Source organism: Anas acuta, chromosome W (assembly GCF_963932015.1).
Source record: "Anas acuta chromosome W, bAnaAcu1.1, whole genome shotgun sequence".
Taxonomy (NCBI): Eukaryota; Metazoa; Chordata; class Aves; order Anseriformes; family Anatidae; genus Anas; species Anas acuta.
In genome coordinates, this window is record NC_089016.1 from 28,047,373 (window position 1) to 28,325,858 (window position 278,486).

The 278,486-nt window shown below is 47.0% G+C and overlaps 11 protein-coding genes and 8 long non-coding RNA genes across 28 annotated transcripts in view; 13 read left to right on the forward strand and 6 right to left on the reverse strand.

The window, feature by feature from the left end:
- Nucleotides 1-2,600: 2,600 nt before the first annotated feature.
- ACAA2 (acetyl-CoA acyltransferase 2) lies at nucleotides 2,601-14,018 on the reverse strand. The gene is made up of 10 exons (XM_068664827.1): nucleotides 13,863-14,018; nucleotides 10,918-11,084; nucleotides 9,822-9,950; nucleotides 8,545-8,661; nucleotides 8,184-8,331; nucleotides 7,075-7,250; nucleotides 6,100-6,229; nucleotides 4,474-4,544; nucleotides 4,212-4,366; nucleotides 2,601-3,254 (listed from the first exon to the last, which is right to left on the reverse strand). Exons 1-10 carry the CDS (start codon nucleotides 13,876-13,878, stop codon nucleotides 3,170-3,172), a joined length of 1,194 nt encoding a protein of 397 aa, XP_068520928.1. The 5' UTR covers nucleotides 13,879-14,018; the 3' UTR covers nucleotides 2,601-3,169.
- An 897-nt stretch (nucleotides 14,019-14,915) lies between these two features.
- Nucleotides 14,916-84,575, reverse strand: MYO5B (myosin VB). The gene is made up of 39 exons (XM_068664868.1): nucleotides 84,394-84,575; nucleotides 76,588-76,698; nucleotides 74,328-74,499; nucleotides 72,562-72,706; nucleotides 69,841-69,997; nucleotides 69,241-69,384; nucleotides 68,592-68,673; nucleotides 67,259-67,366; nucleotides 66,717-66,826; nucleotides 65,271-65,536; nucleotides 63,390-63,471; nucleotides 61,800-61,940; nucleotides 57,452-57,574; nucleotides 56,222-56,305; nucleotides 55,047-55,196; nucleotides 54,690-54,787; nucleotides 52,409-52,495; nucleotides 47,144-47,255; nucleotides 46,061-46,272; nucleotides 44,169-44,325; nucleotides 42,921-43,160; nucleotides 41,037-41,276; nucleotides 38,459-38,543; nucleotides 37,376-37,524; nucleotides 36,476-36,595; nucleotides 36,002-36,139; nucleotides 34,731-34,793; nucleotides 31,797-32,036; nucleotides 31,156-31,253; nucleotides 25,562-25,760; nucleotides 25,028-25,121; nucleotides 24,160-24,303; nucleotides 23,584-23,735; nucleotides 23,287-23,376; nucleotides 21,279-21,429; nucleotides 20,569-20,854; nucleotides 19,903-20,077; nucleotides 19,652-19,732; nucleotides 14,916-19,287 (listed from the first exon to the last, which is right to left on the reverse strand). The coding sequence occupies exons 1-39, from the start codon at nucleotides 84,418-84,420 to the stop codon at nucleotides 19,135-19,137; spliced, it is 5,466 nt and encodes a 1,821-aa protein (XP_068520969.1). The 5' UTR covers nucleotides 84,421-84,575; the 3' UTR covers nucleotides 14,916-19,134.
- Nucleotides 84,576-87,066: 2,491 nt separating this feature from the next.
- CFAP53 (cilia and flagella associated protein 53) lies at nucleotides 87,067-96,235 on the reverse strand. The gene is made up of 8 exons (XM_068664869.1): nucleotides 96,115-96,235; nucleotides 95,262-95,491; nucleotides 94,516-94,689; nucleotides 92,061-92,364; nucleotides 90,100-90,318; nucleotides 89,033-89,249; nucleotides 88,757-88,859; nucleotides 87,067-87,439 (listed from the first exon to the last, which is right to left on the reverse strand). Exons 1-8 carry the CDS (start codon nucleotides 96,181-96,183, stop codon nucleotides 87,193-87,195), a joined length of 1,563 nt encoding a protein of 520 aa, XP_068520970.1. The 5' UTR covers nucleotides 96,184-96,235; the 3' UTR covers nucleotides 87,067-87,192.
- On the forward strand, nucleotides 87,789-92,066 carry LOC137846764 (uncharacterized). Of its 2 annotated transcripts, none has more exons than XR_011090636.1 (3): nucleotides 87,789-88,382; nucleotides 88,550-90,735; nucleotides 91,338-92,066. It is a non-coding gene; the product is annotated as an uncharacterized lncRNA (long non-coding RNA). The 2 variants fall into 2 exon arrangements; XR_011090637.1 differs by having other exon boundaries at nucleotides 88,550-88,997.
- Nucleotides 96,236-96,289: 54 nt separating the features above from the next.
- On the forward strand, nucleotides 96,290-98,327 carry LOC137846763 (uncharacterized). Of its 2 annotated transcripts, none has more exons than XR_011090634.1 (2): nucleotides 96,290-96,473; nucleotides 97,901-98,327. It is a non-coding gene; the product is annotated as an uncharacterized lncRNA (long non-coding RNA). The 2 variants fall into 2 exon arrangements; XR_011090635.1 differs by having other exon boundaries at nucleotides 96,331-96,797.
- Nucleotides 98,328-100,708: 2,381 nt separating this feature from the next.
- Nucleotides 100,709-106,474, forward strand: LOC137846954 (tetraspanin-36-like). Its single transcript, XM_068665063.1, has 7 exons — nucleotides 100,709-100,980; nucleotides 103,439-103,630; nucleotides 103,838-103,912; nucleotides 104,106-104,201; nucleotides 104,334-104,486; nucleotides 104,609-104,692; nucleotides 105,653-106,474. The coding sequence occupies exons 1-7, from the start codon at nucleotides 100,921-100,923 to the stop codon at nucleotides 105,737-105,739; spliced, it is 747 nt and encodes a 248-aa protein (XP_068521164.1). The 5' UTR covers nucleotides 100,709-100,920; the 3' UTR covers nucleotides 105,740-106,474.
- Nucleotides 106,475-107,856: 1,382 nt separating this feature from the next.
- SKA1 (spindle and kinetochore associated complex subunit 1) lies at nucleotides 107,857-114,851 on the forward strand. Of its 2 annotated transcripts, none has more exons than XM_068665061.1 (7): nucleotides 107,857-107,977; nucleotides 108,251-108,355; nucleotides 108,983-109,107; nucleotides 110,177-110,268; nucleotides 110,970-111,107; nucleotides 112,774-112,943; nucleotides 113,741-114,851. In XM_068665061.1, exons 2-7 carry the CDS (start codon nucleotides 108,268-108,270, stop codon nucleotides 113,887-113,889), a joined length of 762 nt encoding a protein of 253 aa, XP_068521162.1. In that variant the 5' UTR covers nucleotides 107,857-107,977; nucleotides 108,251-108,267; the 3' UTR covers nucleotides 113,890-114,851. The 2 variants fall into 2 exon arrangements, with proteins under 2 accessions (XP_068521162.1, XP_068521163.1); XM_068665062.1 differs by lacking the exon at nucleotides 107,857-107,977 and adding an exon at nucleotides 108,037-108,055.
- Nucleotides 114,852-121,223: 6,372 nt separating this feature from the next.
- Nucleotides 121,224-130,908, reverse strand: LOC137846696 (uncharacterized). Its single transcript, XR_011090604.1, has 3 exons — nucleotides 130,769-130,908; nucleotides 128,668-128,814; nucleotides 121,224-128,582 (listed from the first exon to the last, which is right to left on the reverse strand). It is a non-coding gene; the product is annotated as an uncharacterized lncRNA (long non-coding RNA).
- On the forward strand, nucleotides 123,508-130,085 carry MAPK4 (mitogen-activated protein kinase 4). Its single transcript, XM_068664768.1, has 5 exons — nucleotides 123,508-124,053; nucleotides 124,744-124,888; nucleotides 125,178-125,339; nucleotides 125,835-126,036; nucleotides 126,619-130,085. The coding sequence occupies exons 1-5, from the start codon at nucleotides 123,508-123,510 to the stop codon at nucleotides 127,295-127,297; spliced, it is 1,734 nt and encodes a 577-aa protein (XP_068520869.1). The 3' UTR covers nucleotides 127,298-130,085.
- A 29-nt stretch (nucleotides 130,909-130,937) lies between the features above and the next one.
- On the forward strand, nucleotides 130,938-144,647 carry ME2 (malic enzyme 2). 2 transcript variants are annotated; one of them, XM_068664766.1, is made up of 16 exons: nucleotides 130,938-131,070; nucleotides 133,757-133,881; nucleotides 137,595-137,728; nucleotides 138,138-138,287; nucleotides 138,700-138,775; nucleotides 139,096-139,257; nucleotides 139,440-139,543; nucleotides 139,834-139,943; nucleotides 140,050-140,147; nucleotides 140,786-140,899; nucleotides 140,984-141,098; nucleotides 141,194-141,336; nucleotides 142,032-142,134; nucleotides 142,379-142,449; nucleotides 142,891-142,989; nucleotides 143,161-144,647. In XM_068664766.1, exons 2-16 carry the CDS (start codon nucleotides 133,774-133,776, stop codon nucleotides 143,308-143,310), a joined length of 1,737 nt encoding a protein of 578 aa, XP_068520867.1. In that variant the 5' UTR covers nucleotides 130,938-131,070; nucleotides 133,757-133,773; the 3' UTR covers nucleotides 143,311-144,647. The 2 variants fall into 2 exon arrangements, with proteins under 2 accessions (XP_068520867.1, XP_068520868.1); XM_068664767.1 differs by lacking the exon at nucleotides 130,938-131,070 and adding an exon at nucleotides 132,818-132,949.
- Nucleotides 136,260-137,713, reverse strand: LOC137846697 (uncharacterized). Its single transcript, XR_011090605.1, has 2 exons — nucleotides 137,574-137,713; nucleotides 136,260-136,714 (listed from the first exon to the last, which is right to left on the reverse strand). It is a non-coding gene; the product is annotated as an uncharacterized lncRNA (long non-coding RNA).
- Nucleotides 144,648-146,146: 1,499 nt separating the features above from the next.
- Nucleotides 146,147-149,789, forward strand: ELAC1 (elaC ribonuclease Z 1). The gene is made up of 4 exons (XM_068664769.1): nucleotides 146,147-147,033; nucleotides 147,133-147,306; nucleotides 148,152-148,616; nucleotides 149,194-149,789. Exons 2-4 carry the CDS (start codon nucleotides 147,150-147,152, stop codon nucleotides 149,676-149,678), a joined length of 1,107 nt encoding a protein of 368 aa, XP_068520870.1. The 5' UTR covers nucleotides 146,147-147,033; nucleotides 147,133-147,149; the 3' UTR covers nucleotides 149,679-149,789.
- Nucleotides 149,790-151,020: 1,231 nt separating this feature from the next.
- SMAD4 (SMAD family member 4) lies at nucleotides 151,021-166,277 on the forward strand. Of its 2 annotated transcripts, XM_068665816.1 has the most exons (12): nucleotides 151,021-151,398; nucleotides 155,278-155,643; nucleotides 156,559-156,733; nucleotides 157,164-157,193; nucleotides 158,350-158,565; nucleotides 160,243-160,362; nucleotides 160,601-160,711; nucleotides 162,143-162,193; nucleotides 162,798-162,981; nucleotides 163,991-164,159; nucleotides 164,727-164,865; nucleotides 165,508-166,277. In XM_068665816.1, exons 2-12 carry the CDS (start codon nucleotides 155,395-155,397, stop codon nucleotides 165,717-165,719), a joined length of 1,656 nt encoding a protein of 551 aa, XP_068521917.1. In that variant the 5' UTR covers nucleotides 151,021-151,398; nucleotides 155,278-155,394; the 3' UTR covers nucleotides 165,720-166,277. The 2 variants fall into 2 exon arrangements, with proteins under 2 accessions (XP_068521917.1, XP_068521918.1); XM_068665817.1 differs by lacking the exon at nucleotides 160,243-160,362 and having other exon boundaries at nucleotides 151,025-151,398.
- Nucleotides 166,278-168,512: 2,235 nt separating this feature from the next.
- On the reverse strand, nucleotides 168,513-177,841 carry MEX3C (mex-3 RNA binding family member C). Its single transcript, XM_068665815.1, has 2 exons — nucleotides 176,979-177,841; nucleotides 168,513-171,725 (listed from the first exon to the last, which is right to left on the reverse strand). The coding sequence occupies exons 1-2, from the start codon at nucleotides 177,676-177,678 to the stop codon at nucleotides 170,512-170,514; spliced, it is 1,914 nt and encodes a 637-aa protein (XP_068521916.1). The 5' UTR covers nucleotides 177,679-177,841; the 3' UTR covers nucleotides 168,513-170,511.
- A 33,571-nt stretch (nucleotides 177,842-211,412) lies between these two features.
- LOC137847207 (uncharacterized) lies at nucleotides 211,413-215,454 on the forward strand. Of its 2 annotated transcripts, none has more exons than XR_011090854.1 (2): nucleotides 211,413-212,977; nucleotides 213,445-215,454. It is a non-coding gene; the product is annotated as an uncharacterized lncRNA (long non-coding RNA). The 2 variants fall into 2 exon arrangements; XR_011090855.1 differs by having other exon boundaries at nucleotides 214,130-215,454.
- A 177-nt stretch (nucleotides 215,455-215,631) lies between these two features.
- LOC137847208 (uncharacterized) lies at nucleotides 215,632-219,372 on the forward strand. Of its 2 annotated transcripts, XR_011090857.1 has the most exons (4): nucleotides 215,632-217,260; nucleotides 217,355-217,459; nucleotides 218,263-218,399; nucleotides 218,508-219,372. It is a non-coding gene; the product is annotated as an uncharacterized lncRNA (long non-coding RNA). The 2 variants fall into 2 exon arrangements; XR_011090856.1 differs by having other exon boundaries at nucleotides 218,263-219,372.
- A 6,487-nt stretch (nucleotides 219,373-225,859) lies between these two features.
- Nucleotides 225,860-234,626, forward strand: LOC137847317 (uncharacterized). Of its 3 annotated transcripts, XR_011090925.1 has the most exons (9): nucleotides 225,860-225,995; nucleotides 226,716-226,847; nucleotides 229,053-229,231; nucleotides 229,318-229,498; nucleotides 229,645-229,718; nucleotides 230,056-230,195; nucleotides 231,292-231,430; nucleotides 232,277-232,375; nucleotides 233,527-234,626. It is a non-coding gene; the product is annotated as an uncharacterized lncRNA (long non-coding RNA). The 3 variants fall into 3 exon arrangements; XR_011090923.1 differs by having other exon boundaries at nucleotides 229,645-230,195; XR_011090924.1 differs by lacking the exons at nucleotides 231,292-231,430; nucleotides 232,277-232,375; nucleotides 233,527-234,626 and adding an exon at nucleotides 230,766-231,191 and having other exon boundaries at nucleotides 229,645-230,195.
- Nucleotides 234,627-235,745: 1,119 nt separating this feature from the next.
- On the forward strand, nucleotides 235,746-238,567 carry LOC137847539 (uncharacterized). The gene is made up of 3 exons (XR_011090942.1): nucleotides 235,746-235,932; nucleotides 237,441-237,566; nucleotides 238,488-238,567. It is a non-coding gene; the product is annotated as an uncharacterized lncRNA (long non-coding RNA).
- A 25,665-nt stretch (nucleotides 238,568-264,232) lies between these two features.
- Nucleotides 264,233-278,486, forward strand: part of DCC (DCC netrin 1 receptor) — a 347,209-nt gene continuing 332,955 nt past the window's right edge. The window contains exon 1 of the mRNA XM_068665177.1: nucleotides 264,233-265,078. Coding sequence (XP_068521278.1) covers nucleotides 264,988-265,078 — 91 coding nt within the window. The 5' untranslated portion in view covers nucleotides 264,233-264,987. The remainder of the gene's footprint in view (nucleotides 265,079-278,486) is intronic.

The window sequence follows — 278,486 nt, forward strand, 5'->3', positions numbered from 1 at the left end:
TTATCTTCTGCTTCACGCTCTTTCTAGACCTCGCAAAGCCCTTCTCAAAACGCCAAAAACGTTGTTTATAAACAACCACAGAAGAGGGGAAAAACATCGCAGTGGACAACGTTCTTAAAAGCCAAGCAAATAAAACGATCAATTTAACCCGTGGTTGTGGTTTTTTTTTTTGGGTGGTGGTGGTGCAGTATCTTATATTAGAAATAAATATTTACAGAGGGATTCTGATTTATTATTTTTTTTTCCTCCCTGGCAACAGCTGCGATAAATACTCGTTGAGAAAATGAGCGAGAGAGAAGAGTTGCACTGAAGAAACATGTTTGGATACAGGGCTGTGGGGAACTTGCAGCAGAATCTAACTATGAAAATTCTCCAGCTTGGGGCCAATATTAAGAGCTCAGAGAGTGAGTTTTCCTTCGAGGTGTAGTCAGATGGTGTTCCCCAGCTCCCTTAACCAGATTATTTAGCAAAAGGAAGAATTAAGCCTTTCATATAGGTCATCAGGCAGCAAGAATAAATAAAATCATCAGATTTTTCCCCTTATTGCTGCTTTTTCCTCCCTCACAGTGGACAGACCAGGGGTACCCCATGCCCCATGGCACCGTGCCCTGTAATAAAAGGGAAAAAAGGGTTTTTTAGGAGGCTGGCTATTGCTCTACCCATGGGAGGTGCTGAGCAATTGCATCACTTGTTTTCTTTTACTCTTCTTCTGCTTCTCCTTTGCTTATTAAAGGATTTTTATCTCAACCCACGGATTTATTTTTTGTTGCTTTTACCCTTCCGTTTTCTCTTCCCGCATCCCACAGGGGGCAAGAAGGGAGCGAGCGAGCAGCGATGTAGCGCTTAGCTCTCTACCGAGGTTAACCCACAACGCTTCCCTCTACCTCGAGACAGGGATTTGGTCTGCCTGTTGCTGATGTCTAGCTTAAGGACCGCAAAAAACCACGGGCTGGCACAGAGGCTGTCTTGAGCTTGTCATCTTGAGCTTCCGTGCAACACCTCCCCGCCTCGCTGATCTTCCCGGCGATTAAAGCTGCGGTTTCACAATCCTTAATGCCCCATTTGGGCAACTCCCGATCTCCCAGAAAACAGATTCAGGCCAGGTGGGGTGGGAACACGCAGCCCTGCTTCTGCTGCATCCGTGTAAAAAGTGTGCCCACCAGAGGATAACCAATAGCTGCTCTGCTCTAACACCTGCAGAGATGAATTATCACTCTGGCATTTTCAGATAGTTGAGGTTTAGCAACCCGAGCTTACACCTGATCCACCCTGCAATTCATTTGGCTTCGTATTTTGTATTTGTATTTTGACCTGGCATTGCTAGACTTGCATTTGGATTTGTTCTTATAGCCTTAAAAGGCAACATTTTAAACGCCTTTATCTTTTTAGCTCACTTTCTACAAGAAATACTTCTCCGTTATAAAATTAAAAACGACGATCACGTGTAATTCGAATTTAACTCGTGTTCCCCTGTTATTAAACCCTCAGTTTGTGAACTCAGAAGGATTAATTTCCCCTCAGACCCCTCCTCAGCATCCCACTAGCCCGGTCAGCACAGACCCTGCTAGCTGGAGAGGAGAGGAAGAGCCCGGCCCTGCTTAACAGCATCACACCAGACGGAAAAATGTCTGGATTTAGACTCAGGACAAGATCATGAGGAATACTGTCACAACGAGGTGAGACCTGCCTGAAATCGTGCAGTTAAGGAGCCTCAAAAATAGATCTTTAGATCTGTCGTGTCTAAAATGCACCACCCAGTGGCAGAAAGCTGTAGCTACATTTATCAGGAAATCACATTTATCACAGCTTTCCCAACAAACGCTTCCTTTTCTCATTCATTTCGAGCATAAAAATCAATGTTTTCGTTATAACTTGCCGTACAGACTACTCACAAAACCGAAGCATCTCTCTTAATCTCTCTTCAAACCGACACTGAACTTTAAAATCTTGAAGCTGTGGAAGAAGTTGAAATGGATTAGAAATATAACACGCATTAAGTCCTAGGAACTTCATGGGAAAGGATTTCACTTTCACTTCGGTTTGACAAAGCCCCCCGCAGAGGCTCTTCCAGAAAACGGACAGGATAAAAATAGAATTGATATGGGAATAAACAGCGGGCTTACGCAGCAATTAAAGGTTTCCAGCAGGATGTACGATGATCATCTGTGCTGGTAACACACTCGTCTTCTGGAAAATGGAGTATCGTGAGCCATTTGGGAGGAAAAAAGACACTGTGTGAAATGAGGATCTGGTTTGCTGCCTTCTAGCAGCCGTTTTTTGGAATCCACGTAAACAGCACTGAATATTTCTAATCATTAAAGAAACTGGATCCGTAAGAAACCTTAGGAATGGTGATCAGCAGACTTTTAACTGTTGCCCACCAATTCTAACACTTGCCTTGACCTGAACTTGTTGCTCGCCCAGATGTTCTGCTCCTGAATGGCCTCAAATCTTTCCCAAGGCACCAGAGCGGCAGGAAGAAGTCGTATTTCAACAGGGGGCTGAGGATGAGATGAGCTAAAATAGCAGCAAAGATTTTAGTTTATGTATCACAGGACGGCGATTTGCTTTTAAAAAAAAATTCACAAACACATGCTGAGCCCTTTCTCATTACGTTTATTGTTCTTTTAAAAGGCACAGTGACAATTTCAGCCTCCCCTCGTTTTCTTTGACCTTGCAAAATAGCAGGGTACAGCTTAGAGCCATCCATCTACGATCAGGATATGCTTCAGATGGTCTCCAATTAAATTTTCACATTGCCTGATGATAAAGGAGGCCCACGTGCCAGACAGCAGCAGCAGCTGAAATAAGAAAAGTTAAAGCAACACTGGCTTAACAAGCCGCACTGCTATTTTAAGGCAGGTTTGGTGAAAAGTTTGACAGGCAATTTCCTCAGGAAATGAAAAGAATTTTGCCTACGGAAATAGGATAAACTTGATTGAAAAGAGGCTTTTAGAAAATACTTCATCAGTGCGAAATTACACGGGTACTACACTTTCTTTAGGTACAAAGACATGACTGAGTCTTCTCGTTCAGAATCCAGACTTCTCAGTTGTTCCTCAGTCTTGCAGGAATACGTGAAGGGAGGCAGTGGTGCTTTACTGTCACAGAAGGCAGAAGTTTTCCACGGAATTCGTAATTTGGGCGACGCTGAAGTCTCCAAAATCCCTCAGGCGGTGTTCTCAATGAGCAGAGCAATGCCTTGTCCACCTCCAATGCAAGCTGAGCCAACTGCGTATTTCCCACCACGACGCCTGGACAGAAAATACGACGGTGAAAATGACTTCCATTTATGAAACCATGGTACCTGTGGTCCCCATTTTATAAAGAGAAACCAGCTATCAGCTTTTTAAAGGTACTAATAATGAGATTTTCCAACCTTCTTTTTCTAGGAAAACATTACAAAGCCTCAGCTGCTACTGAAATATTTCCATAGAAAGTATTTTCTACGTATTTTCTACATTTTTTTTCTGTAGAAAATATTTCTGGGTCTTTTCCACCTAAAAGACAGTAATATTATATTGCTCTTAGGCGATTTTTACTGCGTGTTGAAACCTTAAGTATCCCCTAATGCCATTCCTTTCTGTTTTGTACTCCTAACTCAAATATAATTTTATGGCCAAGGTGGTCTTTAAAAGCTAAGTTTTCTACGGCCAAACTCAAACATTTTTTTGCAAGCTGTAAATTAATTAAGGTTTTGTGGTTGAATACTAGCGTAGGTACCAGCAAAAAGATACTGGGATCTCTGCCCTGAAGGGAGGGGAGGAGGAAGGAGAGAAAATAATAAAGGGAAAATTCAGATTAAAATGGTACTGAGCATATCAAGCAAGCCAGAAGAGTCAGCATTTTTGAAAATGGATTAAAGGAGAAGGAGGGCGATGGCAAAGCCTTTTAAATGTAGCCCGTTAAGAAAGGGACAGGCTTTGATCGAGGCAGTTTCAATAAAGGAAACTTCCTCACTGACTGCTGGAGACTTTGGATCAGAAGTAGAGGAAGGAAAAAACAGCTGTAATGATGAGAATGGAATACGAGGCTGGATTTGGACTGCAGGACACAGGCAACAAAGAGGTACACACTTCAGAAATGACAATTTTAAGCCCATGGACTGGAAGATTTTAGTCACACAGTCAGTATCTGTGCTCCAAATCCTTTGCAGGCATGAATACATCAGCCCTGCATTCGTTACCAGTAGCTATGGGCTACACACGCACCTTAATTCATGCACCAGGTGAGCTGTGATCCGTGCTCCCGAAGCACCCAAAGGATGACCGATAGCGATGGCGCCTCCGTTGACGTTGGTTTTTTCAGGGTCGAGGCCCAGCACTTTCTCGACAGCCAGATACTGAGGTGCAAATGCCTCGTTCACCTAAAACAGCAGAGAAACAACAAAATCGTTCAACTGGTCACTTGTATGAGGGGAGTCTTCCTGCTGAAAAGATCAGTAACCTCACTGCTCATGTTAAATCCTCTTACCTCTACCAAATCCATGTCCTTCAGGGTCAGCCCTGCTTTCTTCAGAACCTCAGTAATGGCAGGCACAGGGCCTATTTAGAAAATCAGGTGCATAGTTAATTAAATTAAAAATAAATAAAGCCTTATAAACATGCTGTATGTTGGATAGCTTCACAAAACCTCATCAGATTCCCTCCCATGATCTGCTGTGGGGCCAATAAACCCTAGACAAGGCACTCACCTGCTTTATTAGGTGGCAAGAGAACTCCAAAACCTAAAAATTAATTATTTGGCAGCCTCCTCAACAAACTGCCAAGGAAAGTTAGGAGTGTCACTACTGCTGCACAGCTATGTTGGTAAACGTGTACCGAAATTTGAAGTCAAGAGGACAGAATCCCATGGCAAATAAAACAACCTTTCGAGGCATTTCTCCTCGCCAGTACTCATGGCTTCAGTTTTTCCCTTCCTCAACACTTGTAGTCACCAGAAAAGAAAAATGCAGGCTTTCTGGGGTTTGGTGGTCATATGTTTAGTTATGGGTACTGCTGTTTTTGTGCTCTTAGTATAACTTAACTGTAAATCTAGCTTAAAAAACAAAAAAAAAAGCTTAAAGGGCTGTTTAGATACGTGCTTGCAGGTCAAAGACACTGTGATGTTAAATGGGAGCTGATCATTAATGAATAAAACTCATCCTAAAATGCTTTTTTAAGTATCTCACTACCAAGACATGGTGCTGAAAATTCATAGCTCAGGAATAAAAAAAATAAAATTAAAAAAAATGAGTAAATGACCTAAGAGACAGAAAGGTTAAAAAGAAGAAAGGGCCCAGGTCAAAGCTCGGTGGATCATTAGAAAGACTCCGGCTTAATACTAGACCCTAGATGTATTTCATGGATTGATTTCAGGATGCTCATTATGTGCGAGAGAAAAGGGAGGGTCTCATGTGGACAATACAAAGATTCTTAATGACAGCCGAGGAGACTAAGCTTCCCACCCCCCACCCTCCCCTTTTTCTTTCTGAAATAATGAATTCTCTCCGAGATTGTAAGGCCGGGCTCCCTAACACCATCAGTATGTGCAAAGGCAGCCGCTCAGTCTGAGCTCCTCTGTTCTCAGATCCGTCGCTGTCATGGCTGTGAATCTCTTCTGGCCTTTTTGGGTTGCTGGGGACAAGCCGTGGTATTAAGCAGCGAAGATACGAGCTGTTTCTCCGTATGATTTATGAAGTTTTTAAAACGGGCTAAAAGAGTCGCCTGACCTACAAAGAATGGCCCGGTTTCGAAAGCACAATGACAGCATGAAGTCTAGTGAGAGAAACCCTCCCTCTACATTTGCTTTGAAGGTTGGGTTCGCCAGATAGCCCGAGCGAGAAAGCAAACCTGACAATGCTTCATTTGCATCTCTTCTGGCACACGAAACCAGCCAACAATGACTTCTCTGCACAGAAGGGCAGAAAGGAAAAGCAGCGCTGGGATACAATGCTGTCTACAAACTGAACAGAAGGGAAGAATCCCGGCGTGTCTGGCTCAGCTTGGAGGGTTTGTTTGCGTTAACAGCAGCTTGATTAGAAAAGAATCCTTCTTAGGATGCCCAGCGCAAGAAGAGTTTGCTCGATGCTGTAAGAAAATGTGCTTTATTGCAACTTACCAATGCCCATTATGGAAGGGTCACAGCCAGAGGAGTGATAAGCTACAACTCTCGCCAGAGGAGTGAGACTGTGCTTTTTAAGGGCCGATTCGCTGGCAACGATGACTGCGCCGGCTCCGTCACACACCCCCTTGCAGTAAGGAGAGAAAAGCATTTTTAAGGGAGAAAGTACAAATTAAAAAAAAAAAAAGAAAACACGTTTTAAACTAAAGATGCCCCTCAGAGAAAAAACAAAACCCACTTTCAGTCTACAAGGCTATTATTAACACTTAATGAACAATTATTTTAGTGTTTATTCAAAACATACCACAATCTTTCACTATTCTGCTGACTGTCAAAGAAAAGTTGATTAATTTTATTAAATATAGATGATAATTTTATTATTTCAGACAAGTAAAAAGCATTTTTGCCACCTAAAGTCTTCCTTATACTGGAAACATCATTCTGTAGATTTGCAGGGACCCTATTAATATTAGATAACCTAAGTATCATTTCCTATTAATGATACGATGCAGACACCCATCCTTACTGTGGCCACGATCTATTTTGGGCAGGAATTGGGATTATAATCTCACTGTGGCCCAAAGAACATTAATCAGCTGATGAAGGTAACGACTGTAAGAGGAAATGTCCCTAATGACACGCTGCTAAGTTCTCAGTCTACCCTGAGTAATAAAAAAGCGTGGTTTGGGATGGAGAGGATCCTAATTGTGGTATGAAGACAAGTAGCAGCGTGCCCAGGAGGATAACGGCTGGTTTGTAAAGCAGATGTTCAGCAATCCTCGCCCCGAAAAGAAAATGAAATGGCTAAATCCACACAAACATTGCAAATATTAAAAAAAAACAGAAATCCTTTTCACCAGGAGACGCTGGTGGCAGCCAAAGGTGGCTCAGAAAAGACACGATGACAGTGACAACAAATTTGGAGACCGCTAAAGGTGACACTTCCACAAACCAAGGCTTCGACGTACTCACTGAAGCATTCCCAGCCGTGACTGTCCCATCCTTTTTAAAGACGGCCGGGAGTTTTGCCAGTTGTTCCAGAGTGGTCTGGGGTTTCGGGTGCTCGTCCTTTTGCATGCTTTCTTTCCCCTTCTTTGTTTTCACTTCCACCGGTGCCATCTCAGCGTTAAAATGACCGGCTTCTTGAGCTGCAACCACACAAAGGAAAATAAAAGACTGATTAAAAAAATGCAGTACATGATTGCCTTTTGCTCTGTTTCAGCCAAGAGCTCAGGGAAGCAGATTTGTGCCTTATTTAGTTTAAATAGGCCAGCTGGGGGGTTATTGCTTGTTTGTATTTCTTGGAAACAGGACAAAAAACTGTACAAACACATTCTAAAACTTCTCCAAATAAAATTTCCAGTATTAAAATATTATTTCAGGTTTCACAGGTACCTAAGATGCCCGTAAGAGCATCCGGCCACATCACCTAAGATTATATTTGATGCCAATATTCAGGCTACTAAACATTACCTTTTTTTTCCACGGTGTTAATGTGAACTCATGGATTTAAAAACAAAACAAAACCTGTCTCTTAAAACTGAGCCACAATTCATTTCAACTCATCCCACAGAGGCAACTCTAAGGGATTTAAATTGCCACTTGGCTACCTCTGATTTTTTTTGACAAGTTCTACAAGATCTTCTTTCCCGACTAGCCACAGGACTGTCTCTTTAGTGTGGATAGGATGCACTAATTGCAACACTCAGAAATAAAAACAGGCAAAAATCCTGGATACCATGCACAAAACAAGAAGCAAAAGCCTCTTCAGTGGCACAGTTCATAGCAAAGGCTCCAAAAATGGAAGCAATTAAGAGCATCAGCAGGGCAGGCATCCCCTTATTGATCAATATTGATGAATATCAATGAACAGGACTTCCACACCCATTAAAAAATATAAAATCTACTTTCAAGAGTAGCAGCTGTTAAAAATCAGCATTATTATCAAAAAAATCAAAAAAATAAGTGACACCAATATGCACGAGCTACATAAAACTTACAAACAGGCTGAATTGTTGCTAAAAGCTCTCTAAATTTGAGACTGGTATCATAGAAACGCTCCCGTTCCTGAATTTACTAACCAGCTTTGCATCTCTGCTGTGTTTTGAACGCGTAGCGGTCACAGTCCTCCCGCGTGATGCTGTACTTTGCAGCCAGGTTTTCAGCTGTAACTGCCATGGGTATTTTCACGTGCGTGTCCGTCAGACCTTCCCACAACGTGTCCTCCAACTGCACAGAACAGCATTAAAAGACAACCAGAAAGCACAGCAACATTAACATTTATTATTGAGTCTCTTAATTATCCTGATTTTAAGCTTTTATATTATATAGAGAGCTTTGAGGGGATACACCGAGTGAACTAAGTTTTTGGTCTGAGAGTTTTATTACACTTACCTTGGAATAGAAATTCTGATTTTGTTCTGAAAAAGCTACAAAACTGACCTTGAGTTCTGCTCCTAATCTGGTTCCGAATCGAATGTTTCGAACTGCGTAAGGAGCCTGGCTCATGTTCTCAGCTCCACCACACAGGACCACTTCGGAGTCATTGAGGCAAATTTCCTGGTAACAGAAAACCCAAACGGGTTTAGGATTTTAAAGTGTCAAAAGAAACACCAAGCACATACTAATTCACCCCCAGCGTAGCCCATAGAAGCCTTACACTGACCACTACAAAATTCTGCTTCCTTAAAATCCTTCACTCAGTTGGACAGTTACAGATATTTCTGTACTGAAACAGAAGCAGGTGAAATTATCCCGGTATGCTCTGTAAGTAACTTGTTAATAATTATGACTAATTTGAGGTAATTTGGGCTGAGATGCTTCCTACAGTTTCTAAAAACCCTGTGCACATGAAATGAGTTCTGAAAAGCCTTGTCGTGTGCCAAAAAAAATACAGGAACAAGCACCACTGATGAAATACCACCTTGGGTAAAGATCTCACAACCATGCTTGGTCAAAATCTCCAACTGATCTTTTCAGCGTAGCGTGTATAGACCTTCCAGAAAGCCCTAGAAAGAACACTTAGATTGGTATTATTGGGAAAAAACATTCCTCTTGCAATGATTCATTGCTATTCAGACAAAAAAATGTTGCTGCTTTTCTAAAGGAAACTGTGAGAAACTTGTGATTAGGTAGAGAGTAAATACTATGATTAAAAAAAAAAAAAGATGAGGAACACTTCTACGTGAAAAACACCTTGTTTGTTAAGCAGAAAAATGTCAAATGAACAATGATGTTTAATTATTTTTTAACAATCAAGTGTATTTGTTGAAGGAATGGAATAAGCAAAGCTTAAAAAAATCCCCTGGGGTAAAAGGCACCATGGGAAACATTCAAGGCACACGTTAGGAACTGTGGCAGAGTTTCATGTTTGACAAAGGATATCGAGTAGTCCAGCAAAAATAAAGAGGAGGTGGATCAGGAGATGTGATTTCAAGCCACTAACAGCTCTCTCATAAATCTCACGCGATGGTCAGCTGCAAATAAGTTGATTTTTTTGGTCTATTTTAGAAAAATGATGCTATAAGCTACCTAACCCATGAGAGTATGAAGATCTTTGAACAAAAACCTAGTATGATGCCTTTACCAGTGGTATCCAGGAGTCCATAACTCATCTCAAACACACAATAAATGCTTTTACACGTCTCTCAGTTAACCATATGATAAAAGTTACAACTAATACAGAAATACAGGAGGAAAAAAAAAAACACAATTTATACCTGACATCCATTGGCGATGGCTTGGAAACCAGAGCCACAAAGCCTGTTGACGGTGAGGGCTGGAACCGGGACAGGAACTCCCACCCGCAAGCCAACGTGTCGCGCGATGTAAATAGCGTCCGCAGAGCTCTGCAGGCAGAAGAAAATAAAAAAATAAATAAAAAATAAAAAAAAAATAAGTTAACGTGTGTTATAAACACATGATTCTGTGCACAACACTACCTGGCAATGGAAACTGGGGAAAAAACGTGGAACTAAGCCATTTCTGCCGAAGAAGGGGAGTTGAAAATAGCCTGTTCACAGTTACTTGTACTTAACCAAGTAGAAAATAGACTAAAAATTGAAAATTTACAGGTGGGGGGGAGATGGGGAAAAGAAATAGAATTCCAGTGTGAAAAGACCGCTGTTCCTTGTGTGAAAATTAATTACATGATGAAGCAACTTGCCTGTTTTTTGATGAATAATTCTTACAAAAGCCCAGAAATTTGAGTAAAAGAAACTGAGATGGTAGCTGTGGCTGACAGAGGAATTAAAAGCTACTCTTTTGGCTGCAGATCCTGCAGCATCCACATCAAAATCTCCTTGTAAAAGCTATGGCAGAGATATTTGGACAGTCAGCCGAGGCGTGCGCCCTTCTTGCTGAAAGTAAACTCATTTATTTTCCAAAAAATCTCTTTAAAAAGCTCGAGGGAAATGGGCCCAAATCAGTTCCAGCCTCTAGAAAAAATGGGATTTATATAATCAAGTGTAAATTCATCGATGATTTAATGATGTAAGACATTAAAACAGGAAAAATGTAACAGGGATTAGCATCTAGCCATGTAATGAACCTGTATTTTTGCAACAGCCTTACCTGATTTCAACTATTTTTGTGGAACTAAAAGAAATCTAAGCCTTGCTCCCAGTCACGTCACAAATCATGCAGGGTACGTCCCTAAAACACGCACAGGAAACGCTATGCTACGAGCGCTACTTACCCCTTCCATTTCCACCCCTGTGGTTTATTCTTGGCTGCAAAACAGAGGGAGCTATCTATAGGATCACAGCGAAGAGGACTGAAATAATCCCCGGCTGGCGAGTTTTCCCTGCTACCCACCTGCATGACGCTGCCAACGATGACGCTGTCGATGATCTCAGGGGAGACCTTGCCAGCAGCCAGGGCAGCCCGAGCGGCATGTTCGGTCAGATCGGTGGCCGTGAAGTCCTTGAGCAAGCCCCCGTAGGTCCCAAAAGGAGTTCGCTTCGCCGCAACGATGAAGACACCTGCAACAGAAGCAAGAAGGATCCAGGATCATAAATCCTATCGATATCCTAATCCTATGTTCATCCTAAAAGACAGCATGAAGCCAAGCAGCTCAAGACAAGTAAGATACAGGAGGCAGCAACGCTTTAGACAGGGAAAATATGCCAGAAATAATGGTCAGGAAAAAAAAAAGCTTGAAGACTCCTGGAACACCTCCTTTCCAATAAAAGATTTGGAAAAAGTAGATAATTTGGATATGGGGCAGACAAAGGAGGCTGCCACACTCCACCAGATATTAGTGACAGGGCACTAAAAGCATAAAAGGAACTTCCATGAAAACCCACACTTTATACATGTGAAATAATCTGCCCGATGAGGAACTGCTCTTTTACAAATAAAAAAGGCCATTTCCTCTCTTATAAAAATCAGGAACTTTGGGGTTTGTTCACTGAAACCGTGTCCACAAAGTTTAAAAAAATAAATCAATTATGTGTTTTGAATTTGACTCCTTTAACTCCAGAGAAAAAACATTCTCTTATCCAGAATGTAATATTTCCATGATTAATATAGGTCATCTAAGCTGTATTAGCACTGGCCTTCCAACTTCTAAGAAAATCCAGTTTTAAATGGGAAGGGGAGCCTGTGAAGGAGCACAAACACCTTGGCCAGAAGGAGCCTAAGAGGATTGGAGCCCGAGCAAAGCCCTGCACCCTACAGAATGTGTCCTGAGTGCTTGGCACAGCAGCTCTCTGCTTCCACGTGTCGGAACAAGAGGGAAGCAGGCTGTGAACTTTCCCCCAGTTGAACGCCAGAACTCACGCGCCTTTGCTGCAGCTGCCACGAAACACCCACTGTTATTTTCAGCAGGGCTGGAAGGATACGTGCAGATTTAAGGATGAAGGCAAACAAAAACGTGTGTTCTTTACGTTGCCTGTGACCACCATCCTGACTGCTTTCAGGTTTTGTTACAGGCTGCACGATCTTTGGCCGGTTTGGTGCTCCTCCATCTCTTGCGTCCGTGGATTATGCGGACCCCAGGCTGCATGATTTCCAGGGAAGGACTTCCAAACTCGTGAAGGTCAAGCTCACTCCACTGACAAGGACCTGAATGCAATGCTGGGACCCGAAGCAGGCAGTGCTTATGCTCTGAAAACCAGCTGGGCAATCCCCTGAACAAGAATTGCAGCTTCAGGGATAAGCATCGATGCCTGTTGAATGAAATCCACTGACCCAAAGTTTTTTACTTAGCTTGTACATGTGGATTTTATTTAAAAAAAAAATCTGAAAACTACTAACAGATGGAAAATGTGAACTCCTACAGGTGTTTTTGTTCTAAACAACGATGAGGATGCTTTAACTGATTTATCATTATGGAAAACAGCCGCATTTAGTATATTAGTGCCTAGCTGCAAGGCTTTGCTGTGAACCAGGTCAAGGACCCGACCAAGCCAAAGAGTTTTTCCCCTCCCTTTTGACCAGGAGGTCGGCTGCCCGCTTTATCTGCTGAATCACACAGAGACAGCTTTACAAACAGGCCCGGGGTGGGGCAGAACTTTGCCCTTCAACCTTCAGTTGACAACAGCGTTTTCTCTTCCAACCCGACCACTCGCCGCTGCCCACGTCGTCCCCACAGCACCACAGGGCCAAAGCGGGATGGCAAGGGGTAAACGAAGTCCTGTGAGAAAGAGCCCTGCCTTTCATTAGCTCTTCTTAAGTCCCTGTTAATTAGCGCTGTCCTACATCACCACAGCAAGACTGCCACTCTCTGCTGTTTCCCAAGGTGATAAATGCGTGATGAAAGCAGAATATTACCAAACCCATATGGATCTGGAAAGCTTTGGGACTAGAAAGCGAAGGCAGCCAGGAATTCTTATCAAACACTCAGTTCAAGACATGTTTTAATCTGGTTTTGTTAACAACCCTCTGCCAAAATCAGACACAGACCTGAAGCCTTCTCTAACCCTCCAACACTTTTGAAATGCACTTGGTATGAAAATATTTATTCTCCAGATCCTATTCTGATGGCCTAAAAAACTTCAGTTTGAGGCTTTCAGCACCAAAACCTCAAACTATGGCTTACCTGTGTGTTATTATATAAATACAGCCATCAAGCAGCAAAGCACTGCCACACAGCCTTATTTCAACACATTTCAATTCTGTTTTTAAGCAAGCTTGGATCCTACAGACCTCGTTTACCTTATTTGTGGAAGACGTAAGGTTTAAACTACACAGAAATCGTTCTTTACACAAAACTCTCATCAGAGCTGCAGGAGCTTACAACCTGCGCTGTTACTTCATGGACCTCCGTGTAGGTTTGTGTGCTGCCTCCAGCCCTACACGAAGTTAAACACACTATAATTCCGCCACAGGTCTGCAGATCAGCAGAACTGTGCCAGCTCTCTAGGCTTTATTTGAAATATTAATGTTATTTCCAGGCGTTTATCCACGCTGACACAGGACGGACAAGACAGCAAGGAGAAAAACTGAAGAAACCAAAACAAACCCAAGCAAGACCCACAGAACAACCAACACCCACAACCCCGCCACCCCCTCCGCAGACAGAAAGGGGCTCAAAAATGCCATTTTCCCTTTTTTTTGCCAACCCCACAACCCACCCAGGGGCTGAGGGACCCAGCCCTTGCTGCACCCCCGCCCTGCCCCCTCGGGCAGGGCAGCGGGGCCAGCCGGTGACACCGACCCCCAGACCCTTTTGGGGAGCCCCCCCAGGTGGCAAGGGGCTTCCCCGGGCCGACAGGACCCTGAGGGGACCCCACAAAGACCCCACAAACCCCACTCACCCCTGAGCAGCGCCATGGCCGCCCCGCTCCGCACCCGCCCTCTGGCAGCGCCGCCCCCCCAGCTCGCATTTTCACCACGCCAATAGAGGAGGTGCCTGGATGGATTTCCGCGCAGGCGCCGCTTTTGGCTGATTTAATTATTTTATTTTAGCTTGATTTGACTTTTCCCCTCCTCATCGTCCCCGCGCTTAGGAAAAGGGGAGCGGGAGGGGGACGACCTGAGGCGAATCGGTGGTGGCACAAAATGGCGGGCGGCCCCGTGAGGGGCCCCCAGGGCGCTGCCTTCTCTTTTGGCCCATGTTGGTGGCTTTACATGGAGAATAAAGGGTTTTTCCTCCCGGTTTTCTCCCTTTCTGCACCTTGACCTTGCCACTTGATGTGTGTTATGCCCCCCAAAAGCACCTCACAAATGTCTAGTATTTAGAAAGACGCGCTGAGGTGTAAAAAGTGTGGTGGTTTGTGGAACACCTCAGGCTGTCGAAGGGAGGATCGATAAAAAATGCTGTATTACAAACAAAAACATGCCATATGTTCCTTCAGTGAAGGAATTTAAAGCATTTTTCTTCTAGATTTTCCCCATGAAAACCGCATTTTGTATTCAGAATGCCTTTCAACTGCTTTGCCGACGTAATTCCAATGGTTTAATGCACCTGGAGACCAGTGAATGTACCTGTAACCTAACCTTAAAAAAATAAATAAAAAAAAAAAAAAGGGAGAAAAGGGGAAAAACAGAACAAAAATTAAAAAAAAAAAAAAAAAGTTATACTTTACTTTCTGTCTTTGCCATTGATTTGTCTCACTTCACATACACAAGGGCTGGCACTGCCTCAGCTCCTCTGCATGGGTTTACAAGGCCATAATACTTCACACTCAATTGGCTTCTAATTACCTCAAAATATGTAAACATCTCTAAAGTTGTCACAACTTCTAAACCTTTTGAAGTCACACATAAAAGGTTTCAGACTCTCTGTGTTTGTAAATTAGAAATATCAGTTTCCAATGTATAAAGCAAATACCGAAATGTGTATTTAATACAGCCCATTTTCAACCAAGTCACGATTTCTTCAAAAGTGTTTATTTCACATTTTTTTCTTATCCACAGCTGAATATTACAGTGACTATTACAAGCATTTTTCCTATAAACAAAGGTGTAGTTTACAGATTTGTTCAAAATGGAAAAATATTTTATAAGCAGTAGTATTTCATCGCTCCTGTATATCATTCAACTTCTTTTAGAGCAGCCATACCTTCTGCTTGTTAAGGTAATTAGACTTCACCCCAACCCCCCCAAAAATAGATATTGCACTATAATAAGAAGAAATATTTTTTATAATTTGTTTTCTTTTAATTTCAACTTAATTCGAAAGCCTTAGTCCACTGGCATTTACTTTTTGAAATAAATTGTATGCTTGTCGGGGCATAGGTCCTCTGGATTATTTTAATGAACATCTACAGTGCTATAACTTCTTTTTATTTTTGGGAAAAAATAATTTATGGCTGTAATATATGTGAATCAATGAAGCTGAAGGAATAGGTTTCATGGCAGTTCATGCAATTCCTTTTAATTAGATTATCATACTTAGATGCAATGGTAAAATGTTAATTTTTCAGTTAAACGGTCTGGAAGAAGGAGTTTGCATAATCTTGCTCATTTATGGTTGAAAAGAGGAAAAGGACCTGCTGTTTCAAGTGCATCCCTGACACTTGCATCTTTTGTAAGCCACAAATTGAGGGGTTAGACATTGCAAAGGCTTTAGACAGGTTGTGATTTCAATGTTCAAGTCACCAGGAAAGGTAGCAGCCACCGTGTATGCTCAAACTCTGCAGCACACCCACATTTTGTTGTTTCACTCGTAGAAGTGCCGTTAGATAAATTATGAACAAAGTATGAACAAAAAATGTTTGATTTACACTTGCATAAATTATTTCCAATAACTTAATTCTCATTAAGTTTAATGTTCTTTTCTACAGTCAACTACTACAACAGCCTTACGAGCTGAAAGATAAGCAGCCTCAGCTACAGAACTGCCAGTAAAAGAAAAAGTAAAAAGAATAAAATAAAGTCAAGTTTCAGCTGGAAATGAAATGTGTATTTTGGCCTAGACACTTCTCATAGGTCAGACAGCACAAACCTTAACTTGGGTTTGAGGTGTTGGTTCGGTGGTGGTGTGTGTAGTTTGTATTTTGTTTTTAACTTTTTTTTTCTTTTTTTTTTTTCTAACTGCCAGTAGTGTTTTTTCTGAAGTACATTATACATGCAAAAAATCAATACGGTTCAATATGTCTTTTCTTAGGAACTTCTTAAGTGTTTTTGTAGACCTTCTCAGAGAGATTTTAGAAGTGGACTTATAAATCCACAGAAAACTGTTTGTGGCAGACTAATAATAATAATAATAATATCAAAAACCTCCCACAGTTTACCAGTGGTTGAGAAGTCAGTTACCTTAGTAACAGCTAAAGGCACACAGTAGGGAAAATGCTCGACTTCGGAATCGATATTTCAAAATGAAGGCGGACCTGGAAAGCAGCCAGCTTTTCTGAAAGCCGGGCATTGCTTTGAACGTATCCTTTAAATAAAGAAGCGCCCATCTGAGGAAAAGAAAGGCATGCTCGAACACAGTGATTTAACAAAAATCAATATTTAAAAATAAATTTTAAAAAGTGCAAACTGAAAAAAGATAAAAAATATATTAAGGATATTTAGCGGAGTCCTCTTCCAGATGGATTTTAATGGGTAAGCTACGTTATGACAGACCAGGATCTCAAATCCCAGTTCCTATCTGTACATACTAAGAGTTGTCATTGTTGTTTGTTGTTATTTTAAGAAAATCTTTGTTGTACATATAAATTCTGGTCCTGAAAAAGCCAGTGAAAGACCGCTATCCCCTAGAAGAGCATTAACCACGTTTGTGACTGTGATCGGTAGCAAAATCATTGCAGGAGAGGATGCTGCAGCAACCTGTCATTTAGTCTGAATGATGAGCACTGGTTTAATCAGGCTGTTGGGAATCGTACCCTGAATAATTTACAGCAGAGAGAGGTAGAGACCTGAAGAGCCTAAGAGGAAACTGCCGGCCTAAGGTGAATTCTGAGAAAGCACTGATGGAAAGACTAAATTCTGCTTTGATTTTTTTTTTTTTATATATATATACCGTGATTCAGAGGATGGAAAAAGGGATAAAACAGCATGAAAAATTAAATTCAGAGCACTGAAAACAAAACAAAACAAAACAAAAAAACACATTCATCTGAAAAATGTGGAAAGAGGTAGGTACAATAAATAAAAATGTTGTAGATGAGCAAGTGGCACAGCAAACTGGTGGTGTCATCCTCATCGTGATCGAAGGGGAGATGAAGGCACTACTGAATAAACGTCGTAGATGCAAATGCTCAAGGGCTGTAGGTTGGAGGTAGTGCTGGTAACTATCCAAGCAATCAATTTTCTTCAGTAATTAGCTGGGTGATGGTTAGAAGGAAAGATAACTTCTCCCTAGAGAATGACCTTAAGTCTGTCCTTCACTGGTAACAGGCGTACTAAATCATCATCCATCTGAAACAACACAGGCATAGACCAATGTATTTCTTAACAGCACTCAACTTTTCTTTTTTTTTTCCTTTAAAAATGTGCTTTTTGATAGTAATATACATATATAGTACATACAGCTCTATTACAATTTGTATATACATCGATTATATACACGGTGTTTAAATCAAAACACACACCTTCTCTCAAAAGGTGCCTGCAGCACGGCAGGTTTCGGCGTCGTGAATCTTTAAGAGGCTTTACATTCTATTTTTAATGCTCCCAGCTGACAGGAAACCCGATCAGAAATTCGCTGTTTGGATGTGATTTAGACCAACTAAACGCAGTAGGATGCAGAGAGGTTTTTTGAAAGCTCTCAAATCGGGACAGAAGCGCTCAGACTACAGAAACGGCAACCACAAAAGCAAAGAAGTTCACATCTACGTAGATAGATGGAAGTGGAAAGGCCAAAAATGCTCACGACATGAAGATGAGCAGGGCTTTCGCTGCTTCCAAATCTCCTGGCTGCGTTTTGGCACGCTGAGCTATGGCAGAAGGATCACCCCACAGACCAGTGTGGTCCTAATTCGTTGCCTGACTGCAATCAGGATTGCTCTACAGCATCACTCAGCCCCAGGAACCCAACTTTAATCTTTTTTTTTTTTTTTTCCTGAAAGCCTGGTGGTTTTATGCTTTCTCATACTGAGAAAATTCAATTGCTGCTTTTGTGAGTAGCTGTCCCCTCTCAGTGCCTACCTGGGGATCTTAGAGGGTTTGCTTGTTTTCATTTCTAAGCTACACAAACAAATCCTAATGGTTAGAATTCAGATTGCTTGCTGTTTTGATCAGTTTAAGGCTGTAGGATCAAAATCTTGTTTACTCTTCAAGAATTGGCTTACATCACTAACGTACCGGTTTACAATTATTTATATTTTTTACATTTTACTCTTTTTTTGTGTGTTAAAACATTGCTTGAATCACACAGAATTTTTCCATTGACTGCTATGGCTAGGACTAATCCACTGAACATGATTTAGGACTTAATTATCAAACTGGGCTGCATCGGCATGTCTTATCTGTGCAAAAGATGCCAAACTGCCCATTTATTTCACTCCTCTGAAGCAGGTAAGTCAGAGATGCACAATACGGAGTTCAAATAACACGATTTCTCAATCTTTGTGACAAATCACACAGCAGTGGAAACACGTGCGACCTCAGCCTGCGTCACAGGTACGTATTTACACCTTCTGAAATCACTTTTGCAACACAGCTCCAAGCAAGGAGAGACAGAGTTGCGTCTCTCCGTTATTAGCACATCCACACCAGCTAGTTATTAGGCAAACCACGCGTCCTTGAAGGTAGCCTAAGTGTCTCAGATTTAGTTTTTCACTGTCATTCCTTCACAGACACCTATGAAGAGCAAAATACGTGGTCTCCCCCTCACCGTTCTTTTTCTCAGTGGCTTTTGGAGGTTGTTACGGGCTTCGAACTATGCCAACATAAAATCGAGCAGTAAAAAATAAATCTACATTTCAAGTATCCTCATTCCGAGCTGTAAATTACCCAAAAAATCATACAGATCGGTCTCTTTTTTTTACTGTACACTTTAGCATCCATTTATTACTCTGTATCGGCTCTTCCATAAACCTGTTTGGTCCATATTTAAAGAGCTCCTCGCGTTTCTTCTGCGATTTTTCCTTCTTTGCTGGAGGCCTCTAGGTACGAGCGAAGGCTTTAGGTTGGCTTTCTTCAGACTTTATTGAGAAACTCCAAGTCGAGAGAAGCCGGAATATGAATGGTGTCCATCGTTATGGAGGAAGGGTTGAAGGGGAACGAAACGGGGAACATGTGCTTGAAGTCTAGCAGCAGCTGCGGGGGGTCGTTTCGCTCTTGCAAATGTGTCTAGGAGGTGGAAGAAGAAAACAGATGTTTAAACCCTTTAAAATTATAAATAAATTTATTAATAAAGGGTCTAATCGCGCTGGCACCAGTAAAACTTCTTGTGGGCCTGTGCTGTTTGCTACCACGCATCACAGCGTGCCCCAAAATGGTCTGAGCTGGGAATTTCGCTGCTTATCTTGGTCTTCAGCCCTTCGTGATTAACAGCCTGGATGACCCTGAAGCTGGGTGTTGCAAGTAAGCAACGCGAAACTAAGTTCAGGACAACATTCAGCAGGCAGAGCTGTTACAAAACACCCCAGTTATTCCTAACGACATGTATATTAAATCATTTTTGTCTCCTCCATTTCATAGCCTTCTGCTTTACCTGTATGTCTCGTATGAAAGCTACTGTCACCCGTTCTTCAAACTCGTTCACAGGAGTGTAGAGATTAAGGATCTTCACAATCTGTCGGAAACAAAATCGGGTTACAGGCAACGGTAAGAAGCCGAAATTTTCCACCACTAACATTTTGTCCAGGTGTGGCCGGAGCAAACCTCCCGTGACCGCACTGAGAAGCAGAATTGGGAGAAATTTGCCCAGAAGTGATGAAATACAGTACCCAAATCTGTACCCACCTGCTGCGTCGTGAGCGCTGTGCACAGGGAGCAGATGGCCTCGGCGTCTTCCGCCGTTTTCTTTTTCAGCTGCAGGAGCTGGGCGGCCTGAATCAAGGGCTCCAGAGTCTGCAGGGCTCCGCTCTGCTGCAGGTTCTTGCTACGCAGCCACTCCTCCAGCTGGCTGATGTTAAACCTGGGGGAATGCAACAAAGAGAAGAATCGAGCTGAGGGATGAGACGTAGCATCTCAGAAATCACTCACGAGGCTTAAGGGTATCTTGCAGTGTTGGCATATCAGGATTTTGGATGCATATTTGCAATTCACATGGCATAAGACAACCAGAGCAAAGCTCAATATCTGTCTGCACCCACTCTCGGGCTGAAAGGCAGCACGCCAAGAATCCCCTGCAGGGTGGGGAAAGGCTGGCGAAGGGAAGGTTTAAATCATTTACAGCGAGGAGGAAGTTTTATTACAGTGAGAAGATTTATCCTCATAAATATTGATGAGCTGTTTCTGGCAGGTTTTGCAGGGGTCAGCTTTTAGCTACTCCTGCTTATTCCTTGCACTTAGGCCAACTCCAGAAGCTGAATGCCAAGTTTCTCCCTTTACCAAATCAAAGAAAAAAATCAACAAAATTTTCTTGAGCAGGCCCATCCCGAGCCCAATCCCGATCCCTCGGCCCACCTTAGCTGCATGCCCGTGCTCCAGGAGCAGACGTCCTTCCGCAGCAGGAGGTTGTTCAAGGCAACGGCGTTGATCATGTAGAAGAGCTGCTTGAAGACCTGCTGGATGATCTCGGGGTCCAGGCCCTGCTCACACACGGTGGTGTGGAAGGTGTTGAGCTGGCGAACGATCGCCTCTAAGCTGTAGGAGTTGTCGCCGTCTTCCATGCTGGACGAGCGGTTGCGGTAGCCCATCGGTTTCACGCCCGAAAGCCCTTGGATGCTCTCATATTCCAGCACCCCAGACACTGAAAAAGGGGGAAAAAAACAGCGGAGATGAGCGTTTAACAATCCCTAGAGGTCTGAAAGGAGAACAGATCCGTGTACTGCTAGCCTGGCTAGCTGATACGCGAACACGACAACTTTCTGCAAGGAGCAGGGAATATGCAGATGTTGGAGGGCAAAGAGAAAGAGCCCCAGCTATAGAGGGGTCGAGGCTGTGAGCTCGAGGAAAATACCAGCAGCTGTGAGATGGAGAGCACTGAGAACAGCCCCCGCCACGAGCTCAGCGAGGAGGAGGAAAGATTTAGCTGAGGAGATGACTCTTCTCATACTGATTCGCCCTCGCAAAGCAAACCAGATGTTCTTTATCCTCTTCTTTCATTTGTTTTCCTCTCTGCTTGTAGAAACAGAAAAAAACGCTCCTAAAAGCTAACGTTTTGGGGAACTTACCGATCATGGGTTGCAGGATGCCCTCCGCCACCTTGATGAGCTGCTGGTAGATCTGGGTGGAGAGATGGCTCAGCACCTGGCGGTACTGGGTCAGGTCGAAGTTTTTCAGGCAGTGCTCGTTCTGCTTCGGCGTGTTCTGCGTCATAAAACCCTGAGAAGAAGATGAAAACAGCCGGTTTTGTTATTCCAGCCCTCTGCAGTCCAATAAAATAACCGTAAATATTAAAAATTAATGAATACAAAACACCTTAGAGCCTAACACGTCCAGATATGTTACCAGAGGGCATTTCTAAACTCAATTATAGAAAAAAATCAAGAGTCATAATTCACGTGTGATTATCTCAGTCATAAATTACAACTAGGAGGGCCAAAAAAGCATTGTTAAATGATACTTTTTCATTTTACCTTCAGCAAGGAAAACCACATCTGGATTAATTTCAATACAGAAATTAAATTAAAAGCGACTCTGCAGTCCCCTGAAAAACATTTTTTCTAATCCATTTGCTTCCTGGGAGTCGCAATTATTTGTGAGAGACTGATTATTTTGAGGCTAAAATTTTGCAAAATAATTAAAGAAAAAGACAAGCAGGTGCTGTTGTTTATTGACAGCATTTTCAACTGTTTTGAAGCTCCAAAATCTCCCTCGTAGCTGATTTTTTCCCTGCCTTTTGCCAAAAACACAGCAGATTTCTGGTGCCACAAATGGAAGCTGTAGCCTTGAGTTCTGGGCTTACACGTTAATGCCAACTCTGCTGGCAGAGGCACATGTGACACAGTTATGTAATTAACACAGCCACTGTAATTGCCTGTTTATATGCTCTTATCAATTTGGGGGTCAAAGCAAGAGGTATGCAACCGCTTTGTTGCTTGCTGACTGGCAAAATGCAGAAATACAATATGCAAATCCTAAAATCAACTCAAAACACATCAGTTTTCCTGACTAATAGGAGTGCTTTTTTAAAAAAAAAATCAGGTGGATTTCAAACTCAGGGTTATACTAAAAGGATTTGTAAATAGCTGCTTCAGCTGACCCAGCAAATCATGGCAAAAATGTGAAATTTAAAGTGTTTTTTTTTTTTTTTTTTCCCTGCTGTTTTCTGGAACAGGATTTTGTTTAAATGTCATGTTGTTTTCTAGGCAGAAGAGGGCAAACTAGAGCATAAATTGAGTATTAGCTAAAGAATTTCACTCTTTCATTTAAACCTCAGAGGCCCAGAGGACTCAGAGGTCATCATGATGTGAATGATCTGAAGTTTTCATTTGGTTGCATGACAACTTTGCTTTAAATTCTCAATTTATCTTTATTCTTAAAGCTTGACTGCTCAATGCATCTAGCACGAGTCACGACTGAAAGACAAACTACAGCACTGGGGGATGCTACAAATTTTAACACCAACAGCGCACGGCTATAAGGATGGCGGCGTGTAACGTACCACGAGGACTGTGATGATCTGATTTTGTCAGAAGGGATCAGGTATGGCTATAAATAAAGGAAAGAACTGAAACGTGAAACACGGCGGTGGCAAGAAATGAGAGGATTTCCTTCTGAAATCTTACGGTGTGATTAAGTGTTGTTATTTTGAACTAGCTGAACAGGAAAAAGCAATAGAAACACAAAAATATTGCAAGATTTGGAACGTTTTTCCTCGTCTGAAAGTCTTGGCTAACGAAAAGCTGTGGGGCCGACCAAACTGAGGGAAACAGCCTTCAAGAGCAGCCTACCAGAAGGAAATCCCCTGTTCTGACAGATCAAATAGCACAATTGGCTTTGAAATTCAAAGTTTTTTGGGTATCGTCCTGGAAATGCAGGTTACGAGTTGCTGGTTTCTTCTTCTAAACATCTTGTCCATGAATTTCTGGTAGGAGCAGCCTCACATCATATCCAAGTAGAAGAAAGGATGGGATGACCCCAAATCGTTGCCAGAGCAAAGCCACAAGACCCAGGGGACCCGAACGCCACCCCTGGCAGGAATGCCAAAACCTTTCAGAGCAGCTCCGAGCTCCTTACCGCATCTCCGCTGTACTGCTTCAAACAGTGCAGGAGGCGACACGTATTCGCCAACCAAAAGGACGTCATCTCAAAGTCATCGTTGTGTTTCTGGGGGAGCAAAACGAAAAACACGTCAGAGCCTTCTTCAACAGGGGCAGCTGGCACGGAAAGACAAAATGGCTTGGAAGCTCCCCACCTAGATCTTGAAACTATCATTTCAAGCGTGACTGGGTCTCAAAACCACAACGAGAGCTGAATATCCGACATTTTGACGTGGTTTATAACCATTTTAAGACAGAAGAAGCCAACGCCTACCTTTAGCACCTTCTTGATGCCATTGATGGTGGAGGTGAGCAAGGAGTGCACTTTCTGGTCGTCGTTGATGTAATCCGCGTGCCTGATGCACATGTAGAGGATGTAGGCAGGAAGGCAGGGAACGGTAGCAGCCACTGCTTGGGGCTTGAGATCTAGAAGGTTTGATAGTGATTTTTAAACCCTCTTAAAATTCACTGATGCCAGGTGAAGCAGAAACACCTGAGCAGACGTACCCAGGCAAACTCTTCTTCCCCTGCCCCGAGGAGGCTAAGATTTTGGCTCTGCAACTTGCATCCCTCTCTGCTGCTCTCTCAAGGTCACCAGTTGCTGCCCGCTCTGAGATCTACAGCCTCCTTTTTTTCATTTTCCATTTTTTCTACCCCTTAGGATCGTATCCATGCCGGTGTAACTGCTTGGTAAAGCAACACACAGCTTTGCCTGCCAAAATTGTCATCACCATAAACATGCACCCTGGGAAAGATTAACTGGGGAAAAAATGTGCCAGTTTTGAGATGTCAAATTTACAAATTCTCCCTGGTGAGGGCAGGAGGAGCCAGACAAGAGCAAACTCCTCACCTGTGATGAGGTTTCGGATGAGGAGCGGCTCATCTTCCTTGTAATATTCCAGCATCCCCTGGAAATCTTTCTCCTTCCTCTGGACAGCAACCTGCCTGTTACGCTCGTGTTGTCTCCTCTCCTCCGGGACCATGGCTTGGTACGCTGCAAGGAGAAAGGAGGGTGAAATCTGGTGACCAAGGACTAGTTGTAAAGCTTTGTCTTGTCTCAGGTCCTCCAAAATTCATTGGCCTTAGAGCAGGCAGCAGCGTGTTTTATAGAAAGCTTCCAATAAAACCTTTAACTTAGACCTATAAAAATTTAGAGAAGCGGGTCCTAAGTTACAAAATCTTGAGTTACCAGTCTAAAGAGTGAAAAAAAGAGCCCAGAAGTCAGACCTAAAGAGTAAAAGATGAAGTCAGTTGCTATTTTCCAAGGAACCGTGGGCTGCAGTTAGAAGGTGGTAACTGGTAACCCCATGGGAAACTTGTTAATGCATCATTTTCATGGAAGGGGAGGAAAAAAAAGGCCAGGCAATGAAAAATACCTAAGCATCTCAGCTTCAGGCTGGTTGTAAAGCCGAACTAAGTGCCACAAAGGCACAATATTAAGCGCTGTGCACCCATAAAATGTTAATAAAACGGAAGAGACCAGCACGCATGTATATGAGGAAACATCAGCCGGCTGCATGCAAAGCACACTGACAAAGAGCAGATGTGCCTGCCGTGGAAATTCGCCAGTTTTTCGGCTTAATTTCCCTTAATGCCTCGTTTTCAGAGATTAGGGGTTCTGTGATTTATCACAGCATCAACAGAGAACGGGGGGAAGGAAAGGGAACCTGCAGCCTCCAAGGAGCCAAAGCAGAGCGCTGTTCCCCCACCCAATTCACCTTCAAAATCTTGGACCTTCTTCATGTAAATCTTCAGCTGCTTCTTCAGCTTCTTTTCATTCTTTTCCAGCTTCTCCAGCAGTTCTTTAAGATCCTGGAAAACGGAAGACGCAGTGGGTTTAAAGATAAAAGGAAAAAGAACAAGCACAAGTCATCTGAGGTGAGTTTGAGGCTGGAGTCACTGGCAGCCAGGAGCTCACGGGCTGCTCTGTGTATCAGTAACACACGACACGAGTGTTTTGACAGAGGAAAATTGTGTTGCTAGAAGCAAAAGGAAAGGCTGACGTTGCCTTAGTGCCTAATTACAGAGCGGAGGGGCCACCAGCAACTCAGAAAAGGCTCAGAAAAAAGAATAAAGGACACGGGAGCGATAAAAGCCTTGGGCACCAAACAACTCAAGGGTATGGATGCTCCAAAGAGCACCAACAGCACCAGGGGGAGATGCTGAAGGAGCCTGCAGAGGGTTTAGGAGGGTTGGAAGACCCCCAGGTGCCTCCCCTTCGTGTTTTGTGTCTCTTTTCAGCAGTCTCTTACCAGGTTTTCATTGGTGAGCCGTGTGATTTCCTGCTGGAGTCCAAACTCCACCTGAGCCTCTGGAGAAAGCTGCAGGGTCTGCAGGAAAGCCTGCTGCTGTTTCTCCATCTCATCTTTCATCGCCTCCACCTGGTTTTGCAGAGCTTCCACCTCCTCCTCGTGCTCTCTTCTCTGATCCTGGAGCTGTGCTTCCAGCAACCTGAGAAAAGGACCAAAGCCATCAGGGATTTATTTCGGTATCGTGGCAGTAAACACCGTTTGAGTTAAGATCCTTCAAAACCAGCCAAGATGGGAGATGTTTCCAGTTAACCTCCCTATAAAAATGACACAAAAGGGGGCAGTATGGCTATAACTCACATGAATCTGTCATTTACTCTACTGGAAATTAAACAGTTTTGAAAGAAGATGGGAAAGGGGGAAAAAAAATCCCAGAACTTCCTTATTAAGCGTGTTTCGTTGTAGGGTTTTATTACAGTTGGGTTTTTTTTTGCTTGTTTTTTTTTGTTTTTTTTTTTTTTAAGCCAGTTGCAACCCCCATTTTCCAGCCAGAGATACAAAAGGATCTTTTCCCACTGTGAAAACAGACAATAACGCACCCAGCCTTGTAATCATGTTGTCAGGATTTATGTCCTTAATAGGCTCGGAAAATACAGGCCCGCTATGAAATAAGTATCAAGCATCTAATTTTCATTTTATTTCTTCGTGCGCATTCGGATTAACCATGAGCTACCCCTCAAGAACGTGTTCCTTCTATGAACTTGGGCTCCTCCTTTGAAAAGTAAAAAAATCATCGCTTATTTTTCCCGTTATTGCCTGGTTTTACCCCGATCTCTCTAGATGGGACTGCTTTAGATGATATACAAAAGATTATGACTTATCCTCTAAATAGTGTTTTCAATCAGCTCGTTTAATGTTTTTTTTATGAAAATCATGGATTTGGAGCCCCCTAACTGCCCTAGAGAATGATTAACAGCTAATTATTAGCTCTTTGGAGCACCGTATCGAACCAGAAGAAGACCCCACGGGTCATCCTGTCTTGCTTTAATTACCATTTGTGTTCCCAAACATCCACCAGCTTGGGTATAAGAGATCCTTCGAGAAGCACCAGCATCCCCAGGAGATGTGGAGGCTTCAAGTCCTGCCCCAATGAGTCCAACTGGGAGCTCAGCCACCACCAGGAGCTGTGCCCAGCCACAATCTCCTCTTAAAAATTAAAGGAGGGTCTCAGATCCTTCCCCTTTTCATATATTCCCCCTCTAGCTGCTCCCACAGAAGGCAACAGGCAGAGGAAAAGAAAGAAATGAAACGGAAAGTGAGAGGGGGAGAGGAAGAAGAGGGGAAAAAAAAGAAAGCGGTTGACCTGGCAACTTGCTTTAAACCTTGATAAGCCAAGCCGAGCTCTCCATCTTCATTGAGATAACCCCAGTCCTCAGTCTTGCTAGAAATAAAGGACAGAAAAAAAGGGAACAAGAGGACAGAGAGAGACAAAAGGTCAATTGAAATAGAAGGGGAAGAAGAGCAGAACCCTTGGTTTTTTATTATTATTTTTTAAGGACACAATTTTTTAAGGAGCCAGGTTCAAAATCACCCCAAAATAACACCAGCTGGTACTTCTACACCACCTCAACTCTTGCAGACCTCTCCACGGGTCTGGCAAAGCCAAACCGAGGACTAAAGGGAAGGGTTATTTGCTCATGCACCTCCTAACATATTTTGGGTTTTTTCATTCAGCCCTACTCAAAACATCTCACTCATAAGTGCGTACTTCACCCCTTTTCTCTTCCAGACCTTCTGTACCCTGGCACATTTCATTAATAATATTTTTTTTTTTCTGATCAAGCAAAAGACATCTTTATCTATTTCCTTCAAGAAACATCACTGGTCTAAAATAAATTATTTCAGTCAAGGGTTTTCTCAGTCATCAAGCCAAACACATCAGCCGTTCTTCAGGGCAGCCTTGGATCCAAATCTCCTTTGGATATTTGTTTTCCCAGCTTCTCTTACATCCATATGAGATCCAATTTCCCTACATATCTAGGCAGAAAGGCAGGGAACTCATTTCTCTTTTTTTATGAGGCGTCGAACGCATTTCAAAGAAGTGTGGTTGGGTGAACCTGTCCAGGTGCACTTCCTACACCGAGATTTTGCTCAGTTTCAACTCCAGTTCGACAATATTTTCTCTTTTGGGAAATAATAATAATAAAAAATTGCTTAACATATCATTGAGATTTCGGAGAAAAAGGGAATCGAGCCAATATGCATCTCCTGTTTTGCGAAGAGCTGTGGTAGGTGCCATTCCCTGGCAAGGAAAACTCTGCCTTTAAAACCACACTCGCTGATACAAACCTCAATAATGGACATTAATCAGCCCCATATGGGGAATTAGAAAGGTTTTGGGGTGTTGCGGCACTGCCACAAAAGGATTCGGGAGGTGTCTTGCTGCTGCTGTCCTGGAGGGGCAATTCAACACCAGCCAACTCTTCTGGCCAATCCAGCTGGTGGAGCCATATGTATGAATTTTGATTAAAACCCCATTTTTCCCCATACATCGCAGGTTTCCGCAAGGATCTGTGGTCTGACAGATATGGGGGGAAGTTTTCTTGGTCTGGTTTGCATTAATCTATTAGCCAGGTCTTTGGTTGTCCAGATGATCCTAACAGAACATGGATTTAGACATGGAAAACAAGTGAAAACCCAGGAAAAGGTCCTCAGATTTCAGCCTGGGAATTCAAGGGAGTGCAATTATACTGAGATAAAGCTGCCCTGGGAAATAAGCTTTGGTTTGTATTCATCAACGTGGCACCGACTTTGAAATCCTTGAGATCTCCTTCTCCCAGACGTTCGTATCGACTGAGGCATTAAAAGTCATTAGGGGTCCTTCCTTGCTAACTGGATTAATTAGTGCACGTGCCATAATTATTTTCTAAAATGCTTCACTCAGACAAGCCTGAACTGAGTTGAAAGGATGCAATTCACAAAGCCTCGTTTCTCCAAAAATTTCACAAATCCTCTGTGTGGCCTGATGCAAGTAGCTTGAAGGAGATGCGAGTGTACCAAACCCCAGAAATGTTCATTTTTATCCTCTTCAGATCATTATCACCTTAAGAGGAAGGGGCATTTCACTTGAAAATGCAAATTTGTTTTGGATTGAACAGAAAAATAGTGCACGCTGCGGTTATCTCTAACATCATCACCTGGCCTTTCGGAGGCCCCCTGTTTCCAGCGAGATCAAACAGCCTTGAAAGAAAGATCCCAAGAACTAAAATGGGGGAACAAAGAGACTACGGAGGTTTGCATTCTGTTATTAAAGCAGAAAATGAGCTGGAAGCTCACTCGGTGCTTTGTTCTTTAGCTGCTGAAAGTCAAAAAAAAAAAAAAAAAAAAGCTGAGTTCACTGAATTTACAAAGGGCTGCTTTTAATTCAAGGTTCCCCTTGACCTGGCATCAAAGGGTTTCCCTCGAGAGCAGCAGGGAGAAACAGAACCGCTCCACGGGCTGGGTTAGCAGCACCTGGCAGCTCTTCCCGTTTTCCTCCTGCTGCATTTAAATTCCCAGATTAATCAGGCATTCGGTGAATTCAGTGAAATTTGGCATGCTCCCCACAATAAAGCTGCATTCGTCACATCCTAAACAGCTGAGATATGACGACTCCAAGCTAGGAGTGACCCACAGGTTTGCCCCAGTGGTGAGAGCATCCCCTTTGGTTAGGGGTGAGAGCGAGAGGTAAAAAAAATTAAAAAAAAATGAAATACTCACTGAAAAAGTGGCTCTTGCTCATCAGTCCTACTTCAGAATTTCAATCCCACCAGAAAAGCTTCACCTCGAAATATTTATTTATTGATGAAGATTAAAGAGAAAGCGGTTGTGTGTTTTTTGTTTTTTTTTTTTCCAGATTGGTGCCGGGGGGAGGGAATGTTAATTTATATCCCCCCAAAACAACAGCCCGTGCTCCCTGAGCATTTGTTTTCGTCTCTTTTATTGCCATCAGCTCCAGCCTACAGCTTATAAACCTACCCAATATCCAAACAAATGCACAGGGAACCGTACCACGGGGAAGCTGGTGATGGTTTACAAGCCACTGGATAAATCACCACCAAAAACCTCACCGATCATACCTCGAGCTACTGCTACCACGTTACAGGAGCTGTTTCTCCAGCCCAGCTTCGCATTAAAGGCAAACAAGGGTAATAGGAAACTGAGCCTGGAGACTGCAGATTTCCCCTCCGAAACCTCAAGAGATGAAAAATTGCCGAGGTCATCGCATGAATTTTTAAATTGCAGCTCACTCGTGCACTTGCAAGGAAGAGAAATTCTTAGTATCGTGGAAAATCAGATGGTTTGAGCATTTCGGGTGATTTCTGAGCTTGATTCCATCCTCACTGCAGCAGTCAGGTCTGCAAACTAAATCAATCTCACCGTCCCTACTCCGCAGGAGGGCTAAAAGATTGCTCAGCAAGTTCACTTTAGGAAAGCAAATATTCAGTAGCAACAAAGTGGGGGAAAAAAAAAGACACAAACGATTCCCCATCAAGCTTTTGTGTCCACCAAGTTCCAAAACCATTACGCAGCTCTTCATAATTGTTCGTGTCACATTCATGGATGGCGTGTCTCGGCTCATAGTCATACAGGCATGAATACAATCCTAATTAAGTCACGGCCTTTCCCAGCCTGGTGTGCTAACGACCTACTGCAGCCAGTTTGCAAAGTGGCAAAGCATCCCGTGTTTGTTAAAAGCCATTCATCCACAACGGTTCTGTCCCCCAAATACCTTGTTGAATGCAAATTGGGTAGGAAATATCTGCATTTGTCAAAGAAAAGGAGATAAAGATTCAATTCCCACGCAGTAAAATAAACATTTACTTTACATGTGACCTCGCAGTTTAATCTAAGTAATTTTGCCTTCTTGCAAGGCGCTATCTTTTTACTTTATATCCTCCTGGATGGTGGCAAGGATTGATTTAATGCCTCGCAGTATAAACCCTCTGGTACCATACAGACAGATGGTGACAAATTCCTTCCCAGCACAGCATGAGGAATTGCTTGAAATGAGTAAATCAAATTTTCCAAATCTTCCTTCTTGCTACCAATTATGCAGTGGAAGAGGAGTTTTGTTTTTTACCTGTTGCTTCCTTGACTTTTTCAGCCACAGAAGCAGAAGAGTGGGAAAGCTCAGCTCTCCCCAAATCAGGGCTGAGCCAGAGGGATAGGAAAGGCTCAGAGACAGGGAAATTTTCCCTTAAAACACCCACTCAGGAGCTCTTCAAACAGATTCCTAACCTGGCAGCACAATCCCTGCCTTTGTTCTCCCCCAGTACAAGCCCAAATCCAGTTTTGCTCACTTCTACGTTGGCTTTTCCACCCGTCCCACGTCTGCCTTCCCTTGGGGAGGCACTGGCCCAAAGACAAGGGCACCTCACCCACGAGGAGACCAGCATCTTCAGTCCCATCTTTATGGCCTATCCTCATCCCCAGCCCCAGAACAGAACCCAGAAGCTGCTAACTCTCCAAAATATTTTGGTAATTTAGGACCAGATCCCATCTCTCACACTTTCCTCAGTCCTCCAAACTGCTGGAAGAGTTTGGGCCGCGCTTACCGGTTCGTCTCGCATATCCCCTGGTAGGCCTCGATCACGTCCTCCTGGTCGATGTGCTTGTCACTGTTGGGCCAGCTGGCAGGGCTGGTGATGGGCTCCTAAATTCAACACGAAAAACACAGCAACGTGACCTCCTGAACATCCCTCAAGGTCCCCAAAACTGAACAAGTCCCACGAGTAACGGAGCTCCCTCAGGGCATCCCTCAAACTAGAGGGTTCCTACAAATTCATACGTGCAAGAGGATGAAAGAAGATGAAAGGAGGATGAAGAGAACCCAGAAGGGAGACAAGGAGTGCCCGTGTGTGGCCCGAAACACAAAAACATCCTAAAACCTCCAGGGAGGATAAAGTGGTGAATTAAAAAACCCAAGTAAGAGTTTCAGAAAATGCACCCTTCGGTCAGAGCAGGCTTTAAACAAAAAAGCCTTCGTGAGAAGGGTCAAACTCTTCCCTTGCCTACGTGCCAGTAGAGACACCACGACTGCACCAGCATCACACGAGCAGAATCTGGTCCAGAAACCATTTTCCACCATCCCGTTTCCTTGCGGAATAGGTTGGTTGTCACAAAACATCACCGGGATCACCTCAATGTTTCCCGGAATGGGAAAAGGCAAGAGAAATCCCATTAGCCTCTCCTTTACCATATTTTTGCCCGGCTCTTTCTGCTGGGCCGCCTTCATTATCTGCGACCTCAGGATGAGCACTTCTTCCTTCCGCACTTCCAGCTCCTCGTTGGCCGACTTCAGCTGATTCAGCAAGAGGTTATAACTGTCCTGAACATCGTTGGAAGAGTTGTTCTGGGTTGCTCGGTCTGCGATAGCTTTCCTCAGCTCGTTAAGTTCATTTTTCAGCTTCTTGTTCTCCGACTCCAGCTCTTGCCTCTGGAAAACACCAAACCATCACAAGATTGAGCGAAACTGCCAAGCAATGGGTTGACTGCCTCATCTGCTTCTAAGATGCCTCTCGTGATGATGATCCCAGCTGAACCATCAATTCCTGCCCCAAATCACCCTTCAGAAAATATTTTTTCTGCAATCAATAGCTTGGTGCTATTTAATCTCATGTGGCGACACAGAGGAAAATTGGCATTATTCATTGGCATTATTTCTAAACACAAAATCAACCCAATAGAGAACCCAAACGCATTTTTAGCTCTCTACCCCTTTTCCTTCTTAATCAAGAAATCACCACAAAACCCCACAATGTTTAATTCATTTCTGGCTGTCCTTAGATAAGCCGCAAGGTGCGGTCTTACACGGCCCTTCCCACTGCCAACATCCCCTCGGGTTTGAATTCCCACTGCATCTTCCTCTGTCACCCAGCCCGTAATTCTCCCCATCACATTTGCAGTTAAAGGATTTTCTCTCCCTGCTATCTTGTCAGCTGCTGGCATTTGACAGACGGGGTCGACGCTGTGCAGGTTTTACACCAACCGCTCCCCCCGAATAAAGATGCGTGAGCGGTGATGTTTTGCTGAGACAACTGAAGGGCTCCTTTGCTTTTTCGTGACAGTAGGAGAGAGAGGAATAACAAATTTGGGCAGCTAGACAGCCTCTAGCTCGGTGTCTGGCGTGGATTCCCCTTCCCTAGGGACCGAGCTCCGTGGGGATTCTCCAGGGTCTACAACAGCACAAACTCTCCCCCAGGAGATTCGGGTTCCTCTCTCCCCCCTCTGCCTTCTGGCCCATCCCACAGTTTTCTTGTTAACTATGGGATATCTACCTCATTAGCAGCTTTGGCTAATGAATCTGAAAGCCACTGAGGGGGATGGGGGCAGTTTATACAATTTATACAGCGTGTAGCTCGCACAGCTGTGCAAACCTTATTTCCATAGGAAACGGGTGTTATAATTATAAATCCTTCCAGATTATAAATAGCAGCAGAGGTGTGAACAGAAGAGCTGATCTGACATCTGGACAGCCAGCCCTCTCCTGGATGAACAAACACCATCATTAACAGAGCACACTCAGGTACTTAAAGCCATCTGTCATTTAAAAAATTGTAAGAAACGCGTTCGATCCGGCAATTCCTCCACGTCCACATCAACCACGGCTCAAGCTTTTCAGTTAAGTGTTGCTAAAAGAAGTTTGGAGAGCGTGTACACGACGGGAAATCTTCACCAAGAAGGGTTTAACTCTTGCTGGGTAGCTCAAGCGTTGACTCACCTTGAACTCTTCTGGGCAGGCTCAGCCAGATGAAGGGGAAAAAGCAAGGCATTAATTGATTTTTCTACCCAAATGGGTTTTGATTTTTTTGCTGGAGAAGCCTTTCTTGCTTTTCTTGCAGGTCAGCCACACTCCTAACTCCAAAGGCTGGTTGTAGGCATCTAGGAAGATGCCTAGACAGCAGCGCTAGAAGGGTGAACCTCCATAAATCCGAGGTTAGTGCTGCTGTGACAGCAATTCATTCCCTATTCTATTTCTGGTCCTCGATAGGAGAAAAAAAACACCCTCTATAGAAGCTTATTTAACGATGAGCTTACAAATTCAAGAGCATCCCAGCTATGTGAGGAGAGAGAAATCAAACTAGGCTTTCTGCTCCTGCTAGGAGCACAAAGTCAGTGCAAGGACTTCTCGGTGCTTTTGTTCCCATTCCCCCAGCCCCAGAAAATACATTTTTCACTGATCTTTTTGTTGCATGTGCATAGCTCAGAGACACACCTGCCACCAGGATCTCCCCAGGAGAATAAACAAGGAGTTTCCCATCCTCCAGCCCTACCTTACAGCTGGCTGGGCACATTTTAGGACTGCAGCAACTAAAAACTCTCTTTATGCGTTATAAAGGACTCCTAATAAGGAGGAATTCACCACGTGCAGCTTTTAAACACCAGCTCCTCCACATAAAAACTTTTTAAGCTGGCACAAGGGAAAAATAAATTTGATGGCACATGACTCTCGAAGGAGCCGTGTATTTCAACTCATCTATAGGGAATGCAAAATCCTCTCCTTTAGGAATACGTTTCCTGCCACGATGTCATTTGAAGGAACTGCTCCTGGCTTTTCTACGGTTTCTCCTAGACCTGAATTCACCCCAAACCCCACGTGTCACTGCTAGTCTGATTTTTTTTTTGCCAGAAAATCACCCATTTGCCAGAAACTGCCAGAAAATCACGAGTGGGCCCAGCAGAGTCTGTCTTTCTCTTGCTGAGCACTGTACGGATTTAAAGCAAGCTCTTAGAGCTGGTTGTTCATTTTTGCCACCTTCAGCTCATTTTCCTACAGCCACGGTGAGAACATCACGATGGAAATCCTTAAAAAACACCGTGCTGGAGATTCCTAAAGAGCTCTTGCGGTGCAACGTCAGGGTTTTCCCCTTCCAACCTGCAACTTCGCTTTGCTTTACAAGGTCAAGTCAAAGATCTGACTTAAAAACCTTCACAGCCACGTTTATCCAACAGAAAGACACTTGGGCAATGATCCTAAAGCTCCTGCCATGCTTCTGCTCCAGCGGGCTGCACAGAGGTACTAATGAAACTCAACAAAAATAGCACGTTTGGAGCCTAAAAATTGGATGGACTAAGTGCCAGGTAAAGCTGCTGCTAGAGGTATGCTCTCGAGTACGAGCTCCTCGCTCACCTTCAGACTATTGTAGGCAAAATCTTCGTGGTCCGAAGCCATTTCGGTCTTCGTCTCGATTACCTGCAGGGGTTGAAGAGAGAAGTTGGTATTAAAGAGGAGCCAGAGGAGCTGATCGGGCTGAACCAGCCAGCTCAGCAAGAATAATATTATTAATTGGAGTCCCAGCTCCACGTAGCTGGGGCTGCTTGGGGAGAAAATGGCTTAATTTCTTGTTAATATCTTGATAACCGTGGCTTGTTGCAGCTTTCCCATTTCACACATCTCCTGCAAGCTGCTAGAGAGGATCAGTGGGAATATCTGGTGAGCCAAGTGAATAATTGCCACTGAGGCTTTTGTTGAGTCTCCTATGTGTTTGTTGACGAATGCAATAGATCTCACACGGAAGATAAATAAAATAATTGCCAAACAAAGCACCAGAAGCCCTGGATGCTTCCATTATGCAACCAAGAGTGAAGGCATTTGCTTAGGGTTTCATGTAGTAGCACGTTTATTGCTTCAGGACCCTATAAGCACAGACCCAGCGTGCATCATCTCCCCACACATTGCCCTATAACGAAGCTCAGAGCTCTGCAGGGGAAAACCTACACACAAGCTGCCATCAAAAGCTCCCTCTGTGCCATAAATGAGCTCGCTCATTTTCTAGAGAGATGAATTTTCACATTTCAGTGACAAGACAGGACCGAGTCCTGCCTCTCAGTTACCATCAAGCTGTCCGTAACAGCAATTTTATTTGTTTTAAATGGCTTCCAGGCAAACTACCCAAAATACAGAAAGAGCTTGGGTTCCATAGGGAAGAAAGAACATATCAAAGGCAGCCCCTTGTCCTGCAAGACAGAGGAAAGGAAAAATACACTCTGCTAGCAGCTATCTTGCTATTTCTGATTTATTGTGCTGTTTTAGCCTGCGATGAATCCCTGCCAGATGTGGTCACAAAAGCCACAGGAACTGGGATTTGAAACGTGTTTTGGGTTTCCACCGCCTCCCGAAGAACCCTCTTGAACGTTTTCCGTTCTATCTTTAGGCTCACTTGAGATACTGTCCTAAATGTGTTAAAATAAGCATTTAGTCAGAAAAAATATCTCTCTTCTCTTGTTTAATTGTCATCAGCTGCCAAAAAAAAGTTCCTCTCCGTTTCCTCGATGGATTTTCTGCCTTTTAATGTGACCTTGGTGCTCCTAAAACTCAGTTCCTATATTGTGTCCTCGGGCAACCAAGGCAAGCCAGTTATAAACCTGAAATATTCCTACTAATTCAAAGGCATCCCTTACCTGGGCTTTCTTGCTTTCTTGCTCCTTCTTCTCCAGCTGGGTTTGTAGCTTCTTCCTCTCCTGCTCGAGCTCCCTCACTCGCTTCTGTAGCTTTAGGAAGAGGCTCATGTCCATGGCTGCTTTATCCGTCCCAACCTCCTGAAGAAGAAACTCTTTAAACAACGACTTTTAATGTCCCAGTTGACCCATTTTAATAAATTATTGATTATTGCACGTCCATTAGATAGGCTGGCTGCTTGAGGCCATGGTTAAAAAGATAAATACCTGGCTAGAAGGGGCTCAGGCATTTTTAATTAGTGGGCTTTTTTTGTTCGGTTGGTTTTTAATTGAACATTTAATATTAGAGCACGGCCAATACTGCTTGCCTTGACATTATGCTAGAACCTAAAGCCACGGTTTATAAGATGAAATTGGCTTCCCCAAATGCTCTCAGAGCAGCTCAGAAACACAAAAATAACAGAACAGCAGCCGTACCTCCACCTGCTGCATCACATCCTCGGTGTCTCCTATCTCAGAGGTGGAGATCGATGGATAATTAGAGTCAGACTCCAAGCTGCTCTGGTTGGATGGGTTCCTCCGGTGCCCCGGTGCTTGCTGTCAAGGAGCGACACGGATACACAACGCCTTCAGTGTTTAAGGAAGGATTCCTCACAAAGCACTGGTTCTTTGAGCAAATATTTGTGTACGGTAAGGTTACCTTCACGACAGGCTGGACTGTCTCTATTTTCTAATTTCTGGCTCCCGTGCCCTACCATAACGCTCATATTAACACGTAGGCTTATATTAAAATAAAATATAAAGGGATCCAGAAGCTCGCTTTAAAAATCCTGCATGAATTACAGGCTGCTCATGACACCAGATGCCTGTTAAGTGAGAACATGCAAAGCTGAGCTCAAGATTATTCTGTTCACACAACCCCACGGGGCTCCCTTTACACGCTCAGCCTTCCACCGAACCCAGCAGCACTCTAACCATCAGCTCTTTTTCAGCAGTTCTCCTAAAACTTCAGCAAAGCTGAATCTAAGAACTCTGCCCTTTGAAATTCTCATGCCTTGCTTTTGTTTTTTTCCAAATTCAACACCCACTTGGCACGTGAACATCACTGAAACCAAACGGAAAACAAGATGCAGGTGCCAGCTTCTGCTGTGATTCACTGCTTTCTCCAAATTGTTAACAGAAAGTGGAAAATGTCAGCATCCTTTTGCAAGACACACGCATGGTTTGGCTTCAGCATGAACATTTGGTCCTAGAAACCTCAAGCCCAAACCACACAACAATATCAGATCTGCCACGTGTTTTGGGGATGAGTAAGCCACGTTATCCAAGCACCAACACGATGGCCAGGACAAAAGAGAATAATTTCAGCTTCGTTACCTTTATAATGGTCATTTCATCCCTCAAGTTGTCATATCTCTGCTCCAGCCTCGAATACTCTTTTATCAGGTTCTGGTACCGAGACCTCTCCTCCTCCAGCTCTTTCTTCATCTGGATGTTTTCCTCAGCTGTGCTTCGTGCAAATTCATCTTCAAAACAAGAAACACCAACAGTGAATCGTGCTCTTCATCTCTGAAAGGAACTTCTTGTAAACACGTGCAATAACATCGACTAATTAGCAAATCTCTCTCTGCCAAGAACCTTTAAAATACATATGAGCATTTGTTAGTAGTTAAAGGCTTATCATTTAGATCCTACTCCTTGCTATTTGGAACAGCTCTGGCTCTTCTGCAAGGCTCAGCCGTGCCAGCTCCAGCTCCCACAGGCTGGCCATAAACCCACTTGCAAACAGGCTGGCACAGAACAGAAATATATTGATGTTTAAGAATTGTCTTTGATGGTAACTGCATTTAAAGACTTCTCTGCCTGCTTCTTCCCACCACCAGACTGGACATAGGAAGAAATCAGCAGCAGCATTTTTTATTTTATCATATAATCATCAACCACTTACCGCGGTAAGGCTGCAGGCTTAAGAGTGTTTTATATTAAAATTAATTTATTTCTTTAAAAACTCCCCTTTGGAAGAAAATCTGCTCCTTTCCCCTTTTTGAGAAACCAGGCAAGTGTAAGTCCATGGGAACCAGTAAGGAGAGAGCCACCAGCACCTAACAGATGGCACTGTTTTTAGGAACCCAAAGCTAAATCTAAGCCAGAAGCATCAACGATCCCTTTCCTGCTCTGCTGGGATCAAGTTGAGGTCCCTAATCACTTTCAATGTTCGTTATCCATTTCAAAATACCCAGCCTCCATGAAGCAGAAAGGTCAGGCTTCTCCCTGGGAGCCCTTCATTTCATGCACCCGATCGAAACCCCAGGTATTGGGGGTAATGAGGTTCAGCTGTGCCCACACTTGTCAAAAAAGCACTGGAAAGCTTCAGCCAGCCACTGCCTAACTCTAAAAGGTGCCTTCCACATCCAGAGAAACACAAACAGGAACCACCAAGCCATAAACCTTTCTGCTTACCTTCCGACTGGCAGAGGATTCTGCTGTTAAGCTCCTCTTTCTCCTGCTTCAGGAGGGCGTTTTCTTCTTCCAGGTCGGAGATACGCTGCGGAACAAGGCAAAAATTATTGCTCACACATATTCAAGTCACTTTACACCCCTGCAGAAGCTCCAGGTCAGCGAGGCATGGTGCGTGCTTTGTATATCAACTATTAACACCACCAATTGCCTAGCAAAAAGTAACGAAAACTAGAACTGAATCCTGCTAAACAGTTTGTTTGTATTGTTTTTTACCTTTTTTCTACTACTTCTTTATTTAAAATGAAGGGAAACGATGCCACTTGTCACCTAACAGCAACACTGGGCTGAAGCTGACTGTCTCCTGTGCTGTAATTTTGTTCGTCCTCATGAATTTTGATCCATTCACTAGTGTCATCCCACTGCCCCTTGCTCTCTGATCCATTCATTTGCTCTGTGACTACGATTTCACCCATCTCTCTGTACAGTAGGAGAGCTGGAGGCTGAAAATACAATGAGAAAGTGAAGAAGAGACATTTTAAGGTATGGAAAAATCCTGCTGGTTTTTTTTTTGTTTGTTTGTTTGTTTTTTTGTTGTTGTTTTTTTTTTTTTTTTTTTTTTAAATGGTGTGAACTGAGCCATGATTTGAATCGTGATTTTTGCACCAACAACTTCGCTATATCCCCTCATTCTTGTATCACTTCGAATAAATGCCCTAGCAGATGTTAGATCAGCTTTGATGTCTTCAAGTTCAGAAGGATTCTTAAAAGAAATTAAAAAAAAAAAAATGAGAGGAACCATAACCTATGCTGCAATAGCACAGAGAAGAACTCGCCTCATTTATCCCAACAGGGAAAAGATAAGGAATAATGGGATATTATAAGGAATAATGGGATATTCCTTAATGGAATAAGGAATATTATTCTACAAGTGTTCTCTAGGACGTGCTGATAATGAACTCTCTTACCCAGAAGACAAAGTTATGATGGTTGGAAGACAAAACTGGACAAAAAATTGGACCCTTTTTACAGCTTTGCCCCAGAGCCCTGCTGCGCCACCGGTGCCTTCTGCACCTCCTGCCCATCTTTCTATGGGAAACCAATCACTGAAGGTGATAAAATTCCTGAGCAGGTTTTTAACCATCTCTCCTCCAGGGTCTGGACCTCCAGCTGTGAGATCCAGCCTCTGAGCATCACTTTTGAAACTATTCCAGCACAGGACCACAAACCTGCTCGCCCCATCTCCTGCTGCCAGCCATTTCCAGGGCACTGCTGGCATGAAATGCATTTCTTAGAGCAAAGCAATAACCACAACATTTCCCTGGCTTTTTCTCAGGTCTTCCCACTGATAAGGAACTGAAGGGAGCAATTGGAAGCTCACGTCAAAGCTGGGAGCCTGCACTCCTCGTTAGAAATGGAAACAACCGCCGTGGTTTATAATTAAACCATTTATCGACGTGGTAAACTACACAGTATTTACTCAGTCATAGGCGCTGCTGCAAGAAGGGAAAGCTTTTGCTTTGTTTCTCTGCTTTTTGAAAGCGTTTCTTCAGTTGTTAAAACAACCTTTCTTCTGAGTGCTGGGAGGGGGATTTGCAATCGAGAACAGAGAGAAGCTGGTTTTCCTCAGAGCATCACCTTCAAAATAAAACATCCTTTCAGGCTTCTCCTGGTTTCAGCTAGGACAGAGTTAATTTTCCTCCTAGTAGCTGGTAGGGTGCTGTTTTTTGGCTTAGGATGAGAAGAGTGCTGATAACACCCCGATGTTTTAATTGTTGCAGAGCAGTGCTTACACCAAGCCAAGGACGTTTCAGCTTCTTGCTCTGTCCTGCCAGCGGGCAGGCTGGGGGTGCAGCAGGAGCTGGGAGGGGACTATTGTCATCATTATTGTTATTGTTGTTATTATTATTTTCCTGTCTTATTAAACTGTCTCTATCTCAACTCACCGGCTTCACTTTCCCATTTCTCTCCCCCATCCCAGAGAGGGAGGGTGAGCGAATGGCTGTGTGGTGTTTAGCTGCCGGCCGGGTTAAACCACAACAAGGCTCTAAAAGCCTGAGTTAACAAACTGAGCCCCGGGACAAAAAGGATCCTTTTGCTTGGGGTCGGAGAGGAGAAAATCACCGAGTCCACATCCTCCAACGTGGGGGCAACGCACAAGCACACGTGCAAAAAGTGCCCTCAGAGGGAGGTGATCCCTAATCCCAGATCTTCTTCCCCTACCTCAAAGCGACTCACCTTCGGGTTGTCATGAGAAAAACATTTGTTCTGGAATTACAATTGCAGAAGGATCATTCACAACTATTTGAAGGAGGAAATTAAAGCCACACCTCAGGCGACAAGCATGGGTGTGAAGGTTTTTCAGAATGAGCCTGGCCGGTGAAGTAATTCAGGGTAAAATGTGCATTTGGGCTTTTTGCTTGAAAAAAAAGCAAACTCTCCACATTGGATTCTCTTTCACCTAGTTGAAGGATTTCTCTCCTATTTGAAGGATAGAAAATTAAGGCTCTCCTCCTTCGGATTTGCAAAGCTTTCACCTGCAAGAGACCCACATGAGATAGGACACGACAAACACACGCACCTTTCTGAGCAGGTCTTTCTCCTTCACGTAGCTGTCTTCCACCACCTTCCTCTCGCCGTGGGCTTTTTCCAGCTCCAGCCGGAGGTGCTCCATCTCCTCCCGCAGGCTGACGAGCTGGTTGCCATCACCCTGCTGGCTCTGCTGGTACTGCTCCAGCTCCTTCTTCAGCTTCTCCACCTCAGAGGAGTGGGCAGACGTGAGGGTAGAGAGCTGCTCGTTCAGAAGTTTGTATTCCTTGTTCTGCGGCCGGCACCCCAAAAAAGAAGAAAGCAATACCGTAAGCAAGATCCAGCCAAAAAAAATATAACCAGGCTTTTAAACTTTTGTTTTTGAAAGGTTTTAGTAGTTGTAAAGGACCGGGTTCATGCCATTGTATGGAAGGCTCGTGCCACGTGGAGGCTTAGGAAGAGCGGAGGTGAAGAAGTCAGAAGGCAAAACAGTTGAAAATTGCCCATTTGTGACTTTATTTTCCCCCTTTTCCTTCAAAAAACAAAATAATAAAACTCAATAGACTAGAGAATTCCTGACATACATTTTTTTAACTGGTCAGGCCAAGGAGTAAAGCAGCAAAGGCAGATCTTGAGCCACCACTTCGTCCTCTTTCAAGGTGTTCATGGGGTTCAAAAAAGCAAGAACACAAACTCAAGTGCAAAAAGCACTCTGCAACAGAGCCAAAGGCCCCCATTAGTCCCAGAACAATAGAGTTTTCCACGAACTGTGCAGCCTGGTTAAGAAAAGCAAACATGAAAGTAGAGAGTTTTCTCTTCCAGGTCTACATAGGGTCTTCTTCTCCTGATCATCCCTCCCCCTAAGCAAAGGGGATGGAGCAAAAGCCCCTGGAAAACACCCCAATGTACCCCCTCTCGCTGGGATATTCTCTAGGAAAACAGATTTAATCCTTCCTCGTGTGTGCAACGGTCCCTCACATGATTTAGAAGCTGAATTAAAGAGGCCCAGCGTGTGAGCAGCGGCTGATGTATGATAATAGGTTTTAATGTTTGCGAAGAATGATCTTCTCTTCTTTGGGGGCGCACTGAGCACAGCGTATCTCTACCCAGGCGTGAGCTAAAGAGGCAGAAATAGAAATGTTTTCTATTCAGATAAAGGTACAACTGCAGCTCTGCGGGTTACCTGCGACGTATTTTCTTAAAAGCTAATGGCTCTTTGAAAAGGTCGTGTTTATAGATCAGCAAAGACTGAAATAGGGGGAACTTCAGGGAAAATATGCTACGACAAAACCTGTATAGAAAACCCTCTGCCCAAGTTTTCCCTCTTCTTAGCTACAGTTCTGCAAAGCTCAAGCAAGCAAGCAGGCATTTTAAAATTAAACACTGCAGTTTGAATGTCAGACTACTGCGGCGCACACGCTGTGGCCAATTAATACAAGCAAGGAAAGCAGCCAGAATCCCCCAAGTGGCTTGACTCTGCAGTATCCGAGCCAACGCACGGTCATTTTTCATCTTCATCATCGCAGGACCTCAACTGTCGTACGGGGATGGGAGAGATTTAAGGCTGCAAGGAAACTGAGCGTGATGGGCGTGGGTTCCTGACACCTCCTAATTGTCCGACGCGTTTCCAAGCTGCTGGTTTGGCTTTTCGAGCGACGGTTTTCCAAGTTTCCCGATTTTATCTTCCTTCTGGGCAGCTCACACAACTATTATCGCACAATTTGTGCTCTTCAGACACAAGGTGGAGACCCAAGATCCAAGTGGCATGCACGGTGGCACCCTTCCCTTACAAATATCTGGCCAGGAGAAGGCCGCTACCACCACGTTGGCCTCCCCAGGCCTCTTGGGAAGACAAAATCCTTCCCAGAAATGGAAAAACAGAGAGGCACGAAGTGGAAGCAGGCCCACGCCAGCCCCAACGCGGCTCGGGACCTACCTGCTCGTCGATCTTCCTCTGAAGCTGGACCACTTTGTTCTCCATGCCAATGTTGAGCTTCTTCAGGTGCTGCGCCGAGCGGGCCTCGATCTTCAGCGCCTTCAGCTGCTGCCTGGCCTTCCTGCGCCGGTAATAACACTGCAGGACGATGGTGGCACCTCGGATCCGTCGGAAACGGGTGCGGGCCAGCCAGCCGCGGGCGTATTTCTGGAGGATGGTGGCTTTGTGCTCGGCGAGGACCTTTAAAACACAAGCAAGAAGGAATCAGGGGAGAAGAGGCACCCGCAAGGTGGCAGCGGTCCTTGTTTGGCTGTGACGCGGCACCCAGCACTTCCCAAATTCCTTCAAAAGCATTTGTCCTCAAAGTAGGAGCATCCCGGTAGGTGCTAAAGGTGGTGGCTGGAGACAGCAGCTTTTATTTTGCATTTTATTTTATACCCAGGTGGGGATACTTCAATTTCTGTGACACTGAGTCTTAGGAGCCACCCTGCTTGAACGAGTCAAGACCCTCTTGGCCTTGAAACAATCATAAATAATCATAAACAAGAGGGTAAATAGGATCCTGGTGGGTGACTAGGGGATATCTGTGTAACCCCATCACCTCCAGGACCAGGCTCTCCCCTCCTGGCTCATCTTGCCTCTGATTTCAAGCATCCCCGTGACCCCCCGCTCAGGCATAACAAGACTTGGTGACAATCAGCATAAAGCTGGGTCTGGAAAGTGGGCAGAGGATTTCCCAAAGCTGTTCTCAGTTTCTGTAGAGAGATGGGCTGTCACCGTAACACCGGCTGTCGTTAAACCTCTACTGCTCTGCTTCCAGCTCCTGGCTAAACGCAGGAAGCTAATGGAGAGAAACAATTAAAGAGGGATTCCTATCAATAAACGACTTGTCACCTTCGATGACAGACCCCACCAGTCTTCCTGTCGTACTGGAAATGGCAGGGAAGTTTTTGCCGAGCACAGCTTGGATTGAATGACATTTCCAGATTTCCACAACGCCTTCTGGCATTTGTGTGACCAACTTCATTTAGCTTCTTCTCAGAGGTGCCGCTGCCAAAATCATTTTTTGCTTTCCCTGCTTTAAATGGCAACGCCATCAACGTGTGCGCTCCAGAAACACCTGGGGCGGTCGCCTTATTAAAACATCAAAACGTCCGCCGCAAATGAATCGCCGTGCAGCGCCGTGGAGGCAAATATAAAGGATTTTCCTACTCGTTTCTAACGCAAAGACGGTCTGGGGAGCCCTACCTGGCGATAAATCCTCCTGACAAACATGCCCCGAGCAAAAGCCTGGATGGTGATGGTCGCCTTGCGGACCCTCTGGAAAGCTCGGCGGATGCGCAGCATTCGGTACTGCTTCTGCAAGGTGATGGCAGCTCTCGTCCTCCTCAGGTGCTCTGCAAGCCTGCAAAGCACGGGGAAAAGGTTAGCAATCAAAAATAAACACCCTATATTATCACAACGAGTATTAAACCTTATGGTGAGGAAAACCTTTTGTCCCAAAGTAGCTTGGTAGTGTTCAGGAGAGACCACCTCAGCAGCAAGGCTAAGAAAAGAGAAGCTGAGAGCATGTCTTCGTTAGGGTAATGGGAACTTGTATGCAATCAGGCAACGTTCATGGCTCCTGAGTGCACCAGACCCAGAAATCACACACCTCATTATTCCTCAACAGCGTTAAAAACAAACATTTTGCAGCTTTTCCCTGAGTTTGAACTCTCTGCGTGAAATCCTCGAGCCGATCAATGCCCAGGTTGGCTCCGCCACTTCCAGAGCTATAAAACACGCCGGGTATCTACCAGCTCCAGGAAAAGTGCAGCAAATTGATCTGACATTTAAACCGGTGTGCACTGGTTTGGCAGCATTCAAGAGCAGAACCCCAAGCAATTCATACAGAGTGAATAACGAGGGATGTGGTCAGCTCGGCGACACGCTGCTCCCCTTCTCCGACTGAATTCGTGTTCAATTTGCTGTTACACAGGTTAATAAACGCCCATAAAGCCTCCATTTAATCCGATAATTAGCTTGTTTTGCCGAATTTATGATTCATTTATTGCTCTCAGCATGAAGGATTTTATAGGCATTTGAGCCACTTTTTGTGGCTCCCCTTTTTGTCAACCTTCCTCTTACTGCTCGGGGCTCAATTGCTTTAACTTCAAAGTTAAGAGCTCTTTAACCAAGAGGTCCACGAGCCTCGAGAAGCACGTGGACTTTTAGGGACTAGAAACATCTCTGCTCAGCTCTAAATAAAGGTCACCAAACTGCCCAGCGTTGCTCATTTGAGACCTTCTCATCCCCAGATTCTCCAGTCCCTTTCACAAGCACAAATAATAGAGCAAATTTAAACAGCATCTTTGATGTTCTTCCAAAATACAGAGTGACTTATAGGAAATCTTTAAGGTCTCTTCTAACCCAACCCATTCCCTGAATCCAATCTCCCTGTTCCTATCTGAAAAGTGCTGCTCTGGATGTGGGAGAAGAGCAGTGCTTGATGCGAACGAGGGGCACAGATGCCCAGTGACCCATGTGTTGGGATGCTAAAAAAGTGCTTTATTGCCTCCTCACACCCACCCCACGTTTGCTATCAGCAATGCTCTCCAACACAGCATTATTTACGGAAACCCAGCACTAGGACGCCTGAAATTCCTGCACGCAGAGAGTTAAACTTCCAGCTCTCTCATTCCCTACTGTAAATAGCCCCGTTGCCAGTGATTTGGAGTGATTTTTCTCATTACGAAGAATACAGTAAATCAATTCCGAGAACTCCCCTTGGGTACCAAGGAGGCACAAGCCTGGGCCCTGCAGAAGATGAGCGCATACCAATTAGCAAAGTGCTCGCTACCCAGTCCAAATGCCATTTGCCAGTGGTAGTTCCAGAAAAAAAAAAATATTAGTTCTGTGAAACACTCCCACCTAAATATCTCAGAGTGCTTTAGTCATCCAATTATAACCTAGCTGCCTCCGTTATTACCCTGGCCCAGCACCCAGAAATTAAATTAATACAGTTGGAGGCTGGCAATTTTGATCACTGGCCTCTAAAATAAGGTTGATGAGGGAGGCTAGGACACACGAGTGCCCAGAAATGTTTTCAAACGACCTCTCTTTTACCAGGGAAGGTCCCTGGAGGGCTTCCTAGGACTCACCTCCGTGCTAGATGCCCACGTGCGTAGCGCTGGATCGCTATTGCAGCCCGTCTCAGCCTTTGGTACTTGATCCTCTGCAGCCAGCCCCTCACCGTCTTCTGAATCATGATGGTGGCAGCTCGGAACTTATCCGCTCGCAGTTTCTCCAGATATGCCACCTGGCCTGCACGGAAAAAGATCTTGGTACGTCCAAACTGGAACTTGTCTGGATCCTTTTCAAAAGCATAAAGGAAACTAAATTTAATTAAGGCAAACATGATTCTTTTTCTTCTTTTTTTTTTTTTTTTTAAGTCTATCTTGCTCATTAGATACAGGTTACAAAATTTTGGAGTCAAATTTATCAGCTAACGTCTCTTCTCAGCTGGGTAACAAACATAATATTAGACTCCAAACGACTTCAGCTTCTAAAAAACCCACTGAGGAATGAAGCACTAGGATTCAATCTCAACTTCCACAAATTTTGAATGCGTTTATTTACACAGCAAGGCAAGTGCAGGAGACTTCAAGAAAAGGTTTGTTTTACAGAAAAAATTTAGGGCTTAAATCTGCAAAATTCTGCACATGCTGCAAATGACTCCGCAGCTGAGAAGCCAAACGCCCGGTGTATAAGGCAAACAACCTCTGCAGAAAGAGGAACCCAAGCGAGTAAATTCCTCAAAATCCTATGAGGAAAGCAGGGGTGAAAAATTAAAACCTGCCAAAGGTTCTGCGTGCATTTTGGGCTCAACAGTCTGCATGTTTGCAATTTAAAATAATGCACGTGAGTCTGAGTAGTAACATGTTGGCGAGACGTGACGGAAACTTTTTTGATTAAATATGTAAAGTGGAAAGGTTCCAATTGATAATTATTATTTTTTTCAACATATAAGTGGCTATCAGGAGTCTCCCATACATCAAGATAAAGAAGTTATTGTGTGGCGAGCCACATACAGGAGGAGAGGTTGGGGGATGAGATTTCTGGAGATGGCCAGTGGTTCACCTACAGTCATGGCAGGTGAACTCTGGACTCTCTAGCCCAGAAATACCAAAACCACGAGCTTCTGTGCTGTAAAAATTGCTGCTAAAGACTCGGTCCCAGCTCACCTTAATGAGGTCTTCCAGCAGGGTCTGACAGATCTGCTTCTTGTCATTCTTTGAGAGGTCTCTCTTCTTCATTAGAACACGGTACCTATTGAAAAAGTCGTGATAGGTCCACCTGAAAGCAAGAGATAGGCAGGATTAGTCTGTTTGCACCCTCATGGCTGCAAACAGCATCACCAAAATGAGAAGAATACACAGAAACATCTCCTCCTCAGCCCAGCAGCCCTGGCTATGCATTTATTTGGGGGTTATTCCACCTAATTCTATTTTTTTTTTGTCCACCAAAATAAAATATTCTAGGGATTGAGAGAGGGGGGAATACAGCACGTATTTCAAAACACATAGCCAGTAGTTTCACATCTGTCCAGAAAATTCAGCAGGGAAGGAAAACCAGACTGATAAAAACAATGAATTTCCTGCACAGACACACTGAAAAAAAAAAAAAAAACAACAACAAAAAAAAGACATTTGCAAAGAACATGGCAGCAGCAAAAAACTAGAGTCCTTCGCATCGTACCTAAAGCACAAGGTAAGAGACAGGAGTAAGAGGGGAGTTGTGATGAGCGTCAGAAAAACGCGGATTTCCCAAGCTCAGAGTGCTCTGGGTAGCTCTGGCATAGCCAGATTTGCAGGTTTCACCCTATTCTGCAAGGGCCAGCCCCCAAAATGAGGGCAAGTATTGGGTTTTCACTAGCCAGAGACCCATAACCCAAACTCAGACACCTGCAGAGATTCCTTAAAGCCAGTTCATAAATCACCGTAGAGAGGATCTGTCTTCAGAGCTGCTCACTCTCGCTTCACGTGGTGGTCAAAAGTGATTTTCCATCTTTCCATCTGTCACGTCGGCCCCGTAACTCACTTTTTAAGATTGCCTGGTAGCATCCTCACCCCAGCCACACGTCCCAGAGGTTTGCTGCCACACGTCGTGGTGTAACACTGCTTCTCTCTTGCTGCAGCGAGGCTGCTCCTGCCATCCCGGCTGATTTAACAGGAGATGACAGTCCTGAGTTCCACATCATTTTAATTATCGTCTCCAGAATAGCAAGGGAAAAGCCCTTGTGCCGGGCTCAGGTGGTCCATCAGGAGCTGCACCACGGTATCTGCAGTCCCGGTTAATGAGCAGAGGAAAGCTGCAGAGGTTCACAGGCACCGTTTCGGGCTCTCCCCGCAGAAAGAAACGATGAAAGCACTTAGGTTCCATGCAACATGGCTGATTAAACCATTTCTGCTTCAAAGCAGCATAAAATCACCTTACAACTACGTGCTTCAAGGAAAACGAACACGATCCCCCAATGTTACGAGAGGTTTCTCTTGTGCAGAAGTATTGAAACTTGCTGCTTTGGGTGATGTGGACTTTCTCCATGGTCTTCTGCACGTATTTTTACACGTTGATTGTTTTTTCCCTCCTCTTTTTTAAAGGTTCACAATGAACCTCATCATACATGGTATATCCGTGATACACAACTCCATCAGGAAAAAAAAAGGAAAAAAAAAACACAAAGTCCTTACCAGCACAAGACAAACGATGTGCCCTGCTACCCCACAGTAGAACAGTTCAGGGAGATTATAGGAACCTATCTCAGCTCAATTTATTGTCAGGTTTGGGTTTCCAGGGTGCTGCCCCACACCTAGCACTGCCCACTGCTAGGAGCTGGACACCACTAAGGCACTAAATAAATACAATTCCTTAAAACTATGAAGTTACAGGAGGTGAGGGTGAAGAGCTGGACCCAGGAGGAATTTTGTGCCTGCATAACTGAGAAACTGAGAGAAGGAAACACAAAGGACTGAACAGACACTACGCAAATCTTCCCAAGGAGATGATCTTGGAGCTAAGATTAAGCACAACCAGCCTCAAATATCAGAATTTGGCTTTGAAGTTAGCACAGTTCACTAAAGGAAGAGGCATTAAAATGAATGGAAGGACACAGGAAAATAGCTTAAACCTGCAAAAAAAAACCTCTTTGGGTCTCGAGCAGCAAAGAGGATGTTTGGTTTAGCCAGGAGTTGGAGCCTTGGTCAACAAACCCAGCAATGTCTTGGAATTAAACAGATGAAATAAAGCATAATGCAAGCCACAAATTAAATCCTGTATCCATTGGGTTGAAGAATGAGACTTGGAGGCTTTATGGTGAATTTCAAGGGGGTGCAGAGCGAATGGGAGCAGAGGAGTTGAAGGGGTCAATAGGGGAAGCAGCACAGGAGGTGGCCGATATCTCAATTTCTGTAGGAACTGAAGAGTGTTTGGGGGCACAGGGGTGGAATATTTGAGGCAAGACTGGACTCAAAAGTATTTTGGAAACCGATGCAGGGACAAAATTTCTCTTGCCTTGTTTACTGCAGCGGAATAGATTTGCCTTTCAATTAGCTCTAAAGCATGCAGGCTGGCATTGCTTGAAATGATCTGGAAGGTATTCAAAGAGCAGAACGAGGAAGAAAAACACTATAGATATTACCTTTGTTGGGACTGGGGGGAGTGTGCAAACAGAACTGCTGGTGGCCAAAGTCATTTATAGGATTTGTTTCCCTGAAAAGACTGTAAAGTGGCTAAAGGCACATTGTAAAAAAAATAAAAATGATTTTGGGTACAAGGACGCCCGTGAAACATTCCAATTATGGCTGTTTAATGTTTGCAGAGTTTAGCAGCTGTGATTTCCTACCGAGCTCTCACAAAGATGCAGCATCTGACAGGCAGCTCCAGCCACCAAAGGAAGCGGCCAAGCGCCAGGAATCCTTGAGCAATCAAGATCCTACCTAACGAGTACGATACCGGCGTCTCCGAGAGGCTGCGATGATTCAGTGTTATTCAAAGCAACTCTTTTTCTTGGAGCACTGACCAGAAACCAGCAGGAAGATTGAGAGTTCTGCTAATAAGCAAGCGAAAAACACGTTTAAAGGAGTGTTTTGCTCTTCATGGAGACCTGCACCAATTCATTTTCGATGGACTGATCTTTACGTAGCTAGTTTTTCTACAAAAAGAAGACAAATGGCTTAGACTAGAGACATCTTCCATGCTTTGCCCCTAAAAGATGATGACAGATGGACTATCTACACATCCAAGACAGTCCATTCATCAGTGTCCTATCTCTGCGTGCTAACAAATGCGTTTCTTAACTGCTGCGTAACATTTCGAGCCAAATAATACATTTTCAATTTACTCGCGGTAGCTGCCGAACGCAGCGCACCGTGGAAATGAGAAAAGAAAGCCAGGCGTGCCCAAAGTGGAGAGCACGAGGCTTCGCCTTTCAGAGGAGCTTTGTCACATCTCGTGCGGGTTGAGGAAGGCTCAAAACTGTATTAAAATATTGTTGGGTTTGTTTTTCATCAAAGGAACCGGGTAAAAGATGACTGAAGCCTCAAAATATCACAGAATCACAGAATTGTCTAGGTTGGAAGAGACCTCAAGATCATCGAGTCCAACCTCTGACCTAACACTAACAGTCCCCACTAAACCATATCCCTAAGCTCTACATCTAAACGTCTTTTAAAGACTTCCAGGGATGGTGACTCCACCACCTCCCTGGGCAGCCTGTTCCAGTGATATTGAGCTCTTCACCCCGTAAATAACAGTGGTGGAGAAGTGGGAAGTAATTGCAGGAGGTGGCTTTGTCCAGAGATCTCCAACCCAAAGCCCCATCGATCTCAGAAGTCACCCGTCACTTGGATGTAAATACCCCAAGACAAAAAATTGACGTTTGCTCCCATTTCTCCAATAAAACTTCTTTTAAAAAAACATCTCATGCTCTGAAAGTGAATTACAGACACTTGAGTGAAAGAAAATCTCACAACGGTTTCAAGTTTTGCAGGATTATTTTAAGGGATCTAAATGTACAGCCTTCACAGATGAACTTTTCAACGTATAAATTCCTTGTTTGGGCTTTTCAAGGCCAGAATTTGATGAGCAAGCAATTACCAGAGCCCAAAGTCAACGTTTTATGTAGCGTAGAGCAGTTTCCGTGTACGATTATGTTGCGGAAACAGGGAAACAAAGAAAAATCTTTCCTTGAGGCATCCCAAACACTGATCTTGAGAAGGTCACTCCAAAAAGCTGAAATAGCTATTTACACCTTTTTTTTTTCCCCCTGGAGAAAGAACAACAGCTGACAAGTTGCAGTGATGGAAGAGTTTTGTACTCGTAATGTCCTGGGAAAAAAAAAAGACCCCATAGCCAAAATCATACAAGCAGACCCAAAAGCACACAAACATCTCGCACTGGAGGTCCCTTTTGAATTTTTCTTCACGCTGGTCAAGTATTTGTCATAAATAGACCTTGGCTGGTCTCCAAGTGCTGCTGTTTTCTCCTTTCCCCCTTTCCAGTTACTAACCACACGTCGATTTTAGCGCTATAGGGTCTGAGCTACCCGGAGTTTCGTGGCAGAGATGGAGAAATGCTATCAGTCGTTGGGAAAATTAAACCTAAAGACATAAAACTCGTGGCCTCTTCTAAAATAAGCCACAGCAGTCTTAGGACTTTCACCGCAAGAGGACAGCCAGCCAGATTTGGCCCCACAGCTACTTTAACGAAGGAGGGAATAAATAAATTAAAAAAAGAAACAGGAGCTCAGAGATCACATTATTTAGGATCATATAAAATAACAGCAACTTCCACAAACACCTTGAGGGTTTCAGGGCTCAAGAGACGATCCCCACTGCTGTGACACTGCGGGAGATGGGAGGCAATCATCGTGTTCCTTCCCTAATCTTGTGGGGGGAGGAATTTCTGGTGGCACTCACCATCACGCTCAGCTCCTTGCCAGGCGTATTTATAACCCTTTTATTCCACACAAAAGGGCTGATGGCTCTGCTGACATTAACACAAAGCTGCTCGGCACTAAAGTGCTACTGATGCATTTTTAGAATTATCCGCCCTTGCCGCTTTCAGGCATTATTTACAGTTTATGTTTTTCTGATTTATTAGGCCCTAAAAACCTCTCTCGAATTTCACATCACAACCAGCAAGAGCCACACTTCCCGTAACCTTTATTTTTGAAGACTCAAGGCTTTCGAGCCCAATATACTTTGGACGTGCTGTGTGAAACCCTGCAATAAGAATTGTCAACCCTTATTTTCCTTCTCTGCAAGATTAATCAATTTTATTTTTTCACTTCTTTTTTTTTTTTTGGATGAAATGACTACTGTAGCAGATATCTGAAGCCAGAGAAAAATATAAATATTCCTGCAGACGTTTTCTGCCCCCTTTCCCTGGGTAAACTCGCTGAGCAAAGCGCTCCAACAACCCAGCACCATGTCGAAATCCCAGCACGGTACCTGGAGGGGAAGCCAGCGGCGCTGATGCGGATGGTCTCCAGCACGCCACAAGCCCTCAGCTGCTGCACTGCTCTCTTTGGGTCAAACCTGCAACGATACGAAGGACGGAGATGAGCACGGTGAGAAGGCAACCCACGCCATCAATCACAAAAACATAAATGTTGAAATACAGAAAAAATAGAGAAAATACTTTGCAATACGTCAAATTTTGAGCACATGGTGCACATTAGGAAATTCAGTCCTTTACAACCCATCGATGCATTAGGCTACGAGAAAAAAAAAACTTACTATTACTTCAATCAACTTGACACTAACTCTTTAGAGGACATGAATTAGTTTCCAATTTATGGAAGAAAGCTCTGCTCTCGTCCTCGGTGTAGGGGCTGAAGAAAACCATGCATCTGTGGATAGCTTTAGCTCTAAGGACGAGACATTTCCAGAAAGAAAGCCAATTCAACTCTAAAATAAATCTGATATATTCAATTCCAAATGAAAACAAGTAGGTAACAGGTCCCATGGGTTTGGAGACCGTTAAGTTTTTCAAGAAGAGCGATCTTTATGTTCTAGACTAGGGGCTTTGGTAGGGGTCACCTGAAAATTCAAGATATTTCGGCTCTCAGAGCTGCACTGGGTTTCCAGAAGGAGGGTGAGGATCAGAAATGGGGTTGCTTCTGGATTTATCCAGGCAAGGACTGAAAACTTCGAAGGACAGAGGTTGCACAAGAAAGATTTTTTTTTTTTCTGAACCTCCAATCTTAACCTCTTGTTTCAGTTTGTGGCCACTGCCTCCTGTCCTTCCACCACAAACCTGGCTGCTGTTAAATGCATTCTCTTCTCCAGGCTCAATTATCTCATTTTAGGAAAAAAAAAAACATGTTCCCATGAGCTGAAAAATGTTGTGCTTTAGTAAGATAAGAAGGTCTCCATTTTCGCAGTGAATAATGAACATATAACATCAAGTGCTCTGCGAGCTACAAGATAGCTTCAATGCTAGCTCAGTGCAGCAATGCTGATGCTTCATTTCTCTAATTCTTCCTGGCACCGTGTATTTTTCAGCACAAGTGCCTATGAAAGGCAGAATCCTTCGCAGCCATCCCAGTATCTGCTGGATTTTTCCAGGCGTGAGTTTTCCGTATGAACAAATGGTTTTATTCCGGTCGTGCGAAGGATGCAAATTCCTCAAGCTGGTGGCAGCAGGAGCAATGAGGAGTCAAGAAGCAAGAGTCAATAAAGCAATCCATGATGGGTGAGGAGAAGAGCTCTGCCTTGAAGAAAAGCCCCAAGGATAAGATACCTGCACCAGTGTGTTGTGGCTCATAAATGGGGAAGGAATGACCCAAAACATCCTCCACTATTTCCAACACATTTCTGCAATGATGCTGGCTGCAAACAATCCCCTGCATGCTCCTCCTGAACAGCTCCTGTCTGTATTTTGGCTTGCCCTTCGTTCCCAAAATCCTGAGTTTTGACAACCCTGACACACTGCTCGGACACAAGCAGCATTATCCTCCTGGTGCTTGCTAAGCTGAAGGTGCTAGAAGCACAACTACGTTCGTTCAGACAATTTATTGCACCTTGACCACCAGGAGCTTGTGCATTTACGAAGGGATACTAACGATGTGATCTTGAGCATCAGGTGAAAAAATGAATTGGGAAGTTAAAGGCCAAAAAATGAAGAAGGATGGGCTGAAAGTTCAGCTGAGTAAGGAAATTGAGTCTTTGAAACACCCCCTGGGAAGTTTAAGCCAGTTCTCCTTGCAGAGCCTCTATCAAGCTTTCTGCTTCAGCTATTCACTCACCTGGAAATCTGCCTGAAGTTGATGCAAGTCATGGTTTTACTTTGGCCACGTTTATTTTGGAAGCACCGAGACGTTTTTGCTCACTTTACAAACCAGTTTGCAAGCACACCGCTCGCCCCCACGTTTTTATTTCTCTCCCTGCTGCTTCCCGGTGTTTGCTCCTATAACTATTCAAATCAAAGCAATTTGAAGATGAAATTGCATCGAAGACCCTACGATTGCAAAGCGAGGATGTGCTGCAGCATACCCAGTATCTACAGAGTGTAAAAATGAATTCCTAGGATCTGTTTTAGCCTCTTTTTCAGGGGCAGGAGAACACCCAATGCTTGATGAAATCCAAGAGGAGAGATCCCAACAAAAACTGTTGGACCTCCCAGTTACAGGACCAAATTACAAAGGGCGATCTCTTTAGGAAAAGAGAGCCCAAAACATTCTTGTTGCTACACAACTGAGCACGTTTGCCCATCCGAAAGGCCACTCACTTGAACGGGAGCTTCTCGTCGTTCGGCTTGATGCAGCGCACGTAGTGCGGGGTGGTGGCATTCAGGGTCTCCATGAGCAAGTGCAGCGAGTTGCGGAACTGGAAAAAAAAAACACCCACTTTTAGGAGGGATGAAGGCACTGCAGAAGCTTTTTCTCAAACCAGAACCTCCCTATTCTTAATTTATGAGCACTGTGATACAAGTCCAGTGCCTTTAAGCAGTGTCTCAGCTCCTTCTAATCAAGATGTTTGAAGTCTGCTCTTCCAAAAAACTGCTAGAAAGCGTACAAAATATGGACCCATCCTACAATATGGGTCACAGGAAAGTCTCCTCACTCGACCGGCCCGCTCACGTTACCTGGTGCCCCACCGTCTTCTTGTGCTCCTTATTGGCAGCTTTGATCACTGGCCTGGCCGAACGGACGTTGATTTTGGACGTCCCCTTCCCCACGGAGGTGGCGGACGCGGCATCCTTCTCGTCTTGGAACAAGTCTGCTACCATCTGGTACTGAAAGGCAAGACAAGGACTGAGCACCCGGGGCACTGCTCTTTGCTGAACGAACCCCTGAGATGCGTTGTTTGATGGGTTTTACCCATCTTAAAGCAGAAAGGGAAGGAAAAGCAATCAAGGGAAAGCAATTCTTGTATTCCGAGATCCAAAATACCTCCTCTGAGCATCATCCTTAGGGAAAAGGACATCGATCCAAAGCAAAAGGGACAGATCCTTCCTTCCCAACGGGCAGAGTCAAAAGTGCTGGTGCCCACTCGTAATTACAGAGGACTGAAATATCTCCTAACAGCACGCCCATATGCTTTCGATCAGTATTCACATCATTTTCCCTAATTCGAAGGACACCAGCTCTCAGCTGCTCTGGCTGAGCAGCGCCAGCAAAACCAATTAGCTGCTTTATCAAAAGTCCTCTCTGCCGTCTTGTTGACCGCGCTAATTGCGTTCCTAATTAGCGGGATGCGATTCCACCTTGGTGGGAGCTCCTCATCAGCGATGCGCTTGCTGGCAGGGAGGTGTTGAAGTCCTTGACAAGCGCAAGTGACTGCGCTCCCCCCTTTGCCTGCTCATCACTGTAGTGGGAATGCAAAGAGGAATGCAGAGGGGGGAAAAAATCAGACAAACCCCCATCAGACACCACAGCAAGCTCAGCACTGGCTTAATGATTTATCACACAGCATTAATTATTCCCGCAGGTTACCTGGAGTTTCTTGGAAGCCCTAATAATGCACAGCTTTTACCCTGGGAAAGCTGTAAGCTTCCTGAGGAAAAAAATCAAAGCTTTTGATTTGGGCATCATTAAAGCCCAGTTTCAGTTGTTAAAGCCCAGTTTCAGCTTTAGGAGACTTGCATCTGCCCCCATGGATGAGAAAAATGCACGTCTGGCCATCCTTGTATGAATTCATCGCCGAGAGCCAGGGAAAGCCGCTGACAACTCTCAATTTCCCATTCCCATTTCCCATTTCTCTTATCCAGCAGCGCCAACAGCTTCAGCCAAGACCGCTGCCCCGACGGGCTGCACTTACCTTGCTGGCTTTCAGGATGTTGATCTGCTCCTCGTACACCGTGTCCCTGTTTTTTTCCAGAAATCCCTCGCACTGGTACTCCACCTGGCACGGGACAAAGGGAAAAAAAAAGCCCAGAGGTCGCACTCTGCCCACCCAAAACCCGACAGCGCAGCTGCAAGGCGCTCTGCCCACAGCCCACCCGAAAAACCCGAGGGCAGGGGAACGGACAGAACCTGAAGGTTGCTTTTTATTAAGGAAAATGGACCTGAATGACAACAAAATCCTCTGCACTAACACAGACTGCATTAAATCATTAAATTGCTCTGGATGCAGCTGCGCTTCCACTCAAGCCGGCGGTAGAAATGCAAGGATTATCAGTCCCTCAACAGGATGTTTCGTTTAAAAGGCTCCTTGCAAGACAATCAATGAACCTAAAAAGATCTCCTGGCTGCGTTTCCCGTAGGTCTCTTGGTTTTCGGCTTGCAGAGGGTTGGGGAAACACAAAGGGTTTTGAGAAGAAAGAGGGAAACTTTTGTTTCCTTTAAAAAAAAGCATTTTAAGTCAGCTGAAATAACTTATCACAAAGCTGACAGGCGACACCTGCAAGGAAATATTGGTTTTGAAGTGTGTGTGTGCAAAATCACGTGTCTAAGGGAAGGAAAATAGGAGCCTTCATCATGAAAAGTGCCCCTCGCATCCCAGGTGACAGAGAAGCTCCTGTAAGGGATTGCAGCACCTGCACGTCGCGTGGCTCCTCTGGCACGTCCCCAGGCTGCTCTTTCATTTCCCTTTCAGACCCAGGTGTGTTTGGATAACTCCCAGCTTCCAGGATTCTTCTTGGAGTGATTTGACGTGCCAGGTTTTCAATATAGCCCATGGATGAGACCCTAAAGCTTCAGCCCCTGGGATTTGGAGATGCGCAAGGAGCATCTTCTCCTCCAAAGGGTGGCACCTGCCACATGGGCACCTCTTGCACTCCTCCCCACCACCTTTCCCCACTGCTCCCAGCTCCTGCTCTTCAAAATAACTCCCCCTGCCAACATAATTGCAGCGAAGCTTCTCTAACAGGAACTCATTTCACTGCAGCGTTGAGAAAAGGGGATTTTCCTCTCCTGGAGAAAAATGCTCAGTGAGAGAGCTCAGAGATTGAAGTCCTCCAAGCTGATTCAGATCAGCAGCGAGGTTTCAAGCAACTGGGCATCCCTCTCACCAAAAAAAAAGCATCCTGCACCCAGCACCAGCGGTTACCTTATCTGCGAAGTGCAGGACGATGAAGGAGATGTTGGACATGCGGGGCTTCTGGAAGTGTTGGCTGCCCCCGTGCCGGTCGTACAGCTTCTGCGCCCAGTTCTGGTCGGTGCCTTTGGGAACCTGAACGGGGATGGAAAGAGCAAAATCTTTGACCCAAAAGCTCCAGGGGGGCTTCATCCCAATTATTCATGTTAGAAAAAGCTGTCGGAAGAGAAGAGTCAGGCAGCGTTTAAAATTGGATAGGACAAAGCTGATAAAACGCAGAACAATTGCGCAGAGTCAGGAAAAGCTCTGCTCATCCATCAGATCTTTATATGGACCTTTGTAAGACAAATTACAAAGGAAATAGGAGCAGCAAGCAAGAAGGACAACTGGAGGCAGATGATGAATATTTCCTGATGCTTCTCTGAAGCCCAGACCTGCCAGAAGGGGACCCAGGGCCAAGCTGCTCCCGCCCACTCCATCGGTGAGAAATGGGATCCCAGAACTATTTTCATACTTTCCAGTTGTAAACGTAGCCAATTGTTATGTCTAGATCACATATAAATATTAAAAAGCATTTATTTATGCAATTATGCGCGTTTTTTTGATGCAAGGTTGATGTGCATAATTAAACTACGCAGCTATATAAATGCAGATTTTTTATTTCTTTATCTTTAGCATATTTATTTGCATTATAATTGATGCAAACACCCGCTCTGAAGTATTTATTAGGCTCTCTGGGACCGAGCCACGGGTGCAGTGCAGGGATATCGCAGCCACCTGAGCTGCCTGGCCCTGTGGAAAGCAGATTTACCTTGCTCCAGCTCTCTTCCAGGCCAGCCACTCTGCTGAGAAACCTGCTTATCTCAGAGACCAACTTCAAAAGCTTCCCTCCTGCCTCCTGGAAAGAGGGTTTCACCGCTTCCACGCCGCTCCCTGCTCACCGTTGTGCAGCCTGGGTATTTTTAGCTGCCTGAGAAGCACCTGATAGGGGCCGAATCCTTGGCAGCATCACCTCCCGTCCTCATAACCATCCTCCGAGCTGCCAGGAGCTGGTGCAACCCACCCCAAACCTAGCCATTGAGGCATGGGACAGTGCCTAGGCTCAAGCCTGACCCCTTATTTTCGGAGGCATCCCATGGTTAAGAACCTACCCAGACCACGAGGCAGCTGAGGAGGTGTTTGGAGCTGCTTTGACTGCAAGGTGAGGTTCCCACCACTACCACCTCCAGCAGGAGGACCATTAAAAAATATTTAGGTCCCACTCTTAAAACACAAATTATTTAAATTTTTCTTTTTATCACTTCGACATATGTTAAATCCTGGAAAGGGCCTCCCTCCGTGCTCCGGAGCCACGTGTATGTGTTCGTGGAGCAGAAATTCCCCCCCCGGATCAAACCGCCTGGTAGGGGAAGGCGACGTGCTGGTTTCTGATGTCCAAGAACCTAACGAGGCAAGACAAGGAAAACGCATTTGCTCAGATCCCCGAGTTCACAGCAGCGCGGAGAGACAAGCAGGGCTGATAGCTGGTCCATTAGAAGCAGCCTTCACGCTTCTAACACTCGCCAGAAGGACACGGGGAAGGTTAAAGATCATCTTCTGAACAGAATTAGAAGACGCATTTGGGACGTCAACAGCATAATGTGATGGCAACGTGCCACAAAACACAAAAAGGGAGCTGCAAGGGAGTTGGAGAACATGCAGGAGCTCACGGCTTTGGTTAGACACATCCTGTAGCAGCCTCAGGGTCACACCGCAGCTCAGCAGAAAAAAATTCACCGAGATTCATCAGAAATACTGGGATGCAGACGTCGGGATTGACACGTCAACCTTCCCAACCAGCCTGCTCCTGATCAAACCCCTTTAAATGGGGTCATGCTAACAGAATTTTTATCTGTGGTGTTTTTGTTTGTTTGTTTTTTTTCATCCCCATCCCAACAGGATAGATAAAAGCAAGAAAGTAGGGGGACACCTTCCAGAGAAACCTGGTTACCCACGGCAACTCCAAACAGCACTTGAATGAAATTTGGGAAGCGTGTGGAGGATGGATAGCACTCACAGCAAGGGGTTTCTTGCTTTTCTTAGCTTGAAAAGCAAGAAACTTCATCCAGCTTTGATGCAGAGACCCTGCTGCATTTCTTAGAGAATTTTCTATTTCCTCCGAGGATAAGTTAAGTCTCTTGAAAATGAGTCCGGACACAGCTCCTCCTCTCCAGGACACTGAAGTCGCTCTTCACATGATCCCTCCAACCTCAAAGCCTTCAAAGTCTTCCTGGGGAGTCCGCTGTCCTCTCCAAAGTCAGCACAGCGAGGACAACCAGGCACTAAAGCTGTCCCAGATATCCAGAGCAAGTCTTCTACATGCCTTCCCTACTCAAAAAAGGCAAAACCAAGAGTTCCTAAAAGCACCAGATCCAGGCAAGTGACTCCCCAGTGCATAAAATTGGCACAAGACTCTTTGAGGACTCCAAAGTAGCTTAACAGAGGATAAAGGGTCACAATTTCATGGAGAAATAAGGCTTCTTGGGCAGACCATGGACATAACTGCCAGGGGAGGTTTAGGTTGGATGTTAGGAAGAACTTCTTTACCAAAAGGGTTGTGAGGCATTGGGATGGGCTGCCCAGGGAAGTGGTGGAGTCACCATCCCTGGAGGTCTTCAAAAGATGTTTAGATGTAGAGCTTAGTGATATGGTTTAGTGGGGACTGTTAGCGTTAGGTCAGAGGTTGGAGTTGGTGATCTTGGAGGTCTCTTCCAACCTAGACGATTCTGTGATAACTAGAGGTTGCACCAAATGATCTCCAGGTGCCACCTCCAACACCAATAACTCTACAACAGCTTCCAACTCATAAGACCACAGAGTTGTCTAAACAAAAAAAAAAGTAAACACTACATATCCTAAAGCTCTCTGTTTTTACACAGCCAGAGGGTTTTATCGTTTCCTTTCATGAGATAAGTTGAGTCCCTAAAACTCCAATGACGATTCGAGAGCCTTCTCTTTTCTTGCTGATTACCATTTCTATTGTTCCTGGGTCCCTTCTCCAGATGGTGACAAGTCTCTCATTACCCATCAAAGGTCTAGGACCTTCGTTAGCTGAACTTCTTCAGCGCAGAGCCAGCCACCCCCTCACCAACCTCCCATTAAAAATAAATACCCAAAATACAGCAAAGTGAGAACTCTAGCGACAAACCCTCCGCCTTTTGCGCTAATGCTTCATTCTGTTACCAGGACCCCCTCGATGACATTTTGGTCCCGCAGTACATTTACGGGCTGCGGTACGTGCTTAACGAGGTGACTTGCAATTACCCTAATTGTAGCGCTGCCCCCGTCTCTCTGCAGGGCTGTGGCAGAAGCTGCCGGGCTCCTTCGCGACGGCACGGCGAGCCCACGGAAAGGTGAAGTGGTGCTGCGGGGGTGAAAGTTTCCATCCAGAAACCGGTGCTTTTGGTTGACAGCTTGTTGAAATTTTTATAAAGCTGGAGAAGGGTTGAGGGTTATTATAAAAGAGCCGATTAGAGGGCCCGTAATAAGTGCCTGTGACTAATCGCAGCATAACCCGGTGACAGGTAAATACCAAGATAATTGGAGTCTGATCTTGGGAGTGAGGAAGGGGGGGGGTGTAGATGATGTGTTTCACATGTTTTTGGTCAAAAAGGCACATGTGAAAGAAGTGCTAGGTAGGTTTTACAGTAAAGTTGCCCGTGTTACTGCCGTTGCATAGAAATTGCTGCAACACCACAAGCAACTTCAGAGAGCTAAAGAAGAAGCCTATGCAGCAGGACTCCTACAGGTCGTCCCAGATCCCGTTTCTCTACCCCAAAGGAGCACAAAGGACATGCATTTTCCGTCTTCTGCAAAACAGACACATCATCGCCTTCAGCAAGTCGCTGTTAAGTGGCTGATGTCCCTCAAGGACACGTGGTTAACCAAACAGAAGACCCAGGTGCACTTTGCCCATGCACCAAGGGCCACAGAAACACAAATTCCAGAGTCTGAAGTCTAAATACCATTGCCTTTACCCAAACAGCTATCACGAGAAAACTCGATTTTCCCTTGGGACAAGACAAACGTCGAGGCAAGGAGGAACTCCAGCTCCTAAACAACACCGAGGGAATAAAGAGTTGCAAGCAAGGGCTGTCCCTGGGCCAGGAGCATGAGCCCTGGCATCACACGGTGAGATCAGGCACCTAGGTTGGTCACAAGCTTCTGCCAACAAGGATCCAAATGGTGCCAAAGCAAAGGAAATGCCAACAGTCTACCCAAGCCATGAACTCTTGAACACGTTCACACTTCATAAAATACCATAGGTAAAGCCCTTCTTTAATAACATTTCATAAAAATAAAGAGGATTCATCCTCTCTACCTTGCACTCTTCATCCAGTAGGTCCAAGATCCCAAGCTTTGCCTCTATGAGGTCGATGCAGGGCTGGTTATCGTAGAAGTCGATGAGAGTCCAAGGGATTCCCTCCTTCATGTACTCCTCTTGCTCCAGCTTGAACACGTGCTGAGGTTGGACAAACCACAGAGTTAGTGACCGTGACCCCAGCCCCTTCCCCCTTTGCCCATTTGTCCCCACCCGAGCAAAGCTTTCCTTCAGTGCTGTAACAACTCATAGAAACTAGCTTCTGGCAAGGAAAACCTAAGTATTATGCTAGGAAACCATGAGGCAGGAAGAAAAAAGCACTTTTTTCAGTTGGAAACTACTGAAACTCTCAGTACACTCAAGTGGAAGCCATATGCTGGTATGGCATTGAAATACAAACGTTGGGCTTCTCAAAATCCCTCTCTCCTGGTGCTCCACTGATGAAACCAGTGACCTGCAGCAGATTCACAAGCTGGGAGCAAGCCAGGGCTGAGCACTTGTGCCCTGATGGGTGAGCAGAGTTCCCCAAAATGTACCCATCGTCCTAGAGGAGATATCAGCATCGGTATCTGACCGTCTCAGGAACGTTTCCACTGCAGATTATTTTAAAAAAAAATCAAATCTTTGCCTGGCTTATATATCTCAGACCTCTGCCCAAGCAGATAATTTGTCTGTGGCTATTTCTGAGATACTCTAAGCACATTAAAAAAAAATCAAACGCATTTTTTCTTCAAAGATAGCTTTTTAAAATCTCTTCAAACATATCATCTCTGAGTTTGAATTTATAAGCCTCAGAAGTGATCGTTGGACATACTAAGAAAGATATGAATAGTGCAAATACAATCCCTAATTTACTTCTCATTTTTAGAAGCAGTGATTTGATGCATTAGATATCTCAAAAAATGTTCGTGTCTGTGCATGTGATACAGGTCCAAAGTGCCAAACTACCCCCATAGCTGCTCAAACTTAACAAGTTTTGCCTCATAGCCTGAAAATAGCAGTATTTTTTTTTCCCTGCTTACAGCAAAAGCAGATGACAACCCATTAATGGATTCATCATTTTCAGTGCAGGTAGGTGCTTGCGTCTAATAAAACAGAAGAATCTCAGGGGTTTTGTGTCAGGTGAAAAATGGGAAGTGTGTCCGGTCCTGGAGTCTCAGAGTTTTACTTGCAGTGGTTTAAGAGACACTTCATGGGACGGTTTCTACTGGAAATCCAGACTCGGCACAAGACCAAAAAAAATTTAGCACGGGTGAGGACTGAAACTATGCAAAAATAAATAAATGAATAAGGGGGAAAAGCACAAACTTTCTATCTGTTCAAAAACCAGTGGAGCTCTGCAAAAGCCACTTACAAGTCTGCTACCAGTACCCATCTTATAAACCAACCGAGCATCATTTTCGACTTGATCTGAATATTTAGTGCAATTCCTTAGCATAATCATTGCCCGGGAGATGGTATCGCAGGGACCGCACTCGTGCTGGCCATGAATTCTCGTCAGGCTGCAGATAAATGCCATTAAGTGGAAGCCAGCCGTGCCTTGCTAAATTTTCTGCTAACTTCTGTGGAAGGTTTCCAAGCCGACCTTACCGAGTTGAACTGCTGCTGGAGCTTCTCGTTGGCGTAGTTGATACAGAACTGTTCGAAGCTATTCACTTCAAAAGTTTCAAACCTGCAAAGCAATGAATAAATCAGCAGGAAGCACTGCTTCATCTAAAAATCTACTTCACTCTGCAACAGCATCATCTGTGTGACAGGGAAGGCCGGTTAGCCACCCGTCTCTTCACGTCACTCGCATCCCAGATCTACATTTTAGTCCTCGTTCCCCAAAATATCACCACAACTCAAGGGATTCAAGAGGTCTAAGGGTGTTATCAGATATTTGGTACAACCGTAGCCTCTTGCCCATCAGCGCTGAAGGAGGTAAGAAATCTAACAAAATTGGGAAAAATAATATTAAAGATCAAGTCCAAATATATTTCCTGCAAAAGCGACAGGGTGGCTGCTGTTTTAAGGGAGCCAACACGTTATTTTCCGTGTAATTCGACAGAGCACAGGAGATATTAAATTCATAATTACAGCCTCAGCGTTGCAGCCCTGGTAGCACAAACACTGGATACGTGTGAGCAAAAGACCCCTCGAAGGCAGAACTGGAGCTTCCAGCTCCGGATCCAACACTTTCTTCACAGGGCAGCTTGGGGGAGCTGGGCTTGCTGTTATAAAAGGGCATTTTTCAGCTACCACGGGGAATTATGTTATTTCTAAGGCGCAGTGGGGAGGGAGAGAGAGGGGAGGTCTTTGAAAAATGCCTGTAAGGATTAACCTAAGGGAAAAAGTGGCAAAGCTCTCTGTGCTAAATGAATAAGCTGCTGCAGTGATTAATGTGCAGCAAAGTAATTGCTCAGGTAATAGGTGCTGTAAGAGCCAGAAAAAAAGGAGTCTTAAAAGCACTGAATTAAGTGCTTTTTCCCTCAAAAAAATAAACCTTTTTTCCCTCAAAAAATAAACGGTGGTTAGTACTTTTAGGCCAAGACCTGCTATCCCCACGAAGCAATTATCAAACAGTCATTATCAGGTGTAACGTCCATAAAATGCGTCAGCCCTTGGAGAAATTAAGTGCAAAAAAAGGGAGAAAGGAGCAGGTTGTTTTTTTATATTTTTAAAGGACTTTTTTTTTTTTTTAAGGTTGAACTCCCCATCCCAAAAGCCAGCAACCGTAGAAACCCTACGTGGTATTTCATGCAGAGGAATTCCAGTAACTCAACTGGTATTGCAGCCGCAGAAGCTTTCTGTAGCTGGCCCAGAACCCCTTGGGCAGGATTTCGTTGGGAATTTCAGGTTTACCTGGGTCTGACAGACTGTACGAGGAGTCTGCAATTAGGTGATGTGGGGTTGAGAAAGCACGGCAACGGGTCAGGGAGCAGTTCCTGGAGTGGCTACAGCTCGTCCATCCCACCCCACCTCCAAAATTGGGGTAACCAAACATCTCGGTATGTTAAGGGAACACAGTGGATCACTACTGTCCCACTGTTCCCTTTTCCTTGCTCCCCAAAGGGACAGAAATGGGGCAAGGTTGAAGAAGGAATAAACCCAGGAGGCCTCTTTCCTTGTGCACCCCACAACTGGAAAGTCCCCGTCTCCCCACAGCGACCCCAGCACAGGAGCCTGTCTGTCCCCACATCTTCACCTTCAGCCCAGCTCTTCTTTAAGCTTGAACATCATTGAATGGTGCAGGAGAGAAATCCTGAATGCTGAAGCAGGTCTAAACGCCCGCTTTTGGGGTCGGGATTGCACAACCTAAAGCAGGAACAGCTGAAACTGCCAACTGCACTTCACAACCGTGCTTTTTTCCACCTCTTTCTATTATTCTTATCCCCTACTGCAGGCCGAGGTCAAGGATGCTCTGTCAGAAGGGTGAAACATATCAAAGGGTGCTCGTTTTGGGGCCTCGGAAGCGGAAAAGAGGCCTACCCGTAGATGTCGAGCACGCCGATGAAGGAGTGCTGCTTGACGGTGGTGTGCAGGGCCTTGTTGATGTGCTGCACGATCCAGCCAAAGAGCTGGGCGTAGATGTGCTTGGCCAGGGCGTTCCTGGCGTTGACCACCTGCTGCACCGACATGCTCTTCACGTAGGTCTCGGCCGTGGTGACCAGCTTGCGGTGGCAAAGCCAGTGCTGCATCTGGCCCTGCTCCACGCCCAGCAGGCCGCAGAAGTGGTTCAAGTGCTCGTCTTCGCTCTGCGGGCAAGCAGAAGGCAAGAGGAGCGGGGGCTGACTCTTCCAACCCAAAATTTGGAGAGGAGAGGCCACCCTCCGCCCACCGTACCACCCACACGCGCCTCCCAACCCAAAAAACCATCCTTCAGCAAGCCCCCTGGTAGGCCTTAGGCACATAACACCTCTTAAGGACTAACTCAATTTTTGAATAACAAACCTGCAAAATTGGCATTACCAGAAGGCACCGTTTTACATGATCAATGAAATGAAAAGCAAACAATTTTCTCCAGTGCCTTCTATTTTTTTCCCCCCAATAAAGCACGGCGGTGGGGAGGCTTTATTATGCTAAGGCGGCACTTTTCTCTTGGACAAGGAGAAATCAATTTCCCTCTAACTCGGTGTAATAATATCTAGCAAGAGGAAGGCAATTATTTCCCGTTAGATACTTGTTGGTACAGAAGGGTTTGAGAATGGGGAGCAAAATGCATTTTAAAAGACCTCTGGGGTGGTTTTTTTTGCTGCGATACATTTTGGACCCCGGATTCCAAGTCATAACAGGGTTCATTTAATACCACACAGTTCCATCTGAAGGCAATTAAACACCATGAACTCCATTACACAACTCAACCTCGTTGGAGCAGGCCAGTTTTACATATCCATACGACTAAATACCAGGCAAATTACCCCCAGCATCCCGCTAATTGCACGCCGCATTATCTCAAGGGTAACGCTAAAACGTGTGCAGAGCCCATTTAAATACTTTAATTAGGAACAAACGACCCAGTCTGGGATGCAATGATAATTGATAGGACAGTGTTCTCCGTATCATCTCTTTATTTATTTATTTTTAACCCTGAGTCAACACACAGAAAGGGAAAAATCCCTGCTAAGGCATCTTTAAACTTATTTATTCTTGCTAATTAATTGAAATACTTGGCAGCTTGTGCCACCCTCCCTTGAGTCCTGGATCCTGGTGGCTTTGCCAGTAGCAACGTGGTTGTAGGAAATTGATTTTTCCTTCCCAGTATGGCATGCACCAAGACTTTTAAGAAAGCCAAAAAGCTCATTTGGGACATAGCGAGGCAAAAAAACTTTGTATTGCTTATGGGCAGGCTAAAGAGGAGAAATGAGGCACCATTTCCCAAGAAAAAAATGGATCAGCCAGGAAATAATTGCAGGAGGTAAAGGACTGGTGACCTACCGACATGCTACAGGCCTCGCCGTCCCGCTCCGACTGAATTTCCAAATTTCCTAGGTGCAGGATGGCAGCGATTATCCGAAAAATGGCCATCTGGTGAGACTCCTTCACTCCTAGGGGAGCAATCGACAGCTGGTTTTCACGGCAAAACGACACAAACTGCAATTTTCCCTTCATTTTGAAGGGCTCGGGGTGCTTTATTTCCTGCCCGGGCTACTGATTTTGTGTCCCAACAAACTCATCCTCACCCCATGGCTCCGAAACAACAGCTCAGATGCCAGAGGAGCCCCTCGCGTGCTGTTATTTCGTTACAGAAATGGTTGTATCAAAGCAATTTGACCACTGTTGTGAACGTGCACAAAGCCAAGGATGCTGCTTGGCATTAATTAATTGGAGGTGAGCCAGGCTGGGGCTGAGACAGGCCCCCAGATCTGAGATTTTGGCAACACCTTCAGGAGTGGATCAAACAAAAGGTGGAGGAGATGGATTTTTTTTCAGGCAAAATACCGAGACTGCTGCTGGGAAGCCTCCGAGCAGCCCCTTACCGAGCAGGGTGAAGGCGTGCCTGGTTTTCTCAAAGTCATCAGCATCGTCCACGCCGTCGATAGACGTGCTGCCTCCCTGAGAAGTGTAGAAAAAGTCTTCAGCACAGGCTAAAAAAGAAGAAATGAAAAAGCCTCAGCGAGCAGCACTCGCCCACCGCAGCTGCTTTGCCTCATCCCCAGCCTGCTGGATCAAAGCTTTCATCTGACCTAGGAGCTGCCTACCTTTATCTCCTCCTTTTGATATATTTTTTTAAATATTTTTAAATATTTTTACCTACTCGTGACAGCTTCAAGTATTTCAGCACCTTCTCAGCATAATGCCTCGGACACAGGGGGCAAAGGGCATGGAGAGACGCCAGCAGAGTCAGCATCCGTGACCCCATCCAAGCATCCGTGCCCTACGAAGTTATTTCAGGGCAACACCAGGCTTGGAAAGGGCGCTGTGATGCTGCCAGCTCCCACGTGCTAAGTCACATATTTACTTGCCGGCTTAAAATTCAACTCTTTGGCACATCTCGTGCATCGCCCTACCTGAAGAACCAGCTTACTGGATCGCTTTGCTGGGCTCAAGTAAGCTTAGAGACTCTTTTTCCAGCCTTTTGCAATATAAACCAGGGCAACAGCACTTCTTTGTGTGTGTGAGACTCCGAGGAGAAGCATCAGATCCTGCTTTTGATACGGGAAAGCAAACATCCTGCTCCATTTAGTAAAAAGGGGAGAAAACACCAAAGACAGAGCTTGATGTTTTTGCAGAGAATCATTTCTTTTTTTGCGTTTTAAGCAAATGCAGAAGCGGCGTGGAAAAGCACAGCTGGAGGCTACACACACCGACATCATCAAATTTTGAGTAGAAATGATGCTAAAAGGCTTCTCCTCCAGACAAGTGCCCCGTGGGACAGCAGCCCCATGCCCACCGCCTCCTGCAGTGCCAGCTGTTGCCATTTCTCCTTCTCCCTTGAGAGCTGAGGTTGAGAGCTGCACAGCAGCATCAAGACCCCCTGGGTGATGCAGCGGGGAGCTCTCCTTTTTTAAAAAGCCAGCGTTGAAAAAGACTCGGATTTCCACCGGCAGCTTGTGCTTGTGAAATCACAGCGGGGAAAACGGGACAAAAACAAAGAAAAAAAGGCACAACAACTCGGGATGCGTCCCGGGTTAACCATTGACAGCGGATCCGGGAGGTTAGCAGACTCAAAGGACAAAAGTGCTCCTGCCAAGAAGCCGGCCGGATCAAGCCACGCTCAGGTTTCGTTTAAAACACAGATCTTTACAAATTTCTAACCCCGCCGTGCTTTCCTGTCGCCCTCAGGCAGCACGGGGAGGTGGAAATACTCACTGAGTCCAAGGTCTTTGAACTCTGGGAGACTCGCAGAGGCACAAAGCTGATAGAAGATGTGGTAGTTGCGCTCGTCCTCCGCCTGTGGGGGGAAAACAACGAGTTAATGGGGGGAGAAGAGGTTGCAGCATTTTTTTCCCAACCTTCAGGATGAAGAAGAGGGGCATTCCCCGCTGACTGACACGTTTATGAACATTATATGCGATATCTGCCTGCAGTAATGCAAACCTGGGAGGGATGTCTTGCATTAATCCCACCTAACGAATCCATAGAGCGGCCTCTGGGAAGGTGTGGAGATGAAAGATTGGGGGAAAAGAGGAAGAAAAAAAGAGCAGACTGGCTTCTGGGATTGCTTGCGCTGACAAATGGGGCTATCAGTACAACGTTGGAGCTCCAATAACTTCTGCATTTCAAAGAAGGAATGCCATGAAATACTGATTGTATGAAATACCGATCATTTCAGGAAAAATTAAACCCAAAAAAAAAAAAAAGTCTTGGGACATTTTGCCGATATCTCACAGTTGAATTTAGACTCCAAAACCGACACGCAATCAAATGTTCCCTCAGCAAGGTGACTTGTTTAACACAAAGAGAAGACCCAGACTATTGAATTCCCTGAGCACAGTCCCCAAAAGAAAGGTCTCCTCACCTGGAACACGACTCTGGATTTTTCCAGCAGGTACGTCCTCATGTTGGCACCGATGATGTGGTACCTTTTATCGAAGCCGATCTGAATGTACTTCCCAAAGCGACTGCTGTTGTCGTTCCTCGTTGTTTTCGCATTCCCGATTGCCTGCGTGACACGAAATTAAACGTTAATTTTGTAATCAGCTTTGCATAAATAGGCACGGGAGGATTTGAGGAAATCCCAGCAGCAGAAGGAAGAGCGCTGGGAGCTGATGAAGGAGCTGTGCAGTTTAGGGGAAGACCTCGCTTGTTGTACAAATGCTCATTTTTGTCACTGTGTGTTTTAATTCCTCAAAAATCCTGGCAAAACCACGTTTTCAGTGATTCCACCACCAACATCCAAAGAGCCACAGTGCTTCTATTTTGCCTTACAGGACACCCACACCCTCCTTCACCACCAGCTTTATCCAAGCCCTCTGGAGAGGCTCCTCCCCAGCAAAACCCAACACCAGAAAAAAGCACAGGTCCCATGGCCTCTCTGCACAGCTCTTGACATTTTAGAGACATCAGGAGAGAAATGGGGATCACTACGAGCAGCACGGAGGGAAATTTCAGTTTTTACCTCCATAATCGGGCTCGAGGCGAGGACTTTGGCTTCGATGTTGGTCTCGCTGGCAGAGCCCCCGACGGTGGCGAAGAAGCGCATGGCATATTTGGCAGAGACCGTCTTTCCAGCACCCGACTCCCCGCTCACGATGATGGACTGGTTCTTCTCGTCCCTGTGGCAGCAGAGAAGAAAAACTTTCATAAATCAATCTCTCCTCTTGTTGATAAAACATTCACATCACGCCATCAGCCTCCGTCTTCACGTGCCTCCGCCTCCCTTGCCTTGAAAATAGTGATGCCTCTCAGCTAAAGCGTAAAAGACACCCTAAACATCTCCAGAACATCACCAAACGTTCACAGAGACACCAGGAGATGAAACCCTGCACCCTAAAATTAGGAAATAGCCGAAGTCATTTGATCCCCTGCGCAATTAAATAAACAGGGAAGTCTGGACTCTTCCAGTGCTGGACTTCTTGCCTAGAAGTCACTCGGTAATTATTGCTTCTTACCCTTCTCTGACATCTCAGCAGGACTGCCCAAGTTCGCACATTTCGGGGAACTTGGCCCCAGGCTTTTTCCTTTAAGCCAGAAGATGAAAACCACACCAGGCAGGGAGTCTCTTCACTTGAATGAAGCCAATAAAGCTCAAAAGAGCAGAATTATGCATTATTTAGCATCCAATCAGCACTGCCACCAGGTAACATTTCGTACCCCGGGCTTTTTTTTTTAATCTGGGATTCATAATTAAGACCTTTTGTTACCAATTTTGACATTTTTCCATGTCTTTTCAGATACAAGAGCGCGACTGGTTGGAGAAGGCCAAGATCAGTTCCACCTGGGGAGCTCGTTCAGCGGTGTGGCTCCTTCCTCCCTTTGGCTTGTCTCACTCAAAACTCAAAACATTCCCCAAAAGACACCAAACCCAGTGATAAATCCCACGGCCAGGACGTTGTACAAGGGTTTGAGCCCCAGGACAGTGATGCTTTCCACCACCAGCAGCTCCCGACTGCTGAGAAGAGATGGAGGATATCTTGATTCACATGGATACAACCAAGAGCCTTTGGGAATATTTCTGAAGTATTCTCCAGCCCTAAGTCATATAGGAACTCTTCCATTCTTGTCCTCATTGTTTTCTCTTTCGAAAGCCATCGCTAGAGCTTTAAGCCAACTGCTGAACAACTTCATCTCAATCTCAGCAGTGAGAGCAAAGCCACTCACACTAAAACCTTAAAGAGGGAAAAAAAAAAAAGAATATCTGAAGCAAACGAGGGCAGAGCCAGACCCCGGGAGCAATTATCAGGGTCAATCCCTGCCCGACACTAATTCTCCGCGTCGCGGCGTGAGTCAATGACTCGCCGCATCTCCGCTGGGGAAGTGATGTTTAACCTCCTTCTTCCTGGATGCTCTGAGGATTAGTGGCCATAAAGCAAGGGGAAGATTAAAAATGTTTTAAGTACGCCGTTCAAATTGAGCCTGTGCTTAACAAGAACACCCTTAAAGCCCCGAAGTGGGGACTGAAAGCACGTGTCAGTGTTAAATTGCATGGGTAGCAGTATATAAAAATGTAAGGATTTCGTACAATTGCATTGCACTTCCCCAAACGATAACAACAGCAAGGAAATAAACCGAGATCGCCAACCCTGCCTTCAAACAAAAGGACAGAAGTTGCCCGTTTTTAAGATAAACAGCCCCCAAAGACCCTATGCATTCACCTAGGTCTTTTTTTGTGCCGTATCTTCAATAAATAGCATGGGTTACCTCCACAGTTTTTTATTTTTTTATGTTTTGGGGGGTAGATAACCCTTTTATACAGTGCTTTTTGCAGATGGGGGAGGAAAAAGAATTTCCTCCATCAACAACCTACACCCACAAAGGATCTGAAATCCCTCGTGGCTCCTTTCAGCACCTTCTCCCCAGGCAGCTGGAAATGCAGCAAGGAAAATCCTGCTTGCTCCAGCTTGCTGCACAGGGATTTTCTGCAAAACGCCGACCTGTCTCCACTCTGTCCACGAATTCCTGGGGGCACACAAGGAAGATGACCTTCTCCTGGGATTTATGCTTTGCAAGAGGTGTTGGGGTGAAGAATGCGGCTCTTCTTCATCCTCAACGAACAAGGTTGGTGGTTCCTCGGTGTGCAGTCTCGAGTGAGTTGCCAAAAACTCACCTTTTATCAGCTACCTGATACCCAGATGCTCTTTTTTAAGTTGGGATTGTGATGGGCAGGTTTCTCCTTCAGTCCCTGGGAAGCATTTTCTGCAAATCCTGTGGTCCTACACCACTGCTGTGCTTGTGGGATAACTCTCCCAAAGCCTCACCCCCCTCCTCCCCGTCCCACCTCTAACCCCAAGCAGCAGACATCCCCCTTGGTGGACATCATGTAATCACGTGAAAATTAAGAAAACCCAAAGAAGTGATGGTTTCACACCAATTTAACACGCTCAGAGGCCCCAGTCCTGCCCAGGCACTCATAGTCCCACCACGCTCATGTGCGTCCCAGCTGCCTAAAGCAGATCATGGCTTATCTGATAAGAGCAAAATCCCACATCTGTCCTCAGCAACACGATAAATACGGAAATAAAGCAAAACTCCGCATCCATCTGGGGAAGGCGCTGCTTTTGCGGACCCGTAAATATCTCCAGGTACCACCAAAGGTGCCTCCTAGGTCAAAACCGTGCGTTTGCCACGTTTAATTCCTTATTTTTGATCCGACTGTGGGATCTGACCGAGCAGCCCTCACCTGGCCATCTGCTTATAGGCTTCCTCTGCCACCGCGAAGATGTGGGGATCCATGTCCCCCATGTTCTGGCCGCTGTAGGCGTAGATGACATCTTGCTCGTAGATCGGCAGCTGCTCGTAGGGATTGATGGCCACGAGGACGATGCCTTAGAAGAGATAAATACACAGATAGGTTACAAAGCAAGCCCGGAGTTAATGTTTCAGGATTTAGAGCTTTCCTTAGTTGTTTCAATTGATTTTTTATTTTTTTTAAATACGATGCTTGGGGAAAAGAAATGAGAAAGGAATGGGAAAGACTCCTAGGTCTTATCTCGGCATCTCCATCAAAGTGCTGTGCTTTGATAGCAAGGGAATAAGCTGCAGGATAGCTACAGAGGAGGCACGTGAAACTGGTGAGAAAAATGAATAGAAAATAGAAATGAATAGAAAACAGAAAATGAATAGAAAACAGAAAATGAATAGAAAATAGAAAATGAATAGAAAATAATCTCCGTTGTGCAAAGGCGGACTTTCCCCTGGCTTAACGTCTAAGTAAAACCCTTCTGGGTTTTACTCAGCCATGTATTTCAAGGGCAGTGCTCTACAGAAACGTGCCAAGCGTTTCTTCAACAACCCTACAATGCCCCACCTCATGACAGCTCTACATGCCCTGCCGCGCAAACAACCCCATGAATTTGGCTGAAATCTTGCAATGCGCTGCTTGGGGAATCTTTAATCTGCAAGATGATCTCGAGTGCCAGCAAAAGGGTTCAATATTCAATATTCTCCCGCTTAACTGCACAAAACTGGCTGAGTCAGCTTTTTTTTTCCCTAATTTTATTTTTATTATAAGGGTTGCAAGCTGTTGCTATCCATCCACAGGTAACTGCTGCCTCGAATGATTTTGGCAGGCCTCTCTCCCCAGGGATGACAAAGCCAAGTTTGCAGTTGGCCTCCTCGTGTTCTGAATTTTAGAGTCTGATGACCCCAAAAATCATCAAGAAAAGGTGTTTTTTGCAGTCTTTTCCACCCACATGCTGCTAACCTCTGCCATCAACATTCATTTTCTTTGGAGATCACAAATGCTGGATGGAAAGGTCTCCAAAAAAGGAGCTTCTCTGGCAGAAAAGAAAATAATGCTCGGCAACACCGCTAACCGAACATCATTATCGTCTGCTCTTCCGTAACGTAATTACAGAATTATATTCTGTAATTCTTCTCATGACTGGATAAATTGTGCAATTTTCTGGGACTCCAAATCCCATAGATCTGGTCCCCGTTATAAACCCGTTACAGCAGGAAACTCTTTTGGGAGGGAAACACGCCATGGACATGGAGTTGGATGACATCTTCCTGGCACGTTGCTGTTCTCCCATGGTTTGATAGGTCCTACTTTTTCTCCACAGACCACAAAGTTGGCCTCGAAGTCATCTGATAAGGCTTTTCCACCAAGAATCGTGTACTATGTCCCCTATCCCCAGATATATATAACCCAAAGCTTTTTGGCCACACGCGTGCTTTCCACCCACCCCAAATTCACAGTCCTGGACCTTACTCACGGCTCATGGTGTGAAGAGGTTTCTGAGTAGTTGTGCTCTAACCTGCTGCTTTCCAGGAGATAAACTCATGGTCTGGACACTCGGATGTCCTCAAACATCAATTTTCAGAGAGCAGCCTTCACCCCAGCAGGTGGTCACATAGTATATGACCAACTTATCCAAGGAAGAAGAGTTTGGAAAGGAGCCTTTAGCCTACAAGACCTGGACACGGCCCCACCACGATACTCACCACAGTACGTGTAGATGTGGTTGGACTCGAGGAACCTGACTTTGAGGTTGTGGAGGACCGCAGGCTCGTGCAGGTAGCTGAGGGCCGTCAGGTCATTCTCTCCCACCAGGATATCGGGGTTGCGGAGGAAAGGCAGCTCATTGCCTTGGAGGTCAATGGGGTACTCGTAGAGCTGAAGAGACACGCACGAGGGACGTGAGAACACAAAAACCAACAGCTCCTTTAATATCTTATAATTTATCCACGGATAACTCCAGCTTGAGAAAATGCAATGCCTGTACCTTCTACTTTAACTGTAATTAAAGACTTTTGATGGTAAATGCTACAGGGACCTGGATGATCCAGAAAAGAAACCCCTTTGCTAAAGAGCTTGGAGATGGCCATGGCCAACAGATGGTCTTAGGGGACAGGGATGGTCCAGAAACTCCAACCCGAGCACACCTGGGTTGTTTTCAGGCCAGGCTTGGGGCAAAAAGCCTTTGGCCAGTAACAGGAACCATAAAGAAAACCCCAGCTGATCCAAGCCTCTTCATGCTCTTTGAAGGACAGCCTCATTTCGGAATAAACCACATTCTTGCCAGCAGCATGATATCTCAGCTCATCTTTAATTCAGGCTACTCTAATACTCAAATCCTTGCACCCCTTCAGGCGGAGAAGGACAGGGAGAAGCAGAGTCCCTGCTGCTTCAATTTCTGCAGAGCCGGGTGATAACGTTGAACCAGACGGCTGCCCATATGCCAAGAGCTCCTGGCCCTGCCCCAAACGAGCAGCAGAGCCACCAACTAATGAAAAAAGTGTATTTTTTTTTTCCTCCCTTTGCAGTGGAGTAAATAAATCAGTGGGTTTGTGCTCTAATCCCACGCAGCCGAGGCCGATTTTCAAGAGTTTGCACTCAGCCTCCCATCTTAATGGCAAGCACACCAGGGATCCCCCGTGATATTTAAAACTGAGCTCGTCGTTGAGAAGGAGCACGCTGTATGCAGCCAGCAGCCACAAAACGCGTGAAAATTCACTTAAAATGCAAGGACAAAAGGGAAGCATTAACCCGTTGGGTAATGCACTTTGGCTGTCAGGATTAAAAGGCTTGCTTTCAACACCTTTGACTCCCTTGAAATTATTTATACTCTGATTTTTTTTATCTGATGCACACCTGCACGGTTCCCCTTCGGTGATGCTCTCCAGCCCAACTCGATGTGGATCCAGGCAGGGCTTTGTGGGGAAAGGCATTAAGAAGGTGTTGCAGGAATTATTAAAGGAAACAGCTCCTGTATCCCTTCGTGTCTTGTTTGAAACAGATGTGATCCAACCAAAAAAAAAACCTGCTCTGACTCAAGGTACAACACAACGTCGAGTGACGGGTACAAGGTTTAAAACAAAAAGCTACGTGTTACAGTCGAAAACCACAAAATAACTCGGAGGAAAGACTTCAATTTAATAACCTAAACTCAACTTCAGCTCTAAAAGAGATAAAGGGGACAGGAGGCTGAACTGGCACGTGTGGATGCTGGGCTTTGACGTGCTTTTTGGTTGCAGACAACCCACCGGCGTGCCTCCTGCTGGAAAGAGAAAACCCAACATAGAAGACCCCAACAGAGCCAAAGCACGCCAGGCACACATTTCACCACAAATCCCTTCCTTTTCAAGCCCAGCGCGCTGACGTCCTGCAACTGGCCCGCGTTTGCTGCTCTGAAAGCAAAATTGTTTTGAGGAGCAGCCTAATCAAGCGTGCCTCATTCCTGCTCTCCGTCTTCCCATTAAGTCCTTCGGGAAAAAGTATTCCCTGCGTGGAAACGGGCGGCTGGCACGGGACGTGTCCTGCTTATTTTTTTATTTTTAACGCGTAAAGAATAAATATAGCCCCCCAAAAAAGTATTTTTTTAAATGTAGGATCATGTCCTATTTGATTTTCCATTGGTATCCAGACTCAAGGAGGTGCCACCAGCCTCGCTCCTTCCAATTTGCTCGGCAGCAAAACCCCAGAGCCTGATATTCCTAACAACATCGCTGCTACAGAAAAAATAAAATTGCTCTGCTATCACAGCTTTGCCGGGGGCTGAAAGGAGTTGAGGGGGGTCAAAGGCTTTTCTCGCAGCCTCCTCTAACACAAGCAGGGGAGAGCTTCGAGAGCTGAGGCAGTGAGAAGCATATAAAATGTTTTCTGAAAAAATGTGAGATGGCTCAGGCTTTTTATTTTTTTTTTCCCACCCATTAATTTGAGAGTTTCAATTACCGAAGAGAATAACAACGTTCAAAAGCTTACAGTTTCATCTTCAAGCTTCAGCTGGAGGCTTTTATCTCCCTCTTTGTAATCCTTGATAATTTCGGCCGATTTCCAAACTTCGTCGGGGTCAGGAATCCAAACTCTGGTGTACTGCGGAGGGGGAGAAAGAAAGAAAAGCTCAAAGACGGGGAAAAAAAATAATAATAAAAGCTCGAAACATCAAGAAATTAAGTCAGAAATAAATTAATTCCCCGCGGACACAATCCACCACTCATTGTAAAGTCAGAGCTGCTAAAACATTGTGTCAGCCTGGAAATAAAAGTCCTAATTTGAGGTTTGGGGGTAAATTATAAGCCAGAAGTCTGATTTCCAAGCAGATTTTCAATCAGGTCTCTCCCGGACAAGGTATACAACTGGCTTGCTACCAACAAAGCAGGGTACGAACTCAAGGTAAGCAGGGAATTTAATTTCCAAGCACCTTTGAGAAGCTTTTTATGAAACGCTGCGATTCCAACGTCAATAAATACTCTGCCCTGGCAGCCAAAAAGTTCCCCCCTGTGCCAAAGAAATAACCAGTGGGGGGCCGAGACCTCAAATATTTGCTCAAAACACAAGAGTTTGGGGCAAATCCAGGCGATGCCGACAGCGTTGCAAAACAGAGGGGTTTGGTCCTTGTCTTAAAAGGTTAAATAAGATGTAAATATAGCAAATACCCCCGGGTGGTATGGCCAGGAGCCCTGTTTTTCACCTTGCTAGGGAGAAAGGAGCAGGACAAGCCGGGCACAGCCTTTCCTCCTGCCCTGCTCCTCGCCCCAGTTTCCCCGGGCTGCTCTCTCCTCCCGGCGCCCCGGAGATCAAAGGCGTTCCAGAAATGCCCGAAATAGTCGGGGATCAGGACGTACCCGCCTCGAGGCAGCCACAAAATCAAAAGCTATGTGGGTTTTGTGTCCCTTTGTCCACCCGGATGGCAAAACTAGGGAATTTCAATAATAAAAGTGCTTTTCCTCGTGCATACGCACGGCCAAGGGATCATGCAGAGGGGAAGGCGTCTTCGCAAGCTCGTTCCCAAGCTGGGAAACCCCAAAGACTTCCCACCCTAAATGAATAGCCACTGGGGAGACAAGGAGCCCTCGGGGAAGATGGATGAGCCCAAAGCCACCAGGTGACCAAAACCGAGCCCCGAGGGGAGTCCCCATCCGGGATGGAGAGCCTCTACTTCTACAACCTCACCTCTGGCACAAGTGTCCCACCCTTGGGGACACTTTTCCAACGTGGTTTTTGCATTATTTGTGCTCGGCTTGGTGCCTGGCTCCAAATCCTGGCTCAAGACTCAAGGGGAAAATCAACATTTGCACCCAACCCAACCACAACTGGAACAACCCAACGCTCTCGGAGCCTTTCGCGCTATTCCACCCAGATGAAGCAGAGGTTTCGGTGAATAAACTCAATCCCTGCCTCATGATTTGGTTTGGATTTCAGCAGGAGGCCGATTAGGAGCAGCATTACCTGGGAAGGGACGGGATTTGTTCGGCTGCTGGGCGCTAACGCAGCCTCCCGGGCAGCTAAAAAGGCTCAAACACAAACGTTGGCCAACGACAAGGTGGGCACCAGGACAAATATCTGGGTGTTTTGCTTCAAAAATAAAAGCATGCTTCTATTTTTCCCCTCTCTGCAGTGGGCTTCGTGCCAGTCTCATTACACGTGGTTGGAAGAAATAGGATGGTTCAGTATTTCCGAACGGTCTCGAAGAAGACACACCAAAAGGAAATCTGTTCGGAGACCTGCGGATCACTGCCTTTTAATTATTATGCTCACTTCCAACAATGGCAGCCTCTCAGAAGGAGATTTTCACCCCTGGGGGTGGTTTCTGCCCCACGGGGCCACCCCCTGCCTGTGCCACCCCAGGAGACCGCGGGGTCCCCGAGCTGGCCAAAGGGCACCCACCTGTAGGAGGGGACCCTTAGGATCCCCGCTTCTTGCTCACCATAAAACCCCAAAAGGCAGAAAGGAGAGGGTCGTGCAAATCACTGCGTCCTTCTCAAAGCGCTCAACTTCCCAAAGCCTCTCGGAGCATCACTTTTGCACGTGCTTAGCCCAAAGGAGCTTTGAAAAGGAAATGAATTGATTTCATTTCTTCAGCCCTGCCTAAACGGAGCTGGAAAGGCTCAGGGGCCGCCTCGGGGGCTTTTTCGTTGCTAAACAACTGGTGGGAAACGCATCGATCGCTGAGGATTCGAGCAAGAGGCGTTTTGGTAGCAATAATTAAAGGATACCAGCAGTAAGGTAGAAGGAGAAATCGTATTAAAGCTATTTTTTTTTTCACTTAAATTCATCCAAAGTGCCTCCAAGAGCTCTCCCTTGAAGCTTCGTCCCTCCATCAGCGCGCTTTCGTCCACCACCCCACCTTTCTCATCCTCCCCACGATGGCAAGAGCCCTGCCATGGGCTGGGAGCTTTCAGAAAGGTATTTTTGGGTGTTTTCTCGGGACGAGGCACTCGTTTGCCCTGCCCCGAGCCTGCCCCAAGCCTCTCATGTGGATCTGCAGAGACTTGTCCGCCTCGTCCCTGGTTTTCTTGCTAAACGACTGCTCGTAGGGCACCCACCAGCACCTTCGTGTCCAGCAGGAGGATGGAGAAAAAGCCAGCAGCAGGACGCACAAACCAACAGATAAATACCCCAAAAAACTATGGGATGTGAGAGAAACTCGGGGCAGTCCTGCAGAAATTCAGAGAAAAGCCCGCCGCGTATTTATACACTTCATTTATATATAAAATATACCTGATAGAAGGCTGGTAGAAAGAATATAAGGCTAATATAAAGTATAAAATAACCTCAAACCAATGAGTAAATAATTATAATAGAGGCTGAGATTTAATTTTGATAAATAATGCACACCCTGGCCTCTTTTCCTCACGGGATATTGAGCCGGGCAGCGCCCAGGGGCTCTCCAAATTTAAGCCCGTGCCCAGCCTTTTCGCCTCCCTCACACATTTCGGCTGCCAAAAGACATTTCGGCTGCCGTCCCGGGGAGAATCCCCAAGGGACGGCTTTGCACAAGGGCTCTTTTTCTTCGGGAAGCGGCTCAACCTGATCCCTGGCCCCTTCAACCTGTTCTCAGAGGATGAAGCCAGGTCCTGCTAAAAACAACCCGGGGAAAGCGCTGCTCTGCTTGGTAAAGATGCTCGAAGCTTTTAACGCGGCTGTCGAAAGAACGGGGTTTGGGAAACCCAGCCTCCAGCTGGAATAGGGCCAGCACAATTAAGAGAAGGAAATCCTAATTCCTCCCCAGCGAAATGTTTCGCCCTCCCCCGTCGCGCGGCACAAGCTCGGCGGTCGGAAAAAAAAAAAAGGCGTTTATCCGAAAAGTGGGTCACGTCTCCCGGCATTACTGAACCTTCCCAAATTTCCCCCCGCTTAGTCCGAGGCAATATCCTCGCTGACATCTGAGTGATTGAGGCAGCGTGTAATGCCATTTTTCCCCTGAACGAGCCACATCAAAGGGGTTTATCAGGCGAGAGATGGCAGGCTGGATAAAAGACTTGCCAAGCGGATTGCCCCCAAAATATTACCGGAGAACACGAAACGGTTTTATTATTATATTATTATTTTTTTTTAATTGTTTTTTCGGAGGTTTCTCCTTTGGAAACCTTCAGACTTGATTCTGGGAATGCGTAACGATGAGAAACCTCCTCCAGAAGCCAAAATCTCACCAAGTTATGAATTCAACAGTTTAATCCACACTCGCACACCGAAGTCTCGGGGATTTTCTCGCTTTCCTCCATCAGCTACGACATCCAGTCATCCCCTAGCACAGGGACAGCAAAAAATGGGTCACCCTGGCCATTATTTAAAGCCCGAATGAGCGATTAGATGAGAGCTGGGCAAAGTTTAGCCAACAGCAGCAGGGCTTGCCTTCCGCTCATTCGCTCCACGTGACCCCAAACTTTGCACCGGGCTGCGAGCAGAGAACAATTTTTTTTTTCTCAATTAAAAAATAAAAATGCCACCGTGAGAGCGTGGAGAGCCTCAAAAATCAAACTGATTTCCCCTGAGCAAAGGGATCCTTTAGGTTCCACAAAGCCTCTTGCCTCCATCCAGCATCGCGGGACCGTGCCCCTAAAACCTCCGAGCACAGCGGGGCTGGAGGGTGGCTGCTGTTGAGCTCTGCAAAGCAGCAGAGCTTTAATTTCACTTGAAACACGTCGATATTTGGATTTACATGCTTAAAACACCCTGTTTTTTTTATTATTCATTTCCTTTTTAAAAAGAAAGCGGGGTAGGGGGAACGTAAGCGCTCCTCTCGCCACTGCGCAGGGAGGAACCAGTTGTCACCCCACCTGGGATGGGTCCAAATGACAAGAGGCGTAAAAAGGAAAAGGAAAAAGAAAACCGAGCACATTTCAACCCCGGTATTTCAGCCTTCCTATCCCTCTGGCCAGGGCGTTTGTAATGCCAAGGGCCATAAAAACCCTGCAGGAGAGCTCTCGGTGGGTACCGCTCCTCCGCCCCGCTCCCTGCCCCAAAATCAGCCCGCGGTAGCAGAGCTCGGAGTTTAATTAAGAAGCAGAAACCCACCAGGGAAGCACTCGGCTTAATTAGACTGAATTAAATTGAAAGTCACCGCTCCTATCAGCTCGGTATCTCCGCATCCCCTCGCTGCCTTGCGGTACCTTCCGCTCGCCGGGGACACCAACTACAAAATTCATCACATGGGCAAACCTCTTCCCACATCCAAACCCCATCTCCGGGTTAAACAGAAAATAAAAGGCAAAACAGCCTCACCTCGAGCTTTCCTGTATGCTCTAAGTGCCACCCCACACCTTTTTTTATTCATTTTCCACGGTTTTTTGACACCGATTTGCTCAGAAGCACGTCGGCGCTCCGGCTCCCTGGGATAAAAACGCAACTAAAGGTTTGTCTCGGCCCCAAAAACCATCCTCGTGGGGTTTCTGCGCCAAGCTGGACGTTCCCAGCGCTGCCCTTGGAAATTTGGAAGAGGGACTCTAAAATACATCCGAGGGTCTTTGGGTTCGAAGAGGCGCAACCCGTTAGGGCGCATTCCTGGGATGCAACATGTCATCGGGAGCGACGAGGGCTGTGATTCAGCCACCAGACAAGCCTTTAAATATGTTTAACACATCCCAGGAGCACGTCACGCCTCCGGAAGGGTATCGAGGGGCAGGGCGAGGACACGGGTTCGCCTGGGTGGAAGCCGTGCCCGTCCCTAAGAAGACAAAGCCGGGCAACCCCAAACAAGAAACCTCGTCCTTGGAGAAGAGCAGAGATCTCCGCTGCCTACCAAGGCTCCGAGTTTTGCTGCAATCCTTTTCTTGATCCCAACCATGCTGTTTGCAGAAGAGGTCGAAGAGCAGAGGGTAACCCACGCTATCGGCCCTTTATTGCGCCTCGGAGGGTGCAAAGTCCACCCCGGAGCTGAAGCCGGGCTCTTTTAGGGCCGTGCTCCCAACGAGCACCCCAGGCCAAGCCCAGCTCTCTGCTCCTTCCTCGGGACGAAGCTACGACCTCATCCACGGGGAAATTCAAAGGAGTTTCGACGGGGAAGGGCGGGCGCGTGAGCGAGCCCCACGCTGCAAATCCGAGGCGAAGCTCGGGGAGGGAGGGACGCTTCCCCTCTTATCCCATTACGGGACGACGCCGGCATCTGCCCGGGCTTAGAGGGATTGAGCTGCCTCGGCTGCGTTTTAGCAGCATCAGCAAGAGGGCAAGAAGAAGCCGGGGCCGCGGTGGGAGCGTGCCAGCAGCCCCAGCAAGGTGCCAGTCCCACAAAGCGCTCGGTCCCACAAAGCTCCAGCCATTCTCCATCTGGGACACGTTTTATTTTATTTCTTATTTCATTATTTTTATACAAAAGGGATCCCTCCGTGGCTCCACGCCTCCTCTACTCGCTTCCCTCTTCCACTAGGACCCAGTGGTACCGAATTCCTGTTGGGCACGGGAATGGGAACAAGAAAAACCCACTCGGGCTCTCCCCCAAACTATTTACCACCACGGAGCCCCACGTGCTTGAAGCTTGATGCACACCAGCTGCTTGGGAGCCACTCACCTGCTCCTAATTAGCCACAGCTGCTAATTATCTCGCTCATAAACTCCAGTCCTGCCTTCTGAAGGGTCACAGGATGCAAAAAGGGCCTTCCCCGGGAGTTCACAGCTGCTGATGTTTCCAGGGCAGGTTCCTCTCCTGCCCCATAAGCTCCTCAGGGTAATATGTTTATCAGCGTGGCTTAACGAGCACTAAATGAGTCCCAGAAGGGCTCCAACCTGCCCCGCTGATGGGCAGCGGCACGGCCAAACCCTACCCCAAAACCTCCCCGTGACGCCAGCAGCAGGATCGGCCCCGAAGCTCATTAGGAATCTCGTTATGATTAAAAATAAATTGAAACCAGAGCACAAGGATGGTTACCGAATCCCTGTAGCACCCCAGGACAGCCACGGGATCACCCCCGGGCACCTCAAACCCTTTTAACAGACAAACGGGAGCACAAACCCGATCAAGTTAGCATAAAAACACCCAACCCGGGCTAATTAATCTAATGATCAAGTTCAGGATCAGCCAACCTGACCATTACAACCTGCCCACAGATAGGGACAGAGCAGCGCTCGCCGCGAGCCTCCTCCCCGGGGCCATGGAGATGTATCTGATCCCATCTCCATTCGGGATCCCCAAAAATAAACCCGAAAATAACCGATGCCCGACCCCAAATTACATAAGGGCTGCCTGAGCTGGGTGCAGGAGCAGGGACCCGCAGCGAAGTTGGAGCTGGGAGACCGAAAGCCGTTCCTTGATAGGGCTGCTGCCAGCCCAGCAGCGTCCCCCCATCCACCCTGACCACGCTCAGGGGAAGAAAACCCTTAAAAATCCTCCTTCAAACCCTAAAATCCTCGTTATTACAGCAGGCATCTCTCCGTCTGCCAGCATAAAAAAGATTTCAAAGCCAACAACTTTTCTCACCTCCCATGTCCCCACGTTAGTAGGGGACCCCACAAGGTACCAGGCATCACCCCAAACCCTTTGCAGGTCAAAGGGTCAATCCCAAGGGCACTTTTTTCCCCTTTTTCTTCCTTTTTTTTTGTTTTTCCCCCCTGCACCTCACCTCCACCCTGGCATGCAAATGCCATTTGCTTAGCCGGAGCGGTGACCGATCTGCTGGGAGCGAGCCGCAAGGGGAGAAAAGGAAAAAAAGGAGAAAAAGAAAAGGGAAAAAAGAGCAGAAAAGCCCCCAAAAAATCAAGTGCCACCTCTCCAAGCCCTAAAAGCAGCCCCCGGGCACAAATCTGGGCTCCTCTCTCGCCCATCGGCCATGTTCCCCTCCCTGCTTGCCAGGAGGAAGCGGCTCGGCCTCGCCCGCTGCTGAAAAAAAAAGGGAAAAAAGCGAAAAAAAAAGGAAAAAGAAACAATTTGGGATTTGTTGGGATTTGCCAAAGCCGGAGGGAAATCCACCGAGGAAAGCCGGGAGCGCTCCGTTGCCGGTAGGTTTCCTCCTTGCCTCTCCCCAAACCCCCGTGTTTCAGGCAAGGCGGGGAAAAATTCCCCTAAAAAGTTCCCGGCCGGGAAGAGGAGAGGCTCGGAGCAGCACCTTTCGAGCCCCTTTTGGGATCGACGGGGCGAAAATCGGCTTTTTTGCCCCCAAAAACCCCGCGGGGAGCTGGGGGGGAGCCGCGCGTCGGGGCGCGGATGCGGCGCAAGGGGAGGGATGGAGAGGGATAAAGGGGGGGGGTCTATGGGGCAGGCAAGTTGCTGCCCCCTTTTAGTTGCTGCCCCCTTTTTCCCAGAGCGAAACGACCCCAAAACCCATCGATCTTCCCCCAAAAAAGCCCTGGGCTCACCTTGGTGTAGAGCTGAGCTGCGGACATGGCCGGGCATGGGCAGCGCTAGGCGCGGGGCATGGGGCCGGCAGCTTGCGGGGGTTTTTGGGGTTTTTAGGGGATATAGGGGGGCTGCCGGCCCGATAGGGCGACAAGGCGACGGAGCGACCTTTACACCCGCTGCCGGAGAGGGAGGAGGAGGAGGAGGAGGAAGAGGAGGAGGAGGAGGAGGCAGCACCGCCTCCGCCGCGCCCCACTCAGGTAAAGGGCTCGGCTGCTCCGCGGGACTTCCTGGGGGCCGGCTCCTCACCCCAGGCCATATTATGGGATGCCACCTTGGTTTCCACACTTTTTTGTTTTTATTTTTTTATTTGTCACAGCCGTTTTTATCGTTTTCACCGTTTTTGTTATCGTTATCAGCGTTTTTATTATCATCATCCCCCTTTTTAGCATCACCCCCCTTTTATCTCCATCCCCCTTTTATCTCCATCGCCCCTTTATTTCCACCCCCCTTTAATGATCACCCCCCTTTTCCCATTTTCAAGCTTTTTTCCCATTTTCAAGCTTTTTTCCCCCAGCCTCTCCCTCCTCCTGCCAGAGGTTATCCCCTCAGGAGACGGAAACCCCTAATACTGAAGGGGAAGCGACCCTAAAACAGCACTTGGTGGTATAAAACCTCTCCCATTCACATCAAAGGTGTGAAAGTGAGCCAGATTCCCTCTTTTTCCCCCAAAAACAGAGCTAGCAGCTTCCTGGGAAGCACGCAGGAGATGCGTGTCCTCCCCGGGGTGGCACGGAGCAGCTCGTCCTCGCTCACCCCATAACCAGAGTCCGTTTATTTGCCATTATTAGGGGGTCATTAAAGGAAGAGCTGGGGGTGAAGACGCAAAATTTCCAGTTAATGTCGCTCCCCTGTGTTTTAGGGAGGTGTAGGAAGGCTTTTGGGGTGCTTTTGGGATGAATTTCTGCCTACAGACACCTGAAAAATAGGAATCCTAATTCAGATCCCCCCTTTGAAACCGCAAGCAGCCCGGGAAAAGTAAAGGAAGCAAGAAGAAAAATCCTTTTTTTTTCATCTCATCGCCTCCATAGCGAACATAAACGTGTGCAACCCCTTCCCACAGGCACCTTATGGGGTATTTGGCCCCAAAACTTTTTTCTCTCTAAAAAAGGAAAGGAGTTACCATTTATCCAGCAGGAATTCAGTTCTGCCGCAGGCAAAGCCGCTCCAAACCTCCTCTTTTATTTCCACGTTCGTCGCAAAGAGGAGTTTCGCCTCCGGGAGCAGGAGCTCTGACCCTCTCTGATAGCTCTGATCACCTCCTCGGAGTTATTTTATTAAAAAAGATTTATTATTGTTCTGGCTGGCTCACAAACGTGGTACCCTGCCTCTCTCACGCACCGCGTGTACCCAACAACAGCCTTTAATAACGCGCTTTAATTAATCCTGGAATTGCAAATGTGTTATTATGTGCTTTTTGTTTTTTTTTTTCCAAACACGGGGCAGGGTAGTAAATAAAATCTGCATTGCTTATGCGGGGCCGTACCAGGAGTCCGTGGCAGTCAAGGAAATTAATCTCTTAATCATCCTGCCAATTTGATCTAGCGGTGAGAGCAGAGACCTGTGGCTGCCCGGGCTCTCTGGATTGATGAAACTACCTCAGCAGGGATTCCTGAGCTCTAATCCCAGCTATTTTTCAGCTTCTCCGCTCATAGCCCCACAAAACAAGCAGCCAACAGGGAGCTAAAGACTGAAAACAGAAGGTGAGGAGGAAGGAAAAGGTGGAAGAAACGTTTAGGGAGGGATGGAAGTTGAAGAAAGGGGTGAAAAAGACTGGAGGAGAGATGGCAGCAGGCGAAAAGGAGGAGAAACATCTGCAGATAAGCAGCAACGAAGGCTCAAATAGAAAAATGTGAGGAAGCAGAGAAAACATTTCTGAATCACAAAGCCCACGAGCAAGAAAGGGCACGAGGATAGAAACGGATTCTTCCCTTCTCTTCAAAGCCAAGAGGGAAAAAAATAATGAAATGCATACCGGGGAGCTGGCTGAGAGGAATGTCATGGGGCTGGCTTACTCCCACCTGTCCTCCTTGCATCACCCACCGCTCCTCCTGCATAAAAAAACACAATCTGGCCATTAATTAATTAATTTTAAGGCTGCTTTGCCTTAAAAGATTACAGAATGTGGGACCAAGCACCTGTATGTTCAGACTGGGGCACCGGAGGCGATCCAAGACAGTCCAAAGAGGCAGAGTTGCCACCAAAAGGATAAATAATCACCTTTTTTTTTCCAAAAAAATGATAACCTCGGACCTACACAATTATATCTGTCCAAAAAGAGGTTTCATAGACCAGTTTTGGGGCTCTGATATTCCACAAGTCGTCCAAGAGCTGTCAGAATATGCACAAGGCAGTATTAACCCTCTGCTGTCTAGCCAGAGTAAAATGGATTCATAGATTTAACAAGGAAAAGGAAGAGAAATCGCCAAGCACCTTTTGTCTCGACACAAAAAAAAAAGGTTTGGCAAATATTTGCAGCTCGAAAGGTGTTTTAATAAAAGTTTGCTGAAACTCCTCTACAAAGTTTTAATTTTTTTGATTTTAAATAACGTCTGCGTATCCTTCACGTCATCATCATAATTACACCGCAGAGAACATGCAGTATTAAAAAAAACACAGTGGGAAAAAAAAAATTAAAAATATATTTCTTGTATTTGCCAGTGAAATAAAATATTTTGAGTGTCACAGTGGAGAAGGGTCAAACCCAAATCAGTTACAAACACGCCTAGAAAAGGTTTTTAAAGGCAAGCCAGAGTGAGCTAAAATGTCAGAGTTAAGTGATCTTGGGAGTTAGACGTGAGTTTTCTTCTCAAAGGGTGAATTTTTGCTAGTTTCTCGTAAGGCCTTGACAGAGCGTCCTGTATCCTTTCTTGGTAAGCTCGCTCTTCTGCTAGGCCCAGCTCGTGTTCTTGCTTCTTCTCTTCTTCCTCAGCATCACGGGCCCGTTGCTGATGGGCAATCTGAGCCCTGAGCTGCTCCTGGTATTCTTTTGCTTCCTTCAGTTTTCTGGAAATGACAGGTAAATAGCTTATTTATGAAGTATTGGGTTAAAAAAAAATAAACAAATTTTTTTAATCTGTTATCATTCAACCTCAGACCAAAGGAAGGTTCAAAACTCGTCTTAGGAGTTGAGAGTTAACTTGTGTGACTACAAGCAAACTAATTGTTGTTCAGAGCACAAGTTCTGTTGTATATTACAAATTCTGTTGTATATTACAGAGCAGACCACAAAATTCGTGCTTAATGAGAAATAAAAGAGCAAGAAGCACCCCTTGCCATCAGCACGCCTTCTCCGCCCCTCGCAGTGGTAGAAAGAGGAGAAAATGCGTCAGGTTTCAGTCCTCCCCTAGCTCTGGCTCACTGCTGAAGCAGCTTTACGCCCAGTTTCCACTCCCTCCTTGCGAAGATAACAACGGGTTTCTGCCAACAGGCAAGGCAGGGCGCAGGCTCGTTGTGCTAACGCCGGAGGAAATGGCTGTCAGAAGGAATCACGCTTCCACTCTACCTCAAGATTCACACGTTGCTTCCACCATCCTCTGGAGCAGCGCTGGAAGCCTACCTACGTGCTCAGGAGTCGCTCAGATTCTTCAAAAACTAACAATTTAATCAAAATCTGCGCGACACAGCAGTTGTTGACCCACTGAACGCCCTCTTTGCTTAGTGGAACAGATTCAAAGTGAAGATTGGGATGTTTCCTGGCAGAGGGTGAGATATCTGCCACATCCAGGAGATGGTTATCAAGAAATTTATCAGTTAAAGCAAGAGATACTTGCTCTGGAAGGAGTTTACTCGGTCACGTCCCGTAAATGGGTGTGGAGAAAGGGCAGAAGTACAAAAAGGGAAAAGGAACGGGAGAAATAAAGCCCTCAGTGCTGGGTTTTGCACGACACCCAGAGGAACCTTGCGGCTACTGCGAAATGAAAACATTCCAGCCCCGAGGAACTGCAAGGTAAGGGGAAAACCCATGCAGCTGGGTGATGGGGTCTGGTGTTTTTGGTGTTTTGCTGGCTGACGCCACGATTGTTGAAGGGAGGAGTGTGGGTGGGGTTTAGCAATAAGCTGAGGAGGGTAAGCAACGACCTAACCTTTCATTAAGCCTTCCTCCTCGCGTCTCAGCGGCTCCGAACGTGAGGGGATGCGTTTGATAAACAGAAAAACGCAGTTGGGAACCCAGAGGCTGGATGTCTGATGGCAGAACCTCCATGAAGGGAGAAAAACCCTCCCCAGTGTTCCTACAAAGCTAATTATGAGAATTCTCCAACCCACAAACTTCAAAAAGGTTGATCTGCAATGCAACGAGCCAGCGGGCAGAAGGAAAAATACCTTGCATATTTTTCTTCCTCTATGCGTTTGAGTTCTGCGACGGCCTCAGCCAGTAACTTCTTCTCCTGAGCAAGCTCTTCCTGCTCCTTCGCGTTTCTCTGCACTGTAAAAAAAAAAAAAAAAAAAACACAAAAAGACTTTTAGAAGATAAAAGTCTAAAAAGTCTCAGCCTAAACAGCAAGCCTGAGATTTGTCCTTTCCAAGGAGGCACCCAAAAAATAGGAAGCTTCACATTCATGCAGTAAGTTTGGTGCAAAAGCAGCTGTTATCACTTACTCTTCTCCTCAATCTGTAGCTGTCTCGTATCCAGGACGTTTTTCAGGAGCTGCTCTCTAGCCTCCTTTTCCAACCGCGTTTGCTCAGCCTTCTTGGCCCAAACCTTCGCCCTCTCTTCCTCGAGGAGCTTGTCCACTTCTTTTTCTCGCTCTTTTTCCTCCTCCAGCTGCTGAGCTAGGTGCGCCCGGTAAGCCTGTTGCTCCTTGAGCAGCTCTTGCTGCAAACACACACACATTTGCAGATCTGAGTGCAAGAGTTTAAAGATACACTTCAAAAAAAGTGGAGAGAAGCAGTGGTTTGTGGCCCCTGTGGGAAGCAGGAGCCTCGAGCTGCGTTCCAAGCCCAGAAGAGCTGTGCAGAAATGTGTTTTCTGATCACAGAAAAAGTTTATAAAACATCCCTAACCCACGTGAGCTTCCAAATACCTCGTGCAGAGTAAGGAACACAGCTCCCTGCTCTGTCTTAGTTACTCTGAAGTCATTTTTCACCTCGAAGTTGGGCAATCTACTTGTTCTAAATGCAAAAAGTGAGACACATCCATGGTTTCGTAGCCTCCCCGAGATATTCCTATGGGAAATTTTGCATCTATATATCTAGCTAGTAATAAAACATCTAAAACTGTTTCTTGGCAGTCTAATAAACCAGAACGTGGCAAATATTTACTTTCCTCTGCAATTACAAATATTTAATAAATCAGGTCCGTGAGACAGACAAAATCTTCCCTAATCTCCCTTACATCCATGCAGCATAAGGACTAAAAACCTCACGTGGTTTATGCAGAAGGAAATCAGTGTGGAGGGGCAGGAAGCCAGGATTTGCTATAAACCCCCCAGTTTTCATCTTTGATGATTGCAAGACGGGATTTAAACAGATAATGGGGTTCTTTAGAGAAGCAGAGTGCTGGCAGGAAGAGAGAAAACAGGTTATGTGACAAAAGAATCGACTTGATCACAGAAAAGGTCTTGTGTCTGATCTCATTTACACTGTGTAGCTCCACAAAGAGCAACAAAATTAATCCAGGTGAGGTTTTGTTCCAAAACTTCACAATTCAAACCTGTAGCCCTTACTTTTCTCCTGGTTTTCTCCTCGGGGTCTTCCTCGGGTTTCCAAGGCGATTTTTCTAAGGTTTTCATCTCGAGGGCAAGCTCGCCTTCTTTTTCTTCATTAAGCCGCTTCCTCTTGTCCTCTGCTGCGCCGAGCAACATCTCCCTGCATTCCTTCTGCTTCTGTAATTTCTCCATTTGAAGTTTTTCGTTTTCAAGTTTCAGCAGCTGCTGCTGTTCTTCCTACAAAGGGAAAAAAAAGCCAGCTTGCAAAATCATTTCGTAACTTCAAGCAAAGCAACGGCTAGGATGAGTTTATTTGGAACACCAAAGAGCAAAGATAAATATTAAAAAACATTTATTTCTAAGAAGAAAGAATTTTGGAGTTAGTGTCGTCCATTAAAGGTGTTAGAACACGAACGTTTTACCACGTTGTTCCTTAGAATTCAGGATTTTCTCTTTAATTATCACAGGAATGCCTGACATCCACACTCCAAATACTTCAGGCAGAATACTTCAGAGAAATCTGTATCCCTGCAGCACGTTTAATCTATATCCAACTATTTAAACACAGCCACAACCACTACCCAGTAACAGAACCACGTGTTCCTCCCATTTCTGCGTGTTATCTGTTCAGAGCACATCTCTGTTGGGCATAAAGTAAGTAATTGCATCTTTTAATTATAATGTAATTAAATAACGGGCAGCTATTGAATTTTCCTGGCCTCAAATCATTCCACTTTATACGGGAAAGAACAGAAAAACGGACAATAAAGCTGAGTTCTTAAGAAAGAACCAATAAAAAATTAAAAATGTAGACTCAAGTTCTAACTTGTTAATGTGTATTCAAGATTATTTAGCTAAAAAAGTCCCAAAACAGCATCAATAAAGTAACTTAATCATGAATACTCGTGAATTATGCTAAGTTTACAAGCATAACTGTGCTTGAACAAGCTGTTAGCAGCACATGCCCATCATTAACTTAGCTACAGGTGTCCAAAACAAGGCCTCAGCTTTCTCAGAGGTATACGCTGCTTTTTCTTAACCTGTTTTTAAATATTATGGCTCCTTCAAAGCGTAAATAAATCTCCTAAAACGCATCAGAAAAAGCTTTTTGTTTTTTTTTCCAGAAATTAAACCACTTCACCAGAAATTTCTGTTCTTGATGGAGCTCAAGACAGCTGTCTTCAGGGGAAGCTACGAAGTCTCCTATTCTAACTTCTTTTTCTATTTCCGTTTCTTCTATTTTTTTCTCTCAAAAGGCCAGTTAAGTAGAAGTGGTTTTAGTTTCGGAGGATCTGGAAGTTCCTTAGAAGTCGTTACAAGAAAAGAGCTTTCTTCTGCATGATTTTAAATGAGTGAAACGTTGCAATCTAGCTTGGAATAAGAACTTTGATGTTTTACAACCAGGATTTTCAGAGCTTCCGATTCCTTCCTGTCATTATTTTTAAAAAAAGCAGTGGGATATTTATCTCGCCAACATCAGCTTTCGGTGCCCTGCACGACCAGTCAATTGCTACGCATAAATAGCTGCAAAATGAAGATGAAATTTGAAATAAATCATGAAGTCAATGCTAAATGCTGCTCCACCGAAGTCAGCTCAGCCACACTGCAAGCTCCCCCTGCAGGGGTTTGGCTGCCAGTGCTCACAGCTCTGTTGGATCGGAGCGCTGGGGAGGAGCAGTGGGAGAAGGGGCTGAGAATAAAAAAAGCTCCCCACCGTTTCCATCTCCCACAAAAGCTTTTAGAAGCTTTGAAGGCTAAAATCTACGACATGCTAGGTTTCAAAGGCCGTCTTTCCCTCTGTCAACAGGAACGCATTCGCCACGGCTCTGGCAAAGAGGCTTAGCATGACAGGAGAGCCTCAGATAGTAACGGAATCAGCGAAGATACAAATAAAGCGTGGATTAATTTCAACGTCTTGTAAGCCTAACGTGAAAAGGGACTTTCAAAGAGTACTGAATTGAGGATGATCTGGAAATTACCAGCAATCGAGCCTCTTCTTCCTTCAGCCGCTTCTCCTCCTCTTTGTGAGCGCTGAGCGCTGCTACCTGGGCGCCGAGGACGTCCAGGATTTCCCGATTCTGTTTGGATAATTTCTGCATATCCACCGCCTCTCGCCTTTCCTTAGCCAACCTGTCCTCCTTCCAAAGCTCTGCGAACATCTCCTCCTCCTCCTTCCGCTGTTTTTTCAGTTCCTCCTTCAGAGTTAGCTGGGCCAGCCGGTCCGTGCACAATTCCCTCTGATGCTGCTTCATCCGCTGCGTGCGGAGCTCATCGCATTGTTCTCTGGATGGCGACATAAATGATAAAAAAGGAAAAAGGAGGTGAGCGGGTTCGAAATAATAAGCAAATTTTGAGATCCACGATGGATGGAGGGCTCCAGCTCCTAACTACGCGGAAGACTGCAGCTCGGGATGCTGATTTCTCCACCTGGCCTGGCGCTGATTCCTTCTGAGTCAGAAAGAATAACTGACAACCAGATTTCGTGGAGATTTTGGCATTAAGGACTTGAAGAGCAGGCCCTGCATTGCTGTTTGTTTCAAAAAACCCACACATGCACAATATATATGCATATACTCACCGGATATTCCTTTGTACATACATTATATGTGCATATATAGAGTCAGAGCATGAATTATGTGGTTTTTTTTACGTGCACATGCATATTTTTAACGTATAAAACACACTTGTTCAAACATTTAGGTTGCTCTTCATTCAAATAAAGCCCTAGACTGGTTTATTAGTCGCTTGAAAGCTCAGTCCCAATCTGAAAACTATTTAAGAGCAGAAATTTAGGTTACACTGTTAACCAAGAACCACTCGAATTGCATTAAATCTGAAGTTTTGTGGGATATTTCGTAGAAGCTGCAAGAAAAGAAACGACCAAACTAAATTTAACATGAACAAACATTTTTTAAAATGTGGTTTTAAACCCATTTTAAACCCATTTTGTGTTTTTAATGTGTTTTTAAACCCCTTTAATGTGTTTTTCAAACCATTTTCAAACCAGGACATATTTTTAACCCTGGGATCCTTCCTCTGACTCCCAGGTAGTCGTTAATGGTGATTACGGCCTACAGGACTAATTGGGATTCATGAAAAATGTTTTTCAACTGTTCTGAGGAAAAACATTGCCATAATTAAGATTGGAAACACACCGTTAGAAAGAACTGTGTTACCTGAACGCAACGGGTTCAAAGTTCTCTCAGCAGTGAAAGGATAAAGAACGATTTCTTCTTTTTCACCTTTCTAAACTCATCTGAATTTAATTGAATTCTCGGAGGAGAAGAGAAGTTCAATCAAACCTTGGCACGGGTCGAGTTTTACTACGAAATCCCTCTGTAATTGCGCGATTTCATCAAAAGAAATTCCTTTCGAGCAGCTTTGAGAGCGACGTATAAACATCTGCTCTCCCAGATGGCTGCTTTGCTTCCTCACTTTGCTACCCTAAGCTTCTTAACGTCCCAATTTTGCCCGCCTGGAGCCGCTTCCCAAAGACAGAAGCTGCGTTTGTTCCCCACCCCTCCCAGTTATTTATTCATTTTATGGCTGTTGTATTAAGTTGCTGTGATAACAACATCCTCTGCATGAATACTTCTGATGTTACCACAAAAAAAAAGGAGGTGATGGAGTTTTTATGCCAGTGTTAAGATGTTGCAGGTTGGTTTTTGTTAAAGATACCAACGTGGGGCAGAGAAAAGCCCGCTCAAGCCCACGATGAAACGCTCCACCCTTTCCCACAAGGTTCGACGTTCAGTTTTGCACAGGAAAAGGGCAGGCTCACATCAGGTTCCCTATTTATCTGGCACCTAAGAACACCAGCAACAAGTGGCACCACAAATAGAGCAGATTTCGGTCACAGCTGGCACACAAGGACCCAGTTTTTAGGTGAAAAAAACAAAAAAGCAGGTGCTGCAGATTTCCCTACCACTGTGGGAGACTTAGAAGCGACGTTTCAAATGATTCCGCTTACATTAACGCGATTTTCATCCGTCAACTGAACAGATTTCCAAGAATTGAACAAGTCAGATGGGATGCCAAGGCCTCGGGACCTGAGGAACACCTACAAATCTCAACGACTTCAAAGGTCGTTGCCAAATTTGGCATCCAGGAGGATTGGGCAGGGAATTTCAGGTTGCACTACAGCTTTATTCTGGAAAAGCGGGCAATAAATAAAGCCAGCAGCCTTGGGCAACCCTAACTCCCCAAGGGCTTTCCATATATGAGCTGAAGAAGCAGGATTTAGGCCAAATAAATCTTCCAGGAACTCTTTCCATAACACTGAGCTAAAACTCTACCCAAGAACTACAAAAACATCCAATTTGGCAGGGGATTCTCACACAGGACAAGGATTTCTGTACTTTCTGTCACCTTCTTGTTAAATCACCTTTTAGGATTTCCTTCCCCCAACTCTGTTTTATGTTGTTCTGGACCCACCTGAATTGTTGCTCCCGTTTTTCAGCCACCAGCTGCTGCCTTTCTTTCTCCCTCTCCTCCCGCAATAATTTCGCTCGCTCCCTCATTTTTGCTTGCCTCTCCAGCAGGGTTTCTTCAAACGCCTCCATCTCAGCAAAGTATTTATTTTCCTCGGCCTCCAGAAGCTCGCGAAGCCTGAAGTGAAGAAAACACTCGAATAAAAACCAGAATAATTTATCTGTTGTGACAGGACGAGAGAAAATCGGCACGAATTCAAACGCGAAATTCCACCTCTACAAAAAGGGGGAAGTTTTTTATGGCGAGGATGGCCCCAAACCGCAACGGGCTGCCCCGAAATTTCGTGCCTGGAGCTAACCAAAGCCCGGCAGGGGACGCGGTGCTGAGCAGCCCGCGCTAGGTGGCCCCGCTGAGCAGGGCCAGAAGATCTCAGCGGCTTCCTCGCAGCTCACAGCCGCTTACTATAAAAAGAATAACGGAGAAAACTTCTTTCCGAAGCTATGCACAGCGCAGTGCTGTTGTGGTTTTGGTTTTTAGGGTTTTGTTGTTGTGAATTGTACTGGTGACAAGAGCCCAAAAGCTCCTCTTCGTTTTATGTTGCTTAATAACACAGACCACGCCATAACACCTGAGGTAACGTCTAAAATCAAGCCCTACCGAGTGTTTTTCCCCCCATAATCACCCCTCTAAGCAGAGAGTTAAGTGGAAAACAGCCGGGCAGACACAGATTTTGGCTCATTCCTTGCTACCTCTCTCTTCTGTCATCAATCCCTGCCTGACACTCCTGCATCGCTGCCTCGACCTTTCTCTGCACGGCTCTGTGCAGCCATTTCTGCTCGTTGCGCTGCTGCCACTCGTGGACGCTGCGGCAGCGGTTGTAGAGCTTGAGGAGAGCGGCGTATTCCAGGAGCTCCTCTTCTCTGTCTTTGCGGGCCAAGACAAAATTGTCATTTCTTCGCTCTTTAGGAGGCCTGGCTCTCTGTAACAGAAAGAATGGCAGCGATGAAATTACAACTTTTTTATTTTTTTTTAATTTAATTGGGGTACGTAGAGAGCAATAAGGTCACCCCTGAGCCTCCTCTTCTCCAGGCTGAACAAGCCCAGCTCCCTCAGCCACTCCTTGTAGGACTTGTTCTCCAGACCCCTCTCTCTGGACTCTTTCGAGCACCTCGATGTCCTTCTTGTAGCGAGGGGCCCAAAACTGAACACAGTACTCGAGGTGCGGCCTCACCAGAGCCGAGTACAGGGGGACGATCACCTCCCTAGCCCTGCTGGTCACAGTGTTTCTGATACAAGCCAGGATGCCATTGGCCTTCTTGGCCACCTGAGCACACTGCTCGCTCTTATTTAGCCAAAAACGGGCACAAGAGCATCACGAAAGGCCTCGAGGAGCTCCGAGCTGCCCGTTTACCCACCTCACAGCTTAAACCTCAACCCGTCCACCTCAGCTGTCACCCCCTGACGGCCTCACCCCCCTCCGACCTGGCCACACGCCCTCAGCCCGGGCTCGGCCCCGCCTCCTGCTGGCCCCACGACCAACCCCAACACCAAGAGGCACCCGTTTGGAGCCTCCAAGCCCTGTGGCGGCTCCCGGCCGCTCACCATGGCCACAGAGTGCGGGCAGGGCCCCAGCACCTCCCGCCGCCACCCCGGGCCCCTCCGCGCCGTCATGGCCGCCGCCGCCTCTCCCGTTGCTATGGTGAAGCGGAAGTGACGTCACGACGCAAGGGACGCTCAGGGCGGGCGGGAACCCCACAGGGGGTGCGCATGCGCAGTGCGCTCCCGCCGCCTGAGGGGGCACAAAATGGCGGCTGGGGGTGGGGGTGTCGTCATGTCGCGATGTCGCCTGTCGCCACGACACGTCGCCGGTTGGGGGCTTTTCGGCGAGAATGCGGCTCCTGAGAGGGGGTGGGGGTGGTGCGCGGCTCTCGGCAGCGCCTCAGGAGCTGCGGTCGCTTCAGGTTCGCTGCCCGCAGTGAACTCGCCCCGGGACAGGGCTGCTGCCAAGAGCTTCGCTTCCCTCCAGATAATCGGGACCGGGCTGATAAAACATTGAAAAAATGATCTGAAGGCAGAAAGGAATCTTCAGTGTTTGGTTTGGTAGAGATTTGCGCTATCAGCCGAATCTGACTGACTCCTGGAGGCGTTTGGGAAAGAAAAACAACTTCAGTGAACAGTGCTGCTTTTTTTGTTTGTTTGTTTGTTTGTTTGTTTTCCCCTGAGGTGAAAATGAGAGGGCTGAATTTCTTGCTACGCTGTAGTGTTGATTAATATTTGTGGGAAAAGTAAGTAGGAAATGCCTTAGTCAGCACTTAACACACAAAAAAATCAATTTTATGTATAATACAGTAGAGAAATGTGCAGCATTTCACCTCTTTTAAATTTTTAAACAAACACTGGAGCTGCAGAGCCTCCAATCCCACTATTAATTCTTTCTTTAAGCCCCTCCACCACCTGTAAAAAAAGATTTATTCCTAATTTTAGCGTTAAGGCATGGGTAGTTCGTGATTTTATTCTTATTTTACGTTAACGTTTGATGAGAAATCAGATTGTTTTTAGCTCCCATGCCAAAGGGGGTCCTGGTCACTGCATATTCCAGGGTTTCCCCATGGGGTGGACATATATAGGATATATATAGCATATATTCTGTCTTTTATTTGTTGGCTTGGGTCCCTGAGGGAGTGTTGTAACTGCCTGCTCCGGGGTTGTGTAAACAGTTTGGGGGCTTTTTTCTGTTCCAGCAGGAGCCACCCCCTTTTGTAATCTGACTGGCACTGTCAGAACGCCTTTATGGGGTCAGGGCAGTCACTTTAATGGGTTAGTCCTAACTAAACATTAAAATTCCTTATATCTACGCAAGCCCTGAAGCAAAAGGGGATCTTGTGGGGACTTTCTGGGTGGCCAAGTTCCCATTGGGCAGAAATGCAGCCAAAAATGTTATAAATCCTGTAAAGAGTAGATCACAGGAGACGTTCTGGTCCTAAAACCTGCTAGTTTTTAATCCAGACCCCGCAGCACAGCACCAACTCTTGTCAAAGGCACTGAAGAGGAATCCTCCTTGCTGAAACACCTCTCGCTGAGAACTTTACAAGAAAATAAAAACATTTTACACTCGGCGAGGGGCGGGTAGGGCAGCACCACGTGGCAGTTACTCGGCAAACGGGATTCTGGTTTTAACCGGCACCTTTTTGTGCCAGGAGAGAAAACCCACTCACAATCCTCCCCATTTCTGAATTCCCCTGGCTTTTCCTCGCTGATCACACTCCAGACCGTCTCCAGTTCCTCCGGTCACGCTTCCTTTTAATCCCTCCTGCCAGAGCTTCCAGGCAATCTTCGAAATAACGTGCTCAAAAAAATCCTAACTCCTTTTTTTATTATTTTTTTTAAGGTCTCTCAGGTTCCTTTATTAATTTCCCGGAGGGATTTGCTGATCGCTCCCATCCACATGATCGTGTGAGTCAGAGACAGGAGACACAACCACACCGAGCACGAGCAGCAGAGATCAGAACTTTTACTAGCACGTGGTTCAGGAGCAAGTTTAAAATCAAACCTTTTTTTAGTCCCAAACTACCAAACTGTGAAGTTTTGCTGGTTGTAATTTCTGCAGCCCATGAGTTCTGCAGATGTTCAATCGTGCAGCTGTAATTAGTGTCAGTTCTCATAATTATTCAGGGATATCTTTCCTAAAACGCTTGTTTCTTTCCCAGATCTGCCTCCCCTTGGAATCACACAGGACCTAGGACAGGTCTAGGACAATTTCCCTAGTGTAAAAAGGAGAAAATGTCATTTTTTATTGTTGAAAAAATACTGTTTTTTTTTTAAAAAATCTACTGGGACAAGATTTGAGCCTTTAACCCAGCTGAAATATTTAAATAATATTTAAATAATTTAAATAATAAAGAGGAACCGAAAATAAATTTGAGTTGTGGGACTTTTTGCTAATTCAGCGATCATCCAAAGGTTCCTTCCCTGTAGCTAACAAGTTCTCTTCTCCGCATTTTCCTCCTCGATGCTTTTTACGTGAAGGTTTTCCAGAGATTGAGCTGTTTTAGTGGATTTGAGAGAGAAGATCACACGCTTCTTTTGCATCATCCTCACATGCCAAGCGCAGGAAACTGCCCCCAGCCGCCCCCGTTGCGACAGGCAGTGTGACTTTTGCACCGCCGGTCACCAAAATGTCACTCGTAATCTGGTGGCTGGCATGAGAAGAAATGCTGAGGAAAGATTAGATAAAAGTGGAGCAGGAGAAAAGGGCAGGTTCCACTAAGATGGGTTAAGGCGGTGATGGTCCTGTGAAGTGTGATGGGCTTTGTGCTAGAAGATTGAAAAAGTTGTTTGCAGGGGTGGCAGGGCTGTTTGGTGAGGGGTTTGGAGAGTTCGGAGTGAAAAGGGGTGGATATAGGATCAAGGAGAGGAGAAAAAAAAATAAAAGAATAAAGTAAAAACAAAAAGCAAAGCAAAGAAAAGAAAATTAAAAGAAAATAAAAGAGAAAGAAGAAAAGAACAGAAAAGAGAAAAGAAATGGAAAGAGAAGAGGAGGAAAATAAAAGAAAAAAGAGAAGAGAAGAAAAAAGAAAATAAAAAAAAGAAAAGGAAAGGAAGGGGAAAGGAAAGGAAAAAGAATAAGAAAGGAAAAAGAAAAAAGAAGAAAAAAGAAAAAAAAGAAGAAAGGGAAGGAAAGGAAAGGGAAAAGAAAGGAAAAAAAAAAGGAAAGGGAAAAGAAAATAGGAAAAGAAAGGAAAAAGAAAATAGGAAAAGAAAGGAAAGGATAAAAGAAAAAAGAAGAAAGGAAAGGAAAGGGAAAAGAAATGAAAAAAAAAGGAAAGGAAAAAGAAAATAGGAAAAGAAAGGAAAGGAAAAAGAAAAAAGAATAGGAAAAGAAAGGAAAGGAAAGGATAAAAGGGTAAGGGCTTGGAAATTGCAACTGAATTACCTTCAGCTCCTGAAAAACAACATCAAAGAGCCCATGGAGTAGGTAATGAGAAAATCATTTGTAAGCAACTAGAAGGAAATAGGGAGAGGAGTACCAGGCACGTAGATTTGACAAGGACAAACGGTTTTACTCTCATCTCATTTCCTTCTGCGATGGGTAACAGGCCCTGGGGGGAAAGAAACAATAAATATCAACTGATAAAGCTTTTAACACGGTGATTTTAGGACTGATCCGGTGGAGGATGGTCCAGAACCTGTCTGAGGTGGTTACCTGAGAAGTTATCCTTGTATCCAAATTACTTTCCAGCCCACCTTTAATACAAAATTGATTTTAATAACATTTTGCTCCAATACAAACAGCATACGTGCCGTAACATCTTGATTAACACTATTTAATTTCTCGTTGTTAAATATCTTTAGATCTTTTTATTCTTTAATAAAATAGAAGACAACAAGCAACCAAAAAGGACACTATGAAGATATTAAACAAAGTTTTGGACTGGCTGGCTGGTGAGGTTGTTTCTTTGGTCGTTTTTTTTATTCCTCTACATTTCACTTCAAGTGCATTTTGCCCTTTTCCCTTCAAAATTTGCCCTTTTGTTCTAATTTGAAATATTTTCCCCGGATTAGCGGTCATTACCACAGATCGTTAACAAGCTAAAAGTTTTCCAGGCCGTTTCTTGTCTTTATTAAGACCTCAGCTGGCCACACTGCAAGGACGAGAAACAGATGATTTTGTAGTTTGTTTTTGAGGAAGAAAAAATCCATATTTACAGACTTTATTAATACTTACTGCTCTAATAGAAATTCTAACGTGGCAGCGATGGGTATGGTCACCCGTGGGGTCTGTCAGTGCAGATGTGGGTCCTTCTGCCAATGTTTTATCTGGGATAGACTTCTAGGCTAAGAGCAGATTGTCTATGATTCCTGCTCGAGCACCAGTCCAGAAACAAACCCTACAAAACCGATATTCCCAAAGGAAAGAGGTTAATGACTATTTTGCCAAGGAGTTTGCCACCACTGTGTGCTGCAGCCAAGCACTTTGTCATCTTCAGGCTGCCACACGTCCTCTTTACAAAACAAATGCCTGCCTCGCCAACTTACACATTAAAACTTTTTACTTTAAACACTTTAAACTTTTCTTTTTAATACCGTGAAGCAGGGAAGATGGAAAAAGAAAACTTTTCTGCCCTCTGCAGCCACCACACTCGAAACCTCAGCCCTCTGCAGCCGCCCAACTCGAAGCCCGTCCCCGTTTGGCCGCCCAGCCTGGCCTTTTAGACACTCTATTATCTCTCCAAAGCCACACCGTGGCTGTCCCCAAACTTTTTGGGGTGTGGGACCGAGGGAAAAGCCCAGCCCCGGGTCCACCCCATCCGTCCCCTCAGGGCAGGGCTCCGCCGCCTCAGCGCAGCCAGGGCGGGCTCAGAGGCTCGCTGCCGCCCCGCTCTCAGAGGCTCCCGGCCGGTCGTGGCCATGGACTGCGGCGTGATCACCTCCAAAACCGTCTTGCTGCTGCTCAGCCTCGCCTTTTGGGTGAGCAGGGGGGCGGCGGGAGGGCTCCGACCCTAAATTTTTGGGGGCGAACCGGGTTTGGGGCGGGGAGCCGGGACCGGAGCCCTCAGCGCCTCACGCCTGGCGGCCGCTTAGCTGCGCGGGGGGGAGGGGGGGGGGGAGGTTGTTTTTAAGTTTATGAGGGAAAAAAAGCGCTGTCGGAGCCTGTGTTTTCTTCAGTGGTCTTAATCGAACGTTATTTTGTGGAAAAAAAAGCAGGTTTTAAGTTAATTTAGTGATTGCAGACCGTTTGTGGGGGATCATCCGGGGGCTGCTGCCAAGTAGTCTGGTGAGGAGGGCTTTCTTTCAGGGAGCAAAATGCCTTAAACTGGGATTATTGTAGAAAAACCGCAGCTGGGAACCTGGTTATAGTCACCTTTTTCCAGTCATGTCCTATAGGACAGCCTCACCAACCCACAGGGGGACGTAATCCCTGGCCTCATAGGTTTTGGGACACATCAGGTGCCTACGACACCCCTTCACCAGCCAGGGGGTTTCAGGCTGGGACAGCGAGGAAGAATTACAGAGAAGAACAAGAAATCCCATAAAGAGAAGAACAAGAAGTCCCGCAGAGAGAGATGCAAGGGTAAAAATAAAAAAAGGAAATGGAAACATTGAGTTAAACCCCTGAGTTTTCACGGGGTGTTGTGTCCTGGGTTGTAAAGACCTCCCACTGCCGTGCTGAGCCGTGTTGATTGCCGTGCTCTCACAGGGCTTGTTCATCTTGTGGTGGTTTTCTGAAATACCCGCAGAGAAACCCGGAGACTCCTCGCCGTGTGCATGTGGAAATTCCCCCGGCTTCAGCTCGTGTGGCTCACGTACACCCCGGCTTTGCATCACTGCTGGGACTCGGGGTTTTCTCATCAAACAACAGCCTTTTGTCCGTCTAGAAGTGTCTCTCTACCTTCCCTGCCACCCTCGAGGAACTCTTTGCTCATGATTGAAGCCATTAGGTCATTTGGCTCCGCAGACCGTCCATAATTACTCCCCTGCCTCTGAATTTGGGGTGACCCTTGCCAGCCCTTTGTTTGTTTTCCTAGGAAGAGCAGTGCAGCCCCAAAAGCCCGTGGCATTTATGCACTGCAGCACCCATTAACGTGGGGTAATTACATTCCTGCCAGCAGAACCTGGAATTCAGGTTTTGAAGAGGGTGGGGAAGAAGGAGGAACCGACTTCGGTGCCCTTTCCGAACGTCTTTATTTCTTTATAACACTTGGGTTTCTACCAGCACGGAGGCTGCGGATCCTTAGCAAAACACAAGATCTGCTCCGACGCTCCCCGAGGCTGCCACGCATCCTCGCGGGTTCTGGAGCAGCTCCGAAATGCAGCCGGGTCTCAGCCAGGCGACGGCTCCGTGCCTGTGATTTCAGCATTAAAACTGCGTTTTGGGACAGATGAGCGGGATCTGCTCTGTTACAAGACATTTTCCCAGTGCTTTGGGATTAGCTGGGCTGCCTCAATTCTTTGCCACTCGGTTCGCAGCTCGGCAGGTGAAAGCAGCAGGAGCCAGGAGCGGAGTAGCGAGGAAACAGGGCGGTCCTGCAGGCAAATATTGAACTAGAGGGTGCGAAATCCGGAGAAAACAGCCTTGGCAGCGGCTGCTGAGCCATCCGTGCACCTCCAGCTGCCTTGAAACGAGGGGAGAAACAACCCAAATCCTGGGATTTTCCTCTCCCAAGGATAAAAACATCCTCCGGACGTGCCATGATTCTGCTTAGCAGCACGCTGGCCCCGGGGCGGCGGGCTTCTATGACCTCGTGCGGCTCCAGCGTGTTCCGTGGGGACCGGGAGCGCTCGTTGCCCCCGTGGCCGCTTGGTGGGCGCGCTGGCAGGGCCGCCGGCCATCCCAGGAGGTCCTGAATCCCTCGAGCGTGGCAGTAATCGATCCGTCGGTCAGGAAAATGAGTACTGTAAGTGTGAAAACGCAGGGAAAGAGTCTGCGCGAGGTGGGTTTAGGTTTGCGAGCTGAGGGATGCTCGGAGGAGCCTCTAAAAACACCCACGAAACTCCCAACCTCGGTTCCTAAAGCCTGGATGATGCCCTGGCTGGCTTTGTCTCGGTGTGGGGTGTGTGCGAGCCTGAGCTTCCTTTAAGACCGGTTTTTACCCCAAATCTTTTAGTTTTACCTCGTTTCGCTGCCTGGCTGCGTTTCATCTCCGACCAGAAGGTTTTCCTCCAGGAGGGGACGAGCTGAAGGCAGTTTTTTAGGGCAGTCGCTGAGCCTTTTGGTGCTTCGTCTGCAGCTAAAAGCCTCAAACAAAACAAAACAACCCTGTGGTGATAAATTCTCCCTCCTTTGGGTTAAAGTTTTGATGTGTAGCAAGTCTCAGATGCACACACATTTTTTCTGGATCTGCACATCGCAGTCGTTAACTTCTGAAGCTGAAAACTCGCTAAATCAATTAAATCCCTGCTGCTAATTTCTTGCGTTGCCTTTCAGGCGGCGGCGGCTGGCCTCAGCTATGTCGGGGGCTACGTGATGAACACCTACAGGAGCTACGACAACTTCCTGCAGGACAAGTACGCGCTGCTGCCCGCCGTCATCATCCTCTGCGTGGCGGCCGTGATGTTCATCATCGGGCTGCTCGGCTGCTGCGCCACCTTCCGGGAATCTCGGGTTGGCCTGGGGCTGGTGAGTGCGGGGCCAGAAAAAAAAAAATAAAAGCCAGAAAAAAAAAAAAAAAGAGAAAGGTTCAAGAACAGCCTGCCGAAACCCCACGCAATGATCTGGGTGTCCTAGAACTCTTCTCACAAGTCATAAAGCAACGTGGTGCGAGTGTGCAAATGAATTCAGGTGCTGTGGACCTCCTCCTTATCCCCGTCTCTCTTTTAATTCCAGTTCTTGGCCATTATCCTCATTATCTTCATCGCAGAGGTTTCCGCTTTCGTCCTGGCGTTTGTTTACAGGGAGAAGGTAAGCAAAGAATTCGCATCTCAGTGCTAACATAAAGCTAAAGGCCAGAACTTGTGTTGTTAGAGACCTCCACTATATCCATTTTTCTCACTTTTTAATTTTTTTTTTTCCTTTTTTTCTGACTTTTAGGGATACAGATCCAAATTCTGACCTTAAATCTGTCTTTTTTTTTTTTTTTTCCCTTTCTAAACAGGTAAAAAGCGACGTTCAAGGCACGATGCGCGCAGTCTTCGACAAGTACGATGGGAAAAACTCAGAGTCTGCTGTGATGGATTACTTGCAAGAAAATGTAAGAAAGCCTTTAAAGTCTCCCGAGGGCTGTGTAGGAAAGAACGATTTGAGGAATTGGGGCTGGGGAAGAGGAATTCATCAGATCAGGTCTCCAAGCATTTAGATCAAAGGGGTGTCTTGTCTTTGGCAGCTTCACTGCTGTGGGGTGAAGAACTACAGCGACTGGACAACCACGCAGTGGTTTAATTCCACCGGGAACAACAGCGTCCCCCTGAGCTGCTGCAAGCAAAATCTGAAGAACTGCACGGGGAGCCTGGAGCAGCCGCAGGAACTCAACACGCAGGTGAGGATAAAGGGCCTAGCTGCTCATTTCCACGTCCCGCTGCCTTTAAAGGGTCAGGGAGAAAAAAAACCCGTCCAGCTGAATTGTCTTTGATTTGTTTTCGGTTTTCTCTTCCACGCCAGGGCTGTTCAGGGGAGCTGGAGGCCGGGCTGCAGAGTGTCATCAGCTACGCTATGCTTGTAATCCTGGGCTTTGCCATTGTGAAGGTAAAGCTTTCCATCTCTTTCTCCGTGGAAAATAATAATTTCCTCTTTGAGCTCAGAGCTTTTTTTTCCACAGTGTCCCACTAGCCTAAAATAAACACAGTTTTTTGTTCCTCGCTGGTTTTCTGCCAACTCTTTTGCATTTCATTTGCATGACAAAAAGGGGAGAGATCCAAAAAGTAGTTTTAAACAGCAAGGAAATGAATAATCTGTCTTGGTCCTGTAGTAGCAAGTACAAAAAGCTAGGTGTGCTAAAAGGCCTAGATCTAGCATTTGTTCAAATTTGTTGAAAAAACAACTTCTCTGTATTTAACTGGGATTTTTAAACCCCTCAGTGAAGTTTGTTTTAGGTACAAGTCAACGAATAGGAACATGACAAGGAATGAAACCAGCCAGGCTATTTATGGAATAACAACACTGAATTAAATGAAACGTGAAAGCAAATCATGTAGGGGATGAAAACTGGATTTGAAAAGCACTGATATAAAACTTAAAACATCCTTAAATTGCTCAGGGAGGAATCTCCCATCATTTCCCTTCCCTCAATGAAATGCTCAGTTGTGCACTCTGTTACAGGTCCCATTTTAATTTATCTAGGATGAATCTTTCATTTCCTTATTTTATATGCTTAAAAAATGTACAGAACTTCTAAATCCAGAAAAATCTGGTGTTTTCACTGAATTTTTTCCTGGATTAACATAACTAAGAATTAATGTTGATGTATAAATTAATGGGGAAAAAAAAAAAAAAAGAGGAAAAAGTTGAACTGAAACTATTATTGAAAAGTGATAGGCAAAAATAAAAAAATAAAATATTTTCCATAGATTTATTTTCATTTTTTAAATATTTTTTAATATGAACAGAATGTCCTTGCTATGATGAAAAATTAACATAAACATTGGATCCGAAAAGTTAAATAAAATGCAGCATAACTCAATTTCTTGTGTTTTTCCTCTTTTTCAGTTCTTTGGCATGCTGAGCGTCTGCGTGCTTACTTGCAAGCGAGAAGACAGCGGATACCAGCCTCTTTACTCGGGGGTGTTCGCTTAATAAAATGCAAAGATCACTCTTCTTTTGCTTCCTGATGATACAATAGCTTTGTAAAGATGAACGCTAACGGACAATTTCTTGACCTTGTCAAATGTTTGACTTTATTTACATGAAACGGAAGGAACATTTTGTACTGATTGGGAAAAGTTTCTTGTGGGTGATGTGAAATGGCAATTCCGATACTCGTTACCCTACGGTAACTTAACCCTGGTCGCACGTACCACAGCTTTCTGTAAGGTTCTTGTGGATTTTGGGTTAGGTAGCACCAGATGGCGAAGGGGCTCCAGAAAGAAGCCTACTTCTCCAGTTCTTTCCCTCAAAACAAGCAGCAGAAATGTTATTTTTAATCACTAAACTGACTGAGACTGCAGGAGCGGATTCAGTTGTCTGCGAAAACACCAGATCGTTCCCCTGATGTGCTTAAGAAACAGCTGGATGCAAGGTTCAAATATTCTTCATAAGCATGGGGAGATGGAATGTGTTTTCTCTCTGTCTGATGGTTCAATTTTTTCTCCTTGTCATGGTCATGTGTTGAAACTCAGTTTACTGCGGGGGTTGTTAGAGTGAGACAAACACTGTGAAGTCCGGAACAGAAATCTGAGTTGTCTGGTGAAGCAGCTAGCAAATGTGAACAACCCCAGGCCAGGAGGTAATGCGTGTTTGGGACATGTCTTCTTTTGATTCATTTTGTCTTTTTGGTTTTAATTTGACAATAAAAATTGCTTATGAAGCAGTTTTTTTTTTTTTTTCCCTTTTCTTTTCTGCTTTTGCATTTATGCTTTGTCTACCCAAAGACAGACCGTGTCTCTTTGCAAGAGTGATGCAGGTGAATTCAGGAGTTGGAGCAAACTCTGGATCAGCGTGGTTATGCAGAAAAGATGACTGGAAGGGCTACTGCGGAGTTCTCTGTGTGACTGAACACATCTGGCTGCTTTTCACAGCTAAAAATATTAATATAAAACTTTCTCGTACCCTGTTAGTTCACCAAGCAATGTTGTTAACCTGTTTGTTGTTTGAAACTGATTTCTTTCTCTTTGAAGGTCTGGTGAATGTGGTCCTGTCTTGGATTGCACCACTTCTTTACAAATGGCCCTTCTTTAACACGTCTGTGTGCTAATCCATGTCTTGGTGCTTTAGGGTTTTTAGATGATGCAGGGAGGGAGAAAACTGAGCTATTCTTGGGTAGGGAATTGTGGAAAAGGAACAGCATATTTGGATATTTGCTCTTTGGAGAGATGAGCAGTCTATTCGGAGCAGCAAACCTTTATATCTGTAGCTATTTAGAAAAAAAAAAGGAGTTTGGGGTAAGTGTAAGCTGTTTATTTATCTTTTTTTTTTTTTTTCCTGAAAGAAATTGATGTGTGGGAGAAACCAATATAAGAATGTATATGTTGAAGGTGAATTAATTAATATGAGGGCTTTGTCTTCTGTTTAATGCCAAAAATAAATCAAATTTCTTTAAGTAATTAATTAGTGCTGGCTTTTTATTATATTTTTTTTGTGAAATCCCAGTTGTGTGTGGTATACACGACATAACCACAGCAGCTTGGCAGGAGAAGCAGCGTGCCCTCGCTGTGGGGTTATAGCCCACCCCAGAGCAAGGCAGAGGGCACCAGAAACATCCAGTTCTCCCTGGCACTTGGAGCTTTCACCTCCAGCTTCAGGGTCTGAGAAACAAACAGCAAACAGAGGCAAACCTTGAATAATTTGGGCCAAACCCCAAGGGAGGGTGGAAGCGCTGTGAGGGAAAGCTGGCTCTGAGGTGAGGCACAGAGCGGGGCTGTGTGTCACCAAGTGAGGCGGTTGGGCTGAAATCCTGCAAAAAAAGTAGTAAGCAGGCAGTGAGCAGACGTGTATATCCTAAAGGGTAACAGCTTTAAGCTAAAAAAGGGCAGATTTAGGTATTAGGAAGAAATCCTGCACTTTGAGGGCAGTGAGGCACCAGGACAGGTTGCCTGGAAAAGCTGTGCCTGTCCCATCCTTGTGAGGAAAACCTGACCTGTAGAAAGGCTTTAGGGCTAGGTGAGCTTTAAGATCCTTTCCACCATAACCCCTTCTGTGTTTATGAACCCTTTATTTGTCCCAATTTATCCGATTTCTATTATTTAACTTAAATTTTCCCTGGTGGCAACGGGGCTGGGGGGGCGTTACAAAATGGCTGCCGCGCATGCGCCGTGGGCGGGCGCGGCGGGTTTGAACGGGGCTGAGGGGAGGCGGCTCCGTCCCTTGTTCTGCTGGGTAAGTAACTCGGTTTCCTGAGGAATCGCTGCACTAATATTGCTCTGTATTTGTTTTTAAAATTTAGGAGATTGCCTTGTTTAGTGACAGTTACTTCGTGCTGCCTGCCGCGTTCTCCATTTGGTGGAAAAAGGAGCGGTTGCTGCACTTTCTGCCTTGTTTAAGTTCCCTTTGCTTCTTTGACAGTTTATTATCCTTCTCAAAATACTGCTTGTGCACTTAGAGTTTACTTAAAGTCTTTCTTTTCAGTGCTTTTTGACTTTTCTCCCTCAGTGTGACAGCAGAGGACAATGGCTTCTTCGGATCTGGAGGACTTGTGCTTTCACATCAACATGAAGATTTCAACTATTAAAAAGACTCTGCAGTTAAGGAGCATCGGTAAAAGAAATTAAGGCTGGGTTTTGTCTTGGTTTGGGCTCATACCTCCTTGCAGAAAATCAGTGGGCTGGGTGCCAAGCAAGAGAGAGGATGCTCCTCTGAGAGACTCGTAGGCTGGTGGTTAATACCCCATATATTTCTACAACTGGTGGGAAAAGGAGAAAAAATACCTTGTTAAGTTAGGCCTAATTACAAAATAAGTTAAGCCTAATTGCAAAAATATGCAGAGGAATAGCTGGAGGTGAATACCAGTGTCTTCTTCCTGCGTTACAGGAGTGCATCTCTGTGGTGTAAACGTGCTGTGGGTAACAAACTTATTTAATCTGCCATGGTGAAGCTGATGTAAATATTTTAGGCTCATCTCTTATCCTTTCTTAAATGCAGATGTTACAGAGAATTGTAGAAATGTTGTTTGGAGAGGTCATCTGGGCTAACTTTGGTGTTTGAAGAGCAGAGGGAGATGGTGAAGGGGATAATGTTGCTGCTTCTCTTGGGAGGAGATGCTGGCTGGGGAGCATAGAGTAAGGAGAAAATCGCTGTGCAGAGAGGAGGGAAATTGAATTTTGTTTTTGTGTCAGAGATGCTTTGGTTTTCTGGAGTAACATTCTCACATTCTCTCTTTGACAGGTCAAGAGCCATCCTTCAAGTCTATGCTCTGCAAAATAGGACAAGAGATGGTTCTCTTGCACGATCTCCTGAATAAAATGGAAATGGAAGTTCAACAGCAAGAAAAACTGAAGAATTTGCTCAAAGTAATTGTTTTTCTGTTTGTAAAATACTGAAAGTCTCAGAGGAATCTTTGTGCTTAGTTGTTGCTCTCGAGATCCTCAGTGATATTTTCAGATGCAAGAGGCTACTTCAAAATGAAAGGGCAACAAATACTTTTAAAAACTTGTGAAGCAATGCAAAGTGTTAGCTGCTGTTCTTGAAACTCTTCCCTGTCTCTGGTTGGGGTTTAGTGGAGGTTAATGCCTTGTCGAGGGTGTTGCAAAGGGAGTATGTAGTTATTTCCGTTCCTTATTGCTAATTCAGAAGGCTTGAGAGAATCAAAAAATGGATTCTCAACAGGCCGTTGCTTTTTCTTCTTGATCAAAAACCTTTTTCCCAGGTGAGAATGGGATTCTATTCGCAATACTCCTGCAGAACCTGTTGATATCGACATAGCTGGTGTTAGAGGATTAAAGGCAAAAAGAAATTTTAGTTTTCCATCAAATTTACAAGTAAGAATCTTTTATAAAACCAGCAGATGAAGCAGATTTGGTTTATCAAGGCACAGAAGATTAAAAATGCTGTTTTTCAAGCTCTATACGTAGCAAGTATGCCTTTATCAGAATAAACTCTGTGGTCTAAAGAGTAGATTTATTTTTACATCCATGCAATAGATACACAAATGAATTAATTAGAATATATTTATCCGTTTTAGTGTGCGTTTTCAGTGCCTTCATTTGTTGTAGGTCTTTTTTGAAAGTGTTTGAGGAATGCAGATGAGTTTCCTGTAGCTTTCTTCCTATAGTCACCACCACCTTTCCCCTACCCAAACCTGCCACGGTACATTGTGAAATACTTCCTGCCCGCTCAAATTTCTCTGACACTTTGAGGGCAAGGGCAGGGAGATTCGTGTTTTCTCTCTCTTAGCTTTGTTTTTCCTGAGCTTTACTTGCTACTCTTGGAAAATGAGGCAGTAAAGATATAAAACAACGGGAAGAGCCCAAAAAACACCTCTTAAGAATTGCTTTAACATCATCCTAACAGTAAGTTAATTTTAATTGCACGATGTTGTTAAAGTTTCAGATTTCTGATGGTTTCCACCATTAATTTCAGGAGCTCCAGAAGTCTGCTGAGAGAGACCAAAGCGAAGCCCAGCACCTCCGCGAAAACATTCCCCTCCACCTGCCTAAACCGACTCGGAGCTGGTACGTGGTGGGTGAGCGTGGAGATGTTGCGTCCTACAGCTCCCATCCTTTCCCCAGGAGCTAATTCTGAACTTTTAGGACCCTGAGGTTCTTACGTATTGATTCTGGAATCTGCTCCTGATTTTTATTTTATTTTTTTTCCATTATTGGAAACAATAATGGAAAAAAAAAATGGAAACAACACAGAGCAGAGCTTCTGTTGTCACAATTTCGTGTACCAGCCGTTTCGGGAGTCCAGCAGGTGGCACTCACCATCCTTAACACTGCAGAGCTGGCCCGAGTTTCCTTGCTCCAAAAGATTAATGGATGAGTCAGGCTTCCCAAGGCTTGAACTCATCTCAAAGTGCTTTAAAGCTGCCCGTTAGACTGGAGCTCCGCGCTCTGCTTCATCGGATACGAATCGAGGCCTCCTGTTCTGCGAAATGGAACGGGACATTGAATTTTTAACTGCTTTGGGCTGCTTCCAATTCACCTGCTGGCGGCGAAACGAGGGGCCCTAATGAAGTCAGCTGAAGTGTGCCGTTTGAAAAGGGAGCGTGTGCTGTAGTTATTTCTTTTTCCTCTAGGAGAGATCGTGATTTGTATTCACCCGGCCTCTCGGATGGCTTGGAACTCAGGGCTGTGAATAAACAGAAAATGTACTGGTGTTCCCCTTACTACTTAGCTGCTATTTATGTGCTTAATATTCATTCATTTTCCAGTATCGCTGGGCCAGCTGTGAAAAGCGAGGACCAAACAAAAGCTGCAGAACCTGAACATGCAAAAAAACCTGCCAAGGAGCCAAGATTTATTAAAGAAGCATCTTTAATAACCACAGAAGAATTTGAAAGCATTCCCGCGTGAGTAAACACCTCTTTTTCTTACTCCCTCGCACGTCAATTTGGCCAGAAAACAGAGGTTTGGGGAAAAACGAGCTCTTGCAACTGACAGATGTGTTGAAATTGTAAACGTTCCAGTGTGAAGCATCGTAGCAATAGCTCCAGACGTGATTTTATGCAGTACGGCTACACAAAAAAGCGAAAATGATGAAAAAGGCAGTTTTTAGTTGACCTTGACAATCGGTTTGTGAAAATATTGATTTATTTCTTTTGATTTCTCAGTCTGTTTTGAGAGGGGTGAAGAAATTCAACTTTCAGATTTACTCATTGGGTACTTCTGATGGAGTTTAGGAAGGACAGAGCTGGACCGTGACAATTTTTGGCCTTCATCAAGGGCCAGAGAAGCAGACGCAGCCAAATGTTGCTTTAACCCCCAGTAAAAGCTGTTATCTTCCCTGATAAACTCCTGAAGTGCTTCATTATCCTTAAAAGTGGAAGATCTGCAGCACAGCTCATGCGGTCTTCGGTGGCTTCGTGGCTTTTTTTGAGCTCTGCAGCAGGTATTTAACAAAGGCACGTGCTGTGTTCAGGCGCAGGCATGAAGGATCATGGATCAAACAGAACAGTCTCGCACGGTGGGAAGCCTGCAAATTATTTTAGCCTTCAAATCCATTCCAGAAAGACACTTTTTTTTTGAGGAAGGAGAAAAGAAACGGCACAGTGGATGTCTCAACGTTCAGTTCGAGGCAAACAAAAATGCTGGCTTAATTCTTTCTCCAAATTCTCACCGCCAAAGGTATTTTTAGCACGTGCGCTTTCATTGTAATTCCCGGACAGTAACTTAGGGGAATATTTCTTTTAGCCTGAACGTTTTTTTAGGGAGCTGGCCGTTAGGAGTTTCATCTCTTTTTTTTTTCCAGCTCTATCTTTGTGGCAGACTGCTGTTAGGCTGTTCTTTTGAAGAACGCAGCCCTCTGCTTTGGGTTTTGTACCTACGGATTCAAGGCAGAAACAGGTTTAGGGAAATAAATCGTGCCTTTCTGCTGCTGCTTAAGGGTGAGCTGAGTTTTGCTGGCTTTTTTAAGGGTATTTTATTGATTGTGGTTTTCCGTTCATATGAAATAAAACAAGGGAAGGATTTCTCTGAAATAAAACAAGGGAACGAGGAAACACAGAAAACAAAACTGATATTTCTTCAAAAAAACTAAGGGATGCCTACAAGATTATAATCCTACATAATTTTTATTTTTAATGTGAACCAAATTTCACTCTTAGGCAGAAACATTTCATTTCAATTTTATCTTTGCATTGTTTTCTGCCAAGCAGGTTGATTTTTTTCTGTTTCTAGTTTAAATGTTAGGCTATAAATGCAACCTTTATTCCACTTTTGAAATGCTCCCGAAAGTTTAGGGCCAGGATATTTTTTTTTTTAATTTCTTGATTTGGCTTTCTAATGTTCTTTCTTTCTGCTTCAAGATCTGTTATGGCTTTTTTTCCTGCAGCATTATTAAGCGCTCTAACGAACCACCAGGTTTATTCATTAACACGAGGCAGCAGAAACTGCCTCGAACTAGGAGCAGCACGTTCAGTTTATGCTGAATAAAAAGAAAAATAAGCGAAGAACTTAAAGTTTTGGACTTTCTGGCTGCTGACTTTGATTTTTTTTTTTATTTTTTTTTAATTGCAGGTACATGAAAGGCCGCTTGACGTACGATCAAATTAACGCCGTCGTTCAAGATCTCAACAAGGCCGTGGTGGGCAAGTACAAGATCCTGCACCAGCCTCTGAAATCCATGAACGCGTCGGTCAGGAATCTCTACCACCGATTCCTGGGGGAGGAAACGAAGGATACGAAGGGTAAATCTGCTCTGATTTATTCTCAAAACAGGAAAAACAAAAAGGAAAAAGAACAAAAACTCCCTATGGAGGCACCGACAACACCTTGCCATAGAATTTCTGGTCCTCCCTTGACGTAAGGGGAGGAGAACAGGGAATAGCCACTGTAAAACCCATTGGCCGCTCCTGCCAAGCTGAAATTTAGCAAAAAGAGCCAAAATTTAGTAAGCTGAAATTTAGCAAAGCACTCACGTTGAGGTGGCTTTGTGGAAGAGACAGGGCTGTCTGAAAATCTTAAGAAGCCTTCTCGTCTGTGAAGCACAGATGAGCAAAAACGCCCTGAGATGTCTTTGTCGCTCAGCTTACGGGCGAGCTTCTCCGAATGTACGTGGCACAGCAAATCTCTCATCTTAAAAATCTATTTTTTGACGTTCCTTTTCTCTGGAGAACAACGCCACGGTGTCTGCCTCTCGATTCCTGCCCTGGGCAGAAGGCAAGAACGTTCTCCCTTTAAATATTCTTGGGTTGGGTGGGTTTTTGTGCAGCCCAGCTCTGCTCCGGTCTAACGGTGGCTCATTTTAGCCTTGAAATCCTCGCTTCACCTTCAAATAAGATGAAGGTTGCTGCCCTGAATTCTGGGCAAAAAAAAAAAAGGGAGAAATTGCACGCAGACTTCTTGTTTCATAATATCACGCTTCCAGTCTTAGAAGCAACACGTTATTTCCCCGTTCCTACTTTTCTGGGTGTTGCTTTCCTTGGAATCAGTCTGCTCCTGGTTTCAGGTGGCTTTTTTTTTTTTTTTTTTTGCTGTTTTCCAGGCGAGTTTTTTGTCGTGGAGGCCGACATCAAGGAGTTCACCCAGCTGAAAGTGGATAAGCGCTTCCACAGGATCCTCAACATCCTGCGCCACTGCCAGCGGGTCAGAGAAGTCCGCGGCGCGCGCCTCGTCCGCTACGTCATCTGCTGAGGGAGCTTCCTGGATTCTGCTCACCCAAAAGACGTGGAGGGCAGAGAGACGAAAAGATTTTGTCCTCTGCAGGGAGATTTCATGTGTGGGCACTCCTCTTAAGCTCTCATTTTCTAAAACTCAATAATTCAGGACCAAAAAGTGTTTTCCAAGCATCTCTTCCACGTTTAGAGCAGCGATATCAAAGGGCCTTGAAGCATTTGAGTTTAATTTCTGGAAACCTGGGAGGCACTGATGTCTCTTGGTACCTTAAAATCACAAACCAGGTGCAGATACAACCACAAACCAGGTGAAATTGGCGCACCTGTAGTCGTAGGAAGCTGTAATCACCTTTTTAATGTTAAATTCTCTGCCTCTTAACCTTCCTTTCGTGTTTACGAGGTGGAGACCGGAGTTACTACTCCACAGAAACCCAAAAGAAGCACTGGGTTCTTTTTAATGCCTCAAACCAATTCCCAGATTTCCTTTCCTTAATCTTTTTTTTTTTAATTCCTATCCTAACTGTGCGTTTTGGAGTTCCTTGCATCATTCGAACAGGAAGATCTGAGGTGGTTTAAACGTTTCCAGACCGATGCTCGGGTGGTTCTGCTGCCCATATGGTTTTCATACTTCATGCATCCAGATTTTTTTTGCTCAGACCAACACACTAAAGAGCAGAACAGGACTCATTTTTTCCCTTTTGTAGTGAAAACGTTGAATTACATTTAAAAATACTGGCCAAACTCCACGTTTTTAGAGTTTTTTGAAAGGTGGTGATTAATTTCAACTCTGTGAGTGATGAAAATTGCTTTGATAAGAAAACTTTTAGTCTTTTTTTTCTTTCCTGAGTCTCTATCTGCTGTTATCCCAGCAACTATTTGAAAATCCTTCTTGTTTTACCCTGTCAGCTGACAATTTAATGAGCAAACGAGCCTGAATAAACTCAGAACCTGGTTAATAAAGAGATTCTGGCGAGTACCAAATCACCTTTTCTGGTGTCTTTTGCCCTGGGATGTCATGCTCTGAGCTGCTATCTCTGCGTAGTGTCCGATTTTATTTCATCTTTGGCATAGGAAGATGTGCAAAATGAGAATTTATCTTAATTTCTGTAACTTTTCTCTTAATTTACAGCATGATTTAGTTTCCTGGGTGATTTATATCGGGATTATACGGCTTTAACTTGAAAAATGTGGGGAAGAAGTAAAAAAAAAGAGCCTGTGTTGCCCCAGGTGCTCACCACACTCCCGTCTCCTTCCTCGAACGCCACGCTGGTGTTTCCAAACAGTTTTTCAGCTCTGAGTCACCTCAAAACCTGGCTCTCCAGCTCCTGCCGCCGTGCGCTCGCTTCTTTTTCTTTGGCTGGAGTTTCCCTTCTCTCCCAGCAGCGCACAATTGGCAATCGTGTTGCGCGTCGCGGCGCGTTACTAATACTCCCCCAGAATTTAGCTTTCCAGTGCGGACTTGTCCTCCTCCAAACATCAGCTTCTGTTTTTTTTCCTCTTTCTGATGCTTCATCTCCTAAGCAAAAAGGTCTCAGGGGCGCGCACACCTTCCTCAAGTGACTCTCAGAAGTGGTTTTTGCAGCTTTAAGGGGTCGCTGATAGTGCCAGGCTGCTCACCTGGCCCAAATATCGACACCATGAAATAAAAACGACATAGGCATCCCCAGAGAACAACGGGTGGAGTTGTGAGCCCTGAAAAAAAGGGGAAAAAAAGCTTATTTTCATCATTAAAATGAAAACCTTCTCATCTAGGTCCCTCCCACCTTGTATGATGGTGGTGGGAGCTCAGCGCCGGGGTTTTATTTTGCTCCCTGATATATTTAAGCAATTATTCGTCATCAAGTTTTGCTTTTATAAGAAGTTTCCTTGAGCATTTTGGTTCTTATAGCGGACCCCTTAAGGTGTGTGACCACCAGGAGAAGATACCAGCAGCTACAGAGCTTAATAATTAGGCTCACCGTTTTCCACAGCGAAGCACGAAGCCTAAACGGGTTTTTTTTACGAAACAGACGATTTTTTTAATAAAAAAAAGCAGCCTTTAAATTGTCGTACGGCGTTTTCCTGGGAATTGGGATGCAATTAAAACGGAGAAAGGCTTTTAAAAATAGAACCGAGGAGGGTGATTCATTTCGCTCGCCGGCCGCGCTTCTTTCGAGGCGGTTTGTTTGGGGGAAAACAGCCGCGAGCAAGGGTGGCAACGATTCAAGTGCATTTCTATTAGTCTCTATTTTCCTGGTTGATTTAAGTCCTTTTTTTTATTTTCATGGTGTCTGTAAGGAGGAGAAATCGGAGGCAGACAGAGGCTGAGCTGGCCCGCGGGGGTGTGGTGGAGGAGACCTGGCCAAAATGAAGAGAAACCAGAAGGGCAGGGCCAGCCAGAAAGGTTTGTAGGGGCAAAAAGAAAGGAATTGGGGTTCCTGAATGTAAAAAACGAGGATTTAAGGAGAGACAGCGCTGCTGGAATCGTCTTTTCAACCCTGTAGCTTCAAAATCTGCCCCTCAGCCCTTCCACCCGGAGCTCTGGGCATCCCGTCCTGCAGGGAGAATTTGGGATAGCCCCAGAGGCAGAAGCAGCCCCCGTGAACCTTTCCCGTCTGTCTCATTCCTGCGCCATCCAGTTGGTGTTTGCCTTGCCGGCGATAATGACTCGGAAGTCTGTAATTGCTAGACAAATGTTTAACGAAGAGCGCTTTTAGCGCCCGTCTGCTTCCATCTGGAAGCGGCGTGGTCGCGGCTGCAGGCTTGGCAGCCTCCAGGGAGGCTCCGGTGGCCTCATCCTGCGACCGTCTCCCAAGGTAAGGCATTTCCAGCTCCTACCAGGAGGTTTTTTTCCCCTTTTTCCCTTCGGGTTAACATTAAAATGGAGGCATCATCCCTCTGCACCACCGTCGCCCCAAACCTTGCCCGGTTCCAGGCACTGAGGGGTCTTCCTCGCCTGCTTTGGCCACCAAATTCTCCACGTTTTGACCCAAAAAGCACATCCTGGGCTTCCCAGCCTGCAGCCCCTCTCTTTTTCTGACTCCGTACAGGTGCACCCAGAAATCTGCTTTGTATTTTCTTCGTTCTCCTTGATGATTTCACCCGGGCTGCTCTCACCGTGCTTAATATCACCCCAACGGCTCGCTTCTGTCAATTAGCTTGATTAATGACAGCCCAAATACAAAGCTCCCGGCCTGTCCAAGCCTTTTTATTAATTATTTTTTATTTTGTTCCCATTAGAACAACGCACTTTTTTATTTTCTCTTACCATGGCCAAGCTTTTGTCTCGGATATTAAGCAGGAGTCCCTGCTTTTCCAGGATGTGCACCCTCCAAAAATGCACACGGAGGGCTTGTGCCGATGAAATAAAGAAAATTTTTGCCAAAAACATCAAAATACGGATTAATTGGTTGCCTGTCCTATAGGATCCTCCTGAAATCTGCAGCGGGAGGAAGGTGGGAAGAGAGAGAGAGAGAGGAGAGCGATTTCGTCTTGTTTTGTTGTTTTTTTTTCTTTGCTTTGGCAGTTTTAGGTCAAATTAATGAAGCAGAGGGAAAACAAAACCCAAAATAAAGAAACCTTAAAGGAAATTAATGACAAACTGGTGGCAGTTTGGGATCTCGGAAGCTTTGCTCTCGAACGTTTTTGCTCCTGGGTTGATGGATGGAGCAGGGATGCGATGTCCTCCGCCGCGTCACCCAGCCCTTAGGGCTGTTTTGGGGTCAGGATTGCTCGCGGGCTCTCCCAGCAGACCGGGATTTGTTTGCTCTGGGCCGATTTGCTTTATTTTTAGTCGAAAATGTGGGAAGTACGTGGGTGATGGCAAACATCATTTGCAGCCCGCTGATTAATGATACAGCTGACGGAACGAAATCGGGCGGCGAGCTGGAAGTGCTGAGGGCAGCTGAAATTTGGTGAGCAGCGGGAACGTGTGGGATACGAGAGGCAAGAAAACCCCCATTGCTTTCTTCTTGCTGTAAATGCTGTGATTAGACAATAAAAATGCCCCGCCTGGAAAAAAGGACGCCTCCGCCATCATTGTGAGGAGGACACCTCCGTCATCATGAAGAAGACGCCTCTATTATCATGAGGGAGATGCCTCCATCATCATGAAGGAGACACCTCCATCATCGTGAGGAGGACACCTCCATCGTCATGAGGAAGACATCTCCATCATCGTGAGGAGGACGTCTCCGTCATCATCGTGAGGAGGACGCCTCCGTCATCATGAGGAGGACATCGCCGTCATCGTGAAGGAGACGCCTCCGCCATCGTGAGGAGGATGCCTCCATCATCATGAGGAAGACACCTCTATCATGAGGACACCTCCGTCATCGTGAGGAGGACACCCTCCACCATCACGAGGAGGACGCCTCCGTCATCACAAGGAGGACACCTCCTTCATCATGAGGGAGACACCTCCATCATCATGGAGGACACCTCCTTCATCATGAGGAGGACACCTCCTTCATCGTGAGGGGGACGCCTCCATTGAGGGGAGGCCTCATAAACGTGTATAAATCTCTGAGGTGAGGGTGTGGAGAAGATGGAGGCGGGCTTTTCTCAGTCACACGCCGTGACAGGACGAGAGGGGCACAAACTGAAGGCCAAGAGGTCCCAGCTGGATATGAGGGGGGTTTTCTGTGAGGTGACAGAGCCTTGGGACAGGCTGCCCGGAGAGGTTGTGGGGTCTCCTTCTCTGGAGACACTCAAAATCAGTGGTGGCCATCCCGTACCTCACGGGAGGAAGGTTTGAGGGAAACATTTTGTCACGGGGGGCAGCGATGGGACAAGGACTTCAGACTGGGAGGGGGAAATGGAGGCACGGGGAGGGAATGCTGAGGGCGGCTGCCCCGAGGAGCTGTGGGGGCCTCATCCATGGCAGCGCCTCTGTGGCGGGGGGTGGCACTGGGGTGGCACTGGGGGGGTGTCGCTGTGTGGTGGCACTGGGGGTGACACCAGGGGATATCACAGGGGGTGTCACTGTGGGGATGTTGCTGTGTGGTGTCACTTTGGGGGTGTCACTTTGGGGGTGTCACTGTGTGGTGGCACTGACAGGTGGCACTGGGGGTGGCACTGGGAGTATCACAGGGGTTTCACTGTGTGGTGGCACCAGGGGGTGGCACTGGGGGTGGCACTGTGGGGATGTCGCTGTGTGGTGACACTGACGGAGTGGCACTGGGGGTATCACTATGGGGGTGGCACTTTGGGGGTGGCACTGGGAGTATCTCAGGGGTGGCACTGTGGGGGTGGCACCAGGGGGTATCACAGGGGATGTCACTGTGGGTTGTTGCTCTGTGGTGACACTGCCGTGTGTCACTTTGGGGGTGTCACTTTGGGGGTGTCACTGTGTGGTGGCACTGGGGATGTCACGGGGGTGTTGCTGGGGGATGTCGCTGTGTGGTGACACTGACAGGTGGCACCGGGGGGTGGCACTGGGGGGATCACTGGGGGGGTGACACTAATGGGTGGCACTGGAGGTGTCACAGGGAATATCACTGGGGGGGGGTGTCGCTGTGTGGTGCCACTGCCGGGTGCCACTTGGGGGTGTCTCTGGGGGTGTCGCTTGGGGGTGTGTCTCTGCGTGGTGACACTGATGGGTGGCACCGGGGGGTGGCACTGGGGGTGTCGCTGGGGGAGTGTCGCTGTGTGGTGACACTGCCGGGTGTCACCGGGGGGCTACCACCGGGGCTACCACAGGGGCTATCAGGGGGGCTACCACAGGGGGTGCCGCCACAGCGGCTGCCTCAGGGCTTGCGTGTGTGGAGCGGGAAGGAGGAGGAGGAGGAGGAGGAGGAGGGGGGGGGCGGCCCCGGCTGCCCGTGAGGCCCCTCCCCGGCAGGTGGCTCCCGCGCGGCGGCTGAGGCCGGGGCTGACGTCAGCGGCGGGGGCGGGCGGCGGGTGCCGGTGCCGAGCGAGCCCCGGCTTCATCCTCCTCATCCTCCTCCTCCTTCATCCTCACCCTCCTCATCCTCCTCCTTCGTCTTCAGCCTCCTCCCCCTTCATCCTCCTCACCCCCGCGGCCGCAGCAGCCTCCCGCCGCGCCTCAGGGGGCTGCCGCCTCACGGCGAGCCCCCCCCCCCCCTCCCCTCCACACCCAGGCGAGGAGGTCGGGGGCGCCTCAGGGCTCAGCCTTTGGGGACAGCGCTGGGGACAGCCGGGTGCCACCAAACCCCTCGGGGGACATCGAGAGAGGCAGGAACGGGGGCGCCACCTGCCTCGTCGGCAGCGTGTCCGCCGTGGAGAAGATGTGAGGGCGAAGGGAGAAGCCCCTCAGCGTCACCTCAGCGTCCCCTCAGCATCACCTCAGCGTCACCTCAGTGTCACCGACAGCCTCCCAGGTAGGTGGCTGGAAGGGCTCAGCCCTCATGAGGGAGAAAATCCCAAGCAGGTGACCCCTGCTTGGGAAGGAGGACACCAAACCAGCATCCCACAGCGTCTCCAGGTTGCAGGTTGGCCGCTTGACGCGGGTATTCCCTCCTTCAGCTCCCCTCTGAACCTAAAACCTAGAAAGGAGGAGCTGCGCCCAGACACCCGCGTCGGGAGCGATCATTTTGATTCCTCCCAGGCCAAAATTTGGATTTTTGATCCCAAATTCCGCCGAGACTTTTCCAGGCAGTCCAAGGCGCGTTGGTGGACGTGATTCATTGCCCCGTGGTCAAGCGCCCCAACGCGTCTGGGCTGAGCCGTTCGCCCTGTGGAAGGCCCAGACGGGATGAATTTCACCCCCGTCACTGGTTCAGACTCCGATATTTGTGTTTCAGAGGTCTGAATTTAAGGGAGGTGAAGCGTCTCTGCCACCGTCGTGGAAGAAAATCGCCCACGAGCAGTGACCAGAGCACCCAGGTGCTGTTTGTGGGTCGCTTCCAGGGATATTTGGGCATCTTTCTGGGCACGCAGCTGCTCTGGAGCACAAAACTTCTGCTGGGATGGGTAGGAGGACGGCCCTACTCTTCTACCAAGGGTCAGGAGCCTTTCCAAATCCCCCCAAAATCCTCGTGAAGTGGCTCAGCCTCGTGTCAGGTCCACTCAGGAGTCAGCCGAGAGCGACCAAGCCCCGCGTTAATAACCACCAGGGTCCATCTGTCCCTCTCCGCTTTGCGCAAACACGTTCTGGGTGGCACCTGATTTTTACAGCCGCGTTAATTACCTGGTAACTGATAGGCCTGGAGCAATTAGCGGGGTAAAGCAAGAGGAAAAAGCCTGATCACAGCTCCTGATTCAGAGCTCTGGCTGCCGAGAACCCCCCCTCTGCACCTGGGCATCCCCAGCCCTGGGGTGGTTATGGGGGAAAAAGGGGGAAAAATGAGGCTTTTACCTGCCGAGGGGCTCCTGCTCTGGAAAAAAAAGAGTGAAAGAGTTTGGGCAGCGTGATTTTATTTTATTTTTTTTATTTTTGTCCCCAGCATCGCCTTGCTGTCTCCCTCCACCCAGGTTATTTGGGGGGAGAAGTCACTGGGAACGCGCTCTGTTTTCCCTCGGGCTATTTTAGGACCAGGACTTACATTTTTTTTCTTACAATTCTCCAGCTCTCCAGTGTTTTTTTTGACAGCGCCAGCACATTTCGTCCGCAGCCGCTTCGTTCAGTTGCTGGCACCCCACAAAAACTCACAACTTTTTCCCAAAAATGATGAGAGCTGCAGGTGAGGGACCCCAAACTTCTGCTGTGTGCAGACAGGAGGGGAACGAGGATCAGCGGGGTGCTTTTTGGGGCAAGGTGCTCTGCCCCGTGTAATTTTACTACCCGGTGTGCGTGCCGTGCCTGCCTCCTCCTCTGGGGCAAATTCCTGCTGTGGGCTGGAATGAAAAACCTCCGGGGCTATTCCTACCTTGTTGTTTGATTTTATTTTTATTTTTATCCCCTTCCTGCTTTTATTTATCTCAGTTTGGCCCCGCCAGCGATAACGCAGGCAAAGTCCTGACCTGTGGCATCCCGGCGAGCGAAGGGCTGGTGGACGGGGTGCGGGTGAGCGCCGTTTATTTATTTCCTCTCTCCTTTAGGAGCCCGCCAGTGTTTGTTCGAGGCATTAGTAGCAACTCCCCGGCTGGAAACCGCAGGGCCCAGGGCGGTTTTGTGTGCTTGGACCCGCTGGGAAAGCTTTCCCTCACCTCTTGTCCGTGCTCAGCCACTCGAAGCCCCGGCCACGGCTGATTTAGCAGCGCCGGGGGCAGCCCAGCGCCTTTTGTGCCCCGTTTAAAAGTCCCAATGGTTTCCATTTGCATCCTGGCAGTCAAAACATCTGAAAAATATTAGTTTTTTGGGGGGAAAATAAGTGTATAGTGGACTCCTGAGGATGTTACGTGGCTCTCGGAGACCCCAGGTAGCTGTGTGCACGTGAGCATCTTATTTTTCAGTCCCTGGTGCCGGCCCCGCTGTTGAATCTCTGCTCCCATCACTGCCGAGATGTAAAAACCCGCAGGATCCGGCCCCTTCCGAGCGTTTTCAAGCGAGAGATGGCTCTCAGCCTCCTTTAATTAGCACCCGTGGTGCTCCCTTAATAACAGCCGGCTCGTTACAGCACTCGAGCTTTAATGAATTCCCCCTGCTAAGGGAAGGAGGGAGGGAGGAGGTGGCAGCGTGGATGGGAACCAAGTCAGCCCTCGACCTAAATTGGGGCGTAAATAAATCAGACGCGTTCGTTTTATCGTGCTTTTAGGCAGGTTTTTTCGTGCTCTGAACCCAAAATGGGAAAAAGCAAGCTTAATTTTTTTTAGCTGGGGCTTCTCAGGCTCTGATTTTATTTTTTTCTTGTTTTCTGTGCCCCCGCCAAGATGTTCCCGGGACAAAAGTGCAGCTACCGTGCGCGCTTATCAGCCAGAACTTTCCTCCCTCCCGGTCTTACGCGGCACATTTTCCCTTTTCGGCGCCTCCAGTGCTTCACTAATTATTAATAATGAAGCTGACGAAGCAAAACTGAGGGTTTCCTTCCACGCCGGGCGCAACAAACTTCCCAGGCTTGGGGTGCGGGGGCCAAGCTGGCACGCGGATCTCCCTTGTGCCGCTCCGAAATCTTCGCTCTCTGTCGAGCTGGGGACAGCACGAGTCGCCCATCTTAATGAGGACGCTCTCCTCCTCTCTGGGAACACGCCGTCCCATTAGCATTTTCGTTTTGAGGCTCTTCGGGGCCGGGCTAGCAATCCTCCGGAGCGATTAGCCCAGCTGCACGGAAGAGGTGGCGGTGCCAAACTTCAAACCGAGCTCTGGGGCTGACATCCCAGCTGCAAAACCCTTTTTTTTTTTTCCCTCCTTCCAGGAGGAAAGCCTTTACGCGGCGTTTGGTGGTGTTTTTGAGTGATTCCATCTCTTTTTTTTAATTCCAGGAGCAGGGCTGAGAGCTGCCCAGCGCTGGGGACGACTCTTGGACTTTATATCCTAAAGATCAGAGGAAAAGACACGTGAGGTACTGGAAATGCACCCGTGGAAACGTCCAGCGGGGAAAGAGTGAGCTTCGATGCACGTAGCTGGGTGGAGAAGCTCTGTGGAGACCCGCGGGCAGGAGGAAGGCTGCGGGGCAGCGGAGGGGCCATGGGGGCGCGCCGGGCTCTGCCCCGTTGCGGGGACATCGGTGCTGGCTGCTTGCCCCGGGACTGAAGCCTTGGGGACGTCGGGCAGCGCTTCGGCACGGCCCCCGAGGCTTTGGTGAAGGATAAAGAAGCCATGGCCGAGAAGTGCGACTGCATCGCCAGCGTTTACGGCTACGACCTGGGCTGCCGCTTCGTCAACTTCCGCCCTTTGGGTTTCGGGGCCAACGGTTTGGTGCTGTCGGCCCTGGACAGCAGGAGCTGCCGTAAGGTGGCGGTGAAGAAAATCGCCATCAGCGACGCGCGGAGCTTGAAGCACGCCTTCCGCGAGGTGAAGATCATCCGGCGCCTGGAGCACGACAACATCGTCAAGGTGTACGAGGTGCTGGGGCCGAAGGGGAGCAGCCTGCGGGGGGATTTCTTCAAGTTCAACGTGGTCTACATCGTCCAGGAGTACATGGAGACGGACCTGGCTCGCCTGCTGGAGCAGGGGAAGCTCGCCGAGGAGCACGCCAAGCTCTTCATGTACCAGCTCCTCCGCGGGCTCAAATACATCCACTCGGCCAACGTGCTCCACCGAGACCTCAAGCCGGCCAACATTTTTATCAGCACCGAGGACCTGGTGTTGAAGATCGGCGATTTCGGGCTCGCCAGGATCGTGGATCAGCATTACTCCCACAAGGTAGGCGCCGAGAAATCGAGAAATCGCCGCGGCCTCGTCCGTTGACGCCCTTCTTCTTGTATAAAACGCCAGTTGCCATTTATCCCCACAGGAGAAGCGCGTGAAAGGGTTCCCACCTCATTAACAAGCGTCGTTTTTTGGTTGTTTTGGGGTTTATCCTCACGTCTGCGCCCTTGCAGGGCTGGAGAGCTTGGGGTACGGCGCAGAGCTGCAGCTCCGCCAGCAGTCAGTGGCAGAAATTGCAGCCTCGAGGGAAGAGGAACCCAGGAGCTTGTGCTGGGTGCTGCCCAGTTCCTGATTTGGGGGCACCCGCTACTCGCCGTCGCAGCTTTTTGAGTGCAAAACGCTGGATTTTGGGGTGCAGCACGCTTGGATGCTCAGGAGAGGGGCTGAGGGGCTGAGCCAGATCCTGAATCTTGGTGGTTCTCCAGACGAGGCGAGCCCTCGCTCCCTCCTGCACTCGATTTTCTTCACTTTTCACTTTCTTTACTATGATATTTGGGAGAACTTGACACTAATCCTACCCACAGCAGGTTTATCCCTTTTATTTATTTTTTTTTTAGGTCGTTTGAGTAGTTCTTACGCGAGCCTTAGGAAGAGAAGCAGCAAAACGAGGCTTGAAAATTACAAAAAAATTGCAAACCTTTGGCTTTTTTGCATTCCGTCACAATTCTCTCTCTGCTCTTCCAGGGTTACCTTTCGGAAGGTTTGGTCACCAAGTGGTACCGCTCGCCTCGCCTCCTCCTCTCGCCCAACGACTACACCAAAGCCATCGACATGTGGGCGGCCGGCTGCATCCTGGCGGAGATGCTGACGGGGAGAATGCTCTTTGCAGGTAGGTCCCCATCCGTTTATTTAATTTTTTTCCTCTTTTTTTTTTCTCCTTGCTCGTGTGTTTGGAGCCACGGAAAGCTCTGCTTTGGGGAGATTTGGGTGCGGCGTTCCTCTTTTCTGGGAGCTTAGGAATAGACGGGGAAATAAAAGGCTTGAAACCCCAAATGTTCCTAAATCTGCCAAAAAAACGCGTGTAGGTGCAGGCATCGCAGCCCAAAAGTTCTCCGCCTCTTTCCCTCCGGGATTTTGGGCACCTCAGCTCCCCGCCTTTCTCTCTCTGCCCCGTTCAGGGGGACACGAGCTGGAGCAGATGCAGCTGATTTTGGAAACGATCCCGGTCGTCCACGAGGAGGACAAGGAGGAGCTGCTCAAGGTGATGCCCAGCTTCATCAGCAGCACCTGGGAGGTGAGGAAGCCGCTGCGCCAGCTGCTCCCCGAGGTGGACAGCCAAGGTAAAAACCCAATTCTCGTTACCTTAACGGGACTTGAAGGGACTCTTCCATGCACCAAGACCTAAATGAATAATAAATAATAACAAATGCATCTTTAATGGCAGGATTTGATCTTTTTTATGTAGCCTACATAAAAGGAATCAGCAAAAAAATCCCTATAAATCCCATATTTAAGTTTAATTCTAGTCACTTTCATTGCACTGAATTTCTGCTTTCATCATCACTCTCCACAGTCTTTCTGAAATAATTTTAGACGCCCAACATTTCTGAAATTTTAACGTGCAAAATAATTTAATAGCGTTTGTCGTGCCGAGGACTTAGCCCCGTAACCCCGAAGCAGGCAGGACAAATGCACCCGTGTTAGACCGCCGACAGGACTTGACCTTTAATTCCTTCCTTCCTTCGGGGGGGTTTGGGGTTCCCGGAGCTGTTTCTGGAACAAAAGCGAGCGGTGCTTTTGAGGACTGAGGGAGTTTGCTTCTGTGTGCTTCCCAGCTATCGATTTCCTGGAGAAAATCCTGACCTTCAACCCCATGGATCGCTTAACGGCCGAGATGGGGCTGCAGCACCCTTACATGAGCCCCTATTCCTGCCCCGAGGACGAGCCGGTGTCGCAGCAGCCGTTCCGGATCGAGGACGAGATCGATGACATTTTACTGATGGAAGCCAACCAGAGCCAGATGGCGAACTGGGACAGGTACGGTGCCTGGGGCTGGCCGGGAGACCAGATACTGGGATTTTTCTAGGCCAAATTGGACCGGTGAGTCTCTGAGCATCGATTTGGTTCGGTAACACGTTCCCTGGACCCACAAAGGGTTCTTGTTTTGCCTTTTTTATGCCGTTTTTTAATTCTGACTCAAGCTGGGGAGTTTTGTCGTTGATATCCGAAGGGAGGAGATGCTGAATCTGTGTCTTGAAGTCACTGGGAATCTTTCTGCCCTCGGTTTTAACAGCATACAACGTTGTCATTTGAATGCCATCGATTTGGGGTTCTTCCTTCTATCCTCCGCCCCTATAACACCCTGTCATCCTTTCAGGGACAAGATTCGGGACGATTTTATCCCGTTTCAAGGTGCCTAAGCCCTAGAGGAGTGCGTTAAAACATATTGGCGTTGGTTTTAAATGGATTGAAACCCGTACGGGGAGGGTTAGAGCAGATTTTCCCTGTCCTAGACGAACACCCCAGTTAAAAAGGTCCTTCCCGGGACTGGTGCAGCTGGGACAAACCCAGTAGCCACGAATTACCGACCTCAAATTACCGACCTCGTGTCTTTCCCAGGTACCACGTCAGCCTCTCGTCTGATTTGGACTGGCGGCACGATAAATATCACGAGATGGACGAGGTTCAGCGGGACCCGCGGGCGGGGTCGGGATCCATCGCCGAGGAGGCGCAAGTGGATCCCCGGAAATATTCGCAGAGCAGCTCGGAGAGGTTCCTGGAGCTCTCTCACTCCTCCATGGACCGCGTCTTTGACGCCGAGTGCGGCAAATCCTGCGATTACAAAGTGGGGTCGCCCTCTTACCTGGACAAATTGCTGTGGAGAGACAACAAGCCCCACCACTACTCGGAACCCAAGCTGATTTTGGATTTATCCCACTGGAAACGAGCAGCCATCGCGCCCGAAAGCGAGCTGTCCCTGGAGGAGGAACCCTCCAACCTCTTCCTGGAGATCGCCCAGTGGGTGAAGAGCACCCAAGTGGGGCTCGAGTGTCCCGCGAGTCTTCCGGAGATTCGGGAGCCTTCTCCTCCTCCCCACCTCCGCCAGGAATCCGAGGAGGTGAGCGCCGAAACCGACCCCGAGTTTAATTTGGACGTCTTCATCTCCAGGGCGCTGAAACTTTGCACGAAACCCGAGGATCTGCCGGACAACAAGCTCAGCGACATCAACGGGGCCTGCATCTCCGAGCACCCCAGCGAGATGGTGCAAAGCGAGGTGTACCAGAAGGAGCGCTGGTGAGGAACCCCGGCTTCTGCCCCTCCTTGAGCCCTTTTTTTACGCTGCTCCGAATGCCTTTTTTTTCCGACCAGGTTTTTCCGACCCCTTTTGACGCCGAAGAAGCGCACTGAAGGGGATCACGAGGCGTGAACGGAGTCTTGAGTTTCTTCCACTGCCTTAACAAGCTTGCCTTGCAATCTCTGGGACCTGTTTGCAACTTCAACGTTCAGCAGAGAGGTGCTGGTCCACGCTAAGTTTGCAAACAGAGGTCAAATCAACTTCTCCTTCCTTTTTCCATAGCATCTGAAAACGACGAGGGCAAAATCAGCTTTTTATTCTGGTCAGGTCCTCTCCCGGGGCGACGGCTTCCAAACTTGGAGCTCGTGGGAGGCAGAAAATAACCTCTCAAGACCGTCAACGGTGAAAGAATTTGACCACTCGGGATTTTATTTTTCTTTTCCCGACGGGAAGATAATTTTATTTAACTTAATTTTTTTTCTGGGCACCTTCTCCTCGTTTGGTTTCTCCTTCCCGTTGGAGCCGGGTGCTTCTGAACTCTTTTGGAGACACCACCTGGTGCCGGGTTCCTGTGGCATCGCTTTCCTAACCGGATGAATTTATGTATAAAAAAATTGTACTCACATTTCTCCAAGGCACTTTGCTTTCAGCTTCCCTGGAACACGCCGGCGGGCCAACAAGCGTGGTTTGTAAATAGACGCGGACACAAATGAATCCACTCTAACTTTTCGTTCACACTTAACGAGCACCTTACTAATGAATCAGCCAACGAGGGTTTGTATAGGGAGGAGATGTTCTATACTTCTATTTGACCAAACTCGGCCGTTTTTTAAATCAAAAACCTGTAAATAGCGTAGAAGCCAGCCTCCATTCGTGCTGCTGGTGGGGCGCTGCGCCTCGACTTTCATTTGTAAAAGAGAAACTCCTGTATTTAAAACTCCAAGGTCCGTATTTAACTATCGCTCCCATACCAATTATTTCTCCCCTTTTAACTCCTAAATGCTCTGAGCTGTGAAGAAAACGCGTGCGAGACTCGGGGGAAGGACTAACAACAGTGCATGCTGCATTAACCCTATTTTCTGTTCCTGGGGGGGCGGATTTAGGGGCAGGTTTAGGTGTAGGAGAGCTTTTGCTAGCGTTTGACAAGCCAGCAAGCTGCTTCTCCTCGTGAAACCCTCACCTTACGCTGTCCGGATCCGCTGCTGCTCCAGCAAAACGGGTGAGATGGGCGGGAGGCAAAGCGGACTCCGCTCTTCGGAGGTCCCCGGAGGATGTTCAGGCTGCTGCCCTGCAAAAAAATAAAAATAAAAAAAAAGAAGAAAGGAGGGAGAGGCAGAGGGCTGGGTTTGCAGGGCGTGCCGCGATTTATATACCTCAACTAAAGCTCAGCACTTTTCACTGGCCGGGGGGGGGCAGCTCCGGGATGAAGAGATCCGACCCCCTCGGTGTTTCGAAAATCAGAAGCCTCCAGAGCACAAACCCTGGCGCCGGGGAGTGAATTTCAACAAACACGGTGATTTCTGCAAAAAAAAATTAATAAATAAATTATTCCATTGTCTCTTGGCTTGCAGCAGAATAGATGGAACAAAAGGGTCTTGAAAGGGTTGCTCGGATTAATCGTAGAGGGCAAACAAGCAGGTGCTTTAGGGAGTTTGTGTGAATTTTTGCTAGGGTTTGGAGAGAATACACCCACTTACAGCTTGGACAGGACAGACTGTCCCTAAAAACTATTTTTTCCCCCCTTTTTTAATTTTTTTTTAAATTAAAAAATGTGTCGCAATGCCTACGGTGTTCGATTTTTTCTCCCCCTGCCATTTCTCCTCCGCTGTAGGCTGAGTTTTCACTGCAAAAAAAATGCAGTTCGTGTTCGGTGCTTTTTTTTTTCCCATTTTAGATCAGCTAAAGGAGCAATCCCAACTGGTAGCGAGTGGTCAGGAGAGGGCAGTGCTTCCCCTCTGTGTTTTTCTGGCTTTGTGCTCAACTCTGTACAGCCTCAAATCCATAAGTGGACGCTGCAGAGCTGTTACGCCGGCCAAGATGTCAATCTATCGCCCACAGATGCAAATTTCCAGGTTAATATTAACAATTAGCAACATCTAATCATTAACAGCTTATTCATGAGGTGCCTGTTTGAATTGCAAGCCTGAATTTTAGGGCTGTGGGGCTCGGCTGACCCCAAAGTACGGCACATCTGTGAGGTTGTGTGGGTCCTCAGCCTGCAAAGAGGTATTTTTACGAGAAGGAAAAGCTCGCAAAAAAGCATCAGTTGCGAATTTGAGCCTAACCTGAGCCCTCAGCCTAAAAACCCGCCTGTTATTTTTTTTTATTTTAATTCCCATTAAGAATCGGTGATATAAAAAGCCAAGAACATTGAGTCCAGCTCTGGTGCTTGTGCTTTAAATAGGCTGAAAAAATGGAGCTGTTAAAGAGAGGGCCGCCAAAACGATCTCCCGGATGGGGAAAAAAAATAAAAAATCTTCTGTTTCATTTATCGGGGGGATTTGGGAAGGGGCAGTAAGGGAGATTATGGGGAAAATAAAAGAGGAAGAGTCAGATTTAGCAAAGAAAGACGTGCTGCTAGCCACCACATAGGCATGAAGCATGGTCCAGACCTTCTTCGGGCTATTCTTAGCCAGGCACAAAGCCATGACCTTGCATGGTATTTTAGCAATCTTCTTTGTTTATAGGCACAGCATCGTGTTATGGGGAAACGTTTCAAAGCCAACACAACCGTGCCGACAGGGAGAGGGGGAGATATATAGGACATATAATTCATGACAAGCCTCAAAATCATGATTAGGAGGCGAGGCTTTGATTAAGCGAGTATCTTCTCTGGAGATATGTGGTGATTCTGCCAAACCTTCTGTTTTAATGAAATGTGCGTGCGTTTTAACTGGTCCTGGGGTTGTTTGGGTTGGGGGAAACCTTATTGAGACCTTATTGATCTCTACAACTGCCTGAAGGGAAGGTTTGGGGAGCTGGGGTCGGCCTTTTCTCACCCAAAACTAGTGATAGGACCAGGGGGAATGGCCTCAAGTTGTGCCAGGGCAGATTTAAGTTGAAAATGAGGAGATTTTCTGTCAGAAATTGTGGATAGGTACAGGGACAGGTTGCCCAGGGGAGCGGAGGCGTCCCTGCTGGAAGCATCTCACCCCAAGTAACAACCCCGGGGGCCATCTTGCTCCCCAAAAAAACCCTTTTTGGTGGCTTGGGCTGTGCCTTTCCTGCCTCCCCTTCCTTCCTGGCCTGCCACCCCTCAGGGCTGGGCTCCCCTTATGGCTGCCACAGCCATTTGGGGTCCCCTCCATGACCGGGTCCCCTCCCTCACGGGGTCCCCTCACAGCCCCCGGCCCCTTCCCGCCCTTTTCCCTCCGCGCCCCCTCCCCTCGCCGCCCCCTCCCCTCACGCAAGCCCCGCCCCCTTGCGGGCTCCGCGCTCCCATTCGCTGCCGGCCCCGGCTCATTTGCATATTACCGGCCGCGCCCGGCCCGCCCTCCCTCAGCTCCGCGCGAGGAGCCGCGGAGCAGCGAGCTCATTGGTGGAGCGCCGCCGCCTGCTCGAGGTTCCTCCCTTCTCATTGGCTGCGTGCGATGTCAGTCACAGGCACGCCCCGCCCTCCGGAGTGTCCCTCCCTGGCGCAGCCCCGCCGGCCGCATTCAGTGGCGGGTTCCGAGGCGGGCGGAGCTCCGGCGGATGGCAACTGCTGTCGCACAATAGACACAGGTCCTCGGCCGGCATCGCTCGGAGGGCAGCAGGAGGAGGCGGACGGCGCTCCGGTAACGATTCTCCAATTGCTAGGAAGGCCTCCGGCCCTTTCCCAGCCCGTCCTTCGGGAGCCTTCTCTGCGGGGAGGCGGCGGGGCGGGCATCGCCTCAGCCGCGGGGGTAACGCGGGCAGGGGGCGGCCCCGAGGCCGTGTCCCCCCCCCGGGCACCTTCCCCCGGTTCCCCTGGGTCCATCCTGAGGCGAGGAGCGGCCGCTGCTTCCCGGCCCCAACCGGGCAGCGCCGCGGCTCCTCAGGAGGAAGCCGCCTGGCCTGCCCGGAGCCTTCTTCTCCCATCCTTTGGGGTTATTTTTTTCACTTTCCGGCTTTTCGGGGATGAAGAAGCGGCGGTGCGAAGCCTCACGGGTCCTGCCAGGCGCTCACCACCGAGCGCTGTGAGGTGAAGGCTCCTCAGAGCCCCTTGGTCGTGGTGGCGGAGATGTCCAGCTGCTTAAATCCCCCTAAAACACCCATGGTGGCCACGAAGGGCCCATAAAGGAGCCAGCCGAGCAGCCTTTTGTGGTATCTTCACCTTCTTCCTTCCAAAAAGTTAGTGGCAAACAGGATACATCCGCCGGAGCGATGCAAAGAGCCCCGCAAGCAACTCGTGGGTGGGCAGCCAGGAGCATCTCCCGCGCTGCTCTCCTGAGGTAAAAAAGAACAAAAACACGGTCCCGGCGTCTAATTTAAGGCCAAAAACACGCCTCAGCCCGAGGACAAAGCCTCTGCTAACCCCCAGCAGCGGCGTTATGAGTCAGCAGCGGCAGCGCAGGCGACACTTGAAGGTTTTTTTTTTTTTTTTTCTCCTGCAAGCTGAGGAAGTGTTAAAATGCGCGGTAGGTGCTGGCCCTGGGCGCCTGCTACTCACACTTTCATCCTCGCTATAATCCTTTTCTGCACCTTTTTTTGCCACAGAAGGGACGCCTCAACGTTGCCGGGGCTGGCAGCTCGTTGTACGTGTGCGTATTTCCAGAATCCTCTTAGGATTTGTGGATTGATAATTATGATTTTTTCAGTCCAAACTTGCTGCACGCCGAGGTTTGTAAGAGGTGGGCGAGTTATGTGAGATAAAACATCCACTAAAGGTGTTTTATTTAATAGCCAGCAGCCCTATCTGCTTGCTGAGTTACTTTCCCAGGAGGAATTCCCTTGTGGAAGCAGCAGGTGGTGAGGATATCCTTGTTCCTCCCTCAAATTATATAAAATAATCCATATGTTTGGAAAAGAGAAAGCAGACGTCGTGTATCCGTGTTCCTGTTCTCCGGAATAAAGCTCCAGGAGCCTTCCCAGCAAGACAAACGAAATAAAATCCAGGAAAAAAACAAATCTTTGTGGAGGATTAAGCCGAAAGTACCGCTCCTGCGGTTTCCACGGGTACAAGAGAGAGGATTTTGTGATGCTGAAGGCAAATCTGTCCCCCGAAACGTCCAGAAAGCAGCTCTGTGATGTGTGTGAAGGGTTTTTACGAGGCAAGACTCCGACGCTGAACGTTTCAGCCCCGTTTTCTGTTTGTTCTGTGGGCAGCCTGCCAGCGGCGCGGGCTCGAGTCGCTCAGATAACGCCGCGCTTTCTGCAAACAAGCAACGAAGCCGGGTGCTGGATTTCTCTCCCTGCTTTGTTTGCCGAGCGCTTTGAGGCTGAGAGAGGGAATTCACCCTGCCGGAGCCCTCTGCGCCACCCACTTTTCCTCGCCTGGCCTCGAAAGAAGAGGAGCAAAGGCTTGAGGATGGCAAAGGACGCCTGCGGAGCGAGCAGCTCGCCGCTGGGCGTGGTGTCGGGGCCACCTCCCAGTTCATCTGCAGCTCTCCAGGTGCCTGAGGAATGCCATTCGCTTGGCACCTTGCTGGAGAGAACCACACCAGGCGTCCTGCTCATTTTCCCCGCCAGCCTCAGGTCAGTTTAGGGAGACCCCAGTCTCATTCCCTGCTCCTTCCTCCTTTTTGGGGCTCCCCTCATCACATCGCGCCCTCATCCCCCACAAAACCCCTTCTGCGCCGCTGGAGAATGGGAAACTTCCTATTTTTTAAAGCAAAACCCTCGCCGGGAGGCGCGTTGGGAGCTGGAATTTGCCTGATGGAATCATTTTCGACTGCTTGAGCGTTGCCGAAGTGATGAAGGCGGCTGGAGGGTGCCTGGTTTGTGTCACGCCGGGGTAGGCGAGGCCTCGGTTAACGAAGAAAATAAAACCTAGCTCTGCTTGATTAGAGACTTAATTGATGAAGTTAAGGAGAAATCCGGGCCACGATCTTGTTTGCTCGTTAGGTGCAAGGACGGAATTTCAATTTAATTAGAGGAAGATAAGGTGTAAATGTAAAACTACATTTTAGTTCCTCGTTTAGGGTATTTATTAGGGACAAATGAAGAATCCGGTTGAAGGGGGGGTCACAGCAGGTCCATATTTGCTCACAGCAGCTCTCCCGTGGCTTTATAGTGCAGCTAAAAGATGATAAGAAAGTTATTTTGCTCTCCTGGGGTGTTCTCTCCTCTCATCGTGCGCTTTCTGCGTTGGGAACCCTTCCCTTTTCTCCTCCCTGCCTGCCACGAGGCAATTTGGGGTTATCACTGGGGTAAATCCAGTGAAAGGACTCGCTAAACACACACCTACTTCCCTTCCAACAGCCGGCGTCGCATCAGGAGCATCAATTCAGCTCTTTTCAGTATCTCAACTTCTTTTTTTTAATATCTTTTCCTCCTTTCCAGGTGCAGCACCCCCAGCCATGCTCTCCCGGATCAGGGCGGCCGCCGTTCCCTGCTCGCTGGCGCGCCGCGGGGCGCACACGAAAGAAAAAGGCAAACCCTTGATGTTAAACCCCCGGACAAACAAGGTCGGTGGCACCCTGGCAGCAAATTTCTTATCTTCCACCTCCTACCAGCTCAGCGGACCTTGTCCCGGGGTGAAACCACCCCCGGGGAGTTGGGTTTCGGACTTGGCAGGAGGGAATTGAAATTCCTGCCTCTGTAAAAAGCGATGGCTCCTCCGTCCTGCTCCTGCCTTTTGCCGGGAGTTGGGCCGGAGCCATATCAAGGCGAAACATCCCTGGGCAGGGGCACGCAGAGCATCTAAAAATAAGCTTTGAATGGAGCTAGCGGAGAGGGAGAGGCGTTATGGCAATTCCCTGCGTTGGGAGGAACTCCTAAAACATCCTTTTGTTGTTTGGTTGCTTTTCTCTACCAATTTCGCCCTCAATTTCTTTATTTTTTGTGCCCCAAGGCAGAAATAAGCTGAAAATATTGAATCAAAATGTAAACTAAACCTACTTCATCCCATATTTTTAATATCCGTCGTTTCTCTTCCTCCCTATCCTCTGATTTTAGGCTTTTTTTTCCCCCTGTGATGCTTTTATATTCCCGATTCACCCTAAACACTCTCCCTGCCTGCTGCAGAGGTCGGAGGCCGGCTGAATGAAACCGGGCTCGGCGTGTCGGGGGCGGAGGGAAGAATAGAGGGGCGTGTTTTGTCCCCGATCAGATTAGCTCAAGAGTTTTTCTGAGCTATAAACACTTCGCCGTGCCAGTGGAAATGATTTCAAGCCCCGTAAGCTTTTCCCAGTGCTGATTACGCAACGGTGTTGGGAGGCAAAAACAATAGGGCAGTTCTTATTGTTTCCCTGGTGTTAAATGTGGGGTTTTTACTTTTTTTTTTAAAGACTGGAGCTCTCTGAGCACAGCACGGTGTTTTTTCTCGAGGGGGAAGGAAGAGCAGCGAGCTGCATGTTCCCAGCAGGTGATTTTTGTATTTTTAAGCGTCCCCGAGAAGCGATACTGAAGAAGGGGGAAAAAAAACTTCCCGATTTGAAGCGTTTCTTGTCGGGGCAGCTCGGCAAAGGTCACGAGCTATATCCGTAATGCCCTTGCTGCTGCAGCCAAACAATTGCAGGACGCTCTGGAACTGCCATCCGTGGGTATTTAAAATGTGCCACGATGTTTAATCGCTGGCGCCAGGGATTCAGATGACACCTAATTGGCTTCGGGGCCTTTTAATTCAACAGGTTTTAAACCCGTTGGGCGCTTAAAACACCCCCCAGGTTCGGTGTTTTCGACGAAATCAGATAATAAAGCTGGCTGGACGAAAATAAACCGACTAATCAAAATAAAAAGCGGGTGTTTGCTGCTTCTGCAGCTTTTATCAGCTTCCCGGAGGCGTGCGTGCTTTAAAAAGGGGTTGAGCTGTGGAAGGAGATGGAGCTCTTTAATATATAACTCGTTTTTTTTTTTATTATTATCTCCTGGTTGCAGAGGAGGTGTAAGTACCAAAGGTGCGCCCCCGTTTAACTGCCGTCAGCTCTTCTGCTCCCGAGGCACGGCGGCTGGGGGAGGGAAGGAAGGGAACTGCCTGGTTTAGGGGGTTTTAGGGCCCTAGAGGGGCTGCCTGATGGGTTTAGCAGCCCTCTTCTCGTAGTTTCAGCGTGGATTTCAAGGCATAGTGATGGGAAAAGTGAGAAAAGCTTTTCCATAATAACAAAATACCTTTTTTTTGCCGGATTTTAGCACGCGTGCAGCCTGGCTTCTTCCATCGCATCCCACTGTTTCTGGAAAAACCACAAAGATAGGAAATGAAGTTGAAAAAGAGGGAAGAAATCCAAGGAGAATGCCGTATGCTGCCCATAAACACAAACTTTGAAATCGTGGCCGAGATAGCGAATACACCTTTGATTCGTACGAGTGATGAACTGCATTAATTTGCTCCGGGGATCCCTTGTGCAAGAGTGAACTTTGGAATCGAGCCAAAAGAAGCAGTTCAGGAAAAGGGAAGTCCACAAAGGGCTATAAAACACTTTTTCTTTTGAAAATGCTTACGATTTCAAGGTTTATGACCCGGAGGTGAATGGTCTCCCGTTCACCTTTGTGCCCAGTGGGCAAGAGGAATTTGTCTGGGGTGGTATTTATAGCGCCGCTTGCTCTTTGTAGCAGGAGTCAGCGATCCTAAAAAGCTGTCGGCGCTTCGTTTCCTTCCCTTTTTCCTCTCCCCCGTGGCAGTACGTTGGTTTTGTTGCGAAAAAATTGACTCTACGTATGAATTATTTCATTTAGGGTCTTCGAAGCGTGCTGTTTTGTTCCCCTAGATGTGCCCTACGCGTTGTCTGGGCCAGCTTAAAAGGGCCACCTGCTTTTCCTGAGCTGCTGAGAGGATTGTGGAAATTAATCGGAGTGAAAGTCAGCGCTGAATAGGCAGAGAAAGGACACCTCACACCTGGGGGTGCTGCTTTTTCTTTTCTTTTTTCTTTTTCTTTTTGTGCAGGGAGCGAGCTGCAACCCCAAACACAAAACACCCGGGTTTTTGCGTGCTCTGAAAAGAACTCGAGCCTATTTTTTCTTTTCTCCTTCGTGTCGTGATCCTTTCGGCATCATTTTTAAATTCCCAGAGCCTGAAGGGATGGGAGAAATGCCGCAGCTGTTTACCAGCTGCCCTTAGCTCAACATCCCGAATTCTTTTCCCTCCAAGCGCGTGTTCTGCAGAGAAGTGGTTGTTTTGAGAAGAAATAAACTGCTGACGGCGATGAACTCGGAGGCAGCAGAGGAAAAGGGGAAGAAAGTTGGGTTACCCGCGGTTTCGTGCAGCTTCACGTTCCCAGGGAGTCCTTTCACATCTCGTGCGAGGGATGTGGAAGTGAAACCGAAACAGATCTAGGAAAAAGGATGAAATGGTTCGCAAATCATCTGCAGATAATAGAAAAAAAAGGAGAAATTGAGTTCAGTATCATCAAAACTATTCCACAGACGGTTGTCAAAATTAAAGTATCGTATAAATAATAATAAAATAAAGTATTTTAGGGTCAAATGCTTTTCAAATCTAAGCATTTGCAAGTATTTTTTGCAAAATAGCTGATGGTTTTTGTTCTAATTTTGTACTAATCTGAAATGGGATTTTTTATTATTTTTTTTTCTCAATTTAGCTCTTCTGAAACCGACTTTGTGACAAAACGAAGCTTTTTGGTCGTCAGGTGTTACAGTCCCAAGGGATCGGGCACTGCCCGGAGCAAAAAACGAAGGATTTGGGTTGAAATGTGATCTCAGCGGAATTATTAGGGTGATTCGGTCACTTTTTGGGGTCTGGAGCAGTGCAAATAAGTGGGAAAATGCAGCCTCTTTGTGGCTGTGAGCGTAAGGAGCAGACTGGGTGACCTCCCCATGCTCTGGTCAACCCTTTATTTCTGGGAAATGTTTCAAGAGCCAGCTGTTGTTTGAGTCCTAAACATCTGTGGTGGAATCTCGTCGCTCTTCTCCCGTTTCACAGAGGGAAACGACATCTGGGAGAGGGCACCCGAGGACTCAGCGCAGAGGAAAAGCCGTGCTCAGGAGGGAAACCCATGCAGGAGAGCCCAAAATGCCCAAATCTGTGCCCTGGGGCAGCTGCTGCAGGGCTCCCACCCCAAAATATCTCTCCAGAGACACCCTGGTGTGATAACATTTGGGATATTCGAGCCACGAATGTCCCGGGAGTGGATAATGGCAAAAATAAATCCAGGAGAAATGGAAATGTTGGAGAAAAAAATAAAACAGACACGTTATTTCTGACCTTTCTCTCTTTTGTTTTCAGGGGATGGCCTTTACGTTGCACGAACGGCAGATGCTCGGCTTGCAAGGGCTTCTTCCTCCCAAAATAGAGACCCAAGACATTCAAGCCTTACGCTTCCACAAGAATTTGGCCAAAATGACGGACCCCTTGGAGAAGTAAGCACCCCGCCGGCCTTCTTTTGTCCTGCAAGTAAATGGAAATGGCTGAAAATTAATATTTCGTGGTGTTAAATATCCAAAATAACCTTCTTTGGTTGTTTGTTGGATGAAAAAGTGTGGGGGGGGGTTCATTTGGTTCATTTATTATTTACTTACTTATTTTTGAGTGCTTTTTTGCTTGGTGTTTAAGCTTTTTTGCTCGTTTCTTGTGTCGAAGGGGATGTTTTTAGCATCCTGGCACTGGTTTCATACGTGCCTACGTGTATCCACGTGTCCAGCTTGAGCAGAAAAAGGAATTTCGTGAAGAAATAACGTGAAGTTTTTGCTTTGATCATTTTCACCTTGTCTTAAATAAGCGTAAATGTGAAAATTGTTAAATCGATGTTGTTTTTTTTCTTGGTTTCAGGTATATCTACATAATGGGAATCCAGGAGAGGAACGAGAAGTTATTCTACAGGGTTTTACAAGATGACATCGAGCGGTTAATGCCCATTGTGTATACACCAACAGTGGGCCTCGCCTGTTCCCAGTACGGACACATCTTCAGGAGACCAAAGTAAGCACAGTAGATGGATATCGCTGATATTTTTTGTTGTTTTCTATTTCTTCCTTGAGGTTCCTGAGGATTTAGAGGCAAGAATAGGTTGAAAGGGATCTCTGAAGGCCAGCCAGCCTCACCTTTTGCTCAGGAAGGGTTTTTGCTCTTCACCTGGGCTCTTTTCTGCTTCATTGCCTCTCCTTTTCCCAGAGAGAAGCACTCCTTAAAAGTATTTCCTCTGTGGTTTTGTTCCAGAGCATCCAAATAACTGAACAGAAATGCATACGACAAATTGTCCTCTAAATATTTTGTGTCAGTGATGGCAATGCTTCAATTTTAATAAAGTTTTGCTGTTTAGAATTTAGTTTTACGAAGCAAAATTAAATTTCTGATTGTCACCCATCAAATATTTCTTTTTTTTTTCTTTCAGAGGATTATTTATTTCTATCTCAGACAGAGGTCACATCAGGTCCATTGTGAATAACTGGCCAGAGAACGACGTCAAGGTACTGCCGTCGTATGATTCTTCTTTCTAATTATTATTTAATCCCAGCAGGGCTTCTTGGCTAGCATTTGAGGGAAATCTAAGCGCTGAATAACGCGTCCTTGGCAGTTGTTTGACGATGATTGCAAACCAGAAGATAAGAAAAGAGAAAAGAAAAGAGAAAAGAAAAGAGAAAAGAAAAGAAATTCCTTGCAATGTGTTCTTTGTTTAACTGTACAAATATACCTGATTATTTGCCTGGAAAAAAAACAATTGCTATCGCTATAAACTTTATAAAATTTCAGTATTCGTCGATAGCTTGACTTCTGTTTTTTTTTTCAGGCTGTTGTTGTCACTGATGGAGAAAGGATCTTGGGTCTCGGAGACCTCGGGGTGTACGGGATGGGAATTCCCGTGGGGAAACTCTGCTTGTATACGGCCTGTGCAGGAATCCATCCAGATAAATGCCTGCCTGTGTGCATCGACGTTGGAACCGACAACACAGTGAGTTTTTAACCAACCCCAAGCGGCAGCCGAAGATCCTGAGCATTGATACAGGCTGGAAGCAGATAGAGCGGCCCTATAAATGCAATATCTGTGAAAATGGTGTAAAATGTGACCTCTGGGAAATGAATTCCAAGGAAGCGACTCACCCTGCTGCTGTCTTTTGCTGTGCTCTCTTTCAGACCCTCTTAAAAGATCCGTTTTACATGGGCCTGTACCAAAAAAGGGATCGCTCGCAGGTCTACGACGACCTGATCGATGAGTTTATGGAGGCCATCACAGACAGGTATGACCCTGAATATTCTGTACGGCCAAAACTGCTGGCAAGAAAACTTCAGGACACTCCATCCTTGTAAGAATCACTTCAGGATTAAAGAAAAGAGTAGATGGCAAGAGATGCTGTTGTATTTCTGCCTCTGTAGCGACTTTTTTTCTGTGACCTGTTTGTAGTTACCTGTTAAATGCGCACGGAATGGAGATGGAGCTCTTCGAATCCCCTGTCCAGAGAGAAACGGGCAGGAATTGCTGTAAAATAATCGTTTTTTGGTGAGTTTAACGATTTGCCGTGTTCTGTAGGTATGGCCAGAACACCCTCATCCAATTCGAAGACTTCGGAAACCACAACGCTTTTCGGTTTTTGAGAAAATACAGAGAGAAATACTGCACCTTCAACGATGACATCCAAGGTACACCCTTTGTTTGTGTTCCTCGTGGACGTGCCAAAACGTTTCCTGGACAAAATCCGCCACGTAGATCTGTTCAACTCTTTTCAGCTTTGTCCTGCTTTTATAGGGACGGCTTCGGTGGCCTTGGCGGGACTGCTGGCAGCACAGAAAGCCACGGGCAAGCCGATTTCAGAGCAGAAAGTGCTGTTCCTGGGAGCAGGAGAGGTGAGATCTCTTAGATCTTGCGTTGTTTTAGAGACTTTAAGTATATTCTATGTCATGGTTTCGCAGGATCTGCAGATTCTTTGAATTTCTTTCCGTTTCACCGTGCCTTAAAAAGGATTCTGCACCGACAGGAGGGAGTAGCTGCTGAAAAAATGCTATCTGAAAGCAGTCTGACACCTGCCAGGGCTCAGTTTTTCACTTTTTTTGCATGGATTTATAAAAGCAGCAGGGAGCTGTGTAGATGAGGGGAATTTTACCATAAAATTATGATTTAGTAGGAAAGGGAGGAAGCACATCTGTTAATTTTGATGGGATTATGGAGGAACAGGCCGTGGTTTTCTTAGGAAGTTAAATCTGGTTGCAGCAGACACTTCGTAGTGGCAGTACCAGCGCCGTGCTCCTTGGTTTATCAGCAAAATTGCTTCTAGGATGCTGACAAAATCACTTAATTAGCTGAAAAAGCCTCCAGCTTGATTGGGGTAATTGGCTGATGTGCTGGCGTTGCCTCTAAACCCAGCCCTGCTCTGCACCTCCCTCTGCCTGCTAAACTCAGCGCCGTGTGGAGGGAAAGATGTTGGTGACGACAGACCCCTTTTTGGGATCCTTTAACATAAAAACGAGGTCCTTTTATCCCCAAGGCTGCCCTGGGAATCGCGAACCTCATCGTCATGGCCATGATGGAAACCGGTGTTTCAGCAGAGGAAGCCTACAAGAGAATATGGATGTTTGACAAATACGGATTGCTGGTTCAGGTAGGGCTGCACCAAGCCTTAAAATACCACAGAAATACCCATCCTTTACGCGTCCTCACGGCTAAAATCCACGTTTCCCTGCAGGGCCGAGAACAAAAGGTGGATTCCAACCAGGAACCGTTTACCCACCCGGCTCCGGAGCAGATCCCAAAGACGTTTGTCGAGGCGGTGAACGTGCTGCGACCTTCCGCTATCATCGGTGAGCCAAAAATCTTTCCACAATCTCTTTCCACGACTTGGCTTTTGGCTTCGTTTGCTCCTGCTAACGTTGCAATCGCTGATTTATTGCTCCAGGAGTCGCGGGAGCCGGGCGCCTCTTCTCTCCCGACGTGATCAAGGCCATGGGCTCCATCAACGAGCGGCCGATCATATTTGCCCTGAGCAACCCCACGGTGAAGGCCGAGTGCACGGCAGAGGAAGCCTATACGTTAACAGAGGTACGTGGTGGCCACTTCATGATAATCAGTGACCCTCTCTCCTCACGTTCCCGGTGTCTGTAGCTGTCTGGGAATTTCCTCTCTTTAAATTATAAACTTTCAAGGTGTGGCTTTTCAAAAAGCCATTTTTTTTTTCTTTAAGCGCAGCCCCGAATCTGACGGCTCCAGAGTGAGCCCTAGGCAGAAATCACGCCAGCCTCCAGACAAAATCCACACCTCAGCTTTCGGTAGCAAACGCTTTAAAATGAAGATTATTGAATGCCTCAGAGAGATTTTTTTAGGCAGAACAACGGCTAACTACGTGAGGAAGGAATCAGGACCAGGTTTGCTCGTGGTTTTCATCTTTTCCTCCTGCCCTCAGGAGCAGCCTGATCCCGGCTGCTGTGAACTCGCTCGCTAAACCAGGAAGTCTGGAAGGAAACGAAGCCATCACCGCTATATTTTTATTCCTCCTCCTTCTTCTTCCACTAGGTGGCTCCTCTGCAAGCCTGACAGTGCTTTAGTGCCCTCTGCCACCGCCTGTTTGTACTGCGTGGGCTTTTGTTGGCTTCTAATTTTCGCTCTTTTTGGTCTTTTTGGGTCTTTTCTCATTTTTATTTCAGTTTCCTTCTGGAAGCGCCCGTTGCTCTGCTTCCTCTTCATTTCGGGAAGCGAGGAGCAGAAGCGCTGATGGTTTCTTTCCCTTGCCTCCACAGGGACGCTGCTTGTTCGCCAGCGGCAGCCCCTTCGACCTGGTGACCCTGGAAGACGGAAGAACCTTCAAACCGGGCCAAGGAAACAACGCTTACATTTTTCCAGGTATTAACCAAAATCTTCAGAGCTTTTCTGGCTTCCCTGGCTTCCCTAGTTCATGCAGCAGCAGTTTCAGTTTTCCAGTTTCTCTCCCTTTTTTCCCCCAGCTCCAACCCACTGCCAAAAGCCAACTTTTAGGGTAAACGATGAGCACACGCGGGAATAATTCCTTGAGTGTGTGTAGAAGTGAGCGTGAGGGCTGCCCGTTTGGAAGCGCCGTGGCCCCTAATCGGCGATCGTTTTGTTGTAGGCGTGGCTCTCGCTGTCATCCTCAGCAGCGTTCGACATATTAGTGATAAGGTTTTCCTGGAGGCCGCCAAGGTAAGCGTGGGAGCTGACCTTAATCTTGCTGAAACTCGAGGATTTTCTTTTGGTTTCCTTCCTGTCGGGAAAAAAAAATGGGTTTGGATCAAAGACGGTCGCGAAAAATACCAGCCCCCGTTGCAAACGTGGATTTTCATCCCAAAATTGAACGCCCAAATAGTAAATCTGGGTGTAAATCGCCTCCCAGCCTCACAGGACCTGCCTTTTCCTCCCGTCCTGCCTCCCAAAAAATTGTTTTAACTCAGTTAAATATTTAACAAAGCCTGCTACGGGCGCAGATTGTAGACTTAACCTCCAAGAATATTATTTTTGACCGCCTTCTCGCAGTGCTTTAGGAAAACTCTAGTAGTGAGAGCACCCCAACGGGGTTTTCTCGGGTATTTTAGCACGTTCCTGCCCCCGTTCGGTAGGTGAGAAGTTGTTGCTCTTCTAATTCAGGCGCTGACGGAGCAGCTGACTGACGAGGAGCTCGCCCAGGGAAGGCTTTACCCTCCGCTGTCCAATATCAGGGAAGTTTCTATTTACATCGCCGTCAAGGTGAGTGTGAAAAACGAACTGAAATAAAGTTTTCAGCCCCTGATCGCGCAGGAATTGTACAAAGATTTTGCGATTTGTCTTTCTAAGTCCGAAATATTACGGAAGCGTGAACGTCGCGTGGCCGTAGGAAGAGGCACAAAGTGCCCGGTGCTTTTTTTTTTGCCTTCGCAGGTGATGGAGTTTTTGTACGCCAACAACATGGCTTTCCATTACCCCGAGCCTGCGGACAAGAACCGGTACATTCGATCCAAAGTCTGGACCTACGAATACGAATCCTTCATGCCAGACGTGTACGACTGGCCGGAGTCTAAGGTTCACTGATGGACCAGAAGCTCTCACTCCTCAGGCAGTACCTTCTACTCTGCAGGGATCCCTTTTTTCAGACCAATTGAAATCATGCCCGTTGAGTCCTGTAATTTATTTTCACTTCTTTTGGTGGCTCTTTTGCCCTTCTCCCTTGACGTAGGTCGCTCCCCGCTCCCCCAAGCGTCCGGTGAACTGTCCGGATGTCCGGATGAGCTCTTGAGGATGAATTCGGAAAAGGACATCACTTTTCTACCTTCGAGCCCTCCCCACGCTAAATAATTCGATTAACGATGTTGTAGCTGCATGTGCGTGCTGCTCTCTCGTCGCTGCTGATTTCCAGAACCACTTATTTCTGCTTTTTGTAATCAGTCTTCTAATTGCCGTGTCACGCAGTGTTCTTTGTGGCAACAGCAGAGAATTCGTTCAGGAACAAAAGAAGGGGGCGGCTTACGACGAATTGAGGTCTGGTAGGCTTTCTGTGTTGTCTGCTACTCTCTGTACCTCTTTGGACATGATCTCTGGCCTAGCCTCCGATTTTAAAACAACGAGAAAGAGCAGGAAGCTTTTGGAAGGCTTTACCTAGGTGAGGAAAGAAGACTGATTATCGAAATGCAGAAAACAGTGATGGGGGGGAACGTTTTGCACGTTCAAACTGTGGTAAAATGCTGTCCGGCGGGGCTCTGAGCGCCCCGTCGCCACGTAACGTGGTTTGCAACTTGTCCATGTGAGTATACACGAAAAAGACCAACACGTACACGTGATGTTTTTACAAAGAATGCTTTTTTTTTCATCTATTTTTGCTATGCCTGTTTTTAGCGTATTTAAATTCGTGATCTTACCGAGGAAAAAAAAAAGGAATTTATTTATTTAGCGGACGATTGTTTTTACCTTCTGAAAGCACAGCTCCGCGCGGCGGCGGGGTTCTGCCTCCCTGAATCGAAAGATGTTGGCAACGCACACTTCCTCACCTCTTCTGACATCCTCATTAGGCAGAAGAGTGATAAAAGGATCCTACGCACTGATCTCGCATCCTGGCTGAGCCCGATGGCAAAGGCAGGGCCCTCAGTCCGTGATTCGAACGTGGCTTTACAAAATAAAAAAGTTCTGCAGCCGTCTCTTCGCTCTGATGTTTTTTTCAGGCCAGGAGTTCATCCTCAGTGGGCTTTTGACCCTCGTTAGGAAAACAGGAGTCGTCTCTAACCTGCAATATTTTGCAGAATTCTGCCTTTAAGGTGCAGCCCTTTTTCCATCAGCAGCTGGGAACGTCAGCTCACACATCTGTAACTGCTTTTCACTCCTCCCTTTCATCTTAGTTTTATTTTTTTTAAATAAAAGATACAGATTCAATCTCAGCTTTGTCAATTCCTCAGCCGTAATTAAGCTTTGAATTAATTACTACTTCTCAGCTTGCCGCTCAGGAAGGAACGCTGCAGTAGGAGGACCCGCTGCCCTTTTTGGGTTCTTTAAGACGACACCGTTACCAACCCTACCGTCCCCCTTCCTAACAGATGTTTGTAACAGGCAGGGACTGCTGTTACATTGAATACTGGAGCAAGGAGAAAATCTAGAGCAAAGCTCTCATTACAGCCGCTTGACAGCTGAAGTTGAGTAACGCAATGCCTCTGGTGAAGGGACGCCTAATTCCGTTTGCAGCTACCTTGACCTGAAACACATCTTACCCTGGCAGCAAAAAGCCCCTTCTGGGTGAACTGTGAGGCAAATCCAGCACCAGACTTCTCCACCCTTTAAATATTTCCTTTCTGAAACAAAAACACGAATCCTTTTAGGACCGCACAGCGATAAGATTGACTTTTTTTTGAGAAAATAAATAAAACAGCAAAATTATTTCTACCTTAGGCACATCTACCTTACACTGCGACTCCGTGCTGCAGTGCTTGTGAGATCCTAGCCTGATCTGTCCAGGGTTGGCTTTACTTTTGGAGGGTTATTGCTTAGTTGAAACTAAAATTGTATTTAAATGTGACCTGTTTATTTTTTTTTCTCCTTTCTACGCTGTAATTCTATTGAAATGTGTGTTCTGCTCTTCTATTTTCTTAGTAAAACGCATTCCCTTTTGCCTAAATTATATTTGGTTTTGTTTCTTCTGCAACAATAATGCTTGACCTATGTAGAAATCACCCAAATCTCCCACGTTTTTTTTACTTTTATTTATTTTTTCTTTAGTCTGCTTGATTTTTGTCCCTCAACGGGACAAAAGGGACCAAGCAGGGACATGGATAGTGAGCAAAGTGATTAAAATTTTTCTCTCAAAAGTTTTTCTGGAACATCTGCCTGTTTCACAGCACTCTACACTGAAGCCTCTAAGGGTCTGAAGAATCTTTAGGTGTTTTTTAACAGGAAAAAAAAATATATAAAACCAAACAAGTCTTAGGTGCAAGTGGCTGTGGCATCCACCAGCTCGATTGGGACGCTGTGTTTGGGGTTGGGGGGGGAAGAGGGGGATATTTGACGTGAATTACCAGGTTTTAGGCACATTTTTGTGACTATTTGTAAGGATTATTGCTGAAATGTGTAAGATGAGGAGAAAAATCCTTGTGTGTGTGTCCCCTGGCAGTTTGCATCCTTCAGAGGAAACCGCGGCCCGCCGGCTGCCACAAGCAGGGCCGGGAATCGCGTCAAACCACCGCTCCCACAGCTCCCAGCTTCCAAACCCCACTGGGAGCCCGCTGCCACACCGCTTGGCCCTGGGCAAACCCCAAAAACCCCCAAAATTGGCGCTCGGGGCGCGATTCTCCTCACGCCGAGGCCCCGGGGGTGGCCCCGCCGCCGGCCCGGCCCCACAGAGCGCGGGCTCCGCCTGCCGCCGCTGGGGCCACCCGCACGGGTAGGGCCGGGAAAGGGGACGGGAATGGGGCCGGGAACGGGACAAAAGGGACCTCAAATAGCCAGGGGAGCCTGAGGGGAGCCCGAGGGGGTCGCCTGGTGGCTCCTGTGGTCGTGGCTTGCATTTTGTTACCGTTACGGCCGCGGTGCTGAGGGCGGGTGGATGGAGGCTGAGCCCTCCCCCACCAGCCGGTCACCACACGGCCCTAAAAACCCCGTTTTTCCCTCATTTTCGCTTCAGAAAAGCCTCAGGACGGCCGGCGGAGACGCAGCCCGGCTTCCCCGCGCATGAGGCGGTCCCATCTGGGAGCTGGCCGCCGCTCCGGCGGATTTTCTTAATTAAAACTTGCCCTACCTGTAGCGTTGCTCCCGGAGGAACCTTCAAAGCCCTCACCGCGGCTTTTTTATATATATATTATTATTATTTTTTGGCCTTCTCCTGCCTGAAACTCCTGAAAATGCTGTTTCACGCCAGCCAGCCGGGGCGAGGCGCCGAGAGGTTGAAAGGAGAAAGCGAAGCCAGCGCCGTGTGGCAGCGCCGGGCGCGGGCTTTGAAACCTTCCCGTCACGCAGATATAAAATAGAAAAATGATTAAACTTTGATCCTGCCTATCGAGAAAGCTGATCTGAGCTTCCCTGCCTTTCCCCCTGCCTCTGCCTGCTGCTGCTGGGAGGGTACAAAGGCAGGGCGTAAGGCCCCAGTCCGGTTTCTTCTCTTTTTTTTTTTTTTTTTTTCAGCTTTGGAGGGATTAATCCCCACAACATCCTTATCTAAAGGCAGAGAAATCTGTAAATCTGCCTCCTGGGGATGCGACAGCTTGAAGCTCTTTCACCCCCCAGCACTGTCGAGGCACCTGAAGGCTGAGGTGAAGTGGGAACGCACCTGAAAATAAGGTACTCAAATATGTCAGGCGCCTTCCCTTAAAAGAACAACATTTGGTGGTTTTTCAGTATAAATACATCTACTCGGTGACTTAAAAATCTCTCTTTCAGGTATCGAGACATTTAAAATGTCGATGGATGTAACGTTCCTCGGGACGGGCTCAGCGTATCCCTCTCCAACCAGGGGGGCGTCCGCGTTGGTGCTTCGGCGAGAAGGCGAGTGCTGGCTCTTCGACTGCGGGGAGGGGACGCAAACCCAGCTGATGAAAAGCCACCTGAAAGCAGGTGAGTGTAGAAAAATTTCCTGAGATCTAAGCGAAATACTCTGCCCTTCGTGCTCCTGTTACTCGAATACTTAACTAAACATTCGTGCGCATCTGTGGATGGGCGGAGGTTGCTGAACCTGCTGTGCCGTAGTCCCTCATGGCTCCGCGTTGCCGAATTGTGTTTGAGAACCAAACTCTTCTGAACGAAGCTCTCCTGAATTAATTTCTTCGGCTTTGCAGTGAGCAGAGACTGGTTTTAAACTACAGATTTAGTGTGCAAGCGAACAGACCGAAGTAGTGATCGCTACTAAACGGTCCTTAAACCAAACCAAAAGACATTTGGTCCTTCTTATTGTGTAGTTTTACCACATGTTAAAAATGGTAAAACAGCTGCCAAGGGTTGCAGTCATGCAAAAACTGTGGTTTTTTTTTGGTTCCCTGACCTCTTTCTGTCCACAAACTGTGACAGGGGAGATGCTGCACATTCTGGTGGCTGCCCGCTTTGCAGAAAAGAGCACCTGAAGTGATAGAGGAAAGCATAAACTGGCTACCCTAATGAGGAACAGGGTAATTGGAATAATCTCTCTGCTTGTGGTGTCGTTTTAATTTAAGTGTGACTTCCCCGGAAGGAGAAAAAGCCACCAAAAGGCTTGGACACCAAAGGACACCCACAAACTCAGCTGGGCCGCGAAGTTTTTCCATCTGAAAACCAATCAGGAGGGGACTGCGAGGTTCTTGCATTTTAAAGCCCTTTGAAATCAAAACTGGATGCTTTTTTTGTATTATTTAAGATCATTTCCCATGCTAAATACGTTTTTCGTTTATTTTTTACCTTTTTTTTCCCTCTTTTGTCCTGATCCCTAGGCAGAATAACCAAGATTTTCATAACTCATCTCCACGGCGACCACTTTTTTGGGCTTCCTGGCTTGCTGTGTACCCTCAGCCTCCAAAGCAGCCCCGACCCCAACAAACCACCCGTCGATATTTACGGCCCGATCGGACTGAGAAACTTCATCTGGAGGACCATGGAGCTCTCCCACTCCCAACTCGCGTTCCCCTACATTGTCCACGAGCTCGTCCCTACGCGGGACCAGTGCCCTGCAGAAGAATTTAAAGATTTTTCTTTGTTGAGAGACGAGATATCTCCCGGGGAAGCCCAGGGGAGAATTCTCCACCTGGATCCCGGGGAAAACTCCTACTTGCTGGTGGACAACGAGCAGCTGGTGGTGAAAGCCTTTCGCCTCTTCCACCGCGTGCCTTCCTTCGGCTTCGTGGTGGAAGAGAAGCCCCGGCCTGGGAAACTCAATGTAGAAAAACTGAAAGACCTTGGTAACTTCCTACTACTACTTATTTTTCCTCTTTTTAATTGATTTTTAAAGGCGTAAAGGTTCAAGATTCATGACTCCAGCTTCCAGCAAATCTAACACTGTGGGGTTAAGCAGCTGAAACCTTTTTCTGACAACCTTTGTAGGGTTTCCATTAAATCAGGGCTGCTGCGCCGCTCTGTAATCCATTCAGATTCGATCTTCTGTTTTCTAGTAGAGGTTTTTATACATTTATAGCAAGGCAGCAATCCGAATTGGTGTAAAAACCACCAATTCCAGTTAATATCGCAGCCTGTTCTGGTACGGAGAGGAATAACCAAGCTCAGAAAGGCTTAAAAAGCACCCTGTGGCTTGCCGAGGTAAGGAACGGCAGCGCGTTTTGCAGGAATTTATTGATTTCCTTATGAAGAACGTAACTTTTCTTCAAAAGCACTTCCCGATAGGGTTACACGCGCTTTATTTTGTACGAGCTAGATGAATTGTCGAGTGCTGCTTAGACCGAGGTCGTGTTTTTTCAGTAAGACGGCTCTAAATTCAGCAAATCTCGTCCTAAATGATTTTTTTTCGCCTCTCTTTGCCAGGAGTTCAGCCAGGTCCGGCGTATGGGAAACTGAAGAACGGAATTTCCCTCGTTCTGGAGAACGGCAGAACCATTTCTCCTTCGGACGTCTTAGAAGAGCCGGTGCCCGGCCGAAAAATCTGTATTTTAGGGGATTGTTCGGGGCCGGTCGGGGACGAAGCCGCGGAGCTTTGCCGCGAAGCCGATTTGTTGATCCACGAAGCCACGCTGGATGACACCCAGGAGGAGAAGGCCAAAGAGCACGGCCACAGCACCCCAAAAGCGGCGTCTGCTTTCGCCAAGCTGTGCGGGGCTAAAAAATTGGTTTTGACTCATTTCAGCCAGCGCTACAAAGCTCGGCTCGGCGAGGGGGACGCCGATATCACCCAGCTGAAGAGGCAGGCGGAGGCGGCGTTGGATGGCCAAGAGGTCGCGTTGGCCGAGGACTTGATGACACTCGAAATCCCCATGAAAAAGTCAATTTTTTTTGAAAAAAATGAGCATTAAACGCGTTTTTGAGCCTTTTTTCCCTTTCTCTGGGTTCCTGAAAGGTGAAAGAAAGAAAAACTTCCTAATAAAAATGCACAAATTTGGCAGGTTTTGAGCTGGAAAGTTAAATCTCGTGTATAATTTTTCCGTCTTCTTCCCATTTTCTTCAATAAAGAGCGTACGTGGCTGTAGGGGAGCAATGAGCCAAACCCTAACAAGCAAAACGTCGCCCCTAAAGGCGGCTGCCCCGTGGAAAGATGCCCCAAAGGCGGCAGCACCGGCCCCAAAAGCGTCGTCCGCTGGTGCCTTGTGGCATTCGATGGGGTTTTGCATTTATAGGGCTTGAATTATCAGGGTTTTGCATTTGTGGGGCTTGGATTCGCAGGGTTTTGCATTTATGGGGTGTGTGTTTGAAGGGCTGTGCACGTCCTGGGGTTTCACACGTGGGGTTTTGTGTTTGCAGTGTTTACATTTGAAGGGTTTTGCCTCTGTGGGGTTTCGTTGGTGGTAGTTGGCGTTTGTGGGGTCTTGCAGTTGTGGGGTTTTGCAGTTGTGGGGTTTGGTAGTTGGGGGATTTTGCACTTGCGGGGTCTTGTAGTTGTGGGGTTTTGCCATTGTGGGGTCTTACAGTTGAGGGTTTTTTCAGCTGAGGGGTCTTGCAGTTGGGGGGTCTTGCAGTTGGGGGTCTTTGTGGGGTTTTGCAGTTGTGGGGTTTGGTAGTTGGGGGATTTTGCAGTTGTGGGGTTTTGTAGTTGTGGGGCTTTGCACTTCTAGGGTCTATGGAGTTGAGGGGTCTTGCAGTTCTGGGGTTTTGTAGTTGTGGGGTTTTGCCATTGTGGGGCTTTGTGGGGTCTTATAGTTGAGGGGTTTTGTAGTTGAGGGGTTTTGCACTTTTGGGGTCTTGTAGTTGGGGGTTTTGAAGTTGTGGGGCTTTGCAGTTGTGGGGTTTTGCCATCATGGGGCTTTGAGGGGTCTTACAGTTGAGGGGTTTTGCAGTTGTAGGGTCTTGCAGTTGAGGCGTTTTACAGTTGTGAGGCTTCACAATTGTGGGGTTTGCTAGCTGGGCGATTTTACACTTGTGAGGCTTTGTAGTCGTGCACTTTTCCCATTTTGGGGCCATTTGCCAACACCTTTTCCCCCTTTCCCCCCTTTTCCCCCTTCCCCTCCACAAATCCCCTCAGCGCTCCCCCCTCCCCCCCCCCCCTCTCCCCTCCCGGTCCCGCCCTTTTTCCATCCCCTCAGCGCCCGGCGGGTGCCCGGATGCGGCGCATGCGCAGCGGGCGGCCCGGACGTGTCGGCGGCGGCGGAGCTCGAGCGGCCGGAGCGCGGCCGCCCCCCCCCCTTCCCCTCCCCCCCCTTTTATAACCCCGGCTTCCCCCTTCCCTTTTTTATTTTTTAATTTTTTTATTTAATTTTTTTTCTTCCCTTTTTCCCCTTTCCCCCTCCCCGCCCGCCCGCCGCCATCGCCTCACGGCCGCCTCAGCCCCGCGGCCGTGCCGGGGCGGCCGGGCCCGGCCCTGCCCTGCCCTTCGAGAGCCGCCGCCGCCACCGCCAAGGAGCGGGGCGGGGAGGGGCTGGGCCGGGGCTGGGAGGGGGGGGGGGGCGGCTGAGGAGGAGGAAGAGGAGGAGGAGGAAGGAGGAGGAGGAGGAGGAGGAGGAAGGAGGACGAGGCCCGGCCCCGCTCCGCCGCACCGGGGCCGGCCCCGGCAGCGCGGCCGAGCCTGGAGAGCGGCCCCAGGTAACATCCGCGCCCGGCAGCAGCGCTCAGCCCCCCCCTCAGCACCCCTCAGGGGGCTGCACCCCCCTTGGCTCCCCTCAGAGCCTCGCTGCCCCCCCCCCCTTCATCCCCTTGGGCCCCTTGAGGGCTGTGGGAGCTCTCAGCAAGGCCTGGCAGCGCCGTTCCCTCAGCTGCTGGTTTATTTATCCTTCCTACCCGGCTCTCCTCACCCCGAGAAGGAGCTCTGGGGCTTTTGGCTGGTTGCGAGCGGGTTGGGAGAAAGTTTTCTCGCCTGCTCCCCCCCCCTTTCCAGCTCAGCTCCTCCTCACCAGGAGCTTTGGAAGGCTCCTCACGCCTCGCCTCGCACAATGGGCGGCCGACTTGGGAGCGAGGAGAACAAAGCTTCAGGGTCCGCTGCGAACATCAGGACGCCGGCTGCCCACCTCGGAAACCTCGCCAAAAAACCCCCCCAGCTTTGGCTCAGGGCTGGCATTTTCCACGCTGGCTTTTCCCCGGAGTTATTCCTTGATTATTTTTTATTTTCTTTTCTTTTTTTTCTCGAACGCGGAGGACGTTATCCCGGCGAGCGAGGAGCAGACGTTACCCCGCGCGCCCCAGTGCCGGGGCGTCGGAAAAAAAAAACACAAAAAAAAACCAACAAAAAACCGCTGGCCGAGAGGGAGGAATCGGTGCCTGCGCCTCGTGTTGCTGGCTTCGGCCGCAATTGTTGCCTCTGTTTGTGAGGTTCGGGCAAATTGCTGTTTGCCCTCGCCGAGGGAAGCCTCCTGCGGGAAGATGGGGCTTGTAGGATGCTCCGAGGAAGAGCCCAGCCGGGGTTTTGTGGCCCTGCCACCTGCAGCTTGCTGCACCAGGGCTCTTTCCCCTTTTTCCTTCACCCCCTCTTAGGCAGGGGGACGGGCACGGAGTCCCGCTGGGCGGCTCAGACAGAGCAGCTGGAAAGGAATTTGCTTCCCTTCCTCGGCTCGTGCTTCTTTCTCTGACCGTACAGAAGTCTGTATTGAAAAGAGATTTTTGAGCTGTCTACGTTCTCCCTAAAAAAAAAAAACATAAATAAAGGGAGGGGAGGGGAAGCCGGGATGCAGGGTGCACCTTTGACAGGATTTAAAATCCGTGCTGGGCCGGCAGAGAGGTGCCAGGGTGGTGTTTTTTTCGCCGCCGCCGTCGTTCCTTGAATACCTGGAACCCTAAAACACCTGGAAGTTTTCTTCCAGCAAGAGATAGAGGCTCGTGGGTTTTTTTATTTTATTTATTTATTTGTTTTCTAGCCGTGCGCTTGCTTTAAAATGGACTGATTGGAGTTGATGGTTAGGATTTGAAGTGCTTTTGGCGTTTATTTCACGCCCCCGGCCCCAGAGGGTCCCCTCACCCTGTTATTTGGGGTGTTTGTCGCCCTTCTGGGCTTTCACCGCTGTTTCGGGAGCTTCTTGCCCACGAGGCTGCTTCGTTTCAGCACCAAAAGCTTCCCAAAAGCCCCGTGTTACCCCGCCACCTGCACGGAAACGCTTCTTCCAGTTGTGCCACGGCTGCAAAGCGCGTGTATTTTTATAAATATCCATACACACGGAAAGAAAACACTTGATTTTTTAAAAATAACGCCACTTTATGTTTTCTTTTAACACCTAAAACGCTCCAAATTGCCGTTCAGTCGCTCCTCATCACCCCGCTGAATGGCGTGATGCGTCCAGCAAACGGCCTTCAGGCTCTCCGCTTCTCTCGGGGCTGGAAAAGAAGCGGTTTTGCAGTGAAAACGAGGGATAAAACGGGATAAAACGTGCTCCAAAAGTGCCCCGGAGGGGTGAGGGGTGGTTTTTGGCCTTCTGCCCGTACCTTAAAGTCATTATCCGGTGGCATTTGGACCGGCCACATTTTTAGAGCCCGAGTTCCTGGGGGAATTCGAGCCCTCCGCGGCCGCGATTGGCTCCGACCCTACTGTAAACGGGGCGGGTAGTGTGTCAGGGCGCCGTGGGGCCGGGATTAACCCTCTTCCCCGAGCTCTGTGGGGTTGTAGGACCGCTGGCTCGTGTTCCTTCGTGTCATCTCCGTAAGCGTGCGGCGTCCCGGTCGTGGTTTGGGGTTGGTTTTGAGACAGGGGCGTGTTTGCAGGGGATAATCAGAGGTGTTTTTTGGCCATCCTAGCTGCTTTATTTTCCTCCCTTGAGGATCCCCTTTGCGTTACGGGACGCAGAGTGCCTTTAATATGTTTTTTTTTCCAAGTTAAATGACTTTCCTTGAGGTGGGGTGAAGCACTTGGTGCCTTTTCCTCCCGTGCTCCTCTCGGGTCTCGTTCCAGGAGCTTCGCTCCAGCGCTGCCTCCTGCTGCTTTTTTCTTCGTGCTCCCTCTCCTCATCATCCCAAAAACGGAATCCCAAACCGGAGGGGAGCTCTTAAACGCTTTATGTGCTTCCCGAGAAATCTCACCTCATTTCTCAATAGATGCCAGGTTTTTGGGGCTCAAAACCCCAAGATTAACCCCGGGGGGGGAGGGTTTGGTAAGCCAGGCTCCCGAATGACCCCGCAGTTGCGCCCCAGCGGCGTCGCAAATCCCGAACAAGTGGCCCGGCTTTCCGAAAAGTGCTGAGCCCTCAGAAGCTCCTATTGAGTGCGGTGGCAGCTGGGGGGGGGGGGGGGTGACTCAACGTTTCTGGAGATCGTTCCACTTCCAGAAGGATTTGTTTTTGCCGGATTTTATTCCCCTGCAAGCCAGCGAGCGAAATTCTTCCCAGTTCGAGGCGCGTGGAGCTGCGTTCCTGGGGTTAAGTGCTTATTTAAGGCTTTTTTTGGGGCTGCTAGCTTTATCTAGTCCCTTATTCCTGCTTATTTCCGCGTGTCTCTCCGGGATGCCGCCTCGTATCGAAGGCGAGCGATGTCCTGGCGAGCTTTGCCGGCTTTCTTACGAGCGCAGGTTGCCATGGAGAAGGACTGGCAGGTTGGGCTTGACTTTCAAAAGAGGCTTTATCGAGTCCAAGCGCCAAAAAAAAAAAAAACTAGCACCGAGGGAGGAACTTGAAGGGCTAGGTAAGGCACTGATCAGTTCACGTAGAATCCCCCAAATCAGGCCAGCTCTTCTAATTTCAGGAAATAACTTGGAAAAGAGGAGGTCTGCTAGCTGGGAGAGTGCCACGAGGACCAGAAAGCGCTGCAAATGCTTCTTTAAAACAAAATTGAAAGGCTAAAGGCGTAAGGGCGAGCTCACTCCTTGCCGTACCTTTAGTAAATCCGCTCTGTTTGACAGAGCCCATTTGGAAACAGGCTCTCAGCGACTTCGCTTGATTTATCTTGACCCAGAAGGAGCTGGAAAGAACCGAGGAGAGAGATCCTGGAGTTCCCGAACGCAAAGACACGAGCAGGGTTAATTCAGAGTGAGCTGAGCTGCCGGGCAGCTTTTTGCTCGAGTCTGAAGTCAGCGCCTTGCTGACTGGAGTTGAGGATGAAAGGAGGGCGACAGGCGATTCTGGTTTGCATTCGTGCTTTTTAGCTCTCTGAATTTTGGTGGAATCAGCGCCCCCCGGATTCCCAGGCGATGTTTTTCCTTGGCTGCACCCTCCCGGTGCAAAGCGTAGGAGATGGAAGCCCCTCTCCTCCTTTTCCTGCCTTCCTAGATGTACACCCTCCGTGTACATGGATATTTAACCGCTGTTATTAGGGGAAAAAAACACCAAAAATCTCATTTCTAAACCTGTGCAGGCAGTGTCTTAAGCATGTTTTAGCTATCACGGGACAAGCGATAGAGATTTTTTTTTTCCTGATGTGCTTTTAATATCCCGCACTTAGCTTGCAAATAAAAGAAGCAAAAAAAAAAAAAAGCCACAGGCTTCCTTAGAAACATGCTCTGCAATTTGTTAAAGAAACAATTCTAATGTAGCTATTTTTTCCTCCTAGGTTTTACCAAGAGACAGTACATCTAACACTTAACTTGGATCATCTCTTGTTCATCAGCTTGAGAATCATAACAGCCCCCAAAACTGACATTTGATCTGAAAGAGAAAGCTGTGACAAATGGACAATATGTCTATTACTAACACGCCAACAAGTAATGATGCTTGTCTGAGCATTGTTCACAGCTTGATGTGCCATCGCCAAGGTGGAGAGAGTGAAACTTTTGCCAAACGGGCAATTGAAAGTTTAGTTAAAAAGCTAAAGGAGAAAAAAGATGAATTGGATTCTTTGATTACAGCTATAACCACAAATGGAGCTCATCCTAGCAAGTGCGTTACAATACAGAGAACGCTGGATGGGAGGCTTCAGGTTAGTACAAGTGACAAATCAGATGTTTTCCTCCTAGCGAAGCTGGAGCAAAAGTGAGTGACGCAGGATCCTAGCGTGTTGAGGAAGCGTAGTTGATTTTTTTTTGTTGTCGTTTTTCTTCCCAAAAGGAGCAGAAGGCGGTGGATCAGCCGTCCTAAACGAGTGTGTGTGTGTGTGGCAGTAAAAAAATACAAATCAAATAAAACAAAACCAGGGTCACGTTCCCAAATTCGGCTGTTGATCCCGGTATTTTCCCGACAAGCTTCTGTTCGCTCTGTGTTGGTCAGCAGTGGGAAGAAAGAGCTAAGATCCCTTGCTCAGGTACTCCGAGGAGGCCGCACTGAGGATGTACGTTAGCCTTATGTCGTCAGTACTCAGTACCTGCCGAGCTTGGCTTGCGATTTCCTCGTTCCAGGACAGATGTCGTGTTTGCTGGCTAGCTCGCTGTCTACCCTCGAAGCATTTTATTATTTTTTTATTATTATTTTTATTTTTTTTTGTCACTTTGACGGATTGGCATTCTGCTACTTGGAAATTTCCTTCCGGGGGTAGGTTAGCGCCTCGGTCCTCTTCTTCTGGGGGCAAAGCTCCTTTCATCAGCCACGGTGGGGAAGGTGAACATCCACACGACATTAAGCACAAACTCTGCTTCTGCCATTTTGGACGCAGTCTTTTTTTTTTTTTTCTTAAAACCCACGGTGTTGATTTAACCGTAGCAAAACCAGATGCATATTCCCGTTGAGCACAGAACTTGAGTAAACTGAGTAAACTTTACCACCCTTTTTTTTTTTGTCCCCCCTCGTATTTTGATAACGGAGACAGGTTGTGTTTGTCCTCCCCCAGCTTTGCTCCTCGCTCGGTAAAAAGGCAAGGCCGTGCTCCTTTCCCACTCACCTTTTGTGTCTAACTTTTTAGGTGGCCGGTCGCAAGGGATTCCCTCATGTGATTTACGCTCGTCTTTGGAGGTGGCCCGATCTTCATAAAAATGAACTCAAGCATGTTAAATATTGTCAGTATGCTTTTGACTTAAAATGTGACAGTGTCTGTGTAAATCCTTACCATTATGAGCGTGTAGTATCGCCTGGCATCGGTAAGTAGCCTTTGGATTTCGGGATGGAACAGTGGTGGGAATGAAATGGGAAATGTTTTTTTGCCTGTGGAATGTAGAAAATAAAGACCTCGTTAGAATATTCGCTGTTAATGATCTGATTATAAATCACTCTTGTGTGGTTTTGTACATCTGCTTGATGGGATCGTTCTTTTAACCTCTTTTTCCAATGTTAAAGAGCAGTTTGTGGCTTTTGGTCGAGCCTTCGTTTGCTTCACAGACAGTTAATGTATATTCTAGAAATAATTTAGCACGGGGAGTTGTGTAGTGATGGAGGGGAAGAGTATATCACGTAGTCAATAATCTATAACATCAATTTGTAAAGGCTTATAAAATTAATGTTCAAACACTGTTCAAGGTTATAATTTTCCTCACACACCCCCTTTTTTTTTTTTCTTTCTATTTTTTAAAGATCTCTCAGGACTGACACTACAGAGTTCTGGTAAGCAGTTCTGTTTTCTGCCACATTTCTATTGGGACAAACTGTGTTAAATACGCTTCAAAATGCACATGATTTATTTCTATGCATGGAGGGAGGATAAAGAGCAGACAAAAATGGCTTTTTCTCTCCAATTTTGGAAAACAAACTACGTAGTGTACGAGAGGCAAGTGTGCTGATAAATTTAACTAGAAGCCTCAGCACAGTTTGCAGGTTTGTTCTCTTTCCATTGCCTGCAACTCATAAACCCCAACAAAATGAAAGAAGTACACCTGGATAATTAACTAATTAGCTGCGTTGGCTATAATGGATGCTTATTTAATAAGCAGTTTAACAAGCAAGTGGTCAGATTAGCAAATAAGACACGTTGTCATTAACATGCAGTGGAATGAAGCAGTTGATGCTGTTACCTCGCTGAAAACTGAGAGAAATTGGACATCAGATGTCCAGTGGATCTTACTCAGAAGTCAGATTGTGCAGCTGATAACAGCTTTATTTCAAAAATGTTATTATTTCTTCCAGAAGAAACTCAAAGATAAAGTTTGAGTAATCCCATGTTATTAGCACATTATTAGAAAATGAGCAAAAATGACTTCAAAAGCTTTTAAGTTTGATTTTTTTTTTTAATTTTTTTTTAACTTAGTGCTCATCTCTGCTAATTTGTGTTAGCAGTGTCTTCTGGAAAATGAATCCTACTAGCCAAGAGTTAAATACTTAACCTGTTTCCTTGTCATGCTGCTGTTTTTGGAGCAGGAAACTGAAAAATTACAGTCAGATTTTAATATATTTAGGGTTGCTTTAAAAACAAGCAAGGAAATTAGTGTAAGAGTTTTACTTGGATGTGCTCAAAAGGATATATAGAAACAAGTTCTGGTGGAAATGGTAGTAAGTTCCTTGTGGTGTGTATTGTTTCTAGTCAATTTTGATGGGAGTTTGAATGAAATAAGTGGTTTACTTTGCCGTCCAGTGCTTATTTGTAATTTAAAGATGTTTCTCTCAGTGTTTCAGAAACATTTATATCGGTTAAATTCTTCCCCTGGTAGTTTCATTGGCATTGTTACTGCTTGAAAGTAAAAAACTTGCACTCGAAAAGCGCAAATTGCAGCTAAATCTTGAAAATAAGTTTGCTTTGCATGTTTAAATGTTCTCTTTTTCACAGCCCCATCAAGCATGTTGGTGAAAGACGAATACGTTCACGATTACGAGGCGCAGCCGTCGTTGTCTTCAGCTGAAGGACATTCAGTCCAAACCATCCAGCACCCGCCGAGTAACAGGGCATCTACGGAGCCTTACAGCACCCCAGCCATGTTAGCTCCCACCGAGGCCAGCACTACCAGCACCACTAACTTTCCCAACATTCCTGTGGCTTCAACAAGTAAGATCATTGAGCTTATACGCAACCCTAAACCATAAAAACGTGAAAGTTCAGGGATAACCAACGATTTTGCCAAAGCACATCTCGCTTTGGACCCGTGCTGCTGCCACACTGCATTGTTAAATCGAGTGGCAGTCTTAAAAGTATTAAAATTTAAGGTTTTAAGTCGCGGAGTAGTTTGAATAAGTTTGCCTGCTAACCCTGTCTTTTTTCCACGGACACTACCTGAATGTTGGGAGACTGTTTTGGATGCTCCAAAGGTTCAATGACACGATGTTAAACTGCTGACCACTGATAAAGTGTGGCTGTTAGGGGAATAAATGCTACAGGAACGGAAGAACCTTAATATTTTATTACAACAGCAAGTGGAACAACAGACTTACTAGTGGGGGGCAGTGTAGAGATGTTTCCAGGCAATTCTTTTAGAGTTCCACTAAAATTATCTTCCAGTTTTAACATGACTTCTTAAAATTGGTCCAATGTACCAGAGTTGCAGCCCTGATTAATGCATTCAGGAGTCCAGAAGGGTGCTGCGGTGAAGATTTTCTTGCTATGAGTGGAAGATCTGCTTTACCAACATCCAAGCTCATTCCTCAGTTTAGGAGGCCCTGTTTATTTACACAACATCCTGCGGCCCTAATGTGGGGGAACCATGAAGTGGGAGGGGGTTTCCACCTGCTCTTCATCACTCTAATATCAAGGCTGTGTGAATGGAATGGATTTTGTGTTAATTTAAATCAGGGTGACGTGGTGTTGCAATTATCTTCTTTAATTTTAGGCAAGGACTTCTTTGCTTAAACCTAAAAACAGTTTGAGATTTGATGTCTGTATTTATCTCCAGCAGGAAAAAAAAAAGGATAGGTGATTTAATTGTATTACACTCCATAACTTTTTCTCATCGTTGCTGTAATTGTTGGTACCAAGTGGACAGGATAAAAAAACACCAAAATTTTAAGTTTTAGGACAAGTTTTCAATGTGTTCACCTCCGCTAGCAGGACCAGTTGGAGAGTGCTGATCAGTTTAGTGTTAATGGCTGAGCTGAAGCCTTACTGAATCCTGTTCTGAAATACCTGTAGTTTTACCTTAAAGCTTAGAAAATTTATTTGGGAGGAAAAAACCAACAACAAACACAAAACCAAGTTTCTGAGGAAGGAGTCCAGTGATGTATTCCAGTGCTATTTTTAAAAAAACCGTTCAATATGTTTTGGAGGAACGTAGATTGAAGTGTCCTCCCTAGGAACAGTAGTTGTAACCTGCTGAAAATCAGCAACTTATTGAGCACGCTGTTGGATTCATCCCAAATCTTTGGATTCATCCCAAATCTCCTCCCGATAAGTTCTTCGATAAAACCTTTGCCATCTCTTCTTTCCCTTCAGACTGAAAAATGAGATGCGAACAAAAAGATGTGGTTGCTAAAGCAGTTCTCTGCATACTTCTCCTAAAAAAATAAATAAATAAGGGTGTCTCAGAGTCAAAATGAGCTGCTGCAAAGCATCTTCCAGTTTCCTACGACGCTCTGGTGGGTGGAAAAAAAAAAAAAAGATCTGAAACCAAACTCTTAGGAACTGTGTATTGCAGCGCCCTGAGTTGGGTGCGTTTTCCTCCCCAGTAGTGCTGAGCTCTTCTGCATTCAACTTGTGGAACGTTGACGAATAGGTAGTGTGTTCTTTTACCAGGTCAACCTCCCAGTATATTGACAGGTAGCCATAGTGATGGACTCTTACAGATTGCTTCAGGGCCTCAGCCAGGAACTCAGCAGAATGGGTTTACAGCTCAGCCAGCTACTTACCATCACAGTGAGTATACACCTGCCTGCGCTCTTCTTAGCTTTCTAAAAGCGGTTTCCAAATGTTGAGGAGAAATAGAGGATGTAGAAATGAGATGCAGAAAAACTCCCTTAAAACCCAACCGCTCCTTTTTTTTTTCTTTCTTTTTTTTCTTTCTTTTCTTTCTTTCTTTTCTTTCTTTTCTTTCTTTCTTTTCTTTCTTTCCTTCTTCTTCTTTCTTTCTTTCTTTTTTTTTTCTTTTCTCTAGATAGTACTACAACTTGGACTGGAAGTCGAACGGCAGCCTACACACCTACCATACCTCACCACCAGAATGGCCATCTTCAGCATCACCCACCTATGCATCCTGGACATTACTGTAAGTGTTCCGGATTTTCAAGTCATGTTCTTCATTTTCAGTTTGGTTTAATGGTTGTTTGGGTCACCTGTGATTGATTTTTTTACCCCCGTGTCTTTTTTTATAGAACCACTGTCACTTTATTTAATATATTCTGACAGTTAAATGTAAGAACTCCTTGTACTTTCCTCAATTAAAACAGCAGAGATTAAAAATTCACACAGATCCCACCTATACTTTTGATGCTTTGCCATATCTAACAAAAAGCATTTCCTTTCTAAAACCATCATTTAGAAAACTTTGCAGTCTTGGAGTAAATGTTTCCGCTGTGGAAAAACATTTGGCCAGAAGCTGATTCAGAATTTGCTGCTTGGATCTGTTTTTCCTTCAAAATATGGATGTTTCTGGCTGGATATATTATTTTTATTTTTATATATTTATATATATATATATTTGTTGTTAGGAGAGGGGAGAAAATAATGTGAATTAAAGCTGAAAAGTCAACGTATCTTGATCAGAAAAATTGTTTTAGGTCCAGTTAGCAAATTTCATTATTGCTCTGTTAGGATCCCACCTCATTTCGCTCCTTACTTGTCAGAAACGCCAAGATTTAAGAACTTTACCGGTGCTGCAGAGACTCTATAAATGTTTTTTGTGTGCGAATGTAGCTTTCCATAATTAATGTTGGTAACTGGCTGGTGGTACCACACAGCTTTTCTTGGCTGCTGCCTCTTCTCACTTCAGAAAGTCGCATCTTTTGACACCTCCTAGCGTTGTGCTTGTTTTTGACATCTTGTTGCAAAAGCTGCCGTTGCTTATAATACTACATCGAAGCCTTTTCTTCTTGTCCTCTGCTGCCTGCGAGGAAGCCAGTTAGTTTATAAAAGAGGAAAGAATTGACTTGGCCTTTACCGAGACCACATTCACTATTTATTCTTTAGAGAACAAATTCCCTGGGATTTTTTTTTCCCCATCTCCATGGAGGGTTTGTTCTAGTTGACTCCGTAGCGTTCTGGGCAACCTGTTCTGTGAATGAGGAGCTAATGAAGTTGGGTTTCTGACAGATTTATATCACGTACCTCTATAAAATGATTCTCTCCTTCCTTGATTTGTGGCCACATGTGGAGCCGAAGTCCTATTTGTATTACATCTCCCTAACGACATCTAGTTCCTTTTATCTCCTGGAGCTGGCTCAAGCAGCACAGTGAAGTGTTACACTGCAGCCTTCCCTCCTGGGATGCTAGTGGAGCTCTCTGAATTTTCAAAAAAACACCTAAATGTGTAATTCTGTGGGCATTTTTTTCTCGATTTGGCCTCTTCATTCAGCTATCCCTGAGATTTAGAATATGTGGCATCCTCGCAAGTCCTTTTTTCTCCCAAAACAGGTTAAGAAAGATCTTTTATTTATTTTTTTTTCCTCGTGTAAAACAAATTGCATCTTTTCTCTTCAAGGGCCAGTTCACAACGAACTCGCATTCCAGCCTCCTATATCAAATCATCCTGGTAAGTAAAATCTGAAATAGAATGCTGAGGATTGTTCAAGCTAACAAAGTTGTTTTGAATTTGCATTTTTTTTATATAAGAAGTACTCTGAATTTAGTGGGAGGGATTCAAAAGGGGAAGAAAGAAGGAGAGGAACCACTTCATGATGCCTTCTTTTGAATTTGGACCTCTGTGTTTTAGAAATAATGACAGAAGACATTAATATAAATTAATAATGACATAACACTCAGACACACGAGTATTTATTCGAAGATGAAGAAACTTAAAGGAGCTCAGAGCAATTTAAACTTTGGGGAACTTCAGGTTTTAAGGTGTCTGGAGAGAGCAACAGGCAGCAAACCTTGCAGGAGCTTTGACAAGCCAGTTGCTCCCAGCTAGCCCTTGAGCAGCTGATACACATAAACAAAATCACGATGTTCTTTAGCTCCTTGCTTGAGTGCTTGGGTTTCAGTGGCAGCCTTTAAGGGATCAGGGTTTCTCTGCCTCTCCTTGCTTATTTAAACTTGCAGCGTTACCCTGAATGACAAAAATGGTTGCAGAAAGCCTGCCTGTAACGTTTTTTGGGGGGTTTCTGCGCGTTTCACCCAGCTAATTGTCTCTCCAGCTCCAGAGTACTGGTGTTCAATTGCGTATTTCGAAATGGACGTGCAAGTCGGGGAGACGTTCAAGGTCCCTTCGAGCTGTCCCATCGTTACCGTCGATGGCTACGTGGATCCCTCTGGAGGAGACCGCTTCTGCCTGGGCCAGCTTTCCAACGTGCACAGAACAGAAGCCATCGAGAGAGCAAGGTATTCTGCACCCCAAAAAGCTCCAGCTGCTGGTGATATTTGATATTTTCTTTTGTTTTTTCAGCACGTGGCTCCCTTTAAAAACATTTTATTTTTTAAAACTGAATTAACCATAGCAGAGCATGGTTTTTAGCCCGCTACTGTAACGCATTCAGAACGCCAACTGCGTGACAAGGACCTCGTAGCACATTGCTTTTCCTTGCTTTCAAAGGCTGTGCCTTCCAGGATAAAATTAGCAACTCGTGCCATTCTGTATGCGAGCTGAAAATGAGCTCTCCATCTCACAGCGATGTGAGAACTGACTGCAAAATATACATTTGTCAAAGGAACAAAGGAAGGTTGATGGAGAGCTAGCTGGAATTTTCATTCATTCTCACCACGCGTGCGCCAGGCTTTGATGTGAAAGCCCAGAGAGCTGATCTTAGGACTTTTTTTTTTTCTTCGGAGTGAAAAGGAATAAAAGAAAAGGAATAAAATAAGGAATAAGACCCGTGTCTTCCAAGCTGTTGCATTGTGACAATCAAAGCCCTAGATTGCTGCGGCGGGATCCAAACGAGCACGCAGTTCCGCATTAAAATGTGGCTTTGTGTATGCGCCCGGAGTCGCTTTCCGTGCTAGGGAGCACTTGTGGGATTTTCACACTTGGGAACAGAACCCCGAATGTGTTTGGGATCCCAGCTCCGTATTGTCAGCGAGTGGGTTTCGTGCTGCTCGAGTGCCATCGCTTCTGCATTCTGTGTTTCCCATATGTCTTTACGGGGCGTTACAGATGGTTTTTGACTTCCCAGATTTTGCCTAACCGCACACTCTGTTATCCTCACGATAATAACCACGGTTTCAAGTCCTCGTACGAATGGAGCGCGTGTGGTTTTCCTCCAGAATGTAAATCAGGGCTTCGTAGCCTCCTGGAGAATTGTTTTAGGACTTATTTATTAAGGTGCTGATTTATAGCTTACAAACACAGGTGCATTCAACCTCTTTTTTCTTTTTTTTTTTTTTTCTTTCCAAGGTTGCACATAGGGAAAGGGGTGCAGCTGGAGTGCAAAGGAGAAGGTGACGTGTGGGTTCGATGCCTCAGTGACCACGCGGTCTTCGTTCAGAGCTACTACCTGGACAGAGAAGCAGGGCGTGCGCCAGGGGATGCTGTTCACAAGATTTACCCAAGTGCATACATAAAGGTTGGTTTGGATGCTCCACGAGGAAAACTTGGGGGGGGGAAGCAGCGTGCTTTCTGTTCTTGCACATCGTAGGGAAGCTGTGAGGCACTGAAATAAATCAAACGTGGAATCAGAGACTTCGTTATCATCTTAGAATCGTCAACCTCACTTAAAAAGTCATCTTTAGGGGAAAAAATCCATTTGACAAGTCACTTTAGAGTCATTTAAAAAGTCATCTTGATGGAAGGTATCCTCCAGATACCGTCAAAGTAACTGATTTCGTATTTTGTCAAGCAATCTCCATCTTTTAAATTAACTGCTGCCAAAAATTTAGCATATTCTTGAAAAATGGGTAAAGCCTGACAAAGTGAAGCTGGACTTGCTGGCATCTCTTTTTATTTGCGTGCCTATTTTCCGGAAATCCCAGAATTTAATAAAAATCGGGATTTCATCAGCCTGCGACTGACGAATTTATTCTGGAGAGCAGAGAGCTCCGGTTTGTTGGAGGTGGGAGCTGAGGACTCTGTTCCTTCGTTGATTTTGGTAAACCTACAGAGTTTGATATTTATTTTTTTTATTTCTTTAAAGGTGTTTGATTTACGCCAGTGTCATCGTCAGATGCAGCAGCAGGCTGCCACTGCTCAAGCCGCCGCTGCTGCTCAAGCTGCAGCAGTAGCAGGAAACATCCCCGGCCCGGGATCAGTAGGTGGAATAGCCCCAGCCATTAGTAAGTAAATTAACTGCTTGCTCTGCTTTTTTATTCTTTTTTGAAAAAAACTCAGCTTTTAGCAAGACTTAAAATTTGTAAGGTTCTTGAGAAGAGGAGGAGGTTGTAATGGTGCTTTTTGAGTTTCCTGAGTTGCTAAATTCTATTTCCGTGATACTACACTTAAATATTCTTTAAATGGTGAGTACTTAGGTGTGTCGGGCTGCTTTATGGGCCACTTTTGGATTCCTTGCGCTGCCAAACGGAGCTTTCCAGCTACGTTCCAAAATACTGAAGGCATTTTGGGGAAAGTATTTAAATTTTCTTCCAGACGTGGTTGTGATTTGAAGCTTGCCAGCTGTGTTCAGCTTGTTATTAGTCGGAGTAACAACTGACACTCTTAGATCCAACTCCTTTTGTATTTTAACACCCTTTCAAGATTGCAGAACGATGAGAAAGAAAACTTATTGGGAAGAAAGGCAAAATAATTGCTGAGCTGTGGTGATAGAGACCTAGAAATACCGATGGGCCTTGGCTGTGGTGAGAGGGACGGGTATGTGGAGAAGCAAGAAAGCAAACAGGAATGGCTAAACAAACAAGTGATTAAAAAGCGTGTCTGCAAACATTTAATTGAAACACTTACTTGAAATCTCTCCTCTCTAGGTTTGTCAGCTGCTGCTGGAATCGGTGTGGATGACCTCCGCCGCTTGTGCATACTCAGGATGAGTTTTGTAAAAGGTTGGGGACCTGATTACCCGAGACAGAGCATCAAAGAGACACCGTGCTGGATTGAAATTCACTTGCACCGTGCCCTCCAGCTTCTAGACGAAGTACTTCATACCATGCCTATCGCCGACCCACAACCTTTAGACTGAGATTCCCTCTGCTGCACTGCTGTGGGCCGTTATGTTGTGAGGCTGGTGGATTGTAAAATACAACTCTTGTTTATAACCTGAAGATATATTTTACTTTTTGTTCTGCTTAATCTTCGAAAAACCGGGTTTTAAAAATGTGTTTGCCGCCTTGCTCTTAGCAGAAAGAACCTGAACATGCAGAATTCGGATTTCAGTTATGTTTCAGAACTTAATTGTCATGATACGTGGCTCAGGGCTTGAAGTGAAAGGGAAACGCCTTACAGAGAGACCTTACAGTATTGGGGTTGTGCCCTTTGAACCTTTTCCTTCTCTATCACGGCCTCTTGGGTGAGAAGCCTCACAGGAGCCTTTTGTATGCAGAATATATATTATATATATATTTATATCTGAAAATTCCTTCTAAGAATTATTTACGTGACAGCAACTAAATTCCAGCTGATTTGGGATGTTCTTTTTAGGGAACAAGAGTTACCGGAAGACTTTTTCTTTATTTTGTCGCCTATCTCGGTATGATTTTTCCAGATTAAAAGGTAGAAGCTGCCAAAAAAAAAAAAAAAAGGCAAAAAAAAAGTGAGGGATGAGACGTGCATTGATTAAAAATAGCAAGGAAAAGAAACGTCGCTTTTCCTTCACTAGTTTTTAAAAAAAGAGATCTTAGATTTTTATTTCTATGGACACGTGAGTTTTAAAACACTAAAAAGAAACGGATGCTCTCAGTGCTGGCACTCAGCTCAAATATCACGAAATACCCTTTCTGCAAAGGCGCCACGGAAATTGCGGAACGAGAACCTGATGGCAGGAACACATTTTCATAACTACCGCTGATTTTACTCGCGTGCCACTTGGCAGGTCTTTTAAACGCCACAAAAGCAAAGTTTGCGCGACTCTTTTTACTCGCATCCGCCATTCGATCACGTGCGAAATGACATCGATCGTTTATTAGGATCCAGTTTTTGTATCCGTTCACCATTTCCACTCAGGGCAAGATGGCAAACCTGTTTTTATACCTCTCGGTTCTTTTAAGCCCTCTGCCATCAACGACCGTATCAATTGGCAATGACTTTGTATAGAGAATTTATAGTAGAAAACAAACAAAAAAAAAATGCAAATGTATTGACTGTATGACAGATACAATATGTATGCTTTCTCTCTAGTTAATAGTATAAATAAAACTATGAAAACCCTGAGTTTTTATAAATCCAGTTGGCTTTTTTTCTGTAATTCTGCACCTTGGAACCGTTGATCTTGAAGGATGGATTGACTTTTCCTTCGCCAGCCCAGCAGCAGCAGGAATTTGTGGGGGTTGACGTCTGCCAGGAAGCGAGTCCAATTTTTCTTCCTTCCCCTGCTTCTCCCTACAGGAGGATTTCTCTTTCTTGGGGCTGTGACACGCAGCGTTGAGGTGTTGCTGCCCCCACGTGCTGAAATTTTTGGGAAAGGAGTCGGCAGTCGGTGCTTCTGCTCCACAAACACAGCACAGAGGACAGATGACACCAGAGCGATGCCCAGAACTGGATGAATTTTCTCAATATGAACACTTCTTCACACTAATTCCTACAGAAATCCCATTTTCTTCTCCTCTCTCTGTCTTCTTGATGTTTGGAAAAATCAGCGTTCGCTTTCCTCGAAGCCTTAAGTTGAAAACCTTTTTCGTTTTCCCTTCTCTCCTAACGATCTCGTTTGTCAGCGCAGCTGCAGCTTTTCAGGAATGCCTGAATCAGAGGATTCTGACTGCATCCTTAGAGAAATTTCTAATTAACCAGGGAAAATACGTAGCAGGGTTACGCTTCCCAACAGGAAACTTGATTCGGTGGACGACGACAGTATTTGGATGGCCAGGAGCATCAGAGGAGTTCATCAGAATCAAGAAATTGCGCTCCACACCAGAAGAAATCCAAACATCGTGTCAGGCGGTTGAAATATCCTTTTTTTTAAATATTCTTTTTTTTTCTCTCTGTTTCTTACGACAAGGCGTAAAAGACAGCGCCGAACGGCTTGCAAAAACCCTCCGGCAGCACCTCGAGTCTCTGCCAGTTCTGCGTTTGTGGCTTTTTTAGGGCTTCACAAACGGGGGCTTCTTTCTTTTGGGGCTTTCTGGTGAGCTTTGGTAGCGCTGCCGAGGTGGAACCGAGCTGGATTGAGAGCCACCAAGCACCCACAACCCAAAACTCACCGTAAAAGGGTTTTTTTTTGGGGCAGGAAAGCCTGGTTCCACGTTTATCCTTTCAGCCATTGCCTTTTGATAAGCGGTCAACCGAATTCCCAGTAGTTCCTTTGTAGCTTTCCTGTACGTTTGTTTTTTTTTTTTCATTAGCCCTAGTTTGTGGATAATATCCTGTAGTTAACTCGGCGGAAATTCTGTACCAGAGTATGTTTTTGATTAAAAAAGGTAAAGATTCACACCTTTGGCTTCTGTATTTTATGTTTTTTATTTTATTCCCAGAGCGAGTGAGAGCAGCCTCGGGGCAGGCGTTTTGTGGGGAAACAGTGGGGTCACTGCGCTTTCAGCCCATCCTAGAAGCCCAGATTCATTAGGGCTGTTTCCAGTAGCCCTACTAATGGCATTTTTATTCCCCCAAATCAACCGAGAGGTTTCTTAAGGGACATCACTGCCCCTAGAGGTTGCTCTGGACGAGGCTGAAGGCTCCTGAACACTAAAAAGGGAAAAGGAGAGGAAGAGGGGCTGGTTTTGGGTTCACCAAAGCAGGAGGTGAGGCCGGCAGTCACAAAACCTCCCCTTCCTCACCCCCAAATCCCAAAGCCAGGACCCCGAAGACATCACCAGGCGCCAGGTAATGGAAACAAGTCTTTATTAAGTAACTTTTAATATCAGAAAAATAAAACTCTTATAATTCTCTTTACAGCAAATATATAATATCAGTGCTTTGGCCATCATAAGTTAAAGGCCCTTTTATCATAAAATATATGTTTTTTTTTTTTTAAACTTTACTCAAATTGAATTCATAATCCCTATGAGACCTCCCTACATATACATAACAAAAAGTGTAGTAAAATTAGCAAATCCTAAACTAGCTCGAGAGTTGGTTTTTTTTTTTTATTTTTAACCATTCTTAGTTCGTGGTTTATAAAGGGTACACGCACCTAACGTCTCGTCGATTCCTTGGCTTATTAGTTGCCGTGTACGATGCGCTAAAATACAAAATAACATGCTGGGTGAAGGCCGGTTCGGTATCTACACGCCTGCAGCTAGAGCTTCGGGTTCAATACTGACGTGGAGCTAGAGCCCTACAAGCAAAAGGAGCTTGGAAAAGTTCTGCGTCACGGTAATCGTGCCCTCAAGGCAACTCTCAGACTGAAAAAATCCCAAAATAAAAACCGTTATCTGTAAACTTTGATACGAAATGTAACTCTTCAAGTGGAAATAAAAAATAAAGTTTCTGTCTATTTACTAGTTCAATACACATAGAATTTCTTTTTTTTTTTTTTTTGTTTTTCCTGTTATACTGAGAAAAAAGCTTTGTCTTGGGAAAATAATGCTTCAAAAAAAAAAAATAGAAAAATCCACCGGAACTCCCCTTTGTGTCCTTTTTTTTTTTGTATTTTTTTTTTTGTGTTTTAATAGATGCCAGCACAGATTTGGGAACGTACTGAGGATGAAAAAAAAAGCGAGGAACATCCACAGGTTGAAATGTACGAAGCGCGCTCCGGAGGCGTTTCGCCCGATGATTGGAAAGACGGGTTTGAAATGAAGTCAACTGATTGCAGGGCCACTGTCACGAGTAACACGAGGGCACGTACGCACCCCCCTTATTTTTTTTTTCCTTTCCGTTACTAAAAATAAAATATATCTTTATGTATGTGCAAGACAAATACGGATCCAACATAAAAAGGCTTCACATTTTGAGCTATGCACTCTAAAACGCAATTTAAGAACAGCTTGATCGGACTAACGAACGGAATGTCAGCATCCTCACTCTTCGAAGTGTGTGCGTCCCAAAGCCCTTCCTGAAATGGGACGAAGCCAGCCAGAACTCTTCCACGTGACATTAAGAAAAAGCAGTGGGGTGGAATTCCCGATCGAGGCGATACGTTCCTGATCCTCTGACCACCTTGGGTGAAAGACGGGAGGTACAGCGGGCAGCTTCTCCTTCCCTCCCCGCTCACCGTTAGCAGTAATTCACCTGATCCTGCCGAAAACCTGAAATCCTTCTCAAGAAATCCATCTTAAAAAAAAAAAAAAAATCCATTTAAAAAAAAAAAAAAAAAGAAACATTTGCAATGCTGAAGAGAATTAGGCGTAAGTCGTTGCATCAAGCGCAAAAAAAAGGAAAAAAAAAAACAACGATTTCCCCAAACCTGTTTTTTTTTTTTGTTTTCAAAACTGGCAGTGTAAAGAAGGCAGCATTGGAAGTGTTGTTTTGATATCTTGGTAATGCCACAAAGCCTCCGCGCAGCGGGCTTCTGTGCTCGGGCTCTGAGGTTCGTCGCTGCCAGCGCACAGAAGTCCCAACGCTCGACCGGGAGCAGTCGGAAAGCCTGGAAAAATTGGTGTTGCGGTTGTGTCGGCGCTCCAAACTTCCCCTCGCCGTGCCGTGTCGCACCAGGTGCGTCTCTGCTAAGCGTGCCGAGACCACCGAGGTTTAGTGTTACCGTAGCAGCCTTTTAGGAACGGATATTTATGACCAAACTTTAGCCTAATCCCAAGAAAGCCCAACAGTCAGAATTACTTAGGAGGTTTACTAGAGGGTACCGTTACACCCATGCCTTTAGATGTCCATATATAATAATAATAATAATTAATAATAATAATAATATCATCATCTATAGATACTTAAGAGTGGATTTGGATTGCCTGAGTAACAGCTGTCTGGCAAACGGGACACGAGGGCGTTTCCTTCTCGCAGATCTTGTTGGCACACTCCATGCAGAAGAGGTTGTGGCCGCAGGGGACCAGGGCGGCCACCACTTCGCTCTCGAAGCAGATGACGCAGTCGTGCTTGCGCCTCGACTCCGGGGGCGAGCTGGAGGTGGAGCCCCCGTTGGAAGAGGAGTAGCTGTTGGTACCGTTGGAAAAAGCCGGGATGTAGACGGGAAGAGCGGCGCCGGGGGGATCGCTCCTCGCCCTCCTCGCCAAGGGGTGCTCCAAGCTTTCCGCCAAAGTGGGCGACAGGCGAGGGGTGGAGGGCTGGCTCCCGCGGCGTTGAGGCTTGGCGTTCCCCGTGGGGTCGTTGGCGAAGCCGGCGAGGGGGTTGACGGGTTCGAAAGGGCTCCAAATGGTTTGGGACGGCGGCGGGAAGGAGTCGTAGGCGGGGGAGTCGGCCCCGAGCTCTTCGGCGCCCACGGAAGGCAGCGTTTCTCCGAACCAAAAGTTGCCCGTGCTGAAGGGACTGGTGGGGCTGAAGTCAGCCAATCTATTGCTTCCGAAATAGGAATCGGTGGAGCCGCTTCCCAAAGAGCTGGAGCTGTCGTTTCTATAATTGGAGATCATCCTGGCGCGGCTGGGGGGGACGGGGTTGGAAGCGAGCCAGGCGGACCCCAAGGCGCCTCCCTCGAAGCTGACGTCGGTCCCGTTGTAGTGGAAATCGTTCTCCTCGTTCAGCTCGATGTAGTTGCCCGTGCGCATGGCGATGTGCATCTCGATCTCCTCGCGCGCCCGGTCCACGTTCTCCGGCATCCCCGTCACTTCGAAGACGGGTTCCTTGTCCCGGCTGGGGGTGACGATGTAGGTGTGGGTCTGCTGCTGGATCCTTTTGATGGTAGCTCCTTTCGGGCCCACCACCAGCCCGACTACGCGATAAGGCACCCTGACCTGGACCGTGGTCTGCCCGGGTAGGTTTGGGGTACAGGGCAAACCTCCCAAAGCAGGGCCGTTCTTGTTCCGCGACGCTCTGATCATGGAGAAGTGCTCGGCGGCCGAGAGGATTTCCCTTTTGGCCATGGCTACGTCCTCTTTCCGCCCGGTGACGACGAAGATGGGTTCTTCGCCGCGAACGGGGGTCTTGATGTACGTGTTCGTCTTGGCCCTCAGCGCTTTGATTTTGCAACCTGTTGGGAGGAAACACATGCCAAGTTCAGCGGGGCGGCCGAGTTTAGGAAGCCACAAGAAAGCCAACCTATTTTCAGAGTCTCGAAAAACCAGCGGGTGAAACCAGAAGCAGCGTTTTTCCCCTCTCTGCAAGCCGCACCGGCGAAAGCAGCAACGACTTCTACCCCGTATTTCCAAGCGCACCTCCGACACCGAAAGCCACGAACTTATTTTAGCAACTTTCGGGCTGTTTGAGCCTCTCATCTGCTATCAGAGACTGAATAAATAAACTTGGTTGGCTTTTTCTGCAACGGACAACTCATGAATATCCCAGAAACGCTGTTGAATTTATATTTTTCCCCATTTATTGGCTATCCCCGAGTTATTTCTAAAATCCTAAAATTCTAAAATACGGACTAAACACTCACAAAAACTCCTAACCCTCCTGATACACTTTGCAGACCGAGTGTTTTAGGCATCATTTCGTTGGCCACCTGATTTTTCCCCCTCTTTTCCTCAATTTACACATCTCAGAGACGCACAAAACACTCTCGGGTCGGCGTTTTATCAGGGTCTTCTATTGAGACGAGCATCTTTTTATGAACACCAGGAGCATCTCATGGAATAGATCTATGTAAAATAAATGCAATTCTTCAGTCTAAAACACAATTCAGAGCCTGCTTCATTCCAGTTTCCCAAATCCACGTTCCACAGCAGGTTTTCCCGGTGCTTTAGGAACCGCAGCCCGGTTTCGGATAAAGCCAAAGGTGTAAAAGCAGAAAGACCTCAAGGAAAGTGCCACGTCTGAAACCCGAGATCCCTGAGCTCGGTTTCGTTTCGCGAGGAGCAGCGGCGGTGGAGAAAAACCTCACAAAGGGCTACTGTAAAGCCTGGCACGAAAACCACAGCCCCAAACGCTTCTGAGATTCCCGGCTGATGCGCTCGGATGTCTTGGACACGTGGGCTGAGCATTTTTCACCCGTTTTCCCCGCCTCCTGACCCCCCCCTCCTTAACTCACGGCTGCAATCCGAGAAGCAAAGACCCCACAGCAGAAGAGCAGCAGTAGAAAAGAGGGAACGCGTCTAAAATAACTGTAGGAAAAGTTGTTTTCCTTAACAGGATCGGTGTGGGGGCAAGTTTTGGGAACACGACCTGCCCGAGGATGCAGGATATTAAAAGGGATCACACTCAACATCCCATTCAGCAACCAACCAAAGTTTTTACAGCAACTTCCCAGAAAGAAAAAAAAAAAAAAACTACAGAGTGGCTTTCAACAAATAGCTTACACTTTCAGGCTTCAGAACGAGCCATTAAAAAAGACACAACCCCAAAAATCTTCCCTCTAACTGCTTCGTTAGCTTTCAATCCTGCCACGGGACACCTAGGTGCTGTACTCAGGATGAGCTTTAGGATTGTTTTAGCACTGTTTCCACTCCCCAAGAGCGGCAGCTGGTTGTTTTTGGCCGTTGAGCTACGTTACTGATAAGCTACCTGCTTATCAGTATTTTTTTTTCCCGTTTGTTTCAATTTACAGGATTATTTTAAGCAAAGGAATGATTTTCTCTCTCAAGAGCCCACGTTCAAAAGCAGAGAGAGGGCGAAAGGGGAGCCCGGGATCATTAAATATCCATAATCAGGTTATTTTTGTTGCGAGGCCGTCTCACGCACAGCAGATTTGTCATTATCGATTTAATCAGCGAAACGGGATGATATCATCCCTCCTCCTCTTACTCAGCCGGGCTTTTGGAGACCGCCCTGCCTGCTTCAGGATCCGCAGCCATCGTTTGGGCTGTTCTTACAGAGGCATCAGGCTTTGGAGGGAAACAGCAATCAAGCTGGAGCTATCTCGGGGAGAAAAAGAGAACATCACGGTCAGTTTTATCAAGGATATGTGCAACTGGAGAAGTTTTAGGATTTATACACGCCTTCAGAGCGCTGAAAGCTCAGTTTCTGCCTAACCAAAACCTTCTCGAGGCTACCAGGCTACGGCAGAACTGCCACAGAGAAAGGGAAAAGTCACCATCAGTGAGTTTAAGTGCAAAAAAACGCGTTCAGGTGACTTCTGGCAGACTTTCACGTGATTTAGAGATCCGAACGAGCGCTCCTCAGCTGGATCTCCAGAGCTCTTTGCAGCTCGGATGCACGCTGATGTCATTTTGGGCACACGCCCTACCCCGGCTTTCTGCAGGCAAACAAGGTCACCTCACCAAGAGATGCAACTTGCTCGCTCCCCGTTCTCCAGGGCGCTTTTTTCCAACTTTCTGACTTTTTAAAGCAAGGCAACTTGTTGTACACCACATTTTCAGCTGCTAAGAGGAAAGGAAAATCACTTTTCTGAGCAGCACGGGGTCCGGTCGCTTCGCTGAAGGCTGGATTCAACAGCAAGCTCGAATCCACACAGGACGCCTGTGCAATGCCACGCTTGGAATCTAGTTTTCCTGGCTCCCAGTCGCATGCCTAAACAAGAATAAAAGGATACAAGGATCTCTTCCTTTGCTGCTCACCTCTCTGAAGTGGAAGAAAGCCCAGGAATTACGTTATGCTACCCCAACCAGGTCTGATACACTCATTTTTGGGGGGATAAAGCGAGTAAGTACAGGTTGAGAACACTTGAGATTTAAAAAAAACGATAAAAAACCACAAATCCAGGTACTACAGTATTTTGTTTTCCTATTTAGAGCTGGAACGCCTCCTGTTTGTCACAAGAAAACCTTCCACGAGCCCTTTTTACAGCTTCCAGTAGCTGTACATTCAATTACTGCCCCCATAAAACAGCATCCTCTGGCGTAGCTCGGGGTGCACACGAAAACCTTAAACCTGCGAGCAGCTCCCCAGTGCAGATTTGGTGAGCAGAGCCCCCCACGTGGGCATCTGCCATCCCGTTACCTACGGCGGGGGCTGCGGGAGCACCACTTGGCCGCCTGGAGGGCTGGATTTGCTTCTGAAACTCACACCTCGCCGCAAGGTGCTGCTTGGGTACAGAGCTCTCAAGAACCGGGGGCTCCTCTGGGCTGATAAACACCACCTGGAAGTTTTCCTCCTCTGCCTAAAAATTAAATTTTGGTTAAAATAGCATGAAACTGCCAATTAATTGTTATTCTGCCACTTAAGGGGGGCAGTACTTCGAATAAATTCGCTCTCAGACACGGCAGGAAAGCCCAGATCAAACTCAGCACTCCAGATTTTTCAGGGGCTGAGGACATTTCGAGTTCTTTTTGTACCTCATGAAGACGGCCACGGAAAGGACACGAAAATTTATCCTCGTGAAAATGCAGCATCTTCTCTTCTCTTTGAGAGGGAGCAGAACAACCGGTGAAGGATGCAACTCCAACAAGGCTTGCCCCAGGCACACCAAGTCACGCTGCAGCCGAAAATCTCCTTAAGCAAAGCTTTCATGCAAATACATTCGGTGAAATTTTCTTACACCAAGCTCTCCTCCTTCTACCCCTTCCTCTTTCGCAGCCCGAATTCTTCTGCGGTACAATCCCTCTCCACCAAGGCTAAATATTGTATCACGAGCCAGACAGCGTGACATCAGATGAGAAAGAAAAGCAGAAGCAGCAAATGAACTCTTCAGGAACAATCCTCTTTTTATGCAAACTTCATTATCTTGTTTTTAAGGGACTCCGAGTGCTGAGGAACACACTACAGAACGATCCCAATCCAGTGGAGAACAAACAACACATCCTAAAAGGTCCTTGAAGCCCAATTTTCCCCTATTTCATCGCAAAGGACTGCAGCAATCCCTGGTTTTCAGTTCCGTTTTCCAGCTCTCCTCCTGCCCCCCGTCCCCGGTGACACACAAGCAAGGCCCTAAATCATTCGAGCATTATTTCGTGGAAAAATGTCTTGTGCTTCTGCTTTTAAGGGAAAAGAAAAGCCACCCGGCTGCCAGACTAGCCTGCACATGTCGACGTACCGGAGGGACATGCCACTTACTGTTTTAACAACGGGTAAATATTTTCCACCTCGGTGCCAGGAATGGGTACCTGACCCCATACACGCCAGTTCCTACAGCACAGGCTTTGGGTTTTTGAAACGCCCAGCAGAAAACCCACCTTTGATGAAGAATGCTTAAAGCTGAATAAATTCAGGATGAGGAAACAAGTGCCTGAATCTCTCCGGTGCCACACTGATTTACTGATTTGACTGTTTCTGCTAAAGCCACGCTGATGTAAGAGCCCAGCCAGCCCAACATCTCATTATCTGCTCAGCAAGCCAGAAACACAACCCCCAAAAACCCAGACAGAAAAACACACAAAGGGAAAAGGAAGAGAGAAACTACCCGTCTGCCCTGCCACACCTACACTCGCCACTGCTCTGCGCTTCACTTTGGGTATGAAAAGGGCTTTTAAAGCTCTTTTTTTTTTAAAGATTTGCTGCTGGAGAGCTGGTGTAACACATCCGTGGGGTCTCAGGGGAAGAGGAGGTGGGAGGCCACCGAGGGATGTCGCAGGGATGACCTTTGACGTAAAGGCACAACGGGGGCCCGCAAAATTTAGCAATCAACAGGAAACCAGAAGCAGACGTTTTTAGTCAGCGAGGGGTTGGTGGTGGCTCGTTTCCCCATCGCCGGGTCACCTCCTCGGCGTGCAGGGTGGAAACTTGAGGCAAGTTTTCAACCCTGCCCCAAACTTTGAGGCGATGCGGGCAGAGCGAGGGGGATGCTGCCACAGGCTGAGCCCCTGCGCCTGTAGGGTTTTGTGAAATACGGTGCCAAGCTCCTAAAAGAAATGCTTATTGAGGACGTTAAGGTGAAGAACAAAGCCCTAACAACTGCTTGGGCTCTGTGTGAGGTTTTCGAGCTGGGAAATGCTTCAGAACTACCAGAAAATACTTCATAACTACCAGGAGGCTGAGCTCAGCTTGCTCCTGCCCCTTGATTTCACACAGCCCAGAGCCTGCATCGCTCCCTGGCCTCAGCGAGACATAGAGCCGTGAGAAAGGCACCCAGTAACCCCTTTCCCTCCTGTTCTTACACCAAAAAGGGATCATTATGCACTAAAAAACCCCACCAAGCAGCCACCGACCCCTAACACCCCGGCGAGCTTTCTCAACACACAAACCCACCCCAAACCCCACATAGGGCCCTGCAACCCCAACCCATGCCAGCAGGGCTCTTCTACACCCCTTAATCCTTGGGGGTTTATCCTTTCTCCCTCAGCCACCGTGTGCCTCAGCGGTGAAGCGAACCCCCCCCCCCCTCTTTCCCCTCCCTCCCGGCCATTTTGCGCGTCCCCCGTCCCTCCCCTCCCGGGCTGTCCCCGCTCACCCTGGCGGCCCACGATCTCGGCCACATGCTCGGAGCTGGGCACGGGGACACACTCGGTGGTGTTGACGCTTTTTCGGCGGAGCAGCGCCGCCTGCTCGCCGTTTGTGGCGGCTGCTCCCCCCCCTCCACCTCCTCCATCGTTGCTGTAGGCGGGGGGCAGCCCCGCCGCCATCATGCCCCGCGGCTCGCCCGCCCCGTACAGCGCCGCCGCCGCCGCCTCCTGGGCATCGAAAGCCGGCGACAGCAGCACCGAGCCCAGCCCCGGCAGCAGGGGAGGAGGAGGAGGAGGAAGAGGAGGCAGCGAGGGCGAGGAGGGCGGCAGCAGCGCAGCCGGCTCCTCCTCCTCCTCTTCTTCTTCTTCCTCTTCTTCCTCCCCCTCCAGCTCCTCCTCCTCCTCGTCCAGCTCCAGGTCCCCCTCCTCGGCTTCCTCCTCCTCTTCCTCTTCTTCCTCCACCTCCTCCTCCTCGGGGGGCTCCGGGGGTGCGGTGCCGTCCCCTTTCCTCCTCCTCCTCTCCCCCGGGGGCTGCCCGCGGTGGCGGAGCCCGAGCCCGGCGAGGCGATGGCGCAGGAGGGCGGCGGGCGGCTGCAGGAGCAGCAGCGGCGGCAGCAGGAGGCGAGGCGGCGGCTGCCCCTTGGAGGAGGAGGAGGAAGAAGAAGGGAGAGGAGGGGGAGAAGCCGCAGCCCCGCCGCCGCTCGGCATGGCCGGAGAGAAAGGAAAAAGAAAGGAGAAGAAGGAGGCGGCGAGCCCCCGGCCGAGCCTAGCGGCGCGGGGCCGCCATGCCGAGGAGGGCACGGAGCGGCCCTCGCTGCCTCAGCGCTGCTTTTGTCCCATGGCGGCGCTGGAGGAGGAGGAGGAGGAGGAAGAAGAGGAAGAGGAGGAGGAGGCGGTGCCGCCCCGCCCCGGCCCCGGCTCCCCCAGGCAGCTCTGGGCAGGGCTGGGGGTGGCTCCGGGGTCCCCCTCAGCTTCCCCCCCCGGTCCCCTCAGCAGGTCGCCCCTCCTCGCAGAGGAGCACAGGGAACGGCCTCGAGGTGTGTTTAAGTTAGAAATGAGGAGTTTTTTTAATTATTAGTGTTATTTTTTAGTGGGGTCTGGTGCTTAGATGTCGGAGAGGTCGCAGCATCACCTCAGCTAGAAGAGACCTCCAAGATCAAGACTCCAACCTCTGACCAGAGTTCCTCTAAACCATATCACTAAGTTCACAGAATCACAGAATTTCTAGGTTGGAAGAGACCTCAAGATCACCCAGTCCAACCTCTGACCTAACACTAACCAGTCCTCCACTAAACCATATCTCTAAATCCAAACGTCTTTTAAAAATCTCCAGGGATGATGGTGACTCCATCGCTTCCCTGGGCAGCCCATCCCAATGCCTCACAACCCTCTCAGTAAAGAAATTCTTCCTAATATCCAACCTAAACCACCCCTGGCGCAACTTTAGCCCATTTCCCCTAATTTTTCATGGGAGAATAGCTCATGGAGGTGTCTCAGCAGGCATCAGAAGGCAACACTTACCCCAAGCACAGCAGTTTTCAGCCCCTGGTCCTCAGGGACTTCCAGAGGAGTTGTGGAGGAAAACGATGAAAAAAAAAAACTAGGAAAAAAAAACACCACACACCTGTTCTTAGTAGGTTTCAATTCACCTTCACATCCAAAATGTGAGCCTTTCACGGATGCCATCCTTAGGTTTTGTTCTTTTGAGGTGGTCTTGACCACCTCGGTGGTCTTGACTATCATTTGGGCCGTGCCACTCGGCACTGCGTAAATAAACGAAAAAAAAAAAAACGAAAAAAAAAAAAGTGTTTTGTGGTGTTTCTTACAGTTTGTGGCAGTGCAGTGACAACGAGAGTGTGGGCAGGGTACGGGTGAAGTTACACCATCGTGGCGTGGCTTATCTCACTCTCATCCCTATCCAAACACGGTGTTGTTAGCTCGTGCGGGGGAATTCATGCGATGCAATGCAGGGTGGAGCAGGAGGACACCCTGCCAGGTGAATGAAACGACGAGTTTGCCTCGCTGGATGCTCCGAAGGGAGCTTTCATTTGGGAGAGCTGTTCCTTAAGGATGTTATCCTGAGAAAAGGTCGTCGGGAAAAAATCCCAGTCTGGTTAGAAGCTGGAGGAGACGCTGGTGTTGTTCACAGTGCTAGCAGAGGGGGTTGGCTTTTAGGGCAGAGCTTTGCCCTGCTCCCCTCTAGCTGGCTTTTGCTGTAAAGATGAAAGCCATTTGGCCCAAACCCTCTCCTTTTGTACCAGTTACGGGGCCAGCAAGCAAACTGGTTTCCTCCTGAGCGTGTACTGGGATTCTGCCTGGCAGGCAGGTGGTGTCTTGTGGCAAAGGAATCGCTGAGATAGCTCCGTGTTCCTTTTGGTTTTGTGTCCCCACCGTGGGTTGATTTTTTTTTTTTTTTTTATAAACAGCAGAGCCTTGATTTTTTAATTTTAATTTTTTTTTTATCCTATCTATACACCAATTAATATCCGCTGATGAAGCGCGTGGATTATTAAGGCTGATTATCCGTCGTGGGTGTGATTTCTGTCACACGGGACCGCTTCCTTTCCGTGCTGGGCAGCTTTGCAGACTTTAAGGCGTTGTGAAATGCTTGAATGCGTGCAAATGCAGATATTTCCATTAAAAAAATGTCCTTTTTTTTCCAGATAGATGCCCAAACATGCACATTCCTTCAAGGACTCGTGGAAAGGTGAACGAAGGAGGTGGTGGAGGCGATGTGAAGGGCCACGATGCCAAGAAATAGAGGAAGCAGCACAGCCCGGGACACCTCCACGGGGCAAAAACCCTGATGCTTGGCTCTTTCTCACCCACCACAGGGTAGAAAAAGAAGCAGGTTTATTGTCACCATGCCCCCGGCCTCCTGGGGATGCGCAGTCTGGTCCTTCATCTCGAAAAGAGCCCTGCTGCCGAAGAGCTCGAGCCCAAGTCCCTCACATCACCTTGTGTTTTTGGCCCGAATCTGGCAGATTTCGTTCAACCAACCCCCGTTTTTATCCCAACGCCTCAGATGGAGGTTTAGCTCAGCCTATTTTAAGCACTCGACTACCAGTGCTGCCACCACCTTCTGCGGAGAGCGAGGTGACTAATAAATATATCCCACCAGCAAGGATGCTTTTCAGGTGGTCCTATTTCCCCTGAGCTTCATTATTTTTTTTAAAGCTTTTGTTTTTTCCTGTGGCTCTTCCCAAGCACATTTTTTTTTGGAGACTTTCTGGAGCCGGAGATGTTGATATCAGGAAAGGGAAGGAAAGGGAAGGAAAGGGGAAAGGAAAGGGAAGGAAAGGGAAGGAAAGGAAAGGGAAGGAAACATCCCCAGACCCAGGAGCCCAGCGTTGGGTCTGGACTGCGACAGTGAAATGATGCCTGGTGCTCGGCACCCCAGCTGCTGCTTTACACCTCGCTGGCTTTAATCTCACGAATCAACAGTGGACTAATTGTTGCGGCTCTCGGGGGCAGCGGGGTTGGCAAGGCAGCCGAGTCACGCCAGGAATTTTCTTTTATGTAATTCGCTCTCTGCTGGGGATTTCGGGCATGTGCCCGGCCGGCCGGGGCGCATCCATGAGCATCCTCCCCACGTGGGTCGCCACCACGATGCCTGGCACGGATAAAACCCCTAGAAAGGGTGGAAAAGAGGTTGTTTGTAGCAGAAGCTGGATGAAATCCTACAAATATATTCAGGTTTTCCAGCTGGAAGTGGGACGTGGGCCTGCTGCTGTCCCTGCACACACCAGCCGGTCACTGGTGGGTGCCAGCACTCGTGGTAGCATTTCTCCTGCTTTTAGCTTGATTTGAAGGCTTAAAAGTACAGATTTTAGCCAAGTGTTGTTCATTAATATATTTAGGGTACACGTATTGAGTGGCTCGTCTCTGCTGAGGAGAATTTAGGCAGTTGGTGAGAGGTGAGTGAGGATATTTGCGCCTCCACGCAGGATTTTGGGCTAAATCCTGAGAATTACACACTCAATGGTGGTCACCGAAAAACATCTGTGGAAATCAACCACCTCTTCTCACTAATAAAGGCAAGGAATTATTCCTTGGTAGGTTTTTTTCAGCGTTTTACCGAAATTTTGCTTGTTTTGCGTGATTAGGCTTTTACTTATTCGGCGTCCTCCGATAAAGACGGTCCCAAACGGAGACAGCTGGTGCAAAGCTGTGGTTGACGGGCATGAAGAAATAAAAAAAATAATGGAAATAGAAAGGAAATAGAAAGGCCTTCTGCTGCTTCGTGGTGATGATTGAAGCGCTTCACTAAAAACGAGAAAGAACCAGGGAAGAGATGAGGAAATATTGAGATGTGTGAAATATTTCTTTATTTTTTTTCACAGCTGAGCCTTTTAAAAACCATACTTGAACGGCAGCACGCTCGCTTCTGGATTCGAGTATCACCTGCAGATAAAAGAGAAACGAGATTATTGTTAAAAAAATCCTTTTTTTTTAATTTTTATTTATTTTTTTCTGGTTCCCTAGAACGAAGCACGGGTTTGGCCGCCCCCAGCTGTACGGTTGGCATACGGCTGACTTTCCTCAAGACCTCGCGAGCGGCGTGGTGCGGGTCCCGCCGTCCCCAGCCGTGCCTTGTGCTCCCTGTCACGGCTCGGTGGCCTTCCACAGACGTCTTTTTGTCTCCTGTCCCCCGCCGGGCTGTGACAACGGGCGCCGCTGCTTGGCATGCTCCTCGCAGGCATCTGCTGCTGGCCCTTCCCCGTCTGCCGCGGGGGCATCGCTGCCTCTCGGTGCTCGTCCGATCCCGAAGAGTTTTGCCATCGCGTGGACAGAGCTGTGGTTTCAACTCGATTTTATTAAATATATTTTCCGATATTTTCAATACCACAGCTATTTTATGGCTGTTTTATATCTTCAGACACATTAATTAACCCTAGCAGACACCCGTGTCGCACGGCATCGTGTCCTAAATAGGTTCGTCTGGGGTTTAGGGCCAGAAATATCGTCCTCCTGGCGTGTTTAATGCCTTGCAAGGACTGGAATTGAGCAGGGGAGTGTTGGAAACACCCGATACTGATGATCCGTGATGAAAATTAATTATTTTTTTTTTTGGTGGGGCAAAGGGACTGCACCTGGCTGTGTGCTCAGCAGATGTCGTGTTCCCTCCGTGCTGCCTGCGCCTCCCGACGACACATTCCCGCAACTCTTTCACCACCAAAGCAGGCAGGAATTTAGGGAATTATCCCTTTTTAGTTATTTTTTATTGTCCTGGACGTGGCAAACATTGTTATATTTTATGCATCTCCTTCTTCCTGCCCTTCTCCTCCTGGGCAGGGCATTTTTGCCAAAATGGGTTTCACCCCGAGTTATTTACATCGTTTTCGAGCTTTGAGGAGGGAGAGCATCCCAAATTTGCCAGCTTCTTTGCCAGGAGCTGAATAAATCCAGCAGAAAATCATCAGTTTTTATCTTTTCTTTTTTTTTCCCAGGTTTTGAACGTGCAGAAATGAGAGCAGCGCCGGGAAGGGCGCTTTAATTGGTAACTTTTTTTAAGCACCTACTTCTCGGCATCCTCCGTGGGTGACATCCTGTAACTCTCCCGAAGCCCGAGCTGCTGAAAGAAAGTGGAGCAAGGGCACATCAAGGACAAAACCTGGCTCCTTTTTGTTTTTTATTTTTTTTTAAATGAAGCAAACATAACCTTTTACCCCACTTTTTAACCCACTTCCGAGCGGATCGGGCGAGCAGCGAGAGGGCAGCCGCTTTGTAATGAAAAAAGGCTTGGGGTTTTTCACCTCGGCCTTATTTCTTTGCTCACCGAGCTCGCTGGGCTCGACGTGCACGGGGGGAAGGAGCTCGCTGCCCTCCTGGACACGATAAATCTCACGCCAAGACGCATCGATTGCCTCCGCCACCAAACTGCAGACCCCGGTAACTGCAGGAGGAGCGGGCGTAATTGTGCACGTTAAGCATTGCCTCCTTGCTCACTCAGCAAAACCGGCCACCATAAAGCTGCTCCGGGTCCTTTCTCCCATAAATACACCGATTTTATTAGGAAAACCTGCAATTATAAGCGTTTCTCCCCCAAATCCCTGAATTATTTTGATAATAGCATCAAAACAACCCATTGAAAAAGGTGTTTCTGCTTTTTTGGGGTGGGTGATGTGGCACCGTCCTTTACGTGCCACCAGGTTGATGCCGGGTACCTTGACCCTCCAAGGTGTCCCTTTGGGGCCGAATCCCTGAGAAATGGGAAAGGACGTCAGAAATACCCCCCATTTTTGGTCTAAGCCCTCAATTTGGAGCGTTGCTCAGGGATGATGCTGAGGCTCCGGAGCAGAGACCGCGGAGATTTTTCTGGGCTCTTGCTGGAATTGGGAGTTTTTTTTCTTTGCTCTGCTATTAGCAGCACCAAAGGTTATAATTGCGTGCCATCTTTTGTGCTATTTGGTTCGGAAAAGACGAAGAGAGAGGTTAAACAAAAAAATAATAATAATGTTGCTTAAGTTTTCGAATGAAAAGAAAGGAACCGGCAATTCATGCGGCTTTGACAGAGCGCTCTGTCATTCACTCCTCTGCCAGGAACAAAAGAGGATTTGCAAAAAAAGCTGAAGACAATGGGAGGTGCAAACTTTATTTTTTTAATTTTTTTTATCCTACGGTAGCTCTGCGTGATGCTGGAAGGCAAACAAGGCAGAGAGGAGGCCGTACAGGAGGCACGGGGGTGTCCTGGTTTGATCCGTGCTCAAAAAAGAATAAAAAAGAGGGAGTGAATTTGGATCCAGCGCTGCCACGAACACCACCCAAACCTTCCAGCTCCGTGGAGAGGTGGAGGAGGGACCCGACAGACGAACCGCATGACTCATTTCCCTGGGAAAATGGCCAAAAATATGCAAAACGGGCCAGATTCCTGCTTCCCGGGCTCTCCACAAGGCATCTTTTTGGGGCTGTTTTCCCCCCGGATGGGGAGAATAAAAATTCGTGCAAAATAAAATTCAGGATTGCCATAAATGTAAATAGGTGCTGCCACGAGCCGGAATGGATTAAAAATGCTTATGGGGCTTTTCCGAAGGAAAAAAAAAATCACTATAATAAGGAAAAATCACTATAATCATCCCAAAAATCTCTACCTCATGGATGTACTTAATGGAAATGCGTTCTACGCACGAGGCGTGTTTGCTTACTCCTTTGCTGAAAAGTGCTGGTGTGATGCAGAAATATTTAATGGAAACAGATATTATGGATGTTATACACGGAAATCATTTACAGTTTCGTTTAAAAAACTCCTTCCACGGAGCCAAAATCGTTGATGGAAATGCGCCGTCAAGTTTTTTTTGCCAGTTTATGGCAAACGGGAACGTTTTTATGGTTTCCCCCCCAAAATACGACACAACAACTGACGTTTAACAGGCCTTTATTTATTTATTTATCTATCTATTTATTTATTTATTTATTTATTAATTAATTATTTTTTTTTTTCAGGGCTGTCAATCCCTTTGGGCAGAGCTGGGGTCAGGCTGCGAAGAAGAAATGCAAACTCTCGTAACGCCCGGTTCTTCCCCCAAAATTAAAACCCGCTCTGTTCATTGGGTGCTCAGGCTCTTCAGGCTCTTTTTTGGGGCTGTACAGATGATTTTGCAGATTTTTTACAGATGGAATATATATATAAATGTTGCAACTCAACCATGGCACAAAGGACAGCTCAGCCAGATGTTTTGGCTTTGGGGATTGCTGAGCATCATGGATAGCGCCCAGGGGGATGCGAATGAGAAACTCGGTGGAAAAGACCAAACTTCTTGAACTTGTATTTGCCTTTTCACCCTCCAGCTCTCCTGCTAGTGACGGTTTTCACCCTGGGAATCGCCGGCCGGTGGTGCCACCACCCTGAGCAAAAAGAAAAAAAAAACCCTTGGAGTTACGCGAGCGTGTGTGACGGATCCCAGCACCACGGCTCTAATCGATTTAACTTGGGACTGAAGATTGAATTACTTGCAAGCAACTGGAAAGGCTGTTATTTATTTATTATTTTATTTGATTTTATTTATTTTTCCATCCGTGACTGCTGGGTTAAATACACAGCAAAGAAACAGCCAGGGCGAGCGCTTGGCGGAGTGATTTAGACGACGCGCCAGCGAAATAAAGAAGCTGAATTAAAAACGATCATACTTAGCAACAAAAACAGGCATTAAGCTATTAATACCCTTCGGACAGGGGGCGATTTGTTAGAGGAGAGGAAGACGTTAATAAGTGTAATACAAATATGCCATCGTGCCTTTGAAGGGGATAATTGAGCGCAACAGCGCTCTCCTGTCCGATTTTCATGGAGCTCCATTTGTCTTTTCTCCAGCTCCCGAATGTTTTTCACGCTTTGGGGCTTGTTATTTCCCCCAGTCCCGGCACAACCTAAGCCACTGCTCATCTTTCAAGCTTTGGGGCTTGATATTTCCCCCGGTCCCAGCGTAACCCAAGGCGCCGCTCACCACCCGGGGGGTGGCTGCCTTCCTTCAAGCCATGGAGCTGGGAGTAGCCATTATCTACTTTTCCAACCCAAAAAATGGGTGGGAAGGGAGCCTGATGGTGTTTCTTGGGCAATAACCCCATGTTTCCCGTGGGTTCCAGCACCGAGATGCTCGTGAACCTCTGTGCTTGCCCTTTGGAGTTAGAGATGTGCATGGAAAGGGACAGCATGAGTGGTCCCTACATCAAAATAAGGAGCCGTGGAAAAACTCAAAATGTGCTATGAAAAAATGGGAAAAAAAAGCTCTCTTTTGCTTTTCTTGTGCATTTAAATTCTCATGTGCTTTGCTGGATATCGAGGATATCCAACATCGAGGGATATCGAGGATGTCGAGGCATCGCAAGCTTTTCTGGAAACTCGGTGGCCCAGGCAAAAAAAAATAATCCATTTTCTCACCCTTCCCCTAAAGATAACTGATAATGAGAGTAATGATATGAAACCTAGAAGAAGACTTGCCAAAAAAAAAGCCTGCTCACCTGGGGAAGCTTCTGGAAAGGAAGCTTCTTCTTGCTCCAGGTAGGAGCTAAGGATCTGGCCCCCGTAAGCCAGCACGAGTAATTTTCCAGGATCTTTTTAAAAGACCCCTTTCTGCCTGGTGCCTGGAAAGTTTATCTTTTTTTTCCTGATAAGAGTATCTCTGAAAGTTTTCCATCCTTGAGTGGGAAAGATAAATAGCTGCTGAGTAATTGTTTGGCTGAAAAGATTCGCAAGGAGCACGTGGAGGAAGAGGGCTGGGGGCACCACCAGCCCTGGGCAGAGGGAATAAAAACATTTGGGTTTTCTGGTGCAAGGATTGCAGGTTTTTGGGTACCACGCATTTTTTATCCCAAATAAACCGGGACTAATGCAGCTGAAAAAGAGGGGACAAGACAACGGGGTGGTCCGTTGACTGCCCCAACAGAGGAGGAATTGGAGAAGGTCCTGAGCCAAACCCAAAGCAACGAGAAAGGCACGTGTGTCAAAATGCCTTCTTGCAAACCTTTCTTGTAAAGTTTTTTGGTGTGAGCAGGGACTGGCTGTGCCCACATCTGTAAGGAAACCTCGTGGGCTTGGTCGAGAAGTTGAGTTGTGGTGGGTCACCCGGCTGGGCAATACCCAAACCATTTGTTTTTAGGGACTGGATGGGGAATAAGGATATTTTGAGACACGTTCAGCTCTTAAAGCATCACCGACTGCTCTGAATTTCTGCTTAAAATAATAATTTTGACATGCTGTATGCCAGGACGGGTTGCAGCAGCCCCAGGATGGGGTAAATGGCACGGATCCCTACATCGGCTGCGGGGCGAGCTGCCGGGTGAACCCTGCTCTTGGTCTCCGTCCAGAGGAGAGGAATTTAATCTGCATTTTCTTATGCCACTTCAACCCGGGAACACGAGCTGTGCCTCAGAGGCACTCGGTTACAAAGCGTCCTTAGAAATCTTGAAATATGAGGCTTTCCTAATGCAGAAACCGTGTAGCGGGCTCCGGATAATTGAATATTGACCCCATTTCAATAGACAAAGAGGTGATGACTGGTCGGAAATCCATCAGCTGAGCCGGTCCGGTTGCAGCAATGCTTCCTTTGTGCGGGGAGGAAAATGGCATTGACCACTGCCGCATCATTTGGGGTTTTTTAAAGGTTGCATCACCCGAAGCTTTATAACCCTGCGAACGTAAGTGAATGGAAATCAAAGGAGGAAAAAGTGAGTTGAAGAACTTTCTCCCGAGTGCCCTCAAATCCTCTGAGCTTAACAGGCAACCTGAGGAGGGGAAAATGGGGTAAATAATGATGAATTTGGGAATAGGTCCGGATATACCCCTGACCAGTAAGAAAAGCAAAAGGGAATTGATGAGATATCAGCGGCAGATGGATCTCCAAGAAGCAATATCCGAATTATTTGGAGCCTGTGGCTTCGTGAGGATGAACTGAGAAGTGATGGGAGTGTGATAGACGCGTTGGTCTTCATTTGGGTTGTGATGGTTTTAATGGGAAATTGGGGAAGAGGATTTTCACAAGAAAATCCGTGGAACACCTGAAAAGTTTCCGTAGTTTGGGGTTTTCGCTAAAGGAAACGGTCAAATTTATACCGAGGAAAACACTTGTAAATGGCAAAAAAAAAACAACTTCTGCCAACTTTCATCCCTGAGTAAGTATTTAGAGGAAGGCTGAAAGCCTTTCACACCCCCCAGGGAAAGAGCGGGGGGAGCTTTTAATGGTGGTGTTAACCCAACCTTATCTACGGGAGCTTAAATGTGCTGCTCTAACACGAGATACGAGCAGAGTGAAATGTCAATACCAGTCAGTGCAACGCCTGGGCGGTTTCTGACACAAGAAAGGAGAAGGATGGTTGATCTTTAACCATTTTTTATTTTTTTTTCTATGACAGATTGCTGTTTGGTACTCGACAGCTCCTTGCAGCCGTCTTCCATCACTCCCGATTGGGGTCTTGCTGGCTTTTCTGTGTGTCACGGAGACATAATCGGTTTTGGGCACCTCGAGGTCTTCTTTTAATTCTTTTGGAGGTCCCAGAAGACCTATGGGATATGGAAAGGGAGTGGGTGAAGCTGTTTTGCCATTCCCTTTTTATAGGAGAAGGGCATCTGTAAGCTTGAGACCACGGTGCTTATGAAGCTCAGCACACAGGGCAACAGATGTACGAGTGAAAAATCATTTCTGGGTCATCCCAGCAAAACTTCTCGTATTTAGGCACTCTCGTTGCTGTTCTGGGAACTGCTGGTACTTCTCTGCCATATGCTCTTTGTGGCAAATTGGTGAAAATCTGGGTGTGAGCACTAGTTTTGTCTCCTATTTCTGGTAACCCAGTGCCTCCCTCGGAGCAGATGCAATCTGCTCAAATATAAAAACGGCCTCTTTGGAAAATCATGTAGACAGCCTTGAAATAGCCGTGCTATTTGGGCGGTGGGAGAATAAAACGCGTTCTCCGACCGAAATAAAAAAAATCCTGAAATAGAGACGGGATCGGAGCCGTGCTAGAGACATCCCAAGGCAGCAGGTCTACCCAGGAAAGGTGGCAGCACGGAAATTTCATAGACCTGACGTTTAAAGTTGTTACGGCTCATTTGGATTCCTCGTTGAAATAATTTCATTCTGTGTTTTGTTCCCCTCCATGGTAAGGCTCATTTCTGTAGCACACAGGACTGGAAAATGGAGGTGATGGTTCTAGCTTGTGTTCTTCCCTAGAGGATGGGTTTTGGGGGTTTATTAAATTTCCTACAATGTAATAAAACCATATGGCTTTGTGAAGGCAATCCGAACAACCAGCCTTTCCATAAAACATGGGGTAAATTCATCCTGGGATGTAAATTTAGGAGGATGAGACTGGCACCACGACCTCCATACAGCACCAAAAGGCCAAACTTTGTGCTTTGTACAGGACATCCTCACTCTTGAGCCCGCTTGGATGAGGCCTACAGCTCCTGGACTAAAGGCATTTCAGGTTAGGGAAATGCAATTTCATGTTCAGATGACTTGGAACAAATTGCATTTGTCTCACTCCGGGAAACCAGGACAAAACCTTGCAGTCTGAGGGCTTCTGAGATGTTTTCTTTAGGATGAAAAGGTTGGAAACGAAGGGTTTCGATCTCCTTGCTTTGAAATATCCTTTTGAAATATGTGTTCGGATTGCCTCTTCAGAACTCATCTCTCCAAATCATGAATCTCGGGATGCTTTGGAGAAAGGAAATCCATTTTGTTTACCACGCTTGTTGATCTGAGCTGGTCTGCAAATCCCTGATGTGCCAGAGAGGATCAGAGGACCAAAAACCCCTGGAAAGGTGGTTTGTACCCCAGCAGAAGAAAATCTACTCGGTTTTTCTTAAATAAATCTGGAGCCAGTTACTATCTTTCCAGGAAAACACGTCCTCTAAAGGCAAGGATGTTCCTTAAAAATCAGCGAGCTCCCCAGAAGACAAAGCTTGAAGCCAACAATTTCAGACGAGGCAGGGGAGGCACGTACCCTGCTGTGAGGGTAATTAACACAGGGAGCATCCTTTCCGGGGTTGTGATGGGATTTGGTCGGAGCTGGAGCTTCATATTTTCCGAAGACAAACTCCGTAATTGGACTGCAATCTGGGATGCGAGCGAAGAATTGATCAACCCTGAAAAACAGAGGTCAGCTTAAGCCATCACTAGTTTCTCTCAGCATAAAATCAACAAAGATTTCATCTCACGGCATGAGTAATATCAGAAAAGGAATTACAAGGGACAGCACAGAGCCTGGTGTTTGCCAGACACGAGAATACCATTATTTTCCCCGTGTGAGGAGCGAAAAACAAACAGAAGAAAGAGATTGGCAAGTATAAATTTCCATTCATTACAAGGCCGGGATGCACATATTCTCAGTTCCTGCTTTTCACAGAGAAAGCCAGATCCCAGCTACTTTACAGGAGAGTAAAGAAGGGAATATTAGCATTAATCTCCCCCTGATAATGGTATTAGGCAGCAAATGTTACACCGGGGTCTTAAATGAGGCCAATGGGGCAGAAACATTTCCATCTTAGAAAAATAAGGGACAGAGAAAAAGTTCAGAAAACAGTTTTGATTTGATTCATTTTTATTTATTTATTTTTATTATTATTATTTTTTTTTCCAAAGGATTCCCTCTGCTGAAATTGTAGCCCCTATCTGCTGCTTATCGGCTGCTTCGCTCTCCCGGAGCGATGCTGAGAAATTGGGGCCTGGCACGGAGGAACCGGAGGAGGTTTGAAAGATGTCAAAGAAATGGCAAAATGCCGTGAGCCAGGTGTTTGAGGCTCGCACCTTGGGACGCCGGTGTGCGTGGTTGGCACTGGCCCCATCCAAAAATTTATTCCTTTGCCTTCACCCAGCCTCGGCGCCCCTCAACGCGGGCAGAGTCCCTCCAGCACTTTTTGGGCTGCTCTGCTAGATGGTGCTATTGCCCTGGTTTCTGAAAGGAGTTCGTGAGCTGGTGCTCAGCAGATGGTCCTCGGTGGAAAATTAACGCTTATTCGATTAATGCCCACCGTGGCAGCTGGAGACCGGAGAAAAGATGCTGAGGCTGCGGAGAGCTGGAACCGCTCGGGTCTCACCTGCTGCCAAACCTCTCTTGGTGGTTCCAAGATGGGCCAGGTCTGCTCCCGAATTTGCCACTAGGCCAGGAAGTGTGAATACAGGGCTTGGAGCAAGTCGTGTGTGCAAGCACATCTTTAATATCACCGTATTAAAGGAAAAAGGAAAAGCAAACGCCATGGGAATGCCAGGAGATCAAGGCGAGAGGCATCCAGTGTTGTGCAGCCTCTAAAGGCTTGGTGTAAAAGTGAGTTGGGAGATATGAAGGAAACCCCCCTCGTCTTAAATTTTATCCTGCAGGAGCCTCCTCTGCGTTATTTCCCCGCAATCCGGAGGAACTTCACCCCACTCGATTAGGAGGTTTAATTTTCATGCGAGTCTTGGCGTTGAGGAATATCCCCCATCGCTTCTCGAGCTAATCGTGCGGTGCCAGGGAAAGGCACTCATCGCCTGGGCAGAGAAGGCTGAGAGCTAATATGCTTCCTGGCAATTAACGCCGCGCTAAAATCTGCTCGGGGCCACCGAGATGAACATTGGGAGAGGCGAGATCTTTAGGAACTGGCAAAGAGCTGATGCAATATTAGGACTGGAGCTACCAAACATCCACAAGGCAACTTTACTTGAGGCACCTCGGCCCAGTCCGCAGCCTGTAGGTGCCAGAAACACCCACGCTGCTGCTCTTTGCTCAGCCATCTAGAACCCAAACTGGACCGAATTCAGATTTTTTTTTCTTTGTGAAGCTACTAGGAACAGAGTCGGGTAGAATTCTTACATTTATGGGGCACGTTTTTTACTCCAGTTCAAGTTTTAGACTCTGACTTGGTAATTTCCAGCCTTTCCTACATGTGCACCTTGTGCGCACGACCCGAGCAGGATTGATGCTTCCCATGATTAAGGGTTTAGCTCTGTGGGTCCAGACCTGCTGGTCGTGGCTCCTTCTGGACACAAGTCCAGGGTGGACGTGGATTCGGATTCAGATTTGGGTTTGGATGTGGATTTGGATGTGGATTTGGATGTGGACGTGGCTCTTTGTCTTCGGCGTCCTCCCACCTCACCCAGCTCACCAAGTATTAATTGCTGCAGCACCGAGCCCAGCTTTCGCACCCCAGCTGCCTGCTTTGCAGAGCCATAAAGCTGCTGGCCGGGCTGACAAACCTTTAATTACAGCTGGACAGCTCTGAGAGCAGGTGGCTGAGGGCATGGGGACAGCCCCGACGGCTGCATGTCTCCGGGCTGGGCCACCAAGCCTGCGCGCTTCATCTCCAGCTGCTTGGGCTGGCGAGGAGAGGTTTCAGACTGCAGCAGCAGGACAAGCATCATAAATGTGCGTGCAGGGACACAGGGAGGACCTGGTTATTTGCAGAGGGCAGCTGCCATCCCCTCACCAGCCAACTTTTTCCAGCATGGTCCCCGGCACGACGCGACTGAGACGTCAGACTGCCCCGTGTAATTTATCCGGTGTATTTATAGCAGGCTTACCCGCAGAACCAGAGTGGCTTTGTATCAGGTTTCTTTATATAACCGCGACGCTGCAGCTCCTCGGGTGTCTCCTGACAGTGAGATACAGCTAATTTCTCTCCCCCACGCACCTGAAAGGAAGGGGAGCAGCAGGTTGCAAATCTGTTCTCAGGAGTGGCGGCGACGGCGGCAGGCTGGAGGAGTTACTGCCGAGGAGGGCAGGCACTCAAAAGCTGTCTCTGAATCTCAAGTGAACGCCATAACAATGCTGGAGCTCCAGCTCTGCGGATAAAATGACTTTGAAATCGTTAAAAAAAAGAAAAGAAAAGAAAAAAAAGCTTGGATGAAAGTGTCTCAGGCTGAGAGAATCTTAAAAAAAATGCTGTTTTTTTTTTTTTTTTTGGTGCCATAACTAATCTCTGGGAGCAGCTGCACCTTGAAAGCAAGCTCTGCTAGCCTAATTTTCACAGTAGCTCCTTTAACACGTGTTTCCAGCATGCCCTTTGGACGCGACCAGCTTATTACAATGCTGAATTACTGGTGAAATCCCCGGCGAAGGGAAGCCCTGAGCAAACACAGAGCTGAGCAGGCCATGGGATGCTGCTTATTTCCCAAATGACTTCAGGGACCGTACCCTGGGGGGTGCAGGTGTATTTATTCCCTGATCTGTAGTAAATAGGACCAAAACGGAGGCCCTGCCCCTCACAGATGTCCTTCTGGATGATGTGCAGGGCACCAGGTGGGCACTGGCCACCCCCAGGTTAGCTGCAGAAACTATTTAAAAACTTTCTTCCTTCCCCAATCTTGTTATTCATATCCCCTTTTCCAGCTGAAGCCTTCGAAATAAATGAAATAAATAAGGGATTAATCTGATGCAGGCTTTGTGAAAACAAGTAATTTCCCAACATGAGCCAAGTGAGTAATTCGCGATGAATAATTTATCTGACATCTTTTGCTGCTCTTGGAGCTCCGGCAAACAGATTTCTGCTTCCTTCAATTAGCAGCCGAGAGCTTCTGACAAATTTGGGGTGAATGTTCTCGACAGGATGGCTCGGTCACAAAAAAAAGCTCGCCAGGAGCCAGCGTTGAGGTTTCACAGCTTCTCCTTCGGCGAGGAGCCGCGTGCTGGGAGGAATGGGATGGGGAGCAGGGCAAAGCTGGGGGCTCGGGGCTGCTGCTGGGCACCTGCCCTGATGCGGGACGTAAATTGGGTTTTCTAATTGCCTGTTGGTTTTGTTCATCTGATGGTTTTTTTAAATTTTTTTTTTTTTTTAAAGCCGGATGCTGTACAGACCATGAATTACACCTGGGATGTGGATGTTTTGAGAGGCTGTGATGATGGCTCCAAAGCAGGAGCTTCCCGTTGGGTTCCTCTGTCTCCAGGCCTACACTTCATGGCTGGTTATTTTATTTTTAGGGAGAAAAGCAGAAAAATGACATATTTTTCTCAACGCTGTATTGCGTGGCTGTGGGGGCAAGGGGTGGGAGCGGCCTGGTGAGGGGCAGAAATCCCCTCTGCAGGCAGGGACAGCCCACTGGGGGTGGAAACAGCTTCTGCTGGCTCCTTGTGGGACCTGGGGACAGCTGGGGACACTTATTTTTTTTTTGTGGCAGCCCTTTCAGCCTGCTCACAGGGATGTGTGTTCCCTGGGGACGAGCTGGGCCTTGCTGCCGATGGCCGCCGTGAGGCCTGCACCACCACACGATTCACCCGCCCTCGTAGTGGGCAAATCATGACCAAAAACAGCCTGGTTAGCACTCAAGACAGCATCCAGCCCTCGGTTTAGACTTGCAAGTGAAAACATTTCAAGTCCTGGAGCTGCTGTGCTGAGGTGTGGCCACCCCAGCACCCCAAAAAGGGGTTTATCCAGCACTGCCCCAGTTCCAGCCAGGAGCTGCTCAACGCTCATCACGACAAAACCCATTGGGTTTGGGCCTCTGCTGTGATGGCACAGACGAGGTTTTGGCCTTCGTGTAATTCTGAACGTGGTCAGCACCAGAGCTGGGTGCAATATCCCGTGTGTTGGGCTTGCTTTTCACAAAATCACGTAGTCTTTGAGGTTGGAAGGGGCCTCTGGATAAAGCAAAAACCATACACAGCCCAAAAGAGAGATGACTTTGTGGACAGTCATCATCGCTGGGTCTTTGGGCCAGCCATGTAAACACAATTTTCTCAAGCCAATCTTTTGTAATTATTTACTCAGATTTTTTTAGCACCAAGGTGATGAGATGCACACTTAAACCACGCTTGCTGTTCCCACATTTTGAAGGATCAGCATTGGGTACGTACCCTAATGTTTGCCTGAGAGAGTTTGGGTGCCTCAGAGGGAATAACTCCACGGTTCCCAAAAACAAGACTCCTTTGATTTGCGCTGAAAATGATAGCACTTAAATTACTGTATACCTTTGTATCTAATTTTAAAGCGAAAGCCTTGTTTTCTGACACATTTTACCCAGGTTTAAATAGGCTGTAATTGTCTTTTAATTATTAGATCAGTAATAGGCTATGTATCTTAATCTATTATGCTGTGATTCCTAAAACATATTACTATTCATCCCCCGGAATTGATTATACTTAACATGCATTAACTGTCTTTTTAAATCTCTGTAATATGTCTATTTAGGAGTCTTAACTTATGCATTTAAATTAGATTTAATAGGAGAGGATTTTGTGGAGCTGAAACTTGGTCCATTAAGAACATCTCTGAGGCTGCCGAGATGAAAGGTGCGCCACGGGCATCCCTAATTGCAGGAAGGACGATCTTGTACAGCTGGACAAGATCCTGAAGATGTCACCAAGGACCCAAATTGCCCTGTCTTCCCCCCATTTCGTCCCTCCTCAGCCGTGAACCTGTGGGGATGCTGGAGGACACAGACCTGGGGAGATCCTGAGATCACAAAAGCAGCCATCAGCGCCTGAAGGCCTGGTTGCTTTTGCCACCTAACAAATGTCCATGGTGGGGAGTCCTTTTCAAGCCTCCCACAGAGTGTTTGTGCATATTTAGATTTGGTTATGAACCATAAACCAGAGTTTGCAGGAGATGAATGGGAAGGTGTTTTCGAGTTCTTCCTAAAAGTGCTTCAGGACTTGGCAAAGATGAGCCACTGAATTATTGAGCAGGGGAATTATTTATTTTTAGACCTCTCCTTTCCCTCTCCTGTGCCTCGAACTTTCCTTTAGCTTTGTTTCCAACCCCAAATTAAATGTTTTTACATAGGGTTGTGCGGACCTAAGATAAAGGACTGGAAAAAAACGCTTGAGTCCTCTCCTGTATCAGCGAGCAGTGCTGCACAGACTGCTTTGTGAATTGATCGGGCTATTCCTCAAAGCTAGCTGGGTTTCTTTTCTCCACTAATCTTACTAAAAGGCTGAGCCAGAAAACAGGTCCTTTGATACTTAAATTTGTTCGAAAATCAGGAGCCTTTATGAACGGACAGCATCTCTACAGCGCTTTCTTCCTTCAGCAGCCCTGAGCCCAAGTGCTCATTTTTCCTGTCTGATTACCTCTTTTTGCTGCGTAATTGCAGAAATTGGTCAGACACGTCCCGATACGCCCCTGTGATGACTAAACTGGGTTTTTCAGCATCCACTTATAAATACGTCCTTTTTTCTCAAGGCTTGGTCCTGCCCTACCTGCCCTAGGAGGGCCGGTGACCTTCCACCAAGGTCCCACCACTCTTTCTTCCCATGGCAGAAAGCTTCCCAAATTTAAAAATGCTGTGCAAATTACCTGTTTCACGGGCCTTGGGGTCTTCCCGATGTTTTTTACGGCTCAAAAGTGTGACCCAGCTGCAAAAAGAGTCAATCAGATCCTAACACATTGGACAAGGTAGGCATTTTGATTTTCCTGTTTCAGCAGAAATTCCTGCAGTTAATGCCCAGAAGCATCATTTTTCACTCTGTGCTATTAATTTGCAACTTCTTTCTCCCCGTTCCTCGTTTCTAATACACCGAACCTTCTCCATATTGTTGAATTTTCCCAACTAAGCACTAAAAATCATCACTGTACTTCTATTTTTTTCTATTAAGCCCATTAAAACAAACACAAAAAGAGCAGGAGCAGTTGCAGGCTGGCTTTCCTCCAGGTCCAGCTTTAGCCTCCACCCTCTCTTCCAGCGTGGCCCCATTGGCAAAAACTTCCCACTTACATCCGAGACCCTTTATTTTTTCTAAGAGCCTTTGGTGGCAGTATCTGCCCTGCTGTTATTGTTTTAGAAATACGGAAATAATTTGTTCTAGCAGAGGACAATATTAGGCTGGATTGGCATGATCTTCTTTTGGAAAAACCCACATTTTTTTTTTTTTTTTTGGGTGAAAAAAGGCCTTGGAAGGAAATGAATTTTTTGAAGGCACTAATGATGTATCCGTAGGAAACCGAAGATGCCGTGTGAGCTCCAGGGAATTGATCGAAAATCAATTTTTTGGCTGGAGCTCCCAGCAAAACCCTGAGGTTTTGTTTGCGGGCCTGGCTGAAAGCTCCCAGCTAAAATATACATGCAGGGGAAGAGAGCTTTGGTTTAAATTCCTCGGTATTTAGCCCCTGCCAAATAAATAGCATTTCTCCCCAGATGCTCTCAGTTATAACCATCTGCACATCCGGATTATTTGCCATTAATATTTTTTAATTATTTCAAAACTCAATCATTTCCATTATTCTTCATTAATTCCTCAAAAACCGGCTTCCCATTTTTCACAATTCAATTATTTCTCGTGACTGCTTATTTTTTCATCAATCATTGTCACTTGTCGTGCTGAATGAAGCCGAAGCACTACATTGTGCTACTTTATTTTCGGGCCCTCCAACCCGCACATTTTAGGAGACGACGGATTAACTCCTGCTTCTCTCTGACTTCAAGAAAACCCTCGGGGACCCGTCTAACTTTTTGCCCCTACATTTTCAGACCCTGAAGATTCTTTCTCCCCATAGAAAATGTTTGTTTCCCTCTTCTGACGTGACATCCATGAGCCAAAACCCTTTCGTATTTCATTCATTCTCACCAGCTTCACGTTTTGGGGCTCCATGAGAAGTGTTCAGGCCCAGATATGCCCATATATATATATTTCAAACCCAAAAATGAAATAAAACCTATAAAAATATGGGCTTACACAAGTCAACGGGCAGGTCTCCAGCCATGCCACGTGAAATCGTGTGATGCCAGCCCCCCGGTCACGAAAGGAAGGGCTCCTCTCCACCAACCCTGCCGTGCCCCCGCGCGATTGTCTCACTTAACCTCTTTGTTTCATATTTTTAATGACTTCTTTGGTCTGTGGGTATTCGTCACATTACCATAATTATCTATCTTAACATATTGTATTTGCTGCCTGCTGGGGATGAAACACTGCAACCAACACTGGTAGCTCATTAACAATAATGCGACGAGCTCATTAACAATGTTGACCCAATTACATGTTGTGTATCCCAGAGACAAATAACTGTAATTGCGACTCAAAAGTGATTTCATAAACACGGAGATTCGTTTTGAAATGCAAAGCAGGGAGCATTCTTTGAATTTGGGGGTATGAAAGCAGGTTTACATTAAATAGAGCCAATCATGCCCCACTCCGACGAAATTTCCGTCGGCGCAGAGGGCCTTAAAGAGGCCCTTTTTTTTTTTTTTTTGGCCGTGAATCGATCCGTGGCGCATCTCGTGATCAAAACCGTTCTCATTTTTGTGCAAAAAAATAAAAAAAACACGACACCAGTTATCGACAACAAAAGCCAGACATCTGGTAACTGGCAGCCGCTCCGGCTAGCAGCAGGTAGCGGTTTGCTTTTGAAACCATTTGGATTATGTGGACAATAGGAATCTGATGAAGCTTTTGAGATGATCTGCTGAGATTTTATTTATGTTTTTTATTTTATTTTTATTTTTTTTTAAAGCTGCCTGGAGGAAAGCAGAGCTAAGGAGGGCTGCGCGGGGTGGCCGTGCTGCCTCGCCGCCTGGTCTGGGTGCGTGGCGAGGCAGCTTTAATGGTGCAAAATGGCTCTAAATGGGGAAAATGACTATAATTTAACATCAGGGGAAAATACAGAGAAGAGCTGGGGAGAAATGGGCTTGTTGGATGGGACGGGTGACTGGGAGATGCTGCGGGGTGCAGGGTGTGAGCTGGGGGACGCCAGGAGACCAGGCTTCACCCCATGGGTGCTTGCAGCATCCCTTGGCACGGTGTTTTGGGATTTTTTTGGGGATGTGGGGCTTCACCGACACGGATCCCCATCCTCCCGTGGCCGTGCCTTGCCCTCGGCCTCTCCATTTACTGCTAGAGCGAGATTTGCTTTCTCAAAGCAACTTTGGTGCCTCTGCCACAATATTTAATGACATTGCCGGCATGGCTAGGAATGGAGTTTTAAGCTTGAAAGGAGATGACAACCTCGTCACGCGATCTGCCAGATGATGGGTAAATTGAAACTTCTCATCATTATTTATTGAAAACAGCCACCAGCACCTACCCAGAATTTTCAGCCTGACAGGGCTCGTTTATTTCAGATTTTAAACATTAAAAAAACAACACCGGGGGAGGCTGTCATTAAGACATCAGTGAATCAAGCCATTGAATGAGATAATTGTTCACCAAAGAGGAGGTGGCTGCATTTTTAACGCAGCTCAGAGGTGAAGGTGGTTGGGTTTGGGGCATTTTACGTGCGGTGGTCTCGTTAGGAAGTGATGCTGCACCCAAAAGGGTACAGCCACCTACCTCCTCCTTCCCCTGCCCCGGGCACATCCCTGCTGCTTCCAGAGGGCTTTTGGGGGATGCTGGAGGGAAGGAAAAGGGAAAAGTTGATCCTGTTACTGCCCCAAAGTGGCCATGAGGGGCCGCAGTGCCCATCCCCAGGTGTCATCCAGGACGTTGCTCAAAGGGCTGAGCCAAAAGCCGTGCCAGGGAGCGGGTTCATAATTTAGCAGCGGTGGCAGCCGGGAACATTGCCTGCCACGGCTTTTAATTTATAGATATGGGCAGAGCAGGATGGCTCATGTATCGCCCAGGAATCATTTATCGTGTAGGGGGAGAGGCTCTGCTGTGGGGCCGTGGAGAAACCCCACAAAAACACGCGTCCTCCTGAGCCGAGCCCGGCCTGCTCATGTTTCCCCAACCTTTTCAATGGGAAAACCTGGTTATTTTTCCCGATTTGGAGCAGGGCTGGGAGCTGTGAAATCGTATTCGGAGTTGGGGTTGGTGGCAGCTGCTTGGGGTTGGTGGCAGCTGCTCGGGGTCCCCTTGCATCCTGCGCCCAACCTGCGCACCCGGCGCTGCCGCACGGGGCTGGTGGGGGGATTTCGCCTTCGGAAGGATTCGGATCAGGTATCCCGGAGATCTGCAGACATTGGAAGATCTGTTCTTTATCCCAAATATTTTAAAACATTTCTGGGCGGCAAGGTTGCTCTGGTGAGCCTTTCGGTACCCGTGTTATCGGCATCAAGTCCGCGATGCTTTTGCGCTCTCCCTTCGCTCATGTCGCTGTGTAACCCGGGGTACCCAGCAGTGGTTTTTCTGACCTGGTGATTTTGGGGCTGAAAAACTGAAATAGAAGGAGAAAATTGTGTTTTTATAAAAAATCCTGATATAACTCTAGTTATAGGCAGAAGTATTTAAGGGATGCGCCATGCTGGTGGTAATATCTTCATGGGAATGCCCCATGGATGGAGGGGAACGGCGGCACAATTAAGAAATTGCTAACGATTTACTGATTATTCCACCTGAAAATGGCAGCCCATCAGATCCAGCCCACTGTTTCCCGTTTCTTCTTTGCTTTACCAGCACGGGCAGCTCTTTCTTTCTTCCTCTCTTATTTCTGGCCCGGGCTTCGCAGCGTGAGGGCGTTTGTCTGGAAATGAAAACTGCTGACACGCCGACTTTTTGGGCAGGGCTGGAGCGCGCTCACCGCTCGCCATGAACTCCTGTAAGCCCTTTAAAATCTTTTCCGGGGGAAAAAAATAAATAAAAAATGCGGTTTTCTCCTGATGTGACTTTGCATTTCTGAGAAATGCTGCTTTAATGCCTGCCTCGGAGCTTGTCACTTACCGAGCCCGCGTCGGAAAGCGAGGAAGGGATTGTGACTGTAGCACCACTGGAAACTAGATTTACAGTTTATTTTCTCTGTGATATGAGGAGATAGCTCCGCTTAACAGCCTGAGTTGGATTAGATGAAGCCGGTCCCTGTGAAGCTCCTCTTTTCTAGAGATCTGGAGGTAATTCTCTGAGCCGGGTAAATAGGTATCCGCAGGCATCCATCATATCTGGGCTGTCTGAAGCTCGGTGCTTTAAAGACTTGGGCAAAATCTGCTGTTCTCTTACAGCCTGACAGTAAGAGCACTAATAATAATGATGGTGATGACAACGATGATGATGACGTTGATGATGATGACGATGATGATGATGACGTTGATGATGACGATGACGATGATGATATTCTTTTTCAGCCTCGTGCCAGGTCACTTGCAAGATTTTATCTTCATCCCAGTGAAGCCCACGATTTAATCCAGAAAGAAGCACGAAATGGTTCATCAAATGAAACAACAGCTCCCCAAAACCAACCTAACAAAGGGAATCACAAGGACAGGAGATCGAGGTTGGGGTCACCCTCTGGTCCCACCTCTGCTCGAGCAGGGCCACCTACAGCAGCTGACACATCCTAATGGGGTCTGAACATCCCCAAGGAGGCTCCAAATCCCTCCACGAGGTCAAGATTTGGGGATCCACCACTGCTCCCCCTTCACGTCCAGGCCAAAACGACCAAAATTGTGTCTGCCCTATGGATCTAATAACCTGAAGCTGTGCTTCTTATCTAGGCTTGTAACTCATCCGGCCGTAATTTCATCAGTTCCTTGTTGCTACATAAAATGGGGGGGGAAAAAACTTATTTACTTTTGCTGTTAACATTACTTTCACTTACTGTGCCGAGCGCTGGCGAGTTTTATTAATACACTATTTGCCGGAGTGTTTAATGCGTGTTTGTAAAATGGCTCAGCGATAATTTGCCGTTTCTATTTAATTTTTAATAAGGCGGCTCTCTTCATTACGCTGTCTGCCGGAGAGGTTTTATTTAAAAAAATAAAAAAATTAAAAAAAAATACACCGAGGCTGGGACTGTCGGGTTTTAATTCTATCATCCCGCCAGCCACGCTGATCCGAATTTATGGGGTAGGACCTGGTGGGACCCCAGAGCTGGAGCTATCACTTTGGGGACAGAAAAAGCATCCACGTGTGCAATAGTTTAGCCTAGCGTGTTGGCATTTATTTTAATTTTTAAGTTGTGGTTGCGATCCTCTCGTCCCAACCCATCACGGAGCCTCCCGCTGTCACGGGCTCTTTGCCCAACACAGCAGCTCTGCCCTTCTCACTAAATCTTACACGCTTTAATGATTACGCCTTTTTTTTTTTAATTATTATTATTATTTAATTTATATGCAAAATTGATTCTCCCAATCAATACCCCCGTGGGACGAGAAGCCCGGGCTGCAAGCGGAGCCTGACTCCGGCTGCAGCACTTTTAATTGTTGCTGATGATGACTCTTTGGGTTTAAGATGCGACACGGCTGGTTTTGTTTGTTTTATGTATTTTTATTTATTTATTTATTTTTCTTATTCATTTATTTATTCACTCATTTATTTATTTATTAAAGCCTGAATGTCTTTGTGTGCCAAAATCCGTGTTAAATAACTGGGTAATCTTCCTCCGCGCCCCGAAGGGAGATTAACCGCCTTTGTTTTCTTCCCGGATTTGTGGAAATGACATTTTCCTTTGAAGCTCCTTCGAAATCTCTGGGAAGTCGGAGCTCAGGCTCTCATATCAAGCACGGAGATCTCCCGGTTCCTCAGAGGGATCCGTCCCAGCACCCTCGCCCTCGGAGCTGCTTGCCAGGACCATGAGAGCCCCAGCTCCAGCAGGGATGCTCACCGAGGATCCACCACCATCCTTGGCTTCTGAACCCTCTCTCTCTGAATCTATAATTTAAGGGAAACATTTTTGTTTTCCTATTTTTAATTTTTAGCAAATTAGGCGCAGGGTGAGGATAACTAGAACATCCCTTTACTCCCTGGATCCGCATCCTGCACGGCCTCCCCGGGCAGGGCTCAGACATCGGCCTCGCTCTGCTCCCGAAAAGAGAATCATTAAGGTGGAAAATTCCTACAGGGAGGTCTGTTTTGGTTCACTTACAGAAGGCTGTCTTGGATAGGAGCTTCATTTCCATGCTGACCTTTCAGAAATGTTACCCCGCCATACGTACCAGAAAATATTTGTATTAAAAACCAGCTGAGCATGAAAGGTCAAAATCTCGCAGGGTGAAAGTGCTGGAGGAGGCTGCTCGGCCCCGCTGCCACCCTACAGCATCAGTGGAGGTCACTTCTCTGTCCCTGTCCCTGTCCATGTCCCTGTCCCCATCTCCATCTCCATCTCCATCTCCGTCTCCGTCTCCGTCTCCGTCTCCGTCTCCGTCTCCGTCTCCGTCTCCGTCTTTGTCTTCGTCTTCGTCTTCGTCTTCGTCTTCGTCTTCGTCTTCGTCTTTGTCTTCGTCTTCATCTCCATCTCCATCTCCATCTCACCTCCGTCTCCATCTCTGTCTCCATTTCCATCTCCATCCCCAACCCTGACCCTAAACTTTTCCCCTTCCCAATTTCGATTCCTGAACAAAGGGCTCTCAAGTTCCTAAAGTTCCTGTCTGTGTCACATACACCCGTACATACCTATAAAAATATAGGTGGAGATCTGTAAAAATACACCATAAACCCGTATAAATTTATACCTATCGATCCATACCTATGTATTTGTGAACCTACAGACATAAACATATGCACTACGCATTTTTTCCGAGCAAAGCCATCAACCTGTTGGCCAGGAGAGCATTTTGTAGCTGTGCTCGATCGACGTGCTGGGGGCTCCCCGCGAAAACAGAGGGCTGGAGGACAAAATCTGTGTACTTTGTGGGAAAATTGCCTCCTTTATTTTTTATTTTTTCCCCCTCAGGAGTGAATTCAGACCGATCCGGGCATCGGATTAGTGAAGCTTGACCTGCTAAATTGAATCCGACAGCTCTACGGCATCAGATGTTCACTGCGTTGACCTTTTTAATGAGAAATGGGTCTATTAGATCTGTTTTACTCTCCGCAAAGTATTTTATGAATCTGCGCGGCGCTTTCCATCATTTAGGCGCGTAACAAGTTATAGAGGGTAGGTTGCAACGTGACCAAGAAAAATTAGCTTTTTGATGGCCTGTCCAGGTGGAACACGTGTAATCTGTTAACTTGCTGACCTCCCTTTTTTTTTTTTTTTCCTTTTCCTGTGCCAAAAGCCTCAGAAAGAGCAGAAACCTGTGTAGAGCTGGTATAAGTGGGCTGTAAACTCAGCTTTCGTAACGCTGTTGAGATTTTGAGCTGCTTTAGAGGAATCCATGGGCTCGCCAGAGCCCTGATGGATGGGTGCTGAGCTCAGGTATCTGCGTCGTGCTCCTGGCTTCATCCACAAGCCGTTTGGAAAGACATTAGATGCTATTAAATAAATGTTTGTCTTTATTTTATTTTTTTTTAACCTGCACTCAAATAAAACCCTTCCCAAGTGCCATGTTCACGGTGTGCTTGAGTGAGTCCTCACCTTTGCCAAGACGCAGTCCCCTTTCTGCTCCTAATAACGTTTTATTTTTTTTTACAGTAAAGGTCAGGTGTAGCCTTCTCCTGTAATTTGACAGACATCCCCGGGTGGGGACGTGGTCCCTAGATCTTTGGTGACAAGCAGAAGAAATGACCATTTTGTCAGAAGTGAATAGTCAATATTTCATTTCATAGTTGCCACGTACAATTTTCCCCATTATTTGGAGAAGATGAAAGGAGAAAACTCAATTCATTATTGCATTTTAAAATATGCATTGGATTTCTCCCGATTGTTATTTTAGGCTGGCTCTTCCAACGCGGTTTCTTGGCAAGAACGGGGTCAGTTTTCTTTTTCCCTTCTCCTTTTTTACAGATTAAAGACTCGTTTAAGTTGCTATCATCAAAAACACGTGTTCTTGCTGATTCACACCGGGGTTCCCATTAGAGTGTCATCTGCAAAACACCACCTCTCTTTTGGGCACGTCAGGCATCAAACATCTCTCATTGCTTTCCTGCGGCTGCTGTGCTTGTGGGGCTGGCTTTTGGCTAATTCTGCTTGGAAATATCCCCATCCACGAGCCTGAGACCTCATGAATGTCCCGGCAGGAATGCCACCCCAGGAGAAATGTTGTGCCTCTCTGGTGCCCACCAGCATCTCTCAGACCATTCCCGTCCCCATGCCTGTACGCCCCCAGCACCAGGAAAATAGAAATATTTTTTAAAAGGATCCTAGATGGATAGAAATGAAAAAATAACGCCGAAACCCATCTCTGTGCACTTCTGGGATGTTTCAGCTAACTAAAAAGAAGTGGAAAAGCTCTGTGCATATTTATTCTGCTAACAAGTAATTCGCTCCCGAGCAGAAAGCCTGGCCGCTGATTTATATCGCGGTCAAATCAAGTGGGAAAAAGCTGCTAAATTCACCCCCATAAATCACGGCGACTTCATTTTAGTTTTGCGCCGGGCTGTGGAGAAAGCGGGGGCTGCGAAAACACGGCGCTTCGCTGCCGTTAATAATTAATAACCGTTAATGAACAGCGTGAGCGATGCTTTATTATTATTAATGCCGTTGATAATGCCGATAATTATTTCAGCATTGCTGCAGCCACCATTCAGAACAAGCACGTTGAACGAGAGGCCCCGGGGCCGTAGGCACGAGGGGCGTAGAATAAACACGGGTGGGGAGAGAGCAAGGAAATGGGATTAAGTCATTTCTAGGATTACTTGTGTTGGCTTAAAGCAGACAGGTTGTTTGTACGGGATAAATATCTGCTGGGGGGAACATCCTGGGCTCGGAATATTCCGTGGATGGAAAACCAGATGGGAAATGGAGAGTTCGCTACGTTTTTCTCGCTGCTTTTCCCTTTCTTATTAAACTAATTCTTCTTTGGGAGATTCTATTTCTCCCGTAACTTCCATCCATCTCCTGCCTCTGCACGAGAGGGAATGACTTCGGCTCTAATTCCTGTCATTGCAACGAGCAGCAACGAAATGGATTTGGGTTTCCCGTGCGGGCGGAGGGTTGGGAGCAGCAACTTCGCCCATTGATGGAGTTTCCCCCAGCACATCTGCATGCAGACGCATGTTAAGCTACAATTTTTCATAGGCCTCGTGGTTTAAGGCTCTAAATCCACCAGAGGCGTTTCTGAACCTTCTGCCTTGCCCGGTGCAGGGCTGGATTTAATGCCGCGATGATAAATTCAATCCAGCGCGCCGTAAATAGTTGGGAAATATTCAATATAGGCTGCCTCCTTGCGCTGAGCCCCACGGCAGCCTCAGCTGGTGACATTTTCCTCCCCAATCCTTTTACTCCTGCTCCCATGCACGGGATGCTGCTAAATGTCACCGGAGGCTCCCCAAGGTCCTAAATTGTGTTAGAGTTAGGGCACGGGGCTCGTCGTGCCGCACCGATGTACTCCCCACATCCCCAAAACCGAGCCCGACATCCCTGCCAGCCTGGAGGCTGAGCATCCTCCAGGCCTGAATTCCATACAAAAGCCCCCATCCGCACCCCCAGGGTTATTTTTGCTTTATCCAGGAGTTTTTCTCATCTCTAAATGTCTACATTTCATAACAAGGGAGCTTGCGTCCTTCAGCAATTTGGCTCTTGGAGGTGGGACCGAAAGCTACGGCGTAGTGCATGAATTTGTAGGAACATTTTATATGAACATTTATGGCCAGCGTTTGGCCTAGCAGCATGCGGCCAGCAGTCCCCTACCCCAATTAAAAATTAGTTTTTAATAGGAGAGCCTTGAGAGCAGCCTACAACAGGGGCTGCTCATTTTTTTTTCCCCAACCTTAATGATTCTGTCTCTGCCAGCTGCTTATCTGGGGTGGCTTTTGAGATGAGTTTTGGGTATGAACATGAAGACAAAAAGAGTGTGGTAAGTGTGACGGTTACTAGAAATAAAAAACAATCCTTCCGTTCCAGAAAATGCTCAGGTTTTGAATGTTTTCCTGTGGTAAGTACGGAAAGAAGTTGATTTTTTTGCAAAAAACTGGCAGTTTAAGTGAAAGCCATCAGTCTGCGTTACTCAGCCTGCTTCTCTTCAGTCAGTTCGAAAAAACATTTTTAAAGCATCATAATAGGGTTAAATTGAAAAATGGTATTTCATTTGACAGATAGTGTAAAAAGACTTTCACCACCGCAAAGCTTTTGTGCCAGGAATTTGCTGCAAACAGCTCTTTGCAGTGATTCCTGCTGCTTTGGATGAACAAGGGTCCTTTGACCCCAAAAATTTCCCTGGAAAATGCCACCCAGCCGCACCCCACACATCCTGGCACAGACCCACCTGAAAAAGGTGATCCCCCCACGCATGGGCATTGCTCCATCCTGACCCTAAAAGACGACAAAGTCAAACCCTGAGCAAAACCTTTCATCCTACCCTGTGTAAACATCGGTTTATTACGCATAAAAAGAGATCATGGCATACATAAGAGAAGACTTCGATTATTTTTCTTTAGGTTCATCCCAAACAAGCCTCGTTTTTTTAATTGTTTATACACGGAGATGGTTTATTGACCATATTTCCCCACGTTTCTTAATTGTGAGCACTCAGCGTAACATTTCATACTGCCGTATAGGAGTTCATAACATTTTGCAATAACCCTTGCAATATTTGTTTAGACGAACGTTTGAAGGACATCTGTTGGGGCTGGAAACAAGGCTGTAGGTTTGAGGGTTTTTTTTTGCTTTTGTTTTTTTAATTGCTGTTTTGTCAGAGGAATAGGCACGCTCCTGTCACTCGGAATGAAAACCCGGCAAAGCGCTGACAAAATCTGCTCCGCATCACCCCCGCTCCTCCTTTCCCTCCCTAATTGGCGGAGCTGCGAGCACGGCTGAAGGTACAGCCTGCGAAGACAGATTTGGGAAACCGAGATCAATAGCTTGCTAAGCCATATGCACGTCTCTCCGGGGGGTTTATTTCTCCTGTTAGTCTTCGTGTTGATAATAGCGCCGGGAGCTCCGCTTGATGGCAGGTTTTACAAGGTACGTGAACAAGAGGAGGAGTGAACACCGAACGTGCCTCGTGTGCTACAAACCTGAAGTTGTCTGAATGAGAAGCTGGGAAAAGGGCAGCTAAAATGTAGGATTTGGCCCAGATGTGCTCCAGGACGTCCACGTTGGGATCCCATTTTTGACCCCATGAAAAAAAAATGAATCTACTCTCTCCTTGAAGCAATGGCTTTGGGATAAATAGTCCCACCTCTAACAACGTGTAGACTTCTCCTTCATTTGTAGGGTGTGACCACATCCTTTCAGCCAGTTTTATACCTGTTGAAGACAAAATAAGTGAGATATCTACGGGGCAGCCAATGCCAGCTGCCTCCCAAGGCGGCGTCAAACATCTCCATATTTAAAAATGGAAAACCAACCCAACCCAACCAAAAACCATAAACAAGGAGGGATATTTCATGATATGCTGTATTACAGTGGGCAGTGCTGGACTGTTTGCCCCACAGGACCAACTGAGACCCCAAAAACCCTGGGGTTTGGGTCCTGTCTTTTTACGCTTCTCTTACGCGACCTCGGGCAAATCACTTACTGCTGCAGCACTTCATTTTCTCATCAGTAAAATGCGGATAATCACTCTTTCTTACCTCACTAGGATATGAAGATGGATACAGCCAAGACTGTGAGGTAATTAGCTGTTGTGGCATTGGGTCATCCAGTAATTCAAATGAATCTTTCAGGAGAGATTAAACGCCGCAACATCTGCTTCCTCTGCTCCGAACCAAGCAGGAAAGAGCTCGGGTTTTTTGCAGTGACAACTTTTGTCCAGGGTGACCTTGGAGCAATTCTTTCTTTCTGGCTAAAATTTGACTCTTAATGGCTCGGAAAAAGAACACCAAAATAAACCTTTATGCGTTTCTCCAGGCTGTTAATTGGGGACATCAATTTGAGGTGCTCGTGATGCTTTGCTCTGCGCTTCGCATCGCTTTGATTTGGAGTAATTAATGGACCAGGAGCTTGTGCCACCTTCTCAGCAAGGGGACCAGCCGACACCAAACCGAGCTGGGAGGTCCAGAAACTCTCCTGAGATGCCACATTATTATTTTTGCTCTTTGCCCCTCTTAAACCTAAAGCATCACCGGCTCCTGCGTGCTCACCCCTCACGGGGGTTATTTTGTGCTCAAAACCCAGCTGCCGATCGGGAGGACTGGTGAGGCTTGCGGCATGATGTCGTCATCCGAAAACAAAATATTAAGTGTAATTTTTGATGGGTAACAGCGCTGTGCCCACGGTGGTAATTCTTTTTTCCTTTAGAGACCGCAGGTCTGCTCGCCAGGTGCTGTACAGAGCATTACTTTCCAAGTACCTCGTGACTTTTCCGTAGCAAGCCATTTAGGAATTAGAAAACCCTGAGTCATCCTTTTATTAAGTTTATATACTGGCCCAGCATGCGTTCAGACGGAACATTGAGAAGTTTGCCAGCCAACGAAATCAAATCAATTAAGCCCGCAAGGTTTCTGACGCAGGTCGTTGGGTGTTTTGGGGGGTTGGAGTCACGGGCCCTTGACCAAGGACACGGAAGAAAAACGCACTTTTTCCTCAGCTGGTTGAAAGGGCAGGTGAAAAGCCATGTCCAAGTTGGATTCAGCTTCCAAAGGAGGTGAAGGTGCCCTGAGTTTGCCCACATGTGCTGCCCCAGCATCTCGGTGACAATATATCAGCAAGAGGGGGTGACGATGCCTGGATAGGCACGGGGTTATAAAAAGCATCCCTCAAACAATAATTTCCAAACTTCCATCTCCTCCACCCGCCTCAGACCTCCCTGCCCACCTCCGTCTGCCAAAGGGGTTGGGTTTTGTCCACGGCGACCCAGAAATTTATCAGAATATCACCCGGGATCTGAAGTGTATAAAGAGTAACCTAAAACCTAGAATAGGGCTAGTTTTAAGGGAAAAAATCCCAAGGAAACATTATATCAGAGCATCAGGCAGGGCAAGCCACGTGGGCATGCCCACAACTGTGCCAGGCTGACTCCTGCTCAATTCTTAGGGACAGGAATTTCCTCTTTTTTCCCCCAGAATGGCCACTTTTGGGTAGGATCCCACAGGCCTGCCTTCCTTTTCCACCTCTCCTATATTTCTATTGGCATCGTTTTCTTTCCCTATCCACAAATCACCTCTGGTTGCAAACCAGCTTTCCTTCTTCTCATTGATCTGCTGCGTGAATCTAAAATTACACAAAGCTGTTCCTGTCACTCGTTTTCGTCCTGCTGTGGTTTGACTGCTCTCCCAAGCGGCACTGTTCAGCTCCGCGCTGGCCGTGGTTTCTTGCCTTTAAAAAAATGCATCTTAAAATAGTTCTCGTTTCCCTTGCACTTTATCGATTACAGCCTGGCAATTTCCATTCCAGATCCTGACAACAATTTGGGGATATATGGCTGATTATTAAGAAAAATTGCTTCCTCTCCGGCTGCTACACGTCTTCGTGTAGGGCCCGGTGGCACTCGCGTTTCTTGCCAGCACTAAGGAATAATCAGAGAGACAAAGTCAGGATAAAGGGATACTTTTTGTGAGTAAATAAGGGCTTGTGGGAAGGAAAAAAGGCAGATGACAGAGGTGCTTTGTCTTGTGGCATGCAGCTGAAGCTCCCAGTAGGTTCAATACTCCCGGCGTGCTTCTTCACTCCAGCCTTGGTGTGCTCAGCATCAGCTCTTCGCCCCTTCCAGCGATGGTTTTGTCATAATGCTGGTGGCGGATGGGATTCAGGCTTGTGTCATGCTGCAAAAGGATGGTGGGACAAACCCAACCTGTGCCGAGAAGGGAGAGATCCAGCTAAAAAATAATTATGCAGTGGTCCTGGGGAAAGTGATGGGCAGGGAGGCACTGTCCCAGTGGTGGAGCACAGCCTCCAGCCAGGGCTCAGGGTGGGCAGAGGAACACCTTGTGGGGCAGCTCAGCCACTGCCCTGGGGTGCTGAGCCCCTCTGCACCCACAGACACGGCAGCTTACGCTGTCACCTGAAGCAATCCCAAACCTAGAATGGCCCCAGGGACACTACAAAGGAACACACGAGGTGAAACATCCCCGTGACATTTAAGACACGGACAGTTGTGAGCAAGGAGATTGATGCTGCTGAAAGCCTGGGTGAATTGTTGCTTTGCTGTTTAAGCAAGAAGAGGAAGGTCACTTCCCCGGGCTTCAGGATTCAATTTGCTGGCAGAGAGGAAGATGCTAGGAAGGAAAGATGAAATGCCTGTCTGTAACAGGGCAAAAGAGCCAGTAAAAGCCTAAAAGTTGGCGTTGTTTCTTGAGCTGTGATAAATAATGTCCCTCAGACCGCGAAGAAGGGATTGAGAGAAACAGGAACACCTTCAGCATGGGTTTCAATGGCATGGTTCAGTGTCCTGTGGAGATGCAGCAGCACCAAGGGCTCGGTAAAGCAAGGCACCACGTCTTTAGGGTTTGTTCAAGGCGGTGGATTTGGACGTGCTGGAGCCATCCCTTCAAAGGGCCGAGCTATGGAGAATACATCTCTTCACAGATTTAGGCAAACAGTCTGGGAGCAGAGGGGTTTGAAGCAGCACAAATACATCCCAAACCAGCCCATGCTGTCTCTGCCAACACAACACTGTTGAGGATTTGAAGCCAAGCACCCCAAAATCAGTGCACAATACCATGACGGTGCCGTGTGGGAATGAAATATTATTTTTCCCCTCAGCTTTTAGCAGAAGATTGACCACAAGGTGCTGTGGGGAAGCAGGAGGTGCTTTGCCATCTTGGGTGCAGAGGGATTTTGGCAGAGGCTGCCCCGAGGACGTGCCTAACCCTACCTAGGGCTGGAAGGGTGGCAGAGGGCCAGAGAGCATCCTGTCGTTCAATCTTGCATTAGAAACTCACAGAAAATTTCAACATGCTGCGACTGCATAGACCCTTTCTCCCAAATTTCCCAGTCTCTCAGCAAATCCAGGTTTTCAGGTACCCTGCCCCGTGCCACCAGGTCAGCCTCAAGATCTTCTGAGGCAGCAGAATTCACTTTCATGCACGAAGGACACAGGCTGTGCAGCTCTGGATTTTTTTCTTCCTTTCATTTTTTATTTTATTTATTTATTTATTTATTTATTTATTTATTTATTTATTTATTTATTTATTTATTTTCGTTTCTCTTTTTGTTCCTCTGCCCTCCCCGCCCCTTGCTCTGTTAAATGATTCACCGGTGGAGAATCAGCTCAGGGGCTGGATGCTGCACAGGCACCTCCTGGTTACTCCTTAACCTTTTCTCCCCGACAAGGCCGAAGCAGCAGGTGCTTCCAGAAGTTAAAAAAAAAAAAAACACTAGGGGGGGAATTCAGCAGTGCCACCTGAACACCGATGGACCCATCGAAAGAGATTTAAAACCGGCAGGCAGAGCTCAGGTGGCAGCACAGGCCCCGCCACAGCTCATTTACCACAGGCTGCATCAGCTGTGGAGAGGCAGCCAGAGGGAGCCCCCTCCCTCCAGCTGAAACCTCCTGACACTCCCAGCTGTGTATATATATGTGTCGTGTGCTCCCTGATTTCTATTTTGAGGTGTTTGTACTCTAGGGAGGTTGTTTGTGGTGCCCTAGGCGAGATGGGCCTGGTACTGCTGGGCCTGGTCTTGATGGGCCTGGTCCACCCCAGCCCAAGGTGATGGAGATAAATGGAGGATCCAGCCCAAGGGATCTCTGCTGCAGGCAGTAGATGAGGCTGGGCTTTCTGTTGAAGTGTCTATCACAGTGATGGACCCTAAGAAATATCTTTTACATCAGGCTTAAGCTTGCTGGCCGTGGGGTAGTGTTGGTGTAAGAGGCTGCTTATCAGATCACTGGGTTATTTGCCGGTCCAAGCTTCCCTGCAATAGTCAGTGCTTATTTCTGGGTTATAAGGTGGATTTAAGTCGGTTTGTCTTTCATTTGTGCTTAGGGTAGAGAGGAAGGAGAGAGTTTGGAGGAATCCGTACGTGTGGGAGAAACCAAACAAGGGGGAATGACTAATTCAAAGAGGCTTTCTCTTCTGACAGTCTCGGATGAATCTTTGTTTTGGGAACAATTGAGAGATCGCTCTATTTGGGAAACTAATAGTGCTTGCTCTGAAAGAGCCTTTGTCAAAGAGATGCCAAAAGGATTTATGGGCTCCAGCCAGGCCGTGCAGGTATTGAGTGAGCACTGTCAATAGATGCTCTTCTCTCTGTTCAGCTGGACTATGATTTGTACCAGCTCCTGCCTGCAATTGATCTCGAAAGGGCCAATTTAATGCAGGATCTGTTTATTTTAGGCGAGTGCAACAGACCTTTAAAAGGCTCATCAGTGAAGCTGGGGGGATTTTCAATATCTGTGTTGTTGAAGAAAGGGCTCTTGCTCACCAGTGCTCTCCAAACACGGAGGAATGCAAATACCAGGCATCTATACCTCAGTATCTTGCTTCCAGAAGCATGTTAGCACTACAGGGCTTTCACCCAGTTGTAATTAATCTCTCTCCAGCTGGTTTTCAAGCCTCTGGGAATTTAGGCTTATGCATACTTCAGTAAATAAATTCTTAGGTATTGCTGTAGTAGGACAATTGTAGTCTTTGGCTACTGGTAGTCAAATACGAGATTTATTTCTATCGAACAGCGGTAAATGGAATGTAGAAGTTGCTCAAGAGACCAATAAATAAGTATTCCTCCTTCGCTGGGAGTGAAGGAAGAATTAATGTCCAAGTGGAGAAAGCAATTTCTCAGTGGAGGAGCTGGGCTTCCTGCTAAATGCACCCAATCTGGGGAACTGAAGCTGGTGGTGGTGCAGCATTTCTGAGGCTGCAGGTCTTGTTATTGTCCTTGGTGTCCTTCTACAAAATCTGCCTCTTCTTCGTACCCCTGCCCAGCACCCAGCCTCCAACAAATAGCTGGAAAACCATTTGTGTGCGGCTTTTAGACATTTCTGAGATGCCTCCGTGAAACTGAAGACACCCAGAGCTCTCTAGGATGTATCCATCTACCTTTTGTGTAAGGAGCTTGGGGTCAGTGGGGTGCGAGAGGTACACATAAAAAGTTTTAGGAAGATCCTTTTGCATGTGATATACCATGAAACTTTGGTAAGAGTTGCTTCCTGAAGTGTTGAACGTGCTCTTTTTAAATGACTCAACCATACTCGACTTGATATATTAATTGCTATGCGTTTAAAATGGTATTAATTGATATTAACACAAAACAGTAATTACCGAAGGACACTTGAGCAGCTAAAAGTGAACTTCCCTTTGAAAACATGGAAGGTGGAAGTGTCTTTGCACTTGAAGATGTTTCAGTGCTTTTATGTGGCTATGTTTGCGCTGGGAAAACTTCTTAGACTACTTGGTGCTGGTTTCTATAGTTATTTTTCTCTGCTGCTCTTTGCTAACAACATAATGGAGAGGAACAAAGCAATGAGATTTTGTTACCTCTTTCTATAGTTTTTCTTTTCTTTTCATGGTCAGGGTTTGGAGTAGAAGTGCGGTTTCTGTGTATCTTGCTACTATTGATCTGGAGAAGAAAACACTTTCTGCTAAATACCTGGCTCCTTTCTTAACGGGGAGCTGAGTGGGTCTGAAGCCAGTCAGACGAATGCTGAAGGAAAGGAAGCTGGGGGGGATTGCCTGAAGTCTCAAAACCCGATATTTCAGGTGTTGTGTGCCCCCATCTCAATGGGATGAGCATGACCCAAGGGGGAAATCCCATCTTTTTGTGTTCTGCTGCTGCAGGGGCTTATCAGGTGGAGTCACAACCAGATCTGCAAACCAACCCCAAGGTTGTTTAATTACAGTTTGACTGAACTGTTCGTTTCAGTTGAGTTTGTTTTCAAAGATGCTTCCCATCCTCATTTGTTTGGACTGAACAGTTACAGGATAATCCCCATAGGAGGGCCTAGACATCCTGTCTTTGTTTGAAGAAACGCTTTGCTCAACCACAAAAAATAAAATAAAATAAAAAGAGATGAGAAAGTTTCAGAGCATTTTCTGTGTTATTTTGGAGAGAGCAGAAGTATTTTCAATTCAGGTTAATCCTGAACTATATCTATTCGGAAATATCTTTTTGCCTCGGCAGAGTCATAATAATGATTCCTCAGTCAGCTTTGCTCGGAGTATAAATTCTGAACATCTTTTAATTTCCCTTATATCTCAGTGGTTGCAGAGGGAAAACAGTATTTCACCCGGGGAACTCGGCAGAGAAGACAAACGTCTGCAAGCTAGAAACATTGGGGAAGTCTACAAAGAAGCCGAGGGGTAGAAATGTGGGAGTTAAGATGCAGCGAGCTGTAATTCTGCTGCTTGTAATAACATAAGGAATAAGAAGGGAAGCGCTGGAATATAAAAGAATTGGGACTGGCTGAGAAAATGAGACCTGAGGTAAAGCTGGAATGAGCTTTCAGGCCTGGAATGAGTACGGGGACTGTTTTCCTTCCCTGTGAGAAGGATGCGGGATGGTCCCAAGCCATTTATTGCTTGTCCTCTGCTTGGTCTCTGCTGCCAGGGGAGCAGAAGCGGCGAGCCACGAGCATCCTGATCTCTCCCAGCCGATTATCCCGTGACGGAGAGGGAGTCATCTACGGAGACGGCTCTGCAACCACGTTTGCGCAGAAGTGATGTTATTACCGGGCTTTTGCCAAAAGCAATTATTTTATTGAATAAGCTCGTTGTGCTGCCAGCGCTCCGGCCATACTTTATGTGGCTTAAATGAGGTCCCTTGCTAAGGGAGCCTTCCCCGGTGCTTTAATTTCATCCAGACTCTGACTCACCAGCAGCAGCACCCGGCGCAGGGAGGGGAGAGGTGCAAATAAAAAAAAAAAAAAAGCGCTTGCAGGTGACACAAAAAATCCCTTATCTGATGATGTGATGCTGCGGAATACGAGGGAACAAACTTATCTTCAGATAGCCTTGTTCAAAGCCTTGGGAAAACAGGGATGAAGCATCCTGTCTTTCCTTTGCCCAGCTGAGCTGGGAGTATTAGGGGTTTTTTGGGGTATTAGGACCACGTTAAGCCTGTAGGCTGGTGTCCCGTGGGTCTTTTCTGCTCTTAAGGTAGCAGCTTAAATTAAAAGATGTCCAAAGGACTTGGAGGACTCTATTAATTACAGGATTTGAGCGGGTTTGGATGACCCTGCAGAGGCCACCCAAAAGTGCACTTTGTGCCCGATACACAACCAGCTACACAGTCCGAACGTGGGTTCAGATTAAAACCCACTAACTTCGCACGGAGTCCTTTAACTTTCCTCGGAGAAGACTTTGGGGCTTCATTCATCTTAGCCTGAAGCGGACGTGGCTCTTGGAAGTGCAAGCTGCCGAATGATCTGGTTTAGATCCAGATGTGGGTTCTGGCACGTACCTGTCATCTCCCTTAATTAAGTGGCTACACGGAGAGCGACGGCGCTCGCGGGATGATGAATGGAGCTGAGCACCTTGAATCATGTTACAGGACCTCATGGATAGGGCAGCGAGGTGCCTGTTTCATGCTCGTAAATTAGAGAGCTAAAATAGACGATGCGAATGCCCTCGTCGGATGGTTTTTGCCTCCTGAAATCCAACGCTGCAAGTAAAATCCACATTTGAGCCCGTTGCAGCTGAGGATGCTGGAACGTGGGAGCCAGAATTGGAGTTAATGGTGCTGTGAGCTCCATCCTGAGGTCCCAAATGTTCCCAAACCTTGGAGGTGCACCCTGTTATCGCAGTCAGGACTTAAATCCCCAGCAGAAGCGAGCCCTCCTCCCTCTGCACAGGGAAAACCCGATGCTGGACTCACGCAGAAAAATCGCCAAAATTTAAAATGTAAAAAAAAAAAATAAGCAGCCTCTTGAGCACGAAGGAAACCCTCTCCGCGTCTTTCTCCCTCGGTTTTAATTTCAGACACCACCTGCTGTGCCTGAGTCGGGGTCTAACATCAGGAAGAAATATTCCGTCTGAAACGGCTGCGCCCGCGCCGAGCAAGGTCTTTGGCGGAGCCGACATAAATCCCTTGTCCCCGCTGCTGTTTGCTCAGACCTGGGGTCAGCCGGGCTCGATATCCGGAGGAACCCAAGCTCCTGGGCTTTAATTTTACAGCTGCAGCATCCCAGTTGGAGGGAGGTCAGGAATTCCTCGCCGTGCTCATTTGTTAACCTGTTGCTCATGCAGCTCATTGATACACCCCCAAACCTGTCAGATAAATCCATTTGGGGGGCAGTTTGCTCCCAATTCTGCTTTCTAATTAGCGTTAATGAGGTTTGCAGACCCAGCTGGGCCACAAGGTGAGAGAGTTGGGTGCATCCTCCACCTCTTTAATAGAGCAAAGTGCTGGCGTGCCGCAGTTCGGGGCTAATTTTTGATGACAGGATGCTGCTGGTGGCTCCCAGGTGTCCTTAACCACATCTGGCCCCAAAAAGCTGCCTGGCATCACAACGGGGTGTTTTGCCTTTTTGGGGTTTTGCCTGCTGCCTGACCCAGGAGCAGGCAGCCCGCGGGCTAGGTGGCAAGCTCGTCATTACCGCGAGGAAACATCAATTAGTCCCAGCCACGCTGCATTCGGGATCGTTTCTAAAATTAGCAGAGATGATCAATCAGGGTTGTGCGTAACGAGCAGCAGCAATACCTGAATTATGAAGCGTGGGGAAATAATAAAGGTGGCAAGCCAAAACAGCTCTCCTCGGGGAGAAAATATTCGGCTCGCTCAAATTCCCTGCCTGCCTTTGTTTGAACACAAATCTGAATTTTACACCGAAATACTATTAAGAGCTGTAGGGGAAGGGAGTTTATATATTTTTTTTTGTTTCCAAAATAAAGGCACGGCTCTCTTTGCGTAACGCCATCCATGTGGTCATCCAACGGGATTTGGCTCAGAAAAACCCTATAAATTAGGTCAAATAAATAGATGAGAGTGAAACGGGGGGAATTTATTGCCCAAAATACCCACTGCTGGAAAATTCACAGGTTTAGTTTGAGCCTCTTTTTTAATTATTTCTCCTGTTTTATAAGTGGCTCGAGGGTTATTTTTTATTTGGATAAAACACAGCCCCGGGGAGGTGGTTTCTGGGGCTGCCACTGACTGCCTTCTGCTGCCCATGAGAGGTAGGAACAAGATGTGGGATTTCCAGAGGTCCCTTCCAGGTGTTTTTCCATGAGCTTTTGGATTTTTGTGAGGCCATGATGTGCTGGGAGCCAGCACCTTCCAGCTCGGGGAAGCGTAGCTCCGAAGGAAGCGATCGCTCTTGTCTCGTGGCAGAGCCAGGCAATGAATTAGTCATGTCAGAGCGTGGCCATAAAAAAGAAAATGTTTAAAACAAGGTGCGAAATTCGAGCATAACTCAAGCTTGAGAACAAATTCAAGCAGAAAAAAAAAAATCCATCTTTATTTTGTAAACTGTGGTCTCTCCATCAGGGTTTTGGAGCACGGTGTTCCCGGGTGGATCCCAGTCCCTTGGCATCGCGGGTGAAGGCGCAGCCCTGTTTGGGATGCTTGTACCTGACATAAATAAAACAAGCGGTGAGGACCAGAGCTGTGTGCTTGCCCCGTGGGTCACACAACCTCCCCGGAGCCCCCAGCAGCAAACCACGCCGCAGTTTGGCTCCGGGGAGCTTTGGGAGCTCTGCCCCTGCCCTTTCTCTACCTGATCTCGTGTAGAGCTGGGGAAATGATGCACGTACTTGATGCACTTGACTTCCTTGGCGTTCCCAGCATTCGGTTTTATTCTAAGCCCTTCAATAATAAGAAAAAAAAATACAAATCCAAAAACTGCTGAACTACAACCGCTAGGTTTTAATCACAGCAACGACTTGCTGTCGAATCGCATCACCCCCCCAAGAAACAGCCAGAACCGAATACCAGAAAAATGCCCCTAAATCCCTGGAACGGAGTCGAGGCTGTTTCATTAAACTTGATGAGAACAATGGGTTTGTTTGCTCGTGATAAAATTTAGCATGGCCTTAACAACTATCATTATATCCTTACCTTGAAGTGCTGTGCAGGTTTTGGAAATGTCATTGTCACTTAGCAACCCCGAGTAGTGTTTTTTTTGTGTTTTAGTGTTTTTCCGAAATACTTTTTGATTTGGGAAGCATAAAGGGAATATAAACGTGAATGGTATGTTTTGCATAAATAAGGAGCAGCGCGGGTGTTTCTGCATTCAGATGAATAATTTCGGGTAAAAGGGAAAAGATTTCAACCAGAGACAAATTTCCCAGGAACGAGATCACAGAAACGCGGTTGGAAAGGGGGAGCTGATACAACAGCGGGTGAGGCAATTTTAAAGGGCTCTTCCTTGATTTATTTATTTTCTTTTCATTTAGATAGAAAAATACTTAGAGCTTTTCGGCAGAGAATCTTCAGCATGGAAATCTTGGGTCAATGTTGTCATTAACCAGATGGTTGGGGCAAATCTCTCAGATATAAGAGACCTCCTGATAAGATCCCGACCTGGATAAAGGTATTCCACGGTTTTCCAGCCGTGTCCCATCATTTCGTTGCTCTATAAAGCTAACTAATGAACAAAAATACAAAAACACAACAAAGCCTTAGTTTTCTTCCTGAACAGATGTGTTTTCTGAACGTGGATTTCCTACGAAAATCACCCGAATTTAGAAAATCCCACTGAAAATCCCACTGCGTGTCCCTGTCTGCCAACCCTAATGGCTTTTGCCCCTCTTTGGTGGGAGGATTTGGAGGAGAAGAGCCCAGCTGAAGGGTGGAAGAAGACAGCATCGGACTTCAACCCTTCTTCAAGGCTGGAGGAGCCACCAAGAGGAAAGTTGCACGGAATGAAAAACCCCAGGAAATGGGCTTCGCATCTCTCCTGGCTCAGTTTGAAGAATTACATGTCTTCAAACTTCCTTTTTTTTTCTTCTGCACAAACAGAATTCTTGTGTTGTTTTTTTTTTTCAGCCAACTTTAATGAACACTCGACGACAAGCTGAGAAGAGGAGCGACGTAAAAATAAGGCTCTTTGTCAAGTGGACGAGTACACAAGTATTGACTCCAGCACAGCCCTTGGTAGTGCTTTGTGCCCATCTTTTCTTTCCATCGGAAAAAAGGTCTATTTTTCAGAAAAAAAAAAAAAAAGAGAAAAAAAAATAAATCCCACCTCCCCTCACCACAATTTCTACGGTGAAAAAAGTTTTGCCTCCTGTGAAGTGTTCTTTGCCTTTCTCAAAATGTTTAAAAAGCTTTAACTTTGAAAAGACTTCGGAAAACAAGTCTGAAAAGACCCTGCTATTTCCTTTTCTGTCAGTTACCAAAATTTTACAAGCAGTGATTTCAGCGTCATTTGTGGCATGGTGCTTTTTGGGAAAGGTGTAATTGGGGTGGTTGCAAAACTTTGAGAAATTGGTCCTCTTCGGGTGAAAAAAATGAAACTGTGGCTGCTCCTTTTTGCCCAGTTTTAACTTGATGAGAATCCTTTAATAATCTTGATGTCTAAAGAATAATTTAGGGAAATCCGTATCCGGCATCTAAACAGGCAATGCTCTTCATGGTGTTATTAAGAAAAAAAAATTAGGACTTTTCAGGCTAAAGCTGACCTGATCGCAGCTCTGTGCAGAGCAAAGCGAAGCGGATACGGCAGCAGCTTTGGTGTTGGGATCCCTGCTATCAGGAGAAGGTCAGTGCAAAGAGCAGCGCGTAGTTAGCAGCGGATTTATCCCGTTGAACTTTGGCTCTCGGGATGCCCCTGCCTGGAGCTACCCTGCTCTCTCCGCCGACTACACAAGGAGCTTGAATTACGAGCCTGACTTCACACTGCTCGGATTTCTAAGGCAGCCTACATGAGCTGGGGGGAATATCTCCAGCGTTTGACCCAGCAGTTGATGTGCCAACTACACCAACGTTCCTGGGTCTAGGCTCCCGGCTGTAAGGTCTCGTGCCACTTTGAGATTTGCTCTCTCTCCCCTTGCACTTGCTCTTAATGAAATCCTTCTTTCTGTTGCACATCGGCTCATTTGTGTCTCCGGCTCTTCTCTTTTCCCCTCCTCTCTCTCAAGAAGCCTCTCTTTCCTCTTTGGGATTCGCTCAGTTGAAAAACATGAACAGCAGCTTCCCAGCTGATGGCAAGCCGTGGCTTTCCGGGTGGTGCTCGAGCACTTCCAGAGTTATTTCCTACCCCATTTATTTATCAAAACACTTTACCTACCTGTACATTACACCGACTTCCACTGAACTATCTAGGAGTTTTCTGGAATAATGGTTATAGCAAGCCTAGCAAGATGTGTGGATAATATAGATCAGGTTTTCCAACGCTGCATTCGCCAGAAAATTCCCCATCCTCACTTACATTCACCTCGTTCCCTCTTTAATTCTTTTGGTTTCTTTTATGGAACTTAAATATTTGGGGTTAAACGGAGCTGTTGCCATCGGGTTGCTTATTTCTGGTCCCAAATAAAGAAGGATTTGGAGGTTCCTCATCATAAAGAAACCTTAGGAAAAACGCACCGGCAATCACAGTGGCAGTTTTACTTTGATTTTTATGGCGTTGCTGTTCCACGGGCTGTTTCAATCACACCCCGCAATATCCAGTCTGCGTTGGATTATAATTTATTTATCAGATCAAATAGATGAAAATAGCTGTGATAGGGAAATTCTCATCTAGTGGAGTCGTGCAGAAATTCGTTTCTGATGATGGGCTCCTCCACTGCTCATCCTCCAGCCTCGCTGGGCAAAAAGCGCGTGGGTTCTTCAGACCTGGTCTCACCTGGGCACGTGGGGACGGGCCAGGGGATTTCTTGATGCTTTGTGAGGGTTTCTAATTAATTTTCCAGGAGCCAACGAGCGCCTCATTACGATGACTTCACATGCTTTGCTCTCGTTGGAAATTAATGACCGTTTTCTCTTGAGTTTCCTGGGGACTGTTTCCTGGTGATAATTTATCCTGTTCCCATTCAGTTTCGTGTGTATGACCTACAGTAAATCATCCTGCTGATTTTTCAGGAGGCAAACACCAAAGTACACAACACAAAACCTACACACACACGCATACAAACATGTATGCAGACACACAAGAATGCCCTCTTGCCAAATAACACGTGAAGTTTTATTTTATTTTGTCTTGAATCTGGCTTTTCCAATAGACTCTTTTATTTTTTTCCTCTTAGAGCATATCAGGAGAGTTCTGCTGGCAGCTTTTGGTTAGATTAAAAAATTGAACATGTATTCATGCTCTGTGGTTTCTGTCTTTTAGCTAGTTTCTATGACAATACTTTACCTTTCGCCCCATGTCTACTTAGCTTCCTTAATAGCATCTCATGAGGGAGTTGTCAAAGGTTTTCTGAAAGTCCGTTTAAACCATCTGTCCTGTTTACAGAAAGAGAGCTGAGAAAAAAAATAAATAAATTTTAAAAAAAGCAGACGGAACGGAGAAATTAGTTGTTCAAAGTCAAACAGCAGGCTGGTTTCAGAGAACAGGGGGAGAAACCTTGGAGCCTGGCTGCTGCTCTGCTGCTTGGGGCGTTGGGTACCATTTTCCCCATCCCCACAGAAATGTGAGTGCACAAAACCAAGCAAATACAGGTAAAAATGAGAACAGGATGGGTGATAAATAGGTAGGCTCATTAGTTCCTGGGTCAGCAATCAACAAGCTGTTTTGGAAACCAATTCCAGCCACCAAATCTGCCATTAATAAGGGACCTGCAGCTAAGAATATGATTAGGGTCGGATTAGCAGGAGTTTTAACAGTCCGTGATCCGTGTGCTGTGGGTTGTTTTATACACAGGCAACGAGAGATGAGGTTTTTGGAGGATTTGCTGCCAAAACAGGCAGTGCCATGCGAAGGCGGAGGCGAAGGAAACAGGCTCAGGTGCATAGGGAAGAGCAAATAAAATGCCTGGTTCGAGGAACGAGCATTGATCTCTACAATCGGTTGCTTATGTGAGCGATATCTAAGCAGGAATGAACCATCGGGGTCGCCCTCCAATCTCCCCGTGGTGTGTGCTGAGGTTTTTTTGAGCTCTCGGAGCCAAGCAATGGCACGAGACTGTTATTACTGGCTGGTAAAAAAAAATGTTTCTAGGCACAGAGAAAGGTGGGAACGGCTTCAAAGCAGGGAGGTCACGCGCTGGAGAGCGGCGCAGGTGATGCCTTCGGTCCTGGTGGTGGCGGAGGTCTGCGGAGGTGGCAGCGCCGCGATGCAAGCTGGGGTGGTGTGAAAATCAATTAACACTCATTAAACGCTTAGGGGAAAAAATAAATAAAGAAATTAGGAAGGAACACGAGATAAAAATGTGTCTTTAGACGACCGTTAAGTATCCAAGCGTCTGATCTGGAAGATGAATTTTAACCTCCTCTCATTTCCTAGGAGAGTCCCTCAAATGCCAGGCCATTTTTTATTGTTTCCCTCATTCTTGCTTGCTCATACAGTTTCAGGAGAAATTTTAGGGGAAATCGAGCATTTCCATGCCTGGACATGAGGCTACGGCTGCGTTGTCTTAGCTGGACTGAGGACAAACCACTGGTGCGCCAGAAAATAGGATGGATTCTTAACCATCACAAGGGCAAGTAGATGAGATGATTTGAAGCCACTCTTAACTTGTTTTGTTATAATTTGACATAGAGCAGACGACACACCCGCTGTCGGTGTATCTGTTGGGTAGCAGAGTGCTTAAATTGGGGATAATATAAACTTAGGGGCAGTTTCTCTGCCACAACTCATGTGAAACGTAAATACAGATAGCCCGGACCCATTCTCCAGCTGATTGGGTTTGAAGGAGAAGGAAGGGAGGGGCCTTTAGTGCTGTATTTTTTATTTTATTTTATTTTTTTTTCCTGTTCAAGTTTGTGTTGTTGTCTCTCCATCTGCCTCCCTTCCCCTGTGTGACAGGACTGCTCAGGCTGGGCGTGGGAGGGAGCCACAAACTCGGCTCATCGCCTCCTCCACCTTTCTTGACACGTGTAAATTTTTGTTCATTTTTGTTTGTTAGGTCTGGAGGCAAGCCTTGAGGAAAGTCAGCGCCGGGGCTTTAGCTCCACATCCTTCTTCTCCACCTTTCCTGGGACGCCGATATCCTTGGGGTTCAAACCTGAAGAGGGGAAGATTCATCCTAAGATTCATCCTAAGGGAAAGGATTCACTTTCAGATTTCATTTTCAGATTAAAGCAGTGCGTGAATATAAAATGAAACAGGATCTACAGAAATTCATTCTTTGAAGTATTTATTTATAAGAATACTATTTTATAGTATTGTCTATATGCATTTTATATTCAAAGTTGCAAAATGTCTTTATGGCACTGTCTTTCCCTCCCGGGTTGCGGCACGGCGTTAGCTTTATGATTCCCAGACTAGGGACGCTGCTTTGGCTCAAAGGTTGACTTGTGGAGGGTCTATTTTATTTTAGAGTGCTTTTGATATGAGTGTAGCAACAATATAGTATATTTTAAAGCCATTTGGTCTTCCCAGATGCTCGAGCCTGTTAATTGTATGTATTTTAGATATATCTGCTAACAGCTAAATGGAGTTTGGGCATGGCACAATTTCTCTGAAGCATATTTTCCCGGCAGCCTGCAAGAGTACGTGCGTGTTTCTGGTTTAGCTTTTTTAAGCTAAAAGCTCATCTAGAATTGGGCTCTGGCTTTTACAGAAATGGCTTTTCACATTTTCTTGTAGCTGAGGGTCACTTAAAACCACTAGCAAAGCCCCAGACTTCACTGAGGCTGAGTGGTCCTTCTCCAAGTCCTTCTCCCATCCATTCTCTCCTCCTTTTTCATCTCATCCATACCTGGACTGATGCTTTCCCTCCAACCTTCCTCCCTCCTCCTTTGGTTTCTCCAAAGACCAAATCTACCCCAAAGAGCTGAGGTGGAGGAAGAGGCACAGGAATACGCTGTAGGATGCCCTGCTAAGAGGTCGTTTAGCTCCCCCAAGGAGAAAGCTCACGCCCTCCTGAGCCGATCAGATAAGAAGGAAAATCAAATTAAATGGTCTTATCAAGTTTTGTAAAAGCAGATAAAATCTATCAAATTCTGAAGGGAATTGCCAAGTGCTGCCTGTGATTCACCCTCCTAGCACCAAGAAATGGGGATGAGTAACAGGCCTGGAGCTCCGGATTGGAGCTGGCTTTAAGGTGTTTTCTAGAACTCTGCTTTCAAACAACTTGTATTTGGAACATATTTCTTCAAATATTGATTGTTACGTGTCTTGCAGTGGGAGAGAAGAAAATCCACTTCAAAACCCCTCTTTAAGCCGATCAGTTCATAGTTTGCGGTCTAGTGAATAGACCTAGAGCTGCTTAGCAGTGTATCCTAGGTGTTGGCTTGCTAACAGTCGGTGGAGAGTTTCTTTTAGCTCTTCACGAGGATGACTCCTGTGGTCTTTATAGGATGTGGGCAGGCTTAATAATAACCCAAAGGGAGTAGGGCCAGACTGCAACTGCAGTGTGGGAGGATACTCGATCCAGCCAAGCCCAGTGAGGAGGAGGAAGATCAGTGTCTGTAGGATGCCAGGCTGAGGAGATACACCAGTGGTCTTGCTCCAAAGCGTGACTTAGAGCACCCTAGATATTGGCTCTGGGAGTCCAAAGGGTGCTGGTGGGGGCATAAATGCCTCCCCAATGTGGTGCTGCTGCCTGGCTGCATGTGGGCAGCTCTCTGAGGGAATCCTCCCCATGCTGGCACGAGGACAGCTTTCCTAAAGAGCTGCTTTTTCCTGAGGTGAGACAGGCCCTAAAGCCTTTGACTGAAAACAGTTTTCACTGTGGGAGCATGAGCAATGTAAACACAAAGAAGAAAACAAACGAGAAGCTCCGCCTGTTCACCAATTTCCCCCCAATGCACTACGGAAATTATGCGGGGACATTTCATCCCTGAGAAAACATCACCCTTGTAGTGCGGCCAAGGTCACCGGCTTAGATGAACCGACTGTCATGTCAGCTCCGCTCAGGGGGGTGACGTGAATTTAAGCACCTGACTTCCCTGATAATCTCTCTCTTTCTCCTTCGTGCCTGAGCATGTCTTGCCCTTTTGCCCTCCACGTCCCCGTCACTGCTCAGATCTGCTCAGTGCCCTGTTGTCCTTTTTTTTTTGGGTGTGCAGATGATGTGGCTGCACAGGCCAAACCCTGGGCAGCGGCTGTGAACATGGCGGGGAGAACAGCATGGTCAAACACACACATAAACCCTCACCAAGGTGTAGAGAGATGCTCAGTGTTGTGGCTGAGCTGTGTTGGTTTACTCAGCAGCCTCTCGAAGGGTTCTCACCCTTCCTGCTTATAGCATCAAACCAAGGGGTGAAAAATCACATTTTCACATAAATCTTAACCTTTCCCCACACCATGGTGAGATTTGGGCCACCTCCCTCTTCTCTAATTCTGGTAGACAGGAGGCACAGAGGGACAGGAGCTTCTTTTCTTTAAGGAGGATGCTTGCGATGTGTTGCAGCTGAGGCTTTGCCACGCAGCACCCTTCATCAGCATGGCACCAAATGACACCCAGGACCCTGTTGGAGGGCTTTGTACAGGGATTACATGGCTCAAGGAGCCCCATGACTGTCCCTTTTCCCTGTGCCGCTGGGGGTGACTGTCCCCCAAAGCCACACGGCTGTTTTCGAGCCTTAAACACAGGGACTGGCGAAATACCACCAAAAACCAAGCTCCTGGGCAAGGTGAGGATACGTCCCAGCTACTTGGCAGTTGTCACCCGTTATAGTTTATGACGGAGATAAGCGGAATAAAATAAGATAGACTTTCCTAGTTATCATTAGAGGTGATAATTTGCAGCCTAAGTGTGTTGCCATGGAGATGTGAGAAGCCCCCAAAGAGGGAGGCCGGGGAGTTACGGCCTAATCCTGAGGTGATTTTTCAATAGCACCAGCTGTCCCGGGGCTGAAAGGCATGGCAAATTACACCATTATTGGAGGGAAATAGGGAGGCTAAGCTAATTATTTGTGGGCTTTAGACACAGGTGTTCATAAAAGCGGGGCCGTGTGCTCCTCATCAAGGCCGGCTGGGGAGGGGGAGGCCCGGCGGGAGGCCCTGGCTCTCATTTCAATCACAAAGGGCGGCCATGGGCACGCCGCCGCCATGCTGAGCGCGGGGCCTTCGCCTCAGGTAACCGCGCCTCGCAGGCGGCGCTCGCCCCTCGTTGTGGTCTCCTTTCCCAGTGTTTTCCACAAAAATGGTGTTAGAAAAGGGTATTTTGGGGGTTTGCTGCCGTATGCTGGTTATGCTTGTTGTTTGGGCTCAGTGGTTCCGTGCTTCGGGTTTTAAAGGCTGCTTCTGAAGCCTGGAAGTGGATTTAAAATAACAATTTTGGGGTTTTGTAAAGCTCCCTTTAAATATTTGTGATGTTGAAATATGTGTCTGGAAACCTTCTAAATCAAAATTTTGTAAGCTTGGGTTTATTTTGTTAAAGAAGTGAAATGTTAATTGTGTCCAAACTGAGCATGTTACTTAACACTTAAATAACCATAAAAGCGTTTTGAACTTTCCTTTGCCTTCAAAAAGAAATCTTTGAGATAAATAACCTACGTTAATTTTTAAAAACATTTTAGCAACTCAGAGCTAAATTATTTTTGGTTAATAGCCAGATGAGCTTTCTGCTTATTATGGCTCTAATGAGCGCTTCCCGAAAAAATGCAGCCATCTAAAGATGCTTCGAGAGAAATCTGTTGTCCCTTGGGTCATCTCGGTGGATAAAATCTGCACCTTCCTCAATGCCTGGCCACAAATCCCTGGTGGCACGGGGGTTGGAATCTGTATTTTGGAATCTGAATTCCCCAAACCTGGTGGTTGAAGCCTTTGTTACCAGAGGATCCTTCTCTTTTTCAGGTGTTGTTCCAGGGCACCTGTGCTACGTGGGGTGTGCATGGGGAATAAACACCAATTCTGGTTGGCATAAACCGAAGAACATCTACTGGAGAGCACAGCTTGGGCAATTTGCTCTGTCTTGTAGCACGTCGGGTAAATGTACCATCTCTTTTGGTTGCAGCTTTCAGGAGCATAGAAAAAAATGACTAACCACTCCCTGGTACGTGCTTTAAAGCCTAAAAAAAGTTTTGGGCTGTGATACATCTTTTTTTTTTATGAGATAACTTTATCAGAATATTGAATTTTTTTCTTTTGGGAGGAACACTATATGATCACGCGAAGGTACATTGGGTTTGTATTGTAAGTTAAATCCACAGGGTATTTTGTTTCATCTTGTTACTGTCTCTGAGAATAACACTGCAGAATTGATGTGAGGTCGTGTACCTCTCCCCAAGGTTAAAAGCTGAATTTACTAGCACAACCTATGATCTTCTCTAATGCATCTTCGGAGGGATGAATTCAATACCGATTTGATGATAGTTTATTCAAATCATCGGTTGAGACCACAATTTTCGTGCGTTTTGGATTTCTATGGCCCTTTAAAAAAACAAATGTCAAAGGACTATGAAAAAGTTCACCCTCAATAGTTTTGAATAGCAGAGTGCAGGCTTACGTGGCCAATTACTTGTCTTCCAAATAATAATACCCTAATGGATTCATTACCTTGCTGCTGGGATATAATGAAGAAGTAAGAACTGTCTTCTTTTTTTTTTTTTTTTATGCACGGTGTAACAAATATATTCGTGATGCACTGAGATTATTACTGGTAACTGTAAGCATTTACCATCCACTCGTGTGCCTCTAGCATTTAGCGAGTAGCTTTTTTGGCATTTCCAGCAGGCTGTTTTGTAACTTCCCAGCTTAGCACCATTGCTAGTGGTAGAGAGGGTGGCTCCTATTTATGAAGCGAGAAGATAACTTGGTCTCTGAACAGCATTCAGTGCCTGTGCAGCACTGAACGTAGTTGTAAGTGTGGGTTTCTGCCAGCTCCCAGTTGTAACTGGGATTTCCCTGATGCTTAGTACTGTAAATAACATGGAAATTCCCCCGCAGCCTCCAGATAAGCCTAGTTGGGCCAAGCTTGTGCAAATATTCCTGGGTTGGATTTTTGGGAAGGCTGTGATGGAGAAAAGATGACATTTCTGGGTCGCTGATGGGCAGGTGTGCCCTGAGCATCAGGGATCACAAGCAGAAGAAACTTGGTATTTGTGTATGCCATGATTTGGAGACCTGTTGAGAGAAATTTTAGCCTCTACTTTTTCTCTCTGTCTTTTAGTTAGCTACCTCGTGTCTTCTCGTGGAGTTCATCAGGATGGAGGCTGAGGTTTGAAGCCGAGATCTCCACCACGGTGCTGCTGTGAGCATGCAAGCAAAGCAGAAGGGGCGGCAGGGAGCCCATATAAAGGGCTGGCTGCTCCCTGGGTGCCAGCCAGCAGCTGAAGTCACCCCTTGTGGATCAGCACAAGAGAAGAGGGTTAAAAATAAATAAATAACAGCTTTGTGTGAATGAGAAGCTGTGCTTGGGGCTGGTGCATCCCCAGGGCCTCATCCCCGCCGGCCCCAGGCCAAGCTGCCTCATCTGTGCTAGGTCCTGCCTCCCAATTCTTGCTCTGCGCCCAGCTGGCCTTCAGCTGCAGCCCCCGTGGACCAGAAAGGTCCCGATGACAAATTTCTTTGCAAAGTGCAAAGCCAGCAAGAGGAACTATTTTACGAGCTCATAAAATAGCGCGCTGCGAGCTGCGGGCCTGGCACTGAAGTGCCTGGGGAGAAACGAGGGGTTTCCTTTGAAAGGAAAGGCCCTATTTAAACCCAATTCATTGTGCTCTTATTGTCGGTGCTCCCTATTATCGGGCCTTCTGCTGATTGCTTTCGGCCTGATAAGCAATTATTGTTAAAATGAGCCGTGAGACAGCATGTGAGTGATGAACAGCGTTCGCAGGTAGATGGCAAAGCCGCAGTAGAGGGCCAGCGGTTAGCATTTTATTTGTCTTTACTTAAATGTGAATAGTTAATACTAATCAGGGGAGCATTCTGTGTCTAGACACACTTTCAGTTCATTACTTCCCTGGGCCCAGCACAGTTCTGTTACCGTTTAAAGAATTAAGTAGAGTTGCTGGTGGCTTTTTTTTTTTTTTTTTTTTTATCATTTTCATCCCTCTGAGGGCGTATCTGAAAGGCACTGCTTTCTGGTTTTTTTTGTGTTTCATCCCGATCTGAAAGGAGAAATCCTGTGCGATGGCACTCACACCTCTGCAAGGAAAACTTCTCATTTATTTTTAATTTATTTCTCTTCGTTAGGTAAAGGCAATGCGGAACCAGTAAGGATCATGAGACTTGTGTGCTAAATGCCATTTTGGGCCTCGGGAAGAAGTGAGGAAACAGTTGCTGAGCACTAAGAAACAGAAGTATGGTGATAACAGAAGGCAAATAAACCTAAAACTAAGGAAACACCGGGGATGGCGACAGCAAAAGAGCAGGTGTTTGGAGGCTCCTGGCTTTTGATTGTGGCGCTGACACTTTTTTGTATGAATTTCTGTAAAGTGCTTGACCTCCTCCTGCCTAGTTAACCCAGCTGGAAAATGGGGGAAGGAAAGCAGAAACCTCGCGGAAAGTCGGATGCCACATCTGATCCGCAGCCTCCTGGGAGAAGGGCTTTGAAAAATCCATGCTGAGGTTGTGAGGAAATGCAGAGCAGCCTCGTCAGCCGTGGATGCTACATCCAAGTCCCTGCTTTGCTCTAATGGGTAAGGATTTCCTCCTTTCCCAAAGGCTGAGCCTCTCTGGGATCGGTTTTAACGTGGAGGAAGCGTGTGCCATTGATTGACCCCGCAGCACGTGTTTCTGGCTGACACGAGGTTGATTCCTTTTTTTTTTTCTTCCAAATTTACAGGTCGACGACAGCCACTTTCTGTAATTCATCGTGAGCAAACATCCACCCCCCGAGCAGCTGCTGCCGCTGTGTCCGTGCGTGTGCATTTTGGAATAACACCATCCCTAATTTGTCCCCAGTTGGCTTTCACCTGCAGCCTCGTTGACGAGGGCTCAGGATGAAGTTGTGGCCCCCATTAAAAATGAAGGGCCCTCGTGATAAATGAGGTGGCGCCAACCTGAGCGGCGAAATGGTTTGAAATAAGCTCTCAGCCGGCCTCGAATAATTGTAGGAAGCGGGATGCTCGCCACAGGGCACCTCCTTTGTAATTTGCGAGGGGACGATGACATTTGAATGCTAGGAAATAGGAGCATCCAAAAAAAAAAACAACAATGTTCATTCCCGATATCGAGTCTTGATTATTTTTCAGAGGAGTTCAAACCCCATAGATGTGATTTGTGGGATGGAGTCCTCGTGGGGAATCGTTATGGGGCTGGCAAGGGGCTGAGCATCGGACAGCGGTGTCGGAGCTTGCTTCTGGGCTTCAATGATGGAAAGGATTTTCCTGTGGGGTGAGTATCAACCTGGAACATTTGGGACAACCCCGAACATTTGGGAACAGAAGGACAGCCTCCCAGGGGGAAGGAAAAAAGGGAAATGACTTCCTCTGAGTGTTTAAAAAAAGAAAACTCGGTAAGAAAATTCACAGAGAAGAGCCGAAGAGGTCTTTGTTTACAAACCCGAGCGAGCACTCGTGGAATTTCATTGCGGGGTTTCCCCAGCTCTAGTTGGGGCTGACCTGCAGGTTCACCGCAGTCATCCCGCAGTCAAAACATGTTTATCTAGTGCTGAGCTCCCCGTAGCGAACGATGAATCATTTTGTGGCTTTGCTTTGAGAACTTCCCTGTGACAGGAGGTGCATTTTATACATTGCGAGGCGCAGAAATGATTTAGGGTTTTCTATTTTCTCGTGCCACCGAGTCACCCTGTTACCTCCCACGTTTTGCGAGCCCATCTGTGAAATTCCTTCCCAAACAAAGGACAGGGAATGAATATATGACAGTTTTCAGTCCTCGGGTTGTCTTAATGAGGGCAAACGTTAGGCAAAGCCTCCTTTTTTTAATGATCTCTCTTATTTTTAGTCCAACTGAAGTGTGCAACCAGCAGAAGGTCCTGGCCAGCGCGGGTTTGCATCGTGGTAGGGGGAAGCTTGGAGCAAGCAGGAATGAGCCAAAGGCAAGATTTCCTCCTGCCTGCAGGAGCTAAAAGGCAAAATGTTTGGCTGTCATCGATATATCAAAGTTTTACTGTTTTGTCTTCTTTTTAATGCGAGGGCAGCGAGTTCAGGAGGAAAGAATGACTTGAGCGGCGTACGGTTGAGATTACTCATGAGATGAACTCACTGGTTCGTTTTACAAAAATCGTATTGTAATTGCATGTAATTTCATCAATCTTCAGCTGATTGCCAGAACTCTTCAGCCTAATGTGCTGCAGACTGGAGTTTAATGACTATTTAAGCAGGAGTGACTTAGGCTTTGGAGAATCGTCCTTTTTTTGGGGGGGGGAAAATAACCAGTCCGTATGCTGACCAGCTGCAGATTATTATTAGGGTTTTGTTTCTGTGCACCTTAGAGCAAATACGCTTTGTTGCTTGTCTTTTGGGTGTAGGTACAGAGCTTTCCCTGGAGATCTGACGTGCTAACGCAGGAGGATTCGGCAGCTGGAGCCTCTGAAGGTTTCTTTGAGAGCCAGGAGCCTGATTCTGCCGCCGTCTCACCCAGGAACTGGTGTTTTCCAGAGGACGAAGGTGGCTTCTTGCTCGAAAACAACGGGATGAAAGCTTTTGGCTCGTCTCCTCCGCTCCTCCTAGCCCCCTAAAATTTTGCCGTGCGGTCTCCCTCTGTAACAGAGCGAAGCAGGCATCCCTAGACCGTGATCCGTCGCTTTTTGGCGGCTTATAAATCGTCCAGGCTGCTAGTTAGGCTGCCTACCCCTGGTGTAGATCATGGCACCAGCGGCAGAAATCTATAGGGTTCCCCAGGGTCCCTTCAGAGCCGGCGGAGAGCTTGTTAATATAATAGCAGACCATCCAGAAAGGGTCAAATGAATCACTCCCTACGAGTGCCTGCTTCTCTCCGCTGGCTGAGAAATAAACGTGGGGATGTCAGGAGCAGAAACCTGGATGTCTCCGCAGCACACAGCGGGGTGAAATCCCCGGCTCTGCGGGGCCACCTCGGGATATTTCAAAAAATCATCTCACAGCTCGGGCTGCACCCCAAAATAACGGGGATTTCTTTCAGCTTCATCTCCCTCCTGGGTGAAGCTGAGCCCTTAACAGCCTCCAGCCTCCTTGGCCGCTGTAAAACCAAATAATATCCGTGAAGAACTCGGGTAGTGTAGCCACGAGCACGGCATAAAAGCTGCGAGGAAACTAATAATCCTGTCTTCGGGGTATTTAATAAAAAGGGAGAAAATGCCATAAATGGGAGCACTGCAACTCGGCCACATAACAGACAGCGATAAACGGTGCTTCAGCCTGGAAACATCTCTCTCTTTTTATATCCCTTAATAACTGTGGGAGACGTGGACAAACTTGTCCTTATCACTACATATTTTACTGTCTGTCTTTATTTTATTTTTATTTTTTTTTTAGGGGGAGCGAGCCCAACCCCAACCGCACACATGCATCCATCAGCGTTAAGCGTCCCTTGTTTTTAACCTCGAGCAGCTTTGAGGATGTAGAGTGAAAAAGGTCGGCGATAAGGTGTTGCTGGGGCTCTGCTGGTGGGGTTTTGGGGTTTGGGGAGGTGCTGGAGGGCAGCAGAAGGTGGATTTTGGGGCGAAGATCTGGTGGGGACGGCCACAAGCAGCGTGGGGCTGTGAAAAGGGAACAGCACGAATGGCTTTTTTGGGGATGGCTGTCTCAGGTGGTGTTAGTGCCCCTGGGGAAACACATCTCACCCACAAATGTGTTTTACCAGGAGGGGAATCAGTCATTTAACTTTCCACGCCGGCTCCTTTGTTATCTGGAGGGGGCTTGGCCTCTCCGAGAAGCTCCGCAATGCGGCTAGCGCGCAAGAGGTGGCTTTCAGTCACTCCTGGAGGCTCAGGAAAATTCATTGGAAATCTATAGCTGCTAATTGAGCACTTGGCTTGCGGAAAAGGGTGCTGGTCGCCAAGCTGGTGAGCTCTCCGAGGCTCTGGAAGTGGCGCTGAGCCGTGGCAGCTCTGATGGAGAGCGCTCCTGACTGGGTGGGTGCTGTCAGTGGATACGAAGCTGGATCTCACCTTCTCCTTGCTACCCCTGCTTAAGGAGCACTCTGCTCTCCTCTTCTTGAATTTCCACTTGCTGAGCTTTTTATTTTTCCAATTAAAAGCTATTTTGGTATCATTTTGAAGGGTTTGGGCCCTTATTTACCCGTCGAAATCATCTCACGCCGCTCGGTGCCAGATGCTGCTCCTTCTTACGTCTGCTCTAAAATATCTAAAATATCTAAATTATAGCACTATATGTATATAATGTGCATGTATATATGGTGTTGGATCAGGCCTGGTTGGGTTGGAGTTAATTTTTCTTCAGAGCAGACTGTATGGTGCTGTAAGGTTTTTTTTTTTTCCCCCATGTATAATGTGTGTGTGTGTGTATAAATATATATATGTAATCCTTAAATAGATTTGTAAATCCTTCCGTCACTCGGAAAACTCGGCGTGAAGCCAGATTGCTTCATGATAGTCAAGAAAAAAAGGAGAAAATAACCCAAATAAGATTCGTTTTAGGATATGGTTCCTCGAAGTGGTGACAGAGGTGAGGTGAGCAAGGAGGTGGTGCCCCAGTGTCGCGCAACGAGACCATTTTTTGGGATGCCCCAGCCCAGATACTTTGTTTCTGTGCTTTCTCCTTAGCTGAAAGCTTCTTGGATTTGGCCACGCCAGCCCCTGCTTTCCTGCTGTCCCTGCCGCAGCTGCTTCGCCCTCCTGGCTCCATCACCCCGACGGTCCCAGCTGCTCCTCCATCCTCTGGCACATTTTTGGGTCAACGAGGCAAGGTTTGGCATTTGTGAGCACACACCAGCCCCCCATTGTCAGATCCAATTTCTCAAAGCTTTAGAGACTTTTTAGAAAACTTTAGTTAAATTTTTGGCTTTACTTTCAGGCTTAACCCGAGTGTTTTTATAGGATAAGGCCCTAAACTGATCATGATCTGCTTTGAACAAGAACCATTTTAGACTCGTGTTCACCTTGTGGTGGATGTCATAATGCTATTTTTAGAGGCTCATGCCCAGTGCCATGAACTAGACTTGTAAACGCTCGCGAGGATGGATAAACCTCCCCTTTTAAAGTATTCTGGGCAAGAGATGTTTGCTTCAAGGTCATGCGTCTTAAATTTAACTCTTCTGTCCCTCTGAACGTGTAGAAATTTTGCCCAGGGGGTGAAGGCAGCGCGTGTTTTCTCGTTGGTGGTGTAATCATATTTTTTTTTTTTTTGGTGAATTACTTTGTATTGCAATTCTCTCTCACTCTGTTGTGCTGTAATAAAACCAGCTGAGATGAAGAAGGAGATCAAGATCAAAAAATAGGCAAGCACTCCATTATGATACAAATGTTTAAAAAAATGCTTTAAATTGCTGAAGGAACAAGCGTTTTTAACATCTGAAATAGGAAAAAAAAGACCAATTTTCAGGAATAATGTAGCAGTTTCAACGCTCATCTTTGGGTATGATGGTGGTTAGCATTAAAGTGGTGTTTTTGCATTTTTAAGGTGCTGTACAAATATTTACTGATTCCTCAGTGCTGTTAGGAGGAAGAAAGGGGCTGAGAAATGTAACATTCGTGCTGGATCTCCGCAGGCTCCCGAGTTTCTCTTGTGAATGCAAACGAGAAGCACTTTGGGTAAGTACTGGGATGATGCCCAAAAAGGATTTAGGACAAAAGCGGGGTGCCACGATGCTGGTGGCTCAGATATTTGACTGATACAGGGAATGTGGACACCAAAAAACCTCTGAGAGCAGGGGCTCAGCACTCAGGACCTCCCAAATCACATCTCAAATCCACATACGTAATAATAAAACCAGAAATGATGTTTCCCAAGAGCTGATTCCCAAGCTCTCCGAATCCATCCGATGACCTCGCCCTGCAGCATGGGGGATGCTGGAAAGCTCGCATCTCCCTCTGGGACATCTTCAGCTGCTAGGAAAGCTAAATTTGGGCTCACAGCTGGATTTTGCGGGGTGGCTGCTCTCAGAGGTATGTCCCATGGTGCCACAGGTGGCCGTGGCCATCTCAGGCTTCCCCAGGGTCCAGCACGATGCTGAACAGCAAAATCAGCAGGTTGTGGTCGGGTCTGTGGGCATGGCTTGTGTCTTGTGCACACGTGCAAATGTTGAAGTACAGAAACACCACACGTTTTCCAGAGGCACCCACCAGGTAATCTGGGCCGAAATTTCGTGTTTTTAACATCCCTCGTTGAATAAATAAAGCAGATCACCCATGAAGGATGGCTGTTTGCTCCGCCGGTGAGAAGAGCTTGCTCAAATATTAACGAGGAGGATAATCACCTTAATAACCTTCAAGGGTGAGCTACTCTCTCTATATGCAAAATCCCACATTGCCACACCTTGAGCTTGGTATAACAGCCAGGCACCTTCGAGGTGCTCCCAAATATGCCCTGCATCTCTTCGCCTCTTGCTTTATAAGATAATAAATAACAATTTCGGGGAGGTTAAAGAGTCTTCGTAAGCACCGCTCCGAATCGATGAATCGGTAGCTATCGATTCCCAGCGTCTTCTATTAATTTCATCGCCGTGTCGAAAGGGGCAATCCATAGCAATTAAATAAAATAAAATTAAAAAAAAAGAAAAAAAAAATCATCCGACGGCTCGTGGTAATTGAATTTGTAAATTTACGAGCTTCTGTTCATTTACTCCGAACGCCAGTAATTAATATTTGATGCAGCCGGTCTGGAAATGAGCGTTCTTGGGGGATTTCTAATTGGGGCAGACAAACCTCTTTCCTGCAGGAACCCCCGGCGCTGAGGAGCGCTGATAATTTGCAAATAAAGAGAGCGACTTGTGATTAAGCTTCCCCTGGCTGGTATCGGCCGGGCGCACGCAGAAAAACAAATAGAGCAATTACTGATTTCCAAAGGTTTCCCTGTTACTGTAAACACTTTCATGGCTTTCTTTGCGTTTTTCAGAGGCTGGAGTTGATCCCGGTATCACGCTTTGGCTCTTAATAATCTAAAAAGCCATTTATTGGGGAGAAGACGCCGTCAGATTTCCAATGCAAACCCAGCTCCACCTTGGAAATGAGGTAGGAAGGTGGGAAACACAGTTTTGTTTTTTTTTTTTTTCGGTGCTCAATGGGCTGTCCCGTGATAAATACCAGGATGTAGATTTTTCAGCATCGATCGTAGCTCCCCGCAGTCACGCTGATCGCAGGGAGAAATGTTCCACCATTTGGAGTAATTATTCCTTCGGATTACGCCATAAATACACCCGCTAGGTGAGGAAGGCAGAAAAGCATCTCCGAGCTTTCAAAACCCTTCCCAATTTTGGCTCTCCTTGAGGGAGGCAAGAACCGGTATCGAGATGAATGCGGGCGTTTTTGGGCAAAATGAAGGTATCCGTCACCAGGCAGCGGATCTCCACGTCTCGGCAGAGGGCTGGGGAAATATCCATTTAGCCTGACCTAAACTGATTTTTTTTCATGTGTACGTTGTGCTCCTTGCCTAATCAGCCATCGCAGGCTACAAAATGAAACATTTTAGAAGGCTGCCATCACCTCCAAACAGACCTGCTGGCGAGGTACTTTCCAAACAAACCCTAGTTTCTCCCAACTCCTGCTGACGGGCGTTAATAAAAGATGAAATTAGGGTAATACGGTGTCATCTCTCAGAGCTGATGTTTCTCCATTCCAAAAATACTCGTGATGATGCTGCGTATTTCGCCCTCTGATAGCCAGATGTCTGCTGGCTCGTTCCCAGGTGCGGGATGTGAGCATTTGTTGAACACCGCTGCCGCCTTCTATTATCAATTCTACCACTCGTGTTCAGTAATGGGCTATCCTAATACGGATAAATCCACTAAATGGATTCATTTGCTAGGAAGATGTAGGTGGTGTCTTGGAAAAGAATAACATCCCAGATTGTTTCAATTACATCGATCACAGACTTCTTTTTATTGTCCTTCCGCTTCCCTTATCTGCGCTCTACAGTTCCGAGATTCTGTCACATATTAATTACCATTAGCTTCCCCTTGAGTTTTTAAATGATAATTAAAACAAAAACTGCTTGCTTTAGTTGCCTTCCCTTTAAGGAAGACTGGCATCTCTATTTCGGTTTCGTGACGGCGTTGTTTTCCCCCTTCTGTTAGAAACTGATTTGTCGGGCATCCAGTTTTTATGAAATAAATGGATAAGATAATAGAGGCTGCTTACTCTGTACGTCCTCTTTCTCTTCGCTGATTTGGCTTATAATTGTTTTGAGCTCTGAAATTGGCCCTTTCAGAGCTCTGCGTACGTGTAATTATGGCTTAGCCTACCCGTCCCCTTCCCATAATAAATGTCATCAAGGCCCGGTCGCTTGCACTCAAGAACCAGCCGATTTTCAGCTCCGTGGGCAGCTCAGTCTGAATTAGCAAGAGAAAAACCAACCCATGACCATCCTTCTGCTCCTGTACCTTCACCATTCCTGCAATATCGGGCTAAGAAGTGCTAATGTAACACCTTTAGGTCTTCGAGAGCTTTTTTTCGAGTACTGTAGTCAAAGCTTTTTGCTCTGAATGACTCCAATGACTGTGCTTTTTTTTTTTCCCCGACAGGAGCTGTTGTTCCCCAACCCACAGGGCTCACGGATGGTTTGCTCAGCACTCACAGATAAAATCAGATTTGGCAATTTTTTCCTTGAAGCTGGTATTCCGCGAACGTTTTTCTCTTCACCACGAAAGGTTTCTGCTCCTCTTTTTGTTTTCTGTCTACTGCCTATCTCCCACATCCAACGCTGCAATCTGGCTTTCTTCCACTGGGAAGGCAAAAAAAGAAAAAGGTTTTATTTTGGGGATGTGAGGAAGAAACACAAGACTCCTCATGAGCTAAATTGCCAGGTCCAGTTAACTTCTGAAATTGATGTGTAGATAGGAGAAGTTTTTCTGATGGGAGTCATTTGGGAAAATTATTCTTTGATACGAGCAACGAAACTTAACATGCGTTATCAGCTCTACAGCCAGAAAAAGGTTGAAAAGATTTGGCTGTGAACGTAGTTTCCCTAGCAGAAGGGCGCTTGCAGAAGCTGCCACCTGTGATCCGCCGGCCAGGTCAAAAGACTTCAAAGCAGCTTTTGGGGGAGAAGATTTTCTTTCTGCATGTTATGCATACAGAGGCCGAGATTAGCCTAGTCGCAAAACCCTTTCATACTCCCTTCCCTCGGCTTCTCCCTCCCCTTTTCTTTTGAAGACATCTGTTTCAAACTCAGCGTTTAGGCCAGCCAGGGGTCTCTTGATTGCACAAGCACGCTCCTGGCTCTCTGATTCAGCCAATTAAGGGCCCGGCTAGCCAGCATTACCATTTTAATGCTACTTATTGGGTGGCGCAATTTGCTGCCTGCGAAGAATAGAGTTCGTGCCCTGCTATGTGCAAAGTGCCTGATTTGGCACGTTTGTTGTTAAAGACATCTTTAATTAACAGCAGTCGCAGGATTTGTTTTCTCCGGCGGAGGAGGTGGGGAAGGGAAAATGGAAACGAGCAGCAAACACCGGATTTAATTGTCGAGTTAAACTCTTTTTTTGCTGTTTTCGCTTCATATTTATTTATTATTTTTATTTTTATGGTGGAACATTTTAACCGTGGTGCTGTTTTCTTGTCGTTTGCAGAGATTCCAGGAAAACACGGGCTCGGAGACTGCCCTCCTTAATGGGAGCGTTAATTAGAATTAGCCCTGACTACTGGCTGTGAGTTGCGTTGGGTTGGGAGAGGCATAATCTTTGGAAATAAAAAGGAGAGGGGAAAAAAAATCACTTTTAATCACTTTTTCATTCATTGAATTCAAGCTACAATAACGAGTTGCCCTCCAAATGTTCTGCCAGGCACAAAGGAACCCCCCGAAACGCAGCATTTTTGAGCCTTAGCCTAATAATCAGTCCTAATCTTACCCGAGTGCGACAAAAGGTTATTATCTGGCCGGTTACAAAGATACGCACGCAGAGCTGAAATTATCTAGTTAATGTGGTAAAAACTTGCTAATAATACAGCTGAAGGGGAGCTGCCCCTCTGAAGGCAGGGCAGGGCCAGGCAGGTTTTGGGGCCGGCTGTGGTTTATTCAAGATATCCGCACCATAAATAAGCATGCCAAGTGCGGGGCTTGGAAGAAAACCCCAAAACTTCTGGGAGCAGAAATGGCTCTTCCACCTGGGTGATGTTGGCAAAACGTGAGCCTGAACAAAAAAATCGGGGGGGTTGGAGCATAATAAGCCAGCAAACAAACCCAGCCCGCGTGTGGCTTGGGTCAGAGGTCCCAAAAGCTTGACAGCCATAAGTCGAAAGAAATGTGTGTTGTGTTTTTTATTTTTATTTATTTTTATTATTATTTTTTTTTTCCCTGTAAAATATTAGGCTGGCTGTTGGGCCCGTTAATGAATTGAAAGCATCTCGCCGAGGTCAGGCTTGCCAGCAGGTGCGCGTCAGCAGCTCTCCGTAGGTGCACGGATAATGATTTGTAAGTACAGCAAAAGCAGAGCCCTGCCTGGATGCTGCGCCCTGGAGCAAGGAACCGCGAGAGCAAGGGGACAGAGCTCAGGTACCTTGGTAACAGCTGCGCTGCAGAGGCACAAAATAGGCTGATTTTTTTTAAAAAAAAGCCAAAAACGTTGCCTGCCTTTCTGCTTGCAGTGATGCCACGCGCCTGCATCCCGTGCTGATGGTGGCACGTTCATTTTCCTGCTTCTTGCACCAATGTCAGAGCAAAATAAATGCTGCTGGAGCTGCTTTTGGTGCATACGGAGAACATTTGAGCACCTCCCATGTCTACAAGCCACAGAACAGCCCCCTAACCTCCTGTTGGGCTGCTCTTTTTAATGTGAATCCTGTGGTTTTAAGCTGTGCTGTAAAAAAAAATATTCTTCAGGGAGTCACTCGGAGCTGGCAGTGAGCTAAAAGAAATGTTTTAGCTTGTATGGCTCTCGTTTCCCTAAATTTTTGGTTGTTGGCTTCGTAATGCATCCCTCCAAAAAAAAAATAATCAAGAGTTGGGGCAAATTCCTGTAAAGGAGGTGCAGTGGTTAAGTGGTCTGCCAGAAACCCTTCCCCAAATCCCCTCCCTGAGGGTTGTACCTGGTGATGGTGAATTTTGGCTGTTTCCGTGAGCGATGCAAGGGGGCAACGATGCTTCAAAGGCCTCCGTGGCTGTGTACAGGGGCGGTGGAAAGAGCATCTGTCACGCAAAGCTGTGAATCGAGGAACTTCCATGTAGTTAAGACTGGAAGAAGAAGTAGGAAAAGGAAAGAAAAGCCCTGGGAAGCACCCAGGGGATGCCCAATCCCTCAGAAACACGGGCACGGAGGTGAGATTTTAAGAGATGTGGGGACAAGCACAGCTCACTCTATTCCAGCAATCAATTTACTTTCACAAAACTATTTAAAAAAGGGCAGAAAACTATTTTAAAAAATGAAAGGGGGGCAGTGGCAGCCCCTTAAAAACAGGAGTAGGGACTCCGAGTGTTTTCCCTTTCTTCTACGCCCCAGTGAAGCTTTCAGATATTTTATTTTATTTATTTATTTTGCAGAATGCTGTCTCCTCACTTGTTTCCTGCTCTGTAATTACGGCGTTAGTTATTCATCCTTCTACTTACACATAATAAATGGATCTATTTCCCTATACCACTCTGTGTTCCTCTTAATTATATCCTCTCTTTCCCAAGCCGTTTGTCTGAAAATGCTGCTGCTGGGGGATTTCCATCCTGCAGGATCCCTGGAGCATCCAAAGATCCCTCCCTGCAGCCTGGGTGCTTCCTTCAAGAGTCCCAAACCTCAAGAGTCCCAAACCCAAAGCAAAGGAAGAGGCTGGGATACGTCTATCACTGATTTACCTCGTCTTCACACCAACAGTGCTGTAAAGGTACCAAATTGATTGCAAAACCCGTGTTCAGTTTGCTACACCCTTCTCAATTTATTTTTACTTTCTGCTGCGAACCTAATTTTCCTCTCAGAAGTGCAAACCGAGCGCTCAAAGAGCGTTTTCCTTGTCGGATTTTTAAATATTTCAAGAGCGGCCGCAAGAATCGGGCGGGTTGCTAAATAAAAATGGGATTTGCTTCACCCGGCCGTGGGATCTGGCTGGTGGAGGCTTTTAAGGATGGGGTAGGCACAGGCTGAATGGGATTTTGCACGAGCTGAGGAAATTGAAACGCATTTAATGGCTGGCTCTGTTTGCGAGGATCCCTGATAAGAAGCAATCTTCAGAAATTGTAAGTGGAGAGGGGAATCCCAGAGGACGAGAGTTACGATGTTTCTGGGCAGGTTTCCCTCTTCTGGAATAAACTACCTCGGTTCTCCTCTGCTTTGCTTATGGGTTGCATCTTCTAGATCTCCGTTGGTTGCTGCCCTTTTCAGTTGTCTTAATCAGCATGCCCCAATTTAAGCTATTTTGCTGTTATTTGCTCATTTCTCAACAGCGGAAACCAACCCCTGGTTGGCCGGCGACCTGCTTGGACCCTTTTCTGGAGACCCTTTTCTGGAGACCCTTTTCTGGAGACCCTTTTCTGGAGACCCTTTTCTGGAGATCCCATGGATCCTTTTCTGGAGAGCAGGTATCTAGTTTCTAATTCCTTATCCCATTATCACAACCCCGTTTTTATCCCCGTGTTGTGCTCCCACCGCCCTTTTGGGTTGCAGCCCGTTCCTTTTTCAGCCCTCTTAACGCAACCCAACAAAGTCGTTTCGATTTCAAACCCCACTCTGCAAAAAAAAGACTCGTAGCTCGGTTTATTATTCACGTTTTAATAAGAAGGCTCCTGATTTAATTACTGCAGGCATTAATGAAAGCGGGAGCCAGCTCTGCAGAAGGGGCCCCCCACCTGATCCGCGGTTGAGTTGGAGCTGGCCTTGTCACCATCAATCCGATGGGATTTCGTCACCGTTTGTTGGCAAGACCTTATGATAAATTTATCATTTCTCTTATTTTTCAGTTCCTATCTCTTATCAAAACATTCATCACCTCTTGTTTCTGCTCTTCAAGTATCCTGGCGAAGTTTGGGTGCTCGATTCCTCTCCTTGCAGGACTTTTCCTTCCCCCCATTACTCCTGACTTCGTTTCAGCTGCGAGGTTGCCGAGTTGCCAGTGTCCAAACCAACGCTTAGAAAGCAATCAAAGTGCCAAAAAAAACTCCTCAAAAAGGGAAAAGCACCGACAGCTGTCCCCCCCTCGGAAGCAAAGCTCCTCGGTTTGCTCAGCACAAACTCTCGCGGAGCAGCAGGGATGCGCGGGGCGATGCAGCTGGTTGGTAGCAACAAAACTCTCCCTTCTGCTCCCAATTTAGCGGCCATATAATAGCTAGATTAGCTTCAACAGGCAGGGGAAAAAAAAAAAATAAAAAAAATAATGAGCGTTTTGATTAAGACGAGCTGGAGAAGGGCCAAACGCTAATAAAATTAGAAAGAACCTGGCCTCTTCGAATTAAATGAATTGTCTGCGTAATGAGAAAAAAAAAAAAAAGAAGTTTGAATTAGCCAACCAGTGCCCCAAAATGAAGCATTAGTAATCTTTATTACTGGAAAACCTGGAGAATCCGCAAACAAATTGTTCTATTTTTCATTAATGCTTAATTTAGCCGATAAGCGCCGAGTTGCAAAGTCGTTTAGGGGAAGGAGTTATTACGGGAGCTGTGCCGAGGCCTCCCTGGCGCGGGCTGGAGTTTCGCAGCCCTCCCCAGAGCCTCTGGGCTCCTTCCCTGGCTGCAGACGGGCATCTCCCTTTGTCTGCAGGGCTGGAAACACGCTGTGGCGGGGGGGTGGCTGGTGAACAAAGCCCGTAATTTTTCCTTCTAGGTTCCCTTCCCCTTTTCCTTCTTTTTCCTCATTTCTTGGAGCACGAGCGTTTGCAGATGGGTGAAGTTTTAATCCGGAAAACAGTATGGTTTTTCCCCTAAAAAGTCATTACTGGACACAAAATTTGATTTATTTTGTGTAAAAAATTTCAAATCTCACTTGTTTTCGTTTTTTTTTAACTGGAAATGGAGGTAAGATAAAAACAACTCAGAGAGCAATTTGAGGTCTCTGTTTGGAGATACGAGCAGATTGTTTTTATTTTTGCCTGCAGAGGGAATCACGGTTGCAAGCAGCTTGAAGATACCCACCTGTAGGAGCTGTCAGTCCGATATGCTACCGAAAACCTGCCTAATCCTAGCAAGCTGCTCTGGGCAGGAGCAGGTTTCTGGATCGCTGCTGCCCTTTTAGGGCACGGTGGCACCGGTAGAGGCGGTGAGGACAATCTGCTGCCTTGGTGCAAGGGCTCCAGCTCCGCTTCACACCTGGGAAGTGGCTGCGAGGCGATGGGCTTTTAACCCAGCAGGTCGCCTGCCTTCCTGCACTCAGCTCAGCATCTTGGCTGAATAGCAACTGCAGCCATTTTCTGCCTTTTTTTCCCCATTTTGGCTGTAGGGTGGAGGGCACTGAGTTTCTTGCAGGATGCTCTTCCCTTGGGGCCACCCCGGTGCGCGTCCATCCCTCTTGCCATCGGGAACAACTCCCTCAGAGGTTTCACCTGCAGAGCCGTGAGCTTCTCAAGGTAGAATTTAGATTTTAAATACTTTTTCTGTGTCACGAGCACCAGCTCCAGCACCCCACACGATGGCTCTGGAGCGGGAGCAATTTCCGCGCGGCTCGAAAGAGGCGAAGAATGGCCGAGAACCACCAAAACGTGCCCGCCACCAGCTGTTTTCGGGTCCCTCGTCCTCTTCCTTAGATGCTTTGGGAGGGTTTTGCTTTCAGCCGACGGAGCTGTGCAGTGGCTGCTTGCAGAAAACGCCCTCGTCGGGGTGCAGCTGTTCCAAAAATGTTCATCTTCCCTCTATCCCGTTCATTTTGCTCCGAAAGCTGAGCTTTTTCTTCCTTTTCATGATCCTTGCCTCCCCAGACAGTGCTCTGAAGTTGAGCAGCCTCTGAGGTGTCCTGGGTTAACAGCAGCGTCTTTAGCTGTGACCTGCAGGTGAGGATGGGGCAATTAGCCACTGGCCTAATTAGCCAGCACCATGCTAACGATGGGGAGGTGAGGGCGAAGCCCCCAGCTGCGTGTGAACCGGCAGAAAAAGCTGAGCTTCCCGAAGCCTTCCCAGGTAGACCCCAAACGATCGCTGCCTTTGACACGAGGAAGAGGAGCCCTGCTGCCCACTTGGAGCATCCTTAAGCACTGCTTAAATCCCATCCCTCGTGGCTAAACGCGGCCGAAATCGATGACCGGCACGACTTAAGCAGATTCCAAAGGGTCATTGCTTGTGGGGATAGCAGCGGGAATCAAAGCCCCAATGCAGAACGCCTGGGGAAATTTTTCATCCCATTTCAGCTCTAGATCATGTCCCGGCATCTCGGACGGAGCCAGCGAGGTAGGTTTCCGTTGCTCCTCATCCCATAATTGCTCCCAGAGTGACCGATTAGGGGTGGCAATAACGAGTCCCCCCACGTTAATAGGATTGTGTGCAGCGTGGCTGCTGGTTATAGGTAGGAAAACCGGAGCGCATCGTGCATGGGGACATCGTGAAGGATGGGCACGTGCCCCTGTTGGGCAGGAGGGTGGCCAACCTCGGGGAAAAGTCCCTGCCCGGTGAATAGCTCGCCCCAAAGCTGCCCCAATATAAGAGGAGGGCGTTTCCGTGAATTAACATATTTGTAAAAATGACTTTTGGAAAATGAAGTTAACGAAGGGAGGAAGCAAAGCCGGCGGGGCGCTTCGGAGAGCAAGCAGCGTGCCGAAGGCGTTAAATATTGTCTTCCCTTCGTGCTTCTGTCAGGGAATGAAGCCCTTTCCTCTTAGCCACTTCTGGTATTTATGAAGTAATGGTAATGAACAAGTGGAGCTGCTCTTTCTTTACACGGGTGGGAATTTATAATGGTTGCTGGCGTGTGTAGGAGGGACTCTTGTGCTTCTTTCACTCCGGAGGCACGGCACAAATCCGAGGATGGTGGCTGGTGGGCGACTGACTAAACCAGCCTCTTTTTTTTTCTAGTCGTGTCTGGCTCCTTGCATTTGTATAAAATTGTACTCATTAATGCTGGGGCTTCTCTCTCTTTTTTTGCAGTTTACTGAAAAAATGTTCACGACTGAAAAAAACGAAAAGCGACAGCATCGGAGCAGGCCAGGGAGGAACGTGTTGGGGTCTTCCTCCTGGAAATGGATGCTGTGAGAAACATTGCAGAGAAGTAGCCAGGTGAATAAAACATTAAATTTTCACCTCGAACTTCCCCAAATTATTTTTTTCTGGTGGTTCTGACTATTTTGGGTAATAGAGTCCTTAACAACCACGTTAAACTTAACACCTCTGACAAGCAGTCAGTCTTCCTCCCCTCGCAAAGCCGAATCTCGCCGGTTCATTGGCAAAGCATGGGAGAAACAACAGGTGGGGATGCTGGCGAGGCAAGGAAATAAGAGGATTAAAGCAAAATGGATTTTGCTAGAGGGTTTCCTACCTGTTCTAAAAGTTATTTTCAACTCAACGGCGCTTCGCGCAGCTGATAGCGCAGGCACGCCAGCAAAAAGAGCTAAGTGCACTTGGAACAGCTTGAAAGGAAAGTCAAAAGGGCTTAAAATAGGGCGAGAATATTAACCACCTGGATTTAAACCTACAGGGCTGCGCTGGGTTAATTGCTCCAAGCCAGCCTCACCGCGGCGGTGAGGCCGGCTGGCATTTAACGTGTCGTGGAGGGAACCTCGGAAGATCTCCCTTTTATTTAGGTTCCTAAAATATTGGAAATCTTCATCTGGCCTCAGCCCTAATACTGGTTTTATGAGGGTTCTGCTCTCCCCTGATGCTTTTGGGGTGTGTAACGAGCATTTGCTGTGTTTCACCAAGCCCCACGTGCAGTCGTCTTCTTTTTTTCTACCCTTTCCACAACTCAAAGCCTGGAGACTTGGCCGAAAGCAGCAAGCTTAGCTCAAGATACAAGTTTGGACCCCGCTTGACTCGTCAGCAGGATCAAAATGTATTCAGTAACCACGATGAAACGGGTCACCGCCGGGGCTCATTGTTTGCTGCTAATCACTGCAGAGATTAAGGGGTTGAACGACAGCCAAAGGGAGCATATGGCAAGCTAGTCCCAACCTACTGCAGCCCGGAGCTGCCACTTCTTGGGGGGAAAAGGTGCTCAAACAGAGCCTGGCTGCCAAATATTTGACATTAACTCGATCATCCCTAAAATATTACGTCCGTTTTAACTTATCACAGCGCTCTCCTGCTCCTTAGTGCCCTTTTTCCTAAGAACAAGGCCTTGGGAAGGTACTTTAGGGCCGAGTCCCACCACGTGCCAGCCTTTGGGGCGAGCGAGGGGCACAGCTGCTGCCTTTGGTGTTTTCCCTCGCACAAAGGGCACCACGCTGAGCACCCTGGGGCTGAGCAGGGACCTTGGGTCTGCCAGGTGGTGCCGTCGGATCCCCCCTTCCACCTCGTTTGCTAGTAATAACCACTGCTCCAAGTGAAAACGGATCGTGTAAGCCTACTAAAAATGTAAGTTAATTAAAAATAAAACCCAAACTCTCCGCCAATAAACTCATTTTCTGGAAGGACTCATCGGGCTGTTTTCTGCAGCCCCAAATTATAATTTAGTTTCATCTGCTGTGCTCAACACTATCAGAGCTTGAACCATCCTTTGTTACTTGTAAATACTGAGCCTGGTGTACGGCAGCGAGGTGAAATATTTTGATGTTCTTCAACCGTTATCCTCCCCTTCCCAAAATTTAGCAGTGATGGAAGAACAGCTGGCTGTAGAGCCAGCAACTGCTAGCTCAGGTTGGTCTCCGGAGATCTATCAGGCGCTACTCCCCTTCCTCATCAAAATCAGTGTCAAAAAGATGGACTTTTAACTAAATAACTAAATAATTTAACTAAAATAACTTTGGCTTGGCCAAGTTATTTTAACGTTGAACCAAGTTTGTGGTTCAATGTCTGCCTTCATCGTGTTTTCCCCTTTGCTTCCTCCTGAAAGAGGACAGGCTGATTTTCAACCTCTGGTGCTTAGGCATCATATTCTTCTGTAACACTTGCAGATAATACAGATAAAGAAACCGTGGAAGTCTTTTTTGGATGTATTAACACTATCATTTTTTCCCACATGATGTTCCTTAGTGCTTTGTCTGGTGTTTCTTGGTTTTTCCTCTGTCGTGTGCACCCAGAGTAGTTTTTATTATCGAACCAAAAGGTCTCTGAGTGTTGATCCTTTAGGGAAACCTTAAAGTTTGAAACGTTTAAGGGAAATGTGATGGATAGCGTGCATGAAACCCAAGGAAATTTATCTGGAAGGTGCGTGACCGGGGGAGGAATAAGACCAACTTGAGATGCCTGCACCATGTTGGAAAAAAAGAAGATTTTGGTCTGAAGAGAGGCTGGCCATGGCTAGATGTGAACCCTAGCGAGAGGAAGGCAACTCTACGATGCTTAAAAACCAAGAGGAGTATGAAATAAGATGCAAAAAAAATAAATAAGAAAGGTCTCTGGTCGGTTCAGGGGCCGGGCAGCTCCACGAGCAGAGCAAACAATGACTCTACTGAGTGTGCAAAATCCATTTGCATGTATGATGTTCCCTTTTGTCAGCTGAACTGCATGTGGTAGAGGAGCTGTAACAAAGAGCAAAGATGATTAGGGGAGGCCCAACACATGGGGTGTTTTAGGGCTGCGGATCTCGGTCCAGATTTGGGATGAGAGCTTGACAGGGGACGAGCGTCCCTTGCCCGGTAGGAAGCTGTCGGGTGGTGGGGAAGAGAAAAAATGTGCAGGAGCAGGGGGGCAAAGGCAAGCGGGATTAGGAGCTGGAGTGAAACGTGCAAGGACAAGAAAGAAAAAGAAGGAAAAAGAAAGAAAAAAACAGGAAGGAAAAGTTTGAGGGTGAATAGAAATATGAAAATATTGAAATACGGGCTTGAAATATGGGTATCTACAGCCGAGCTGGGTATGTACAGATTCTTCTGAGCTGCAAACTCTGCTCTGATAATTCCGAATTTCTTCTTCAGCAGTGGGATTTCTTTTACTCTTCCCAAGGCTTTCAGGCAGTAAGATGTGCGTGTTTTAGCTGCTGAAGTTCAAAGCCACTCCTTGGTTGTCCCAGGCCGCAACACGTCCCTTACCGTGATGGAAAGGAAATTTTCACGTTGGTGCTATTCTGGGCTCTTCAGATTGACTTTATCAGGGCAAAAAGTCTTTTCACTGATGTCAGCGGAGCCCAATTAGCTACGGTAATTAAGATCACAATCTATTTACCTTTCTTTAACATTCAGAGCTCCAAATGCAGTCGTTCCAGTGTCGAAATGAAGCACCTGCCCGGCAGTCTACGTCCAGGTTAAATAACTCGTATTTGCACAGCAAATTTTATCTGCCTGAGAGGAATACGCTGCAGAACTGGCGCTACATCCAAGGTTAAATGGGAATTATTTTCTTTTGAAAACTCATTTTTCTTTTTACAACTCATTCCTCCCTTTTCTGCACCTCCCCGTCGCTGCCGCTCTCGTAGACCATCCATAAAAACAGGGCCCATTAGTGCCTGCTGACTAGTAAATCTTTCGGAGCATTAAATAATCATTCAGAGGTGACTCGGGCTCCTAGGAGTTTGCTTGGAAGAAGGAAACCACAACGCAATAGATTTTTTTCATGTGTCAAGAGATGACCTCCAGCCTCTCTGACCTTTCTGCTCGCTGGGCTAAAGACTGTGTAGGAGAAACATCAGCGAATTCAATTAATGTTGATGGATAACTGACAGATTATTATTTTTTTTTCTGGCTCGTCCTTCTCGGTGCTGTCTAAATATTACCTTGTTCCCTAGAAGCGTTCCTTCATGGGTTATTTTGCTTTTCGTATTCGTGACTTTGCAATTATTGAGCTATTTTTTGTGCTTTTTTTGAATAGTTGCTGGCTACGTTGGTATGGGCGTGCTCCTCAAGAATAGCCTTTCCCTTTTGTCTCTCCAACTTAACTTTGAATAAAATAACCACAGAATTGTTTATAAACTTCCACATTTTGAGGTTTTCAGCCTGCAGAAGACCGGACTTTGCTTTGTTAATCCTACTGAAGACCGAAAGACGAAGACCGTCAGCTACCCTGGGACACCTGGAGCAGCAAGTCGGGAAGAGCTGAGGACATAAACCTTTGCAGTAGATCACATTCTTCCTATTTTTTTACACATTATTGGAGTAAAGGGGATTGGAAGTTATTGAGGGCATACTGGGGAGCTCGATACTCCCACGTGTGCTTCTCCAGCAACCAGCTGAACGCAAAGCCTTGAATAAACGCGTATTTGCAACACCTACCCATCGGAAAAACTGCATGTTGGAACAAGGCATCAAAAGGCCGTGGTCATTTTTCAGGTCAGCTGCACAAACGAAGGGGATGGATGGAACGAAGCCTAGAAAAAGCCCACGTTTATGGTTTGGCACCCTAGGTTAACTGAGTATACAAAAATTCGCAGAGTATTCCAAAACGTTATTGCAAACTCCTTTATCTCATCGTACCCATCAAGGGAAAAAAGAAAAACACGACAAAACCTTCAGAATGCTGCTGGCTCACTCAGGCTGCGGTGTTTTGGTCTGTGAGGTCGCGATGCTTTCTTGAAACATCTGGTTCAAAGAGGAATTACGGCGTTTATTCTGGTAGCAGCCTGGAACCCTACGGCATGTGTAACATAGAGGTCATGCAAGACCATTTAACAGCCCTTTGAGGAAAATCTGGGAGTCTCACCAAAGGGTAGAGATCCCCTTTGAAGGCTGCTGGGGGAAAGCACTAATCCCTTTTCAGCGGATGGAAGAATTGGGGTCATTTTGTTTCTATCTGCTCACTCTGGGACAAGATAGATTGTCAATAATCGGGCTATAGCATGATCAAGAAGGGAAATTCCTAAGTGAATGTTTTTGCCTGCATAGAAATCAGTTTGAGCTTATTCCTCCTTGCTGAAAATTCATTGAGCTAAAAGGTATTTCTTTTTTTTTTTTAATCGAGTGAGACAAGCCTTACTGTATTTTTGGTGAGCTCCAAAAGGACAATTAAATCTTCAACAGTTCCCTTCTGTTCTAGGAAAACACTTCAGTGTTTCTGCAGGATACAAGACGTATTTTTTTTCTCTCCTCCCTGGCTCGCTGTAAAACCTGTCTGGGGCATGCCAGTTCTGATTTGTGACAGATTTGAAGCTTCAAGTGTGTTTGTCCTGGCTCAGAAGACCATAGAAGAACTTGGGAACGAGTTGTGACCTGGATATCAGGGCAGCCTGCTCCATCCATCTCCTCCACCTTGACCTTGGGGGTTGTAGGGTTGGGTCTCTCCCATCTCACTCCTCTCTCCCAGTTGCTGTTGTGCCCCATTTTTCTTCTTTTTCCCCCCTTTTCTTACCTCTTTTTTCCCAGCATCACTCGTGGCTCAGCGGTGGGTCCCTTTTGGAGCTTGGCTCTGCTCGTGGAGGCCCCCCACCACCAAATCCTTGCCCCATAAACCCAACACATCCTAAAAACCCTCCTTCTTCAGGGGTGTTAGGCAATGTTTCATCCACAGGTGGTAAAAAATTCCTGGAGAAGTCACCCCCTAACACAAAACAGTTGCTCGACAGAATCCACAGTTGCCATCTCCCCGCGCAGCTCCACTTCATCGCTTTATTTTACATGACAAAATGTTCCGCGCCGATCTAATTGAGATTGACAGCACACGGGCCGCGCGGCTTCACAGACGGAGAAATAAACGAGCACACACTTATTTATGTATAAAAAGAAACGCGAGCACCTTGTCAGCGCTGCGACAGAGCAGAATCCTGAAAATACCCTGACAGCTCGGTGGAGATGAGCCAACGAGTCTGAAGCATCCCCAAAATGCCGCGTGCTTGGAAGCAGAAGGACAGCCTCGAAGGGTTGGAGGTGCTGCACCCTGGATCTGCCAGGTTTTGAGGGGTGAGACTTTGGTAAGGGTTGAGGCTCCTCCGGAGAAATACGTTGCTCGAGTTGTTGGAAAATGGAAGGGGAAGAAGTAGCTTGAGTGGCTGCTGGAAATAAATGATGTGCCAGCAGCTTGGCGAGCTGGCCAAAGCCACCCCAGAACCTGGGTAATTACCTCTGTGAGTGCCAGCATCGGGAAGTGTGTTTGGAGCTTTTTATAAAACACAAAACCCATTCAAAGAGGAGCAGCAGACAGGCAGGGCTGGAGGAAAGAGCTGCTTTTGGTGCACGAGGAGCACAGAAGCCGGGCTGAGCTCAGGTGAGTCACCGGAGCGGCTGAAACGAATGCGAAGGATTCTTTTTTTCCCCTCGAACGAGAGGAGCAAAATGAAGATATAACAATTCTTCAGGCTGCAAAAGGAGACACTGAAGCAGACCAGGGTGAGTTGAGTCAGAAAAATTAAGTAGGCACATTGCTGAGCTTGTAAAGGTGACAAACCATAATTTAATGGCTAAGGACGTGGACTCGCCCCATAAAGCTGGGAGTGGAGTCCAGACTTTGTCTCCGAGTGAACTACAAAGCCATGGCTGCTGGAAAGGGGCTTCATCCTGAATCAATCTCCCCTCCATGGGATGAATAATTTCCGAGTGATAATTCTGCTGGCGATTAGTAATATTTACCATAGCCCATTGTGCTCCCGTCTCGTATAAATGAAGATAACTCCTTTTGAAAAATTCCGATTTATTATTTTTTTTCCTGACTTTGTTCTCACCCGACTCGCTTTTACCCCTCCAGATGGGTTGAAAAAACGTTCTGCTGTCATCCAGATTACGCTGGTCCGGAATCATATCGTCCTCTTCATTTCTTCCCCGTTGGCCCATTTGCATGAGAAGAGGATCTTTGTGATTTTTGTTCCTCAAGGGCTTTGTGATTTTTGTTCCTCAGGTACGGGAGCAGATGGACCGTGCACGAACAAGGTTGCAGGAAGCAAAAGGCTGGGGGGGAAACATAAGAAATAGGTGTAAAACTTCTAGCAAATTAGCTCTGTAAGTTGCTAAATGGATGTTTTCTTCCAAAATAATTAAAATACATTCCTAGCTCTTCAGATCCGAGGCTGCTTAAAGCTGAATAATATTCCCAAGGCAGCTGTTTCAGCAGCTTCTCTCCGGAGAAGCAATCTCCGAAGGACGTCGGAGCCTCAGCACGCCGCATCTGGAACGGCGCCTCTCGAAGAGACGGCACCTGTCGTTAAAAATTCCTGAAAAAAAAATAACAGGCTGGTGAAAAAGTTCTGTTTCTTTCTGTTTTTCCCTCCCAGCTTGCTTCTGTTTCTCCTCCCGGCGTGATTGCGGAGCGCAAAGGAGCACCAGGAGTCCACGAGCCACTCGTGGAAGCAAATTCTCTCCTGACCCCAACCAGAAGTTAAGAAGAGCGATCAAATTCCTATCCAATTCCTCCCAAACCTCAAGCTCTTGCTGTCCTTTAGCTGTCATTGCAGCCACCCTCTGTTGAGGATCTGTTTTCTTTTCATTCCCATCGTCTTGATCTTCCGCAAATGTTCTTTTTTTTTTATATATTTATACACATTTCATTTGTTATTGCGGCGCGTTGCTTACGAACTAGCCCCAGAGCAATACTTTTTGACGCTGTTTTAGGCTTTGATGGTATTATCTGTTGCCTGTAACGGGAAAAAAAACCTGTGACTTTGATTTTGAAGGATAGCAACTTTCTTATCCTGGCAGCACACGAAGGTCCCTGCTCCTGTCTCTGTTTTGAGCTGGTTTGGAGCCTCCCAGTTTTCCCCATCAGTAAATCCTGCCCTTAACGCATCTCATTCACTCTGTTTTTAAGGTAATCAGATCAGAAACGACACTTGAATCGAAAACAGACTCGATGGAGGAGTTCTTCACGTGAGTAATGCTGAGGGAGGATAAAATTTGCGAGGCTCAATCCTTGTGCTTCGAGGCCGAGGACTCGCTGCCAGGCTCAGAGGTGTAAAAGTTCCCCCTTAGGGGCGCTCTGTGCCATGCTTTTGGCAAACTTTCGGGGATTTGCTTAATTTGTGAAGAATCCAGGACTTGACAGCGGTGAGTGCGAGATATGCGAAGGATTATTATGGCAAGCCTTGGGATCCGACTCATAGGGCTCCGTAGGCTTTTAATAGAATTAGTGAAAAGCGATCTTTTTCCTCCAAAAACCAATCCCTGGTGGTAGATGAAGCGTATTTTGCATCTTTAATGCATGCTGAGACAACCCAGAGATCTGACAGAGACCTTCGGGGTCCGGCTTTGGGGACCCTCTTCCAAGAAGGGACTCGCTTAAATCTGCTATGAGGTGGAAGAGGGATTTCTTTTTCGGTTTCTGTTGTAGGCAGGCACAGCCTCGAATGAATCCTTACAGCTCCTGGCGCTCGAGGCTGCTCGTGGTTCAAATGCTGACCTTGTAGGATGGCACAGCTGTGTTTTGTCCGACTCATGGGAACAGCCCTTGGTTCCTTCTGCCCCTCGGATCTCGTTGGTGCTCATCTCCTTGGGTGAAAACCCTTCCAAGTTGCCCTGCCCTGCAGGTACTGGCTCTGCCCCAACTCCTGAATTCATGGTGTAAAGGCATCTTCGTGCCAACCTCAGCCTATATGGTCCCGTTTAAACCATCCATTTGGGGAAAAAAACCCTCTTATAAGTCCAGCTTGTAACACACCGAGACCCTAAGGTCTTGGAGCGCCGCAATCTGAGAAGCCAACTGGGTACCTACAAGGAATTTGGGGAATAAATCAAATGATTTAACTCAGTGTGGGGCGACGGGGACGCTAAAAATAGCAGCTTTCCCCAGGAAAAATGAAATTTGTCCTTAAATCACACCTTGTTAGGGGAGCGCCGCAACCTCGCAGTCTTCCAGCAGTACCGGGTTTGCAAGTGATCATAAATAAAATTGTCTGCGAAAATGAACCCGATCTTTTGGGATTTATTCCTTCCCTCTCCTGCTGCGATACTTAACTCTATTTTGACCTCAAGTTATTGCCGTGTTTTTTTCTCTTTTATGAGTATATCTGAACAGAAACAGGTGCCATGCAGCCGCCAGTGGCTTTAAAATAATGTTTTTAATTATTATTATTTTTTTTTTCAGAATTTTTGCATTAATTTAGAGCAGGGAGGCGTGACTTTGGGAGAGAGAAGGGGCCAAATCCCCGGCAGCAAAACTCACGATCAGTCTGAGCCTAGCTGTGATCTCTTTTCCCTCGTAATATACTACTACAAGATTGTATTTTTTTTTAAAGAAATGTGATTTTTTTTTTCTACAGCTGCCCGAGGAAAATAAAAAGCCTCTCTTGGCTATCTGATGGCTGTCAGGATTCAGGAAGTTGATGCAAACAAGGGATAGAAAGGAAGAAACCAAAGAAATCCTGCTGTATCCGGAATATTTTCCGAACTTTCGACATTTTTTTAAGAGCTGGGATTATTATCTAGCACGATACAGAGCCAGCGGGACTTTTTGTAAGCAAAGATCCCCCTTGCATTTGCTGTTGCCCTTAAAAACTTGCACCCTACTCCAGGTTGAAACGCTTTTTATGGCTAAAACTTCCAGCTGATGGTTCTTGTCACCACATATTGCGTGCTAAACTGAGAAGTCCTCTATTAATTTAGAGCCCTCTGTAGCCATCCTCGTTTACCCCTTCATCTTCTTGCTGATGAGCGAGATTGTTGCAGCTTTTCCTCCTATTCTCTAATTAGGTTTGAGGTTTTTATTTGCATCCTCAGCATTTTTCCAGCACCCTTCCTGGCTGGCGGCACAGGGGAGGACGCAGAGTTGCTATCCCCAAAGCCATTCCCAAAGCTAATTTCATTTATTCTAGTCTGAAATCATTTCATTTTGGCACTCTCCATCATCATCGTCTCTCATCATAAGGGTTGTGAATGTGTATAGACATATTTCTGTGCATATTTAACCCAAAAGAAGACTTCTCTTTGGTACAGGGTGTATAAAAGTGAGGAGAACTGACCCTACAGGCTATGGGGACAAAAACCTGAGAGCCCGAACGCCGCCGCTCGCTGGAAATTGCAGGGTAGTTTTATTTAGATATAAACACAGTATTTCTATCCGGACTAAAGAGACAACTGGATAACATAATCAGTGCTGTAGGGCCCTCGATCAGATCCGTTTTACCGTGCCCAACACTTCAGCGTTCTCCGTGTGCCAAAAATGTTTGTATTGACAATTTATCACGGCGAAATCACAGCTGGAGGTTTTGGAAGGGGAGAGACAGATGGGGGTTTTTGACCTCTGGGGAGGCAATTTGAGCTGGAAAAGAAGGACGTTAACAGAATAAATTCTGCTAAAATTATGGTTAAGTGACTAGCTACGAGTGGTGACCTTTAAATCACCATATTTAAGCTTTGAAGTCAACAAACGATTGGGATAAGTGAGGTGGCGCTGAAGGGAATGAATTATTGGTGTAGGCTGTCTGCAGGCTCAGGAAGACAAAACGGCGTTGATGAGTTCACGCTGGAAACACTCGTACTCTGTCAAGCAAACGTGTTTTTAGGAAGGCTTTCAGATCTGGGACCCAGTCCTAGGAAATGCAGCGCACGTGCAGGTGAGGCGAGGCGGCTCGAAGGGAAGGCAACCTTGCTTTTGTGTGGCAGATGTGCAGAGCCAGCAAAGGCAGGAGACTTCGGGAGAAAAGCGTGTGATAATTAGGAGGTAAAGATCCAAGCGTGTGGCAGATGCAAGAGGAGCTAATCAGGTCTTACGGCGAATAAGCAAGGGGATTAGTTAAAATCAGGGGAGAGAATGGGTTCATTCCACAAAGCCTTTGTAAAACCTCATTTGAAATATCATGTCCGGCGCTGGGCAATGGGTTTAAAGGATATTCGCAACATCACTAGAGTGTAAAAGGCAGCGTAACAAGGCTTAGCGAGGCATTAGGAGGGCGAGCCCAGGACGAGGTTCCAGGAGTTGCCTTGGCAAGAGAGGGGAGAGAGGACTCGGGTGCATTTCGCCAGCGTTCAGAGCAGCTTGGAGCCCGAGGAAGGATTTTCCATGTGCACTGAAGTCTGGTTTGCAAAATAATGCATTGATTTCTCCATGGAAAAGCATAAAAAAAAGTTCTCCGTATACAAAAACTTATATATGGATCATGGTGAGCTGGCCAAAGCAACACAGGAGATATTCACCTCTACTTGCCTGTTGGCCTGGGCATCAAGTCTGGCCACTGGTAAGAAGAAACCACAAATAATTAAATGCTTTTACTCCTCTTCTTCATTTTTTCTAAATATTTTTATATATTTTTTTGATTTTTTTTTTAAAAGAAAGATATATCTTTCTCTTTACCCCAGGGCAGAAGAGACAGAGATTAGACGGTGCAGGTATGTCACCCATGCGATCTCTCATCCTGCTAAAAAAATAATTAAAGCCGAGCTTCAGTTTCGAATCCCATATGGGATAAAAGCAAAGGAAGGCCTGGCTCGTTAGGAAATTCAGGAGGTGCCAGCGTACAGTTTCCAATGTGTTTTTTTAAGTTACCATTTGTTCCATTAGATGCCCCAAAATATGCACATGCAAATACTCAGATTAATGAAAGCATCGTGGAAGGGGTTGGAAAATGGTGCCTGCTGTCAAGCTGGGGCAGGGCTGCTTCAAACTACACCAGGGCTTCAGTTCAGGGGTGTGAAAGCTCTTCCCAAGCCCAGGGATTCATCTTCTCCACTACAAAAGAGCAAAAAGTTTTCATCTTTGGTAGGAATCCTTGCTTCTCTACTGCCAGGTAAAATAAAAACGCATACTAATGCACACAAAAATCAATAAAAGAAGGGAATGAAATGGAACAAAGATCCTAGAAAAAAATCCTAAAAAAAAAAATAATGGGATTTTCATGAATTTCTTTGCTGTGTGTGGGCTGCATCCCAAGGCCTCCTTGTTAGGTTTGGCACTGGGTGCACGGTCCCGCGCCTCCCCATGAGCTGCTGGTGTTGATGTGAGCAGCAGAGTGCTTCTCCACCAAGACTTCAGGGTCTGAGGCTGCAAATTGTTGTTCCTGTCTCCCTGTCGGAGCATCAGGTGCTGTGTAAAGCCAAACAACCCCCTTCTTTTTCCTGTGAAGCTGCTAACACAGTCCCTGCTCTTCTCCCAGAGCCCCAGCATCTCAGCCCCTCTGAGGGGCTGTGGTAGCGGAGTGCTCCGGTCAGTGATATCAACACAGGATTTTATATGCCCTGCTGGTAAAAAGGAAGCCAAATTTATGTCTTTCCACATCACTTTGACAAGCTTGGTAGGCCAAAGAAAGCAAAAACCCTGTCCCAGGGCAGTGACTGCTTGGTGTACAGTGTCAGAGACTGGAATAAGGCACAGAGAAATCATCATCAACCTGGTGTCTGGGGGTGTTACTCCCAGAGTAGTTAAAGCGTCCAAGTTACTGCACTGTCTTTTATTGCATTCAATATATTAAAGTGTTACTCAATCTATTTTCTATTTAGTTTGCAGTAACCTCTGGTATTAACCTTTCCTTCTTTAGCATGTGCTGGAAGAACAGAACAGACAGCTCAAGAGAGAGCGGCCTGAAATTACGTGGTGCTTGCTGAGGACGTAAAGCTATTTTCAAACGTCTCAGAACAAACTTTGAGTGGGTAGGGTTTGCTAATAAACGGGACTAGTCGGCTCCCAAATCGCTGAATTGAGCTTCTTGCTCAATTTTTTGTCTTTCCACAGAAAGCAGCTGCGTTTGTGAGGCATTCGCCTCAGAGTCCCGTGGTGCCAGGAGGGGACTGAGGCACCGCTTATCGTTTACAGTATTAAAAGACAAATGTGCGTGGGTAGGGGAGGCCCAGACAATGTTTTATATGAAAATGGGGAGCCCCTGGTGCCACAGGGCACTGCTCAAAAGCTGCTGGAGCCAGGGAAAGGCGCAGGAATCAGCCGGGCGGTGCTGGGGCCTCAGGGCAGGGGAAGCCCCTGAGATGGCGGCGGCTCCTCGCTGCCCACTATGGGGGGGGGGGGGGGGGGGGGGGGCAGCGTTTGAGTTCGTCCTGTGTGCTGGCAGTGTCCGTGACTGCTGTTTTTGCCGTGATCTTCAACAAAAAGGCTGTGGTGACCCCAAGGGAGGGTCTGGGTGTTCAGGGGTCCTGCTGCAGGGGGTGCCTGAGCCTGCTGCTGCCAGCGGAGGAGCAACAAAACGGGTGAGGGGCGTGGGGCAGGAGTCCTGGGAGGGCTGGCATTGTAAATATACAGAAAATTGCTTTACATACTGAACCCGAGTATGCCTATATATCTTATCTTATATATGGAGTGGTAATTTGTGTCGAGAAAATGGTTGATATTCATAAAGAAGGGGGAGATTGGGGAATCTTGTGGCCGTGGGGGTCGGCAAGCCCCGTGGCTGAGATAACATCAGGCTCTTAACGAGGAGGCCATCAGGAAAATAAAAGAGTTTTAAGGGAACAAAGAAGGGCGATTCAGGAGACTCCGTGCAGTCTGGGGTTGCTTGTTATTCAGCCATTAAGGCCTGGATGTTTCTGGGTGTTTGCTGTTGTTGTTATATTCAAAGTTATTTTGAAAAGAACTGCTGTGGAGAGAAGGGGGTAAGAGGGGAGCCTGCCCTCAAGAAAGGCCTCGTCGTTAAGAGCCTGATGTTACCTCAGCCACGGGGCTTTCCATCCCCCATGGCCACACTCTCAAATCTCCCCCTTCTTTATTAATATCAACCATTTTCTCGACACGAATTACCACTCCATATAAAACAGACCCAATTGTTTTATTTGCTGGTTTCCTTAGGTAGATAAATAAGACGCGAACTCTTCCCACCAGCTGAAGCGAGAGCAAGCAGCTGGCTGAGAGCACATTATTTTGTCAAGACTTCTTTTACAGGAGCACAGAAATATTGGTGAGCCGGTGACAGCCTCCAACAAGGCGATCCAAGCTCTCTTCCCACCTCTCCTGCTGGTTTCCAGTTGTTGGAGCATAATCCCAAACCCTTCAGGTCCCATCGAGGTAACAGCCTGCAAACGCTACCAGACACTATATTCATCAAACATACTTTTGCTCCTTTCCCTTCTTTCTTCTTAATTTTAAAGAGCAAATTACACAACAATACTTTCCACCTGGGGTGCCGAAAGCTGGAATTGCAGAGAAGTGAAACCAAACTTTTTTTGTACTCATTGAGCTTGGATAATTATAGCTCTAAAATAGATATTTTCCGGCCTTGTTGGCGAAGAAACCGTCACGCAAACTTTTGCGAGGGGGAAATTTTCATTATCCCGGAACAATACAATTGGAGAAAAGGAGGAAAAAAAAGCGGTAATTAGTAGAGAAACCTCACCAGGAAGCATTGTGCAGCCATTTACTCTCTCCTACACACCATCCGCTGGCACAGGGCTCCCCGAATTTGTCTTACAATGAAGTGTCCTAAAAAGACACAAAACCACTCAAAGGGCCAAACAGTAAAGTTGGAGGGGCTCCAAAACCGAACCCACGCCGGTTTTCTTCCTGTAAATAAAAGTCCTCACGGCTCTGCTACCTCTAATTTTGCAAAGCAAATCCCTTCCTTTCTCCGTATTTCGAAAATATCTCATTACCGGGATCCATACAGCACGAAGGTGGCGTTGCCAATATTTTTAACTAGGGGCTTCAAACAAAACCCTTCGCCAGACACCCACGCCAAACCTCCCCGTGCCGACAGAAGGGAGTTGGTTTCTTTTTCCCGTTTTAGACAAAAGCTTTTTTCTCCTTTCCAGGATCCAAGTGGGCAGGGTAATACCACCGGGCAAACATGCATATGTTTTGCAGACTCGTTGGAAACGTTCCCACTTTGTTCCAAAAAAAATTACTGCACGTTGAGGATAGGAGAGGAAGTTAAACATCCCTCTAAGGGACCTAAAAAGTTCCCATTATGGGAAATGTTTGGGAAACGGTGCCCTTTGGTGCAATCTGTTCTGCACCCAAGGCAAAAGAAAAAAAATTCGGGTTTAGGATGAGATCTGTGACCCTCCGGGCAGAGCCAGCTCTGATGAATTAGCAATACATCCAGACACGGATTAGCATGACCAGAGGCAGGGAAATCGGCCCAAGCTTCGTTCCAATTTGGTGATAGGATTTTAAAAAGCGGGTTTTAGTGAAAAATAAAATAAAATAAAATGGAGGAGCTCCCAGCTCCGGTGAAGACAGACTGATTCCTAAACGTCATCTAAAAAGGAATAAATCACACCAAAACACTTCCAGCCAGTTTGATGCTGTTTATTTGAACGTTTTTTTTTGGCAAAAAAAGCAGCTTTTGCCTTATTCTGCCTGTTTTATCTTCCTGCTTGGCTTTGGCGTGCATCCGTGCTGGGAGGCAGCCTCCGGTCTTCCTCGTCTCAGACACGTAGGTAAGGCTGAAGGGTCAAAAGTCACGGGCTGGAAGGCAAAGCCAGATGAATCGAGTAAAAATAACACGTGGGGATTTAACAATTAACTGCTGGGTTAATTTACCTCCGGGTGTGACGGGTTCTCCACCCCTCGCAGGCTTTAAATCCTGCCCCCAAATGAATGAAATGAAATTATGTCGGCGGAACAACTTGAAGTTTGTTAGGGTGGGGAGGAATTATTCATCCTTCGGTGTCCTCTCCGTTTATATTTATATCCATATTTATTTATTTTTAGATGGAAACGTAATAAAATAGTTTTTTTTTTTTCTCAGGTCCTTGGCGTGAAGCATTTGGGTCCCCATCACGGGAACCAGGTGCCGGCTTTTGTAGGACTTAAATCAAATTTAAAACCGAAATACAATTTGGTTGTTGACCAAGGGAATAAACTCGGTCCTGTGTTCCCTTGACGTCTTCACCCTACTCTCCATAACTTTTTTTCCCCCGTTTCTACGTTTTCTTGCCTAATTATGGACCAAAGAGGTGAAATATGGAAAGGTGTTTATTTAAAAGTGGCGTGAATTAAAACGAAGCCCGACTGCAAAGATATCTTTAAAAATTGGGTCGGCCTTGGCTAAATTCCAGACTGAAAAGGGTTTTCTCGGGCATTCCCCTGAGGACTTGTGCTGTGTTCCTACACCGTCCCAAGCATCTTATCCCAAAGCTTCGCCTCCTTTCCTCTCTGCTCTTTCCACTCTCGTGTTGCTCGTTTCCTTTATTTTGGCCTTTTTCCCTTATTTTTTATCTCCTTTATTTTCGGCGGAGAAAGAATTGAGGTACCTGTGGGGCTGCCTCTGATTCGGGATGTTCAAATTCTCCTCGAAAAAACGGATCCTACGGAAAAGGGCTGTGAAGCTCAGGGGGTTTTGGGGTTTTTGTTTTTTTTTTTTTGGCCGTTTCAAGCCTCTTCAAAACTTCTTTTCGGAGGCTTTTTCCAAAAGTCAAGCAAAAGGAGTTTTAGAAACCCCACGTCCCAGCTCCCAGGGCTGTCTTAATAACAAAAGGTTGATGTAAAATGGGGAAAAAAAGGTCGGTTTGGGGAAGAGACGTGTTATTTATATAAAAAAATCTTTCCAGGAGACTTCAAAACCGCTTTAAGGGAAGAAACACCTTGGGCAAGCCATCAGAGGACGCGCGGCACCGGAGGAAAATCGGATGGGAAGTCCCTCAAAAAGAGACACCGGATCGGGAAGCCGGAATCCCGAGAGGAAGACGGCGGAGCTGTAAGATTTGGCGTGGGATTTGGGGCCTCTTTTTTTTCCCTGAGATGCTTTATGGGATGTGGGAGCTGCTCCATCTCGTGCAAAATTCATTCTCCGGAGCCACAGCCACCTCCACGGCCCCTCGGGCAGCCCCATCCCCTTGGCTTTTCCTTCAGGAGCCTTGGAGCCCCTATTTCAACCCACAGGTGATTCCAGCCCTAACCCCAAACCCAAATCCTAAACCCAGACCCCAAACCAACCCCCCTGACCCAGACCCCTAACACAGATCCTAAATCCTGACCCCTAACCAACCCAGACCCCAAACCAAGCCCCCTAAACCCAGACCCCTAACTGAGATCCTAAAGCCAGACCCCTAACCCAAATCCTAACTGAGATACTAAACCCTGACCCCTACCTGAGATCCTAATCCCAGATCATAAACCCAGACCCTAAACCTAGGCCCTGGACCCCTAACCCAGATCCTAAACCCGGACCCCTAACCAAACCAGACCCCTAACCAAGACCCCTAACCGAGATCCTAAGCCTGGACCCCTAACCCAGGTCCTAAACCCAGACCCCTAACCCAGACCCCTAACCCAGATCCTAAACCCAGATCCTAAACCCAGGTCCTAAACATTGACCCCTAACCAACCCAGACCCCTAAGACAGACCCTAAACATTGACCCCTAACTGAGACCCCTAACCCAGATCCTAAACCCGGACCCCTAACCAAACCAGACCCCTAACCCAGACCCCTAACCGAGATCCTAAACCCGGAGCCCTAACCCAGATCCTAAACCTGGACCCCTAACCCAAATCCTAAACACGGACCCCTAACCAAACCAGACCCGTAACCCAGACCCCTAACCCAGACCCCTAACCCAGATCCTAAACCCAGGTCCTAAACATTGACCCCTAACCAACCCAGAGCCCTAAGACAGACCCTAAACATTAACCCCTAACCCAGACCCCTAACCCAGATCCTAAACCCAGACCCCTAACCTGGATCCTAAATCCGGACCCCTAACCAAACCAGACCCCTAACTGAGACCCCTAACCCAGATCCTAAACCCAGACCCCTAACCAAACCAGACCCCTAACCCAGACCCCTAACCGAGATCCTAAACCCGGACCCCTAACCTGGATCCTAAACCTGGACCCCTAACCAAACCAGACCCCTAACCCAGACCCCTAACCCAGATCCTAAACCCGGACCCCTAACCAAACCAGACCCCTAACCCAGACCCCTAACCCAGATCCTAAACCTGGACCCCTAACCAAACCAGACCCCTAACCCAGACCCCTAACCCAGACCCCTAACCCAGATCCTAAACCCGGACCCCTAAACAAACCAGACCCCTAACCCAGACCCCTAACCCAGATCCTAAACCCGGACCCCTAACCAAACCAGACCCCTAACCCAGACCCCTAACCCAGACCCCTAACCCAGATCCTAAACCCAGGTCCTAAACATTGACCCCTAACCAACCCAGACCCCTAAGATAGACCCTAAACATTGACCCCTAACTGAGACCCCTCACCCAGATCCTAAACCCGGACCCCTAACCAAACCAGACCCCTAACCCAGACCCCTAACCCAGATCCTAAACCCAGGTCCTAAACATTGACCCCTAACCAACCCAGACCCCTAAGACAGACCCTAAACATTGACCCCTAACTGAGACCCCTAACCCAGATCCTAAACCCGGACCCCTAACCAAACCAGACCCCTAACCCAGACCCCTAACCGAGATCCTAAACCCAGACCCCTAACCCAGATCCTAAACCCGGACTCCTAACCAAACCAGACCCCTAACTGAGACTCCTAACCCAGGTCCTAAACATTGACCCCTAACCAATCCAGACCCCTAACCCAGACCCCTAACCCAGATCCTAAACCCGGACCCCTAACTGAGACCCCTAACCCAGATCCTAAACCCAGGTCCTAAACATTGACCCCTAACCAACCCAGACCCCTAAGACAGACCCTAAACATTGACCCCTAACTGAGACCCCTAACCCAGATCCTAAACCCGGACCCCTAACCAACCCAGACCCCTAACCGAGACCCCTAACCGAGATCCTAAACCCAGACCCCTAACCCAGATCCTAAACCCAGGTCCTAAACATTGACCCCTAACCAACCCTGACCCCTAAGACAGACCCTAAACATTAACCCCTAATTGAGACCCCTAACCCAGATCCTAAATCCGGACCCCTAACCGAGATCCTAAACCCGGACCCCTAACCGAGATCCTAAACCCGGACCCCTAACCAAACCAGACCCCTAACCCAGACCCCTAACCGAGATCCTAAACCTGGACCCCTAACCCAGGTCCTAAACCCGGACCCCTAACCCAGATCCTAAACCCGGACCCCTAACTGAGATCCTAATCCCAGATCATAAACCCAGACCCTAAACCTAGACCCCAGACCCCTAACCTGGATCCTAAACCCGGACCCCTAACCAAACCAGACCCCTAACCCAGACCCCTAACCGAGATCCTAAACCTGGACCCGTAACCCAGGTCCTAAACCCAGACCCCTAGCCCAGACCCTAAACCCGGACCCCTAACCCAGCCCCTAAACCCAGCCCCCTAACTGAGTTCCCCAACCCAGCCCTCAACCCCAGCCCCCAACCGCAGCCCCCTCCCCACGCCCTTAACGCAGCCCCTTTCCCAAACCCCAATTCCCCCCCCTAACCCCCCACACCCCTAACTCCCCCCATAACCCCCCAAACCCCAAACCCACCCCATAACCCCCCCTGCCCTTCCCCGGACGGCCCCCAGAGGGCGCCCCCGTCCCCCTCCGGGGCGCTGCGGCGGCCGCTGCCGAGCGCGGCGGGGCCGGGCCCGTCCCCAGCCCCAACCCCAACCCCAATCCCAGCCCCAATCCCAACCCCAGCCCCAACCCACCCCATAGCGGCCCCACCCGGGCCCTCGGGCAGCGCCCGGAGCCGGCGAGGCGCCTCCTTCTCCTTCCCGTTCCCCGTTGAGCCGCCCGGAGCTCCGGCGACCCCATAAGGAGCATCCCCTAAAGGAGCATCCCCCAAAAAAATCCCCCCCCCGGCATCATCTTTTGGGAGCGTCTCCGCGCAAATCCGCCGGGATCGTCCTCCAGGATCGAGCCCCGGGATCAGCCTTTGGGATCGTCTGCGGGATCTGCCTCTAGGATCGTTTCCAGGATCACCCCAAAAGGAGCATCCCCGAGGAGCACCCCAAGGAGCACCCCAAAAGGACCATCCCCAAGGAGCATCCCCAAAAGGAGCATCCCCAAGGATCCCCCTTTAGGATCACCCTTTAGGATCACCCCCCAGGGCTCACCCCCGGGGAGAGACCCCTCCGAAAGCTTCCACCCCAAGGGGTGAACCCCTCTGTGGGGGATCCCCCACCCCTTTTTCCCCAAAAACCCTTTTTCCCAAACCCTTTTTCCCCCCCTCCATGCGCTCCGGCCGCCTCTCCAAGCAGGACCCGGCTCCTCCTGGCTCGCCGGCGGTGGGAGGACCCTGGGAACCCTTTTCCCCTTTTTCCCCTCGACTTCATCCCCCTGCCAGGCTCCGGGACCGGATGCAACTTTTTCCCCTATTCCTCCTTTGCCCTTTTCCCCTCTTCTGAACCCCAAAAAAAGGGTCCGGGAGAGGGGGGGGGGGGGCGCACGGGCGAGCTCCGGCTGCTGAAATATGGAGAGGAGGCTCGGCTGCGCCCGGGTACCCAAACTGGCATCGCTCCTCTTCTCCTGCGCCCTGGCGAGCCTCAAGTTTGGGGTTTTTGGTAAGTCCGAGCCTGCCCCCGAGCCTCCCCTCACCCCAATTTTTCCCCTATTTCTTCCCCGTTTTTCCCCCCAGCCGGAGAGGATGGAAAAAGGAATAAAAAAGGGACGAGGCTGGAGCGAAAAGGGAAAGGTGGAGAAGCGTGGCGAGGAGGTGGCTTCTCCTTCATCCCCTCCATCCCCTTCTTTTTGGGGAAAGGGTTTTTGGAGAGCAAAAAATCCTAAAAAGAAAAAGGATCTTGGAGGGGATGGAGGCGGCGGGGAGTTGGCGAGGAGCAGGGCGCAGAGAGCCGCAAAGCGGCTCCGGGTCCCTGCGGGTGTTTGGGGGCTGCCCCTCTTCCCTTTTTTAAAAATTTATTTCTTTTTGGGGAAAAAACCGGCAAATTTGGGACAGGGGGGAAACGTGGCGGGCTCGGCTCCCTCCTGGAGGAAGGAGGAGAGGGGAACCGGGACCCCAAAAGCGCTCGGGACTGGGAAAGTGCGGCTGGGGAGGCGCCCGGTGCTGGTGGTTTTATGGCTTGGGGCGCCCTAAAACGCTTCGATTTCCCCCAAATCCTCCCCAGGGAGGCTTCGTTTTGGGGGAAAACCTCGTGGCGAGCACAAAAAGCCCCCCCCCGAGCTCCCGCGGTGGGAACAATGGGGACCGAGTCCCCGCGCTCCCAGCGGGGTTTTTGTGGGGCGCCTTATGGGGTCGGCAGCCTTATGGGGTCGGCGGTCACCCCCGGAGGTGCTGCCCGCCTCGCCCCGATGGGTGAATCCTTTGCCTGGCGTGGTTTTTGGGGGGGATTTCGGGAGGGGTTTCTGCGGGGTGCGTGCGCCCCGGGCGGGGATTTGTAGGGTCGGAGTAGGGCGCCGGGAACCGCGGCGCTGCTCTTCCTCCTCGCCACCCCACACGGGCTCGCGGGTTCCTCTGCTGCCGGAGGAGGGGATGGAGGAACGGGGAAGGGGATGGAGAAACGGGGAAGGGGATGGAGGAACGGAAAAGGGGATGGAGCAACGCCACCGGCATTGTTTAGGGCCGTGGGGAAGGAAAAGGGGCCGCGCAGCCCCCAGCCCCCCTCCGGCACGCAGGTGCGCTCATTCTGCAGGCTGGCGTCTTCGCCCTGCGCCCCAAATCCGTCTTTTGGGGCCGAGCGAGCTGCAAAAAGGGGGAAGCTCCCCCCCTCGAGCCGGCCCCAAACCCGCAGGGAGCCCGTCCTGGTAACAAAGGGTTCCCAGGAGGCTGCACAATGGGGCCACCGCCTCTCCTGCGCCGTGCCCTGATCCTATAGTTGCCCCAAGCTCTGAATTTCCCCTCCCCAGGATGCAGAGGTCGGTAAATATCGCACCCATGCTGCTCAAACAGGGAGAGCAAAACCCATGGGATGCCTCCTGCCCTACAACCCCAAATCCGGGCATCCTATAGCCCACCTCGAGCTGGGTTTTAGGGCTTCACACCTGGGCTGGCCCCTTTCCCACCACCAGGCTGCTGGCAGCTCGAGTAACTCCCGGAGCCCTTCCTCGGTTCCTCCGCACGTGGGTTTTTCTCCAGGCGTCCTTTAGAGGGCCTGTCCTGATTTTTAAAAGGGTTTTTTTCTGAGCTCCGCAACGTTTTGGGGTCCCCGCGTGCTGCTGCGGGAAGCCGGCTTAGGGATAGACCAGCGCCTCCGTTCGTGGTGGAAGGACCCTAAGGGACTTCACTAAATGTGAGTAAACACCAAAAAGTTGGCCCCGGCTCGATCTTTTAGGATCTCACCGAACCAAATCTCAAGGATTTGCCGCGCCACATCAGTTGTAGGGACAAGCAGATCTCTAAAGGATCCAACGAGTTGGTTTTTTTGTCCCTGTTCCCTTAAAATTATCAATTTCTGGTGCCGCTTCTGGGGATGAAAAGCAAGTTTGGGCTCCGCCGCAAGGTTCAAGGTGCTCGGGAACCCTTTATTTTATCGGGGTGGGGAGCTTCTGGCATTTGGGATCTGCTCTTTGGGGGTTTTCTACTGTAAGGGAAGCCCGGAAAGCAAGTGGGGTGCAACTTGTGACTTCTTATAAATGCTGCGAGGTGTTCAAAAGATGTCAAAAAGTGTTAAAAATCGTGGCCTGGAGTTGTAGGGAAATGTTGGGTTGTCAAACAGAGGAGCTGAAGGGAGGGTGTCTTTGTAGGAATTACTTTGCCCCTTCCTACAAGCCCCTAAAACTTCGATCCCAGCCCTTCCAAGCCCCTAAAACCTTCCCAGTGCTGAAGACCCCGAGTCGTGGTGGGACCCTCGTCCTCATTGGGGTTCTCATTGTCGTCGTCCTGGTGGCAGACACTTGGGGTCTGAAGGGCTGGTAGAGCTTTTTTATAGGACTTTTAATCCTCTGTTATACCGTAGAAGCTGCTGGACTTGCTGTTGGTGTTGATTTCTTGTAATTCCCTACAAATTATTTCTAAATTTGTAGGAAATGGTGATCTTATCCTGCTTTGGAAGGAAGTTTCCTACAGTTTTCTGCTCAGAAGACTGAAAAAGATTTAGGGGATTTTGACAGGGACCTCCGGACCTTCCTATTTTCTTGTGGTCCACGTGCGTGCTGGGATATTTGGGGTAAGGACACTTAGGTAAAGGCATTGGCTTGGGGTCCCCATAATCTCGTGCAAACCTAATTCATTCATCATTCCCATTAATCCGAAATAAAGGTCATGGGGCGGAGAGATTCGGGATGAAAACGGGTACCCAGCTGCCCACACGGTCCTCTAAACCAGAATAAATCAAATTTTTCCGCAGAATAACTCAAATTTTGGCTCAATCCATCAAAGTTTCACGATTTAAACAGAAAAAGGGAGAAAAGGATTCCCGACTTGAGTAAATCCTCGCTGGCTTCTGCGGGGACGTGTTCACATCACCCAAATCCCCCAAAACGTGACTTTTTGGGGCTCGTTTGCATTCCTCCGAGCTCAAATAAGCAAATTTGGAGCGAAAACTTGGAGCTTGCCTCCCGAAACGGGCACGCTGGCTCCGAGCCCAAATCCCAAATTCCAAATCCAAAATCTCAAATCCCAAATCCCAAATCCCAAAGCCCAAATCTCAAATCCCAAATCCCAAATCCCAAATCCCTTGGCACGGCCACCACGTCGCAAGTTGGTTTTGCGCATCGGGGTTGGAATCCCCAAATAATACTCCGTTTTTTTATTTTTTTTTAATTAATTTTTGTTTTCCTCGCACTCCTTATATAAGTTGAACCCGCCGTGATGACGAATCCTTCGAGGACCGTGGAGCGAGGCCGGTACAAATCGCTCAAGGTCCCCCGGGGGAAGTGGAAGAAGTAAGTCAAGAAGTTTCATCCCGAGGGCTTCTCCTTGGCTCAGCTGTAGGGCTAAAGGTGATCTCTATTTTAGGATCTAGGGGTCAGGGTTTAGGATCTTTGGCTCATCTGTAGGTCCGGTGATCGAGGTCCTGGTGCTAAGGACCCCTTGTAGGAAGAGTTTTGTTGAAAAATGGAAATCCCAAGTGCTCTGCCGTAAGATTATTTCTCTTTTCCTTATCTTTCCTGCCCTAAAAGTGTCCCGAAATACCGATTCCTCTTCTCAGGTTGGTTTGTTATTGGTAGGGGTACGGTGATCATAATATCCTTTGGACTCGTGCGAATCAGAAATTGAGGCGGTTTCGGTAAAAATAACTTTTAAAGGCAAAACTCAACGTCTTCGGCTGGAGAAGGAAAGGGGGAAAGGGGAAGGGAAGGATGAATCCGCAGGACTTATCTCTAGGAGGTAGGGATGGAAGCACCCGAGGCTGATTTTTGTGCACGAATGTCCGAAAAAAGGGGCAGAGGAAAAGCAGAGGCTGGCAGAAAGTTCCCAATATTCCCCTAAACCCAAAGTATTTTCCATCAAAAGTGTGGCAACGAGGAAGGCAAGTGATGGAGGACTTGAATTTCACAGCTAAAGGGTCCTTTTCTTTGGTGTGAGAGGTTCTCACGTGATTCAACTTCTCCTATTTCTCTTCCAAGCCTCAGAGACCTCACTGGGACCTTCCCCTCTCCTTAAACCCCATTAAACCGAGGCCGTACCCGATGCAATATTCATGCCCTCTGCTCCTCAGCTCGGCTTTAAATCCTGCAACTTTTACACCCGTAAAAAAACGCAAATGAAACCGGAATATTTACAGATCGCTGCAAACCGCCAAGCATCTCCTTCCCGATTCCTCCGGGGTAAGCGCCAAAGGGATATTTTAGATTTTTTTTCCCCTCGGCCGGCGTGTTGCCGCGGGATGCTTGGGTTCGTGGTTTAATTGGGCGGAAATTTGGGCATGGATGAAGGCCGGGAAGGTGTTTTCCAACCGAGGGAAGTCAGGCAGGGCAGGGCAGGTTTCCTTTCCTCGTTGGCCGTGTCATTGTGCTCAGATTTTGTCAGCCAAACCCGAATATTTCTCTCTTTCTTAAAACAAATTCCAGCTGCTGCTGCACAAAACCTTCTCCTTTTCGGCTCTTGGCCTCCGAGCTTTATTTCTGCCTGACAATCAAGATAAAGTTGATTTTCTGCTGAGAACAAAGTGTTACGAAGAGAATCCATTTCTCTCTTCTGGGGTGAGATGAATGCAATTTTTTTTTTAAAGGCTGAATTTGGAAGGCGATAAACACCAAGCGAGGGAAAGAAAAGGAGGGAGACGCATTCAAAATCAGCTCACACACCTCGTGCTTTCTGCTGTTACGACTTCGGATCGGCTTATAAAGAGCAGCCGGGATGGGGACAGATGTTGGAAGCGTGATTGACATCCTCCAGCTCCTTTTCTCCCCAGGTTTTCCCCGGAGAGGTGGGCAGGACGCAGCCAGCTCTTTTCCAAAGCCACCTGCTTGCGTGGACGGGCGATGGAGAGGATTAAAAGTGGCACCAGCGGCCTCCAGGAGCACCGTCAGGCTGTGGCTACGAATTTCCAAAGCCAGGGGAGCTCTGGGTTGCTTCCCAGCTTGTCAAGAAGGCAAGGTGTGCGCAGGAAAAAAAAAGCAACGAGGAGAGGAAAGAAAGGCTGGGAACGCTGCGAGAAACGCCTCGGATGCGGGTGATTTCGGGCTTGCCCACATGATAAGATAAACGGGATGAAGAACCGTTTCCTAAAGAAAATTGGTGACTTTAAGCCATTTTTTCATCATTTAAAACTCAACCAGATAATGGTGAAATGACGTCCCAGATCACTGGGTGAGGTTTCCCCGCCTTGCACGGACGCGGCACCTCGTGCGCGAAGGGCTGGGACCCGGTGCCACGCAATTAGTGGGGTTGCTGAAAGATTCAAGTAACATTCCAGCTTTGCCAAGGTATTCAGGATATTTTTAATTATTTTTTCGGGATGCTCTGTGATTCTGTAGTGCTTAGGTCCCTAAATCTCGTCCCTAATCCCTAAGATCTTGCAGGTTCAGTGCCTCCACTTCCCAGTGGCTTGGAGCCCTGCGCTCCTTGGAAACCTCGCCAAAACTTCCCGAAAAGGGAGCAAAGGGTGAGTTTGGAGAGCTGGAGATCCCAAGGGGTGTGCGAGACCCTCGGACAAGCCGTGAGCTGCTGATGTTGGTGCTTGCTTTGCTGGGAAGTGCTTTGCCAGCCCGAACTTTTATTGTACGGGCTTTGAAACACTCCGAGCAATAATCATAATAATAATAATAACGCTTGGTGTCTCGGCAGCAGCTCTTGCACACAAAGAACGGAAAATACTTTAGGGGAATTTTCAAAGGGTGTGCGACAGTAAATCAAACCCAGCTGTCCTACTGCTACTTGTGCCTATCAGAAATTCAGAAAACAGACCCCAGCCTGTATTTTGCAGATAAAGACATCGAGCAAAGGGTCCGGATATTGCCCTGAATTAGTGGCTAGCATCAACTCCACTTTGCCGGTTTAACAACAATACCGAGCATTCTCTAAAATGATTTTTTTTTGGTTGAATTTATCCTTTTCTTTCTTTTTTTTTCCCCTTTTTTTTATTTACAAGCCATTTCTCCTGCGTTTCTGCCTAATTGTCGCGCAATGTCACACCCCTTTCCCCGGCACCGTTCTGCCTGCTGATCTTCACTGTAATTATATTTTGCACTTCAATAATAGGCTGCAGTCAAGATTTCAAAGAGTTTTCACAAAAGCCGGGTGAAATTTGCTCGCCGCAGCCTCGGGAAGCCGCACGTGACGTGCCCCGAAGGCGGAGGTGAGTTACGAGATACGGGAAATACGGGAGCGAGCCCTTTCCAGGCACCCCTGGACATTTCACAGGGGTTATTTCTCCCTTTCCCTTTTCCACCGTCAGGGAAATAGGGTCTTGAAGGCCACTTTTGGCTGCCGGGAGCTCATACCCATCCTTTCTTCCTTCATGGCCAACCGTTGACCGTGAAAGGAGCATGGTCAACTGATGGAGACCCCGCGAACCATCCTAAGAAAGCCACAGGTGTGTTTTTCTCCCTTTTTTTGACTGTAACACCCATCTGTAGGTATTCCTTGCTGGTCTGCCCCATGGGGTTTTACAGCAGAGGGGTCCCAGACCTCTTTCCTTCCACCCAATTTGTCCGTGGCCCTGGGCTCTTCTCCGTTGGCTCGCCCCAAAACGACTCGCTCGCCCTCTGTTCCAACTTCCAGTCCCTTCTGTCAGACAAATTTCTCTTTCGTCTTATATTTGACATCCCGAAGTCTCCACAGGAGCACTTCGCCGAAGACGAACCGTCCGTTCCCAAATAAATAACCGGGGTAACTCCGAGCCTCTTCGGAGGACCGGCGGACTTGCCTTAAAATAGTAATAGGGACGGGGAAATAATTCAATGTGGCAGAGTTAAGGTGTGATAAAACATTTATTCCCTCGCACATGACAAGAAAAAATGTGTTTATGTTTATGTGGCAGCCCAAGATTTATGGGGTCATTAACTATTCATTTCCCTGGCTTTAGCTGCGTGGGGCTCCGAGGTGATGTGATAGATAAGGGCGTTGCTTTCGCTTAGCAGCCTTAAAAGTTGGGTTTTCATTTCTCTCAACGGCCTTTTGGGGGCATTGGGCTTTATGAAAGGCTCGTTTACTACCTGGAGGAGAGATTAAACCTGCCTGGCATGGATCCTATCTCCCCGAGGACCTGCAGCGAGGGCGCTGGGGCCCCGACCCCGTCCCACTGCGAGCAGCCCCGCTCTTTTCCCTTCTCCAGGCATCCGGTGTCCCCATCATTTTTCCTCCTTCCTTTGAACTTCCCATCATTTTTCCTCCTTCCTTTGAACTTCCCAACATCCCATGACCCTCATCCTTCTTCACGTGCCTTTCTACCCCATGATGCGCCCCGATTGTGGCCGGCGGGTGAGGTTTTCACCCCAAAGACGGGCTGTAGGGGCAAGGAGGCACTTGTATGGCTGGAGACGTCTTAAATGTAGCCCGGACCTAACTAATGCATTCACTGCTAATTCAATAATGCATTTCACACCCCAGAAGTGCTTTTTTTGTCAGCATTTAGCCTCAGCACCTGCTCTCCGAAAAGAAGGCCTCTTTAATGTGTGTTTTATGGCAGCGAGCGAGAAGGCGTTATTATTTAGAAACCCCTCCGTCGGTACACATTAAATTGGGACTTAGTCATGGGCAATTAGCAAGCATTGACCCACGCGATGATTTATCCCGGATCTCGCGAGCTAAAACTCGGCATTTCCCTCAGCTTTTATCATTTAAAAATGATAAATTTTTGGAATTTATGGAAAGCTTGTAGTAAAAAGGAAGAATTTCCGCGGCGCGATGAATTGCGACGAAACCAATTCAATGACACCAAATGCAACCAAATCCGGGGAGGTGACGTTGTTCCAGTCCCGATATTTCAGACCCAACGGGAGGGGAGAAAATCCAGGTGAGCTCTCGCTTCTCCATCACTCGATCAGACGGTCAATAGGCAGAGCGCTCGGAGCGTGTTAGGAAAATATTGTGGTTTGGTCGTCCTACCCGTGAAAACGGGCGCGGGGACATCATTTGCACTCGATGCCTTGTGCTGTCTGGCAGTGAACTCGCAGGAAATGAGATGGAAAAACAACGGAGATGGATTTTATCCACTTATCTGTTTATTTATTTATTAGTTTATTGGCATTCGGCACAAGAACAGGGATGAAACCAGTCTGGAAGAGCGGCGATCTCTCCTCCCGTGGCCGTCAGTGAGGATGTGAGGTTCTCAATATTTGCTCTTCACTTTCATGACTGCAATCCCGAAATTCCTCTCCGGTCACGTAAATGGCCCGTCCCTCTTTATATTCTTCTCATTTCCTATCTTGTTGAGCTGAAACCTGTGGGTTTCAGGAGCAAAGGGCAAGGAAGCGTAGATGCCGTGCTCTCCGTGTCTCCCCGCTGAACCGTTTTGGATATAAACTTTCTCCTTTGAACTACAGCTGGAATAAATATTGGCCTCGGCTTACACCTCGGTGAGAAATTTTCCATCCAGGTTGAACATAATCCTTAAAAATAATCTCTATATATGTGTATATTGAGGTGTCTTTTTGTATTCTTGCTTCACACCAGTCCAGAGCATGTCGGGTCAGCGGGGTTGCCTTCAACATCATATCGTGGGCAGATCTTGGTGCCAATTTCTTTGCAGGATCGTGCATTTTAAGCCCAAATTGATTTTTCTGTGATTTTCTTTGAATTTCTGTGATTTTTCCTGGGTGTTTTCTTTTATTGGGCATGGTGCTCCTCAAAGGCAGCAGTGCACAGTGATAAAATATTGGAAATTATCTCTGGGGTGTTTCACGTTTTCTATTTTGATTGTCTCTCTCCCAACTTCGTGTTAATGAGACTGCCTTAAAAATTATAGGTTTGTTCTTACAAATAACTGCTGTGGATACCCCAAGGATATGCCAAACGTGTCGGAAGGCTGGAAAAAACCTGAGGAATATGGGAAGCACCCAGGTAGCATTAAATTCGGGTCTTTTTTCTGGTGTTGGCAGCCGGTCCTGCTCCTCCTGGACAGGACCTCCCTAAAATCCATGACTTTGGGGGGTTACATCCGAGACGTGGAACTCAATATTAGGGGCAGCCCGGGAGGAGCCCCGAGTTTGCATCCCTACTGCCGAGCCCGTTCAACCCTTTATAACACTTTTTTTTTTGTTGTTTTTAGGTGTGGTGGTTCTTTATTTCAGCCTGCCTCTTGAACTTTGTAAAGGTTACCTAATCCGTTGCTGATTAAATATGTGATTGCAGCTCCTGATTCCGTGTGCGCGCGCGCGGGATTGTTTGGGAATAATCTAGCGGCGGTGGCGAGGTGCCCAGAAATCGGGACAAATGGGGTTTTACGTGGAAAACCTGCCTGACAGAAGAGGATTTCAGCTGCAGCTGAAGAGTAAATTAAGAAGGGTTGGTGCATCCTCGGCTGCCTGAGCGCTCGGATGTAACAGGAGCTCTCAGAAGTGCCCCGTTTTTGCCGTCTTTGCGAGCAAAGCCGCAAAAACCAAGTAGGGAGAAATTTGAGCCCTGAATCCCAACGTGTTTCATGGCTGTGGGGGCCTGGTGATGCCCCTTGGCTCCTCCGTGTCCTTGGTGGGGTGAAGCCGCCAAGTTTTGGGTTTGGTTTTTGGGTTTTGATGGGCTGGGCTCTGCGGGGCGCATGGTCACAGGGCTCGCAGCCGGTGCTGCCGGCCACGAGTTGGTCCCAAGCAGGACTAATTCCAGGGCTTGTTCTGCACAGAAGGGATTTAAGCCCTATTGGCAGAGCTGACTTTTATCTCTGATTTAGTCCCGCATAAAATAATTGCGTTGAAAAAGGACTCAGCAGGCTGCTGTCATCAAACCCTTTTGAAAGGTCTGTTCCGTTTGATATCGCCCTTCGTTTTTTTTTGTGTGTTTTTTTTTTAAGCGCCATCAAACAAAAAGACGAAAAAGGAAAAGAAGAAAGGAGTTGATAAGAGGCAAGTGCAGGCGAGCGGACCCATGCCCCCCGCGGCTCAGATGCGGGGTGGGGGCACCCCGTGGCTCTCAGCACGGCGCGTCCCAGCCCTACAAGGCAGGTGCTGACCCATGGCATGGAGCCATGAGGAGGAGTAGGGTTTGCCAAGAACGAGCTTGGTTTGCCTTTCTTTCTGTCTGTTTTCATTCATTTATTAAGAGGACGTTGCCAAAACACCGCTGAACACGGTTCTGGGTGGCTCTTCCATGGGCTGTGGGGTGGATGTGCCCACGTGGAGCATCTTGCACCGCCGTGGTCCCGTTGCGCTCGCGTACGAAGCTTCCCAGGCGGCAGACTCAGCCGTAGGAGGTTTCTCACCCGAGCTTGTATCAAAATCAGAGATCTGAGTGCTGAAAATTGGAAAGATATCCTGGGTTAGACGTTTCCCAGAGCATGGGGAGAGGAGGGATTGTGCTGCTTAGGGCAGGGGAAGGAAACCAGGACCGAGAAGCTTGGCACTAGGTTTTTCCTTTTCTCCTCCTTTCTTTCTTTGCATTTTCTCCTCGAAATCCAATATGAGATGTTAATTCCTTCCCGATTGTCCGTATTGGCTCCTTCTTGACGGGCTCACTGCTTGCCTAAAAGTTTCCCTGCTACTTCCATCATCTGCTTACAAATACGAGAGTAAATGTGTGCTTTAAGGTGATGATCTTGGATTTACGGTGCTTGACTTGCTGAACACGACAGGCTCCCTTCGCCTTTCCTTCTCCCCTGCCTTTCTTCCCCTGCGGATCTGTCGGGTTTTTCATCCTTGCTGTTGGTTCCCAGCCATCTGGCCCCGTGGCTGTCTTTACGTTTTTTTCTTTTCCCAAATGTCATCTCATCTGCTGTAAAAAAAATTTAAAAAAAAAGGCATACAGCATCTGAATATTTCCAATTGGGATGGCTGGTGGCTGGGTGATCTCAGAGCTGCCCCGTTCTTTGCTTTGGGCCGCATCCATGACCTGTGATGATGTCTCGGGATCTCCAGGAGGGAAAACGATCTGCGAAGTGATCATCGTGCTTTGAAATGGAAAATTGAGCTGGAAGAGACCAAAACCTCAAACATTTCTGCCCGATAGCGCGGCGCCGCGCTCATGGGCATGAGGAGGGACGAGCAGCACCCTAAAGGATAGAGGTAGGAGCCCACAACAGCCAAATTTCAATCAGCTTGGGAAAAAAATAGGCTTAAAACCGTAGTAAGTATCGAATAAGACTGAGCCGTATCCAAAGGAGATAATGACTTGTGTGGTTCTGTAACGAGCACAAATATTTTTCAACATTGTCATGTTAATGGGAGGCTCGCAAGCCCAGCTCGGTAAATACGGAGGACAAAACATGAGGCGTAGCTTGAAGGTCATGAATATGCACGGAGAGAGATGCAGAAATATTAATATGCTGCGGTTGGCTTTCAAAGTACGCAGATAAAGCCCAGGAAGAGAGAGAAACAAAGAAGATAACAAAGCTACTGCCGAGTCCATCTGTTACACAAACCAAAATCATCACAAAAACATGGATGTGAAGTCGCGGTGTTCTTTATAAAACAGAAGAATATACCCTGATAAGCACCAAAATCTGGAATTAAGCTATTGAATCAGCTCTTAATGCTACCATGAGGTCAGTTTGTTCGCTTCCCATTTTTTTTTTCTTTGACGTGATGTTTTTAGGCAGCTTGGACTTGCAAGGAGGAAAAAAACCTGTTGCTCTACGGTACGATTGAGAGTGGGAGGAGATATAGACATGCTATGCAGATTCAAATAATTAAATAAATATTCACTATTAGCACTGTGATGTGAAACGAGGGAAAGCAGCCTCTCCACATCCTCTTCCCCTTGTGGCTTTGCTGTCCTGCACGCGCTTCGTATTGCTTTTGCACGAAACGGTTCTGTCTGCACGTTAATTCCCTATCCGGAGTTCGGGATCAAATCCTGAAATTTCTCAAGAGTCGAGCAAAAATCCTCTGGACCGGTGGCTTTGATACATAAACACGCCCCACCGAAATGAGGGCTGTTAAAAGGCCGGGTTTAGATAAGGCCGGCTTTAATTTTTCCGAGCCCTCTCCCAAGGGCAGCGATCAATTAAACCTGGCTGAATTGAGGGGATTGGGGCTTTTTTTAGAATCCCACCTTATGCAATCTCATCCGCGGGCACCTCGTGCCTCCCTCCGCCGGCAGCTCTGGGGTGCTCAGGCATCTCCTCCTCGGGATCCGGGATTTGTTTTAAATTTGCCCTCTGATCCCATTAAGAAGCAGCGGCGTCTCGTATTTGTATACACACGTCGTTTATAGATTGCTTTGTTTGAACTTCTTTTATAGATCGATTTCTTCGAATTTCGCTCCTGCACCTCTCGTGCCCACCAAGCCCCCAAGCGTGCCCTGGTTTTACGCAGGCTGCGGGGATTTTTGGGGCCAGAAGGCCGGAGATCGATGTAAGGGTTGTTTTTTTAATCATTCTGGCAGCTTCTGCAGTCCCAAGTGCAGTCCCCAAGGAGCAGTGACTTGGTCACAGCCTTAAGGATGGGAATGCAAAAATTCACAACTTTTTCTATAACTCCCGTTTGCGCCGTCATTGCGCAATTTCTGTTTTGGTTCGCTTCCTTCTGCGCTTTCTGATGGTGTTTCTCGGGACCTTCGTTAAAACGAGTGCTGCTTATTGAGCTCTTTTCGAGGCTTTTCTTTTCATTGGCTGCCGCCCATTGATTTTCTTACATTAAAAATTAAGGAATGAATCTCATTGCGGTCTCAGCTCTGTCTGGCGTTCGGCTCTGAAATTGCCGGCGGAGTACGACCGTGCTCTTGAAGCGCGCTTTGGGCTTTTCCTTGAGATTAGATCTGTGATACGAGTCAAATTCTCGGTGGCTGGTGGACTTCAGCAGCACATTTGGGGCTTGTTTTAATCAAAGAGCTCTTGGTTTCAGGCAAAACCTCGGGGAAGCTACGCTGCCTTGGCCAAGGGAGTGGTGGTTGAGCTTGGGGCCATGGGTCCGGGGTGTTGTGTGCCTGTTTGCCCATCCATCCTTGGGATCAGGACACTTCGATTGATTACCTCTCCACACCTCGATTGATTACCTCTCCACACCTCGATTGATTGCCTCTCCTCCAACTGTTTGAGGATCCCAGACCTACGTTCGCCAACGGGAGCACGGAACACCTCTACCGGTGTAGCAACACAGCAAGGTACATAAAGACAAGACGTGGATCATCTTGTAGGCAGCCACCAGCTGTGAGTGGATAATTTATCTTTAAAAAATGAATAATTCCAGCCGAGAAAGGAGCAAGACCCCATTGGGAGCATCCCTTGCTGCTTTAATCCCTGACCTCCATCCAGCGCCCAGCTCCCACTGCTCCTCGATGCTCTCGCCGTGAATCTTCTTTTCCAGGGAAGCTGGCTGAAGGATTTCCTTCACGTCTTAGGAGACAAACAGAGGAATCTTTCACACTGCTGATCTGGAACCAGCAGAAAAACCCTCTCCAAATCTCCCTGCTGCTCATTCCGCTCACGTCCCCGCGGCTCGATTGTCTCCCCTCGTGCCTTGGCACACATCTTTACTTCTTCC

Coding starts and splice junctions, on each gene's coding strand:
- MEX3C (XM_068665815.1), bottom strand. CDS start 177,678: ATGCCGAGCGGCGGCGGGGCTGCGGCTTCTCCCCCTCCTCTCCCTTCT. Junction 171,726..176,978: donor CGAGATCGTGGGCCGCCAGG/GTGAGCGGGGAC, acceptor TCCTCCCAACAG/GTTGCAAAATCAAAGCGCTG.
- MYO5B (XM_068664868.1), bottom strand. CDS start 84,420: ATGTCCGCAGCTCAGCTCTACACCAAG. Junction 65,537..66,716: donor GCGAGGCCTGTAGCATGTCG/GTAGGTCACCAG, acceptor GCTTGCCCGCAG/AGCGAAGACGAGCACTTGAA. Junction 55,197..56,221: donor ACATCCTGAAAGCCAGCAAG/GTAAGTGCAGCC, acceptor CTTGCCTTTCAG/TACCAGATGGTAGCAGACTT.
- ACAA2 (XM_068664827.1), bottom strand. Junction 6,230..7,074: donor TCACGGCTGGGAATGCTTCA/GTGAGTACGTCG, acceptor CCTTACTGCAAG/GGGGTGTGTGACGGAGCCGG. Junction 4,545..6,099: donor CCCTTCCATAATGGGCATTG/GTAAGTTGCAAT, acceptor TTTTCTAAATAG/GCCCTGTGCCTGCCATTACT.
- ELAC1 (XM_068664769.1), top strand. CDS start 147,150: ATGTCGATGGATGTAACGTTCCTCGGGACGGGCTCAGCGTATCCCTCT. Junction 147,307..148,151: donor GAAAAGCCACCTGAAAGCAG/GTGAGTGTAGAA, acceptor CCTGATCCCTAG/GCAGAATAACCAAGATTTTC. Junction 148,617..149,193: donor AGAAAAACTGAAAGACCTTG/GTAACTTCCTAC, acceptor TCTCTTTGCCAG/GAGTTCAGCCAGGTCCGGCG.
- MAPK4 (XM_068664768.1), top strand. CDS start 123,508: ATGGCCGAGAAGTGCGACTGCATCGCCAGCGTTTACGGCTACGACCTG. Junction 124,889..125,177: donor GGGGAGAATGCTCTTTGCAG/GTAGGTCCCCAT, acceptor TGCCCCGTTCAG/GGGGACACGAGCTGGAGCAG. Junction 126,037..126,618: donor CAGATGGCGAACTGGGACAG/GTACGGTGCCTG, acceptor TGTCTTTCCCAG/GTACCACGTCAGCCTCTCGT.
- CFAP53 (XM_068664869.1), bottom strand. CDS start 96,183: ATGACGGCGCGGAGGGGCCCGGGGTGGCGGCGGGAGGTGCTGGGGCCC. Junction 95,492..96,114: donor GCCCGCACTCTGTGGCCATG/GTGAGCGGCCGG, acceptor TTTCTGTTACAG/AGAGCCAGGCCTCCTAAAGA. Junction 90,319..92,060: donor AAGAAGAGGCTCGATTGCTG/GTAATTTCCAGA, acceptor TTCCCTTTGTAG/GAAGAACAGCAGCAGCTGCT.
- LOC137846954 (XM_068665063.1), top strand. CDS start 100,921: ATGGACTGCGGCGTGATCACCTCCAAAACCGTCTTGCTGCTGCTCAGC. Junction 100,981..103,438: donor TGCTCAGCCTCGCCTTTTGG/GTGAGCAGGGGG, acceptor GTTGCCTTTCAG/GCGGCGGCGGCTGGCCTCAG. Junction 104,487..104,608: donor CGCAGGAACTCAACACGCAG/GTGAGGATAAAG, acceptor CTTCCACGCCAG/GGCTGTTCAGGGGAGCTGGA.
- SKA1 (XM_068665061.1), top strand. CDS start 108,268: ATGGCTTCTTCGGATCTGGAGGACTTGTGCTTTCACATCAACATGAAG. Junction 109,108..110,176: donor AACTGAAGAATTTGCTCAAA/GTAATTGTTTTT, acceptor CATTAATTTCAG/GAGCTCCAGAAGTCTGCTGA. Junction 111,108..112,773: donor GAATTTGAAAGCATTCCCGC/GTGAGTAAACAC, acceptor TTTTAATTGCAG/GTACATGAAAGGCCGCTTGA.
- ME2 (XM_068664766.1), top strand. CDS start 133,774: ATGCTCTCCCGGATCAGGGCGGCCGCCGTTCCCTGCTCGCTGGCGCGC. Junction 140,148..140,785: donor TGTTCCTGGGAGCAGGAGAG/GTGAGATCTCTT, acceptor TTTATCCCCAAG/GCTGCCCTGGGAATCGCGAA. Junction 140,900..140,983: donor AATACGGATTGCTGGTTCAG/GTAGGGCTGCAC, acceptor GTTTCCCTGCAG/GGCCGAGAACAAAAGGTGGA.
- SMAD4 (XM_068665816.1), top strand. CDS start 155,395: ATGGACAATATGTCTATTACTAACACGCCAACAAGTAATGATGCTTGT. Junction 158,566..160,242: donor CATTCCTGTGGCTTCAACAA/GTAAGATCATTG, acceptor TTCTTTTACCAG/GTCAACCTCCCAGTATATTG. Junction 162,194..162,797: donor TCCTATATCAAATCATCCTG/GTAAGTAAAATC, acceptor TTGTCTCTCCAG/CTCCAGAGTACTGGTGTTCA.